Here is a 223,104-nt window from a genome sequence, read left to right on the forward strand (position 1 = left end):
CATTCACTGATGTGTGACGTTTTCACTGCACGTCGAGCCAAGATATCCTATTGGCCCTTAAATGCTCTGAACCGGCAGCTTTTTCTAGGTAAACAAACGAGGTATCGGTACGGTATCGGCACCGGCTGATACTGCAAAATTGGGTATTGGAATCGGTATCGGGCGCCCGGTATGGGAACAACACTACTTCGCATACAGTGAAGTGGGCATCTTACAAATCCTGATGAAAACCCAAAATTTGCTACGTTCGCAAGCGTTCATCACTCAACGAGATACATCCCAGCTTTCAGTCTTCAGATTTGTCAAAATGCCAAATATCGGCACCGATAATCGGTCTATCCCTATAGACTAATAACAAAAATAAAAGTCAACTTTTATGATAATGATATGACATCATCGCTTGCAAAGGTGGGCATCCATCAATGACGGGCGCCAGTATAAAGACGCCAACGATTTTGCCAGGGTGTACCACCCACCAGGTAAATGCATGCAAAAGTTACAAAGATACTGCCATTCAGTCGTTATTTCCAAAATCAACCTCATCAATCTCTGCAACTTTAAAACCAAGCATGTATTCAGTGAGCGACCCAAACAATACATCAATCCAGACTAAAGCTTTGATTGTGACAACAATGTGCTGTCTAACTCATCTTGTCAAGCAGCTACTTGACAGCTTAACAAAGGGATGACTGGTCTGTTAGCAGGAGGCCCGAGTCAGAGAAGAAGGCTCAGACGGGCGCTGGGATTTGCTGTGGTCATTATGGCCCCTCTGTGTGACAGCTGGCCGCTGAGCCCCCAACACACCCCCCACCCCCCATCCACGCAACCCCGCCCCCACCCGTTTTGTCGCATCCGCTTTAATCACACCAGCAGGACTGTTATAGAGTAAATCAGCTGACATGACCGGCTGGCCAACTGAGTGTCTGAACGGCAGGATAAGGTGGAATCCTCTCGCTCGAGTCCAGCAGGGGCGTTGACCCTACGTCATACCACGTGACCGCCTACGCAAAGTTTTACACACGTGACCGGAAAAAAATCCATCCGCTGATTGAACCAAATTATCGCCTACAAAATACAACTGCGGTGTCTCTGGAGTGGTGATTGGGAGTATTTTCAAAATATGAATTAACACAACAGTCCCCAAACTTTTTTAGGCTTCACGTAAAACCATTTTTAGATGGACCGCCATAGTAGCAAATAAAAAACAAATCATTAAATACAATGTCGTTGTAATCAGTAAAGGCTGCCTTTGTTTCTCTCCCCATTTTGGGGTCATGGAAGACAAGTTGAAGTCTACTCCATTTTTTTTTTTATATGTAATTAAGGACCCCTGCAGTAGACGATGACTCTGTGATCTGACAGCACCGTACACACATGACCTTTTATATACCCTTCTCCACAGTGCCGTGTGTGTCTTGGCAGACTAAAAACTCCCACCCCTCCACAAGGAAACCTTGTTGCTGTTATTTGCTGGTTCACTTGGGTGTACTAACCAGGTCATTGGCGGCCTACTTTCTCAGCAGTCGTGCCATCTGCGTGGGCACTGCAGGTGCCTGGCCTGCTGGCACCTCCGCAAAACCTCAACACTTTTGCTCATTGTTGTTTGAAGGCTGGGAGAGTCGAGTATTAGACACACCCAGATTTTAAGGCCTGACCAATTAATCGGCCGCCGATGAGTTCCCTTCAAACATCAGCTAAAACAATCAGCCAATCAACCAACAGCTGTGAAAGTACCCTGAAAGCAACATTTTGCTTGTGTCGCATTAGCAACTAGCAAGTGTGCAGTATGTGTTATTCTGGTTATTCTGTTCTCCCTGAGCGCCTTTTAAGCTGTTTAATGACACCCCAGGTGGAGTTAACTGTAAAACTAAACACACGACAAAAAGAATGACATCCACTGTATATTTAAATACAAAACATGTGTCGCTTGTAAAACATCGCTAGCCTAACGCTAATGCTAAAAGCGAAGGGAGGATCTTATTCAAATGCTAACAGGAAGTTAGCATCGACTTCGGGAGTGTTTTTCCTTCAAATAACGAATATTCACTAACAAATGCTGTGGAAATACATACCCACAGGTGAGATAACATTACGCAAAGGCACACATTCTTCCCAATGTGTGATAAATGAGTTATTTTAATCAAATTCAATCACAACTGTCTTCTGTACTCACTTTAAGTGTGTACACTACGGCATGCACGGCCCCACACTGCCCCCAAGAGGCCAAAACGCAACGAAACAGTCAGTATTTGTTCTGTTTTTTCAGTTGCTATTATTTTAGTTTATTTTATTCTTATTTTACTTCCATATTGTTTTATTTTGCCATTGGCCTTTTCAGTTATATTTAAAGCTTCCAAAGACTTTCTTTCCTCAAAATTCAATCCCCGAGGTCCCAGGTTAGTCCAGTAACTCCCAAGACTTGTGAAACTAACACAAGATAAAAATATATAAAAGAAAAAGGTAAATGCTTTACAGCATTATTGACACATAAATATATACAATAACCTTGTATACTTGGACTTGTCATTTAAAGCAGAGAATCTTAATAGCAAAAGTTTTTGCATAAGTGACACCCACTGAAAAGGAGTGGTGAGAGAGGTGGTGGTGGATAATTGTATGCATTCATTTGATTTAATTTTTTAAATAATCAGAAGATTAATCGGTAATCTGTATTTTTTTTTCTACTAAAAATCTGTATTGGCCTAAAAAAAAAGCATATCGGTCGGGCCCTACCGGATTTACTGTTTTTGTATTTATGTTTATATTATGAGTTTATTATATGAATATTTTCTATAATTACGTGCTGCCTCCACAAGTGAAAATCCAATCAATGCTTTTACTTCATCTTGCAAGTTGCGAGTGGCCCTATTGGGAACTGACAATAAATAATCCATCCAATAATCCATATCAATTTAATGGGAGGGAGGAGCCGAGTGATCAGGAATGGTGCGCAACAAAGGAAACACAGATGTCTGCGATAACGACGGACCAACAGATGAGCGGACAAGAAGAGATTTTTAAATTAAAATATGGAATAATTTACCCTCATATGTGAACGACAGACCGTCACACGCCACCCTGTAATGAATCTGAAAGGGGGGGTACGTAATGAGAGGTCAGACAGAAGAATACATGTCAGCCTTGCACACCTGTGGCCCACCTTCTGCCACCGAGACCCCCGCGTTCAGTTACTCTCATTATAGCCTCTTGAATAATGTAAAGGTATATATGCATGAAGGGACGTGTGGCTGAGGGGACGGAGGGATCTACATAATAGGGCTATCTCTCTCTCCATCTGGTCATGTATTTGTCATCGTTCCCTACTCCATCTCCTTATACGTTCTATGTTATACATCAATTAATCGGACGATACTAGCTTTTTTATAATTGGCAAAAATCTGCCAGTTTATTAGCTCATTACATCAAAGGACAAATATTCATTAAAATGTTTCCCTACCCCAAAATATTTTTCTCTCTGTCGTAACATTAAACAAATACTCTACGACAAAATATTTTAAAAACTGAAAATGTACTGCCTGTAATTCAAATATTGTTTTTGTTGTAAGCATTAAGGGACCAAAAAGAAAGTTATTTTATTCAGTATATTTGTTTTTAATTAATCAGTCGATTAATCAGTTATCGCAATTTTATTCCGCCATATATCCGAATCTAGATCTACTACCTAAAAAAAAAAAATTCTAATCGATCGGGCCCTAGTAGTTACTAACTATATTGCCTTCGCAAGGCACAGAGACTTCACAATGCATAAAGTATTTTTTTTAATGCATTTTAAGATTGCATTTTTGTGTGTGTTCACGTGTTGACAAAGTATGTTTTAATATTTTTAAATTAGTTTTAAAGTGCAAGCGTTCCTGTTTTATATATATGTAAAAAAAATTAAAGTGCGGTTCACCATTAACAAATTCACCTATTTGTGTTGTTTTTTTGGGGGGGTGAACCTATCTTCAGCTATTTGCTGAAAAATTCACCTATTTGTTTTTTGTGTGTGTGTATTTTCTGAAACGGCCAAAGATGCTACAACATGCCGCCAAATCCCTAGCTGATAGGAAAGTAGAAATTGGTGTCAAGAAAGTATGTTGAGGCGACATATCAGTTGTTCTTATATTTTTGTGTATTGGCGAGCAGCTACGTTTAGCCCAAGTTGTTAGTGTACCTGTGGCCGCATGTTTTTACTCTGCTGAGTGGCTATTAATAAACTCTAGCTCGCAAACAAGGGAGGTCTTGTTATTGCTTCAAAATAAAAATGGCTACGAAACGATGACATACACATTTAAAGTGTGAATTAAGATATTCGACTATGTTTTAAGCATGTGGGAGGGATAAAACTAAATGTTAGCGTCAGCTGTTTTGATACAAGGCTTGTAGTCTATCTCATTAGCCTGGAGCAGGTGTTCCTAATGTTGTGGTCGCCGACCGCAGCCCGGAGCTGACGTGAGTGCGGGGGGGATCCTCATGAGAATTAACCAGGCGTCTGCCACATGACCCCGATGACTCGAAAAGCATCCTGGGCTCAGCTGATACGCGTGTCGTGTGCCCCCCATCCCCCACGACATGACAAGCAGGAGGAGGAGGACCAGCAGGCAATTAATGATTACGATGACTAGGGCCATCTTGCTAGCCTCTCACCACCAAACCCACCCCCATCATTCCCACCCCTCCAAAGCAGGAGCCCTGGCCTTGGCCCGGGGTCTGGCTCCGACACGGACCGGGCTCGGGGGTGGGTTAGCGTGGGTGAAGTGTCACCGCCAGATACGGTCTGGCGTGTCAGCTGTCGGAGATCACAGGAGGGAATATGGAGATGAATCAAGTCTGTGAGGTATCAAGAGGAAGCTTGATATGCATGGTCCGAGACCACTAAAGTAAATCATATTGGGCATCCCCTAGTTGTTTACGTTTGGTATCAGGACCTTCAACGGGGACTTAATCCAACTCTTAACACCACCACTACTGTATAACATGACAATTATAGAAACCACCACACAATACAACAGCACACAACTGTGCCACATTTGTATCTAAAAACATGCAAAAACAAACATTTTAATAAAACTATCATACTCACCATCGATGCTAATTATGGGCCTGCTAAGCGGAGCAAGCAGCAGCGAAGCTGCTGCTTGCGGAGCAAGCAGGCACATATTACTATCCTAGAAAAAGGGTTTATTATTATGGGCCTGCTAAGCGGAGCAAGCAGCAGCGAAGCTGCTGCTTGCGGAGCAAGCAGGCACATATTACTATCCTAGAAAATGGGTTTATTATTATGGGCCTGCTAAGCGGAGCAAGCAGCAGCGAAGCTGCTGCTTGCGGAGCAAGCAGGCACATATTACTATCCACCCTAGAAAAGGGTTTATTATGGGCCTGCTAAGCGGAGCAAGCAGCAGCGAAGCTGCTGCTTGCGGAGCAAGCAGGCACATATTACTATCCACCCTAGAAAAGGGTTTATTATGGGCCTGCTAAGCGGAGCAAGCAGCAGCGAAGCTGCTGCTTGCGGAGCAAGCAGGCACATATTACTATCCACCCTAGAAAAGGGTTTATTATGGGCCTGCTAAGCGGAGCAAGCAGCAGCGAAGCTGCTGCTTGCGGAGCAAGCAGGCACATATTACTATCCTAGAAAAAAGGGTTTAATATTATTCTTCTTATTATGGGCCTGCTAAGCGGAGCAAGCAGCAGCGAAGCTGCTGCTTGCGGAGCAAGCAGGCACATATTACTATCCTAGAAAAAGGGTTTATTTTTTTTCTTATTTTTTAATCTTCCGCGTTTTTTCTGCTAAAATGCGGCCCGTACCGTAGATCGCACCGGGACAAATGAGGTATCAAACGATGCGGCTCGATCTGACTCGGTGCGCTATTATTTTTATAAGAATTCCCAGTTACCATGGCGACGCTATTCCCAAAAAACTCCCAAATAAAAGTCCCATAGGAATGAATGGGAAAAGGAAAGACAAAATCACACATCAAGCACCTTTTTCAAAGAGACGCTGCGCGCGCATACATTAACCGATTGATATGAATTTTAGCTCATTTTGTTGGAATTTTTCCCATCTTTAGCTCAGTGTCAAAAAAAAAATTAAGGAATGAAAGCTCTTCCCCCTGTGCGGGTTCAAAGACAGTGAGTGTAATCGCCACTCTGATACCCAATTAAGGTCTGAGTGGTGGGAACCAAAAAATATATTTCCAAAAGTTTCACTTCAACTCGTCACCATGGCCACAATCTTTGCTCACTAGACATCAAATTCGCACATTTTGTAGCCACAAGCCTCTGCTTTCTGAAGAACTAAGTTTTATTTGGCTAAGGTGTCATTTAGTACCTTTATTTTCACTTTAAGCGAGGAGAAGTCGCACATTTTTGATCTCTTTTCAATGTAATTTTCGCCGTTTTTGCCTCTTCATTTTCGATCAATCATAAGTTTTCAACCTGCTCTCATTTGGTCATTTTTCATCCGATTAAAAAACTGAGAACATGCTCGCGTTCCCCAAACCCTTGCCGTTCTAACGAGCCATTTCTGGAATCTGCATCTTCAACCGTTAAGTCGCGAGAGGCTTTTGTTTGAGGTGAGCGTAATCCTATACAAATCAATGGAGTGTTGGTGCGTGACGTCTCCTCACAACTTAAAATCAAATGTGTGTGCGTGAATGTGCATGTTTTGTAAAGGGGCAGTGAGATACTGTTAATTATGGTAGATTCCACATTTCTTGACCGATTTCAATGGTTTGAATTTTAAACTGTTCAGCTCATTGAAATGTTACTTAAAATCAAATGTGTGTGCGTGAATGTGCATGTTTCTTAAAGTGGCAGTGAGATACTGTTAATTATGGTAGATTCCACATTTCTTGAGCGATTTCAATGGTTGAAAGTTTAAACTGTTCAGCTCATTGAAATGTTACTTAAAATCAAATGTGTGTGCGTGAATGTGCATATTTCTTAAAGGGACAGTAAGATACTTTATTTGATCTTGATTATGGTTAACTTTTACATTTCTTGAGCGATTTCAATGGTTGAAATTTTAAACTGTTCAGCTCATTGAAATGTTTGTTAAAATCAAATGTGTGTGCGTGAATGTGCATGTTTCTTAAAGGGGCAGTAATACTTTTAGTTGATTATAACTTCCACATTTCTTGAGCGATTTCAACGGTTGAAATTTTAAACTGTTCAGCTCATTGAAAAGAGTTGCAAGAGTTAGCAGGCCCATTCAAAATTTCCGCGGGAATTTTTCTAGTTTTTCTTATTTTTTAATCTTCCGCGTTTTTTTCTGCTAAAATGCGGCCCGTACCGTAGATCGCACCGGGACAAAAGAGGTATCAAACGATGCGGCTCGATCTGACTCGGTGCGCTATTATTTTTATAAGAATTCCCAGTTACCATGGCGACGCTATTCCCAAAAAACTCCCAAAAAAAGTCCCATAGGAATGAATGGGAATCCGAAAGAGATCAACTCCAATCAAGCACCTTTTTCAAAGACACGCTGCGCGCGCATACGTTGACCGACCGATATGAAAATTAGCTCATTTTGTTGGAATTTTTGTCATCTTTAGCTCAGTGTCAAAAAAAATATTAAGGAATGAAAGCTCTTCCCCCTGTGCGGGTTCAAAGACAGTGAGTGTAATCGCCACTCTGATATGCAATTAAGGCTTCAGTGACGGGAACCAAAAAAATCTATTTCCAAAAGTTTCACTTCAACTCGTCACCATGGCCACAATCTTTGCTCACTAGACATCAAATTCACACATTTTGTAGCCACAAGCCTCTGCTTTCTGAAAAACTAAGTTTTATTTGGCTAAGGTGTCATTTAGTACCTTTATTTTCACTTTAAGCGAGGAGAAGTCGGACTTTCTCGCCTATCTCCTCCATGTTAATTTCGCCGTTTTTTCCCTCTTCATTTTCGATCAATCATAAGTTTTCAACCTGCTCTCATTTGGTCATTTTTCATCCGATTAAAAATCTGAGAACATGCTCGCGTTCCCCAAACCCTTGCCGTTCTAACAAGCCATTTCTGGAATCTGCATCTTCAACCGTTAAGTCGCGAGAGGCTTTTGTTTGAGGTGAGCGTAATCCTATACAAATCAATGGAGTGTTGGTGCGTGACGTCTCCTCACAACTTAAAATCAAATGTGTGTGCGTGAATGTGCATGTTTTGTAAAGGGGCAGTGAGATACTGTTAATTATGGTAGATTCCACATTTCTTGACCGATTTCAATGGTTTGAATTTTAAACTGTTCAGCTCATTGAAATGTTACTTAAAATCAAATGTGTGTGCGTGAATGTGCATGTTTCTTAAAGGGGCAGTAAGATACTTTATTTGATCTTGATTATGGTTAACTTGCACATTTCTTGAGCGATTTCAATGGTTGAATTTTTAAACTGTTCAGCTCATTGAAATGTTAGTTAAAATCAAATGTATGTGCGTGAATGTGCATGTTTCTTAAAGGGGCAGTAATACTTTTAGTTGATTATAACTTCCACATTTCTTGAGCGATTTCAACGGTTGAAATTTTAAACTGCTCATTGAAAAGAGTTGCAAGAGTTAGCAGGCCCATTCAAAATTTCCGCGGGAATTTTTCTAGTTATGGGCCCTGCTGCGAAGCAGAAGGCACATATTACTATCCTAGAAAAAGGGAAAAAGGGTTTATTATTTTCCGCAAAAATGCGGCCCGTACCGTAGATCGCACCGGCACAAATGAGGTATCAAACGATGCGGCTCGATCTGACTCGCTGCGCTATTATTTTTATAAGAATTCCCAGTTACCATGGCGACGCTATTCCCAAAAAACTCCCAAAAAAAAGTCCCATAGGAATGAATGGGAAACCGAAAGAGATCAACTCCAATCAAGCACCTTTTTCCAAGACACGCTGCGCGCGCATACGTTAACCGACCGATATGAATTTTAGCTCATTTTGTTGGAATTTTTGTCATCTTTAGCTCAGTGTCAAAAAAAATTTTAAGGAATGAAAGCTCTCCCCCCTGTGCGGGTTCAAAGACAGTGAGTGAAATATCCTTTATCCCATGTGTGTGTATTGCATGAGCTAGAGCGGACCAATTAAGAAACAGAGTGTAGACAGGGAAAAAATTGATTTCAAGTTTCACTTCAACTCGTCACCATGGCCACAATCTCTGCTCACTAGACATCAAATTCGCACATTTTGTAGCCACAAGCCTCTGATTTCTGAAGAACTAAGTTTTATTTGGCTAAGGTGTCATTTAGTACCTTTATTTTCACTTTAAGCGAGGAGAAGTCGCACATTTTTGATCTCTTTTCAATGTAATTTTCGCCGTTTTTGCCTCTTCATTTTCGATCAATCATAAGTTTTCAACCTGCTCTCATTTGGTCATTTTTCATCCGATTAAAAAACTGAGAACATGCTCGCGTTCCCCAAACCCTTGCCGTTCTAACGAGCCATTTCTGGAATCTGCATCTTCAACCGTTAAGTCGCGAGAGGCTTTTGTTTGAGGTGAGCGTAATCCTATACAAATCAATGGAGTGTTGGTGCGTGACGTCTCCTCACAACTTAAAATCAAATGTGTGTGCGTGAATGTGCATGTTTTGTAAAGGGGCAGTGAGATACTGTTAATTATGGTAGATTCCACATTTCTTGACCGATTTCAATGGTTTGAATTTTAAACTGTTCAGCTCATTGAAATGTTACTTAAAATCAAATGTGTGTGCGTGAATGTGCATGTTTCTTAAAGGGGCAGTAAGATACTTTATTTGATCTTGATTATGGTTAACTTGCACATTTCTTGAGCGATTTCAATGGTTGAATTTTTAAACTGTTCAGCTCATTGAAATGTTAGTTAAAATCAAATGTATGTGCGTGAATGTGCATGTTTCTTAAAGGGGCAGTAATACTTTTAGTTGATTATAACTTCCACATTTCTTGAGCGATTTCAACGGTTGAAATTTTAAACTGCTCATTGAAAAGAGTTGCAAGAGTTAGCAGGCCCATTCAAAATTTCCGCGGGAATTTTTCTAGTTATGGGCCCTGCTGCGAAGCAGAAGGCACATATTACTATCCTAGAAAAAGGGAAAAAGGGTTTATTATTTTCCGCAAAAATGCGGCCCGTACCGTAGATCGCACCGGCACAAATGAGGTATCAAACGATGCGGCTCGATCTGACTCGCTGCGCTATTATTTTTATAAGAATTCCCAGTTACCATGGCGACGCTATTCCCAAAAAACTCCCAAAAAAAAGTCCCATAGGAATGAATGGGAAACCGAAAGAGATCAACTCCAATCAAGCACCTTTTTCCAAGACACGCTGCGCGCGCATACGTTAACCGACCGATATGAATTTTAGCTCATTTTGTTGGAATTTTTGTCATCTTTAGCTCAGTGTCAAAAAAAATTTTAAGGAATGAAAGCTCTCCCCCCTGTGCGGGTTCAAAGACAGTGAGTGAAATATCCTTTATCCCATGTGTGTGTATTGCATGAGCTAGAGCGGACCAATTAAGAAACAGAGTGTAGACAGGGAAAAAATTGATTTCAAGTTTCACTTCAACTCGTCACCATGGCCACAATCTCTGCTCACTAGACATCAAATTCGCACATTTTGTAGCCACAAGCCTCTGATTTCTGAAGAACTAAGTTTTATTTGGCTAAGGTGTCATTTAGTACCTTTATTTTCACTTTAAGCGAGGAGAAGTCGCACAATTTTGATCTCTTTTCAATGTAATTTTCGCCGTTTTTCCCTCTTCATTTTCCATCAATCATAAGTTTTCAACCTGCTCTCATTTGGTCATTTTTCATCCGATTAAAAAACTGAGAACATGCTCGCGTTCCCCAAACCCTTGCCGTTCTAACGAGCCATTTCTGGAATCTGCATCTTCAACCGTTAAGTCGCGAGAGGCTTTTGTTTGAGGTGAGCGTAATCCTATACAAATCAATGGAACGTTGGTGCGTGACGTCTCCTAACAACTTAAAATCAAATGTGTGTGCGTGAATGTGCATGTTTTGTAAAGGGGCAGTAAGATACTGTTGATTATGGTAGATTCCACATTTATTGAGCGATTTCAATGGTTTAAATTTTAAACTGTTTAGCTCATTGAAATGTTACTTAAAATCAAATGTGTGTGCGTGAATGTGCATGTTTCTTAAAGGGGCAGTAACATACTGTTGATTATGGTTAACTTTTACATTTCTTGAGAGATTTCAATGGTTTGAATTTTAAACTGTTCAGCTCATTGAAATGTTGGTTAAAATCAAATGTGTGTGCGTGAATGTGCATATTTCTTAAAGGGACAGTAAGATACTTTATTTGATCTTGATTATGGTTAACTTTTACATTTCTTGAGCGATTTCAATGGTTTAAATTTTAAACTGTTCAGCTCATTGAAATGTTACTTAAAATCAAATGTGTGTGCGTGAATGTGCATGTTTCTTAAAGAGGCAGTAACATACTGTTGATTATGGTTAACTTTTACATTTCTTGAGCGATTTCAATGGTTTAAATTTTAAACTGTTCAGCTCTTTGAAATGTTGGTTAAAATCAAATGTGTGTGCGTGAATGTGCATATTTCTTAAAGGGACAGTAAGATACTTTATTTGATCTTGATTATGGTTAACTTGCACATTTCTTGAGCGATTTCAATGGTTTAAATGTTATTTTTATTGCGTGTTTCCACGCGAGTTAGCAGGCCCATTCAAAATTTCCGCGGGAATTTTTCTAGTTAATACATGTATTGCTCTAGGCAGATTGCGAAATACTGAAGAGGCTTCAAGTTGGTTAATTCCACTCCAAGTTGAAGTTTACTGCCAAAATAAACAAAATAAAGAGAATTACAATCCATCCACTTTCTATACTGCTTGTCCAATTCAGGGTCACAAGTAGCTAGAACCTACCAAAGCTAACTTTGGGCAAAAGGCTGACTACACCCCAGACTGGTCGCCATGCGGTCACAGGAAACAATTATTACAACTCAAATTCTTGCCACCACTGAGTGGGAATCGAAACCACACTACCTACTTAGGTGAATACACTATGTGTATTCAAAAGAATGACACAGCTTTGCCTTTCAGTATCTTAATGATAAAGCACAATACTAAACACTATAAATGGACAATCAGATAGCATCAATAGTCGCGGTGCTTTAATTAAAATGTTCAGTAAAATATATTTGAACACAAATACACAGCCAATATAACAATACTCACAGGAATAACACCACTAACATTAGTGCAGTGTACTGAGTCACTTGAAATAATTATGAAAGTCTTCTTCGTTTGTGCCTTTATAACTATAATACTGCCCTCCGGTGGTCAAGTCACACACAACAGAAGAAGTCGCAATTTTTAAAATCTTGATCCCAAAAATGTTTGATTCTTTACATTACATAGTTAGTTACACAAATAAACAGCCAATATAACAATACTCACAGGCATAATACGACTAACATTACTGCAGTGTACTGAGCACTGAGCTGAATATATGACTGGATAGTCGATAGGCCAAGACTTTTGAAGCCGCGAGGCCGCCATATTGCTCCTCCCAAGACACGTTTCTCGGCATACGATCCTATTCATTTACAGTATCGAAATTGGAGAACATTTGAGACAGTACTTAGTAGAAACAGCATGATTTATGATGTCTTAAATTTGTTAAACATAAACAAGAGAACTTCAGACATTTTAAAACTTGCCTAAAATACATGTATTAATGATATGCTTAATGATGTTTACAGGAGGAAACTAACGAACTATAATTGTAATCCAACAAAAGATGCCTTTGCCAAATCTAATATTGGGGTCTAAGCAACTGAGCGATAACAGAAAAAAGGAGAGTCTTGAAAGCAACATAGCCTGCCGTCTACTTTTTTTTTTTTTACTTGTTAAAAAATTGTGACAACCAATTGTTCAAATCATGACCCCAAAAATGTTTGATTCTTTACATTACATAGTTTTTCATTTTATTGGAAAAGGATGATTTGAGATGATTGTTGTGAGTTACGTACAGTATTCTTACGTCACTGCACATACACATATTTATAAGTATCCTATACAAACATTTTTTGTTTTTTTTTGCCTTATTGTCATCAGCGTGTCATCAGCGAGTCATCTGCAGCCACCAGCTTGCAGCAGAGACGTGGACTCTGCTGTCACAGTGGAACAGGTGGAGCAGGCTAACACACGCGCAAACACACACACTCACCCACACACACACACACACACACGCACACACACAGGGCTCAGACACTGGCCCATATGGTAGACCTCTGGAGCTGTTGCCCTCAGCAGATCGGGGAGGGATGCAGAGAAGGCCGCAGGAGCAGGAGCAGGCGGCAACAGAGGGAAGCGGGGTCGGCAGAGAGGGTGTGTGGGGGTGGACACACCAACTGTCCACTGTCTTTGGGGAATTGAGACATGCATATATGTGACTGATTGAGGCGCGGGTTGTTCGGCGGAGGGGGTCACCATCCATTTTATTGTTGAGAGCTTGAGAGAGCAAAAACTCGTACAAAGATTGAAGAAACGATAATTACACTAAACGGTCAAAGTTGCAACATGATGAGATAATGTATATTTTGAAAAAATATATATATTATTGAGGAAGTCTTATATTTTGAAATTAAGAAATACATTTACATTACATTTGTTTTCAAATAAAATCTTGAAAATATATTACATTAATTTTTTTTACAATCAAGAAAATATACAACCTTTTAATCTAAAAAATATACCATTTTATTTTTTACTACTTTCATTTATAAAATACATTAAGCCTTTTTGGGTGGTGGCCCTATCGGGCCATCTTGAGCCATATGGTGGTGGCCCTATACCAGAACCGGCAGTGGCCCGATCTATTCATGATATAACATGATAAGTTTAATGATTATTTCATATTAAGCCTCTTCATACTGCATTATACTTCTGTACAGTAACTAAACTCTTTTTTTTTTGCACGTTATGATTTTTTTTTTTAATATGACATTTTCTGGGCTTGAAATATTTAATTGTTTATCTAAAACATGTGCCACTTTATTCTTGTAACATCATGACTTTGATCACAAAAAGGCTCTACTTTTAATATTGAGAAACAATTTCCAAAAATGTGTTTTTATTCTCATAAAATTACGACTTCCGTCTTGATAATGTAAGCCTTTTTTATTTACGAAAGAAATACAACTTTTCACTTAAAAAACATACAACTTGTATACTGTATGAGTTTTTATCTAAAGAATAATTCAAACATCCCACTATTGTAGTAAAATTCATACTTATTCTTCTCAGGATGGCCCTGATAACAAACCAATAGTTGTTAGTTTCCAATAGCTGACTAGATAATTTAATAAAGTAATTTAATTGAATATGCATTTGAATTATTACGATTAAAATTGACATCAACTCAGCCATAATGACCTGCATGAGTCATCAAAATATTGTAGAAACAACTCACAGTACTGATTATTACACCACCGCTGACTACATTAATGAACAATATGATTAATACGCACACATACACAGTATATGTATTTTCCCTATTGTACTAAGAGCGAATGGCTAATAGGGACAATCCATATTATGATATCTACAAAGGCAATTTAAAAAGAAGAAGAAGCCAAAAGTCAGCTCATGGAACAATTGGCAATGTCCCACTCGCCACATGTTAATAGCAGGCACACGCCGCCACCATAACACCGCTAACGTCCTACTGACTAAGTAGAAATGTGTTTTCCATGAGCGGACATTGTATTCTTTGTGCTTTCCATTCATGCCAGCTTTGTAAAAAAAAAAAATAAGAAAAAAGGATAGGCTGCTGGCCACCTGCCGCTCAACATCACAAAGCCGGACAAGACTGACAGATGTACAGACTGGAGGTCAGATGGCGCACTTTGTCATAATGCTAAACATCATCATGCATCCCCCACCCCACCCGACCCAACATGAACACTCCTCACGAGAACTCAGTTCAACGAGCTCAGAGGACAGGCTCGAGTGATTTGCTTTTGGACGTTGTGAGCAAACAATCCGGAAGGAAAGAGTGCATAAAGGACAGAATGTCCAACATTTGGGATCATTTCACACTTCAAAATGGAATATGCCAATTGGGAAGTACAACTGCATTATTCAAGCGCACGTCTACAATAAACCTCGTTAGCAAATTTAATATAGCCTTACCACCACTTGCTAGAACAAACTGTAACTCATATGTGTCTTTAGGATAGAGAGGATGGACACAAAAAACGTGTAAATTCAAACCACTAACGTTCCAAGTTCCACTCTATTTGTTTACAATCCACTTGACCTGAATACATTCAAATACGCCACTTTCATGCACCATATGGTGGAAATAACATTATTTTGTTGGGGGTTTGAAACCTGTGGTGCATTTAATCCTGAGACAGATTGTGGGGTTATATTTTTTAAGACACTTTAAATGCACCTTTAATCTAATCTAATCTTGAATAGATTATTCCATGTAATGTAAAACAGAGAAGGTCAGAAAGATTATCGCCACAGTCTGCTCATATTTATGTTCAAGCAGCAGTGTTTAGTTTATTGTTTATCGTCAGTTGCCTGTATTCTAGCTATCCATCTTTTTTATTTTATTTTTATTTTTTTTAAATTGTGCTTGTCCTCATTAGCTTGTTTGTGTGAGCTGATGCCTATCCCAGCTCACCTTTGGCAAGAGAAGCTGTACATGTACATAAACAATTCACACCTATGGATAGTCGCCAGTGAACCTGCATGCATGTTTTTGGAAAGTGAGGGAAGCCGGGAGTCCCTGGAGAAACCTCACGCAAGCACATTGAGAACGTGTAAACTCAAGAAAGAAAGAAAGAAAGAAAGAAAGAAAGAAAGAAAGAAAGAAAGAAAGAAAGAAAGAAAGAAAGAAAGAAAGAAAGAAAGAAAGAAAGAAAGAAAGAAAAAAAGAAAGAAAGATCAGTTAAATGTTATTTGAAGTAGTGCCGCGTTTCAACCACCAGATGGAAGCAGAGTATTAGTTGTCAAGTACAATGAATTCTGTTGGGCAGTTTTCTTTTACTACATCATATGAATTGAAATCAGACCAGTCAACTACCGAAATATGTTCTATACTTTTTAGTTCTAAACTTGAGGACGGGTTCTTCCAAAGGTCACCCACAACTATTGGCTGTTGCAACTTTTGCTGCTATTTCACCTGCTGTTAAACAGATGCAACACCAGCTGCCACACACACGCACACACACACGGATGCAAAAACACAGCCCAGGACAACTTCCTCAACTTACTTGAATGACATTTGGCATTTTCCTTGAAGACATGCATTTTTTTCTGAACCACCACAGCAGTGTCTTTCAGTCATGAGGCTTTTCATTGCGCAACTGCTGTAATGCTGGAATTGTTGGTGCTGGCTGCCCAGAGACCATCACACTAACTCTACAGAAGACATGCATTTAAAACAAAATACAATTGAAAAGAGTTCACATGTGTTTTAATGTTTGACATGCTTTTGTCAAAAATATACTAAGGATCTCACTTAACACAAGTTATGAGGGGGTGGTTGTCTCAAGCAAAAGAGTCGGTGTTAAGGCTACATCATGAAACACAAGGCAACTTGTAAAAATTGACTTGGTAGTTTGATTTCACCCTAGAATTTGATCCACATTTTGAAAAGGCCTTATTCCTTTTTTTTTTTTCTTTCTTTTTTTTTTTAAGAGCTCAGTATTGTTCATTCGGAAATGTCATCATCATTGCTCTTTTTTTTTCTTTTTTTTTTACTATATATATATATATATATATATTATTATTATTTTTTTGTGTGTGTGGGTGAGTATGTGTATGTGCGTGCGTGCGTGCGTGCGTGCGTGTGTGTATTTGTTAGCTCACCAGAAAACCTATTAGAAAAAAATCTCATACCGTTCACCTAAATCGAACACCAGGAGACCCGAGGGGACCGAAGAAAACCAAGGAAGGTGAAATCCAGCACAAGGCCTTATTCCATTACCTTGTGTGACCCACCCCCACCCCCTTTACACTTCCTGGAGTTTTAATTATTAGAATGATGTCACTTGAACCAGCCCAAGATAAAAAAGAAAAAGAAGTGTGGATTTAGAGACCCACTGCCCCCCTCTTCTCTGGAATTGAAGTGAACTGAGGAGCTTCATTTTAGACAAATTTAGCACTTAGTCAGCATTTTGTGGCATCTATAGGCCTCTAGGTAGAATCTAAAGCTTTTTGGGGGTCCTTGCTAAGAGCGGAGGTTCGCTATATCCACTTTTTGTGACTGTTTTGTTTGGTGGTGTGACTGGGTTGTTTTTTTTCTGGTGCAAAAATATGTGCCTTGTGCATAAAGTTACAATGGAAACAAAATAGCAGGGCTATATATTTGTGTTAGTGCTGATTAAAATGTGTTTCTTCATTGGCATTTGGGCTGCTGCAGTTTTTTTCAGCACTTCTGAGGGAATTGCAATTGTATTAGTTATATACACAGTATGTGAGCAAGACACACTTAATTTGAACCGGGCTGTGTTACAATCATTGTACAAGTGGTGTCACTCTCAATTAACTTTAATTCTTACTACTCGTGGATAAACCTCTTTGGAGGACAACATACTGCGAGGGCGTGCAACTGTGCATGAGGGAGTTGAGTGAGCATGCATGCGTTTGTGTGTGCGTGTGTGTGTGTGTGTGTGTGTGCGTGTGCGCGCCCCCTACCCCAGCCCTCCATATCTCTACACAGGACCGCCAGCCCCGTCTAGAGTTATTCCAGGAATGCGATGAACATGGCGGCGGCGATGAAGGCGCAGAAAACGGGACTGCTGGAGCTCCGAGTGGCCGTGGACCGCTGGACCCGGGTGCTGGCCACGCTCACCGAGGACACGCTGACGGTCAACCCTGGCGAGAGCGCCGAGGAGACGGCCAAGCCCAATACGAATCCCTCGGGGGCGATCAACGGAGATCCCCCCAACCTCAGCTCGTGTCCCGTCCCGGAGACCATCACCAACGTGAAGCGCACGGTGCGAGTCACCAAGCAAGATGTCGGAGGACTCGGGATTAGTATCAAAGGTGAGATCAACTTATTTTTTTTAATTTTTTTATAATGGACTCAAATGTGGAGCGGCGGCGCCATTTATAAACGCCCCGAGTGGAGTTCGAGTTCAACTTTTTTGTCGCCGAGCGTAGAAAACTTGGCTGTTAACTTTATGTTAATGCGTCAGTCGCTGGTATTTCGAAAGAAAGTAGCAATTGGTTTTGGCACGAATGTAGAGGCAATGTGTACTTGTTGCGTGGTCCAAAAGTTGACAGCCGCCATGCGTTATTTACCTCAGCAGGGAGCCTGATTAGTGTCATTAAGCTAGCTGGAACTCGGAAAAGATTATTATTATTATTATTATTTTTATGTCACGTAACTTCTTTAGTGTTAAAAAACAACAACTCTTCTTTCAAATTGTGTTATAATTTCGAAATATGTTCACTGAGTCATGCTAAAAATAAATCAAAGGAAGAGGGCGTTTAGCTAATGAGATCATCTACTTAAATGCCAGGATAAGTGGTTAACTGAGATGGATGTTGTCATGACTCTTGTAGTCATGCCTGTTCTTTTGCACATCAAGCCGTTCATTTGTTTTGAGTTTTTAATGTAAACTACATTATTTTTTGCTAAAATTGGACACAACTAACCCCTTTAAATGTTTTGGCTAGCATGTTAGCATTAGTTGGCTAACACAAATGCATTGCATTGCGGAAATATCAGAATCAGAAATGCTGTTGAAAGATGTTAAACAACACTTTTTTTCAAAACCTTTTATACATTAACCTCTGCCCTTTTGCTTAATCTGTATAGACAGATCCAGCCGTCCATCTAGAAGATCTATTATACTAAATGATGATTACTTTATTACTATTACTTGAAAAATGGGCACAGTGCTTAATACATTTATGTGACTGGTTCCTCCCAATGGGACAACAACCTCCCCATATCTAACGTCAGACTTGCATAACTGTGATGTGTACTCACAACAGCGTGGTGGCTGTTTGAAAGCCTTTTGCAACCCTGTTTACATGACCTCTGTGAGATCTTGGTAGGAAGGACAGTTTGCTGGCCAGTTAAAGTTTTGTAAATAAAATGGATAGAGATCATGCTGTATTTGGATTTTTCTAAATGCAAACAGAGTTTGAAAGGAGTCAGGATAGGACACTACTGGGGCTTTTAGGATGCCGGAGCTGTCACTGTGCATTCCATCCACGCAAACATGGTTTATCTTAAACAGGGAGGGGTAAAGCCTCTTTTACACAGAGATCCTGCAAAGGCACATTTGTGACACATTACAGAACTTTTTGTTAATCACTGCATATCGCATTGACATGGATAGAACGTGGGTCCGTTAGCATTAGCATCTAGCTTCATTGTGTGGCGATCACTGCAAGTGGAAGCTTTTGATCGCCGCAAAGAGTTTCACAACTGGTGGGAATCGCGGTCTTGAATGGTTAAATGGTAGATATTCTTCAATGTTAGATAATTGAATAATTACAAGCAAGATGTCACAACTGGTGTCACAGGGCCCACACCCATCCCGACGGGTGAGCCAAATGGCTGCTTGCCCACCAAGTATCTGGGGACAGGTCTGACAGGGTCTTAGACCTAAGACATGGTTGTCTTGTTTCAGGTGCCTTTGTCGCAGCCAATGTACTACCTCAGAAGGCACAACAAAAATGACAACTTTTCCAGACAGTGCAAAAGGTTCTTGTGTCTTTTTTTTTTTTTTTTAATTCTGCAGTATGCACATGGGGACAAGTCGTTGGACGCCGTTGCTCCTCATTACAGCCGATGGTAACATGTTCTTTTTAGCTCCGGAGACTTCCATCACTCTGACAACATTGGAGCCTCTAATCTAATGGCAAAACTCTATTGTCCATCTCTGTGAACCTGGGTGGCTTGTAGAGCCACACAGCTTGTTATAAAAAACAAAATGATTGCTGGCACCATGCTGGCTTGATGTTGTTGTTCTTCCAATGCCTCTTGCTTGGAAGGCAAAGATGAAGAAGTGTGGGGAGAAAAGACAACAGAAAGCAAAAGCGAAAAAGATAAGAGGCGAGATGTTGGTCTCCTGGCACCACAGCGAGTGAACAGCTGAGAGAAGCAGCCGGCAGTTGTCATTGGTTCAAAGATGAAAGCTATGTATCAGGGAGTGGACCGCCGGTGTTAATTTTAGGGAGCCCACCCCGGCTTTTAGAACGCGTGGATGCAGTCAACCTTCACTCTGTCTGCCGTCTAATTTAAGCAGAGAGCAAATTTCCAGGTCTCCAGACAGTGTCTGGTCAGAGTGAAGTCTTGTCATCGTATGTCTGGTTTAAGCTTTTTTTTTTTTTTTTTACATCTATTTATTTGACCCTAAATAAGGTTTAATGATGGAAGCAGTTGTTTCTTTGAGAGAAACCAAGAAACAGTCTTTTCATCAGTATGGAAATCAACATCATTTTAGAAGTGGGGCATGAACGAAACCACAGGCACATTCATGTGACTGTATTTATTATATAAGTAACAAAACAGTAAATATATTATAAATAAAATTATATTGTTATGAATAAATGACTTTATAGTATATACATTTGTTTACAATAACAATTTGCAAAAAAATAATCTGTCGGTCAGAAATAAATACGAATTGAATCATAACTGTGATGTACTGTTACTGTTAGTCTAGCTTCATGTACAGTATTTTTTCTTCTCGGTTTAATGTTTAATGTTAAAAATAGTTCATAGTCACGGCCTGTGACTGAAAGTTAAAGCTAAACCTGCACAGAGTGATCTGGTAGGTGACGGTAATGTACGTTTTAGAGCTGTTGTTGACAATAACAACAACAACAAACTCCTCAAGAAGTAATTTTGGCTGGCTGTCTGTAGATGCTAATGCTAAAAACAAAGCTAACACTGAAGCAACATGCTTACTTTATTAATTGTGCCTTGATATGTGCTGAAAAAAATCATTGAAATACACAAATACCTGTAACATAATTGGGAATTATGTCCATCCACTTAAAATGATGACGCCAAAAAGTTGACAGATTTTTGTACGACGAGTTAAGTCTCCTTTGAATGCCTTGCTCAAATTTGGGCCTCTGAAATTGGAACTGGAATGGTTTGGCAGTTGGACAGCTGAGCAAATTATCCTTTCACAGTAGTTGAATATTGTGGTCGTCGATGACTATGCACTTCTAGTTTTGTTTTCATTCTTCAACATCTGATTCTGAAGGAATTGAAGATCAAATAAGTGGCCGAGAACCAATTATGTTCGACATGCCACGTTCCACTGTTTAGTGCAAATCCTGCCAAATATTGCAACTTGTCAATGTCGTTTGAACCGCTCACACCAATTTACCTGTGTCACCATTTGCGTCACTACACCCCCGCTAGACCACATGTCGTCCGAACGACACTTTGTCAGCTTTGGAGGTGCGGATTTGTGCGTGACATAAGAAGACAAGGTGGGATGATGAAGGAATATGTGAGGATGAAGTGTTAGACGGATGCTTATGAGAATAAATAATAATTGTGCACTCACTGACTGTAGCATGCCTTCAATGTATAAGACAAGGCCAACCGCAGTAAGATGGCTTTTCAGAACTCTATGAATTACTCGTAAAGCAGTCCACGTTTTAATTGTAACCACAATTCTATTAGTATCGTATTTTCTTGTAGAAATTGCCCTTACGTCCCGCCTAAAAGCACCAAGTATTGACTGACTCTGCTCCTCTGGGCATTGCCTCATTTCTAATACTTAGTCATGCAGCAAACGACTTGTCTGATGCCACCGAGGTCAAGAGATGGGGAAGCCGATTGGGAATGTGCTCGACATGGATAGGAGGAGCGAGGCCATTGACTCATAAATCCTGCATGGAGCAAACTTGCGCGAGACGTCTTTAAAATTAATTGAATGTCCTTTTGTCTTTTTACAATAGATATTGACTGCCTGAGTCCAAGAGCAGAGTTCAACTGCCAGCTGACTTTAGTGACCATATTTCCTCACTTGATAACCTGCTAACCTTTTTTTTTTAACTCGAGTGGAAGGAAGACACACATGAAATAATACGAAACTACCTCTTTTGCTAATTTAATGTGATAGCCTGGTTCTACTTTTAACATTAAAACTCCAACAAACCAAGTCATGATTGGCATCATGTCGTGCAGGTGGGAAGGAGAACAAGATGCCCATTCTCATCTCCAAGATTTTTAAGGGCTTGGCCGCCGACCAAACGGAGGCTCTTTATGTGGGCGACGCCATATTGTCTGTCAACGGCTGCGACTTACGGGAGGCCACGCACGACGAGGCCGTGCAGGCCCTGAAGAAGACTGGCAAGGAAGTCATCCTTGAAGGTAAGACGTTTACACAAGATTTACACAAACACTTAAGATGGACTACAACAGTGCTAAAGTTCTCGTGCTGACCTTGCCCATACTCTTTCATGGAATTTAATACATATTCCATAATGCCAGTTAGGGTCACATGATAATTTCTCTTAAACCATACTTTGATCGCACTTATCCTGATACATTCAAATAATGAGCTTCCGCGAAACCAGACCAAAGAACTAAACAGAATACCAATGAAGAGATGTATTGCGGATATAAAGTATTGTGTGATAGTACTGTGCTGCAACGAAACACCCGCTATGCCGTGGAATGTTTAAAGTGAATACCAGCAGGGTTTTTTTTTCATTATTTGTGCCACCAGAGCTCATGTAGTGAGGTTTGAAATGGAATGGGAAAGTGACACACATTGTAGAATTTTAAGTGTGAGATCAAACAAAAAAAGGGACTCAAATATTCATGAATTTCCAAACTTAGTCATTTGCTTGAACTTCTAACTTTTATGTCCAATTGGAGAAGATTTTCCTTTTTTTTTTTAACTCGGCATATCTTGTAGCATCACTACTGCTAGCTCATTCCAACTACACTGAGGTTGCAAACTCTTCTCCTTGCCATTCTTACTGTGGCGAATGACTTGAGAGACACAAACTCAACACAAGCTGTTGCTTCTCTGTCTTGACCAACATTTGATTTGCCATCATATAAATTGAACAGGTTTAACATGTGGGACTTTCAGGTCCAACCATTTACGGAGTAGATTGGTGAGGACAAGTCTAACCATGCCATAAACCCATAACTGGAATAACTTGATCGTGACTTTTTCCTTCTACTCTCTAAAGAGACTACAACTTAACAATGTATTAGACCGCGTGGAACCACACTGCCCCTTAAGGCCAAATTGGGTACAACATGAACAGCGCTCCAAATAAAGGCACACACAGACAAAGGCAAGACATTATAAAATAATTTAAATAAAATCGATTTTGGGACATTTAAAATCGATTCCGAATCGTACTCAATGAGAATCGCGATTCTTACAAGAATCGATTTTTTTGGGGCACAACCCCTACTGTTTAGCACCGATGTAACCCACAATCGTGTTTCTTGCGTCTCATCTAGCCTCAAGATGCACATTTGAGAACCCCTGATCTAAGCTACTGTATTTTAACGATAGCTAGATGGTGCAAATTCACCCATGTGTGTGTGCTCATTAGCAACTCTGCTGGCGAGTTGTATTGACTTCAGCCAGTGGAGCAGGGCTGCCGACAGGGGAGCTCAGCGCTTCTGCCTTACTTGTCCACAGTCAAGCAGAAAAGTGTTGATAGCGGCCAGCTCAAGCGGTGCCGCTCTGTGATCCATCAAGTCGGGGAATCTTGTCGGGGAGGTTCTCCCTTCAGTAGAGCAGCAAAGAGACCAGGGTGCTAACAGTAAAAAGTTTGCAGTGCACAAGTTTTTTTTTTTTTTTAACAGCCAACACTTATTTTCGCTTGCGTTACATGATTGTATCTGCAAAGAGAAGATTTATTCATGTGCGGGACAGGAGTTGGAATTATTATTATTATTATTATATATATTTGATGCGCGACCTCAACATGCTTGAAAACTCACATAATTTTTTCTTAAGCACATGTACTCCGTTGAAAATGTTTCATGGCGTTCCCAATTGGATCAAAACTCCGTTCTCCCCATGAATAAAAATGTGTGTGTGTGTGTGTGTGTGTTGTCAATCGGACTCCTTGAAAGAAAATCAAACTCGCGGCTATTGCACGCTGTTCTCATTCCCATGCGGGTGCCCTCTTCACCTCTGTGCTGCCCTCTCTTCCTGTCTGACTTTGCATCAAGATGTGATGGAATAATCAATGTGTGTGTGTGTGTGCATGTATGTGAGAGGAACAGTAAACACCTGAGAGGGTCAGATAAATATAAAACACCAGATTAAACCATAAATCCCCAGCTGTCTTTATTTCCTCTTAGTTATATTTACAACCGTGTGTGTGTGTGTGTGTGTGTGTTTGTGTGTAAAACATTTTATAGTTTTTTGCAATCATTTCTCTTGCTTGATATTTAGTTGTTTGAGTGTTATTTTAAAACCCGAACCCTGATTTAAAAGGATACTTGACTGTTGACTCATTGAGCCATTTTCAGCAGATAATTTGATAATTTCATTATTTTTCACGTACAATTAATACCTTTTAAAAACAAATTTTTCCACTTGCTGTCGACTGAAGTTGACATCACCTGTGCTGAGGAAGTAGGTAACGACCAATCATGGTTCACTTGTTTTCTGGGTTTGGTCAGCAAACTGAGCCATGATTGGTTGTTACCTACTTCCTCAGTAACAGGTAATGTCATCTTCAGTCGACAGCAAGTGAATTTTTTTTAATTTTAAGTTATTAATTGTATATGAAAAATAATGAATTTACCAAATTCATTCTGGACGAAATAATAACTTTTTGCTGCTGAAAATGGCTCAATGAGTCAAGTTAAGACCTCAGCCCGGTCTTGAAACCCTAATCCTGGATGAAATCCTACTTCAAACCAGTTACACTGGCTTTGACGACCTTACTTTGAGGTTTGAAACATAACTTTAAAAATGTACTGCCAGTTTGAAACCCTAACGCCAACTTGGAACCTTACTTTGAAACTCCAATCCTGATTTAAAACCTTAGTTTGAAACCCCAACCCTAACTTGAAACTCTACCTTAATTTTTTTTATCCTACTTTGAAACGTTACTTTGTCCTGGCTTAAAACCATACCATGAAACCCCAACCGTAGTTTGAAACCCTTCTTGTAACCCCGACCCTGACTTGAAACCCTACTTTAATGCCATACGTTAAAACATCGACCCTTCTTGCAACTCCAAACCTTGGCTTTGAAACCCCAACCCTGATTCAAATCGCACACACAATAGGTTGAAAAACGACATCACTTTAAAACCAAACGTTGAAACCTCAGCCCTGGGTTGAGACATTTCTCTACTCGAACACTATTAGCAGCATTTTCAATAGAAAACTAAAATCTTTTCTTTTTCTTTTTAATCATCACTTCTCAAGATCGAAACGGTCTTTTGAACATTTCATTCCACAGTCCAAACTGTGAAAAGGAACCTCTGTGCATGAACATTACCAGACTTGGTTTCACTTTCCCCCACCACGTGTTTTGCCTTCCTGCCAAATTGGTTTCTGTTGTCTCGCGGTTTGTATTTTCAAACGCAGCTGCACCAGCATGCATTCGTTGAGGTGCCATAATAGTCATATAAAACATGATTGTTACACAGTGTACACAACTCCGGCGTGGACTTAAGCTCAGCCCCCGAGTTCCTTGTGCAGTTTGCAGTGCTGCTTCCCTCTGCCAGGACATTTCTGGACACAGCTGGTTCTCTCTCCCATGTCCTTTTCATCACTGCTCCGTGACGCACTGCACACACACTAACACACACATGGATTAAGCAGACTTAGTTATGGAAGCGCCGCAGCGGCAGTCTTTCCATTGTTGTAGTAACTTTTACTGGCTGGCAGGGATCGCGTTTGAGATGTTATGTCGGCTGCGTCGGGCCGTCCAGTCTGTGCAATAGCAATTAGGCTGCTGGTCACTGTGCAATCTTGAACTGTTGCCCGAATGACATCATCTATTGCCGCATGCATTTGGGAAAACTTGTTTTAAAGCCAAGGGGAGGGAAAGAAATGTTCAGTGGAACCTAAAAGTCATACAGTTTGGAGTTCAACCATAATGTTCCGGAAAAATATGTCTCAAATGCACAGTGGAATTAGTGGTTGGAATTTGCTGCCTGTAAGGAGCTTTGCTTTTTTTTTTTTTAAGTGGAAGTCAACCATGAACATTTAATGACAATAATATGTTATATGTGACCTAAATCGTCTAAACATGACATTCTGATTAATATTATAATTTGTGGAATATGAGTTATGAAGCAAAAGAAACATTGATGTCATCTTCAGTGGACAGCAAGTGGCAAAATGGCCGCCCTCTGAGATGGATAAAAACGGATGGATTTTGGTGCTTAACTCATTCCACTAACACAATATCAACCAGAATACCATATTTAGACTAGTGGGGCTGCATAGAACATATTATTGTCCCCAATAATTTTTTGGGGTTGACTTCCTCTTTAACTCCTTCACTCCTAGCTATTTTCACTGAAGCAACTCTCTTCGCTCCCGGCTGTTTTACTTGATTTTGACAGATTTTGCGAGGTCCACAGAATATTCTGTTCTATTGCTATAAAAACATGGAACTAGCAAAATAAAGATTAGAGTCTCATCTTTCATCAGGAAAAAATATATATTTGTATCTGTTTCCATTTTGCAGCAATTTGCATCATCATTTCATCATTATTCACAAACCTGTTGAAAACACTGGGAAAAAGAGCTTGTTGCAACATGACCCTGGGTGATCTCTGGTACTCTGCTGCCATCTGGAGGTCGTTTTTTGTAATAACTACCGTTGCTTTAAGCGACCTCTTCATGTCAGAAGCTGTATCAAAGTCTTCTTCAAAAAAACAACAACAACAAAAACGTATAAATACATTTCTGGGTGTGCAGGACAAATTATTAAAAATGTATTTATACGTTTTGGGGTTTGACTGAGTTAAATATCTGCACATGTGAACTCCATTTTACTCGTGTGGATATTCAGGCAGTCCTGTAATTACTGGAACATGTTTTCGTGTTTTTGTGCACATTGGCACTTGTTTGTCCTTTTTTTGCCTATTATCAGTGGCTAATTGATTCAATCAGTGGCAGAGGCCTCCTGTGTGAGACAAAGCAACCCAGTTGGTTGGTCAGTCTCGGGTGACTGCTGCATGCGAACACAAATGGCGGCTTTGTTACATCCTAAGTCGTTGGCCTCGCGCCACATTCTGCTTGATTTTACCATGCTGACAGTGTCATATGGAGCAGATGGATCCAAACAAAATCGCACCAACTGTGATCATTAAGCACATAAATACCGCTTTGCAAGAGTGTGAAAATTCCATGTGCGCAAGCAGTGATGTGTTTGGCCAACGCCTGGGGTGCGATTAGATTTTGAGGACGTTCATCTGTGCCTGTGACGCTTTGTCAGCACTCTCAACAGGCACTAACCCCAAATCTAATCTCTCGCTGTCTGTTTCTCTGCCACATATACACTTGCACACCTGCAACCGATCTTTCGACTGCCTCCAATAAAGCCATGCTTCCACTACTGGAAATACAGTATTTAAGACAAACGTTCATTAAAATAAGGCACAGTTTCAGTTCTTTCTTCTTTGTGTTTTTCACTTATCAGAAACTACTCCGTTCACCACTGCTGTTGCTATTGACACTTTTCCAGGTACTGGGGGTTTAGGTTTTAACGGTCCTGATATATGATATACGAGGTTACCAACAGGGCACAATGAATTATTTTTTCTCTGTTAGTAACCTCATAAGTATATAGCTGGTTGAGGAGCTATATGTGTTACAAGTTTATTCGAGCATTTGTTTTTCAAGTTTCAGCTGAATTATATAATCACTCGGGGTGTTAGAAAAAATCGATTCGGCAATATATCGCCATATTACAGCACGCAATTCTCGAATCGATTCAATATGCGGCCGAATCTAATTTTAAGCATCATTTTTTTATGGAAATATTCAACAAACGACTTGTAGTTGGGATTCACACATTAAGCATGGAAGAATGTTATATTAATGGAACATTAAGCCTTAATGTTTCAGTGCTGTTCAAACATGAAACAGGCTGCAACCAGTGGCTCAGTTATAAGCCATGAATCTTAAGATAAATAAAACATTTTCATACAAATCTTACAGTGTACATGTACAAGTTTACTGATTTGTATTTTCTAAATTTGAATAATAATAAAAATCGCAAAAATCAGTTTATAGATTCGTATCGGGATTAATCGAATCGAATCGTGACCTATGAATCATGATACGAATCGAATCGCCAGGTACTAGGCAATTCACACCCCTAATAATCACAAATAGAATCTATTCAAAGGAGCTACTTGCAATTAAGTCCGAACATGACGTGCTGCACGCTGATGTCCCGCACATCCACAATTGTCATTGTGTCTCTCGGGCCGGGCTGACATTTAGCTAGACGGCAAGTGAGATTTTCTTTCATTTACAGCTTCTACACGTATGCAGAGAACTGCAGACACGCTATGGACACGCACTGTCCTCACGTCTATCAATTTTGACTTTGTGACATCATTACTGTGCCTATAGATGGTTTGTGTAGCTGATCCAGTGATGTGACGCACACCTTTTCTTTAGTAGCCAGATTGAATCCCTCAGGATGCCTCTCTTCATTCCTTCTATCGCTCAGATAATCGTTCTTGCCTCTCACTTTACTCTCATCCCTCCCACCTAGAATTTCTTTAATTGAAAAGGTCAGCAGTAGGCTGTTTAAAATTGATATGTTTTACAGTTCATGGGGTAAGATTTTTATGTTCGATTGGGGGGGGGGTGAGTGGCTAATTAGTGTTAGCAATGTGAAGTGAAAGTCACAATCAAACCACTATAGCAGGTTTGCGAGGGTGCACCACCCACGGTCACACGGGTAACAAAAACTGTACTTACTATTCGCCTAGCAGCAGAGGTGGCAAATCCAGGTCCAGAAAGTCAAAACCCTGCCACAGTTAGCCCCTGATGCCAGCTGCCTAGCAGGTAAACGAGCACTATGGGAGCTAGTTAGGAAGCTAGCTAGTTAGCACCTGGGGCTAAAGCCAAACTGTGGCAGGATTTTTACTTTCTGCACCTGGATTTGCCACCTCTGCCCAGCAGGGTGTCCAGTCGCTCATTTGCATGAGACCGACCTCTATAATTCTTGATGCTTGTAGTATTTTGATTAAAGGGAATCTCGGACATGTTATTTCTGAGATTCATCCTTTTTATACTTGACAATTAAGAATGTTTTTTTTATGGCAAAAGTTTGACGGATTAACACATTATTTGTGTGGAAAAAAATACTTCAGAAACTGAACAAATTGTCGGTCAAATGTCATCCCAGTGGAGACCAGAGAAGAGGTTCCACTGTTTGTTTCTTGCTGTCATCTCATTAAAAACTTGCCAGTTTTCACAATCGCACAGTGGTTATCCTCATGCCGCAGTCCAACTCTGGTCCTTTCCCAAGTTTACGTGCGGTATTATCCCCGCTGCGAAAGCTTTGACCCTCTGGACACAAAGCTCGGTTATTTTTCCTTTGGATCTGCTGGCCCGTGAGCAAATTGCGCTTACGCACAGCAAGGGGATGGATTATCTCACAAAATAACAAAGCTTGATCAAATCGCAACTCTTGCCCGGAGGGCCGTCTTCCTCTGTAGCGTGACGTTTGCTTAGCGGGACCCTTTCTGCACCCCGCTGGCTGTTCCAGGGCCCCCGATAAATTAGCGGCCAGGCCTTTGTCACTGTGGACTCGGCTGAACCATCTCGCTGCATGATGAATGAGTACATACTGTGTTTGTGTGCGTGCGTGGATTCGGCTTGACTCTCCCAGACAGAATGTTGGAGAAGCCTGCTGCACGATCTCCTTTCCACTCGCCTCTTGTCCTCAGGCCAGGTCCTGTTCAAGTTTGCTTCACTTTCACTTTGCGGAATTAGTATAATGAACTCTCCTGACACTCTATGCAAAGTAATCACATCGGTGCTTTTGACAGAATGTGAATGAGTTTACTTGTCTGATTCAGTGTTCTCGTCTTCGCTGCCGTACTTTGGCGAGGCTGGCAGTTAGCCATGATCTTAATGAGATGGGCTGCGGGAATAACAAACTTATCTAAATCATTCAGGAAAGGAGAAGCCCTCGACAGATGACTGACAATGCCTGAATGAAGCACACCTTTAAGCGGTGAAACGCACGGGCAGCACGTTATTTATTAACTGCATGTCCGCTCACACTGTGCCGAGGCATCGCTGGGCTTGCATGTTGCACAAACGTTGCTTGTGGGGTCAGTTGAGCAAGTATGTCTTGCTGCACCGTTTGAGTTTGAATATCTATTGCTTTAACGATTATAACACAGCAACAGAGATGCCATTCCTTAGCCCATCTGTATTGTTTCTTGTTATATGATAGCATTAAGCGAGCTGACTTCAAGACAAAAAGCCATGCGGTTTAAATACTCGACGTGTAATTCTCTTTGTTTAAACTACATCTGAGAGTGGCAACCAGCTCGAGCCTCTTTTTTGAAGAGTTGTTTACAACTGCCAAACTGCTGCTCGCTGTGAAGTGAGTTGAGTTCACTGGCACCACACAGCGCTCATATCTCAGATTTTTGTTGCAAGCCAAAGCAGAACAGAGATGGCTAAACTTGGCATCGCTTTACAAAGAACTTTCTACAGTGGTACTAGTACGGTATCACTTTAACAATACTTCCGTTAGGAGTTTACAACATCGATGTGGTTACCAAAAAAGCTAACAGTAACAATTAGCAATTAGCATGGCTTCCCTTCACCGTCTTTTTGACCGTCTCCCCTTCGTCTTCATCGTAAATACTTACAGAAGTGCTGTGGAGGTGACGGTGAGTGCCTTATGCTATGTAGACACCAGATACAAAGCCTTTTTTTTTTACCACGTTTAGCCACGTTTGCGATCCAGCCACAAGGTGATGTGGGTGTACAAGAAAAGCCTGTAGGCTCGCCAGGCCTGTAAAGCACTGGCTGGAACTCTTGTATAGCCAATCTGTCACTGGCGCTAGTAACGTGAGACAACAGGAATTCCCAGCTGATAAAATGCCCCAAATTGCTGCTTATAAATATAAACAAATTAGATCTGTACAAACGAGTTCCATAGATGGACTTACATCACTCAATAAAAGCTCAAATTTTCAACTATTGTAATATAAGATAAGCTAACTGTGCAGAAAGCACGTTTTGGGAAGTAGTGCAGGAGTCTGCACGCAAGCCTCGCAGTGCGATCATGATGTGCAGGTTGTGTGCACGTGCTGCATCCTTGAAATATTTGCACTTTGTTGTAAAATCTCCACTTTGTCATAACTTATTGCGGCCAGTAGTAGCTTGTTTTACCTTGACTGATCCAAGTACACTGAATGGGCAATGGCAAATGATTGTAATTTACTATGTTGCTTTGGCCTGAGATATAGTTATTTTTTTGTCTTGTTGGTGCTATAACATTGGGACATTGTTTGCCTGGCATGCTTTACAGAGCCAACCGCATGCTTCTGAGGTCACTGGCTGACCAATGACATTCCAGCCGTTCCCACGGTTACCAGCGCAGGGGGCGGAATGGCTGCTCTTTTAGCAAATTTTCGTACAATACCGATGACAAAAGCCACCTCCAACCTCTAATGGTAAAAGCTTGTGGCAGCTTGTCAACCATTTTGTTTGGATTTCAAAACAAGATTTTCCACAGGAACTAATGGGACATTGAAAAAACCTATGTCTGACTTCCATGGTTTGGGTCAGAGGGCGTAGTTGTTTCTGTTTGATTTAGTCAGGATGACTAAGTCAGACAACAACATATGCCCGGGATAAGAGAAAACGATGCTGCTCAGGTACAGCACAGTCCTTGTTGAGTGAAGATAAAAGAGAAAATCTGAGAAGTGTTCTTTTTAAATAACCAATGGGTGCTTGTTGTTCTTTCAAGAAAATGAAATCATCTTCTAGCTTAGCCAAGGTCTCGTAGATATTATTCCAATGAATTAAGTGTTTAGCTGATCATGATACTCAGTATTGATGGCTGAAAAAAAATCACTTCTCAGCATTCCCTTAAAATTTTGAAGACAAATTCCAAATTGTGTGACCTGTACACCTGTATAATCTTATCAGTAGTAGACATGGGTTATTTCTTCCGTTTTTTTTTTTTTGCCACTTGTAAAGTACAAGCCTGCCTCCAACATGAATTTTGGAGGGTGATTGATCTAACTTTTATTACTAACAGAAACACAACTCAGCTGTAGACATATGTGCTCAACTACAAGTTGGTAATCAGAAAAAAAAAATAATAATTTGGGGGGCAGATATATGTGCCCCTTGCGCGCTGTTGTTTTTATTTCATTTTGCTGCCTTGACACAAAGGCGGAACCAGACAGTGTGAGCACACATTCTTTCATGCACTGATGACATTTATCAAGTCAAAGTAGCAGGCAGTATTTATTCTGTCATGTTGTCATCTGTGACTGACAGCTTGGTGGGGGGATTGATTGATTGATTGGATGTGTTTATAATTATAATTCAAAAGCAAATCATCTGGCAGTGCTTTTGCATTGCAACTAGCGTTTTGGACATGGTGCTTTGGCTATTTGGAAACTGTCCTGGCAGAAGAGACATAAAAGCCCGCCCCCCCCAAATTTTTTTAAATGAGTGCTGTCTAAACTGAATTGGCTGAAAATGTCTGGTCAGGATTTGTCAAGGAAAGCTTTGAGGGGGATTCTGTGGAAGAAGCAATTCATATACACACACACATGCCCGCAAATGCTGTACAAAAGTGGTCTCACTGGCTGCCAGATAAGCTGAAGTAATAACAGTGCCATCTCAGCTAATTTTAGCCTCTGTATTGAATGTGCCGCCCCTGGAATTTGTGGCAACATTTCTGGCTGGGCTTTGCTGGCTGTACCAGGTCTCGTTTTCTAATTCTCTTACTTTCAATTTCCCCTCCTTTCTCGCTCTCTCTTCATTCCTTTACTCCTTCTTAATCCTCCGTCCGCAACCTCTCGTCATTTCATCCACAACGAACGCAATTCCTACAGCTATTCGTGAGTCCAAAACTGCCATGAACATTTTTGGGGTTCATGGCTATTTGAGAATATACACTAGTATCTCTATACGTATGTCACCAAATCAATGGTCCTCCCTCCTTGTAGATCTCGCTTCTACTAGTTTCCAATTGAATCAACCCATTTTACTGTAGTTGATTAACTGCAACAACCTTTAACAACGATCACCAACCAGAGTCCAAGCCTTGATGTCTGGCTATATGGCGCCATCTCCTACTAGAGGAATGTAATGGAATAACAAATAACCCATAATTGCCACTTTGCAAAGTAACTTAAATCCACTCTTGCCATGTTTAACCTCATACATTAAATCTGAGTGCTCTTTGTCCTGCAACGTGGAAGATGTTTGCAGCAAACATCCATCGTTTGTCACCAGAGCAAATAGACAGACGGTCATTTCTGAGACATTAAGTACACCAATTGATAGCTAGTTGAGAAATGTAGCAGGTACCTGTTAGTCATTTGCCACTTACCAGTAACTCCGGGCCTCTAGGCCAGAGTACTTTTTTCAAAAATATGAGGGTCATTCAATAAATAGGGCACATTTTTCAGTATAAGAACTTCTAATACAGATAGAAGCTTACTTTTTTCTTCTTCTTCTCAACCTAGCCTCCTAGCACTGTCACACACTTGATAACTGACCTCTGTTCAATCCCGGAGCATGCTTCTTGGTCGGCCATCTTTGTTAATCGCCAAAACTCTCAAAGTTTTTCTTTAATCTGCTAAAGAAATTAAATCCATGTGAAAAAGAAGTAAAACAAATATATATATATTTTTAAAAGTAAGCTTCTATCTGTATTAGAAATCCTTATACTGAAAAATTCACCTTATTTATTGAATAACCCTCGTAACTAATTTTTTTTATATTTTTTATATTTAGAAAACCTTATTCAAAGGTATAGGGAGGGGAAAAAAAGAATGTTTTAAACCTGTATTTAAAAGCGTTTACACAGGGTTGACTTGACTTCTGTTGGAAGCTTATTGCATTCATGTGCAGCATAACGGCTAAAAACGGCTTCGCCATGTTTACTTTGAACTCTGACTGGCCTCCATTAGTTGACCCATGTCTGCAGATCTCAGAGCCCTAATGTTTATATTCAGTCAGCATTTCTTGAATGGATTCACAACCCAAACTATTCAGTGATGTATAGACCATTTGCAGAATTTTGAAATCTATTCCACAGCTGATTGGGAGCCAGTGTAAAACCTTTAGGAAGATCCATATAATAATCGAGTCTGCTAGAGATAAAAGCATGAAGAAATGTACTTTTTTAGAACATTTTGGTAGAATTCCAAATTGTACGACCTCGTGGGCCCTACGGCTTCAAAAATATGCATCTAATATTCAGCCCACGTCTTTTCAATTTGTTTTTGGGACCTCATCGGGGTCCAGGTGTCCACATGTCCACTCCCGACGGTTGGGTGCAGGGATGTAACTGGAACTGCTGCTTTTCCATGCCAAAGACAACACATAAAGTTGGACCTTGCACATGATAGTACTTGCCTACCTTATATGTCTGTCGTATGAAGGCATCTCTGTGAATGAATTGCGTTTCGGACCGTCTTCTATACCTGCGATCAGCCAAGCCGATCGAGCTGCTCTTTCATTTTATAGCCAACTGAATCTGTTGTCGACATTTGCCCTACAGCTGAATGTTGTTTTAAACAAAATAGCTGCATGAGAGGCTGCTTGACTGCTTGACTGAGCGGCAGGAATGCAATCTATTTTGGGAACGGTGCAAGCCCCCCTCGCTCGCTCCCGTTGTCCCATCCTGGGGTTCTTTTGCTCCGAGCTACATGACTCTTTATCCTCAGCAAGACGAGAGCACTTCACACTTCTTCAGTGAAACAAGATCTCTACCTTCAGCTTTCTGATTTAGTCCGCGGGCTATTTTTACTTCCTGCCAAACTCGTACCCCCAGACCTTGGCCTGCTGCACCAGAGCTTACTCTGTGTGTGTGTGCTGTTCTTGTGTAGAAACGAGTTAGTGTCATGGATACAAAGTAAAAGTTGCCTCAGGTTCAGAAAAACTCCAAAGAACTCTTATGAAGAATCTCATGTAGCTGTATCAAAAATGTTGCCTTTTCATAGATGTTCAGCTTTGATGATAATCGCACGTTAAAAAGAAGGCCATTTTGGTGTAACGTTTTATTTTTTTATTTTATTTTATTTTACTTATTCTAGAATCATTGTCCAAATGGCACCAAGTATCTGAGACCTGGAACAAACGGAAAATAAGAGAGAAGCTCAAATATTTAGAATATGCTACATATTTTCAATTGAGGTCTATAAGTACAAGGTTCAAGAATAAGTCCTCATGGGAAAATGTGAGCAAGTAACCCATTCAATTTATAGATATATGGCCAATAGTGTAGATATGGCCACTCTGGCCTCCATTTCCCCTGTAATTATGGATACACAGAAGCAATTTGTCTGTCAGTAATGCAGTGGAGCTCACAGGTTGTGAATTTCACTTTTGAACAATCCCACTGGTGACAGCTGGAAATGAAGGGTGGGAATCGAAAAAATAGCTCATGATCGGATGCAATTTAGATATGTTTTGCATGCCATTGCACTGTAAGGCGACAGCAATTTTACGCTAATCGATATATGGGATAAAATGAAATATGGATGTAACTGAAGAAGGGACAGCTTTGTATTTAAGAAAAATCTTTTTGCACATGAGGCATTAAAAAAAAACACAACACAAGCAACAACAATTAGATATACACTTGCAAAATTTAGGGATACAGTATTGACTTTTGCATGCACCTGACTGACTGTTCAATTTTTCATTTCTTTTGCCCAACTTGCTGTTCTCAAGGTGCCCAATGCAAACTTCACAACAGGTGTTTGATCCACAAAGAATTCCAAGGATTTCTGCTTCTATACCTTTAGTGACTCTTCCAGTCTCTCTGTATTCGCTCTTCTTATTCTTTAGGCTGATATTTGGCAGAATAAAATAATACGAACCGATTAGTTGACCGACTTTGTTTTTAAAAGAATGAATAACGCTTACAACAATAAAGATATGGATTACAGGAAGAACAGTTGACTGTTTTGCATTACTTTGTCCTTTAGTATTTGTTTAACTATATAGTAGAGAGAGAGAAAGGACAAAATCAGCCTATTTTATTTTATTTTATTATTTTTATTTTTTGGAGGGTGGGCATAGGAATGACTTGTCTTTTCTTATGTTGTAATGTGTAGTGTGCCGATTTTTAAAAGCGCTAATATCAGTCGATTAAATTGGCCGACTGATTGATCGGTTGGACCCTATTTTTAGTGCAATTTAGACGCATCCGTAAATCTCAGCAAAAAGCCCAATATGTATCTCATACCTAGTGCATAATCGCTCTTCATAGTAACTAGATATCGCAGCTTTTGAAGGAATCACTACACTATAAAACCCTCATTGTGTTTTCAGTCAAGTACATCAAGGAAATGTCGGCCTTCTTCAAGAGCTCGGGGTCCCCAGGCGGAGCGCTCCCGTGGGACTCGCCTCCCCCAACGCCTCAGAAAGGCGCGGACCTCTTATCCGCCGAGGCAAAGGAACCCCGCAGCATCCCGCTAAAAATGTGCCAGGTGTACCGCAAGCAATGCCCCCCTGACACAGAAAACAGGTACATCCTCTATTTGGTCAGTTTTGATTGGCGAAAAGAGATCGCTTATCTCCTTTTGCCAGGTACTTCGAGGTGGTTTCGCCTAACAGGAAGAACTCTGTGTTCTTGCGGGCCAAAGACCCGGCCATGGCCCAGTCCTGGTACAACGCCATCCAGGCCGGTGCTGCCAACCTTTTACCACAAGTCAAGGAGGAGATGAAGAGAATGCAGCCTGGTATGGAAGTCAAACACTTGGGCTGGATTGTCGAGCAGGTAAGGACAGGATCAAATGTTAGAAAGAAGAAAGGGAAATACATTTCAGGATAAGCTCAATTCAATTCAAACATTGTATTTCATTCTTTAAAAAAGAAAGGGGAAAGAAAGAAGTGAAACTTGTTGTATCCGCCCCTGATAAAAAAAAAAAACCTGATAGTAATAATAGTCAATTCAAAATAAATAACATTAAGCCGTCAAAAGCTCTATTATCCTTTCTGTCATTTTTGCGTCGTGCTGATTCCTTAACTCATTTGCTCCCAAGTACGTATAAATATGTTCTATTTTAAATATTACCGTAAACGTATTTATACATTTTTAATGTTATTTTGAAGGCTTTGATGCAGCCTCTGAACCGAAGAGAACATTTGAAGTAATGGTAGTTATTACAAAACGGCCAGCAGACGGCAACAGAGTATAAGAAATCAACCAGAGCTATATTGCAAAAAAAAAAAAAAGAAGATTTTCCCACTGTTTTCAACAGATTTGTGAAAATTGATGAAACTTAACTATATTCTAATGCTAATTGCAACAAAAAGGAAACCTGATGAAAGAAGAGACTCTAATCTTTCTTTTAGTAGGTTCCATGTTTTTATAGCAATAGAACAGAATATTTTGTGGGCCTTGCAAAATCAGCAAAGGGGGTTGCTTCAGTGAAAATGGCTGGGAGTGAATGAGTTAAGAAGCCGTCAACAAATGTTTGATGTGTGCGGTAGTGATGAACAAATGAAGCTTTATGAAGCACTTGTGATATTTTTTTACTCCTCTAGATGGCACTCTTGGTTTAGAGATGGAGTGGAAATTTGCGCTAGCCTTTACATTTAAACCAAGAGCACCATCTACAGTAGTAAAATATTATCTCAAATGCTTCATGAAGCTTCGTTTTCCCATCACTGGTGTGCAGGCGGTGCAGGGACCGGAGAGGCCGTTCCTCGCTGTGCTGACCGAGCGGGAGCTGCTTCTCTACCCCGCCTTGCCCGAAAGCAAAGACGCCATCAGCAGCCCCGCTAAGAGTCATCTTCTCATCACCACCAGGTAGGACTATACATACGTTAATTCTTTCACCCTAACCCTGACAGTTTTCGGCGTATCATATAAAAAAAAATTGCCACACATAATCCAGTTGAGTGATGATGGAGTCACATTGTAACACTTTCCATGTCTTCCTCAGCAGATTTTCAATTCGGAAAACACGAGTGAGATCAGAACTTATGAGTCATACTGCATATGGTTCCGCCCTTTTTATACTTTTAACCCTGTATGTCCTCCTCTTCTCTACGTCCGCCAAAGGCTGGTCCACTCCGGGCCGGGGAAAACCTCCCCGCTCCTGGAATCGGAGCTTTCCTTTGGCCTGCGTTCAGGCACCAAGCAAGGTGTGGAGACGCACGTGTTCCGGGTGGATTCCCCCAAGGAGCTGTCGGCGTGGACTCACCTGCTGGTCGACGGCTGCCACAATGCCGCCGAGCTCATCAAGGAGGTCACGACAGGTAGAAACAACATAGTCAAAGGCGCTTACAAAATGAAATCTTTTATGATCTTCTACTTACTGACTGAAGGGAAGATGGCTTTTCAGGATCGAGCACCTACAGATTGGAATTATTTGCAAAAGACAATTCAACTTCCAGATCTCAGTGTGATGCCTTTTGCTGTTTTTAATTGGCTGTTTTAACTGTATGTAATGTTGAGTTGGGTTGTAGTGCGCCTCTTGGCCAGGACTCCCTTGAAAAAGAGATCTGTGGATCTCAATGGGATTTTCCTAGTTAAATAATGGTTAAATAAAAATAAAAATGATTGATACTAGCACAGCCAGTCATGAAGCAACCGAGTTAGGGAGGGGTTGAGCACTCATAAAGTCAATAAAAGCATTTTAGCACACGTACGTAGCAGTTCACACACAACAGTGAACCCTTGCGGCGAAAGGGGCAAAAATGGGCAAATAATTGACACCCTCCTTAAAAGGGGTTTGTCATTTTTTAGATGCCACAAAATGGCAGCAAGGAACTTAAAGCAAAGAGGATCAGAAAGCACCAACGTCAATCAACTTTTATGTACACAATCGTGTACCAATGTTACATATTCCGTAGTAAAATCATTTAACACAAACCACCTTCACATGAGGCTCATTGGTAGTGTTAGCTAGCATACTAGCTAAAATATCAACAAACGTGTACAGTCATTTAACTTAGGTTTTGGCACTTTCACATGGAATACAAATAAATTATAATAGCAAGGTAGACTTTACATGCTATTATTAGTAGAAACATACTTTCACTTTGAGCTTTATGCTACCACTGCAGAAGGGTTTAAAAGTGGTGGTAAGAACTGTCTCCAAGGCAGTCAAGCCACGTTCAAATGATTTTCCCACATTTGATTCTCATGATAATCACTTTTAGTCCTTACATCAAAGGTTCAAAATGATCCGTATCGTGTTTGCCTTTGACACAGCCCACATGCCCACTCGAGAGACATAAACAACCATCCGGAGTTAGGAATTGGTCAAAAATATAATGACGTCAAGAGTTGTTTACATTTTATTGGGGCAACATTTTGAGCAAAAAATAACATAGTAGTTTACTTGGGTTTAAGTGAATACAAGAAGAAAGTCTAGATAAAGCTTCTTTTTTATTATTTTTTATTTTTTTACTGCGTACTCATGGAAACTTATTTGTATTGCCTTACGGTGACCTCTAGTGGTCATATGAGGGACTGCAACACAGTAACCTAGTGGTTAACTAGCCAATTAGCACATCTGATTTCTCCATTTACTCCGGGTTCCTTCCACATCCTAAACACATACATGTTAAGGTTCACTGAAAATTCTACACTGTCTGTAGAAAATGGTTGAATGAATCTTGTATTGCATCTCATTACATGAACAACACTAGTGTCGTGTACAATGCTGGCAAGTTTACACAACCCTGTTCTAATGCTAGGTTTTTGTTGCATAAAAAATTTGACCAATAATGTCATTTCAGAAATACTTTCACCAATAATGTTACCTATAACTTGTAGAACTCTATCTTTTTTAGATAATGTGATTGCACAAGTGTGCAGACCCTCTTGTAACCAGAATTGCGGCTGTGTTCAAAATTAAATAATCGCATTCAAAGAGTCCTGTTAGCCGGCAGCCATCACACAACTTTCACCATTTAAAGTGTCTTTAATTATCCCCAAATAAAGTCCAGCTGTTCTAGTGGGCCTTCCTAGATTCAACCATGTTTTTTATTTCTGTTTACAATCTGCTGTAAAGCATAGAATGTGTGTAAACACTATGTACCCCCTACGTTAGCTTGCAGCTGGAACGGGAAGGAGTGCACCCTGGGTGTGCACATCGACGAGGGCTTCACGCTATTCACCGAAGAGATGGGCGTCCGCAAGAGCGTCCTGCTGCAGCATCCCTTCGAGCGACTGAGGATGTCGTCGGACGACGGCGTCCGTATGATGTTCCTTGATTTTGGAGGGCCCGAGGCGGAAATCGTGAGTCAAGCACACATATTGCTACTACTGTATTTCCTCATAATGGCCAGGTGGGTGTGAAGTTACTCAAATGAAGACTATTAATGTCTCTGTTATGTCAGTGGCTGCTCCTTTGCCAAGTCGTCATTTTAAAAGGGGAATGGTTCTCAATTGACTTACTTGATTAAATAAAACGTGGGCACAATAATCAACTAATCTATGAATATTATTTTCTTTTCTTATTATATTATACATTCTATTATTTGATTATTGCTTTTATTTTATTAATCTGACATGCTATTAGTAAGGAGGCATTATTAAGTAGAACGGCTTTTTTTCAAATGCATTTTTATTCATCGTAAATATCGTCAATATTAATATTATTGAAATATATATTATAAATAACAAAAAATAATTGCAAATATTATCAATAAAATATAGTATCAATGTATTAGAATGACTAGCTAACATACAATAAAAGCAATATATTTAAAATGATCATTCAGTCAAATTAAAATGCGGATCAAATAGTTGAAATTTATGATAACATCATTTAACTGTGATTAATAGCAGTAAGATATATATTAGGGAGCAGGGCTTTATTTGTACAAATGTGTTTTCTTTTTCAATTATTAAATGATACTGTAATTATGCAGCATTCTGTTGAATTTTAAGATAAAAAATATTTACGCTAATTATGAATACTCTGAATATATGATTAACATTAATATAGTATATAGCAATATTGCTTTAAAAAGTAAATCATGCTAATTTATATCACAATTTAGTGTTATGTTCTATAGTTTGACACATGATCATGTGACTCGTGATGATTAGGTCATATTTTTGGTTGGAGTAAGTGGGTGTAAATTGGGGGTGTGACATTTTTTACCCCTAATTCACCGGGGTATTGATTGATGGATCATAAATGAGAATAAACAGTACACAATAGAAAATGAAATTGATGGAAACTAATGGATCCTTTTTTTTTTTTATCCCCAGCAACTGGACCTCCATTCTTGCCCCAAAACGATCGTGTTCATCATCCACTCGTTTCTCTCCGCTAAGGTCAAGCGACTCGGCCTCCTGGCGTGATGACATCCGCAACGTTCGCATTAGGAATATTTGAGGAATTGACAAAAACAACAACCCAGACTGACTTGAGAGCAAGTGATGACTAAACCTCTTCTCTTCTCTTCCGGCTCGTCCTGGTCTCCGGTGGGAGACCGGCGGACATTTGGGCGTTGAGGACAGCTCATGATTCACGCGTTGATTATACAGCAGCCATTTGCATTTTTTGTTCCCTCGCAATTTTGGTAAGCATCCCCCTTTACCTTTTATTGATGTGTGTGTCATGAACGTCTTGATGGTTGATGTTGGACAAACATCTATTTAATTCAAAGAAGACAGCTTTAGCGGAATGACGGGAGTCTGATCACTGCGTGATCGAAAATGGATATAAGAATTCATTAAGTGATGAACTTATGAATGTTTAAGTTGCCTTCTCACAAAACAACATCTTTTGATGACTTCCTACCGCCCCCCCCCCCTCTGTTTTTATGATAATACTAAATAAGGACTTAGTATGACTGAAAAATGGAAGTTATTTTTATGTGACTTATTTTAGCTTAGCTGCAGATTTGAATTAAAACCATTAAGGCTACTAACAAAGTGGGCCTCGTAAGTAGACGGATTTCAACTAAAGCAGGGTACGCACATACCGAGAATCGGATTGTCAAAAGCCCGATTGTCCGATATTGCCAAAAGCTTGCCCTGTGGCGCAGAGTTTGCGAGTTTTTTTTTTTTCCTCTCACGGTACAAACAAGGATGACAGTTGTGAGTGTTAAACAGGAACAACAAAACTGGTCAATATTTGTAATAGCACATCGTCAACTCATTTGTGTGTTCAACACAAAGTTGGGACTACAACTTTAGTTTTTCTTCTGTGTGTATTTTTGTCAGTCTTGTTCCACATTTCCCCTCACGGGTTATTCACAATTGCAGGATTTTTCCTCCCCTTGTTAAAAAAGTGGTATAGAAAACGGATGAAAAATCTGTTAAAAATTAGTATGTGTGAAACCTGCTTAAGGTATGTCTCTTATCTGCATTCATGAACTTTTTTTTAATAAACATACACGTTTTCATTTATAATCACTGGAGCACATGAATGGCCTTCATCACAAAGTACTCGTTTTCGCACAAAAACATGAGACGTCACATTAAAAGTCTTTTTGCAACTAAAAACCAACTTGTACTCATAATATATGCCACAACGCTCTTTAAAATAAAATATGTATTCTATTTAAACAAGCAAATGTGTGCCTTTTAAGGGTTGTTTGTACATAAACATGTAATAAACTTTGGTAACTTTTAACATACGTTACTGTTTTCTTTATTGGATTCGCACCAATCACAGTTCTGCAATTTTTCCTTAAAATGTTTGTTTTACGGATGAAGGCTGGAACGGATTAGGGGTCTTCCCATTCATTTCAATGGGGAAAAATGATTTGAGATATTTTCCAACCGCATGATGGAACGTCTCCCACGTTTTTCACCATTGACATTTTGCCACCCTGGGTCTAACTAACACTGCAACCTGTGACTATCGGAACACGTTTGGGCTTGAGGGTCAGTCGAGCAACTCCAAGTGTTCCTGCTGTCTCACATTAACAAATGTTCCTCTCATGCATCAGTGGTAAGCTTTAATGCTCCATCTCATCGTAAACAAGCACAAACAAAAGCGCCTGTCGTGCGGTCTCTATTCAACAGGGGGGCGTTTATGACATGCACACAGATGTGTACCATGATGATGATGATGATGATGATGATGATGCTGGCTGCTTAAGTCAGCGGGATGTGTGATGGAGTCAATTAGGCCTGCTGCTCACCAACTGTTTTCCCTCTTACATGCTTTTACTGCAACAAGGACGCGTTATCAGCATGTAGCAGATGTTGTGTGTGAGCACAATGCGAGCTGGGCGTATATCAAAACCATCACATTTGATCACATCTAAACCCCCCTCCCCCCTCCCCTCCCCTCCATCCTCCTCCCTTTCTGCTCTCCTCATCTTGTTGCGGTGTTACCGTGGCAACGGTAGGGGTGCTCTCACATTGGCTTCGGCTGAACTCTGGTGAAATTGGCAATCAGCCTGTCAGATCTGCTAAGGGGGGAGTGGGATTGGGGTAGCGGGGGGATATATTTTGATGAACAAGGAGCAGTGGAGACGATGGTGGGATGGAGAGGAATGTGGAACAAGGTGCAGGGATTTTTTTTATTTTATCCCCCCCCCCCACACACACACTTTTGAAGAAGGCAACAAAGAAAACATGACATCTATTAGCAGCGTGGGAATTTCAGGATTTTATGTTTGTAAATAAACAAAAGAACAGAAGATAAAGAAGAAAAACTAATTTCGGCACACAAAAAGGAGGTTGAAGTACAAGGCATAGTTTTAATTGGATGCTTACATTATTTTTGTTTGTATTTGAATTAATTTTGGGGCAATTATGACATAAAATCATATATTTATATATTCTTTCTTCTTATTCTTTGGTTTTATTAATTTAATTTATTTATTTTTTATCGATATATTTTAGCTTAGTTTGACACAGGGATAAATGTCACCACTGATATATTTATACCTCACCTCAACAAATAACATTTTTAGATTTGACATACATTTAAAGTTCATATTAACATTTCATTGTATATTTTAATTTTTTTTTTTTAAATGAGTAATTTCTTAATATTTTTAGAAAGAAAGATTTTTAAAAATATTTTTAAGAGATTAAAAAAAATAGTCAGACTTTTGTAATATTGTATAATATTTTTATTTTATGTATTGACATTCTTTCACTGCCTTAAAGTGAGCTATAGTGTCATCTATTTTGGTTTACTTATCAAGTATGCTTCCAAATATGATAAATATTTTTTTTTAAAACAGCCAGTTATTCTATTCTATAGTGCATTGAACTTTTTAATACAAACAAGCTACATTGTCATAATTAAGTGAAATTTCTCCTTAATTGTGAATCAGCCAAAAACCGTCAATGAATGAATAAATAAAGACAAGCCTGCGATCTATAACAATACATGAAATGATACATAAAAGAAGCAATCCTACGGGAGCAGGCCTACATTTGTGTGGTACATGTCATTCGTCTCGATTACTGCCAAATGCATGCGGGCTATGTACAAAAGTTTTGGGACACCTAGAAGGAAAGAAGAAACCTAATGTGGCTCAATCCCCTCACGGGCAGACTTTCTCAAAGATGTTAAAGTTTGTCTATAAAGAAGTGGTATGGAAAGAAAGTATACTTACCATAGAGGCTAATTAGAGGATTTGTATGTAATTAATTTTATTTGAATAGATAATGGGGGATAGGTGGAAATGTATACATTTCAGGACTTTTCTTTGTAGTGCAAACTCCGAAATCGTTCACATACACACACATACAGTGCAGTTGCTCTTCAATCCCAAAGTTTGGACACGGGCCCCCTCTAGTGGTGCATGAAAGAGTTACTAAGTACATTTCTGTTGTGTTTAACAAAAGTTCAGCACAATCTGCATTTACACTTAAGAAAAAGTGCAATTAAATGTTTTGATATACTTTAAAGCTTTATTTAAAAAATCTCATGGAGTTGTCACGTTCTCCCCGCACTTTTTTGTTGTTGTTGTGCTGTTTTCTTTTTTGTACTCCAGCTCTCCCCACATTACAAAACAAACACGTTAGGTTCATTGAATTGTCATTAGATGCGAATCTGAATGGTCTGTTTTCCTTTATATGCCCTGTGAATCGCTGGCGACCAGTCCAGGGTGTACTCAACCTCTTTAAAATGGGTGGATGAAATTTTTTTAAATGTTCTATTTAATTTGATTTATCAATAATTGTGTCATCTTATTTTGTCATTACTTTATTTTTACATTTCATCTAGCTTCTCTCTTTTCATTTATAAATAAAGTAGAACATTTTATTGATATGGCCGACAGGTGGCAGTAGTGTGCCGCGTGAGAGGCACGTCAGTGAGTGGTGGGAGTCAGTAGGGGTCCCTGTGTCTCCATTGAGAGAAAACACAAAGAAAGACATGAATATTCCTTCAAGTGGAAGTGCAGTGGAGGTGGTGGAGGGGGATAACATTTAAGATTTGATTGGAGCTGACCTAATTCCGAACAGGACATCCTACAATATCCAATATTTCTCATTCACCCCCCCCCCCTCCTTTCTTTTCCCTCTTTAACACACAAGGACGAGAGCGAATAAAGCGGCCGAGAGATTAATACCAAAGCATGAGATGAGCAATTCATATTCCAATTCAAAGAGAACGTTATCTATTTTTTCCACGCTCACACACTCTAGCATGCTGACATGTTTTTTTTTTTTTTGTCTCCTTCAAAGCAGGATTCTGGGAACTTTCCAGGAGCAACAATGGAGGTGGCATTTAAGTGCAGGTGGAACGTTAGCGAGGTGCACGTTGCCATCACCTTCCCCAATAAGCATCTCAAATGTGTGTATGAGATCGTGCACAGGAGAAAGTGGGGAAAATGGGCATAAATGAAAGCTGGGGCTAACTTTATGCCCCCCCCCCCCCCTCCAGAATTACAGACTAAAAGACAGTAGTTTGATATTTTTTGCCTGTGCCCTCACTAGCCTATTTCTCGTGTGTCTTTATGGGGAGCGGCTTGTTAAATATGCCAAAGCAAATTGTATTTTCGCACAAGTAAGCTCCTTGGAAATATTCCATCAGGGCACCCCCATAACCCCCCCCCCCCCCCCCCCCACACACACACACACCCACCCCCTCCTAAATGTAGTTATGAATTTTAAAGTAGACTTGTATTACTGCAGGAGAGAGCTGTGTGTGATCGGAATACTGAGCGCAAAGCGCCAGATTGGAATTCCTTGTTCTTGGTGCGGCTTTAAGTGGGGTGTGCGTGTGTGCGTGTGTGTGTGTGTGTGTGTGTGTGTGTCGGGGGGCTGTCAACATGGAAGGTGGAGGAAGAAAAAGGGCGGAAGTTAATATTGGCTGCCAGGATGACAAGAACACTATTTTTATTGTTATACTTAGGACAAGAAGGCGAAGTTTAGGACTATTGTGACGCGTTCGAGGATGGTCTGAAGTCTCGGACTTTTCCGATTTCAAACCAGGAAGTGTGTACGGGAACGCCCCCTCGAACTCGGAAATGCCACAAAAAAATAATACATATATCTATATAAGGTTTTATTGAACAAACAATAATACAAAACAGTCAGGGTGAGACAAATGCGCAGGAATCATATATCATAAAGCTCACATAAATATAGTTTTACTTGCTTTGTTGTTTGCGGAGTGTCCAATACTAAAACGCAATTTCATTCATTAATATTCGACATAACTCCACCATATCTCCCTGCATTCAATTATATGATGAACTACCGAACTGTATGAAATGCTTATGAAATAAGATAAAAACAATAAATGAAGTAAAATTGCGAGAAGGCAAGTTTGCTGGAGGTCAAAATAAAAACTTACTATCCGCCATTTTGGTTATATACTTTCGCCTCGAACGCTTTCAGCTGGGAACCGGGAAAAACAACTCTGATAAATCCTCGAATGCAGCATAAGTGTACTTTAAACACAGACAGCGGCGCGCAGAGGAGGGGAGACGATGGGGCAATGACACCTGAGTGGGGTGTCCCACTCACAATCAAAAGTGAAGGCACAATGGAGGAATGCATGCCGACTGAAGTGCATAGTCCTCCCAGTTGTTTTTAACTTTAATTATCCACAATTTTCGTCATGTCAATCAATTTTAAATCACCTTGATGTGTGATTAAAACGAAGCGGCTAAAGAAATGAGCGAGCAAAGAGGCGTTTTTTTTCAAGGGGCAAAGCAAAAGCCCGTTTCATGCCTCTCGCGCCTATTTTCATACTTAACTTTGCATAACATCATAGTCACATTGAGATATTTTCACGCTTTGCTTTATGTTTTTATCTCGGGCTATTCATGAGCATACGCTCCCGTGTGAATTCCCCCGTCAATAAATATGCGCAGCCTTAATTGTTCGCCTTCCTAATTAGAGCGCAGTTCTGTTCTTTTTGGCTCAGGTGTATTTTGAAAACGGCCTTCTTTTGTTTCTGCTTTCTGTGCTTTTGGCAGCTTCTGACAATTTCCATGGTAATAAGATAGATGGAGAGAGAGAGAGGGGTGAAAAACAGAGGCCCATCTCAATGTGAATGGCTTATTAATAGAGCCGCTCTCAGGCAAACAGATGGCAGCTGCCAAACACAAACACAGAAAATCACACACGCCACACAGCCTAATTCAATTAGACAGGAATAGACATTCCACAGTGCCGTTTCCATTCATTTGATTAATCCAAAAATAAAATTAAAATAAAAACGTGGCCATAAAATAATGATAATCAAAATGGGCCTTCTCCAGAATGTTTGACAGTGACGAGCGCAAAAACAAAGTCGGCGCGGGCGTGAGAGGAAAACCGGATTTCATACCTTTTAGCGGTATGCGGTTCATGAATGCAATTAGCGCGCTAATGAGCGATTGGATTGGTTTGAATTGATGCTGATGCTTTCAGCGTTAGCATCAGGGCTTCAAAGAAAACGAATATTGCGGCGTACGGACTGGTCATTATGATTTCCATGGCAGCAGTTGAGTTAAATGTACTTGAGTATTGGAAGTAAACAGGTGCTCAAAAACGTCAGTTGATTATGTTCTAATTTATTTTATTTTGAAAATGCATTTACTGTAGTTTACCCTCAAGTACATATAATGTACATTTGTTCTATTATTTATATACATATTTAATGTTTATGCGCAATACCAAGAGGCAGCTAGTTTGCTAGGGTAGCTAAACTGTTAGCCAGTTAGCACGCTGCGTGACTTGGCTTCAGTTGTGGCTGTGCTGCTAGCTCGTAAATGTTCTTGTTATGTGTTTATCTTGTTACTGTTTGTTCAAGAAAGTAACTGAAAGCACACCAGCAGCTTTGTCTAACTCTTGACTGACTAACTGGAGCGATTACAATGAGCGGATGGTAGGCTATATTAAATTAGCTAACGATGATTACTAGAGACGTGTAGTTGTGTTAGCTTGTAAAAGCTCTCTGTAAATAATGCTAGGTTGGCTTGAGTTGAGTTCTGCCTTACGCTAGACACGTTTAACTTTAGCTTCTTTTTTTGTAAAAGTGTGAAATGATTTCTGAACTTTGGGCAATCTGTGTCTTTTATGCACTTTTTACTCTTGGCTTGCACTTTTTGTGACGTGAATTTAGATATGTACAATGAGACTGCAAACTGTTACAAAAAGGTGAGGGATGACTAAAAAAAAGTAATAATTGCCATATAAGTAAATTATTTATTATAAATGGAGTTCGCCCACCCATGCTGTCAGTGGCTCAAACGGATGGTCGGAGGCATTTAAAACCGGAGCGCTCCCTTATTTGTGACTTTCACACGGTGGTGTTGACTTGAACAGATCTCTCCATATGACTCATCTCCACTTCACGCTAACAAGTGCTGAGAGGGAGAAAGGCTTGAGGCGCAAGCATTTTCATTTCCTCGCAGACAGACAGCACAACACAACACCTGGTGCTTTTCACTTGGGGTTTTCTCACCCGAGATCGAGACGTGGCCTACGACTCGATGAGACCTGTGTAAGTTCTCAAGCGCAATTAGCATTTTCATCTTGACCATATTTCCAGTTTCCACTGAAATTACTTTGAGACGATGCCACAACAACAGACAACAAACGGTAAGCCACAGACTGGTAAAGAGGTCATCAGGCCATTCATTCAAGTCATTTATATATATATAATGTTAGGGGTGTAGAAAAAAAAATCGTTTCGGCAACATATGGCGATATTACCGTGCACAATTCTCATATCGATTCATTATGCAGCAAATCGATTTTTAAACATCAATTTTTGATGTTGATCAACAAAACATCTTACTTGAGGTTAGCTTTTAAACCAAGAGTGCCATCTAGAGGAGTAAAAAAAAAACCATCACAGGTACTTCATAAAGCTTCATTTGTCTCTGTCTGTCTGTCTGGCTATCTGTTTAGCTAGCTAGCTCGCTGGCCCATTTAAACCAAGCTTAATTTGTCTATCACTACTGATAAGTATTTTCAAAATTTTTAATAATAAAAAAAATAAATCACAATAATCGACTTATAGATTTGTTTCATGATTAATCGGTATCAAATCGAATCGTGACCTATGAATCGTGATACGGATCGAATCGCCAGGTACGAGGCAATTCACACCCCTAATATATATACATATACACACACAAAAAACAAATCAAATGTGCCAATATTGAAATTGTCATGCAGCAGCACGCGAAGGAGGTTACGTCAAATGAGGAGATGTGGAACCACAAATGTACTTTAAGCGTCTCGTGTGACTTCCTGTCCTGCGGTACATTTTGTCACCCCTTGATGTAAGATGCAGCTGCAACTAATTCTGCAAAACCATATCAAACGTCACTTCACGATCATATTTTTGAAATTTGCTGCAAGCTGATTCGTAGCACAATAACAGATTTATCCTTGTGCAAATTGACAAAATGAGCTTTGTTCCAAAACGTCTCACACAAATGCAACTTGTTTTCTTTTCTTGTCAAAGCCGCCAGCACTTCCGTCGACGTGACGCTGTCACCGCAACGGCACTAAAGTCGCAACAGGAACGGTTTTGCCTGCTGTAGTCCTTCAAGGCGACACCAATGTCAACAGAAGCATCTCTTTCTTTTCTCATGCTTAAATTGGTGAGAAAAACTCTTAAATGAGTAGCTTGTTAAAAAAGGACACCATAAAAAAAAAAATATCCAAAGAGGTCTCAAATTTTAGGGTGCTTACATTCACTTTAATGGTGTTTGAGAACCCTCAGAAATGAGCCATGTTATATTCAAATTCATATAAAGCAAGATCATTTTTCTCGGGGGACCTCGGGGGAATGGAAAAATACATGCCGACTGTGCTCATGAATTCCTCAAATGTGGCCATAATCTGTTTCAATGCCAAGAAGAAGACATTTTAGTAAAAAAGAGGACTTCTGGTCACCTCATTTGTGTACATGGCAAAACGTGAAAAGATGCCAGCCGAGGACATAAATTGAAATCTGTGTTACAAAAATGGAAGATACCATGCCAACTTTTTTAGGCGGGACTTTTTTCAAGGTTCTGTTTGGCTCTCCTGTGACACGCCCCAACATGAACATCTTTTACAAGCTAAGCCGCTTGTCACATCAGCACTCTTTTTATTTTTTTATTTTAATTTTGGCCATGTAAGAGCCCTGTCCAAAGCACTAAAAATACCATTATTAAATTGATTAAAAGAATAAAGAGGGATAAATGAAAGGATGTCAGGCGATATTGTCACTTTTCAACATTTTTATTATTATTATTATTATTTTCATAATGCAGGTTGTGAAAATAAAAAGTTCTTGTGACACAAAAGAGATGCTGCAGCAGCCACAAATATGTACAAAAGAAGGGAAAAGAAACATCTCGCTGAGATGTCAGGGACCTTCAAAAAAATCTCACAAAAGTAAAAACATTAAAAAAAAAACAATGAGATAAACAAAAACAAATTATAGGGAAACCATTTTTTTAAATAAAAAAACAAAACAAAGTGCAGTAAATAAAACTAAAAATAAAAAGTACAAAACAAAAAGTTAAACCTTTAAATAAAATACAAATTAATAAGACACCAAAAAATTAATAAAATAACATGTGAAATAAAGCAAAATAAAGTTAAACTTAAAAACAAAAAAGAATGAAACTAATAAAATACTGAGTATCATAAATCAAAATCAAACAAAAAAGTAATGTAAAACAAAAACAGTTTAAAAACAACTTAAAATAAAAAAACAACTAAATCAAAGAAAATAAAGTAAAAGAAAACAAAATGATTATAAAACAAAACTTAATGAAGTAAATAACAATAAAACACTATGGAAAACGTCAACATAAAATAAAACTACTTGTCCAAAATAAAAATAAAACTTTAAAAACAAACAAACAAAGCAAAATGTTCATAAAAAAAAATGTCATTGGTTGATGGGCAATTGGCAAAAAAAGTTGATAACCATTTGAAATATTTATCATTACTGACTTTACAAATAATATAACTACAATTGGCTTTTTTGTCTTTATTTTTATGTATTTATTTATTTTTTACACAACTTAAAACAGTCAGTGGATTAAAAAATAAAATCAGCAAAATGCATTTTGTCCATCACACAGGAGATTTAAAAAAAAGGTCAAACAGAAATCTATAAAACAAAAAAAAGCAAATAAAAAACATTCTAAATTCTAAAACTGACTTCCCAGGGGGGGCAAAACAATCTCTTTAATATTAATTACTTGAGGCAATGCATTATTAAGTTATTATTATTATTATTGTTTATTTTTATGTCTATGAAATGTGGGTTGAATTCAGTTTAAAAAAATAAAAAATAAAACACGTGCGCGCGCAACACACACACACACACACACACACACACACACACACACACTCTCCCTCAATGACTTACATGTAATTTTTTTTCCTTCTTAAAGACGAAGAACCTTTCGTGATCTTCCTTATTTGATCCCATAAAAGGTGTATTTACAATCACACTGTGTGACAGCTCATTGGACCTCTACGGGTCTTTCATATTTAAAAATTAAAAATAGAAAATAAAGACACATGATGTTTTTTGTAACAATTTGTGGGCCTTTAAAGGAGACATATTATGCATTTTCCCCACAAAATTTCTAACCGTTCTTAGGGGTAACCCAAGAATGGAGAATTACAAGCTTTTCATATACTTTAATTACAGATTTTTTACAGCAAATATTTTTACAGCATATTATTTACCATGCGTTAAAGGTAACCCAAATTAGGAGAAATCACTAACCCAACGCTAGAACCGAGCCAATGCTGGGTTTCTGGGTTTATATCCATCACATTGGGTTGAGGATTTGTGCCAGCACGTTGGGTCAAGATTTGGATCGAACAAGGGGCAAACTTACCCAGAAAGTTACCAAGAAATGGGTTAGCAGGTTAGCAATGGTAAAAAAAAAAAACAAAGAAGCAAAAAACAGACTAATTTCATTACCAACATTTTCTAAGAAAAAGAAGCAACTGTTCTGTGTCAGAGGTTGCCACAGCAAGTCACTCAAATGATGTTTGGCACAATTTTTTCCAGCGGATGCCCTTCCTGACGCAAGGCATCCATTTTTATTCAGGCAGAAGTGGCTTGGAGTCTGAATGTTACCGTTCGCCCTACCAGTATTTGAACGCAATTCCCAACTCTTCAGCCTGCCCAACTCCTAATTTCAACCCAATCTGCTGAGTCAAAATCAAGTCAAACTTGGGTTACGCAAGAAGCTAGTGTGTGCTAATGCTAATCTGTCACGTCAATGGCGGACAAACGTGATGAGGCGGTGGTTATTATGGAATTTAGCCCCTCCCTTTGTTACATCACAGTAGGACAGACGGGCTTACGGGCTTGCTCAGGCACATTTTTGAAAATAGGCAGATCATTAAGATTCTCTTGGTCGTTTAATTTCACACTTGATGGGTGGACAGGCACTCCAGAGAGCCAACTATTTGTACACAAACATTAATAAGTCAAATATGGCCACAATATGTCCCCTTTAAGCAAAAACAAACAAAGAAATGGGAGTAAATATCTTCTGAGAGCAGAGGTGGGGAAAAGCAAGGCAGAAATAAATAAAACGAGTAACAACAACAACAACAACAACAACAACAAAGTTTTTCTAATTAAAGCTGGATGGGGTCCCTGAGGGGACAAAAAGGACGAGCGCTCCACAGCCCGTCCTAGCCTGCCACGCAGTGACCAGAAGGAAGGGGGGGACGGGGGCCCTCGTAAGTGCTTATACAGGAAGTCGCATCCCAACCCCTCACCCAGTCCCTCCGAAAAAAGTCCCATCACAAGAGGAAACAATGGTGTGGAGCGGCGTGTTTGTATGTTTAAGTACACGTATGTACACGTATGTAAGGGACGAGGGAAGTGAGAGAGGAAACGGTTAGGGCCGGGCCCGATTGGTGGCCACTTTTGATGTCCTGGTGGGGGCTCAGGTGAGGTAGAGGGGCTTGTCCCTGCCTATCATGCTGCCGCTGCAAAACACAACAAAAGCAAAAAGTCAGACAGACAAACACGAGTAGAAACAAGTCAAGTCTCAAAGACTGGTTTGGAGGAGCGCCCAAGGGCAATATAGTGAGTTGGGATTTTCGGGGGGATCAATACTTAGAGGCATATATTCTTGATCCTCTGTAAAGACTGACTAATATTACTGCGGTTTGCTTCCGAGAAGCTGAAGCTCTTTGCACAAATCCACGACTTCCTGAACTCAGTACCACCCCTTCATCTCCCGTCTTTAAATGATTGGACAAACTGATTAATCCAGGTGTGCCTGACCTCAGTGACCACAACGACAATGGCCAGACACACCTGGATTAATCAGTTTGTCCAATCATGAAAGACAGGAAATTAAGGAGTATTTGTGCAACGAGCCCGTTGAAGCAAATTGGCAAAAAGAAGAAATGGAACAAGAATTGGAAGAAGAAGAAGAAATGGAAGAGGAAGAAGAAATGGCAGAAGAAATGGAAGGAGAAGAAGTAGAAGTAGAAATGGAAAAAGAAGAAATAGAAGAAGAAGATTTTGATTTTGATTTTGAAAAAATAATTTTTTTTGCTGCTCTTATTTACATTCTTTTCATCACACACAGCTCGGCAAAAGCAATTAAATAAATAGATTAAAAAAAATAAAAAGAAGAAGATGAAGATGAAGAAGAAGAAGAAAGAAGCATTCTGTCGGTGGCTACCTTCTGTATAACCGGTGAAATTGGGTGGCACATTGGCAATACTACCCAAAGTATTTGCCAGCCGTCAAAAGAAAGCACAAGAAGAAATGGTAGCAGAATAAGAAGAAATAAACGAAGAACTGCTGCCGCTAATGGCTTCTGCCACAACAAGGATTTACTCTTTTCACAGCAGCAAAAGACAAAATAACCGACCAGTCCAGGATTCTACCTTTGGCCACAATGTGACGCAGGGTAAGTCATTTTCAACCAAGAAGAAAAACTTTGTCATAGTAATCCCCAAAAATAAATAGTGGGGGACCACTGCGTACTGGAACCCTATTGACTTAATAGGATAAATACTACGATACTGATAGTCAGAAGTTGGGGCGATTTTGTCCGTCACCCCAAACGACAAGCGATGAAACGTCCCACAGTGTTGCACCCTTTTGCACTTACCTGCAGTGGTTGCCGCACTCCCGATTGCAGTATTCCCCATCCCAGTCGTGGCCCGGGCCCGGACCGGGACCTCCGGACCCTCCTGGTGACTGCGGCCCCCCGATGCTCTTCTGATACTCGGACTGGAGGTGAGGAAAGCCCTGAAGAAGGAGGAACTTGCTGAATATACGTCTGGAGACATTTTAGGTCGGACCCAACCAACCGGCTGACTTAAACGGCTAACATTAGCTCTTTTAAAATCGCTCAATTTTTTTTAATTAATCGGCAGATTCAGAATATCAGAATTTTATTCTGCCAAGTATCAGAATGGGTTCATCGGACTCAAAGAAAATCCAAATCGGTCGTCGGGTCCTAATTTTAGTAACGTCAGAGAGGATGCGGAACGTTACCTGCTGGCCCGGCGGCGGGGAGTGAAGGGAGGCCTGCAGGCCCATCTGGTGAGAGATGATTGGCTGGGACTGGACCTGCTGCATGCGGATTGGCTGGTTGAGCAGCGAGCTCTGGTGCAGGGACAGCTGCTGGTGGGGGTGGAGCGGCGGGCTGATCTGGAAGGAGGAGGGCGGCGAGGCACTAATGCTGGGCAGCATCTGCGATTGGCTGAGCGTCTGCGAGAGGGCGTGGCGGGGGGCGTGGCCGGCGTAGCTCTGTAGGTCGGCGAGGGGGAAGGCGCCCGGGCCCAGGTAGGGGGACGAAGGTTGGGGAGGGGGCGGCACGCTGTACAGGGAGGGGTTGGCGGGCAGCATGTGAGGAGACGCTTGGCTTGTTTGGGCACTTTTGGGCTCCACGGAGTCGTTGTACGTCTGCGGACGACAACAAAAACACTTGGAATTGTTTCCTTTTCTTCATCAGAAGTAAAGTTGAGACATTGACTAGGCGATTCGTCGACGTTTGATACAAAATTCCAATACCTCAACTCCACAAATATATTTTTTATAGTCTCCCCCTTGACTTAGTGTAGATGCAACAATTCTGCGTCTGTTGCCCAGATTTTCTTTCCTACTGTATTCTGTCTTTAAGGTCATCCTGCATCTCTGGCCTCTTCTACACGACCTGTTCAAGTCCAAGCTAGTAGATGAGTGCATTGTCTCGAGCCAGAACTGTGCTATTGTGTGATATTGTAACAGCAAAGTTTCAGTGGTGTGAAATATGCCAGCGTGAGGCGGCGTGCCAGCATAAGGCGACTAAGCGCGACCAACTGCACGCTCCATTGTTCCAACAAACAATCATGTCTCTCTGCCAACGCTATTGCTGCTCGACCCCTTTTTCTCCCCTTCTATATATACACAAACTAAACATACAACGCCTACATTCACTCAATGGATGAAACATTAGTACTGTAATGTATTTACTTTGCAATGGTTTGCCTGGTAATGGCGTTAAATAAGGTCCCAATCAAGAGATGTATGTTTTTCAAATAATTAAAGGGATACTTGTCCCATTGAGCCATTTTCAGCAGTAAAAAGTAAATATTTTTGTACCTTCATTATTATTTTTTTATGTACAATTAATACCTTTAAAAACTAATTTTTCCACTTACTGTCGACTGAAGATGACATCACCTGTGCTGAGGAAGAAGGTAACGACCAATCATGGCTCACCTGTTTCCTGGGTTTGGTCAGCATACTGAGATATGATTGGTCGTTACCTACTTCCTCAGCACAGGTGATGTCATCTTCAGTCGACCGCAAGTGGAAAAATGAGTTTTTAAAGGTATTAATTGTACATGAAAAATAATGGAGTTAACAAATCCCTTCTGGACAAAATATTGAGTCAAGTATCCCTTTTAAATCACAATATATTTCATTAACACATTTTTGCTCAAGACAAACAAGGTCTATTAAAGAGCTATATTGTCTCAACAATTTGCATGTGTACAAAATAAAATAAACTAAATATGATAAAATAAAATAAAATATGCATCTAATAAAAATAAAATGTACACTCACAAAAATATTTCAAGCCTAACTTAAGATTTATGTAATTTTTTTACATGACAAATTCCCATTTCCTTATTATTATTATTTTTTTTTTAGATAATTTTAACACAAACCTACCAAATAAACCTTTCATGATACATATTCATTAGTCTAATAAAGCCTATTTATTTGAAATGCATAATCCTCAGGTTTATGTATTTAGTAATAATTACTCTAAATTAATAATAATGAGAGTTTTTATTTAAAATACATAAATAATATTGTTTGAATTGCATAATAATCAGGTTACCTATACACGATAAATATACTATATGTCATTATTATTATAATTTTTTTAATTATTATTTTATTTTTATTTTTATGTTTTTGGGATGAAACTGAATGCAGACATGCCAAATACGTAAAATAAATAAATAATACTTTATTAATACTAAATACATAAACCTGAGGAATATGTATTTCAAATAAATAGGCATGTGCTAGACTAATGAATATATATCATGTAAGTTTTATTTGGTAGGTTTGTGTTAAAATATATATATTTTTAAGTACATGAGGATTTGCTATGCAAAAAAATTACATAAATCTTAAATTAGTCTTGAAATATTTTTGTGAGTGTATATACTGTATGTATATACTATATGTAACAACAATAACAATATATGACATAATAATACATTTATTAAAAATATTCAATTAAATTTCCAATAAGGGCTAATAAAGAGAATCAATAATTATGCTTATTTTTATGTTATTATTATTAATTTTTTTTAACATTTTCATCCAGAACTGAATTTTAACAAAGTGGCTGTGATCATATGAATAATAAGAGTGTCAAGATATGATAATAAGATACCAAGCTGGCTTCCCACTGAGAGAGGTGCAAACGTACGCAGTACCCACACACAGGCAAATGTTTGTCATTTCTTCTGTATTCCTTCAAACCTTCCTTGAGTGTGCGCGTATGACATACAAGCGCTCCTTCTCATTAAGTGTCAAGCGGGGTGGAGTGATGTACACCCCCGCTCACTTCCCTCGGAATAATCAATGCAAAGGAATGAAGGGATGGATGGATGGATGGGGAGGTGATAGTGGGGCCAAATGGAAAATGAAATAGTGACTTGAGAAATATGGCGAGAGGATTTTTTACTTAAAGGAGGATCGGTCATTCAATTGATTTCCCATTTATCCGAGGAAAACCATCTGAGGCTCAGAGTCATTTTTAAAAACCTCTGATGGTGAAAAGATTCTTCTCTGGATTCCTCGCGCCAGAGTCGTTAGCGACATTTGTTGACGAAACAAAAAAAAGGAAAGGGCAACAGGTGCACGGCAAGGATGCGCAGCCACCATTACCTCCACCCACATCCACTTCGAGTCAAAAGTCTCATTTCAATCATCCCGCCATCTGATTGGTTGACAAAGTTTTTATTTTTGACTGGCAATCTCGTCAATGTATAGCGTCAATCAAGACCTAATTGAGCTTAGACAAGCGGCTTTGAGTCGAAAGCGCGCGCGCCGTCAAGAGGCTGATGAATGAACTATTCATGCCTCAATCAAGGTGCTTGTTTCGGGGAGAGGAAACGAGGCGTGCGGGTGGGGCTTGCTATGGAAATTACACTTGGAGTCGCTTTTGAAAAGAAAACAATGCGAGAGGAGCGTGGAGAAATGAATGCACTTTGGAAGGGAAGGTTTAAAGATTTATGTGAGGAAGTCACATGTGGAAACGCAGATAAAAACAAACAAACACGTTATGATGACATGTGGTATTTTTGGAATAATTAAGAAATATATCTAAAATTCAAAAATGTGAAAAAATTAATAAAATCCAAAATTGGTGTTCGTTGTTTAAAATATCTATTGTTATATGTATTTCACTAACATATTTAGTGTATTTTCAATTTGTTTACATTTTTAAGATAAATACATTGAATAATTAAGGAAAATATTAATAAAACATATACTAATAACATAATTATTTGTATCAATTATTTGTGTACATTACATTGTATGCTTTTACATTATTTAAATTATTCTCCTTTTTAAGGCATACATAAATATATTTTTTTATCATCCTTTATATCACTGCTGACCCTTGTATATCAAAGACATGACCGACACACACGTGTACACGGGTGCACACACACAAATGCACGTGTACACGAACACACATGGTTACCTTGGAAACCAGACTGGCTCTGTAGGCAGCCAAGGCTTTCAGGTACTCCTTTTTAGCAGCCTCTGTTTTCCGCTTGTAGTTCTGCAGGAACAAACAATGACAACAGTGACAGATGATTACAAAGTGAGCACACATCGGGAGGTCAGACACAATTATGATGTTACGTAAGTATCGCAATGCAACATTTAGTTATCCTACTAACGAGCTAACACTTCTGAGGCTTTAATTGGCTAACCAAGTTGCCAATTAACTGGTTCACCAACCAGCTTGTCTGACTAGCCGCAAATAAGTAACTCACTGACAAGCCTCCTAACTGATCAGATTATTACCCTGTTCACTAACTATCTGACTGACTGGGTATTTAAGCCACTTGTCAAAAGTATCTAACTGACTAACTTGTTAACTCACACTAGCTAACAGTTTTGCTAGTGACTCGCTAGCAAACTGGTTTGCTAGCTATTTAACCAACTGACAAACTAGCTTACTAACTGATTGCTAACCAACTCACTTGCTAACCGACTAACCATCTGGTTTACTAACTGACTCACTTAGATTTTTTAACCAACTAAATTACTAACTGGTTAGCTAAACAACAGATCCCAAAACAACCAACTAACTAACTAACTAACTAACTAATTCTTTAACTGAGTGACAAACTCCAAACGAACAAAATGTCTTGCTAAATAACAACAAACAAAATAACTTGCTAAGTAACTCACTCACTCACTAGAAATAATGGAACAATTATTAATTAGCTGGGTAACTGCCTAATTTGCTAATTGGCTAGATAACTAACATGCTGCCATGTTTCAACTATCTAGCTCACTACCTAACGATCTGACTCACTAATTGACAAAATAACTTTCTATCTCTCTATAAAATGAGTGACTAATTAACTGTCTAGTAGGTAATGTAAAATGTCGTTCTTAAGATATTTGCTTTATTTTTCTGAGAGCTGTCATAAAACGACATACATAATGTTAGCAATAGCGGTAAATGAAAAGGCCTTTTGATTAGATTTGCACCCAAATCTCATTAGCCCCCCCCCCCCCCCCCCCCCCTCCCAGTGTGGTTCCATGAAGTGAAGTTGTCATGGGTAAGTAGTGATCCTCACTCCTTCGGAGCGCTGCATGTGGCGGGGGTCATTTTCTTTCCAAGAGGTGGTCTCGAATAACCATTAAGCATTCATGCACTACGACTGCACATGTCGTGTGGGCTGTCAGCCGCTACTAACACAAAAACAAACACGCAAGCAAACAAGGTGGAAACAATTTTTTTACTCTTTACCTTCCATAACATATAAACTGAACGTGACTTTTTTTTGGGAAGAAATATCATTGAACTGCCACTCTTCAATATGTATAACTATTAAAGAGACTAATCAAATTAAATAATGTTCATATTTATCTATAGTTTGCATACTAACATTCGTACAGTATCTTTATTATTTTAATACGCACACCATTGCATAGTAGCCTATGAACAACTGTGGTGGCTGACGATCTGTCAAAATATGTCCTTACGCGAAAGCATATGAGTGGAAACCAGACGGCTACCCCAGAGAAGTGTGCTAAGTAAGCTAGCTGATCACAGGGTCCCATACTGTAAGTCAGAGGCTCAGGTGGCTCGGGTAATGATTAATCATGGGCCATGGCTCACCACCAGTTTATGGGTTCGGTCATGAGAAGCATCGTAGCAACAATGTTGTTAGCATGGCAACCCGTAACCGTTACTATAGCGGTCTCTGTAACATAGTGCTAACGCTAGCATCAGAGCGAGAGCTAATGTTACTGATCTAAGTTGTTGTCCAAAAATGATAATAAAGTTAATGTACAGACACAGAGTGTGCAATGACACTTCCAAAATGACACTTCACATCTGTAGGTGGAGCGTCGGAGAAAAAAAATGTTGCTGCAGTCACTTAAAACGAACGCCTCTAATGACTCCCAGCAGCTTTCGTTTCAAATTAATTTCAACACAGCTAACGATTTGTACAGCGACACTGACTTTTTAAATAAATTACCCCCGCCTAAGGATGTCTAATTACCACAAAAAGAGTGGATTCATTAGCCGACGTTGGGAGGCTGCAGGTCAGCGCGAATTAAAGCCGCCAGAGGAGAGCGTACGCTGCCGTCGCCACCCCGACACAGAGGTGCGCCGCTCGAATTAGCCCCTTAATTGTAGCTTAATGAAATGTGCTTGTTTGATAAGCACTTAATTACAGGAGACAATAATGTTGCACCCTGCTGACAGCCAGCTGAGTGATGAGCCTTGGGCGGGAAGAAGAAACAACCTCAAATGACGATTAAAGCTGTGACGAACAGGCCCTCGCACCCGCTTCTCCTTGACGAAGCATTAATAATGCTCTGCCTGTATTAAGTGACATCGGCAAAAACTTTATAATTTAGCACGTTCCATCTGTCGAGGATTTCTGCTTCCAATTTGGGCTCATATGGGCCAATCCGTCAAAGTACAAGCCCCTGGAATTTACCAAAATGGCTGCTTCAAAACAAAATGGCTGACCTGTTCAATTTCAGGCTGGGATCCTTTGCATTTTTTGCTTTATGATAAAAATGTGTACCCAAATTTTATATCAATCCATGACACTGCTATTAGAGGCATTTTTTTTTTTACCAGATATACCAGCAGGTGTGCTAGCTAGTTTTATTGGCTTTTGCAGGGCTGTGTTAGAGACACAGTTTTTGTTATGTTAAAGCCCCCAAAACAGCGTTAATAATTTGACAAAAATGGAGAAACTTCTTGCAGAAAACACATCCAGTAGGGAGACATGTAATAGCTGTGCAATATCTATCCTTAACCTTTAATATTTCACTAGCAGCATTATTTCCTGTGCTTCAAAAAAAATAAAAAAATAAAAAATCTTAATCTTAACCCAAAACAAAACAAAGTGCTTTTGTGTTTCTAGGGCAGCTTTAACATGACGTCACCTTGAAGACAAAAACAGCCCAAAATAAAGCGTTGATCTTGCACTGCAAAGCCTCTGGGAATTAAAAGCAAGAAAATATGGTGTTTTAATAATAATAATAATAAAGGCCCTTATAAACATAAACATGCTTAAAAGAAAACTCAAGGACAACACTGTCAACTTCACAATCGCAAATAGAAAAAGGCCACAACAAAGAAAACTTGTGTTGTGGTTTAATGATAATAATGGCACACTGCAGCTAATTGGAAAGTGTTGTTAACACAGAGCAATTGACAGTGTCCTTGAACGCAGCAAACTGCCACATTAGGAGCAAATGGTGTTGATTTAATTATTTACTATTTATTAATACACGTGCTTCTATTTATTACAGTACAAATTTGATCCTTTTAATCAAGCATATATTTTCATTAGGTTTATTTGTGGGTTGTAAGTTCTGAACACCTGTGTTGTACAATAATAGAAGCAAACAGTAACTAATATAGTCAACTAATCTTTCCATCCATCCATCCATCCATCCATCCATCCTGTTAAAAATTCTTCAAGTTGTTTCGTTTGCAATGTTTACTTATGTCTTATTTTGAAACACATGCTTTTAAATTGAAAGGTCGCGGCGTATTTCCGCTTCCTGTTTGCAGTCCTCCGTTCGTCTTTCAGCTCGAAGTGAGTGTCCATTCTGATTCGTTCTAATTCATGCTGATACGTTCTTATCTATACTTAGAAACTATGAGCGTTAATGTCTCTTATATGTTAATTTTTTGGCTGATGTTTGCACTTTGTTATCAGTAGTTGATATCTAACTGCTCGTGTGTGGCTGTTAGTAAGTTGCTAATATGAGTAATGTAGACCAACAATACAGTAAGTTTTCATCCAAAACATTGATATTGCATTAGGAGTGTAATTTGCTTTTGAATGATAGAAGTTCTCAGATAGTTGCTTTAAATGTAATTGTTTTCATTCCTTTATTTCTCCACATACTGTAAATATGCACATGCAAATAAGTCTGCATTTTTGAGTTGATTAAATGGTTGAGTTCAATTGAAGATGTGCATTCTCTCTTACCGGAGCACCTTTTGGTGGTTAATCAATCCTAAACAACCAGTTCAGAGGTTGAATCCTCAACACATCCATTCATCCATCCAGTACAATACTTATCTATTTTGTAATTTACTAATTCAAATTATTTTTCCTATTAGTGAGCCCTGAGGAGCAATCAGCGCAGAACGCTTTCTTGCCATTAGCTCATCGACGAGGTGACACATTAGATTAAACTGACAAATGAGCAAACTAAATGAGCACAAAAATTAGCAGCGAAATAGCATGTTTGACCTTGTTTTCCTCTCTCTCTTCACAGGTAACCCTGTAAATGTTTCTTCAAAGCATCCGGCATGGGGCGGGTTAAGTGCGGCGGCAAACAATAACATTTCAGCAGCAGATGTCCTTGAGGCCAAACCAAGGACGCGGATGCAATTGCTAATCTCGTATTCCCCCGGCGTGATCAAATCACCCAGCAACACATATAAATAAAAGGACAGGAAATGAGGAATTCACATTCAGGCGTGTCAAGCGCCCAAATGAAGATTCATGGCAAGGAGAAGCGGTGGAGGCGGCAAAAATTAACTGCGAATAAAAGCAACGGACAGCCTCCAAAGTCCGGGTGGTACACAAACACACAGTCAACTTGAGGCCTTTTGTCAGCCAGGTGAGAGCTTTTACTCAAGTCAATAGCAAGTGTGTGTCAACAAGTAAATCACCAGATACGTTTTTTTGCAGGATTTCATCTCATTGAATGGGTTAACTCTCAAAACTTGAATTTTCTTTATGATTTTGGTCTTTTCTGACCTTGAGACTTTTTTTGTGGGCTTACTCATGATAGACGTGCCGACCAAATTCCAGGTTACTAAGTGAAACTGGCTTCGGGGGCTGAATTTTCCAAAATAATTGTGGGAATGCTGAACCTGGGTTCAAACCTCGCTTGGGACCACATTTTAGTACATTCGAAGGTTCGATACCAACTGACTATCATATCAGGAAATTGATTATAATTTCACTGAAATTTTTAACTCATGTTAGCTTTCAGCCTCAGATGACACTTTTCAATATAAATACGCCATTATCCATGAATTTGAACAAGTGAGCTCAGCGCTTACTATCATATCAGGAAATGCATTATAATTTCTCTGAAATGATCATTTAACTACAATTTTTTGTGTGCAATTTTCACATAATTTCTTTCAATTTATTTCATAAGCACTGGCATTCAAATCTTAGCCTTCAGCTTTTCAGCATTCTCACGCAATTTCTGCAGAAATGGCACTTTTTCTAGTTAAAAGGTGTTGTTCTGGATGCTTTATTGTTCCAAAACAACATACAGTACCTGTTTCTGCTCCTCTCCGAGGCCGTCCCACATGGAAGCGACAATCTTGGACACGTCCCCGAACGTGGCGTTGGGATTCTGCCCCTTGATGGCCGCTTGGGTATCCCTGAAGAAGAGCGCGTATGCCGACACGGGCTTGGTGGGCTCGTTGGGGTCCTTCTTCTTCTTCTTCTTCTGCGGTTTGGGTTTGGGCTTCATCATCTCGGAGGATGGCCGTTTTTCGCCCGTCATCTAGAAAAAGGCGGAAAATCAAGGCGATTGAAAGCGCAGTTAAAAAAAATAAAAAATAAAAAGCCTCCTCAGAGAAGCACTGGCCTGTTGCTGTTACCAGCATGATGCAATAGCCGAATCCATTAAATCTTTTTCAACAAGTTGTAAAAAAAAAATTGGGACATTTCTGGGCAAGAGGAATTTTAAATCACCTGCTGGATCCGCTCCAGCTTTGATGGTGGTCTCACAAGCAGAGTGGAGAGTGCAAATGGAATTACTTACCGATAGAGAGAGCGAGAGAGATGCTAATCATTTTTATTCGCACAGGCGGAGAAGGGGAAATTTTCCAGGATAGCCTGCTCTTCTAATATCTAATAGTGTTAAGAGCGCCAAAGCGCTCATTTGCATCCGGTCGCGCATGTCAAGCTCAGTGTCTTCTCTGATGAAAACAAAGCACATCCACTCACACGTGTTAGCCAATAGGCAATTTACCACAACAGTTTTGCAATTTAGCATTCAAATGAATGCCAAAATAAAAAAAATAAAAAGCCTCCTTCGAGGTAGCCCTTTCGATATGCAAAATACATTTCAAGTACTTCATCTTGGTCCATTAATATATTATCAAGTTTTGCATCATCCGTCAATCTATATTTTTTTCAGCTCGTGCCTTTCTCAGCTTCCTTTTTAGCAAGAGAAGCGGGATACAAATTGGACTGGTTGACAATCAATCACAGGGTGCATCCATCCATCCATTTTTTTAAAACATTTTTTTATACTGCTTGTGCTCATTAGTGTTGCGGCTGAGCCGGAGACTATCGCAGCTGACTTTTGATGAGAAAAGTGGCAGACACCCTTGACTGGTCGCCGGTGAATTGCAGGGTACATATAGACAAACAACTAATCACACTCACATTCACATGTACGGGTAATTTATAGTTGTTATGTGTTTGGAGTACCAGAAGAACAATCAAAATCAAACATGGATCTCCTGACGAAACACTACGCCATTTTGCTGCTTGGAATGACATCATGTTTATGTGAATATGTCCATATGACACACAGCGTTATCAAACATCCATAGTGACAGCAAATTACTAATTCAGCAGAACTGCACCTTGCAGTAAATAGTAAAAGCTGGGATTTTTTTTTTGCATGCTTTGAATAGGAAAACATACTGCCATCTGGTGGGGATATAAAAAGATAAATTCAACCCTAACTGCCAGTCGTCCAAATTAAAAATCATTACCTAAAGACTTGTTTATGATAAGATTAATTTTCAATGTTTTTTTTTTAGCAATGCAATTCTCTCTTTAGTGAACGAAGATGACATTTCTAAATTATTTTAGAAATGGGTGTCCATCGTGAATTCTATCTGAATTCAAAGTGAAATAAATACACACGGGTTTCTACTGACATACACACCGTTAGCCAACATCAATAGCGACATCAGGTTGTCATTTTGGCAGCAAAGCACGCTTGCAGTAAACAGTAAAAGTCATGATTTTTAATTTTTGGGTTTGCTGTGAATGACAGACCGTACGTAGAGCCATCTAGTGGAATAAGAATATATCAAATTGATAGTTGACTAGTGAATAAGAGAAAATAATCAAATCTTGACATAAAAGGATTGTAGTAAAAAAAATCTTGACCAGCTCTGATTTGATCATTAAGCTGGGAAAGTAAAACATATTAATGTTATCATTAACTACGGCCAGCAGAGGGAAGCATTGGGTCTCTTTCGGATGAGATCACTGTGCAGCAAAACAATGCGGACGCTCTTCAAGGTGGCGAATCCAGGTCCGGAAAGTAAAAACCCTGCCACAGTTTGGCTTTAGCCCCAGGTGCTAGCTAGCTAGCTCCCCGGATGCTTGTTTACCTGCTAGGGAGCTAGCTAGTTAGTACGAGGGGCTAAAGCTAAACTGGCAGGGTTTTTACTTTCTGGACTCTCTTTAACAGGCATCACTAAAGCAAAAATTATACACAAAAAGCTTTTTTCCCCTGCGATTTTTTTATCCAAAATAGGTGATTTGGGTGAAACTGCTGATTACTAAAAAAATAGAAAAGGGAGAACCAACCTTTTTTGTTTGTTTGTGATGAAAGAAGAGAGTCTAATCTTTCATTTGGCAGTTTCTGTCTTTACATACTAGTTAGAAAACACAATATTCTGTGAGTTAAGATAAACGCGGGACATTTTCAACCGGACGTTTTTTTGTGTGTGCAGCTTTGCCTAATTCTAACAATGTTAAAACATTAATAGCCTTGGGCCAATTAGACTTTTATTCATTCAACAGATCCAAAATGCCTTGAACCCCCCCTTCCAAAAAACTGAATTGGACAAAAAGTCCCTATGACATTTTCAGGAGCGCTATCATGAGCCACGTCAGTACCTTTAAATGAGGATCGGTCTCCTCCTCCTGATTGGAGCTGGAGGGGGAGGGCGTGGCCGATTTGCTTCCGGGAGGCGAGGGAGAGCCGTGGGGGAGTGTGCTTCGGCCTAGCTGAGGGTTCAGCTGGGACAGCGCGCTCATTGGGTTGGCCAGTATGGGAGGCGAGCGGTTAATCAGGGGGTGGTTACGGGCGGGGTCGTAACGAACGCCGTCCGGGTGGTGCTGCTGGTGGTGGTGATGGTGATGTTGCTGTTGTTGGTGCAGGTGGTGGTGGTGCAAAGCCATCTCGTGCATCTGGGGTGAGAGAAGATCAGCTTTACTACAGTATCATCTTCTCTGCAGCCCAAGAATATGCAAATGCCAATCAGCCAAATATGCAAATAGACGAGGAGATTGCATTTGTCAATTTGAGAGAGGCTAGATGATGAATATGACAAAAATGATGTGAGTTTAGAGAGGGAAGAAAGCCTCTTATTATACTGTAAGTGCGTCGCTGAACAGAGGCTGTGGGTACTGATTTTTTTTTTCAATTGACCTTCACAAAAGGACAAAGTACTAATCGAGGGGTTAAGGTAGTTCATGTAGTAATTATGCCTAATGCAGTTTTTGAAGAGTGCAGCATTGAAATTACCCCCCAAATTTACAGTCGGCGACTCCTTCCCTTCCCACACCCTGTATCAGGTTTTGAGGTCAGAGGTGGCAAATCCAGGTTCACAAAGCAAAAACCCTGCCACAGTTTGGCTTTAGCCCCAGGTGCTAGCTAGCTAGCTCCCTAGCTAGCTCCCCGGGTGCTTGTTCACCTGCTAGGGAGCTAGCAAGCTAGCACGAGGGGCTAAAGCCAAACTGTGGCAGGGTTTTACTTTCTGGACCTGGATTTGCCATCTCTGTTTGAGGTCCTACATACACTATACTGGACGGTATTAGGGTTTTCATTGAACCATAAAAACATGGCGCGATTGTCAAGGAAGAAGCGGATTGCCACAAAAAGAGGATTTTTAAAAAATTATAGCAAAATCAGTGTAATGGCTCAATTCATACTGGGTTAAAGAACAAAATGCAAAAACAAACAAACAAATGGCTGCTCTCTTATATTCCAAAAGAGAATAATTAGTGTTCATGGTTGCTTGATTAATTTCTTGATTCAGTCAGAAAAAAAAACTAATACAAAGATGCTGTTGTACATATACAGTTGTAACAGGATGCACCAATAACTGATAGAGTGCTAAAACTCAATTACGCCATGATCACCATCACTCATGTTGCATCATCCCTCCCCAACTTTCTGGTCCACAGATTGGATTTAAGCACAATGGAGAACGTTTCTTCAGTCTCCATTGTCCCTTCAAGGGTGCTCGCAGACGACTCTCACCCGCGTCGTGCTTTTAGCGTTTTTAAAAGGCTGCGAACAATAAGCACATCAAAAGTGTTGTTCTGAGATGCGTCGAGACTGAACGCGAGAAAGATGCTTTTAATGCGGCCATAAATGGGGAAACGTTTGGCAACTTACTCTATCAGAAAGTGATGAGCCAGCATTTGTTAGAGCTTTTTAGTTTTTTTTTTTTTTTTTTTTTTTAAACATTCATGACTTAAATAATACATTACACATTAATGCCAGAGCTGGAAAAGATCAAATCGAAAAGGCCGCGGTGTGTATGAGGTCTTGATAAACACGAGTAGAGGTTTAGAGATGAAGGCTCTCTAATCATAATAGGCCCCCAGCGGATTGCCTGAGTATAAAAAAAGCAAAAAAAAAAAAAAGCACAACAAAGTGATGCCGCGTAAGGCTCAAACTCATCATTTTGTTTGAACAAAGACATTCCTTTTGCTTTTCGAGTAACTTCCAATCATAATTCAAAACACTTTTTTCCACTATGCTGAAATAGCCTCACGAAAATAAGTGAATCAAAGAGTAGGGGGGGGGGGGGGTGGAGTAGGAAATAGAAACCCATTAATTTTCCATTTTTCACGGGCTTGCTCTTTATGGGTCCTCACAAGCCGAGAAGCGTTGAAAAACCAATTAATCAAACATGAATGGCCTATCATAGCCGCTGCGCTTCTATTTCCATAGCAACAGCCTCCTGGCGCACACAGAAAAAAAGTCACCCTTTAATGTTAGCCACCATGTTTAATGTAAACAACAAGGAGATCGGATACTTGTAATAGAACAAATCGGCGTCACTGCATATTCACGTTATTGTTCTTTTCATCAACGCCGTTTGACGTCAGATTACGTTTGACTTCAATCTTTTTTTCCACGCAGAAAGCAGAACAAACCCGTTCACTGTGCTGCTGCTGGTTTGTGAGTCGTACATACATCAAGCCCCCCATCCCCCCGCCATCATCATTCATACTGCTTCTCATAGCTCACAGCATTCACTGTTTTTACATTCCAGTTGAGAGTCGTGCTCCACGACTAATGAAGCGGTTAGTCGTCGCGAAACCGAAAAAACAAGACTGCGTGCGCCTGTCGCCGGCCTACAAGTCGCTGACAATTGCTTTCAACATAAACAAGCATGAGCGCTAAGTTTTGAGTGATAGATATGTGGTATTGATCGGAAACAAATTATTTCAGTTTGGCCAAAAATAAACTCGCACTGGTGCTTTTTTAGCCCGATAAGAAGCTCGGTTTTCTTCCTGTGTGAAAATGTACCTCAAAGCCCCATGAACCAACCGTCAGGTCATGTAATTACCGATAGAACTAGTGGACGGCTAATTAAGCTCATGTTTTCACAGAAAACTTCCAATCTTTATTTTGTAAACATGGCAAGCAGCCACAAGATTCCGTTTGCTATGCGTGCTCAGAAAAATGATGCTATGGAAATACTATGTTACATTTGTGGGTAAAAGCACACATGCTCACAATAGGAGCCTTGTGGAACTCCTAATTTGTCAACTCAACTCTTGCTTGGCAAGTTGTTTGTTGCTTTTAGGTACTGCATGTTGGGTGAGTGCCAATTTAGGAGACAGGACAACAGCGGTCAGTCTCGAGTTATTACATTTAGCCACAGACTTCAACGTCACTGTCACGGTGTGATTAATTCATGAAAATAATCTGCATTTCATGACTTTTTAAAGGAAGGCTTTGTCATTATCAATCGTGGCATTGAGCGGCAGTCATTTCAAGCCAGCCACAGACGACTGTACAAACATTATGAAAGACTGAGACAGAGGTTGCCGGTTGCCATAGGTACTGTATGCTAATTCATAATGGCATGGTTTGATTTCTGAGCGAGGAGACGAGGGAGAACATTGAGTTACAGGAATTTATCGGTCAGCGCGCTCCCTGCTTTTAGCATGAATGACTCTTTGGCACTGAGATGATTTTGCTCATGGCGGAAGCAAACAGCCCTCTATGAAACTGGCCCCTCTCAGCAGTGCTTTGAATACATTTCTATTGACATACGTCAAATACGAAAATCCATGAAGAGCACACGGCAAAGTCTTAAATCACTGAGTGAATGGCGAGAATAAGGAATGTAAGTGGAATTCAGATCGAGCGCTGATGAACTAAAAATAATCAGAGGCGCAGCAATTAATACATTATTATACCATTAATGCACTGGCATTGTATTAAATGATGAATTGTTTGGGGACAGAAGACAAATATAACCTCCTAATAATGCAAATTTAATGAAGGATTTTTTTCAGTTCTTTGCAATCTGGCTATTACAGTCTATTGTTTGCACCTGTGCTCATCTACCCGGGCCCTCGTGTCTTCCTATCAGCTCGCTCGCCCACTTGTCTCATGTCCAGGTATTTCTCCTTGTCTCGTTAGTTTGCTTCTATGTAGTTCCCCTCCTTCTGTTCAGTCTTTGTTGGATGATTTTGTTTGCATTGACTCACAGTCGCTGTCATGTGTCCAGTCTTTTGACCCGGTGAGTTTGCTTTTGGGTCTTTCGTTAGTTTCGTAGTCTTGATTCCAAGTGCCTTGTTTGCCTTTTGGAAATATAGAAGACTAAACCTGTGGCTAGTTAGACTATCTTTGTATCACGTATCTCTTATTTTTAATGCATGGATTTTTTGGGGGGAACCAAAATTACTACTAATTACTAATGATAAAAAACTTGGTTAACTCACAATTAATCACAAATTTTAAATGTACAGTACAATAATATATATTTTTTAACCTAAGTTTCATACTCTTGTTAACAAAGTGGGGGGGGGGGGGGGAGTAAAACTAATAGAAATACGGTTGCATCTTTTAGTCAGTGATACAGTAATTTCATAATAATTCATAACATTGAGTTAAAATTAAAAAGATGTGCTGCACTGTAAAAAAAACTAGAGTGATATTGATTTGAGTTGAGGTCATATTTCTGCCACTAGATGGCATAATTGCATTTGTAAGACGTTGGTGACAGCTCAGTGCATTTTTCTTTTCATATTAAGAACTATCTAATCTTTAACATTAAACATTAACATTAACATTTTGAAATTGTAAAATACAACTTGACCCCCAGTCTCCACAAATATATGCATTATTATTGAATTCATTTCGGCTAAATTTGGACGTGTCTTCTGCGTTGCAACTGGAATTCGACTTCGATTTTTTGCGGCTTTGAAGGAACTTCAAATGAACTCACACCAATGTTGACACCCCAATAAAAAAAACACAAGTTGATATAACAAAGTCTAGACACAAACAAACCCACAGCTAAAACTTCCTAAGAAAAAAAAAAAAAAAAAATCCATCCCAAAAGATTAGCTAAGTGAATCGTCCGTCTATTGCGCTGGCGAGCGTCCAGGCGCAGCTAAACTTGTGCTGTAAAAGCAGGAAACGGGTTGGTGAGCGCAGGTCCTCCTCCTCCTCCTCTACCGCCGTTTTTTACGCCTGTCGTGTTTGCATTCCTTCCTTGTACATCACAGTCAAATGGGAGTCAAATAACAAAAGGCTTTCCAATTATGCGCAGCACATTGGAGGGCCGAGATGGAATATCAGGGAGGCATTGTTCCCTTTTGCTCCGCGGCCGACCTCACCTCCAATTGCCTGCACCATTTGATTTAGCTAAGGGGATTTGACCAGCAGCAGTGAGATGAGATGGCGGGGTGCAGGGTGCTATTCAGATACAAGGAAGGAGCGAGAGATTTAAAGCAGAGGCTAAAACACCTCACCTTGGCGCGTCCTCCTGAGGAGTAGCTTCTTCTCTTTATCCCCCACACACCCCAACTTATTAGCGTCGTATATATTTTTATTCATTATTGACTGGAGTCCCTTCTGTCGTGCCTCAATCAATCATTTTATTCCACATTAAAGTGTAAAATGGGAGCTGAAAATGAAGTCCATCGATGATAAAACGGCACATTATTCACTGTTTGGTCTGTTTTTAATAAGCTCTGTTCCCGTCCTGTGTGGGCTTTTTAATACACTGCGATCATGTGACTTGTGGAATGGATGTTCCTGTCATTTTAATTAGAATACATACAGTCCCTTCCAAAAGTATTGGAATGGCAAAGTCAATTATTTTGTTTTTTGGTAGTGGACTGACGACATTTGGATTTCAGATCCAGCTTTTATTTATATGTTAAACAACTCAAGATGGAGCACTTTTTATTCGAACACTCTTTTCTAGTGAGCAAATCTATTGGAACAGACATTATAATTATAATTGTGGGAATTCTGAAGCATTCGCACATATGTAACACACAATACTTCCGATTTACACACTTGCTTCAAAAATTCACGCCATCCGGGGTATATATCGTCTGATTCCACATTGCTTACAGTATTTGCACAATTTAACGTTCATTCTAAACTTCTCCCCACTCATTTTCAATGTACCACTTTTCACGCTCACTTTCATACGCATAACTGATCAGGTGTCTAATACTGCTCAGTGGCGTAGTCGGTAAAGTGCGTTGTCCGGTCACCGTAAGGTTGCAGGTTTGAATCCCACCTCCGACTACATTGCAAATCTATCCATGGCGGAGAACCTGGGTTCAAACCCCGCTTGGACCCCATTTTAGTACATTCGATGGTTCGATACTAACTGACTATCATATCAGGAAATGGATTATAATTTCCCTGAAATGATTATATCCCACCTAAAACAGATTGCAGTTGAAGTTGTCTTTTTATTAAAAAATGTGTAATTTTCACATAACTTATCTTTCAATTTACTTCATAAACGCATGCATTCAAGACTTAGCATTCAGCTAATAGCATTCAGCTTTTCAGCATTGCCACACAATTTCTGCAGAAACTGTCTAGTTAAGTAAAATACAATTTAATATTTTGTGGCATAACCCAAACGGATGCATTCCACAAACTTCTTTTCCAGGCCTTTCCCTCTTTCTTCAGGAGGTAAAAAGTATGCTCGATTGGGTTAAGGTCTGAGGATTGACTTAGCCAGTTGAGTCCTTTTTTTTGTGTTTTTGGTGTGTTTTGGGTCATTGTTTTGTTGCATGATGAAGCTTTTCCCAATTAGTTTGGATGCATTTTTTTTTGTTAATTGCCATACAAAATGGTTGTGTAAACTTCAGAATTTGTTCTGCTTTGACCATCTCAAGTTGCATGTCGATGTAAATGCTAGAATTCTCAACATTTATTTCATATTCATTTTTTTAAATCTGAAATCCAAATGTCTTCAAAATCAAAGTAATTGACCTTGTTGTTCTAACGCTTTTGGATGGAACTACCACTGTGGGTAGTTTTACCAAAATATCATGGGGGAAAAAAACACACGAGTTGTCATAATAAAAAGACACACGCTTGGATAAAACTGAGGTAAGAAAATGGTTAAAGTGCAACATGGGAGCATAAAATGAAGTCCATTCATGATAAAACTGCACATTATTCATTGTTTGGACTGTTTTAATAAGCTCGGTCCCATCCCGCGTGTTTTTTTCCCCTTTAATAAGCAGCGGATCATGTGACTACACACACACACACACAAACGCGCACTCCGCCTCCTCCTGGCTGCTTGACTGGAGCCATCTTGTTTAGAGTGATGGCTCACTCGCGCAGGTTCACGGCCGCTATTGTAAAATCAGCCAGCGTTTAATTGAAACAAATGACTATAATAATAGAACATTATCCCTGCAGGCACCCAGCCGTGACAGCTTTAATTAGAGGCACGCTCGGGAGCCATCCTTCAAAAAGCGTAGTAAACACGAGCCTGCAGGCTGAGGGGTGTGTGTGTGTGTGTGGGGGGGGGACGGGGGTCCCTCGCAAGCTCCTCAAAGCTACTCGTCGTTCACCCCGAGGGCACGGCGCGCTAACGACGGCAAGCCGCCGCCGCCGCCTCCTTGCCCGCCCTCTCCCCATCGTGTCTTTGCTTTATCAAGCTTTGCATGCCCGGGGGGGTCATTTACACTGAATTAATGCGCCAGCCGATTTATGAATCATACATCGGGAGCGAACGCTGCTTTCTAAGTGACATCACACAGATGCTGAGTCAAGAGAAGCATGGGAAAGCACATGCCGGTAGCTTAATTGGAGGCCATTTGAAGATTGAATTCATTAATTACTGTATATATTAGGGCGCTTAATATGATCTTTAGTGGACTTTGTTTATCTTCCTTTACAGTAAACAGTAACGTTGAGCAATATGTACATGATTGTTGGTGACGTCATTGTATTTGCCTCTGTGTGAAAATGCCTTCAAGCCTCTTTGGCACTTTTTAAGCAGTTAACGAGACGCTAAGCTAACTTGCACAGAGTCCGCAACACCTACAGGCTCCGGCTTGCTAGCTTCCGCGGCTAACAGTAAGTATCCTTTCATGCTACTGCCACTAATCCTTGCCTCAATGGCGGCGAATAAGATAGACTTAGGACAAGTATCATGATCACTTAAGGAGGACAGCGAGTTAGTAACAGGAGAAGATGTAGAAGTCATGCTAACCATGATGCTAACGTGAAATGTAGACTAATATAACAAGAATAAGTGCTGCGCTCGCAAAGTACTTTTCACACAGGACTGGGTAGAGTACTCAACAATGAAAAGCAAGTTAGAAGGTAAGTTATTAAGTGTTTATTGAGAAAATAATAGAAGCAAACATGCATATTTGAAAACCGGCAATGAGTCGGTATGTTAGTTTCACAAACGTCAGCTAGGAGATCTGCACAATAACTTACCAAAACCACATTTTGTCTTGGTTTCAAGTTTTTTTTTCTTCCAATTTATTTTCATTAGTTTCACTGTAAAGTACTACGCATAAGTTAGGTTACACTTAAGTTTATATCATAAATACTGTATAGACTACTGCAATGTTACCTTTCAACAGTGGTGAAATGATTGTAATTAAAAAAAAATCCAGGACTTATATAAACAATGAATGCAACATTTGTTGTCCATTACGATTATGTCTCAAACATGTTATTAAAAAATGTTTATCATAATAACCATTTCCAGAAATGATTTCCTTAAAATTTGTGATTGGCTAAAGTAAGGCTGGCATGAGCAAAGTAATAAAACACTTATTGTACTCATGCTCAAATGTGATCACATGACATCATCCTGGCAAGCAAACAGAAATACCTCGCAAACGAGCAAAAACTGGACTAAAAAGGCAATTTAGTCCAAGTATATCTCCAACTCGCCACACTGCTGAAATGGACCTTGACACAACAGTAGTCACAGCCAAGCCGATAACACGCCAACATTTTGTAGAAGACGGCTGACTTTAAAGATGTGCCAGACATCCGAACACTGTTTTTTTTTTTGTCTTTTTCTTTTTTAACCAGCTATTGTAATGCTGGTTGCTCCAGTGTTGTCTGTTTTTGCACATGAAGCTGATGGTTAGGGCTACGATGAAGGGCTTTTTTCATCACGATGCAATGTTGTTATGTTATCATGAAAATGATTTTGTTTCCTCCGCCAAGAACAAGAAAGAAAGAGACTGTTTTGATTGCCATTTGTTCGGATCACACAAAACAACGTCTTACATTTTGGCACAAATTTGGATGTAAAAATTGAAATAACTGAGCTTTATTTGTTATTTTATTTATATGAGTCACAAAGGAATTGTTTGCACTGACAAAAAAAAAATTTTTTTTTGTTCTCCACAAACCAGGAGTGCCTGCTCACCAACTAAGGGAGTAACAGTGGGGCTACTTTAACACCTGCCCCGACACCATGTTTTGACGCCCATGATGTTACCTGTCAGGCTGCGTGAAGATCCAGAGCCCTTTTCAAGTGGACTACAATTTAAGAAATACCATCATGAACACCCATTGGTGTGACACTGTTGCTATTACGTCAAAGGCAAAAGGTAAGCAGAGCTGCAATGTTATTGTTGGAGTAGGAGGCACAGAGTAGTGTTTGCTAGCATCATTAGCTTCTGATAAGTAGCACATTCTTGAATGCGCGGTGATGTCAACATGCCTGTCTGTAGTGTTTGTGTCTGAGTGTGTAGTCAGTGAAGTGCAGCCTCTATAGGTGAAAATGCATTTGTCTTTTCGCCAATCAATCCCATCTGTTCACCCAAGTACTACAGATGCCGCTTTACTTGCAAGGCTCAAGCCTAAGGTTGCCATGCCAACAAAAGCAGGGGTATACAGTTGCTCACTTTCATGAGGTCGCAGGCTAATTTCAACCTGACAAAATTGGTGCATTAAGTGTGCTATATTTCTTGAACCTTGGGTTATTTTCTTGAAGTCATGTCGGAAATGTTATTAACACACCTGAAAATGTACAATACGCCTCCTTTAAATAGATTGATTGATCCCATGACTGATGTAGAATATGTCTCCAGGTGGTTGTAGCCAACCATCTTTGCTGCTAAAGACTTTAGAGAGGGGGGAAAAAAACGCTCAGGGCAACGTGACAACAAGGCAGGTAGTAATGTCATGATGTCCCCCTTGGCGACATCCTCCATGATGCTCATTACAGCTGATGTCAGAAACTCCTTAGCTTTTATTTCTCTCCCCTTCTTACTTGTGTACCCCCCGAGCCCCTCCTTCAGCCCGGGCGTGTCTCGACGCTCACCTCGCGGAAAAGCGCGGCGCGCCTCCCGGAGAGAATCGCATGTCCCGTCTGACATGACGGTTGTGAAAAGGACGCAGCAGGCCTGACAAGCAGACGGCAAAAAAGGATGCTCGGATAATGAGGCTCCTCACTGCCGTGTCAAACGCACTTTGAGTTTGCTCCCCCCCCCCCCCCCACACCCCTCACCATCACCCCTCAGATATAAACGAATACAATAAAAGTGAGCGTAGATGCAGAAATAATGAAGAGGAAAAACAAGAAAGAGTAGACAAAAGTGCATCTAGAGGCTTGTATGTAAGTGGAAGGGCTGATGTGATGCACCCTTGCAATCGCATACGAGAATGTACATTTTGTTCAAATTCACATATACTGAATGTGACTTCTCATTCCTGCCAATTCGCTCCCGTGTTCATCCTCAGCCCTACGGGGGACCGTTTTTAGGACCTGAGCAAGCGGTGCAAATTCTTTGCTTTCTTGGCTGTAATTTTTTTCATTATTATTCTCAAGTCAACTAGATCACCATTTTGAGGGCTTTCCCACATTCAAAAAAAAAGAAGACATTTGGTAAGACTGGCAAAAATTGGCCTAAGAGTGCCCACTGGAATTCCTTGAAAATTCAGCCCTGAAGCCATTTTGACTTGGCGAAATGAACTCTGGTAGGCACATTTGTCACGAGTAAACAAACCTCCAAAAACACAAAAGCCCAAGCCTGAAATAACAGAGGAAGTGTAACATTTGGTTTGAGTGGGTGGTGATAACAGCCGATTGGGTACCTGCCCTCATTCAGGCTAATGCCGTGTCCAAACTAATTGTAGGAGCGAAAGCGCGCAACGTGTTTATGTGCAATATTAGCCAGCCGGAGCTTGTTGCTATGCTAGTAGAACCGACTTGAATACCCGCTTGTAGGTAATGTAAGTATCCCACGCAAAACTTTTGGGCTGCCTCCGCCATTCAATTTATGGAAAAACTAAAAAAATCCTTGTTTTAATGAGGCTAAAAATGCACATGCCATGTAGACACGCACACTGCTATGCGAAACATTTTATTTCAAGCCTTGTGTTGCCCGAAAGGAGCAGAGTACCCAGCATTCTTTGAGGTGTCTTTTTTTTTTCTTTTAATAGTTATTAATATTTACGGGTTTGTTGTTTTAATTAAGTTTTTCTAAGTAATATGATTCATTATTTGCATTTAAGTGGTTCAAATAATGGAAGGATGGGTGGATGATAGTTGCCACCGTAAGCTTGTAATGTATGACGAGTACGTATCACGATTCTCTGTTATGTGTTGTTCAGGCTGCCACCTAGGGGCAGCTATGTGAAATAAGCATACCAATGAATGCTTTTGTCCGTCGAACAAGCGTTCTGTCAGTAATTTTGTTTGCTGTGAGTGACAAATGCCGATAGACACGATAAGAAATTTTTTAATCGTCTTCACGATAATATCGTCTTATAATTTGTCTATAAAGCTGCTGTAAGTACACTTCTGCATAATATTGAATCCTTATTCACACTAAAAAATAACAAATAAATACAACTGCAGCTAAATAACATTATTAACAATGTTTATACTGCCTACGCACACTCTGATAATGGATGTACAATTAGTAAATGTACAATTAGACTATTCTACTGCCGGGGGTGGGGGCTGTTGGTCACATGCGCCCCCACCTCAACATCAATCCCTATTTTTATTTATTTATTTATTTTTGTGTGTGTATTTATTTAGCACATGCACTGTATAAAATAACAGGAAAAATGTAGATACGCCTGTGAGAAAAAAGACAACAAAAACAAACCCATATTCAAACTAAGATGCATCAAATTAACATCAAATGAAAGCAACACGAGAGAAAATAAGACATTGGTCAACACAGTCATTGTTAATAATATAAGCATACAGTACATGTCTGAAAAGCAGTAGGAAGGAATATCAACATTTGAGAAGGGCCGCAATTAAGCTACATTAAAATTAGGGATTTTGTCATTTTGTTAAATTACTTTTTTTTTTTATATCAAAAGTACTAGTGGTATTGGTACTCGTTATTGGTGAGTACATCCCAAAAACGTATTAAAAATGTATATTTTAAATATTGCTATGATTCCAAAAACGTATTTATACGTTGTTTCATTTTTTTTTTTAATATGCTAGAGCATACAGAAGGCTTTTATGCAGCCTCTGACCTTAAGAGGTCACTTAAAGCAATGGTAGTTATGACAAAAAACGGCCAGCAGGTGGCAGCAGAGCATAAGAGATCAACCAGGGCCATGTTGCAACAAGCTCTTTTTCTACAGGTTTGTGAATAATGACGACACTTAGCTATATTCTAATGCTAATTGCTGCGAAACGGAAACAGATAGAAATACACTTTATTTTCCTGATTAAAGAAGAGACTCTAATCTTTTGCTCGGTTTCATGTTATTATAGCCATAGAACACAATATTCTGTGGGCCTTGCAAAATCTGTCAAAATTCAGTCAAACAGCTGGGAGCGAAGGGGGTTGCTTCAGTGAAAATTGCCCCAAAAAATAAAGAAATGTGACGATTACTACTACTACTTGAGACCCATTGATGTAAGATGACCAGTGACCAAAAATAGTAGAGTAGGAAGAAAAAAGTAGGCTGAAAAAAATATATAAAATATATGACCTGAATAAATAATAATATTCACAGGCCTAGATTGGAATTAAGAGGGTTTCCCCTAAATGTACAAAGTCTTGGTTACATGGCTCATGTTGTACCTTTTGGAGCAGACTGAGCATGTTGTGGAGATGGCGGCTGGTGGCACAGTCGGGGGTAGTCGACGCTAGTAGCAGAAAGGACTGGTGGGCGCTCATTTCTGACTGAGATGACATGGGCCGGCTATTCGTCACCACCGGGGGCAGAATATTCCCGCTGATGAAAGCGGAATGAGGCGATAGGCCACAGTGCAATATGGACATGATTTCATGGCATGATAACGCCCAGCAGGGGCCCTTGGCGGGTTCCAATATGAGACGTCTTATCTGCGGCGTGTATCTGCCTCATAATGCCGGCGATCTGCCGCGGCCGCATCTGTTTCTTCTTCACTTGAGTGCCGCCGTTGATCACATCTGCGGCACGGAATGAAGACGGCGACGACGGCAAAAAACAACAACAACAGGTGTGCGCTAGCTCATCTTTCGCACCGTTGTTTTTGAAATGTGATGTGATGAATTATCTAAATTGAACATTTTCTTCCGCCGAGATTATCCGCGATGGGCCAGATAAGCAACATTATTGCAAGTGCTTCTTTTTGAGTGGCGCTTCCATATTGAAGCCCGTGTTTGTACATAGGTCGAAATTACACCTGCCATGTGAAGGAAATGCAATTTAAAAGTTCAATACGACCTCTTTAGAATTTCTGATTAAAACAGAAGAAATGAAGTCGGGGCTCATATCCTCTGATTGCCTTAAGACATTAATTGACTTTTATAACGCAAAAAAAGATGAGGCGCCAACCTAAGCGGCAATAAATTTCCCTTTTCGAATGATGAGAATGGAAAATAACTGCTATTTCTTAATGTACAACTACAGTTTCATATCACACTGCCGGGAAGAAGAAAAAAATAAAAAAATAAGCCACTTTCTCCCGGGAGATGAGAAAAGAATTGAATTCTTCCTTATCGGTCATCTATTTTTCCACAGAATGCTATTACTCGCTGCCTGCCGTCGCTAGGCAACAGGACATATTAATAGGAGCCTTTTATTAGCCAGGCTTTACCAGTGCAGTACTAAAATGAGGAAGTGGAAAACATGGCTGTGTTACATAAATCCAAGGAACCTTTCTTGGGTTGTACAATTTCTGTGTTTGGACACTCAAGCTTCATTTATGCAAAATACATTTGAATATTTTTCATTATGTATAAATATGATATAGAAGATATATATCATGCAATTTCATACATAACACAATAAAATATATCCTACTCAAATAGTGGAGCGCGTGTGACCTCAGGGCTTTTTTGTTTTGTTGGCAGTACTAGTATAAAGTGTAAATGCACATCCCCTACAGTAGGTGGCAGTGGTGCTCCCATTGTCAGAGGGAGTGTAAGGAGTATTAGACCCTCTGCAAAACAAGTTTTAGGGTTGAGGGGGTGCAAAATATTTTCTTTTTCCTTGCTGGTTAACAAAAAACAATGGACAAGCACTGATTTATATCATATCTCATCTAATAATCTGAGCTAAAAGAGAATAGAATAGTATAGTAGTCTAGTATAATGTAAATCATATAATGGTTAATAATAATAATTCATCATATTTATATAATCATTTTTTTATATAGTTTGATGATACAGTATCACATACTGTACAATAAAACAAATATTTGCAAAATATATATATATTTGTAAAATAATTGAATAGTAATGTTTTTCCAAACATATTTATTCAGAAATGATTGGGTTTCAATCATTTGGTTCCCAATAGCTGTCAACAATATGTGGATTATGGCTATTTGCAGGTTGTTTGCAGGTTCATATCCCCGCAAATAGCGGGAAATGACTGTTATGCATTGTAAAGTAGTACACTATGAAATAATAACTCTAATAATTCTAGTTTAATATAAAGATAATTCAATACAGTAACAACTGTAACTACACAGTACTACTATTAGTAGCACAGCACTACTACTAATGATGATAATCTAAAGTATGAATCTATATAATGACTATTTTACAGGAATTGAGCAATCAACATGGGAATAACTAATAAAGTTCCACTCTGTCGCTAAGACTCAATGAACTGTCGACTAAAGCACCCAACGTTCACCATCATTTTCCTGCACATGCTCTCTAATCCCCGACACCAAATGACTTCAAAGAATCTTTTTCTTTCTTTTTTTCATTTGAAAGGAGCGGAAAGAAAGTCCAGAAGAAGAAAAAGATGATTCAAAAAGTAGAAAGTCCGTTAAGTAATATATTGTACTTTGAAATTGGAAAAGTCGCATGCACTTCTCTCCTTTGTGTCATCAGCTTATCTTAAATCCAGCATGTTTCTTGTTTGCAGAAACATTGACAGCGATGGGGAAACGCTTTTAAACGCACCTCTGCCCATTTTTTCTCATTAATTCACAGCAGCTTGTCTGTGACAAGTTCACTTGACATCGCCGCTCAAATTTCATTCGCGCCGGCTCAGCTGAGCCGCCAACACCTGCCAGGAGCACTTCATTGCTCACCAGGAAAAACAAAGCCATTGCGGAGAAGAAGGGAAAAAAACCAACGCGCGGGGCAATTTAACACGACGGGATTAATATGATGAGCGACCTTGGGCACGGAACCATTTCTCACGTTCAAACAGAGATTTGAAAAATGTTTATTCAAAATTGACATTCTATCATTAATACAGTTCCCAACCTTTGCAAAATACACAATGATCAATAATGACTGCATTCTTTACACACCTTATTTTTTTTCTTGCTGAAATCAGCACGTGACACACAACCTCATCACACCCCACAGCTGAACCAAGGGCAAGTCTGGCATTTGTTACCATGACAACCAGGGGGGAGTCTTGCTACTAGAGTGGTGTGCACATGCAGGAGAGCTCAGTGTGGAGGGCAACAAAAGTGAGCGACCATAAAGGCAAAGTTATTTTAAATACTTTAATTTTATTTGAAATTCAATTTAATACTAACTTCATTTTGTCCAAATTGTCCATATTGTTGCTACAAATATCTATCCATCTATCTATCTATCTAACATCTATCCATCTATCTATCTATCTATCTATCTATCTAACATCTATCTATCTATCTATCTATCTATCTATCTATCTATCTATCTATCTATCTATCTATCTATCTATCTATCTATCTATCTATCTAGCTAGCTAGCTAGCTAGCTAGCTAGCTAGCTTGCTAGCTAGCTAGCGAGGTATCTATCTATCTATCTATCTAACATCTATCTATCTATCTATCTATCTATCTAACATCTATCTATCTATCTATCTATCTATCTATCTATCTATCTATCTATCTATCTATCTATCTATCTATCTAGCTAGCTAGCTGTGATTAAAAAAAGTCTTGCTAACTAGATATACATAAATATTTATTTTTTTAAAACACCTAAAACGTATATTAAAGTAATATAAATAAAACAAAAAAAAGACAAAAACAAAACAAAAAATGAAAAAAAAACAACTCATACTAACAAACCTTGCTTTAAAAACAAATGAAAACAAAATTTTTAAAAAGTCAAAATAAAGACTTACTATAATGAAAGTTCCCTTACTTTTATAATCCTGTTACAGATTCACTTATAAACTCCAACTTAATCAACCGCACGTCATCTCGTCATTTCCAGAATATTTTCAATCAAATGGCAACATCTCGTAACAAAATAGGGCCAAACTGGAACACTTAACATCTCTGTATAAAGTCAAATAAACAAAACGCGAGTGAGTTCGACGGCACTTCGCGGACGCTAATATGTAGCAGGCTATGCGTGGTCGTCTCCCGGTATGATTATACATTTATCATCTCCTCAGTATTCAAACGAGCACACTGGAGGCACACTGACAAGAGCTAATATCTCCCGCGCCATTGAGCAAAAGAGGCCGAGGTCATTTACATTTCAGAGGCGTCTTCTTTTTTCTTCAATAAGGCTTAATAGAAAATGAAGCGCTCCCATTCAAATAGATGGTGGCCAGCACAATTTTGAGGTTATGCACAACCATGCGAAGAAGTATGTGGTTTGTGTTCTCTCTTTGTTGTTTTTGTTGTCGAAGTCCGGGATAACAGACGGACAACAAGGCTACTCAGTGAGTCCGGCAGAGATGAGCATCTCCGCTCGGCCGCTTTGATAAGATCAGTGCAACCTGAGCGCGGCTATTAAATGTGTTTTGGAATCTGGAGATGTAATGACGGTGGGGCATGGACACAGAGGCCCCGTTGAGTGCAGCGGAGCGTCATGGAGGCTTCGAAACACCCACAAGTATAAAATGGGATTAAGTATTAACAAAATGAATCAATTCATTGTTTTTTTATGTTGTTGAAAGTCTGCAGAGGAGAGACAGTGACAAAATTCAACAATAATGGTCAATCTTACTATGAAAACGAATTGTTGAAATGATCATAATTTGATGCGAAGCTCCACCCACATCAGATGACATAACTAACTTGGATACCTGCTTCTGATTGGGGTTCATTTGGGCAAATTTCCTCGTAGTTTGTCAAAGTCAAGCCCCTTGAATTCGCCCAAAATGGCTGCTTTGAACGAAAATGGCTGACTTCCTGTGTCGTTTCAGGTATGAGTCCTTAAGACCTTTTGCTGCATCCTGTTATGATAGACTTGTCCACCATTAAAAAAAATATTGGTGAGCTTTTTATTTTTTATTTATTTATTTTTAGGGGATCACTACTGAGTGAATTGTAGGGGCTCATTTTCACCAGGATAAAAGCTTGTTCTCGGGAGTTAGTGGGCATGTTTGCTGTTTTTTTGCATTTGATAGTCTGTTTTTATCTATCTATCGAGCTATCTATCGAGCTATCTTTCGAGCTATCTATCTATCTATGAAGCTAGGTAGCAAGCTATCTATCTATCTATCTATCTATCTATCTATCTATCTATCTATCTATCTATCTATCTATCTATCTATCTATCTATCTATCTATCTATCTATCTATCTATCTATCTATCTATCTATCACGGTAGCAGTTGAGCTATTAAGCTAACTAGCTATCAAGCACGTGTGACCTTTCACCATTCACTTTGTTTGGCAGATATCCGATACACATCATATTTTTTCTCAATAATTGGAAGAGACTTGATTCCGATCTGAAGATATCTCATTCCATCCATTCACTATTAATGTATATCCAAATAGAGGCACTTGAGTGTGAAAGAACGTGATTGTGCCACGAACCCCGGGAGTGCAAATTCAGCCAGAGAAAACTCAATCTAAACTAGCAAACTAAACACGCGCTGCCTCTTGTTTATCTAATAGCTCCATGAATATGTTTACCTATCACCGCAATAGGTCTCCACTCATTCCTCCACTCATTTCTCCGCATAATTAGCCCATTTGCGTTATGCTTTTATGCGAGCACCTGCGACGAAACACTCTCATCGCCCTTGTACATGCACCATACCAAGCTCGATGTTATTTCACTCAAGTGAATTACCTCTAAAATACACAATGATGAAATCCACATATGCTCATTTAGAATAAGAGTCACCTCTTTGCAATTTCTTCCCCCCCCCGCCCCCGCCCTTCCATCTCCACTCTCCCCATCCAAGTCTATTGCACTCTTCTTTTCATTGCCCAGCTCACGTATTGAATCTGCCTGATGAAAACAGATCTCACTGCAGCACCACAATAGAATGGCTGATGCAGGAAAGATGAACCCTAATGGATTTTTTTTTTCAACGTGCTCAAGATTGAATATAAGCCCCTGACCTCCAGATGTAGTGGATCCATTTCAACAGCAGAGATATTGTTTATGGTGCACACACACACACACACACACACACACACACATGCACATGCAGGGCCACGGCGCAGCGTCCACCTCCGCAAAAATGAAATGATCTCATCTCGGAGAGCCCGAAATTAAGAATTAACCCTCTTTACTGTCCGTGGAGCAATTCGTATCGACGCCGTCTTGTGTTTGAACTTCGGAGTTTGCTTAATTACTCCGTTCGGCAGAGTGTGTCAAGGTGAGGCAGAGATTGAATAGAAATTCCTTCTCCGCGCAAATGAACCTTGCTCCGCTACGCTTTGGTAGCTTCGCCAGGCAGCAGACTATTTGATTTAGACCTTTCTGATTTTCAGCAGGCAGGCTTGAAAGATCAAAAAAAGAAAAAAGAAAAAAAAGAAACGTGTGCACCGAAGAAACATCGAGAAGCTATTTAAAGTATCTAAATTGCTGTCAGCTATACTTTCCTTTCAGTTGGATTAATCTCTAAAAATGCCAAACAAATGATGGTTATCACCGGATATTACAACGACAAATCTGCATATGAAGTAAACATACTGAAATTAAAGCTCTTATACTGCCATCATATCAGGTATTTCATCTATACACAATTCTGGTTACAGCTCTAATATGACAGAGATGCAGAGAGACTGGATGACGAGGGATGTAACGATAACGGCAATGCCGTGTAAATAAAGTTGCCACACTATTGTTGTTATCTGTTAAAAAAAAAGAGATGAGATTGTATTCCATTTGTGCAGTTCTAGCCCCCTCTGGTGGTTATAATATTAGTGCAGTTTAATTTTAATTAGGGATGTTTTGGTCACTGCGGCAGTTAGCACACCGATAAATCAGTCATTTTAGCAAATATTTTTCAACATCTCTTTCAAAAAAATAAATACTTGTCGCTGGCCCGCCTCAGCTGAACCCAACACTATTGAGCCAATAGGGGCACATGACAATGACATCATCTACTGTTATTTATGTCCAAAAAACACAACGTTGTGCTTTTCCCCCACAATACGAGCTCTTTTTGTTTTTGTTTTAACAATATCGTTTTTATACAGTATTGTGAGCTTTTTTATATTGCCAACCTTCCCACAATATCGTGATAATTATCATATCATGAGGTTCATATGTTATTTATCGTATCATTATGTTTGGATATCGTTGCATCCCTACATCACCAGTGTTGTGCTCGTTATAAAAAAAAATAGCAACTAGTTACAGTTGCTAGTTACTTCATTTTAAAAGTAACTCAATTATTATGATGATTACTTAAACAAAAAAGTAATGCGTTACTATTAAAAGTAACTCCTTTAGTTACTTAAAAAAAAAAAAGAACATACGCTGTTCCTTTATGCTCAACTAAAGTATTTCCACGTCAAAAAACTCATCTTGCGCTTGCCTTGACCCTCCATGACTGCCAAATCCGATACCCGCCCACAACGCGTCTTCTTCGTTAGTACGGCAGCGGCAATCCATTGTGAACAGGAAGTAGTACAGTACACAGCAGCCACCCATTCATTATTTAATCCTGAACCGCAATTAATTTATTAAATTAAATAATTTATCGACTAAATGACTAACGCACCCTATTGTAACTGGAACTGAGTTACTGTATTTAAAAAAGTAATGCGTTAGAGTATTAGTTATTGTAAAAAGTAACTAAGTCACAGTAACGCGGTACTAGTAATCTCAGAATGTCATTTCTTTCGCGGCTTCTATATATATATATATATATATATATATATATATATATATATATAGTCAGCAGCAAAAAAAATTCCTCTGTGCTGTACTAACAATTACTGCTTTCACCAAAGGCGAACAAGGAGTCACTAAACATACAACACCAAGCATGCGAGAACATCGGAAGATGGATAAGCTAACGCTAATCGCTAATGTGAAATGCAGAGTTGCGAAAGACACTATACATATTTAACCAAGTCAATCCGTTGCGAGTTGCTAATTACTATTATTATAGACATAATACATCCACCACACAAAGTTTCTCATATTCATGACTGCAAACTAGGCTTGGGGAAGATCCCAAGCCAATAAAAGCTAAGCAGAGCTGCAGCCAAATTTGTTGGAAGCACATCTTGGCCTAGACAGCCTTTAGTAGCTTCTGATAAACGAAACATACTGAAATGTTTGGCTCATCCCAACCCTCTGGCTGCACCCCAAGGACACCCCACAGTAGAGGGTAACGGGGTGACCAGTTACTCATTTGCATGAGACAGGCCCACCCCCTCGAAAGAAATCTTGAAATGTTGTCATATACCAAGGTGGAGTTGTCAAGCTCAACCGTGTAGCCCAGTGTTTCCCAACCTGCCCAGTGGTTGGGAATCACTGGTCTAGCCGGTGTCCGAGTCTCTGTACTCACCGAGGTCATCTGGCCGGAGACCAGCTGGCCGTCTTGCGCCAGCATGTTGGACATCATGAGCGTGGGCAGCTCCGGGTAGGAGTAAGGGTTGATGAGGCCGTTGTGCGACAGCGAGTGGCAGAGGTAGCCCGTGGAGTCGTGCTCCATCAGGTGCAGGAGAGGAGGCTCCGGGTGGTTGGGCGGAGTGATGGGGGGGATCTCGTAGTCTTCGTCCCCGGCTCCGTTGACATTGGCCGTTCCGCCGCCACCACCGCCGCCGCCGCCACCGCCACCCCCGCCTCCACCACCGCCTCCCGCTCCTCCGCCGTTGCTTCCGCTACCGCCGCCAGTCTGAGCTGAGTAGTTCTGAGAAAGACAGAGACACGTTTGAATAGTAGAAACGTTGGGTGATTTTGAGACATTTTCACCTGGATGAAGGTGAGCTGGAGGCTTTGACTTTGGCCGAGAGAAGCGACGTTCACTACACTACAAGATAATTGCTCAGGATAATCTTTTAAAGACATCCGCTAATCGGGCGTTTGCTGACTTTGATCGGAATAAACTCAAATTCGGTCAGATTATCGGTATGTAAGCAATTCGTTCTTTCAGGTATTCGTCAGTCTTGCGTACCCCAGAGGTATTTTGCAGAGTGCTGCTGCACTTCTCAAAATCCTTTACTCCCGCTTTTAACTTGTTTCACGTCATGTGTCGCAAAAAAACAAAACAAAACGTACTTGAACGCTAACACGGCGTGTCCAAACAGCTCCACAAAGAGACCCGGAGAGGGAAAAAAATAGCCAGGGGAGTCAACAGGGAGCGAAAAAGCAATCTCGAGCTGAAACGACTCCCATTGTAATGACTGTGTCAAATTAATCATCACAAATAATATTCTGGTGTCAGCCATTCAAGGGTTTTTTAATAGAATTTTTATGATTCACGTCATGCGGCATACATCAAACAGTCAGTCCGGCAACATTTCTCAAATCAATTCAATATCATCTTTGTGTAGGCTGTCATGCTCGGCGGCAGAGTGGTCATTTATCTCGGCCGCAGATACTTTTAGGAGAAGAAGAAGAAGAAAAAAAGGAAGATGGGCGAGAGAGAGAGTGAAAGAGAGAGAACAATGTGACGCGTTGTCATTTTTCTTCAAGGTGAGCGCATTGTTCACCGCGTTCACTGTGGAGTACCCTATAATACAATCTAAAATTAAAATCTTATGGAATTTAAAAATACCCCAAAATAACACTTATTCTTATTAAGTTATTCAGAAAAAATATAATAAACAACTAAAATCAAACATTAAAAAATAATAATAAATAAACACAAATATGTGAAGGAAATTAAACAAATAAATTTTTAACTAAATTTTTAACCTACATATACATTATATATAGCTATATAATGTATTTATCAAATAAAATAATATTAAAATGCATGTTTAATAACATTACATAATATGAATTTAATACATAATAAAACAAGTAAAACAATTAGAATACAATTTTTTTTTCCTGTAGTAACTCTACCTTTCAATAGAAAATTTGTCAGGTATGTGTATTCAAATTAAATATATACATAGAATATGTAGAAATAACTAAAACTATCCAGTAAATAAACATTCAATATATATAATATCATTATGTATATAATGTGAATTTTGTTATACAATAAATAAAATAAAACCGTTTTTAAAAACACACACAAATAACAGTGTGAGAGATCGCGCTGTGATGTTTTCATTGGCCATTGAGTGAGAGCATGTTGTAACTTTCATCAGAATTGAAATGCATTTGAAATCCTTTGAAGCAGACTTTTCATTGGACGTTTTTATCCCCTTCCACTCAATGAGAAAGAAACAAGGTGATCACCTCTGGTCTCTTGAAAGGTTGACATGAATTTTCGGCCTGCGTCCTTTGAAGACAGATGTTTTTTCTTCTTTTTTTGGTTTCTGTGCAAACCTTTGGGGATTACTTGTTATTGTTTGGTCTAATGGATGAGAAAAGCAACATTTCCTGAGATTCAATTTCCCTCATAATTGTTGGAAGGAAATGGGATTGTCCGCTGTAAACATCCAAGCCATTGTGTGCGTCCCTCGCCATTGTGCTCCGACGGGTGCCATCTTTGAGTGATCATGGAGTGTGTTCATCAGCCTTTTTGTTTGCCGTTTGTCTAAGTGTGTATCCACAAAAGCAGCGATAGTTTCCTGCTTTGGATGAGGACGAGCACAAAGTCTCATCCATTGCCCGTGATGATAAAATATAAATATGCCGAGGACATTCCCGGTTTTATTGTGGATGGATTCATATGTCTCCATTGTTCACGGATGTTTTTTTCTTTTCTTTTTGCATTCAAAATTGCGCTCAGGCTAATGCATATACTGTACTGTACAGTGGGTGCTTGCTTTAAAACGAAACTCTAAATGCTTCACCAAACTGAAAATGAGAATTAATAAACAATTTTTACTGCGCCGTTTAATTATATACAATCTGGGTTATTATTTGACTGAGGACTGGGAAACTTGGCTCCCACAGTGGGAGCTGCAGTGGCCGCCTGTAACATTTTAATTAAGCGCCGCGTCTCTGGGCCGTAACAGTTCCATTGCAGCGCACCTTTCGTCGGAGGGAAACAGATGAAGAGACAGTTGGCGTGGGACCGAGCGAGGAAATATCATTGATTGGGGAGCGCTCCAGCTTGTCTTTTTATTTTGGCACACGTCTAATCCTCCCTCTGTAGCCTTGCCTGTGCAGTCAAGGCCTTCTGGAGATGATATTGACTGTGGCTAATGGCTCATTAGCTGCACCCCCCGACCCCCCCTCATTAGATTATTGTTAGGATGCTTGCACGTACCGGCATCCAGGACAAAACGCGATTACGCCGTATAATAATTCTATCATGTTATATTTACGGCGACAATACATAGAGATCAAGTTGAAAATGGATTTACGTGTTGAAACAAGCAAAACATATTTAACTGTATTGTCTAGTGTGCTACATACGGATGTTTAGATAGATAGATAGATAGATAAACAGACCACTAGCTTGATAGCTAGTTAGCTTAATAGCTAAACTGCTACCGTGATAGCTTGCTAGCTTCATAGCGAGCTAGATAACTAGCTAGCTAGATGGATAGACAGACAGACCACTAGCTTGATAGCTAGTTAGCTTAATAGCTAAACTGCTACCGTGATAGCTTGCTAGCTTCATAGCTAGCTAGCGAACTTCATAGATAGAGAGACAGATGTGATAAATAAAAACAGACTATCAAATGTAAAGAAACAGCAAACATGTTCACTAACTCCCTAGAACATAAACGAATACAAATTTGTGGAGCAATCATACGTCATAGTCAACTGCAATAGTTGACGGGGCAAAAAATTATGTCACAATAACAAAGTTCTGGCTCGGCCGATTTCATTGTTGACCGTGCACATAAGGTTTTGCAATCGTACTACTGACTGTTTTCCCGACTAGACCAGAGTGGAAATAAAGTCTCTCTTAGCTCACTCCAGCGCAGGCTAATCACATCCAATAATCGAACCTTCGCTGACTTTGATGTGAACGGCGAATCAGGATCAAAATTGGCCCGATTATCGATACGTATGTTCCCTCCTCTTTGCCAGCCACTTCCATTGAGTGAGGTGACGACACAAGCGCCGTCTTCAGTTTTGGTTTAGATGCACACGACTGTACATTTGAAAAAAATAACGTACCCTTTTATTACCTCTGCTGGGAGTGGGGCAGATGTGTCTGAACACTCGTGTGCACTCTTCTGCCCATTGGAAGGCTTCGTCACATTGTTGAATTCCACTTCAAACCCCACTCACGCTTCCATTACCTGTGATGCTACGCTACCAGCTTCCAAAGAGGCAACCAGACAAAGTCGGGCACACTTTATCTCATCTTTTTTCCCCTTTATTTACAAATGGCCATGTTTATAGTGTTCCTCGAGTCCCACTTTACATGAAACGCAGAGAGGCCCATTCTACAACACCATCCATCTCTGTTCGCTGTCAAGTCGGGCTTAATTAAAGCCAGAGCTGATCTTCTGCCACGCGATCATGTCAGAGGCACTACAAAAGCTGCCTTGGCAGCAGTACAGCAAAGGGTGACGAGCGCCAGGCGTCCGCTTACAGCTACTCTATACCTTTTTGCTTCTCCCGCCTCCCTTCTGGTGCCCGATGTACACGGTAATGCCGCTATCTCGCCAACGATGACCACGGGGTCTCGTGAAGACGTGATGCGACACCGTGGCTGTGAGTGGATTCATAAGAGGGAGAATGAAGGCAATAACAGTGCAATAATTAAAAGGAACAGTCCAAGTATGCAGATGTCCACGTTTGCCTGTTTTGCTTACTTACCAATTAACTCATTCACTCCCAGCCATTTTAACTGAAGCAAGTCCCTTCGCTCCCGTCTCCGTCTTACTGGATTTTGACTGATATTGCAAGGCCCACAGAATATTGTATTCTATTGCTATAAAAACATGGAACCTACCAAAAAAAAAGATTAGTCTCTTCTTTCATCAGGAAAAAAGTATATTTCTATCTGTTTCCGTTTTGCAGCAATTAGCATTAGAATATAGCTAAGTTTCATCATTATTCGCAAATCTGTTTCAAACAGTGTGGGAAAACATGGCCCTGGTTGATCTGTTATACTCTGCTTCCAACTACTGGCCGTTTTTGTAATAACAAAAAAAAAGTATAAATACGTTTTTAGGACCATGGCAATATTTAAAATAGAACGCATTTATACGTTTTTGGGAGCAAATGAGTTAAGAAGAAATAGAAATTGAAGAACTGGTAACTCCATTTTGGTTGTAAACATTCTCCTTATTTTTATTTTGGTGATTGACTTGGGAGACGCCCAATACAAACCGCAAATTTGCATGAAATTTCTAATAAACTAATGTCATAATTTTAGATAAACACTGTTTATTTCTAACAAAAGGCAGAAAAGTCCCTTTGTAATAGAGAACTTAAGTTCATAATAAAACATAAACGGCTCACTCTGATTTAGGATTAACTTGTACTAAATAAACAAAAGTGCAAAAAAAATCTTACCACACATCACGGTAATAATTCAAGATAATCTTTTACAGACATCCGACAATCGGACCTTTGCTGACATTTGATTAAAGTCACCAGAAATCCGATTGTCGGTTGCGTATAGCCCGCGGAAGCTCCCAGCAACAACAAAAAAATAAAATGCCATTCTAATTTCATACATCCTCCATCACCAATGCTTTCTGTCTTTCATGTCTCCTTTCCGTCTTCTCGGCGTTGTATCCCGTTCCCACCGCTCGTCTCACTTGTCAGACGGGTTCACGGGGTCACACCATCTGATGGCGCGTCGGGGCCGATTAGCGTCAGCCGCGTTTGCGCCATGTCATATTTCATTACGTGTCCGGCGAGTCAGAAGGGGTCGGCGTGATTTGATTGGACGACAGAAATGATATAATTTGTGTTTAACCTCGGGCGGTACGAGGCTCTGAGTGGCGTACTAATGCATGTTGCGAAAAGATGAGGGCGGGCCTATCTCTCGCTCTGCCGGCAACTAATTTAAAGTGGCACGCTGCCCAGCTGAAGCCGAGCCAGGGCGATTGCCCAACATGTACCGAGGTTACGAGAGAGACCTTATCAAATAATAAACACAAACTCCCGTGTGCTTCTGTTGTTGCTTTAGCTTCCCACTGTCGCTTCTTCTCTTTGATTAGTGGAGCAGTAACACAGAAATTTATAGTATCCATTTTACATACACTCTATTCTCGCGGGGATGGGGACAACATGGGCCAAACTTCTGCCCAACGTGCAGAGGTTCTGATCCGGGCTGCGGGGAGCTTACTAAGCCTATGCCAGCTAACATCGGGCGAAAGGAAGACTGGACTTGACTGGTCTCAAGTCAATCGCAGGGCACGTGTAGACCATTCACATGTCCATAGGTAGGAACCGAACCCAAGTCAAATGACAGAACTACAACGCTGGTGACCTACATTTAGAATATAATTGATTAAATGTCAAAATGAGTGGTAGCAGAAGGCCACATTGCTCCTATGAAGTGTGCGGTTCAATTCTTCGGAGATACAGAAATATAATCTGCATCCTAACCATGATTGGAGGGGCCAGCCGGAATTTCGGGAGTTTCCAGATCTGACAGTCCAGTTTCGTGCCGGTCAACCCACCCACCCTCCACCGTCGATGAATAGTAGTCACCGCATGTCGCCGGCCACCGTGCGCATTCCCTTTCTATGTCGACAGATGACGAATAGTAATCGCTGGATGTTGGAACCCACCCACCCACCTTTTGACAAGTAGGATTCGCCGCATGTTGTCCATCGTCCACACACCCCCAAACAAATATTTTCCCAGTCCGAATTTTGTTTACAGTCCGTCCACAATCCACGATTTTAACACAATAACCAGTGAGACCGTTCTCAGTACTGTCATGTCCACTGCTCTCATGTGTCAACAGTGGTGTATTAAGGTACATGCATAAAAATTTAAATTTTTTGGCCCCAATCATTTCCTCAGCATTCCAGGGAAAGAACCCTCTCAATATATTTCACACCAAATGATAATTGCTGATAATTTCAGGAGAGAGATGATATGATCAGGTCTTTACTTCCTTTGACTTGATGGGAGGGAAAATGCTCAAATTTAAGGGTTTACCGCATACAACAAGATTAGCCATTGTAAATTTTTAACATGTTTCCGTTTGTCGATCCGCAATCCTAACACACTCTACAGCACAGGATAATCGCTCAGGATAATCTTTCAGACGTGAGAATCAGGAATTTTCTGACTTTGCTCAGAAAGTAGGGAAACATGCTTAAATTCATTGTGATTGGTGGAATCTATGCACCCCACATGAGTGTCATTGTTCCATTTCATGCCACGATCATGGGGTCTGTAGCTAGGCAGAAGTGACCTGACCATTTTCCATGCAGATCGGGAACAAAAAAAAATCACTCTTAACGTAACACGCCCTATACCACGGGACAAGAGACATTTGATAATCGGACCGTTGCTGAAAAATGTATCAGTGTATGATTGTCGCCCCAACCGTTTTCTGACCACTCCAGGGCAGAAAAATCCCCACTTAACCGACAACACACCACAGGATAATCACTTTGGATAATCTTGTAGCGAGCCTCGATTATTAGGCCTTTGAATGTTTTCCAATGGATGCAAAATCCTTATTAACAAACCCGACATGACAGGATAATCGCTCAGGATAAGACATTTGCTAACTGATCGGAAAGGGCGAACTGCTCAAATTTGGCCCGATTCGGAGTTAGTATTTCTTTCCCAATAACTGTGATGAAAACAAACCACGAGCCAGCTCTGCCATGCAGACTGCAGAGTGATTTGGTCATGTTGAAGCTGCTGTGTGTTTAGCGGGCAGGCACAGGAAGGAAGTGGATGTTTCAAATGAGGAGCATAATCACAGTCACTGCCTGACAGGGCGCATTTAGGATTACATTGTACAATTTGATCCCCCCCCCTTTCCCTTTACTCCTCTTCCACTTCTTTAACGTATTAGCGACTATCTGCTCTACACAGCGGGCGCTCAAGCATACGATCCAAATAAAATAATAAAAAATCACCACAACTCTCTTTTAAAGCGAGTTCAGTCATCTGCTTTTCTTCCTCCCACCGCCTAACCGGCTATTAGCATGGGCACAATGGCTCGACTGTGCGTGCACGACAAAACAAATTATTGTTGCAAGAAAAGGTAAATGGAGAATACAAAAAAAATTACAAAAAAAAAGCCCGCTGCGTGAGTGACTGGAACAATGTGGGGAATAACAAAGGGAGCGCTGATGGTGCAGTCACGCAGACAAACCGGCATTATTCGCAGAATTGTTAGGATCCTGTCACCCACAAATAACTGCGCTTTAAACAAACGGAGGGGTGTTAAATCCTCGGCCTGTTCCTGTGAGCGTAGTAGCCCTTTTGTGCACATTTCATACATATGCCTGATTTTTTTTTTTTTTTTTTTTTTCCTCTTCTAGTATACATTTAACTCGCAGTGTTTGGCTGCTTTGTTGGTGTCACTGGGCTCTTAAGTGCCCCCCTCCTCCTTCCGAGGCTGAGAGTCCATGAGGCTGTGTATCAGAGGCTGGCACAGCTGGTGCCAGCAGGACGCTAACATCTGTGCCCTTGTGTTCTTGGTTGTCATTGTTTGCCGCGAGGCTGGCGGCGAGCGGAGGGGACGGCTCGCCGGTAGTGTCAATGAACTCGTGTTTTGGCAGAAACCATCGTCGTATGTTCGTCCACTCTTTCACTGGCTGACTTTTATTTATAAATCGGTTCTTGGACTTTTGTTTACATATTTGTGTTCACAAGAGTAGAAAGATGAGCTGATATGATCTGCGTTAGATTTAGGACCAGAGAGTCAGAACTGAACTGGGCAAAAAATGTAAAAGCCTTTTTGTCCAGTTCAGTTATGACTCTCAGTCTATCTGGAACAGTGGTTCTAAACCTTGTTGGAGGTCCTTAACCCCACCAGTTTCCTATGCACATTTACAGAACCCTTCCTTACCGAAAAATAAAAATGTTTTTTTTCAAAATCAAGACATCTGTAAAAGGTTTACTAGTGAACAAAATGAACAGGGAGAGTAACCTTTTCATCTCATCACCAATTAGCATGAGCTAAGTTTCATCTTATTCACAAATCTGTTTAAAACAGTGGGGGAAATAACTTTTTACAACATGGCCCTGGTTGATCTCTTATACTCTGCTGCCACCTGATGGCCGTTTTTGTAATAACTACCATTGCTTCAAGCATTCTCTTCAGTTCCGAGGCTGAATCAAAGTCTTCTTGTATGCTTAGCATAAAAAAAATCATAAACACGTATAAATATGTCTTTGGGAGCATGGTAATATTTAAAATAGAACGTATTTATATGTTTGGGGGACCAATGATTAATAAATAAGCAATATTGATATTGATCTTTTCTCATCGTGAACAAACCATTACCTGTCATTTGGCAGGGAATGGTCAAGCATTTGACAAAAAAACATGACTAGCGCAAATGAGGATTTTAGCCTTCAAACTCTACAATTGCAAGTTTTTTGAAATGTCAGGCGTAACAAAAATGTTAGTTGCCAGACATAATTTACATTTCAACAATTAAATTGATTAAAGAAAATACATATGGTGAGAATTTGGTCATAGAGGCTCCACTGGATCATTAAGTACTGGCTAATGAATTGATTTTTCTGTTGCTTGGATTAATGACACCGCTGGACTCTTTTGCCGGTGAAATGGATAGCGTGCTGCCGTTTATAGCAGGCTAGCAATTATGTATCGCTAAATTACTCAGAGACAAACCCAACCACTTGCCACCACACAATCCTTTGATCTTCTCTCTGCAACTATTTGCGAAATCCACTTCATTCATCCTCCGCAACCGCAGGTTCCACTGGATTTTTTTTTTTAACCTAAACATTTTGGGTAATATCTACTTTATAGTACCGCAAACCAGTTTTTACAAATATTTCAGGGTATTTTTTTCCCTCCAAAATCTTAACTTGACAGCCATTTATTTTAAGGGCAGTGATGTAAAATGTCCAACACAGCTTCAAATTCCTCACTCTTTATTTTGTCCTTTCCTGACTTATAAAAGCAATTCAATGTGCTGCGACTATCAGTTTCACAGTTTTCACCCTCAGAATTTCCCAGCGACTTCTGATTCCGAAGATAAGACACAATTGTTAGTTGTTTCTCTCACAGTTTCTCTGCCCTTGCAGAGTTGGTGAAGGTTTCCCCTCCCCCGTGTGTGTCTCATCTTCCCACCATATGTTTCTGATGAGCCATTGTAGAACATGATCCCTGAACTCTTTTATGTCCAACCTTTAACAAATCTATCACATTTGTGCCTCCATGTTCTGAATTAAAGTCCCATTCCAACCTTTTCCAGTCGGGATGAGTAATACTCTTGCTGGCAGCCGCCCAGAGTAAAAAAAAAAGAAAAAAAAAAGAAAAAGAAAAAAGACGGCGACGTCTGGATACGTCGATGTTCCGCGATTGGTCCACCTTCAGCCGTGTGTGACTGACAGGAAGTGAAGTGATTGGGGTGGGGGTGTTGTGGGGGCCGGTATCTTTGGATCGGTGCGCTGATTAAAGCGCTTGCGTTTTGTAAACTCCCGCCGTTCGGCGCCCTGCGCCAGCGTCCGGACCCTGCTGGTCTGAATTAGAGCTCGGGCCACATTAGGTTGATTTACAGCTTCCTCCCGCTGTTTAGATTGGAAGGAGGGGGATCTGGAGTGGTTGCCCCCGTCTCCTTTTCATTGATTCCTCACCCCAATTCCTCCCTTCACCTGACTCACCTCATCTGCACATTGATCCCTTCCCTCCCCAACTACTGTTTTTCATTTTTCCTCCTCCCCGCAAGCAATCCCGTCCCCTTTCCATCCCGCTTTTGCTCAAGCGTCCGCCTGACTTGACGCGGTCTCTCCACACCGTTTTCCCACCGACTGCACCTTCCCCCCCCCCCCCCCCCCCATGCCTTCTCTCCGCATCTCTTCCCCCTCAGATACATCTTTTGTGAAAACGAAAACAACCAGCAGCCTGCCAAAATATTTCTATAGCCCGCTTGCTGACAATGCAGCGACAGGGAGACAAAGCAAAAAGATGCGCAGGCATATTTGTAGCGGCAGCAGAGAGATGGAAAGCGCTCTCTCTCTCTCACTCTCTCATTTTTGCTTTCTCTCCGTGGCCTTGGTGCAGTCATTTACAAGCCCTCTTTCAATGCATCATGTCCATCTAAAAGCTCCCCCCCACCAAAAAAAATACTGGTCCTACATGGCACCATACATGGGCGTATATTTGTTTAAGGCCCTCTTCTCTAACCCTCCCCTCGGCGCCCTCGGTGATGAGATGAAACTAATGGCAACCTTAATGTGTTTTTGTAGGCCCTCGCATCCGATTGGCCAGCGTGAGGACAGACACAGCAATGTAGACACTCTGTGTTTGTTGAACTCCTCCATCTATCCATTCTCTATACTGCTTATTGTCGTTCAGCTGGGCTGAAGCAATCCGAGCAGAATTTTAGTGCAACCCTTATAGACAAATGAGTCTTCAATGAACCTAATATGCATGTTTTTGAGCGTGCCGATGCCACACAGTCCTGAGCTCAGATTCGAACACAGAACCTCTTAACTGTAAGTCACATGTTAAAACGCGATTAATTATTAAATCACAAGTACACCTCACATTGTGGTGACACATGTTCTGATTAGTTTTTCTCCTAGCCATCAATAGTTTATGTGATCGATCCTGTTTTGATTGAACTGGTCGAGTGGCGGAAAAGATAGCAAACCCCGCACCACGCCGCGTGCTCTCTTGCTTTGCTTAATTTCACATTGGATGTGTGCACAGGGACAATCCTATTTGCATGCACTTTTAAAAGTCAGTGTTCCAAAATATGTCTCCATTAAGTCATGTTAAATAGCGCAAAAATCCAAAAGCGAGACTCGAACCCGGTCCCTCTGGTTCGAAGACGAGTGTTTATCTGACTGAGCGATTTGGTCAGTGATTGTTTCAATGTTGTCTACATGTTTTCTGGCGGTCTACAACCTCACTGCCTTTTACCAACCTCAACCATTAGTGTCCCACGTAAAGACGTAACGTGTACTGTACAGCCTCACTGAAAGCGTCATCCTAACCCCAACCATTAGTCCGCGACGGCAAATTGAATAAAAATGAACACTAAGCTCGTTAATGGAATGTTAGTTCAGTAAGTTGGACTTAAGCCTCCCCACCAGACGATCCGGATTCGAGAGTCACTTTTTTTGCTATTTAACACGGCTGGTAGAGGTCGCTAAACTACAATACGTGACGCTCTTCTATTGTGGTGCGTGGTAAAACGACCAATATGGTCGTCATTGTTGGAGGACTTGTTGATTATGCAAGCGCTTGCCACTGTTAGTGAAAACTGTTTGCCATAAGTAAAACGGTTTGTGAATGTTTGCAACCTTTTACAAACTTTGACGAAAGCCTCAATTCGTTTTGTTCGCAAGCATTCACCGTTCAGCGAGATACTTTACTATCAGCTATAAACACCCAAAAAACTAACTAGTCCCGCTAAACCAAATTTTCCAAAGGCAAAAGGTTATTGTGTGTGGAGGCTGACGTTGGTTCACTAATCCAAGTGTTTTGGAGTCATTGTTTGCACTATATTTATGGTGCGTCAGTTGTTTATGGAAATGTGTTATTTAGAATTGGGATCAGTCCTCTACTGTGTACTTTGTTACTATAAGGGGAGCAATAAAATCCATATGGCCAAAAATGATTGCTTACCAAGTCTTTTCATATACTGTGCATGAAAGCATGACTGTAAGTTGCCACATCTGCTTAATGTAGCAGTAATTAAAGACAAATAAGTGATCCGTCAAAGCCAACGAGCCACTAAAACATAAATTCATCATTCACGACCAGATGTTTCCTTTTTGTACCTGCGTTTTACTTGGAGGGCAACACATTAACTTGAAAGTGAAAGAAATATGCAAATGCACTCCTTTCAACTCAGCAATCCATAATGTTCCCGCTTTGATGCCGCGAGCCGGATGGTAACTCCGAACTCGTGAGGCTGGTTGGCTGCGCTAAACACGCCACACGTAGTGCATGCTTAAACCACATGCAGCCCTTTTTTTGGCTGCAAAGACGCTACAGCGGCAGCCAATCAATAAAACCTTGTTACACTAATTGCAAGATCATAATCTCCGATTCCTACTTCAGCTGAATATCCAAACAGTCACTCCATTAGCGGAATTATTCCCCCATGCAGTTCATCCGACTCGCTCAGCCTCCTCCCTTCCATTTGCTACCCCCCCCCCCCCCCCCTTATGACATATTCCTCTCAAACGGCGCTCTTGTTAAACGGATTCATAAGTCAGGGAAGAAGACATCAAAGCGAAGAATCGTCAAGGTAAAGTGCTGATGAAGTTTCTTTTCCAGTTCGCCCGCGATGCCATGAGAACGCAACCTTTGAATGTGCCTGTTGTTCCGTTCACAATCAGCAAGTGAATTCCCTCAGTCGAAGGTCTTGCAAGGAGGAGAGAAGAGGCACTCCAAATTCATTGCTCATATTAAACCGTCAACTATGAGGTTTTTATGTTTGAGGAATTGCGGGATGGTATTTTCCTGCGTGTCTGGAGACATTGAATGGTCACTGGGCAAGACAAAGAATGGGATCCATGAATCTGTGTCACAGCCATGACCGTGAGAGGGAATGAACTTGAGGAAAACTCCTACATAGAATACACGGAACCATCCAATTTTTGCTTTCAACTTTGGTATTACCAAAATGCTAGGGTCGGACCCAACCCGGTTGTTTTTTATCAATATTTAAAAAAATATTTGGAAAAATAATTTTTGGGTTTATTTCTTTATGTTATTAATTAATTTATTTCATTAATTTATTTATTTCTTTATTTTTTGCATTCATGATGCACTTCACGCAGATTTTCACAATTTGTCGGCCGGGCTGCTCACTATCTCCCGCAAGTCAATTAGCCAATTATTTAATGAGATTAAGTAATTTAAAAAAAATGCATAATAAATATATGATTAAAACATAAACATTTTCTGAAGAAGAATAGGTGAAATTAATGTCAAATATGGCCCATATATGCCTTTCCCCCCTTTTGATATAGAGTAAGCGTCAACGTAGATAAAACCAATGAACAAAACAAAGGCGTGGCCACATTCACGCAGTGGGGTACAGCTTTGAACATCCTGTGCGAACGCGCGCATTCGCACCCACACTTTCTACACAGTGCGCACGCCGAGCTGCTGACCCAAATGCATTTCAATGCAATGAGGTGTGAAGGAGAAAGAGAGGAACGAGCGAGAAAAAGGAGCAAATGAGGGGGAGACAAAGAACTGGAAGAAGATAAAGCAGCGAACACAGGAAAGTGAGCTTTAGGCGCTACGATTTTGGTTTTGGCTTCGTTTTTTTAAGCCACAGCATGTCGGGAATACGCTGTTGCTGTGCATGCGATAGTGTTTTTCTGGAGAATTAAGCGAGTTTATAGAAATATCCTCATAGCTCTGTCATTTATTTGTATGCTAACTTGCACGGCATGGGCATACCAGTACTTTATGTGTTTATTTTTTTTTAATTCAGTTTGCAATGGAGCTAATGAAGAAAATGAGAACAAGGCAATAAGAAGTTGAAGGGGACATATTATGGAAAATTGGCTTTTTAATAGCTTGTATACAAATAGTTGGATCTCCGGAGTGCCTGCCCACTCATCAAGTGTGAAATTGCACAACAAAGTCAATCTTTTGTGAGCTACCGTTCCCAAAAATGTTCCTGTGAGAAAGCTGTTTGGAATTTTGACACATGTGACAAAGCAGTGCAACTACGGCAGCAATTTTAAGCAGGGGAAAAAAAAATTACAACGAACCATATTACAGATCACATGGTAAGATTAATGCTGTAGTCAGACATAACGCCAGTTGGGAGCTTCTGTGCAATTTGTATATAAAGTATAGTTTGCACGGATGGGCGGGAATATGTGCGGGGCGGTGCAGATGAAGTCGTAGCCAAAATAGCACAACCACCAGCAATCAGATTGACCAGCCGTGTTCAACCTTTTTTCTTCTTCTAAAACTGACACCAGTATTCTGTTTGGATTTATTTATTTACTGTAGCGCGAGCACAGAATAATCAGCAAAACATCAACAGCATGCATCTAGCATGTACACAATTACGAACCCATGTCACATATTGTACTTGGTAGTTAAATTATTCAACACAAACAAAGCACCTTCCCCATGAGTCTCATCAATAGTATTAGCTAGCATGCTAGCCTAAAAAAACACGTTAGCATGATGTGACATCAACACTCGGCCAAACAAATGCACACTAGCAAGTAGCTTACACGTCATGGATTGTTCGCAATTTGCGCCTCTCCGACTCGAGCTGTCAGCTGGAAGGAGAGGCCAGAACTTGGCCAAATAGCAAACAGAGCGAGGCACATGTCAAATATGAGGTCATTGGGAGTAAACAGGGGATAACACAGACGGCGAAGCAAAATCGTCAGTTTTCACGCCATTTGCCACTCGCTCGGTGCACTCCCACCTTTCTGCCCCTGTCAATCATCCGCGCCGCATTTGCAAGGTTTTTATCTGTTCGCCAGTAAGACGGCAAAAAAAAACGCAGAGTGCACATCAGCACATCTTGTAATCACTCGGTGGCAAGTGCTGTAAGATGCTGACTTCCAAATGGATGATAAAAGCGGAGGATCTAAAGAGTTCTTTGACAGCCAGGGAAATGTGTCGGATAAAATCACTCTCTGACATCCGTCTATTTATTACCAGAGATCTCCAAATTGACTTTATAAATCATACGCAAAGAAAAAATAAAGCCGCACCATCAACTCTCGTCTCATTCCGGGCTCGGAGCCACGCTTTTAATAAAGTGGCGCATTAAGAAATTAAACACCCCAAAAAAAGCCGTAAATTCAAGAGAAACGCACAACTAGTGTAGGCCGTGAGTCGGCCGCGGTAATTACAATTGACAGAGACAAATTCCCAACTCCCCCGTGGATGTCAGATGGGCTTATTTCCCAAACTCCGACAAATCTGCCTGTCCAAACACAACCATATGCTCACCCAGTTGTTCGGGACCAGCTGTGCTGCTGCACAGATTCTAGCCAGGCAAGGTTGCCATGCACATAATTCCCACTTCACCCCCCCCCCAACCCCACCCCCACCCCCCCTTTCTAACTGCCACTGCAATAAGGCCCGAATCACTCAAAAGTGAAGCCCATGACTACACAATTCAAATAAAGTCAATGTGAACGTCAGAGGTAGCCCTGAAACATGGTTGCCGCTTATGTTTTTTTTTTTTTTGGCCATTTAAATAGACTGAAACAATTTTGGGAGAAATTGCACGTGAATGCCGAATGACAAGACGAGACGTGCGGGGGAACTCACCTGGCCAGGTGGGAGGAACTCATGGCTGTTTTCATTCATGTACATGTTGTCACCATCAAACTGCGAAGAAGAGAGCAAACAATTAGACAAGCGGGAGGCTGAAGCATCCCAACAGGGAGCTGCAAACAGCTCTCCAGTCAGTCGGCGGAGAAACAATGGCGACACAGCAGCCTAATGACTACAAGTCGTCGGCTTACGGACCTCGGCGCTCTGGTGCGCGGCACTAATTACAGTTCATTAGAGACACGCGTAATTAGGCCTTGTCAAAGCTTGTGTAACTCACACTTTCCTCGCAGCGTGCCTCAAGCTTCAAACTGTGTGTGTGTGTGTGTGTCTGTGTGTGTGTGTGTGCGCGCGCCAATTACAAAGTGACAAAGGCCTAACGGAGTGATAAGCTGTCAAATAGCATTTCACTCCTCTTGCAGTGTTTTCTCACTTCAGGTTCATTTCTTAGTACAAGAGTTGCAGTTAATCAAAAATGAGTTTCACATGACAGCATTTCTATAAAAAAAAAAAAAGAATGACAGACTTCTCGTATTGAATTTTTATGGTCACAAAAATTTGGATTTTATTCTTATGACTTTTCTCGGAAAAACACAATTTGAGTCTTGTAAGACTTATTTATAATACAGATTTTTCGTCACATGATAATGCTCATTTTGTTTTTCTTAAAATACAATATTTTTCTTAGATGACATTGTAATGGGAAAAATAGAGGTGTTTTTTAATTTTATTATTTATTTATTTAATTTTTTTTTTTTTAATATGATTTTATTCTTATGAGATTATTTTCCCAGAGAAAGTTACATTTATCTTGTAATATTATGGATGAAAAAATATATATATGTCATTTTATTCTTGTGGCTATATTACACTTGATCTAAATATTAAATAAAATAAAAATATTCTTGTGAGAGTGCACTTTTTGCATAAAAAAATATGGATTAAAAAAATATTATTTTATTCTTTTGGCATTCTGGCTATTCTAAAAAAAATCGGATTGATTCTAGTAAAATTTCAAATTTTCAAATAAATAATTAACCTCATAACATTATAATACAAAAATTACACTTGACATAAATTTTAATTTAAAAAAACATCCTTGAAGATTGCACTTTTTCTTTTAGTATGACATTTATTATAAAAATGTATATCTTATTCTGTGTGCCCAAAAAATCTCAAAACAATGAACATAAAATAGATATAATATTTTATTACAAAAAATAGCAAGTTTGTGCTGCAAATTGATGATATTATTTATTTATGCCGCATCTGTATTCAGTTCACTGCTTAAGAAGTGCAGCCCACTTTTTTTCATGAAACATGAACCTAACCCTATGACCAAAACATGTATGTATTGTTTTCAGTACAGATTAGTTTATTGCTTGTTTTTGTGAAAACATATATGGTAAGAGGACCTTGAAAAAAAATTGCATATTAAATAATGGCGATACTGAGAGGGAATTTTTTTTTTTCTTCATGTATCTGGTTGGCTAAACAGACCAATCATATATTTATAGTTATAACGCCACCTTTTTCTTCAACATGGCTTGGCAGCTTGAAGAGAGATTTTTATTTCAGTTGGAGGTGGCGTCAAAGTCGTCGTGTTGGGCGACATAACAGTAGTAGCTGTATTTCATCTCAGCTCTTACAAGCCATCGCGGGCGTTGCGCTTTGTTTCCTCAAAAATGGAGGCTGCCAAAAGTGTGACACAGACACACGGACGGACATCTGGTCCGATGTCTGCGTTGTGTTGGTGCGTCTGTCTTTCAAGCTGCGGGCCTCTGGCTGCGACCTCGCCGTTAATCGCGCAACAGCCAAATAAACCGCAGGCTCCGTCGCCACTTTCGTCTTCGCTCCGTTGCCACAGCACACCCACTTAAACATTCACCCGCGTCCCACGCGCTGGTTTTTCATTTAGCTCCGGGGTACACTTCGGTCTTCTTGGGAAGACCTAAAAGCTCGCTTGTGTTTGTACGGGAGATGTGAATCAGCAACATTGGCCTCTTGTCATCCGCACGGCAAAGTGCAAAACTGTTTCAGGCTTGCTTGCACATTTTTTGGGGCTTGACGGCGAGTTAGGAAAGGTTTGGAGCATCTTGTGAGAAAGGGCTATGCTTTGAAAGGTTTGAATGAGACAAGTAAATATGGCTTTAGAAATGGGATCATATGTACTAGGGGTGTTAGAAAAAAAATCGATTCGGCAATATTACAGCGCGCAATTCTCAAATCGATTCGATATGCGATTTTTAAACATCTTTTTTTTTTAATGGGAATATTCAACAAAACGTCTTACTTAGGGTTAGGATTCACACATTAAGCATGGAAGAATGTTATATTAATGGAACATTAAGCCTTAATATTTTATTTCAGTGCTGTTCAAACGTGAAACAGACTGCAACCTGTTTGTTAAATGCAGTGGCTCACTTATAAGCCTGAATTTTCAGATAAATAAATACATTTTCATAAAATTCTTACAGTGTACATGTTCAAGTTTACTGATTAGTATTTTCTAAATTTGAGTTAAAAAAAATATCGCAATAATCCATTTTTAGATTCGCATCGGGATTAATCGGTATCGAATTGTGACCTATGAATCGTGATACGAATCGAATCGCCAGGTACTAGGCAATTTACACCCCTAATATTTAACATTATGATCAAATTCGATTTTAAATTTTTTTTGAACTGTGACATGTTTTTTCGTAACCCATTCAAGATTTTGGGACTCGTTGGTTAATGTCAAAATGAATATCTATACGGTTAATGTCAAAATGGATATAAATGAATATATATGTTTTTATACATAAGGCAGTGAGCGCCACAAACAAGCATCCGAGTTTCTTGCCACATTATTCAAATAAAATACCCAATTCCATTTCCATGTTATGATTGGCCCTGTGATGGAAGCGTTCCTTGAACAGCGAATGGTTTCATTCCGAGAGCGCCGTTAGCTGGCATCGGGAACAATCATCGCATTCTGCATCGGGTGTGCGAGGGGCAAAAAAAAAAGGAAATCGCCTCCTTTGTCGCTCTCGAAAAACGACTTCACACGGCGTCCTTAACGCGCGGCCACGGAGCCGGCGGCGTCTGTGAGTGGCCCATTTTCACACCTGCGAACTGGCGCTCGATGAGCAATGGAGAACGGAGGAAAAAAGCAGCAGATAATTATACAGCCCGGCAAAGAGCAAAGCGGAGTCACCGAGGGCAGAATAACACACAATATCTACATTGAGGGCTCCAAAAAAAATGTGCCTGCCTCTCTGTGGTCACAAAGCGGTCATTTGGGCTAAGTGGGCTGTAATTATGTTACAGTACGAATACAGTCGGGATCTCTACGTGGAATGAAAGCTGCGCATACTCGCAGGTTAGTCGTGTTTACCCACTGCTAAATTGAGTTTAATAGTCTGACGTCAATGTGGCCAATGACTTATTCTCTTATTTCCACTTAAAGCTCCAAATAGCTTAGTTGATCATTAACACTGAAAACAAAAAAAGACTTGGCCAAGACATGTCATCATATACAGATTCAATAAGGGAGAGCTCAACAGCTTCACTGCGGGAAAAAAAGTAAGAATTTTACAGGGGGGACTTTTTTCTAGGGCCCGACTGATATGCATTTTTTTTTTAGGTTTATGCAGATACCGATTTTTGGCAGAAAAAATCTACCCATTATTTTAAAATATGTGTTATCTCCCCTGCGAGTATGTGTTTCCACAGTATATGTGTGTGTGGACATTCGTTATTTCAAGGAAAAACACTCCCGAAGTCGATGCTAACTTCCTGCTAGCATTTGAATGGGCTCCTCCTTTTGCTTTTAGCATTAGCCCTAGGCTAGCGATGTTTTAAAAACGAAACATGCTTTGTATTTAAATTTACAATGGATTTACTTCTTAAAGTCGTGCGTTTAGTTTTCCAGTTAACTCCAACTGAGGTGTCATTAAACAGCCTAAAGGACGCTTGGGGACAACAGAATAACCAGAATAACATACGCTACACTTGCTAGTTGCTAATGCTACTTCGGTTTTCTTCGATAACTTTTTAAGGGGAAAATAATCGGCCATTTGGCCCCAATTGGCCGATTGTTTTGGCAATAAAGAAATAAATTTGTAATCCTACAAGAATAAAATCCTATTATTTATAAAAAAAAAAAGATGTAATATTACGAGGGGAACAAAACACAGTTCTTGAGAGGATTTTTTTTATTTTTTATAAAATGTATTGCAAGAGAATTTGTTTTTTCATTTAAAATGTAGTATGACAAAATTCATATTATGAGATTAAAGTATTATTTTTTTGTAAAAAGTCATTAAAAAATTTAGTGTATTCATTTTCGTAATATTCTAACAGTTCATCGCAATGCTGTTTTTTTTTTTTTTTAAACTTCAAGGTATTCAAAACTCTTCACACTGACTCCTTTCACCTACTGATGACGCAGCATCAGGATCAAATGGGGGTTCAGTATTTCGCTGAAGGACACTTCGACATGGTCACAAAGACAGGGGATCGAACCCACACCCTCTGGGGTTGGGAGACGATCACACTACCACTGATCCATGCCAACCCCAATATGTAATATTTTCACTTTATTCTCATAAGATTATGACTTCTTCTTCCTCCATTTACACTCTGGGCTACTTTTTACTTGTCATATTCTAACTTTTAGCCATCACAAAATGACTCCTCAATCCCAGACTAAATTGTATCGATTACTGAGTGACCTCAATTATTGACGCTAGCGAAGCAATGTGTGTATATCTAAAAAAAAAAACTGAAGCGTATCAACATTTTCTCCAGTAGTCCCAACGCACTCCCTGTGAACCTGTTGACACATGGCAAAGAGCGAATGGCACACCTCGTCGTTACATTTTATGTTTTGCTTTCCCGTGCTTGGAGGTCATCAATCACAGCGTTCAACACAATGGAGGGGAAGAAAACAGACACGCAGAGAAGGATGGATGACTGGATTGATGCTGTGGACGGATGGATGGAGGTGAAATGCTCCAGTGAAGACATTTTAATTTGGAGCAGTGTAAATACATATGATGGTCAAATAACAAAATGGCCGATGTGATATACATAGTGGCGCATTTGTACAATAGTAGAGAAATCACCCACAAAATGTTAACACTAAAAGTGTTAAGAATTTTTCTTTGGCAATTGCTGAGCTGAAGTTGAACCAGTCAAACACGGTTTAACGGTTGCAAAACAAACAACAACACAGGAAATCATAATTGTCATTTCAAAGCAGATTTGTGCAATCATTTCAATTAAACCCAGAGACCACCTCCCTCCCTCCCAAATGCAGTACCTCCACTATTTGACGATACAATGCAAAGGGACAGCAGTCCAAATACCTGTGTCAGGACTGTGGTCATGAGAGCATTCACAGTAACTGGCTGCGCGCGCGCACACACAAAATGCATGCATAACCAAACAGAGAGAGCGAGAGTAATGGGGGGATGGTGCACTGCACAGTAGATATGGATTGCCTTTGTGAATATATCCACTGCTGCATTTCACCTCTGTGTGTGTGTGCGTGTGTACCTTATGTGCATGTTCAATGTGATATATTCTCTGCAAACACCGCCGCACTGTTTGTGTAATAGGACCTGACCAATAATACACAACGCTGATCCCTGCCAGATGAAGATAACATTTCCTATGATTTCTATTTTTTTTTTTCCCCGAGCCAAAACCACACCCACAGGTCCAACGGAGCACATACAAATATGGTCTTTATCAGTTTTCAATCAGAAACCCCCCGTGCATTTATATAAATAATATTAAAAATGTAAATAAGTAATGGGAAAGAATAAACAACTTCCTTCAGACAATAAAATAAATGGAAATTAAAAACAAATAGCTACAAAAAGTACAAATAGTTTCACGTGACAAAAAAAAAGAAAAAGAAAGGGAGGGAATAAATAATATACAAAAAAATATTTGTTTTATTACAAAAATAAAAACTTAAAATAATTGAAACAAAAATATGCCAATTATTGTCAAAAAAAGTTCAACAAAGAGTGATTTGCATAAAAAAAACAACTGACTATCACTCAAGAAAATATGACAATTAAAACAGATAAAATGATAATAATAATAATAAAATGATAACATTAAATACTGTACAACAAAATAAATGGGCCTTAGAGTCCAACACCCCCAAAGAAAAGTGCCAAATATAGTAAACAAAAAAGGCGGAATTTAAAAATGAACTCACCTCTGCTATAATAAACAAATAAAATTCATTAACTAATGCGAACAAATAAGTTAATAAAATGGTGACAAAATGATAAGGAACAAATTTGAAAAATGCCTATAAAATAAAACAAAACAAGGTTCAGATTTTTGTCTATAGTGATCAAATATATTTTTTTAAAACTACAATTAATAAAATTGCCGTTAAATATGTGACATGAGAAGTAAAGGTATAAAAAAAATAAGCAAGCAAACAGGAAATCAAACAATAAATGGAAGACATGAGCTCCATTTGTAATGGACTTGTCAGCTGTGAGCTGAGAGGAGAAATGAAAAGAAGGCAAGCGAGTGAACGACTCCCCGGAGAAGACGCTTCACCCCCCCCCCCCCTTCCCCCCCTTGCTTATGATGGACTTAATTGCCTCTATCAGTGTTAAGATGTAACATTCGTCTTAGCTTTATTGCCGGGCTTTATGGTCTTGTCCATCACGCCGAGGGGGCTTTCAAGAGGTAGCAAATGACGCCTTGACATAATGAGGCAGGTTACAGACCCATGCTGGGGCGGGGGATTATATTTAGAGAATCACGAGGCTAGGCAACATTATTTTGATGGAAGATTTGATGCTTTCTGACTCTTTCAACTAAAAGGCATATGCATGTCCCCCCCCCCCCCAACCACTCTCTCCCCCCCAACCTGGGACCCCCCCAGGTGTCGTGTTTCACATTGTCGCACAATCGCACCATTGTGCTGCTGTTAACACAATGAAAACAAAGCTAGCGCATTGCTTATAATAAGTTATGACCCCTCCCACCACCCTCAGACAACCTCATTTATATACATAATGCCTTAGGAAAGACAGATTAAGTTTATACAGAAGCGTTGAACTGGAAGTCATTCTTTTTTCTTTTTTTTTCTCTTAGCGCTCAGTATTGTTCATTCGGTAATTTCACCGATTTGACATGTCATCATCATTGCTCTTTTTTTTTAATTTAATAATTTTTTATTATTATTTTGTATGTGTATGTGTGTGCGTGCGTGCGTGTGAGTGTGTGTGTATTCATTAGTTCACCAAAAACCTATTAAAAAATCCCATATCGTTCACCTAAACCGAACACCGCCGTCAGGAGACCCGAGGAAGGACCAAAGAACTGGAAGTCATTCTAATGTATCGGCAAAATTCTTGTGTCTTGGTAAAATTGTTTGAATGGTTTGATAGTCGTTCAAACGTGGTACAATGTAGGCTAAATGCTAAATGCATTCAAACGACTTTACCAAGACATTTAAACAACTTTATCAAAATTTTAACAAAACGTAACCAAAACGTTCAAACAAGTTTACCGATACGTTCAAACGACTTTGCCGTACATTCGAGTGATGAAGCCTGGTCAAAACGCCACATTGGCGGTTCCATGCTTTCCTAACTTAATGATAACAATCAATGCAAGACACCGCTGACATGCTAACGTTAGCCTCGACAATTGAGGCATTTGAACACGCACAATGGAATATGTTTAGATGAATACGGAAGTGTGGAACTGCTAATGTAGCGTAAACAGATTTGACTAGGCTATGTCGTTAGATCGTGCTGCAAAGTCATTCGAACGTATAAGCAAAATTGTTGTCTCTTGATAAAATTGTTCGAATGTTTTTATAGTCATTTAAACATGTTGGTACAATGTAGGCTAAATGCTAAAACATTTTTTTTTTAATCCACATAATACCATGGGGTATTGACTTGCGCATGCGCAAATGTAGCATTACCCTATAGCAGTATGGGAAAATATCCCTCTGCCGTTAAATGCTATGTTTTAGCATTTAGCCTACATTTCATTCAAAAATGTTCGAATGACTTTACCAAGATGTTTTAACAATTTTAACAAAACTTACCAATACGCTTCCGTGCTTTCCTAGCTTAATGTTAACAATCAATGCAAGACACCGCTGACATGCTAACGTTAGCCTCGACAATCGAGCTATGGAACCTTTCGATAACGCTTGCTAACCATTAGCTAGTCTTGCTACTAAGGTAAGCAATGTATTATGTGAAAAACAATGGTATGCTACTACTCACCAAAATGCTAACATTACGTTACAAACGAAAGCATAGCCAGTAAACTGCGGACGGCCACTACTTGAATATCTGCATTCATTTGCTTTCTTTCTTTTTCATAATCAGTGAATTTGTAACATAACCGTCAATGTTCACAATTCCAGTGAAGCTCCGCCAATGCCATTCCTTTTGCTCACTTTCATCCTGAAGACAAATTATTTTACTTCACTAAACCTTGAGAAAGAGAGAGGGAAAAATATAAGAAATATGACTCTTCTCTTATTCTGCTTTGGTTTCATCGTGACTTGATTGCACTTTGATCTGCACACAGTCGAACAAAAAGTGATGCGGGGGCTCCGGGTGAATTAGTAGACTTCACTGGGGAAGAGAGAAAAGGGCGGGAGGGGGAATGGGGGGGAGCTTTGTCGACATTCTCCATTGGGGGCCTTTACAGGTTCCCATTGTGCGCCCGGTGTGATGATATATGCAAGTGTATTGGATGGATTTAATGAAACATGGGCTCAAGTCGTCACGTGAACGCAAGATGGAGAAATTAAATTGATAAGTCACAGTCACGCGTTCGAGCTCGGCGCTCCATTCTTCATGTGCGGTTTCCACAAACCTGGGATCACTTTTTATTTGCTTGTCGATTGTCAGAATGAAATGCTGAATGTTGTTTTACTGATTGTACAGCTGGCGCACCGTTTTCTTGGCCGCGCGTAAACTGTAATAAATTCACGTCTGCTGCGTTATTTGTCATTCATTTACATTTTCAGCACAGAAGTCTTTGGCTAGCATTGAATTTGCCTTTGAAGAAATAGTAATTGCTAATAAAAGTATTTTTCAGGTCACATCTCTTCATTTGCATTGCCTTTATGTTTGTGTACCGGTATAGGTAACAAAATGGCCGCTCCCCCACTGTACAATGACCTCCAAGCTCATTTTAGTGCCATCTCAACGCTAACAACGCATGTGAAGTATAGTTTGGACAAACTACATTGAGAGAGAAAGCCGGAAAGAAAAAGAAGGGGCAAACATGCCAGATGGCTAGCTCAGCTACAAGCTAGCGAGCCAACGATATGTCACTCTTCCTAGCTAACGTTTGCTCACTGGACAACTTACTTGGCCCGCAAGATGACAAATTGCTCTGTGTCTTATTTGACAGAAAACATGGTAAGCATGGTCAACATGCCCAACCCAGACGACAAAGATTTGCTGGATCCGACGATGACATTCGCTTCTGTTGAGGTAGGTCGAGGATTATTCAGCCACTTAGACTATACATTTTTTTCATGCTTCTTTTCGGATATGAAACTGACACTTGTACACTTTTCCATGTTTTTTTTCTGGCCATTGTTTTACACTATTAACTATCAGCTGCTAGAAAACTACAGTTGCTTGTTTATTTTGTGGGGGTGAGCATCATTATTTTTGTTCTATGTTGTGATGTGATAATGTATTATTATTTAAACGGAGCTAGACAAAAACACCACAATAAATCGCTAAATAAAACAATCCAAAATGATTTTTTGGGGGGCAAAAAAAATTATGTACTTCTTTATATATTTGATATTATTTTCTTATTTTACCAACTTTAAAACCAAACCAATATTTGAATAGAAGAAACTTGTTTCTATTTAAAAATATTTGTCATTATTTGTAATTTGTTTTGTTTTGTTACAAAATCATTTACAAAAAATATTTCGCATTCGTCTAGTGGATAAAAAGAAACCAAATATTACCTCTTACAGAAACAACAATAGAAAAAAGAATACTGAGAATTCGAAGATGCATGCTTTTCTGAAAGAAAGAATAGCTTGAGGGATCTTTTTTTTTTCCTCTTCCACCGAGCATTTTTTAAACGATAATGCAACAAAAAAGGTGATACACAGAAACATTATTTATTAAAATATATTATTTGTCCAAAATTATTTTTTTTGCATGTAGTCATTTTATTTACTTGTATTATTTTATGAAATATATTTAAATCATTAAATATATTTGCATTTTTGTATTGTTAAAAATAAATCATTTTCACTGGAAAGCAGCATACATGAACACCCCCCCCCCCCTCACCACCACCACCCCCTACCTCCTAAAAACAATCCAATAGTCAAATGATATATTTCCCACGGCAAACACACGGAAGACCTGCTCCTTCACGCTCTTTTCCCCTCGCACATCCGCCTTATAACCAGCTGGAAAAGAAAAAAACCCGAGAGCCATGGCCTGAAGTCGACACAGTCAGTTAGCCCCGGCACTCGGAGGGCCACACGCTGGGCCCCCGACACTGAACAAGTGCCTGGTGACCTCACAGCACCAGCTGGGCCTTGAAGACTTATTTAAACGGCCAATTCTCTGCGGCGGTATCATCGGCCATGCTGCAAATAGGACCCTGCAAGAAACTGCATGGATGACGCCAATGAGCATAAAGGATGGAAAAGGGGGGTGGGGGTGGTGGGGGGCTGGTGGGGGGCAGAAAGTAACATCATACACACACATTCCCTGCCATATCAATGTAGTTGGCTCTCTCTGAAATTCAAATGGCAAGAAGCGAGGGAGGGAGGGATGGAGGGGGTGCGGCGGTGGGGGAGAAAAAGAGCCAAAGATGATGAAAAAGGAGAAAGAAACCTCTGGCTTAGAAGGGGAGGGGCCTACCCCAGAAAAAGAAAAGCCGCCATCTATGTATTAGTGCTCTGTAAATATTACATGAGCTCTGCATTCGCTCACTTGTTTGGCATTACTTCCACTGGATGGCTATATTATTTTAGAAACCATGCCTTGTTTATGGAAAGGCCTGACCTACTTCCACTTTCTCTCTTTCTCTCTCAGTAGCGCTTTCTCTTCCTCTCCAATCTGCGAAAATCTGCGCCGCTCGTCCCCGCTGAACAATTACAAGGCAGCGAGACTCAAATGGAGATGTTTGTAGAAAACAACATGTGTATAATTACGCTTTAATGAGCTCTTGTCAGGGCCGGCGTGCGCAATTAGATTGGTAATAGAATATTCCGGCTGGATGCGAGCGTGGCAGTGCCGGAGACGACGTCAAATGTGTCCTCAGTGTCTGAATGTATTCTGTTGACACAACTGGATGGAGCATTTAGAGTTTAAAAACACTTGCACAGACATCATTGTCTTTAACACCGTTGTGTGCACACGTATAAAAACGTATGTATGGTTTCAGGCAATCCAGGATTGCTGTTGTGATGAAAATGTATGCGTCTCATTCAATTTCAAAATCCCCTCTGGCACCATTTTGATCAGTCGCCACGAAATTGAATGGACATGTCCATCGCAATAGGATGGAAAAGTCGAAAGGACTTGACATGAAATTAAACTTGAAGTCTGCGATTTTGTGTGAATTCAACAGCTTTTACTTTTGATAGGACTTTGACTACAACCACACGTGAAACAACGCCGTACATTAAAATATATATGTAAAAGAAATGAAAGTAATAATAAATCCAACCAATTCATCAGCTATCTGATTCAATTGTCCGATTTTAAAATCTGCAAAAAATAATAAAAAAAGTACAAGTTATTTATTTATTTTTAACTAGAGAAGATACATGCTTGACTTTTTGGCTATATTTCCCCCCAAAGTTGGTTGAAATGGACATTTACATTCGTTTGACATTGTTTAACTTTTGGGGCGTCATTTCCCCCTCAATATTGTTGATGTTTGATTTTTTTTGGTGCACATTTTTCCACAAAATGTTGGTTGTTGTGACATTTGTTTGACATTTGACTGGGTTTAAAAAAATTGAATAATTGATATCGAATCGAGTTTCCCTTGTGAGCCTGATATTGATTCATAAAACCGTGAATCGATTAGTTTAATATCTCTTTTCCCCATAAATTCATAAGAAAATTGAATTTTAGAGGACAATACTCTTTGTATCTTACCGTTTTCTTGAAATTTACTATTCACATTTAATTCAAAGTATTTTCTTACATTTATGAAAGACCTGACTTATTATTAAGACAATGCAGAATAATTTTTATTTATACTTGCAGTTAATGAATTAGAAATATGAAGATAGTTTCCATCTTCCTTGATATTTAAGAAGAATTGATGTTCCATAATTAATATCGGACTGAAGTGCAGTAAATCAAAAATAAAAATCGAATCGAAGTCTTGTGAATCTAAATCCAATTGAGTAAATTAGAATTGATACCCAGCCCTATATTTGACACATATTTTCCCCGGAATTATTTATATTTTTTTAAATATATTTTCCAGTCATAGTGGCAAAGTTAATATTTAAGGTGTAGAAAAGAGAATTTTGCGAGTACACCAAAAGCCTGATTTTGCAACCTTTTTTTGTATTGGTACTCCGGAAAAAGCATTTAATTACAATTCCATGCTTTTTGACAATCATCCTTGGCCTGAAATGAGCTGTCAATCACTGACCATCCAGCTTCAGTGCCACTGAGCACCCCCAAATCCAAGCTTGTCACGGAGGACACGCATGCATCACGCAGAGGAAATAAATATCCTGTCATCCCGTCGTTTCAGCTTTGATGTATCACAATTATATCTTTTTTTTTTTAGAGGGGGGGGGGTTGTCTTGTTTTTGCTTTGTTTGTTTATACAGTTGACTGCCTGAAATAGTCCATTCTTAGCACAATTAAAGCGGTGCATCACTCAACCAGGCTGACCAAGTAAAATTGAGGCACATCCTATTATAATCTGGCATACACTAATTAAAACAACCCGCTTATGGGTGCTACGGAAGAATATACTCACACAGTGTGTCTGTGTGTGCGTGTCACATTTTTCCTGCCTCCTTAATAGGCTCTCTCTCTTAGATATTCGCTACAGAACAGCTCTCATGCAATATTAATATCCCACCAAAATATGGAATACGCTGCCCCAACTGTCTCTCTCGCTCTCTTTCTCTCTCGGCATAATTGACTATGCAAGGCTCCAAATCATCTTGGAAAGAGACAGCAAGAGAGAGGCATATGTAGGATCCGATGCAAGAAAAGCAATCCTTAGATGATCCCGTCGTCTTATCGCTACAGCACATTGTGAACTTTCACCCCCCACCCCCCCACCTATCAAATGTGTGTAAAGCCCAAACGGCAGCAACAACAACAACAGTGTATAAACACGCAGAAAAAAAAAGCCCGTGTAGGAAGTTGTTTTTCCACAACACACGGTTACAAAAACAAACTAGCACTTTGCCTAACTTTGCTTTTTATCGCTATTAAGAAATGCAATTTGGTGCACGTTTGTTCGTGGGTTGGTACACTTAAAGGTTATTTTTTTGGACCCGGGAAATATACAAACCGTAACCTTGGAATCAATGGGGTATATTAGTGGAATTGGCCATCCAAGCCGACTTGCACGTACGTGCACAATAACCCGAAAATGCTCCTATTTGGGGTTTTAACTCTTTTATTGCCAAACGTTATCCAAAAAACAACCCCTATTTTGAGCATTTTAACTCCTCTTTCAAGGCAAACAGAATATTGTGTGCTATGACTACATAAACATGGTGGATACCATATGAAAGATTGGATTCCATTATTTTATATTAAAAAAAAGTATGTTTCTACCTTATTCTGATCTTTAGTAATCACCATTTGAAAATAGGTCAAGCGAAAATAATATATAATAAGGAGAAAACAGGCTTTTTGTGAAAAGATACATTTTCTGCACAACATTGACTTTGTCAGCAATATTTTTTGTTTAGTGATGCTCTGTGAATTAGATTTAATGTGACAAACGCTTTGATCATTCACATCATCCTTGAAAAACGTTTTATTTCCTAAGATCCGCCATGTTTTCATGTCATTTGATACACGGGGAAATAGTGAGTTAGTCAGTGTTTTTAGATTTCACCGCACAATACCTTGCACTGCCCATTGAGAAAAAAAAACGGGGAAAAAAAACGTAGTTAACGTCAATTAACGTTTTTGGCGCAATTCATTGGGATTTTAATATACGTCATTAAACGTTTTTGGTGGTTAAAGAGTTAAGAACCCGAATAAAACCCCTGGGTCACTCCTTTCACAACCCGAATTATTGCTCATATTGGAATTTGGAAAACCTCGATTTAACAGTGCATTGTTTTTAGCTGTGCTCTTTATTTTCTTTTTCGTCTTCTTTTCTTCTTCTTCGCTTATTTTAATTCGCAAGGAATCTTGGTCTTTGTAGTCACGACTGGTTTGTGCCTATTACACAAGTATATAAGTCCGTGCTTCTGGCGCGTAACGCACCGGAAATACTCAAGTTGGCGTCATCAAACGTGACGCTCACAGCAAAGAACCACATTTGTGGAGCGAGGAGGAAACCCGATTACTTTATTTTTAGCGAGGTGAGTGACGTAGTAAGTTCAAAGCGGAAATGGTGTTATTTACGTAATTACGTTGTCCGCGTAATTACGTTCCAAACGAGCACAAATGACAAGTAAACGAGAGTAACTCGGTCCGCCACGCGTGTAAGCGCGTTACCTCGGTTGTTTCACAAAACCGGAATTCTGACCTTCATCCGAATTTTGACTGCATGTAGTCATTGTAATTGAAATGATTCAAATCATAGCTGGAGTGAACCGTAGCGAATTGTAACTCAAGCAATGATATCGTAATTGAAGTGAATCACGTGGATTCATATAACTGGATCGCATTGCAGTATCGTAGCTTTGGTGAAACCATTTTGCATCGTACCTAAAGTGAATCGCGTCATATTTTATCGGAATTGGAGCAAATTGCATCATTAACGGAAGTGGTTTATATCTGGAATGACTCATGTCTTAGTTGGAGGGAATTGCTAACTGCTAATTAGAACGAATTGCATTGTAATTGATAGATGAATCGGACCATATTGTAATTGACTCTTATTGTAATGTAAGTGAATTGGGTTGTAACTGGATCAAACCCTTTTGTAATTGAAGGGAATCTTATCGCAATTGCATTTAACTATAATGTATTGTAATTGGAGTGAATCAAATATTGTAATCGGAGCGAATTACGTCACATTAGAAGTGTTTCGTATCGTAACTGGCATTAACCGTATCTTACTCTAATTGGAGTAAAATGTTTGATCATACTTAAAACATTTGCCTGTACAGTTAAGATTTCTTTGGTGGCAGACAATGGAAGTGGTTTAATCAGTTGCCATTATTTCCATTGGAAAACAAATATTTGAAATCAAATTGGATGTCGACCAACAGTTCGACTTTGAAGGTTCCACTGTATTTAATTCCCTCAAGTAGGTTCTTATTGTCTAACGAGGACGCATCGAGGTCAAGTCATCTGTACTGAGTGGGGGAAGGTTGCTTTCGCGCACCTTGACAGGAAATGAGGAGGTGTCGGAGATGGAGGTTTTCGAAATGGAGTAGGCGGCTGCGGCGGAAGTGCCGAGCCCACTTTTAACTGAACTGCTGGTGGCTGGTGCTTGTGGACAGAGATCCAGATCGGGGGAATGCAAAAGGGGAAGGAAGAGGGAGGACTGGGGGAGGGCCGAGAGGGGGCGGGGACCTGGTGCAGCGAGTGCACCTTGACACTGGCTCTTGCTGCAGCGCCCGATAAGTGCAATGGAAAAACGTCTGCTCTTCCTTCTGCATGTTAAGTGCTTTGCATTGCTCCGCATGCGGACTCCATACAAGCTGATAATTTACTGAGGACAGGTCAGAAGAGACGCACACTAACCTCCGATGTCAAGCACGAGACACTCACTGAGGCCGGTTGACTTTGAAGTTGTTTGGATTTCAAAAATGGGGAAACACTATTGAATACTCTAGTAAAGCGAATGAATCTGATTTTGGAGGTATATTCTCCTAAAATTCTTGACATTGTTTGACTTTTAGGCGATACAGATTCAGATTCAGATACTTACATACGTTGTAAAAAAATGTATAAAAATCATTCAGTCCTATTCACAACGCTGGTATTTTGAGACACCATTCTATTTGTAAAATTGTTTGACTTTTGGGTGATGATTTTTTAATTTTTTTTAATATGGGTTGAAATTGTTCAATTTAAAAGGCTATTTCACCTCAATTCTTGTTTGAAATTTGTGTGACTCTTGTGTGTGCTTGCGATGAAAATATTTTTACCAATTAAAAAAAATATATTGTTTGACTTTGAGGCATTTTATCCCCCCCCCCCAAAAAAAAAAATTTCTGGAAGAACTTGACTTCTGGGTGATGTTTTTCCTGGAAATTTTGGTTGACATGTTTGAGTTTTGAGGCAGATTTTACCCGAAATTTGGTTGAAATTGTTGGTGGTTATTCATCCCTGAAATATAAGTTATTGTTTTTACTTTGAAATATTATACAAAAAAAAAAACTGTCTTAAAAGTTTTCGTTGAAAACAGACTTTTGACACATATTTTGGTTGTGTTATATATATATATATATATATATATATATATAATTACTTTTTGGGTATATTTGTACCAATTTTACCAATCTCTTCTAAAAATTTGGTTGAAATTGTTTAACTTTTAAGGCACATAAAAAAATTGGTTGAAATTGTCAGTGGAAATTTATACCTATGTATTTATTTTACATTTGACATATATTTTTCTCTTTTTTTTTTAAACACTTGAGGAAGTTTTTAGCAGATGCGTTTTTTTCCACAATGAGATTTACTGAAATTGGTTGACTTTTTGTATGTTCCCAATGGTTCAAAGCACTTTTTCACAATTTGAGATGAATTGGTTTTACTTTTGGGTATTTTTTTTTCCCGAAAGCTGATGGCGCTGGTTGAAATTATTTGATTATTTCAACCAGCGGCATCTGATTCCCCAAATCTTTGTTGCAATTTTGTCTCTTTACCATTGCACTAAATTTGTATCTGTCAATTTTTAAAAAAATGATTTGAACATGCTTGGCTTTATGATCGACTCGCGCGCTTGGATTTACATGCAGACTTTGAGCATTTGAGAATCCACTGTGAGCGGATATAAATCTTAACAACATCACGCATGTCTTTGACACGGAACTCATTGCCGTGATTTGCGAGCGTCTCTCGGGCTGAACGACTAACAATATTCGCTTTAGATATGGAGCAGGTGGCTTTCTTAGAAATGCTTTGTTAGCACTCTTGCGCTCTCTCGCTTCATAAATAATGTAGGGCATGAAACATCAATACGATTTCTGTTGTAATTAAAAAAAAGAAGAAGGTGAGCACTAACAATCTGCATTGATGCACTCGCAGCTCCCCACGTTCCCCGAAGCAGCCGGCAGATAATTCAAAAAGCGCTTGCGACGGGTGTGACGCCAGATGAAATTAAATTGTCTCTTTTTGCTCTATTGTTCCTGCCATTGTCTCTCCTTTGTCACATAAAAGCAAGGCAAGCGAGATGGTAATTATGATTTGCACGCAATACTAAAAAGATGTCCTAAAGAGTGTGGTGGTGTTTAGAGAGGAAAGTAGTGTTGCAGCACTTTGTCAAAGTCAAAGTATTTGCAAGTGCAGCATCGCTAAAACTTCAATTAGTTGCAGTACAATCCGTTTTGGAAAAACTCTGTCATGAAATATTTCACGCTTTGATGCCCCCAAAACAGCTGGGATAGAAAAAAAAGACACGACGTAACAGTTGGTGGCCTTTTGGCTTCACACCTATGCACAGCTGCCAAAGCACGCACACACCACACAAATCCAAAAACAAGTCAAGATGGCTGCTTTATCGGAAAAGCCTTTTGGCGGCCATTGAGAAGTTCACGTAAGCGAAAGTTCACAAAGTTTGTGTGGTCTAAAAATACCTAACATGATTGACAGGCTGTTCCACGAGAGTTTCGTAGGATTTTGTATGAAAATACGACAAATTGCAGTTTCCCCGCTGAGAGTCAAAACTTTCACAGAAAGAAATTGACTGACGATTGTGGCTTATCATAGCAGCCATCGCCACATACAAGGTAGATGCCATCTTCCCATGAATAGTGGCCAGGAGTGTCAGAGTGGGGTATCATCTATTTATTTGCCTGAAAATGTTGCTAGAAAAAGTTACTTTTTAAATTTTTTAATTTTTGTTTTTGTTTTACAAGAATTGTGGTTGAAACGGTTTGACTTTGAAGGATATTTTATCATTTGAAGTTTTTATCAAAATTACTCGACTTTTTAGACATTTTTGCAAACATTTTGTCTTGAAACAAAATTGGTTTGAGCTAATTTTGTATTTCTTACCATTTTTTTTTCTTTTTACTTTTCAGGAACGTTTACCCCAAAATTCTGGTTAATATTATTTGACATGGATAAATATTTTCCCAAATATTCAATGGAAATTATTTGACTTATTATTTGACTTATTATTTGACGCTTGTTTGATCTTTGAGGCACGTTTCCCCCGACGCTTGGAGATTTAGGAAATATTCCTTGCAAAAAATGGCTAAACTTTGTTTTATTTCCAGGCATATTTACCGGGAAATTTTGGTTGAAATGTAACATTGACAAATATTTTATATTTAAATTGTTTGACTTTTGAAGCACAATTTCCCCCAAGATTAAAATTGTGTGATTTTGACAAAATGCAGCATGTGTCAAGGCTTACCCCAGAGGATGGCAGTCTCTTGCCGTCAGGGTTGGGGCGCATGGGCAGAGAACTGTAGAGCCTCACGCTTCGATCTGCGCTGCTGTATCTGCTCTGAGAGAACAAAGCAACAGACAATAGCTTTTAAGTATTATTAGCCAAGAATGAAGGCTAGGACTATGCAATACATTTAATTAATGTCGTTATGAGACGAAAACAACAAACATTTATTTCAAATCCTGCACTTGCACAGAAACAGCTTGCTTGTTCATCAACTCATTCACTGCCATTGACGGCTCTAGACGTCTAAAATTCATTGGAACTATTTCTATTAGTTTAACATTTTACCCACTTTTGTTAACAAAAGTATGCAAACCTTGAATTTTTTTTTTTATTAGAACAGATATAAAATTTGTGATTAGTCGTGAGTTAACTAGTGAAGTCATGCGATTAATTGCGTTTAAAAATTGTAATCACCAAACGCTCGTCATTTTTTATAATTTTTTCTTTAATTATTATTATTTTTTATTATTATTATTTTTATTGGGAGTTATCTAGTGAAGTCATGCGATTAATTGCGTTTAAAAATTGTAATCACCAAACGCTCGTAATTTTTTCTTTAAAAAAACATAATTTTTTTTATTTTTTTTTATTGGGAGTTATCTAGTGAAGTCGTGCCATTAATTACGATTACAAATTTTAATCGCCTGACGCCCCTAATTTTTAATATTTTTTTATTTAAAAAAAACACATAAAAAAAGAAAAAAAAAGAAAAAGAAAAGATTATTAAAAATTAGGGGCGTCAGGCGATTAAAATTTGTAATCGTAATTAATCGCATGACTTCACTAGTTAACTCGCGATTAATCACAAATTTTATATCTGTTCTAAATGTACAAAAAAATAGCCTAGGTTTTCATACTCTTCTTAACAAAAATTAAAAAAAAAATGTAAACTAATAAAAATAGTTCAAATGAATTTTTGACATCTATAGCTGTCAATGGCAGTGAATGAGTTAATGCAATCGTAAACCCATCGTTATGCGGATGGTCGACACTCACTTATACTTACACAACAAAAACATACAATATGTTTAAAAAACAAACACACGCGCACACATCTGCATTCAGATTGCCTTTTAGTGAGCATACAGTCCACGCACCAGCATAAGCAGCCTCGCTCGCTGTATATATTATATGTGCTATAAACAGATTGTTTTTATGGGCCTGCTGCGAATGCAGAGTGATTACCATGCAATTACTGTGCAGCAAAAGCCACAAGCAATGTATGCCAAAGCTTATTTCCCATACCGTGCATGGAAGATAATGGGCAAAGGGGATAAAAGCAACAGCATGCTATATACAGTAACCTATTAGCAGTGATGGAATAATGCGCATATTAACAGGATACTGAGCTAATGGAGCGGAGCCATCGCATACTACAAGCGGACTTACTACAATGGAAGCTTATGATTCCTAGTGCGGCGTACCTACGCTGTTAGCGTGTAGGCTAACCGTCCACACCTGTCTCTTTAGCAGCCTTAGCACCTTACATTGGTAATTTTTTTTTTTTCCTTTTTACCAGCAGCATTGCGTTTGATTTCAATTTCTGTCGAAACTTTAACTTAACAAATGATATCTTCATTTGGCCAAGCATCTAGTATGCAGTTTTACTATTCCAACAATGGCTTTGCCTGGCACTGTAAAGCCGCCAGGCACAGCTGAGGGGATATAGTTACCTGTAACGTTAGCCGTTTCACGTTATAGTATGCGGCGCACAGATGTGCCGCACTTAATGCAACACATGTGTTTTCTTTAGGCTACATTCTTCCCGGCTTAGCTAAAAAAAAAAAAAAAAAAACACACACATCACACCGTACTGATGAGAGGAATGTGCTGCCCCAGACGAGGGGAAATCCCATCACTCAGCGATTGTGTGTATACATGCTGTGTGTATACATTATGGAGACTGCTTTGTATGTACAGTACGCGCTCAGCAATGCATGACCAATGAATGACATTAAGTGCAAGAGTGGAAAACATTGCTGATATTAAGGAAAATAAATCGCATTCATCTGCCAGTTGGGTTGCAGAATGTTAAAGCAGTTAATGAAATGTGAAAACTTAGCTGCTTTATATGATTATCATTATTTTTTGTTGTTTACTCTTATTGCAATATTTTTGAATGAGGTGATACGTAAGACAGATGCCTAAATTTTTTTAATTATAACATCTATTTGTATTATTATGAAATCAGCTGCACAATGCTTGCCCTCATTCTGTGCTCATCCTCTAAGGTCTAAAGTATTTATAAGTATTTATTTATAAGGCTAACAAAGTTGCATCTAAACTTACAGTACGTATGTATACACAACAGGCACTTACACACTCACTATGTCGAGTGGTGTCAGTGCTTAAATGTAACCAGATGTGATGATGTCATATAAGAAAATATATGACAAACAGAGGATGTTGTGCAGTTGCTGTAGCACATATTGAGGGTCAAAGGTTCCCATCATACATACCATAAAGACATACAGGATGGTGGCTATAGGATACCATTGTGTTACAATATTAACAGGAAGTCGATGTGAAAAGATGTCCCTCTTCCTTCTGTAATTGCCCACTTTACTTCAAGTGGACAAACCGTGACATGGCAAAATAATTTTCATTTATGATTTATTTTATATATATATTATATTTTTTTTTTTCTGATGTCCTGTCACATTGGGATCAAGTGATGCAGTGGCCCAGTAGTTCCTACAGATGGAGTTATGGTGAAAAAAGCTTGCTGTATGTGGCAGATGGCACGTTGTCGTGAACTATCACCACCTTCAGGACTGGAGTAGAATAGCATCGCTAGTTTGTATGCGAAAAACTATATAATCAGAGAACATTTTTGGGTAATCTGACACTTGTACGCTTGCCCTGGGGCCCAAAAGTTGAGATATAGCGATTTACCAGATCCATCAGATGGCACTATGGTAACAAACAAACAAATAAATAAATAAATAAAACTTGCAGTGCTGCATAACTGCCACCTACAACACTGTAGTGGAACATCATTAGTTAGTTAGTTAGCTAGCTAGCTAGCTAGCTATCATCATAGCAGTGTCTTGTAGGTGAAATCCATTTTGTTATGCATAATACTGCCACCTACAGGACTTAATGGTAACTGCAAGATTTTTTTCCAACACATTGACACGTTTAGAAATGAATGACATTCTACTCAATGCCCAAGTTTCTCCCACACAGTCTAAAGAAAAGAAGATAGACTTTTCATTTTCACTCATGTGTGGCGTTGAAAACCGCTCATCTGTTTTTCACGAGGCGGTTTGCCGACAACAAAACAACCGTTGCGTTACAACAACGCAACAGCCGCCCAGAGCGGCCAAACAAAACCTCGGTCGCTGGCTGGCTGGCTGGCTGGCGGCGCCGAAAGACAACAGATGGCTGTCAGGAGATTTAGACGTTTCTTCTTTTTTTAACTACCTGCAGCATCTGGAGAGAATGAATCTTGCCGAAAATGACTTGAATAGGAAATCCTGTGACTGTAATGTTATCTGGTTTCCTTGAACACATCGCACACCATCTGCATGGCGTCATACGGCACTTTAGCGTGATGGAAAGTGATGGGGCCAAATGACATTCTGAAAGGATTTGCTTGGCATCTGAGGAGAAACGTAACAAACAAATAACAACAACTATCTTTTACATGTGATCATTTGAGACACTTTCATTAAACATGTAAATTATTATGATTACATTTTTTTTTTATTGTGGGTACGACCTTTGCAGCCAGCCTCCTAATCACAAACCAGTGTAGCACACATATTCATGATCATTTCTTTCTACGGGTGGCTTTCGCACTTGGCCTACATTACCGCTGGTGGTGGGCATTGGTAATTAAAATTGCATATAAAAAGAGATGGAGCGACACAGAGATGCGCTGTGAAGATAACAAGCAAAAGGAAGAGATGACACGGAGGAGGAAGAGTTGATGTGCTGACGACAGCCACTCGATTTGGTTTCACAGAGAAGAAGCGTTACGGCGCTTTGAATTAAAGGGTCCAATTGTGAGATTCGACTGCAGCCGCTGAGCTCAGCCGAATCCTCTCTGCTCTATCTGCGCGTGTGCCTGCTTCACGGCATCCATATCCCCGCGTATGCTCAAATGCAGCATGTATGTGCAGAGGTAAAAGAAAAATGAAAGAAAAGGAATAAATAAAATCAACTTTTTTTTTTATGATAGACTGATGGTGGAATTTTTTTTTTCTCCCAAGAGTTTAAGGTCTTGTAAAGGAGTAGTTAGGGTCACTGGAAAAAAAAAAAGAAAACCATAATAATAAACTTGTATTATTTCAAGAATATTGAAAATAAATTAAAAAAAGAAAGCATTTTTGTTAAGAATCTCCAAATCCAATTACTTGAATCTAAAAAATACATGACTTTAATACATTATAAATGAACTAAACAAAAAAGAGAAACTATCTGAGAATTAAGTTGTATTTTCAAAAGAAAAAATGAATCATTTTCAAGATTAAAGCAACTTTTTATCTTCCAAAAAATGACCAAAAAAAACCCCACACTTATCTAAAAAATTACTTTTTTCACTTTTTTTTTTCCAGGAAAATAAATAATTTCTTAAAATATAAATCTCGATCTCCAGCAGTTTGGTGTCTTAGTAGGTGCAACTGGACCCCCAACCCCCCCCCCCCCCCCTCCCCCCTTCAGCAAAACCAGCTTTCCTAAAATACCAACTCATCTGCACGGAGGATTTCTTTTTGTCAGAGCAAGAAGACTGTGATTGGATTTGTGTGATATCGGACAAGATGGCTGAAATCACCATTTCCTAAAGAGCACTTTTGCTTTTCTTCTACATATTTGCATCTCTCTTTCTTTCTGTTCTGCAATGTTTCTCCCCAACTTGAGTGCCTCGCCCTAATTAGAATCCTCCTCCTCCTCCTCCTCCTCCTCCTCATACGACCAACTGAAATTGAATTGCCCATCATTTGCATAATGATACCTCAACAGATGATGAAATGTAGCAATCACTTAAGAGAGTGACCACAGCTTGGGTGGGCGGTGAGAGGTCATTGGTGGGAATAAGATAACGGCAGAAAGTGGTGAGAAAGTGAGCAATAAATGGCCTCGCGCTGATTTTCTTTTTCTTTGTTTCCCCATTTTTTTGTCTAATAGCCAAAATAGCCACCCAAAAATATATTTATTTATTGGGACTTGTTTTCCTTTCAAACATTAATAGCACTGGTGGCCTTCTATTGTTTGTGATCATTTCTAAGGTTATGGAATTGATGTTGGGCCAGTTCATTGCAAATGGTTGACTGAGCGTTTTGTCAGTTCTAAGACTTCCTGTGAAACCGGTGTCTCACCTCGCGCTTTAAACGGATCTCGTGTTTCTCTTCACAAAAGGTCTAAAAGTGCTCCGAATGCTCCTCATTCAGACCACAAAGTGTGCCAGGCAGTGGCAGTTTGTCCATTTTGACTCAGCGGCAGCGAGCAGAATCTGTTTATAGTTATGACTCGAGTGCCGCCTAGAAACATGTGACGTGATTCTTATATTTCTTCTTGTCTAAAACACTTTTTTTGGCCAACAGTTTTTCATCTGAGCAAGCAAAATTTGCCATCCGATTATATTCTACAATGCTTGTTCTCATTCGGGCAAGAGGCGAGGTGCACCCTGGACTGTTTGCCAGCCAAGCATACAGATGGACAACCATTCACTTTCACATTTCCACCTGCAGGTATTTTAGTCTTCTAACATGCATGTTTTTGGAATGGGGGGAAACTTCTCACATGAGGCCTGGACCAGAGATTCAAACTCAGGACCTTTCGACTGAGGGCAGACATGCTAAGCACTACTTACTCACTGTGCTGCCCCCAAATGCAACTAGATTAAAACTGGTTTTAGTGCGGTGGCTTGCGAAGGTTCCTTCGGTCCTAGCTACTGGACCCGAAAACAAACATCCAATGTACTTGTCGCAGCACTCAAATCAGTGTATCCAATCCCTCAATCTTGGTCTTCCTCTGTCAATGTCTACATGCGTGACGAGCGATCACATGTGGCATGTTGCAGTCAGCCGGCCCAGACAGGAGGGAGTTAAATCCCTTATCTGTGCTCCCCAGAAGAAATTCCGACTTGAGGCCTCGCTCTGCTGGTTTCCTGCCTTCTTGCCCAATGCCCTATTTATACTCATCGGGGCTGCAGAATACCACGGGCAGCTTTTTCCCTTGTCACCAACATGTTTCCTGCCATTCTCCCTCTGACATTGCTCCCCGAGCTCAGGTCGGTCCCCACTTCGCAGGTCATAACCTTTCTGGTTGGGGGTGCGGGGGTGTTCATATTCAAATGTGACCTGATGAAAGCAGGGGCGCAGTCTATTATTACGGTTTTACTTGAATGGGCCATCCACAAATTCAGATATTAATAAAGTTTTGGACTTGGGTATTGAGATATCTGGGTGTCCTCTCATTGTAGACACGTTCACCAAATTTGATGGTCATTATTGATATTGATTATTTAGTGTGAGAAGCTCAGTCATCCGGAAGGGACTCCGCTACACCTCCACGTTGAGAGGAACCAGTTGAGGTGGCTCGGGCATCTGGTTCGGCTGCCTCCCGGATGCGTCCCTGGAGAGGTGTTCCGGGCATGTACCACCGGCGGGAGGCCCCGGGGACGACCCAGGGCACGCTGGAGAGACTATGTCTCTCGGCTGGCCTGGGAACGCCTTGGCATGCCGCCGGAGGAGCTGGTTGAAGTGGCTGGGGAGAGGGAACTCTGGGTTTCCTTGCTACAGCTGCTGCCCCCGCGACCCGACCCCGGATAAGCGGTAGCTGATGGATGGATGGATTATTGATATTTTGTGATGGCGGCTATTTTTTTCTTATTTTCCAGGGGGTGATACAGAATAGTTTTTATCTGGGTTGTGTTTGAGACTTTTCAACCAAACCCAATTTTCAACCAATTAAACTCCCTAATAGGAGTTACTGTACGCGGCCTAGAATCGGCTCCAAAATGTCCAACTTCAGTTTAAATTATTTTTTTAGACTTTTTTTGTCCAGTTACGATAGACCTGACCACCAAATTTCTTGCTAATCGAAGAAATGGTGAACCCCTGCTCTATGGAAGTTACTGTGTAGGGTCACAAATGAGCTCCTGATTGGTGCTTATTTAAGCAACTTCCCTACTAGGAGTTGGTCGAAGTACGAAACATTGGAATTTGCCCCAAAATGGCTGCTTCAAACTAAAATGGCAGGCTTCTTGATCAGTTTCCATCATGTGTCCTTCTGACGTCCTGCTCCGACGGACATGCCGACCCAACTCTGGGTTGATCAATGAAACTGGTGTCTGGGATAGCGTTTTTCCCTTTTCCCCTTTCCAAGGGTTCTAATGACTTAGTTTTGGGAGGATGTCAAGTTCAGGATCCCTAAAATCCTTACTACATGCTTGCAAAATGGCTGTATTTTGGGGCAAGTTGAGGCCCCCCAAAACACAACAATTCCAAGAGGATGTTTGTCCAATCGCCCAAGTTTTATTTGAAAGCACTTGTCCAAACAGTTTCTCATAGATTCCTAAAACAAACCATCTGGCGCGTCAGGTTCAATTCATAAACCAATCGTGCAATACATCTCTACCTTGCTGACGTAGCAATAAATATTTAATTTGAGTCTTTACCTTAGTGCAGACATCCAACACGAGATGAGTCTGATAAGCTATCAACGCTTCACTGTCATTGCGTATTCAAGAGTTACTTCTGACATGTTTTCCATCTCGCTCTCCCTGATTGACAAGGTAAACGCATCAGCTGTGCGAAGCCCAGTGAGTAACACCGAGAGACACAACACTGTGACCCGCCGTCCCACTCGTACACGAAAAGCAGGTGGATTGATGCCGCTTGGGGAACACTAATTGCGCAGCGCAGCCTTTGTTGCCAAGGTCTAATCACTCCCGACATTGTTAATGGAATGCAGCCCTTCGACTTGCAGCCGGGGCGGCAGTCTTGGGTGCTTTTTTTTTTTTTTTTGTTGGGCCTCTCACTCATTCTAACGGGCTGATTATTGGATTCTGATCAGTTCAGTCTGAATAGTTTACAATTGCGGATCCGTTCCCCGAGTCTGAGGTCCATCATTAACGAGCATCCGCTGTTGCAAAAGGCAGACTAGCGTAAAGAAAAATAGTGAAAAGTCAATGTAAGGCACTTAAATGTGCTTCGGTGCTGGTTAAACATTGACTGCTAACCTCAGGCAAGCATCAGAAAATCTTGCAATGCCTTAATGAGAAAATAATTAACTCCAGGCATATGTGAGTTTTCTTCAGCTACAAGTGGCTGTCTTTTTTTTTTTCTGTCTAATGATTAGTATTACAAGACCCAAATTGTGCATGACTATTAGCATCTTAACCGCACATGACAAAGCTATAAGCTAACTTGCCCAAGAAGGGTCCTAGACAATGCAAGTGCAGATTTCAGACTTTCCCACATATATGCTGCAAATTAACTCATTTGCTCCCAAAAACAGATAAATACATTCTATTTGAAATATTACCATTGCTCCCAAAGACGTATCTATATGTTTTTTATGTGTGTGTGTGTGTGTTTTTATGTTGGAGCATACAGAAGGCTTTGATGCAGCCTCTGAACTGAAAAGAATGCATGAAGCAATGGTAGTTATGCAAGTGGCAGCAGAGTATAAGAGATCAACCAGAGCCATGTTGCAACAAGCTGTTTTCCCCCACTGTTTTGAACAGATTTGTGAATAATGTTGAAATTAAGCTATATTCTAATGCTAATTGCTGCAAAACGGAAACAGATATACATATACTTTTTTTTCCTGATTAAAGAAGAGACTCTAATCTTTCTTTTGGTAGGTTCCATGTTTTAGCCATAGAGCACAATATTCTGTGGTTCTTTCAAAATCAGTCAAAATCCAGTAAAACAGCTGGGAGCAAAGGGGGTTGCTTCAGTGAAAATGGATGGGAGTGAATGAGTTAAGTGGGGAACACACTGATTTTTTTTATTTATTTATTAATTTTTTTACATCTTAACCCATTTCCAAAATGTGAGCAACCCTACACATGGCGAGGAGTATACAATATCTCCACCAACAATCGTAAGCCTCCTCTTCCAAACCTTGGGTGACCAGACAACCCTGTTTTAGCTAGGATAGTCCTGTTTTCGAGCCTTGGGTTCCGCATCCCAGCGGATCTCGCCAACATCATTGTTTTGTCCCGATATTACACAGGTCCCATCCCGGCATCCTGTTTTTGCCATGTGTATGTCAATCACACAGTTGCCATAGCGATTCATACTCTCAACCCATTAACCATCAACCAAGATGGCATTTAGCATTAGCGATTGCTAACTGTTGTCTTATTTTACAAATGCTACAATGTAACTTTGCCTGTATAGTTTTTAAAGTTTTTCTGAAGGCCAATTTGAAACTGGAACATTAGTCTACAAATTCTGCGGAGCTCCCTGCACACTTTATACATCATTAGCGAACAAACGACCATGCTAGTTTGCTTGCTCTACCGCAAGTAAAATCGCAGATAATTGAAAAATGAGTTTCGCCTTATCAAAACTTCTGGAAGAAAAAAAAAAAACAATCTTCAGCAGATCACTGCGCTCCTTCGAGAAGATGTTCATGAAAGCTGCTGCCTGCGAAATTTGTGCCGATGTGTGCGTTTTTAAAAGCTACTCAGAGCTATAAAATCATCACTTGAACAAGAAAAAGAACGGGGGAGCAATTTTTTGGGGGGGGGGATTGAAATGCAGCTTTCCAATCAAACATCAGCCACATGCGTCCATATGTTTGCAAACACTGCCACTGCACATTTGTTACGCACACCCGGCATGCAGCGATGTGGTTATAACAGTGAGTGTGACTCATTTGTAGCACCTGTGAAGTTATCCAGCATCAGGGGGCTAAACTGATGTGAACACTACGGATGTGCACTGAGGCTAATGAATCTTGATGAATAATAGAATATTAAAAAATATATATATACTACAATGAAATATGATTCACTCTATCAATGAAAATATCTTCAATTATAATACAAATCACTCCAATTACAAAAACATACACAACTCACAATTCTTACACAATGCATATATGCAATACTACCCATCACCCCCCCCCCCCCCCTCCAAATCCCTGGCAGAGACTTCCCAGGAGACACTAAAGAGTATATAGAAAAATACCACATGCTGGTCATCTCGCCGCAGCTTGGCAATATATGCAGCTCAGCAGAAGAGTTCTCCAAAAAGATCAAGCGATCAAGGGGGGTGGGGGGGTTCTCTCTCATTACTTTAATGAGAATTACTTTTGCACTAGTATAATTTCCAGCCAGGGAGGTTCAACTCAGGCCAAGTGTACTTGTGTGCAAGAATTCCACTGCAACAGCCTGTTTGGAATGGTGGGAAAAAAGCATCTGAGAAAACAGATTCTCAGCGAAGGAGATCGCTCCGACCAGGCTGCGGACGTTTCTCTTTACATAAACGAATTCATAACGAGAGCCAGCCAAAGAAAAAGCACCCCCAGCACCTTCATTTGGGAGAAAGGGAGTCATTGATGAGAGGAAACAATTCATTAGTTACACTATCGTCAAGCTGGGTGTATGACTACATTTTAATAAGATTTTCTTTTTTTTTTAAACTTGATTAGGCACGAGGAAAATCGACTAAACAGTCACGTTGGCTAGTACCGCCTCTTTGCTTTGGAGGAAGGAAAATGGAGTGACGTAGTTATGAATGCATAGCGGCTGAATGTCCAGCACTGCTGGTGAGGCAAAAGAATGCCGAGAATGAACTCACAATTGAAACCCCAGGTACAAATGAGTCAAATAAGTACTGTTTATGGTCTGTAAATGGGCAAAGAGGGACCATTTCTGTGCCTTTATGTTTGCATTAAAGGGTACAAATAAGCAAAAGTCCCACGTGAGAAAGAAATAAACAGTAAGGAGAAACTTATTGCGCTTAATGCATTTTAAACCGACGAGCAATGTTTCTGTTGTTCGTGTACTTTAGTACTTTTTGGCCACTCTTCGGTTCCCAGGATGCATTGCGGCATGCAATACTAAACTTTTTTTTGTCATGAGTTTGTTAAACATTGTCGTTTAAGTTTATTTTACCCATGATTTGTGGTGTCTTAATGAACTGTAAAATTAAATTTTAAAACTGTGACAGGTGCGAGTGCTACCAATTGATATGAATGAAGTAATTACAACTTAGCTCCGTCAGGTGTGGTAGGGGAGGCATTTTTGTAATGTTGCACATCCCCTATGTAGGCAAATATGTACCCTCGGGTACCGATTAGCCAAAAAGTGTGCAAATATGTACATATTTGCCTACTGATATGGTGCAAACCATAAGGGTCCCAATGTGTACCCTCTTTGAGAGTACTGTCCCAACCACAGGAGCCTTAAAGGTACAATTTTAGTACCTTTTTTTTCTGGCAGCGAAGCATGGATGTAACCAAATTGCCTCAAAAGTTCGGCGTAATCAATCAAATCCGCGCAATGGATAAGACAATCAATCTTGTTTTGTTTTGTGTGTGTTGTGAATTTCATAATAAACAGAACTGTATTGTGAAAAGAAAGCAAACCTTAATAGTCTTTTTTTTTCTCCCCATGACCAAACAATCTGCTTATTTACGGCTCCTGCAAAGATTGAATAATCCATCCTCGTTTAGTTTTCCATGTAATTGAATGAGCCGCCAAAAGAAGAAACAAGAAACCGGCGTGTGATTTAGGGGAAGAATTAACATTTTTAATCACACGACAAGCGCTTTAATAACGCCATAAATCTGCGGCAGCTGGAACATCAGAGAGTGTTGTCACAGCCACTTAGTTGTGCGCTGGCGACTAACGCGAGCTGACGAGAAGCAGCCCGGGGAGAACAAGGATGAAGAGGAGGGAGAATCCCAACGAGTGACACGGGGAGGAAGTCAGAAAGGTTTCGGAAGAAATTCCGAGCGGGCATTTGACGGTACATTACGATCGCAGCGACAACAGTAATTATCTCCGAGTTGGTTGTGCTTGGCGTACAGTATGTGGTCCTATGTTAGGTTGATCAATTTTTAGAAAACTTTTATCGGATCGCCGTTTTGATTGGCATTGGACTGAACACGCATAACCAGCACTGTAGTGGGCATGCCAAACCAGCAATTGGCAATGTGGTGCTGTAATTACGATCAAAGAATAACAGCAAGGGAGTTTTTTTGTTTTACTTCTCCATTTTATCTATCCATAATCTATCGATTTGTTGTCACCTAGCACATATAGCTTATCTGCCACTGATCTAAATATATGCCTGGATAGCCGATAGCCCATACACGCCCGTGCAAGCCGTTGAAGTCACAGGGTGGCCATCTTGCTCCTCCCATCTCGCAAGCAAACTACTGTATGAACTTTACGGTATATGTACAGATTAGATCTATACGGCGCGTAGGCACATAGTATAGGGGCGGTTTGGTCACTATTTTTTTTAACAAGTAAAGAAGAACAGCAATGAGTTTTTGGTTTCAGCCCTCCATTTTATCTATCAATGTATAGCCACTTATGACATATATCTTACCTACACAGACATGTGCTAACTAGCTAGCTATATAAGCTATCTTTATTTAAACACATATTTTCAACTTCTGCTATCTCCCATCTAGAAGCTAGCCAGCTAACAAGCTAGCTTGCTAGTGTTTTTTTAATTTTAAGGTGGAAATGGAAGGAAAACACATTTGTTTGTGTACACGTTAAATCTGTCAATCAATCAGTGAGCTGGCTAACAAGATAATTAGCTACACTGACATAAGCTAAGTAGATAACTTCCAAGCTATCTTAATTAAAGAAAGATAGATCATCTAAGATCCATCCAGCCATCTTTAACCCTATTTTGATGTAAGTGTAAATATGACCAAATAAATAAATAAATAAAACAGCCCTCCGTTCATGCTTTATTCACATAAATTGAATCTGAATACACACCGTCACCCTTTTTAAATCGCTAATGCACATTTCTCATCTTGTAATTATTTTGCCCGTGAAGCGATAAAGCAGCTGGTGTGAAATCTGCTGCTCATTTTCGGCTGATGTATGTGAAAACATTCCCTGCGAGACGTTTGAGGTGCAAACCGGCGGCTCAGATTTCACTTCTGTTGACTGTTTCGAGAACATTTGAAAGCATTTTCTTTTCATATATATATATATAAACTTTGTGCAAGTTTGTACACCCCACAACACATTTCTATACAAATATTACTGCAAAGCATTTTTCGCTCAGCCAACCATAGGGAAGCCAATTGAGACTTTATAACCCTACCGAAGGAAAAAAAAAAACTGCAGTAAATCTTCAAAAGCGGCGTCTCTTTGAAATGTCAAACAGGGGGAAACCACAACACAGAAGTCACCTCAAAAACTAATTTTAAGCTGTGCAGCGTACACCATATTGGCAGCACGGTGAGCTAGTGGTTAGCACGTACGCTTCACAGTCAACAGGTAGGGTACTTTTCTTCCCGCATTCCACGAACATGCATGTTAGGATCATTAAAGTTGTATATGGTAATTTATCTATAGACCCAGCGACCTGCAACCTTAATGAGGACAAGCGCTATAAAAACAAAATATATATATATACAAAAAAAAAAGTATGGTTGGATGTGCCCTGTAATTCCTTAGAGGACAATCTAGGTCCAAGTCAAAATAGGAAGTAGTTTGATAATGTGCACACCACATTAAAAATATTCCACATCCAGCCTAACAAACGATTTCAACAACCATTTCCTGATCGCTCATCGAAAACTAATCAAAGGAGCCAAGGGGGCGGAGCCGGGCCATGCAAATGAGCCACTTTGGCCAATTTGTAACTCCGTCAGCACTTCCTGTGAAGTCCATGCGCTCCGCTGTATGTACAATGACTTTACTACAGTCAACTCTGACTGTGTGTCGACGCTATATTTGCACAGTGAGGAGGACGCGGAACACACATCGCGTCGTCAGTTACTGCCACAGACACAAAGTGTTTTTTGTGCATCCGCGATCAATACAGGAAATAGAGGTGACTTTGAAACGCAGCTCCGGCGAGTTATGTATTCATGAAAGCAAACAGGCATTTTTATGGATCATGTGGAAACATTTGGTCTGCATACATACAGTATTACCGTTGTATACTGAATAGGCTATTTATACAGTAATCCTATTCTGGTTTACTGATTATATGTCATCATGTGACCAAATTTAAAGCTCTGAAAAGAAGGTTTTGGGCTTTGAGATGTACAGTACAGTACATATCAACATCAGGGAGACAAAAACTCTTGCATTGGACTTCTGCTGATGCTATTACTATAAGTTACGGTGACACCGCGGTTCGGCGATTCATGCAGCAAAGAAACAACCAAAAACCTTGTGAACAAAGCCCAAAAGTGCCCAAAGTGGTGCGGTTGGTGGACTGAGGCAAGGCGGTAAGGGGCCCTGGGGGGGGAGCGAGATGTGGCTTTGTGATGATATGCACTCACTCACTCACTCACACAAAGCCGCCACACAAAAAAAAAGTACCAGCTCATTTATTGACAAAAATGTGTTACCCATTAACAACATGGTGAGTTTCAGCTGCGCAATAACATGAGGAAGGTTTTGTTCATTTACACGACGCATGTGCAGACAAGTCGCATGCAACTGTATGTCGACTTGTGAGAAAGTCTGCACATTGAGCCGGCATGGATTTGTAGCTTGTGTTTGCACAGGGCATACCTGAGGAAACAACTGTTGGCGTTTGCCCAGGCTTGCGATAGCCGCGCCTAATACGCCCGCCGGGCGAATTCTTACGCCGCCTTTAGACATGGTTTTTGATCACTGTTTCTATACATGATGTAAACTCTTGTCGGATCTGGGCAGGTCTGACGTAACCGTCATTTATGACTGTGTGGATTATTCGTAGCGTTCATTTCTAATGCACAAGTTGGCGGTTGCCGTTAATTGTATGGCACCTTTTGTTACGTGCACATATCAAGTATGAAGTGAACTTTTGACTGTGATGATTATTTCTAGCTGTGGATTGTTTCTAATGTGCAAGGTGGTGGTTTCATAATAACAAAAAAAATATTTGGTCACTTTACAGTAACACGTTGATGGACACACTTCCAGTAGACTTTTTGCTTTTGGATTATATCGATATCGATTATATCGATATCGATATATATATCGAGTTCTATTGTTTTTTTCTTGACTGTATTACTTCTAGTTATTCTGTTTATATCTATTGCCACATTCCAGCCACGATACTTAAAGGGATACTTTGACTCTCTTTGCCATTTTTAGCAATAAAAAGTTAATATTTTGTCTATAATTAATTTGATACCTTCATATTTTTTTCCATGTAAAATTAATACCTTCAAAAAACCCATTTTGCCACTTGCTGTCAACTGACAATGACATCACAGGTGCTCAGAGCTCAAGTAACGACCAATCACGGCTCACCTGGTTTCCGGGTTTGGTCATGTGACGTTGGCAAACTGAGCTATGATCGGTCATTATTTGAGCCCTGAGCACACGTGATGTCATTTTCAGTCGACAGCTTGTGGCAAAATGGGTTTTTAATCCTATAACGTTTCATATTAAATACAAGACATTTTGAAACCTCTATTTAATATAATATATTTTTTCACATTAAAACCCTGATGTATATCATCTGACACATGCATTGTACGGATAATCCATTAGGGGGCAATATCACCCAGTTGATGGCTTTTCCAGCGACCTTGCAAGATCGCCCCAATGGGGTAGATGCCACGGACTTCCGACTTCCAGGTTTCACACATCAGCGTCGTTTCCGGCCACTGATGGCCGCGTTCCAATACTCGCACCCCCACCCCTCAACCGCGGATGAGCGGGAGAGCGCAGGGCGTCTCTACTCTCTGAAATGCTTTGGACAACGGAGACAGACACACCAGTGCACTACACACTCGCACCCGTCGACGGGAACGTGCAACCGAGGGAAACAAAGGTGGAAGCGCAAGAACTGGGACGCGGCCCACGTGTCGCAAACAGCAAACGGAAACAAAGCTGATGTGTGAAAACCAGGAAGTCGGAAGTCCCGCCTCCTCCATGGCATATACCCCATTGAGAAAGGAGAGACACCTATACTTATTAATAGTGGTAAATGTTTCAGATTTTTGGAAATACTAATATATTTGATATGTCTGTTTATTATAATCTTTTTTACAGTTATAAGTGTACAAATTTAAAACATTGTGACCGAATGTATCAAATATGACACGAATCAAAAGTCATATGTGGAAGTTGATTTTCAGCTAAAATAAATAAATAAAATAGTTTGTTCAAATGGAACAATAAATATTCTATTTACAAAGAATCAGAAATGTCTCTCATATTTCATGTTTCAGGCTTCATAGGGTTAAAGGTATTAATTATACATGAAAAATAATGAAGTTATCAAATTGAAGAAAAAAAAAGACTTTGAGTAAGTCAATGGGGTAATTGGTGCTGTATTCCCAATCGGGAATGTTCGTTATCATCCCCACCCTCATTGATGATTAGTTTCCAACCGTGGTTACAGTGTGGGACAAAGCACGCAATTAACTTCACTCTGATACAATTTCTTGGCAAAATCCTTTCTGTTGCGTTTACCATTAGTTCATGTAAAGTACATGTCAATGTTACGACAATACATAAGATGTCGTCGTTCTGGTCCCAGGGAGGAACCACAACTCTAATTTGAGTCGGAAAAAAAGGGTTGGGAAGGCCTGTTTTAAACATTATAATAAAGTCTCCTGACCTATAAGCATGCTAAATGTCAACAATAACGTCTGCGGTCATCCATCCTGCAATGGCCATAAAGTTACTTAACACAAATTGAGAGCACTTTGAATACGTTGTCATTATAAATGTATATAGTCGCTTGCTCCTGCGTATAGCCAGGCAGCACTTATCTCCAGTGGAGCATGCACACTGTACTTCTCCTGTTTGTTTTTCATTGCTAAGTGAAAGGCATCACTCAGCGTTCCCCGCAGGTCGGCTTCGAACCACACCAAAGGCAGCAGAATAATAAACGTCTGTCTTTCAAGACCTTATCGAGGCTGGCGCACATCTGGCGGCCGGGCTTGTTTTTTATTTTTTGGTTTCCACGTCGCTGAATGACATTATATATACCGTGCCATTCTCCCGACTCACTAAAAAACCCCCGCAAACCAATCAAGAATATACTGTAAAAGAGTGCCATGGCATGGTCGACGCCAGGGATGAGAACGAGTCGAGGCCGACTGTACCACGTGGGCTTCGAGGAGGGGTCATAGATGGTAATTAGGGTTAATGTGATTTAATGAGGGCCACCAGTCGGGCCAGCCAGGGGCGGCCTTCCACTCGCAATCAGCGTCAAAACCGTAATTACTCCGACGTCTTGGGATGCGATGCGATGTGGCCGTGTCGCTTTTGCATGCAGTTGGTTGTCGCGCGAGACGGCCCGCCTCCAAGTCACGGAGGCGGATGAAGACATTTTAAGGCAGCAATTGTTAACAGCTGAATAACAACGACGATGCCATATTAATAGTACAACGGCCTTTGGTGTCGTCAGAACAACCCCACATCAGCTAATTTCATTCTTTTAGCATTAGCATTGTTGCTAAGCATGTATTCTAACACATTATTGTTTAGCAAATACATTAAAAGGGAGTTGCGCTTTTCAAAATAATCCGTTTTTTTGTGTTTAAACTGTCACTATGATCTGCTAATAGCCACGGTGAACTTAGATCAATAATGTTGTCATGGACGAGCCAGGACGTTGCTTCTTAGCACTAGCATAATTGCTAAGGTTATGTTATTGTTTACCACAAACATTAGTTATGCTCAGGATGACTTAAAGGAACAATGTGGAATCATTTTACCCAGACTAACGACTCCAAATGCATACTGAGGGTACAGTAGAACGAAACAAGCCCCAGCTTTATGTTCTTACATCATTTGACAATAGTTGTGGATTAGCATTGCTTGCTAGCATGAATCTGAACGGTGCTCACACAGATAATGTTGAAATGTCCGTTAAATGATGATGTTATGATGTTAAATTCTTATCATTAAGATAGACTTATCTAAAGCAAACAAATAAAGTAAATAAACGTATGTGGCCATTTTAAATACACCCTGTATATATTTTTAGTTTGACAGTTAACTTCAACTTGGAGTGGCAGAAAACAGCTTGAAGCCTCAAAACCGACATCTTGTATCTAAAAAAAAAAAAAAAACCTGAGTCGGGTTACTCATATATCAAATCACATCACATTCACAGAAATAGTTTCCATCAAGTTCGACACAATTTAAACAAGTAGAAATGCACTTCCATGTGATGCATCCTGGACGAAAGTGCATTCAAAATGCTGCAACTTTCTCCCAGTGTTAATGTGCAGCTAATTAACTCAAAGACACCATGAGCCTCAGGGCCACGCAGCCCGTCGACATGACCTTTTCACATTATTTCTGGCAACGTAAAGGAAAAACGGGCCTGATTGCTAGAAAGCTTCACAAACACTAAACGCTATAATCAACGCATCGTTATACTCCTCCGCAAACGCACCGCATTGTCATTTCCGCATCCCATCTACGCATAAGTTAACATTCAGCCAGTAGAGTCGGTCCTGGCCAGTCAGCAAAATGTTATGAATGGGCACAATGTGAAAACCCCAAAAACGTCTGTGTCCAAGGCTGCCGGCGCAAGAATGTTCGCCTCCGTGTAATTAACTTCTTCATCTGTGAGAACACGACGAAGGCGCTCCTGGGAATTTTCTGTTCCTGTCACAGTCATGTTTGGGCTCCAAACATAACACACACACACATACACTCGTTCAGCGGGCATATATAGGCTGGTTTGGGCCATAATCTCAAGTCAAGCATGACTAATGTGGTGATACTGAGGCTGGTGGATACTGAGCTTTAACGCAATGAAGAGGGCAAAATAAAATAGGGCAGGGTGATTAATTTCATTGATAGTCAAATTTGTCGAGTGATTGTTGTTGTTTTTTTATATAATTTTAACCACTTTTTTTTCTAACCCTATCCCTATACTGCTCTCATTAGCATGGCTGCAATCAGAGAGGAGCATATGTATATATATTTGGGTGTCAAAATTAGTGTGTTATTTTTTAGTTAATTTAAAGTTCCTTTAACGCCACTAATTTTTTTAACGCGCGATTAATGACCGCCCCTTACTTGGAAAGCCTGTACTGGGGGGGGGGGGGGGGGGGGATTCCCATCGCAACGCAGCAGACACATCCACGTCAAAATTTTGCAGAAATAAATAATAATAATAATAATGCATAAATTTGTGGAGACTGGCGTCAAGTTGCATTAAAAAAAATTATATATTTTTTTAATATGAAGAAAAAAATGCACTGAGAGGTCACCCATTGTCTTACAATTGCAGTTATGCCATCTAGTGGCAGGAAAAAATGACTGTATACAAATCAATATCACACTCGTTTTTTTAAAGTACAGTACATCTTTTTAATTTTAACTCAATTTTATGAATTATATATATATATATATATATATATATATATATATATATATATATATATATATATATATATATATATATATATATATATATATATATATAAATACACGCATGCACGCGCACACACACACTCACACACAATTACAGAGTGCCTCCTCTTACAGAGAACAAGGATGGGGGTGGAGAGAGCGAGAGAACGACGGTGCAGCAGCTCCAGTAATCTATCCAACTTCACATCGCAGCCGAGTGATTGAGCCTTGGGGGTGGGGGGTGGGGGGGGGGGGGGGGGTGGAGGGGTATATGCACAAGTCATAATGCATTTGACAAATAGTCAGCCCCGCTGCTAAAACAGGCATTTTTATAGAGAAAGTGGCCTTCAGCGCTGGCAAACAAGCCTCCCACTCGGGGAGGACGCGCGGGGGCTTCACAAAGATTAGGAAGGATCTCAGGGCCCGATGTAAAGATGACTCACGGTGATTGTGCGAGCATCGGCGGACAAGTTGGACGCAGCTGAGAGGAGCTCGCAATGCCCTCTAGGTAAATTTTTGTATTTTTTTTTTTTTACTCAGCTTTTTGTAAAAATGTGCATAAAATAGTAAGGTCGAGTGCATATTGATTATATCCATCGTCAATCAAGACATCATGCACTCTCCTACATCAAACGCAATGTATGAGCATAAAATCACATTGGCAGACGCTCCCTGACAAACCGCAGAAAGTGTGGGCTTTTATAGATGGATTATGACATGCATAAACATATGGAATGTGGACCATATAATGTTCGCATCCTAGTTGGCATATACGCTATACACAGCAAGACACAACATTAGGTACACCACAGTTGTTGCCACGTACTGCGCTGCCCGTTTGTCCCATTACAGTCGAAAAACAACAAGTTTTTCCTCATAAATCCAATCAAATTCCTTACACACGATCCAACCTGACGCAACATCATCCCCTTTGGATCCCCGCTTAGCCGAAAGGTCACAAGAAAGCCGGGGCGCATCGTTATTCAACAGTTACGCCGTTGTAGGCACAGTCACAGCTGTTACTTGAAGTAATACGACACTGCCGCGTACCTGCCGGCCTGCCTCATAACAGTAACTATACAGCTCGTTATGTAACTACAACATTACAGAAACAAATATTGGCAATTGTGTCTTTTTTTTATGACTTTGGCTCAGGAAGCAGAAGGTGAACAGAAGACCAGAAAGAGCGCCACGCGGCTCTTTCTCGATCCCTGCTACGAAAACGGAATTTCCCATTGAGGGACAAGCAAATCCGTCACCCGCCTGGGTGCTTTAAAACACCTCTACAGATACCGTGATTCAAGATGGTGTCTATAGAGCCCTCGAAAGTCAAAGTTCTGCTTCTGTGAGCCATCAAAATGCAAAGTCCACCTTCAATTTGTGTCAATATGAAGGCCTATATATATATACATACCTCCTCTGAGCGGCGTGCTAAATCAATCTAAAATATGATGTAACAATGCAAACAACAAATGTTAATTATTAGACAGGAAATCAGTTCATTATATGGCCAAGAGCCACTACTAGAAATAAGGAGTGCATACATTTGTGTGCGTGCCTCAATCAGCACAATGGGGCCAACAAATCTCCTATTATGTTATCTTTAAGGCTGTTAGGGCACATTGTCATCGGAGAGCAAACCGCCCGCTACGCGGCCTCATTAATAAACGATAACAAAAAAAAAAGTAAACTGCTCTGCTCGATGGTGAAAGTGACAAAAGAGATAAACAATGTCGCTGGAAAGCAAAACAATATTTGCACGAGTCAATGCACGTTTACTGGCTCTTAATACTTAAACCGTATGACACGAAAACGACATAATCAAAGCCAAATGTTCTCCTATCAGCAACAATAGAAATCATGCAGTGACGCCTTGAGATACAACTTTAGCATGTTTTATGACCGCGCTTGCAACTCAAAACATGTGTATCTCTAAATCCTCTTTTCCCATTAAAATGAATGCTAAAATGCTAGTAATCCATTCCAATCTTCAACAACAACAAAAACATTTATTTTAACGAGAAAAGATGTGCACTCCATATTGTACTTTATAGCATCAAACAGTAATGGCATCATTTAATAGAATGTGTTGTGCCTGACTTGGCCACGAGGGGACAGTAGGCTATATGACAGACGGACACATTTGTTGTACATTGAGGCGTTATTATGAAACGCAATATTGTCTCAACTCCTCTCTCAGCTCATCAATACGTCACAAATATTAATGGTTCTACGCAGAGGACAAATAATGCGTTTGTGTTCAAGCTGTTACTTATCAGATAAAGGAACGGCAGCATAGATTAATTCGCATTATCGTCGAGCTAGCAGGGCATTTCTTTGGGTTTTGGTTTTAAGTACACAATGTGTCATTCTGTGTTTTGTTTAGTTTGACAGTAAACTTCAACCGGCAAATTGATTGAATGACGGCTCATATCTCGGAAATTTTTGAAAGTTCAGCCACTCGTATCTCAAGGCACCACTGCACAATCAAAGCAATTCCATATATGACCCTCGGGCTATGGGTTGCTCACCCTGGAGCACAACTTGTGAGCGCATACATTTAGTGTCCCTCAGTCAGCACTAATAGCACAAATAGCTAATTATTTGGACTTCCAAGTTAATTAGAAAAGCAAGCAATCATGCACCTTTTCATGCATTTTAATACTAGAACTAATAAATCACTAAAAGATATGCATTGAGGCTTGTAAGGGGAAATTGAGTGCAGCGCTGAAAATGATCCCAGAACCACTACGCAGCGGATAAACGCTAAAACAGGTGCATGTTGGCTTTTTTTTTTCTTCTTTTTTTTTTCTTCTTTGTTTGTTTACATTATATTTTATAAACACAAAGTTATGGCGCCAATGCAAGCTCTGCGCAGTTGTTTGTTGGAAGGAAAAGGAAAGAAAAGTGGAGCACTTTGTCACGGTTGCGATAAATGCCATGCATAAGGAGGTGGAAAGTAAAAAGAGTTGTTGTTTTTTTACCTTGTTGGAGTGGTAATAGTCCAAAGTGGAGTCTGGCGCTAACGTGCACGCACCCACGCTGGAGGGGGGAGCGGGATAGAACCTGACGTCCATAGCAGGGTCCGCGGGACTGGCGAGAGTAGAGATCCAGTCGAATGTGCATCTCTCTCTCTCTCTCTCTCTCTCTCTCTCTCTCTCTCTCTCTCTCGCTCTCTACCTCTCTCTCTTCCCCTCCCTCCCCCTTTCCTCTCTCTTTCTGTACGGTTGCAGGAGAGCGCTTTCCTCCTCTACGCGCCTGGCAAACTGCGACCTCGTGCGGCCAAATAGGGATTTGCAGGGTTCGTTGAATCAGCAAGAAATGATCCAATTTGGAGGCCAAAGGAGGAAAAATAAAAAAATAAAAAATATAGACTTGATATCTGTTCATTAAGTCGAGATTTATTGGTTGTTCATGGGCTGTTGGGCAGTGTTATTTAGTAGAGGAACGTAATCACACAAATTAAAAATACAATTTGATCAAATGAAAAAACGTATATACTGTACATTAATGAGCGCTACATTGCGAACAACAACAACAACAGGAAAATATTCAACGTAGATTTCAAGTACAGGAAGTTCCGTCCTCTGCGTTGCTTAGTTTGGATGCAAAAAAAAGCTTTTGATTGGGTGAAATGTAACTTTTTACATCAATCACTGATAACTTTTGGATTTCTGCTGGAATCTGTACAATAGACGAAAATAATTTACAAAGACTCTAAGCTAAGAGTTCATGGTTATTTCTCGGACTTCTTTGCTTTTAAAAGAGGAGTCAGACAAGGGGGACAAGTATTGAACCACTATCTGATTCAATCAGACAAAATGATCAAAAAGAGGGGACGACTAATGAGGGTGGAGTGGAGCATAAAATATCTGTTTACAGATGATTTATTCATACTTTGGAACCTTTTACCAGCTCTGCTGGAGAACCTTAAATCATTATTTGACTAATGCGAGCAACTCAGTAGCAATGATCATTTCGGGTCATTGTCCAGCGCAGATGAGATTACGATTTAATTTTAAATAGAAAGATAAAGGGCTTATTTGGAAGTAATTATTACCCACAAATGTGCTTGACAACATGAGGAAGTATCTGGATAGATGGCAGATTTTGCCCTTTCGGGAACCCGAGTCAAAAAATGTCTTTACAATAATACATTCTATGTGACCACACTAGTTTAAACACGGTATTCGGATTAATTTTCCACTTTTGAACATCACATGACCAAACCCAAAAAAGAGATGAGCCGTGATTGGTCGTTACCTGAACCCCCACTATGATGTCATTTTTGGTCGACAAGTGTCAAAATGGCCGCCCCCTGAGATGGATACAAAAGTGGATTTTGCTGCCCTACAAAGAGTTAACCAGAATGCTTGACACACTCATAGTTGACCTCTGGTGGCTTAAATGTTACACACGCTACTTCAGTCTTGACCCCTCACACACACACACACACACACACACATACACACAGGACAGACTCACACACATACGGGGGGTGGACACAACAGGATGTAAGTGCAGAACAATGTCCGAGCACAGCCCCGAGAAGGAAAATAACACGCTTAGGGCCAAAATGTTTTTTCCATGACACGTTAGTTGCGTTGCACAACACGGGGACGCACTTTGGGCTTAGCCCAGCTGTCCTGATGTTAACCTCACACTTTCAAGAAAATTGGCATATGACGACATCAAAGTATCGTCCAGCACTTGACAACAATCTCCTGCTTTCTTCGTATCCTCTTTATGTAAATGCTACTTCGTTCATGTAGTGCTTTTCCACCTTACAAGGCCCTCAAAGCGCTTTACGTTCGACCATTCATACGCCTACTGATGACGCAGCATCATTTTGACGCGGTCACAATGTCATGGGATCGAACCCACAACCTCTGGATTGGGAGACGACCACTTTACCCCCATGTAATACTGTTACCACAATGACTGCTTAACTTTTGCAACATAAATAGTGAAGACGTTTTTGTCGGTTGGAAAAAATGTGAAAGTCAACCTTATGTTACAGTATATGTGATCTCACTAGTCTAAACATGACATTCTGATTAAATATTACATTTACAGCAAAATTCAGCCATTGTTATACATCTCAGGGTGGCGGCCATTTTGTGATATTGATTTGTGTTGAGGTCATTTTTCTGCCACTAGATGGCATCATTGCATTTGGAAGACATTGGTGACAGCGCAGCGCATTTTTCTTTTCATATTAAGAGCGATCTAATCTTTAACATGAAGTAACTTGTGAAATATTGCACATTTTTAAAATTGGTAACGTTGACCCCAGTCTCCACAAATATATGCATTACTGTTCAATTTTGACGCGTTTGCTACATTACGACTGGAATTCCCCCTGTACAGGCTTTCCAAGTAAGGGGCGGGCGTTAAAAAATGTAGTGGCGTTAAAGAAACTTTAAATGAACTCAAAATGAATACACAAATGTTGCCCCCACTCTAGTTTTAATACATCAACATTACTGCTGTGAATTTCTGACAATCACTTTCGACATGTGACAACAATCTTCCAAACTGAATTTCGACCCTCCCTCATTCTCTTTTGCCACGCCAATGTGAGATATATTAAATAATTTGGTACACACTGTCTTGGGTCACCGCTATTCTATTTACACGATAATCGATGCAGGGTCGAGGAGAAAAATCACAAAATGTATGCCTTACAAGAACAACCTTAGTCTCAAATTACACCTGAAGAGTGGTACAAAACACACAGCATGCAATTATATCTAGTTAAAGTGTGCTTGGCGTGTGTGTCTATTTTAGGCATTACAAAGAAGTAGCCTCTCTGCTTCCTGGTAACCGGAATGGAAAGTCATTAGAACCCTCTTATAGGTCACTTTCATTTTCATTGGTCTTCGCACAATACCTTTAGCATTTAAATCCACTTTGTCTTTCCAATTTGTCATCGCTTGAAGTTCGGAGTCAAAATAACAAAAAATTTTGGCTTGAGAATAAAACGAGCGGCCTCAGCAAGCCAAAGTGCTTTTCATTTAGCTCGCCGGAGTCGCTCGGAAATGCGAAAGTGAAAAGTTAAAGAGAGCTGAATGGCCTTCTGATTGAGCTTAAACAATATAAAGGGAAATTCATTGACGGAGAAAGTCAAAAGCAAAGTCATTCATATAAAAAAAAAGAAAAAAAGTCAGAAAGCATTTGATGAGTCTTTTTGCAGTCACAGTAACTCATGAGCCTTAATGGCAAAAAAGACAAAAAGGTCGAGTCTTCTTTTGAGGACACAATTTGAACCACATTGAATGATTTTCTAGATTATGGACAAGAACGAGTCATCTCTTTACCATCTACAAAAACTAGATATAGATATTGAGCATTTTGATGAATATATATGAAGATCTGCCTTTCTTTTTTTAATCTGATGGCCAATATAAGGTAAATCTAAAACCATTTTAATCCCAGGGAGCTATTCATTAAAATGTTCAGTTAAATTAATAAGAGATGCTTCTGAACGATTTGTTTTTGTTCGACATTAAAACAAAGAAATGAGAAAGTTTAAGATTTCAAGTATTTTTAAATTATGGGAAAAATATTTACTTTAGAAAACTATAAAGAGCTATGGTATTTACTTGCACAAGTTTCCATTTAACTTTTTACGACGTTCTGATAACCTTGGGAGCTCCCTGAACGTTTTGTTCAAAAACAAAAAAACAAAAAAACAACTTCTACTTTGAAAAGTCTGAAAAATGGTTCAATAAACATGCTTTAAGACAACAGAGTCAAGATTGGCATTTGTATTTAAAAATAAGTTTTCACGCCAACAACCCCCCCCCCCCCTTCTTTTTTTTATATACTGAAAATGAATATTGGCTTCAAATATTAGGTATTGGCCTCCTTGACTAGTATCGAAACTGAAAAAACCATATCGAACTATCTCTAGTAAAAACACACAATTTTTCTACAGTATGTTAATCAAGTGGAGAATTTGTGGACCATGTCATGGTCGCATTGATCATGTACTATATGATACTTTTATTTTATTTTTTATTTTTTGCTGAGGTGCAGTCAGTAGTGAACCTTTGCCAACCTTTTCTAGCTGCTGACCTCCCATAATGACACTATGTTGCCTCTTGTTCCACTGCACAATGGCCTATTCAAACAAGTGCCCTCCCTCCACCTTTGACCCCATATTCCGTGCTGTCAATGAGCTGCTTTGCCACCGACAATGCGCAAGTTTGATTAGGTTACGGCCATGCGCAAGTGTACCAGTAACGTCATTGATCGGACTTTTTATTATTATTATTATTATTATTATTATTATTATTATTATTATCATTACGTTGCCATTGTTCTGCTACTCTACACCTAAATGAACTGTCGTCTTCATATATTGTCATTGGCCGACCTACTTATATGTGGGACTGGAGAACAAAAAAATGGGGAGGGGGTTGGAAGAAGAGAACAAGATTGGGGGCTGGTGAGTCGAGGGGGGGACGCCCTTTGACTGGATTTAAAAGTCTACGGCATTTCATTTCCAGAGCAGAGGCAGCTTCATCTCCTTTCAGAGCCACCTAATTGATTAATGTTTCCATCTCATTGTGAGGGGGGGGGGGCAGCTTAACTGCAGACCTTCCTCATCCCCTTTTGCCCGAGACTTTAAAAAGAGAAAGACATGACAGAATGGAAGACAGAGGGATGAAATGAAATAAAGTCTAACGTTGCAGTAAATTGAATGAATCAGTTGAAGGTCACAGATCATTCAAATAAAAACAAAAGTGATGAAATCATCTCGAAAGCTGTACACACGTACTGATAACCATTTTCTGTTGTAGCGTTTCTTTCCTTTCTTTTTGGTTATCTTGAGCATTTTTCTGGCTGTGTAAAGAGTGATTTCCTTTTCCTCTTGGTAAATGTTAACCCTTTTCAATATATATGGCAAATAATTATGCGTGGGTCGCAGAGTTTGAGCATTTTCCCAACCTGAGCGATTATCTTTTGTTGTGATGTAAATGAAATCATAAATGACCAGTTCATTGTTCATGTTTACAAGTTTACAACTGCAATCTACTAAGCTAGCAGTTAGCCTAGCTTCCACTACAACTGCTCTTTGGATTGGTGGCTGAGATCGACAGGACAATTTGGTCAACTACTCACAAAAAATTAGACCTCCAGCATGGCAGTAGGTGATGTCATGGGGAAAATGATCGGGCCAGTTTGAAGAATTTTCCTCCCAAAGTCAGGGAAGGCATTATCAGACATTTTTTTTTGAAGTGTATGACTTGTGAGATACATACAAATGCTCTTCTAGTCCAGTAACCTTCTAAATGACAAATCATTCATGATAAATAAATCATTCTGTTACACGTAAGTGTATGTGATCATAAATACTGAACACAATCAACATTTACGATTGTTGGCCCGACCATTTTGTAAGCAGACCGGGAAGAAAAAAAACAAAAACATACCCCACACCACAGGAAGATCACTCAGACAATCCGATAATCTCCGCATACTTATACCACAGGATAACCGGTCAAGAATATCTTTCAGAGAGGTCAAGTAGAGTTTGCATCAAGATGCAGTTAGCAGATAAGCTAACTTGTAGCCTAGCGTCACCTATTTCTTCTGTTATTAGTCTTTCTTGATTGTGGGAAACGTGACTTTAAAATCCTTACACATGATACGAGTGATAGTACAAGGCTGGGCATGCTTGTGCAAAGCAGGGATGACCGGGCGGGTCCACTCGAAATCCAACAGAGCCCCCGTTTTGTTTTCTGTCATTCTATTTGCATTTGTGTTTGTTTTCAACCGTAACGGAAACATATACGTCTGAAGGACAGGAGAGCAAGTATAATTTCCAATCGCAAAAACAGTAGCGACCTTTATCTGACACGCTGTAGAAAACAGAAAAGGTCATCTGCAAGGTAGTGGTGGTACGGTGGAGTGGAGCGAGTGTGCTGAGGCCCGCTACTGACATGTACCGGTACCTTCTGTCAGGCAGAATTGCTTGAAGAGGCGGTCCTCGGTTTGTGCCTGAATTCCATTCCAACGGCCACGCCCACCGCGACAACAACAATTGGAGGTAAAATTGGAAAGTTTCTCCTTTGCCGGAAATGAGAGTGTGGTTAATTTAACACTCAAGGAAGTGCTATTCAACACTCTCAAATTTACTCTAATAGTGTAACTTTTTATCCTAACATTGTTAAAAACAATATTTGATCCCACACTGACCGATTTGCTGTGTAGGCGGGAGCTCCTCAATATCTGTCATCGGTGTATGAATGCATAATTGAGACAATGCAATATTTACTTTTCAGTCTTGCGCAACACACTTTGTTAACATACGCACGGTCTAAACTGCATGCGCTTCTGCAGAGGCCATGCCCTTACCACTCTTTTACTTGCCAATTCTGTCCAGTCCCAACTTGATTTCCACCACTGCTGCATCACTTAAACCGTGTGATGAGATGTGATCCACTTCTTATGCGCCGCAATCACGGACAGTCTCTTTAAGATCCCCCCCGCGGAGAGCAATTTTCATCAGCGTCAACGCCGCATCTTGGATTTGAAGATAAGCGGCAAAACAAAGGCGCGTCACATTTGATCGGCGTCTTGTAACGTTGCATAAGCCACTCTCCGCTCGTGACACATTTGAACAAGCAAGGTGCTTATGTAACAGCTCCACAATGCAGCTTTAGTAGCCAAAGCAAATGAAGGAACCTACTATTCAAGTAAAACGGGGGAAAAAAACGAAAAAAAAACGTACCCACACAGATTCCTGCTTTTGTCCTGGGCGTGCACGATGATATGTTTAAAAAAAATAAAATAAAAAATATCATAAAGGTACAGCTGTAAAGAATTTCCTCCACTGATGGTGACTCACAGCAGGAAGTGGAAAAGTGAATAATAAGCGCTGCACAAACACAAAGCGCGCACGGCCACGCGCACGCACATAGTTGCTGAACATAAACTGAGTGCGCGTGTGAGTGTGAGAGAGAGTGTGATCTCGGGTGTGGTCTTAAGAAGATGGGAAAGTAATTTGGCGCTTTTTCTGTTTATAAATTCAGACGTGCGGCAAAGCCTTTCACAGGATCATTAATATTTGACAGCCAGCATTGCTTTTTATTTTATTTATTTTTTATCATCAGAGCAAGATTTTTTTTTATGATGACTTTCCACCACTGCACATGTAAAAGCCTTGTGTCGCGCCACATTACAGGCTTTTGCTTTTATGTCCACCACCTCACCTCCCTGTTTTACTGCGAGCCCAAGAAACACTTTTAAGCGGGTTACACATCGGCTATAACGATAATCAGGCTGAATTTGAGCAATTTCTGATCATAGTCAGCAAAGGCCTTGTTGTCAGATGATCTTGAGTAATTCTCCTGCTGTGTGTAATTTGTTATTTTTTTTTCCTCAGGGCTGAAAAATCGTAAATATTAAACCGGTTCAATACTTATGATAGCAAATTGAGTAATTGTTTTTTTCCTTTACAATCAAAGTCAGCAAAAGCCCAACGGGCTCTTTGCACAAATCCACTACTTCCTGAACTCGATACCACTCCTTCATTTCCTGAATCTTTCATGATTGGACAAAACTGATTAATCCAGGTGTGTCTGGCCATTGTCGTCGTGGTTACTGAGGTCAGGCACACCTGGCTTTATCAGTTTGTCCAATCATGAAAGACAGGAAATGAAGGAGTGGTATCGAGTTCAGGAAGTAGTGGATTTGGGCAAAGAGACCATTGTCGGATGTCTTGAAAATTGAATATATACATACCAACAATCAGTATGGATTTATTTTTTAAAGTGCTCTTTAATTAAATAAAGTTTAGTGAGTAGTAATTAAGAAGTAGACAGTTTATAGCTCGTATACTGAGGGGGCAAACATTTGCGAGTGTTTGCCAAAATAACGAATGTTGATTTCTCGCTAATCGTTCGCCAGACGTTCACCAATAGTTTCAATGGTTCTTCTTGTCGCGGACGTTGAATGTACCCTGACGAGGAATCAACATTCGCTACCTTCGCAAACGTTCGCCCCCTCAATGGGAAACGGTCTTAAGACTGAATAAACTAAATGATGTATTCGACCTACCCGAAAAGTAACATGACGCTAAAGAAGAGTAAGACGAATGTGAGAACATCCACAAAAATATTTTGTACATCAATTTGAATGAAGGTGCAAGCAAACTCCAGCTGCGACACTAGCGAGGATAAGTGGTTTGAAAAGTGAATGCAAACAAACCATTTAGGGGGTCCTAAAACAAAAAAAAGCTTTTAGGTTATTTCCAGACTCAAACCCTTAAAGACTATGCAGCTAAAGAGGAAAATGAGTTTGTTGCAAAACCGAAAAACTTTTAGTCTATCTCATACGATAAAAGAACTGGCTCAATGTTCCAATACTTTTGGAGGAGACTGTATGCGTTGATGGTACGTGCATCGTACGTAAAGAACAACTCAAATATTCACATCTTAGAAAAGAACACAGCGGATGGCTACGGGACTATATTTATGTGATAAGTCCTTCTACATTCAGTTTGAATTAAACACTTTGAATTAAACAAACATCTAAACCCTTTGAACCTTTTGTGAGTAAGGTAGCATTAAATATTTATTTAAAAAAATGGCGGCATCCGTCATAAATATTAATTTGGCACAGTGTTTATAAGCGCTGAAAAAATGTTCTGTGATAACTCAGCCTATTTGTGTACGCTGTATCATTTATTTATGTATATATATAAAATATCATTAATTTTACTTCATAATTTCTCGTTTCATGTTGTTATTTTATTTGTTATTAAACTGATTTTAAAAACTTACAACCAAACAAACTGGAATTTTATAAATTGGAAAAGAAGGAATGTAAATTAAATGAGTTAAAACGTCACCCCAACTTTGGTATTTCATAATGATAATTGAAAATGTATGTTAATTGTTTTTTTGAATAATAATCATTTCAATTTAAAACTCTTCTTTGTGGTATAATGTTGAGCTGATCATTTCTTAGTCTTAGGACTACAAAATTAAATTAAACTAAAATCTAATTTAAATTAACACTTTTAAAACAGATTTTTTTTTTTAAGTAAAGAATATATCATGTTTTTTTTATGTTGAGCTGATATAATTAGAAATTAAAAAGTGTGTTTCCATTCACTGTGCGCCAGCCACTTTCAGCCCCATTATTTTCGTGGACAATGTGTACAGGTGCAGCCTAATTCAAATGGACCACGTCGCTGCAACCGTACACAAATCTCCGACCTGTTGCCATGGCGACGACTACCTTACATAAGATCCCTGTTGTATTTGTTCACAGTCACAATATTTGCGTCGTGTGTTTGTTTTTTTGTTTTTCAAATGTGGCTTCATTCGGTCTGTCTTAAAGCACTTCTTTGAAAAAAGACTTTAAAAGTTGAACACGGCTGCATCGCACTCCTAAATATGATTTCTTTTACCGACCTTTCAGTCTGTGGAAAATGGATTACCATTCACTTCCTCCATGACCGATTGCAACAGGTCGACTGCATGTGGCAGCTTTCAGCGTGGGATTATGGCCCTATTGAAAGAGGAGTGACGTGATTGACAGGTTTTCTTCACGTTTTCAGACCTCACATTTTGCATTCCGGCGTGACTGTGCAACTTTAGCTTTCAGAGGCCACTATTTTCCCACACCATACAGTATGGAAAACAATTCTTAAAAGTCCCTGTAAAGTGAAAATAAATGTCTAATAAGTGTAAAACGCCAAGGGAAAAAGTATTAACAGTATTAACTACCAAATTTTTTTGGGGGGTAGTAGGTGATGTCTGGTGGGTGCTGGATTTCACTTTCCTTTATTTTCTTTGATCCTTCCTCGGGTCTCCTGACAACTTCACGACTCTAGCTGGATTCTGAAGTATTCGGTTTAGGTGAACAGTATGGGATTTTTAATAGGTTTTAGGTGAATTAAGTACACACTCACACGCACACACACATGCACACACACGCATATGCACATACTCACGCACATACAAAATAAAAAATAATAAATTAAATGAAAAAAATTAACTACCAGATTTTAATGACTAAAAATATTGAAAACGAGGCTTCAAAATGCTGAAAAATCAAGCCACACTCTTGTCACATTGTAGAACTGCCCACCATAAAAAAAAGTTTTTTTCTAAAAGTCACCATAAGCATCAATATGTAATAATGGCACCTTAAAATGCTGCCGCTTCAAAATCATCTTGATTATACACGGGCTTGCAACAAAGAAAATGCAACATGTCTTTTCAATGTGACACACTGGTTGGTAAAATACTGTAGGTGGCCAGGGCACCTCTCATGTTGTTTTAGCACTAGCCACAGCGCTAATCTCACTAAGATATGATGGTCAAACACTAAATTATGCTAACATGTTTGTTTTGTTAAGTTTTTATTTGTTAATTTTTCCTTTCAGACAATCATAGAGACTATTTACAACATTCACTTTTCACATACAATTATACCCGAAAAGAAAAAGGGCTGACGGGATGAAGCCGAAGTTTAATAATCCAGACAAGTAAGTTCCACCCGGACATGAGCAGGTCCAGTACTTATTCTAGTAATCGTAACAGTTCCCAAGTGACTATCAGTCCTTACTTCTTTTTTTTTTTTTTTTTTAGACACACCAAGCCTTGTTTACAGTTCAGGGTTTTCACACAGATTTTGACCTTTTGTGCAAATGTCATCATATCCAGAAGTTATCGATTTTCATCAGTGTATCTGTTAAATCTAAGTTCTTTATACTTTTTTTTTTAAGCCAGCCAATGTCCCTACGTTGGTTCTTCCAAAATCCAAGTTATTCTATTGTTGTACACCAGTACATGTTTCCCTCTCAAATCATATTTCGATTCCCTGGCCTGGAAGCGAATTTGCAAGTCATAAGGGAGGCTTTTTTTTTTTTTTAACGCTTTATAGTCGTTGGAGCAGGGTTCACCAACGTGGTGCCCGCGTGCACCAGGTGGCCTCCAAAGACCACATGAGAAGCCCACGGACCAGTTCTATAAATGGCTCACCAGTACTTGGACACTGTGAATTCCTATAAATATTGTACAAGTGATCTTTTGGAAATGTAAACATTAGCAGAGATTTATATGGGGGAAAAGTTTTATATATTGATATTTGTCTGTTTCCTAATACTTACTATTATGATACTACGTACCGGTAAGTGAATTTATGTGTGTGTATCAAACTGGTACCCTTGACATTAATCAGTACGCAAGAAGTAGCTTTCAATTCCAAAGGTTAGTGACCCCTGTGCTAAAGAGTTCGGAAAAATAACTAAATTGTGGTAGTCGTCATGGTAACCATACTCTGCATTTACATGAGACAAAACTGCCCCTCTCAAAAGAATGATTTGAACTCAAATGTGGCTCGTGGATATTAAATGCATTTCTTTATCCTTTGTGCATTTTGACGGATTACGGCACCTGGGAACTGTTTTACGTTATGAAATAATGACATAATGTATCTCCTTTAAATGCATATTTACCAGGTAGGAGTTATAACTGTCATCGACGTGAAGATTTTTCTCTGGTGCTGTTTCATTGGCTCGCCCCGAACGCAGAGTGATCGAAAAAGCCAGTCTTCTCGATAAAGCGAAACTTAGTGGAATGGCTCCCTTATTTGCAAGATGACTAATTTGCGTGGGCGATCTAAAAAGCCTCTAAAACAAAAGTGTTCAACAGAAGTGGCTCGTTTTGTAGCTACTTGAAGCGTATTGTTTTTTGGTTTGCGGTATCAACCATGTAGCAGGAAGGGAGACATTTAATAAACTCAAAGGAGGGCACGAATACTGCAAATACAACAGTTACTAGTAATTATTATGTTATCACTAAAATGATTAGTCCATCATCACGCCAACAAATCCTAACAGCTTCACAGGGATTCAGTGCACTCTGATTCCAAATATTTCACACAATTGCCACATCAGAAATAATAAAGCGGTGTTTATAATATGACAGTTGGTTGCCAGTCACAAGGCACACCCATCCATTTATTTTCTATAGTGCTCGTCCTCATTATGTTTCAGCGAGAGAAGCGGGGTTCACCCCTGAAGCAAACATCTAATATGTCTTTGCCATGTCGGAGGTAGCCGGCATACTGTACAAACTAAAGTCCGATCTAATGTCACAGTTGTGCTACATTTGTATTTATTTTTCCCAGAAAAGGTCAGATTCCAAGTAAAATATTATCCTGTAAAAGGTTGAGACATAACACTATTACATGAGGTCCAGACTCGAGATGAGCAGATAATACAATTAGCAGCGTGCGTAGCGTAGACTGATGACATCACCTAAACGCTCCAAACTGCAGGTTCATGTCACAGACGTAGGCCTATTTGTGGTTGTATCACTTCCTCCTCCTTAATGAAAAGACCTCAAAGAACATTCCCTTCCTTTAAACACGGAGAGTGAATTAAAAAGTAGCCTTGGTCCAGAATATTGAAAAAGAATTCAAGCCACGCCAGCTGACACTCGTAGGTAATGCTAACAGCTAGCTGCTAGCAACGTACGTCGGAGACTTCTGCCGTCATCATACAACGACGGCGTAATTAATACGCGTTGTCTTTGTGTCCTAAATTAGTGATTGAATATGAGTTCAATATGATGTCGTACGTAACTACAATGTCGATCAAAACTACGATAAAGAAAGCCTAAACAACTCAAAGGGAAGTCAAGCTAGCCTTCACGCCACGACGTGGGCCAACTTCAAAGTAAAAGTCTACTAAGGCTATTTGCATAGCCGTCAATGTATTATTTGGTCAAGTTTATTTTGAAGTTAGCGCTACGTTGAGAGTATGTTTCAGCTTCCTTCCTACTGTGAATGCGCACTGTTGTTGTTTTTCCGAACCGTGGGGCCTGATCCCAACCGACCATGGATCAATGATGCTCCGTTGCATCACTATAATTTACTAATGCTATGTAGCAACATATAGCAACCTGAGTAGAAGTGTTGTCAGGTACTGTATCAAATGAGAATTGAGAACATGCTAACTGTTTGTATGCTAGCGCAAGAAAGCAGCCTGAGCCCGAGTAGAGACTCAAGCTTTTCAAACTTGAGGTCTTCCTGGGTCATACTTTCCAAGGTGTCACGCACTCATCCTGAAACACGGGCGGAGTGAAATTTTGGGCACGAGCCGGACAGGACGAGACAGGACAATCCTGAAATAAAGTCAACGTGACAAGATGGTTGCTTTCCTCCCTCTGCTGTGACAGTTCATTCAGGACGAGGGAAAAACCGTCAAAAATACTTAGCTTTGCTTGAGCGGACTTCATTACAGCGCCCAAGGCAACCCGGCGTCGGATTACTAACAGTACTTACGTAGACTATTTTTAAAGCTGCTATACTTACAATCAGCGCTAATTGTCACAAGCTGACATTTAGAATGTTGTAAAAACTTGCTTGTTTTCATTTGCGGTCAGCCCGCCGCAATGTTCGGTGATTTCGCTTGTTCTGTCTCTTACGTGTTTTTGTGGTCGCATCACTTCCTCCCAGCCACTTGCTAATTTATTGTCTGCGAGCCGCGATAGGGGAGAGTCAACCTTGTCGCGCAGATCAGGAACACAGACAAAGACCACTGAAATGGTCTTTAATGCAACTCTGATGTATGCTGCCTAGCAACAGCATTTGTCAGTTCATGTCAAGGTCCTACCATATCTGTATGATAATGGGGGGAAAAAAACAATGACTACAGTTGATGTTGATTCAAAATGTTTTGTTTTTTTCTCAGTGAATGTGTATTGTGGCACTTCTTTCATACCCAGCACAAGTATTGTGCTAAATCCACGAATACTGAAAATCTGCATATAATTGAGTCATTAAAATGCTTCTATTTTTTTTGTAAACCCTAAAAATTGTCAAAAAAAAACACTAATAAATCTCCACTCTACATTTTTCACACAAAATGAAAAATCCTAGCGATTAAAAAAAAAAATTGAACGCAATTTTGCAAATAGATATAATACACCCTCCCCCCCCCAAAAAAAACCCCACATACAAACACACAATAGCGTTTTTAGCTTGTCTATTCCAAGGGAAAAGACCCACCGAATACAATAGAAGTGTTTGTCTGTTTTGTATCAAGACACAAAGGAAGGATTAATTAGCCGGGTGTTTAATCTTCCTGTGTGAAAAAAATAAAATTATTATAAAACAGCAGTTAGTGGCATTTAAATGTAATCTCCCAAGCTGGATCGAGACGAAATGACAGCTAACGCGCGTTGCGTTCAGGTACATGTTGCTTCGACTCTTCCAATACTCACAACAGTATGCGGCTTGTTTAACATAATGTCTGCTGTGTGGATGATGATAAATGTAGTCCATTACATCCACTCATGGGCTTGCAGCACACGCACTCACACAAACACACGCAGGCTTGTGTTTGGAGCGAAGAGGTCAGCACATGTGCGGCAACCATAGGGCATGTATACTGTATCGGTGCATAAATGAGGTGTAGTTTGGAAATAGTCCAAATCGTATGTTAGTTTGTGCACTTTTCCTATAGGAGCAGGATATTGGGACAAAGTTCACGTGATGGTTTGTGGCATAATAAACATGCTGCTTAGCAACAACGTTTGTCAGTAGAAATCAAGCCCTACCAATTTTGAACACGAATACAAAAATTATCACTACAATAGACAGTGTTGCAAAAGTTGCTTTCTTCTACATGCTTGATTTTTGGCACCCCATTTTTTTTTTGAACTTTTAATTACTAATCAACTTACATTACTTGAAAATGATGGTCCTTGGATTACTAATATTATGCTTTTTTTTTTTAATTAACTATAACTAATAACCACATATTTTAATATATCGAAATACATTTTTAAAGTAGCGTTCCCAACATTGATTTTTAGCATGTTCCAGACCCATCTGCAAAAGACACACTATACAAATGTTGTATATTTTTAAATAGTTTGACCCCTCCCACATGCTTTAAACACATTTAAACTCAGTAAAACACACTTTTTAAACATATAATAAATGCATTGGAATGAATACAAAACAAACAAATACAATCAAAAATCAAATCAAATCAACACACATGAAAAACATTTATTATAACATTTTTAACACTGAAATGAATCTCTTATTGCCCCCCAAATAACAAAATTGTGTTGTTTAAAAAAAAAAAATCGACAAGGAGAAGTGAGTTGAGTAAACTTTGGTGCTTAAGACCCAACTATGAAGAACAGAATCTCCCCATAGAATCCAATGAGACCACTCATGGAGTTTTTTAGATCAGGCAGCCCATTTCTATTCAAATAAGGATTTATTGTCCATGCCTGCACACACTATGCACACACATTAGCGTCAGAGCACAGTTAGTTGGCTGTGCACTGATGAGAGGATGTCACTCAGCCATGCAGTAATGTTCACTGGACTGACCTCACCGATGATCTAACCGCAACAGACATCCACTCAGTCCAGGCTGGCCCCAATGGAAACTCCCATGAAAGTGTGAGACATGCTAGCAACAGCAAGCAGCTCCACGGGAACAACACATTAACAAAAAGTGATTAGCTATTTAAGAAACACTATCAAAATCATGAGTAAGAAGTGTTAAGCGGTGTGATGAGGCAGAAGCAGGCTAAAGCTAACCCGGATAGATTGAGGTCGTGGATAAAGTTCTGCGATGTAGTTGTTTGAATCACTCCCAAAAAAAATAATAATAATCAAAATGCATGCAATTGATGGACTGCCATATTAATCTAATGCTGTATGCTGTTGTTAGTACATTAGCGACCGTGATGCTAATGTTATACTTCTAATGTGAGGCCTCATTACTGTCTGAATGATGTGCTTGAATTGATTCGGTTGAATTAAATGATAATGATGTTATGATTTTTGTTGTTGTTGTTGTTTTAGTTGACGAGCATTATTCGGCAAAAGTTGAAGGGAACTTTCCAGAATCCAAAAGGTAAGCTATTCAATTATTCTGCCCCGAAATGTACTGCAAATGTGATTTAGTGAGGTTGAAGCGATTCACATAAAAATAACATGTATAAAAGCATGCTCTGGATAATGTAAGTTGAAGTCTGTCTTGTTTGCTCCAACATGAGCAATGTACTTAACAAATATTTGTATTATTTGTACAAATAATGGCATGCTGCTGTTAGCCCAACCAAGATGCTAACGTTATGCTACCAACATAAGGGCTAGTAAAAATGTTATGATTAAAACGTTTTTTTTTTACATTTTATTTTGTATATTGCTACTTTATACTATCTTAACCGATTGCCATGATAAACAATTACGATATGTGGTGTTAGCAACTTAACCAGTTAAGCTAATTAGGCTAGCTATGGTAGAAGCAGTAGAACTGAATAATTGCTGTTGATCTCAATGGCTTGCAACTGTTTATGAAGTATCAACAAAATTCATTCAATTTTATTATTGAAAAAACAAAGTGAAAAACAATGTGATTTCCATGTTCTTCTGTTCTGCACAGAAGCTAATTGTACGCCTTTCCAACATTCCTTGCCATTTATGCCAACACGATTGCTATCTCGTATAATGCAGCAGACATGGAAGCTGTGTTTCTATAATTCCCAAATCCATCCCAACTACTCATAATCTATCATGCACATTTCACCAAAAAACAGTATATTACTGTAATCGAGCCTCTATATTTTAAAATATTTATTTATTTCACTGCTTTTCTCTCTCAAGTATATATAGTCACTGGACAATTCATAAGTTACACCTGCAACATTGAATGGGGGGGAAAAACATTCTTGTTATCACCTGCCCATATGATTACATAGGTCAAATCTCATATATTGTTTATTTTTTGTTCACGTGCAGGCTATAAATCTTGCACAGCGTCCGAGTCACGCGCGTGTTCATGGCTCATCAATCAGAGAGGTGCAATATTTGTGTTTTTCATGATGGATGTGGATGGTTGCGTTTCGAACAGTACAATATCTGCAGTAAGGCGTGTGTGTGTGCGTGTGCGTGTGTGTGTGTGTTTCTTGCGAGGATTTTGTATTACTAAAGTTGGGTCATAAATCAGGGGCATACTGTACCTATATTTTGGGGGTTTAAAGCGTGTCCTTGTACTGTAAATATTTTTAGTGTTGGGTGCTGCTTCTTAATTACGTACGACTACTCACGTTCACTATTTAGTTGTAGGAGAATTTTTAAGAATCACACACAACACATTTTTTCCTGAGCATTGGCAGTGTTGTATGGTACTGTATATGCAGTAGGTATACATGAGCCCCCCCCCCCCCTTCCCCATAATAACCCAGGATAATGTTGTCCTAACTAAGCCTTGTTGCATGAACTGATGAAGCCTATCGGATGAGAGATGAATTGTCTTCTCAGACAACTAGAACATTCCAGTTGAGATTGATTCAATGCCCTGAAAATGAAATGGGCTGGAGGAATGACACGCACACACGCACACACGCACGCACACGCACACACACGTTTGTTTTACTATCTTTGTGGGGCCATCTCATTGACAATGCATTTCCTAGCCCCTTCCCCTAAGCCCAACCATCAAAAGTGATTGCCTACCCCTATTCCTTACCCTAACCTCAACCATAACCCAATTTACACCTAAACTCTAAAACCAAGTCTTGACCCTCAAAAAGAGGTCTAAACTTGTGGGGCGCAGCAAAATGGCCCCACATGGACGGGCGGGCCCCACAACTCTGTGAAATCCCGAAATGTTGGCCCCACTATGTAACAAAAACAAGACCACACACATGCACGCACACGCACGCACGGACACACACACTCACAGGCATGTATGTAGGTCAAATTTGCCAAAGTAAACAGCATTTGTGCTTAAAACTTCTCTGATCCTTGAAAAAGTCAACCTAATCATGTTCTTTACAATAATATAGTTTAAGCCCCATTAGTCGCATGGTATTCTGATTAATATTGCATTTGTGGAATATGAATAAAGCGTCCATTTCAAGCTCATTTCAGTTTTTACACCTTGCACACATGCGCCTGCCTATAGAAATAGATCCCTAAAGGTGTAATATTTTTGTTGCATGCTTTGAATGGGAGGTGTCTGAGTACTAACAACATATAAACCACAGTGTTGTGTAATATAATACAATAAAGTATACAGTACTTATTTTTTTTAATCTCACATTTAGCATTACATAAACTAATGCAGTCATTTATGGTAATGTTTTCCCCATTTAAAGCATGCAGCAAATAATATGTGTAAAATACATTTTACTTTTATCTGCAAAGGTGCTTCCCATTTTTCGCTCAAGTGTGAGTCTTCACTTTTACCTCGCACCAATACACACGCTTATTAGTAAGCTCAGTTTCAAGGCATTTAAAACATGTGAAGTTTTGCTGCATGCTTTGAATGGAGAGAAAGTGTAAATCAACTGTTTAAGGCCAGTTGACTTTCCTCATTTGTGTCCCACACAATTCTTCTGCTCATGATTTTTTTTAAAGTTTGCTGCATGTGCTTCACGTCAGCCTTGAGTCATCTGTCGAAAGTGCCCCGTAAAGGTTACACCATTCTCAAGATGCCGACACCCCAATTGTCACGAGCGAGTCAAACCACACAAATGGTAAGCTCGTCTACTTTCACACGCTTGCAACCTCAACTGGTGTCTTTGCTGAAGATTCAATGACAAATTACTTCTTTTTTTTTTAAAGGCGCATAACACTATGGAATCACATTCAAATACATTTTAAAATCATAGACAAAAAGCTTGCAATAACTTTTTTATTTCTTTAAGGAGCATTTTTGCTAATCAATGGCTTAATTTGAAGAGCAAATTACTGATTTTGAGGAGCAATTTTTGTAGGTTAATCTCAGGGACCTGAAGCAAGGCTTTTATTAAATAAATAAAAAATAACAACAGTATAATGGGAGGTTGAATGTTGGGCTGCAGCTACAGAATATTCCAGTATTTGAGTATCCTATTGAAAATTCTATAGAATAATCGTGTAATATTTTTACATACATTTTACTTGTAACAAACAACCAATTGGTTTATTTTTTTTATTTTTTTTATATATATAATCAATTTGTATTTCGTAAATTCACATTGTGCAGAACGGCAAACATTTTCATTGGGGCAATTTCAAACAAATATAAATTTAAATTCAATTTAGCATTACTTGTATCAAAAACATTAGGCATTAAATACAAAAGGGCTTTTACAGCCTTGGTGCAGCTTCACTTGAGCCGCTAGCCTTTTAGCATGCAACATAATACTGTAGGTTCAGAGGTTAAATCGCTAAATTTTCTCTCTCTTGATAATTTAAATGCTTGATTGGCCATATAAAGAATGCACACCTCAGTTGTATGGGCCTCTACTCAGGGTCTCCATGCCAACAACAAAGATGCTCTATTGCAAGCAAACAAATTAATGTGATCTTGCAGCTTATTAATTAGGCTCAGATGAACATGCTGACGTTTTAATGAATCGGTATATAATTGCAATTGTATACTTTTGAATTTGTTATGGAAAAATAGAGAGCAAACATCCTCCCTGCTCGTGTGCTGCATTTAGGACTTTCAAAACAAACCATATTAAACATTTACGTCCCTAACACAGTAACCACGTTAGAGGCTTCATTAACATTATAAAGGCGAGTTTGTTTGTGTGCGTGTGTGATCCCCCCCCCCCCCCCCCCCCAACAGTTTTAACACCCCTGGAAAGTATTCTGACACACCACTGCTGCAGTTTACTTTCAAATCCTTCCTGTTGAATTGTCTTGATCTTTTGTGTTATATTATTAATTGGATCGTTCTCCCGAAAGAGAGTGGGCGAGCGTAAAAAATAAATAAATAAAAAAGAATACAAAATATAAATCCTGACTGCATAAAGGTAAAGCATTTGTACTGTGTCTGTATTATTCATTGTATCTGCCGCAACCATTTATGCTTAGCGGGCACTGTATGCAGTTACAGCATGCTCCCTGCTGCATCGCCATCCATAACCATACATTACTGTTGTATGATTTATGATTACACTACACTAGAAAACCCCCCACATCAAACTGTATGTAAAACCATATTTACTCAAATTGGTGCATTATTATCCATGTTTTGCTGTGACTGATTTCACCTAAGCAGTAGAGTTGAAAAGGAATGCTCAGTTGAGTAAATAAATGCGGGGGTGATTGAGTGAGTGTATTTAATATGTAGAAGGTTATTAAAAGACACAACTTGCTTTTTTTCTTAAAGAGCTCAGTATTGTTCAGATTCACCCTTTAAGAAAAATCTAATGAAAAATAAAAAATATAAATAAAAAAAGACACAACTTGCTTAATAGACAAATGGTATTCTTTGAAGTTGAGTCAATTAACACCCCTGGTAAGTAACTGAGGTATATACGGTAAAAAAATAATTAAAAAAAAGTCACAACATATTATATATTGGTAACATTAGTTATATAAAGGGAAAAAATACATAAAATATTGCATTATGTTATAAAGTGTACCTATAAAATGCATTTGCAAAAATAACGGCCTTAACCCCTACAATTCATACCTGCAGGGACAGACTTGGAGCAAAATTCGGCCTGGAAAAATAATACAGCCGGCATCCAAAAATGACTAAATCTTGATTGTAAATGGGGGGAAGAAATGCACACGGTGGCCGGCAACAGGTGCCTATGAATATTTATTGACGGGAGAAAGACCGGCCTAAAAATGGACTGGCCGTTTGGGGAGATTCCCGAAATTCCCAATGACAGTTCAGTTCGTCCTTGGACACCTGGTACTCTCCAAAATGAGTAATTATATGCATTGTCTGCATAAGGAATAGAGAGGTATAAGTATTTGCTGTAAGTACATATTGCATTGTAATATACAATAGAAGTATCATTAAGTATTTGTGTGGGCAGATACAAACTGTTATTATTTATTGTTACTATTCCCTCTGAACGCCATTTGTAATGTAAAATTACATTTAAAATTACGACTACTACTACTACTACTACTAATAATAATAATAATAATAATAATAATAATAATACTGTGTATAAGCTTTGCAGTATACTGTACACATATAAAACACGTCTGTAGTTGTGTTAGAAAAACTGTGTAGCTGCTGTTTGGAACATCCCTTGTGCTCAATTACAAGCAATGCAACAATATGTAAACTTTTTTTTTTTTACGGCTTTACAGAGAAAGAGGCCCCAGGGTAAAGTCATTTTTCTGCGGCACCATTCCACTCAGATGTGGTCAAAAAATAGTGGGGGTGAATATCGAAAAAGCACACATTTTTCTCCTTTTGTAAATGAAGTGTTTTGAGAGAAATGAGTTGTGTGGTGGAGGTAGTGGCGGCGGGTAGGGACCAGTCATGTAAACTTGCTGAGTGGAAATGCTGTGAGAGACGAGAAGCAGTTTCAGAAAGTTTGATTTCACCGGCTCATCACCCCTGCCGCCATCTGCAGTGGACCGGCAGACAAATGAGCATGTGCAACATACTTGGGCTGTAATCTCATCAAAATGGAACTTCAATGTTAAAATCAGTGCTTGAGTCGAGTCACATGACATTTTTATGTATTCCTGCACATCTCAATTGGACAATGCCGCCTTGCTTTTTTGCACCTTAAAGAGCAGGCATCTTAAGTAGGGAATGCATTCAAGTGCAAACCCTGATCAAATATTAATGATCAGAGGAGGCGATGAGAAACGACATAAAATGCTAGATAGATTCCAGATGTGAAAATCGCAAATGAACCTTAAGCACACAGGTGAGCGTGGAAATGTTGAGCTAATTGTTTGTGACTGGGAACAGGCCTTGTGCTCGGGTAGTATCTTTCATTTATGCTCCATATTTTCTGCACTTGCATGGTACAAAGTTGGCTTTTTGTTCTCTGTAGCAAATTCATTATACTATACTTGGCGGTGTTATTTTTAATATTAAACATCTACGGGATTTTAAAACCACAGGAAACCTCTTCCTATTCATGAATTCACGTTTTTCCCCCCCTTCTTTGAAACCTATCCAAAGCGAATATACAGAAGAATAGGAATTGGTGTCATAGAAGCAGTGGCGGCTCGTCTTTAGAGGGCGTCCAGCTGAGTCACCTTGAAAAGGGCCAAAATGAAATAATGAAAATGAAATGGGCCAAGGCTGGTGAGAAGGTGACAGCGATTTGGCACCATTGTTCTAAAGTGGAAGACTCACAAAATTAGTAAATTACCACCAATTTCCCTCAGTCTGGCCCTCAGTGCCAGATTAAACCTCGTGAAATGAAAATAATAATGAGAAAGTTAAAGGAGTATCATAAAAGTACACGGCAGGAACTTGTTAATTTGAAGTGCCACAGTGGACTGAAATCTTGCAGTGCCCACAAGGTCCGCCTTCTCATTTGTACACACATATCTTATATGTTAGCTAGTGAACATCGAAATGACTCAGAGACACATGGGAAGTACTGTGGTCAGATGAAACTGGATATATTAAAGATGCAATAGCCCCACCAGCTGGCTGTAAATAATAGCACATCCTGGGGTGCAATTTTTTTCAGTAAATACGACCTCAAGGGGCTCAATCAACATCCACTGCATCGAGTATTTCACGCTTTCTGCCGAATGGAATATAAATAGAATGTTCAATCAACCTAATGTTATGTTGCCTTTTTGTTTTAGTGTCATTTATGTGCCACCATAGCTAATAACTACTGTACACCTGCATATTTACATTTTTTCAATATTTAGTTTCTCAATTAATCCGTTTAAAAAAAAAATTATATATATATATATTTAAAAATATATATATATATTTTCCACATCTAGGCTACATTTGTATTCAAATAATTCCGAATTTGTTTGGATTTTCTAACCTTTAATTTTAACAAAGATTTGAGACTTCAAAAGTGAATAGCTTGGTTTAACAAAGCTATTCTTCAAATCGATTAACATTTTTTTTTAAAGTAAAAACACCCGAAAAGAACATCTGATACAGCATTTGGAAATACATTTATACGTTATAAACATTTTATTTCTTATTTCACATCAATGTATTTTATTTTGTATCCATTGACTTGTATTTTGTTACAGATTATATGTTATTTGTTCTATAATTATTCTACAATTATTTGAAATTGTAAAGTGGCTATTAAATAAAAAAGTGGAACATCTACATATAAGTGAATATTTATTTCAATTTTTTCTTCTTTAAATTTAGAGATTAATTGAAGATTTTCAGTTGAACTTGTGTATTTTTAACCGCTTATACATGAATTGATTGTTTAAATAAAATGTATTTGAAACAAAAAAAGATAAGTCATTTGGAAATATATTATTTCCTTTTGTTTTTTACAAATCAATCGAGTGTCTTTGTGTTTGTGTGTATCGCCATTTCAGTGAAATAAAAATATGAAATACAAATATAAAGAAAGACGGAAGCCGTCTTTATTTCTGGTCACGTGAGTCGTGTGTTTACAGACATCCGGGGAGGGGGGGAGAAAACATGGAGGACTCCACTGGCAGTAATCCCCAATCTCCCAGTTTCACAGACAAGTTAAAGTCGTGGCTCTCGTGGTCTTGGACGTACGTGTGCTTCGTGTGGTTTGGCATGGTGCTCATCATGATCTACGTGCTGTGGAGCCCGCTCAAACTGCAGGAGAGCCTCACTTCGGGTGAATGGACGCCTCTGCTCGTTAGCTTTTGTTAGCCTTCCGCTAGCTTGTGCTAGCTGTCATCAAACAGAGATGTTGCAGTATTATGACACCTGCTTGTTTATTGCTTAGTTGCTTTTTCTGTGTTGTTTTAGTTAAGAGCTTAGTTTCGTTTTGAAGTCAATGGTACGAATTTCGGGATACTTTCGTAGCGCTCTATAATGTGTGTTTTGTCTATATTCGTTATAATAAACATGTAGTTGATTATTTTGATTTTGCTACGTCGTTATTCTGAAGGGTGGTACTACATCTGTCTATCATAGCTTTTCTTCTGTGTGTACTTTTTTTTTTTCTATCTGTCTGGCCATCTTTATCATGTATCATTTATGTGTGTTGTGTGTGTTTGCCTTGTGTTTTTGTCATCAATTTCACCTATCTGAACCTGCTGTTTCAGCGTCGCTGTTTTTGAATACACTGACCCCCAAGTTCTACGTGGCTCTTACCGGGACCTCTTCCCTCATCTCTGGACTCATCCTTGTGAGTTACAAGTGATTATTATTGCATTTGTGTTGTACAATATACACATAGTAGGGCTGGGCGATAATTTAGGATTAACATGCATCGTCATAGATAATATGATTTAATATCAATTTTAAAAAAATGCGTTTGATAAAATGGCAGGAAGCAAACCCCGGTATTCTGCAACCAGTGAAGAAGAAGTGCATGCGCGGATGCACAAGTGTGAATGAAAGTGTGGCTTAGCTTTAGTTCAAATAAGTGACCAGTATTCTCAGTACAACTCCTGCAATACTAATATATTGTGTATACTAACACGATCAAACACCTTCCAGGGTTTCCTCCAATCATTTTGCAGCGGTTTCCCGCCGCTCCTTCAAGGCGCATTGATAGGCCAGATAGATAGAGAAAAAGATGATCAGAAAGCATGGGTAGTTTTGTGAGTTTCGTGACCCATTTTCGCTCCTTAGCGACTCAGTTGCCGATTGTAATTATTATAATTTTTTCTAGATTGATAAGTTCATTCAAGTTTGATCTCATCGCTCGGCGTGCAGCGGTGCCCCTTGGTTATGAAACTCACCTTTTTTGGCATTAATAAATGTTAGGAAATCCAGGCAAATTGTAACAGCCAAGTAGACTACACCGGCTACTCGGGCTGACGATTATGCAAAAAAAAAATAATCACGATTATTTTGATTGAGATTGAAATCACAATTAATAAAACGATTGTTCATTGATTGAAACGTAATATTTTTTCACCTAATAAAATTCAACTAACCTTTTTGACAATCTAAATTGCCGAAGAAAAAAACACAAACTATGCAACGACAGCAAGATTCCTCTAAATGGCGACAAAGTAATATTTTAATGTTTTGGCGCAAAAGCGCAAAAATACTGAATAGCAGAGATATTCAGCAAATCACGGACCGTAGGTTAAAAATAAAACAATCTGCGATTTGGGGAATATTGAACTATGAATATGTATTGTCACTTGTTTTGTAAATGTTCCCCGTCACAGATATTTGAGTGGTGGTACTTCCGGAAGTATGGCACGTCCTTCATCGAGCAGGTCTCCGTGAGCCACCTGCGACCTCTCCTTGGCGGAGTTGAGAGCAGCTCCACCACCGGCCTGTTCTCGTCCGTCAACGGGGAGGCAGAGCCTCGACCCAGCGTGTCAGGTAACAAACAGACACACATTTAAACATTAACATCTTTAATACTAACCGTACTAATATTATGTGTTCCGCTTTGTAGAGTGTAAAGTCTGGAGGAATCCTTTGAACCTGTTCCGAGGAGCAGAATACAACAGGTAAAGAGAAATGCCCAAAACATGATAGGTACTTTTTATGTATTTATTATGTAGTTATTTTTTTCCTAATTTGTTGTACTCAGGTACACATGGGTGACGGGAAAAGAACCACTGACATACTACGACATGAACTTGTCGGCTCAAGACCATCAGACCTTTTTCACAGGAGACACACAGCAGTTCAGGCCTGAGGATTCGGGTGAGTGTCAAGTCATTCTTACGCACGCATCACGTACAACAACAGAGACACACCCTCTCTCACACCCGCACACATAACTAAGTGAATATGTTGCGATATGACTTTCTTTTTGTCCCTACAGTCATGCAGAAGGCCTGGAGGGAGAGAAATCCTCAAGCCAGGATTAGAGCAGCTTACCAGGCCATAGAGTTGAACCACGAGTGAGTCCTACTCCAAAATCGGATGGTTGTGGGTATACACGTCAGCTGGGCGTGGGGTTATAACAACATCATTAGTGTTATATCACATTGGATGTCAAGTAACAGTTATTAAAATGAACTTGTATGATGAAAGGTAGACAAGGCAAAACCACACAACATTGTGGAGGGGCCACATATTAACACGCTCTGCACAACATTATGTAGGATCATTTTTGAAGTCTTTTTTTGCATCTCCATGCCTGAATTAATCTCAGGAGGACATTCAGGTGCTTGGATGCTACTGTTTTGTTTAGCAACAGAGTCGGGCTCAAGTGTTTGCGCTTCAGGATTGGGGTGTGAATAATAGAGGTGAAAAAGGAGGTTTTCTTTGTTTGTTTTAAGCGAGTGGCATAGCATTTATTTGCGGGATGGCCGCTATTTGAGGAAATGCAATCATCATCAAAGAATGTAGCCAACGGAAACCTTTTCTTTTTGTGCAGATGTGCTGCAGCCTATGTGCTTCTCGCAGAGGAAGAAGCCACAACAATCACAGAAGCCGAGCGCCTCTTTAAAAAAGCTTTGAGCATTGGTAAGAAATGGATCTGAACATATGGTATGCTGTGTGTAGTTATCCAGTTCATTCATCGTTATTTGAATGGATTGCTCTGCTTGATCCTATTTTCCTTTTATTTCATTCAACACAACATTGGATTTGAAATCAGTCCTTGGTTTTAGGGGAACAGTTCTGTCTCGTGCAAATTAGCCACTGCTCTCTCCAGACCCTAGTAATGCAATGGTACTAAGAGGAGGAGGGGGTTAGTTTCATACCTTCAGGGACCCAGAAAGGGCCGATCAGCTATTTCCCCATGATTCCGGCTCAAAACATGACTCCGCTATTTCCCCGCTGACGTTACAGCCTTGTTGGGACATCCACCATCTTGTCAAATTCAACAAAAGACAATTTTCAGTTCTCTACAACCTATCAAATGTCTTGAAACACTGCTGTGCATAATACTTTGGAAAAGTGCATTTTAACAAAAACTATGTATTATTGGAAAAAATATATATGATTGGGAGATTTGTTTGAAAACATTCAAATTCGTCTCTAACAGTTGAATGACTTGAAAATTATGCTGACTACCATTTGCATTGACTATAAAAAATCGGAGAGAAAAAAATAGAGTATCGATTGATCTGATCTCTACAGCAACGACATCATTTGTATACGTCTGGAAAGGGGAACCCAATATTTTTATTCTATTGTATGTGCCAGCACTAGTCAAAGTACAGTACTCTCTAATTTTATTATGATTGTGAAAAAAGAATTCAACTGACTAATTTGACTCAACTATTTTTATACACGCAGTATAAACTACATACCATGAATATGTCCCTTTCAAGTCTTTTCACTAAAATATGGCATTAAACACTAATTGCAACCATTTTAGTACCTCCATAATTCAATGCTTCAATAATTCAATGCTTCGGCACCGAACCGTACATATTGCTCGTGTGTTTTGTCGATTGATCTGTTGTGTTTTGCAGCAGGCAAAGATATAAACCTGCTGGTTTACATTAAGCGCAGACTGGCCATGTGCGCGCGCAAGCTTGGACGCATCAAAGAAGCTGTGAAAATGATGAGAGACGTAAGTGGAGAACACAATCACCACATTGGCTATTGTAAAAGACATCCAATACACGAGATGTTTCAAAGAGTGCTGTCTCTTTTAATTCATTTGTACACCCCGACAGTTAATGAAGGAGTTCCCATTGTTAGGAATGTTAAATATACACGAAAACCTCCTGGAGGCGCTCCTTGAGTTGCAGGCGTATGCCGATGTCCAGGCTGTCCTCGCCAAATACGACGGTATGACCGCACTGCACCTCGGCGTCATCTCCTCTTATCTCTTACATTCTTTTGTGTCCTCTCTGCTTCCACCGTAGACATCAGCCTCCCAAAATCGGCCACAATATGCTACACGTCCGCCCTGCTGAAAGCGCGGGCCGTGTCAGATAAGTAGGTTTCCTTCTCTCTCACAGCGAGGATGGAACTATTAGAGACAGTTTTCGTCACATCACTGCCTCTGTCTCATCAGGTTCTCCCCGGAGGCTGCGTCGCGGCGGGGGCTCAGCACCGCCGAGATGAACGCCGTGGAGGCCATTCACAGAGCCGTGGAGTTCAATCCGCATGTCCCCAAGGTCAGTGGACTGTTACTCATTGGATTGTTTCACACGTATGGCCTAGAAGTGTTTGTCATACAACTATTTACTGTCACCACTACTACATTAGGGTAGGTAAGACTATCACCATCACTCCAGCAGAGGGCAGTGTGACATCACTTGGGTTCATTACCGCACACGGCGCACAGCTCTGACTGATGATTACTAAAACCTAGCTTTCATATAAACTTACTTGATAATGGTCTGGCTTCTATACCACGGCACAGTTTCATAGGCCGGGTATCATATCTGTGTGAGAGAGAAAAGGTAATCGGCGTATTTGTCTACGTTTGGAGGATTGGAGACGTCACTGTGCTGCTTTGATCCAACTTTAGATTTTTTAGTGTGAGGACCCTCATCTTCATAATCTTTCCACTCGCTAGCACTGTGAGCCAACAGGCCTCTCATCAGACACCCTCATCTCCTTTCTTAGCCTCTCATGTTCCCTCATCTCCCTCTCGTCACCTGCTCAGTCCCGACAGAGACTGAACCACATCAGGACCATGTCAGCTTTACAAAATGACCCCTTTGTCTTTTTTAGCTGTTGAACTGTTTAAAAAAAACACAATCATTTCAGATAAGGATAACATATAGTCGGGCTGAACAACTAATCAAATTCAAATTGACATTGCAGTGCAGTATAATTAAAATTTTAAATTGCAAAGACTAAAATTTGGGGGGGAAACTAGTTTTGCTTCATTTTGGTCAGTTGATAGGCTTTATTTTCTATACATTTATATTGTATTAATTAATATAGACGTGAATTTTTGTATATTTTATTTATCCATCTCGATATTGTCTTGATAAGTTTAGGGCTTAAGAAGTATCCACATGTTTACATACTGTATCATTGTTTTAAGAAACATGCAAAAAAGGAAGTGATGAAGCCAAGTCCGATCCATCAATTTTCTATGCAGCTTGTCCTTGTTTGAGTTGTGGAAGACTTGGAGCCTCTCCCATCTGATTTTTGAACCCTGGAAGTGCTACCTCCATGAGTGAAAATACAATAATGCTTTCAGCGTTTAATGAGTGCTCTGCTTCCCAATTAGTTGCCTCTCCCTAGTACTATTCTCCTGGTTGTCAATGGTAACAAATGCCGGCTAGGTATTTTTGAGAAAAAAAACTTGACTTTATTTAGATACCTGGGAATACATTCTGGAGTGTAGTGTATAATAGGTCCTGTTTAGCTCCTCTTTTGACTTTGTGGACTTGTCTCCTTAAATTGATCGTCTTTTTTAAACTCAACTCCCAAGGATTATTTGACGTCAAAGCGAGAATTGTAATGATTTTAACGGCTGCCTCGACACTAGATGACCGCCTTCGTCGGGTCACACCGCAGAATGTACTCGTCTTCCAAAGGACACTGTTTCCCCCGTATTCCATTCATATTTTCTCTCTTCCATCCATTTCAATCAGTCGCTGTTTGTCTGCGTGGTTTTGGAAGCGGCTTGTTGGATTAACTGATACAGTGTCCTGGCTTCGCCAATCTGCTTTACATTTATGTCGGCCTCCAAAGACGTTGCAATTCAGCCCCCCGTCTACCTCGCTAGTCTGCTCCACTTTGGTTGACAGTTTCTTCCCTCACCTCATTGTGGCTGACCGTCTCCTGTCCGGATTCAAGAGCTCAGATGTGTTTACCTTCAAAAGATTGGCTTTTTCTTCACTTGTAGACATAATGGACATGGAGGACATGGAGGCTCTTGGAATGAAGACAGATTGAGTTAAGGCAAAATTATTTTTGCTTTAGGACAGTTTTCTGCCACTTTACACAAATATGTTGACTCAACTCCTGAAATTCACTTTAGCATGTGTATTACGAGTCATAAAGAGCCAATTACAGGCCCTGATTCCATTGTTCCTCGGGGTGTTCCATTGTAAAAGAGGCTGCAGATTAGAGTCAGAAGGCGGCTTATGAGTTATGCTCTGGGCTTAGAAGTGCCCAGGGATAAAAGGAGAGCACATGAAACTCAATCCCTTCATCAAAGAGGCGACAGCGAGCGGAGAGGCAGATCTGAGAACAAGAGAAGCGAGGGAGGGCGGGGGTGCAGGCCAGTGCAGAGAACTGAGGTGTCACCAGGTTTAATGCTGCGGTATGCAAGCAGGGACAGCTGAGCCTCTCTCAATGATCAATCTTGGGCCATGTGCACTCAGCATGGTGGGCTTTTCTTCTGTGCGTTTTGGCTGAGGCTAAACAATTTTAAAAAAATAGTCTGATTGTGATTCGCCCCCACCCCTCAATGGTGTGATTATTTTTTCAAGTGCAAAATGACGACAGTATAAAATGCTTAAAAAAAAAAAAAGTGATATTCATCTATCCATACATTTTCTTTAGCACTTTTCCTAGAGTGGCCAAATGAGCTGGAGTCTGTCCCATCTGACTATTGGTGAGAGAAGCACTGAACAGGTCACATGTTAACTAACTATTCACATTCACAATCACACCTATGGGAAATTTAGAGGCATCAATGAACCTAACATCAGCCACAGTACCTGCAGAAAACACTCACAAACAAGGGGATAACATGCAAACGCCACACAGGACTTAAGAGTTGGAACCCGAAATCGCAGAACTGCTGCCTCTTTGGGAGATATTTATGAAAGATATTAGACATTTTCTTCTTTTGGATGATTCTTATCTTTGATCTCATTGGACAATTTTGACAACACCTTTGCACCATTAAAAAGCAATAACCAAGGGTAACTTGTTGGAACAATATCAAGCGTATGAATAATTCTGTACATGGAGTTTTTTGTCACATTTTTAATTAAAAAGACAATATAACTAAATATAATAAAACGTATTATCACAGTCTTGATTTCAGCCATTATTTCCTATCACTCTTTTCTGGAGGCATAAGAACACCAAAAAGCAAAAACGAAATATTTGTGAAGTTGCACCTTAAGATACTCGAAGTGAAGGCTTGCGAGATTTGCTGCTGTAGCACAACAATTATTTTATTTGAAGCCGAGTTTCCTGGTTGAAGTGTTGTTGGACTTCTGAGGCTCTGCTGTGCCACTTCGGTTTGACTTGACTTGACTTTGGACACGGGACTCCTGTAGGGGATAAATCAAGACGAAAGGACGCATCTGACATGGATGAACGAGAGTCAGATGGTAAACGGAGGAGGAGATGGCCAAGCGTAGGCCGCATGGTCGCCCAGGCTGGCTGGTTGGCTGGATGAGCCTGTGACCATGGGAGAGGATTAGACAGGATTAGCTCGGGACGGGGCGAGGGGGGTAACCTTCCCAAAGTGTCTGAGATCCGGAGCGCTGTGAAGCTTGGCCGCCCGGGAATCTAGCCCGAGGGGCGGGGGTGCGGTGCAATGCGGGTTTTGTTTGACATGGAGTCCTGCCACATTGGAAACCACTGACATGACAGATAGAGCTTGGCGTGTTCATCAAAGTCCACAGGGTACGTCTTTAATACAGATGGCTGAAGTCTTACATGTGGAGTTGGGTTTACGTTTGTCAGGCCAGTGAGCTGACTGAGTCACTAGGACAAAGTTACAACAAGGTGGGTGGGTGCGAAGTTACACATGCACAGAATCCCTGTGCTGTAGTGGAACAATAACACACCTCTCTTTGGGAAGCCTTGCCCTCCCTCCGCCTTGCGAAAAAGGAGGCTCTTGCTAAATACTTCACATGAGCAAAGTATGTTTTTAGTCTGCTGGGAGTTTGCCAGAGGGAATTGCACAATAGGATATAGTGAGTGAGGCGGAAGAAAAGGAAAGAGATTGATTTGACCACAAAGGGAAGACTTTTTTTCTTTTATAAATATAAGTCATATCATCGAGATATGGAAGCACTTTGCATCACCCCATTGGAGGCCATCAGAAGAAAAATATTTAGCTTTCTAAATTCACCATTTTCAAAGTTCTTGAATTTATGTTGTAAATTTTATTTATACAGCCCTCAATTATAAAAGACACTTAAAGCGATTCACAGGACCATAGTTCACAAAAATCAATTACATCCGCTGGTCTAGACCGCCATCCAGGCAAAGAAAAACTCTTTTGGGTGCTACTTTTTTCCCATTCAAAGCATGAAGCAAAATTTCACACCTGTTCATGTTTTCCACTAGGGTGCCTGACTACTGAAATGATAACCGTGTATTGCTATGGAGAGAGAAAAAAGTGTGTTAAAAATGTCCTACGGCAAATTTGAAATAGCTAAAATGACAAATGAAAACAAAATACTGAATAGAATACGTAAGCATAAAATGCCCCTACATTACAAGTTAGGTGTTTTAGATGATTTGAAGCATACTGAATGTGGACATTGTTGAGTCTTTATTTTTTTGCTCTAAAAACAGCAGTTCCCCCGAGGAATGTTTAATATATTTGATGTCATCTTCCTCTTGTTTAGTACTTATTAGAAATGAAGAGCCTGATCTTGCCGCCGGAGCACATCTTGAAGAGGGGTGACAGCGAAGCGGTGGCATACGCGTTCTTCCACTTGCAGCACTGGAAGAGGGCCGAAGGCGCCTTAAACCTTCTCCACTGCACATGGGAGGGCAGTAAGTGCCATCGCCATTACCTCTATTGTACGTTTTTTATTACAAATTGCTTCATTTTTTTATGCCGGCTTGGATTTTTATCCTTCTCAAGGTTTTTACTTAGCAACAGCAAATTTGGTCATTTCTAGCTGACTATGAATTTGAATCACAAATGTAACTTCTTAGATGTTTAAAAAATAATAATACAATTGAGCTGTTGAATGTGATTGATTTGAGTGTATATTTTCAGCCTTCCGGATAATTCCTTACCCACTGGAGAAGGGTCACCTGTTTTACCCTTACCCAGGATGCACAGAAACGGCAGATCGGGAGCTGCTACCATGTAAGCAAAAGCCCCGAAGCAACTTGTTAGAGGACATTTTATGGACATATTAACAAATTGTATGCAAATAGTTGTGTATTTGGAGTGTTGCTACCATTTTCCAAAAATGGGTCTAAAAGTGTGTTCTGGATTTTGATGGATTGATTGATTGAACAAGACACAAATTTACAAAACAATTGTCCTCCATGTTTGAAGTCTGACTACACAGAACCAGTTTGTTTTATATTCTCTTTTAAGTTTTATTATCCTTCATATTTTACGGCACAGTGTTATTTTTCTTTATTAACAAACGTGAAACAAAAATAGTCGTTCGCTATGTCTCCCTCTTTTTTGGTGGATTTTACACCATGGCTCCATTTTGTCACCCTCCAGCTTTCCACGAGGTGTCGGTGTACCCAAAGAAGGAGCTTCCTTTCTTCATCCTTTTCACCGCGGGCCTTTGCTCCTTCACCGCCATGCTGGCCATGCTCACACATCAGTTCCCCGAGCTCATGGGCGTCTTCGCCAAAGCAGTAAGTATCCGCATGTTCTTCGCCTTAAAAGGCTTCTCCAGCGCTACTCCCGACTACTTCATCTGATCTCCGCTTGACCCCCCACGTTTTTTTTTTTTTTTTTGCAAGTTTAAATAATCTTATTTGCAATGTGAGCCTCCTGTGGTAATTACCGCCTTGCATTACTGTCAGGCTCATGGGAGTCGTAGGCCCGTAAAATGTATAAAGCATTTCCCCCCGCCAACACAAGCTCGAGCCCAGGCGAAGGTATTGCCGGCCGCCAATTGCAAACACAGCCGCTTAAAAGACTGCATGCGTGACTTCCGTGTGCTGTTTATTTACAACCAAGGTGTTGTTTGGCGGGCATCTCAATTCACGGCCCTCATGTTTATTAGTCCGACTGATATGAGGCCGAAACACGGTCGCTGAGAACATCGAGTACTCCTTTTTTGTTTTTGTTTTTTTTTGTTTTGAGAAAAGATAGGGCGCAGATGGGATTTCAAATTTGGCACTCTGACTTTTGTGTAAATGTTCAGATGAGCACATAAAATCTACGGTGGAGTTGGGGGAGGATTTGCTGTTTGTGAGGGAAAACACTTTTTTTTCCTTCTTTACTCCTGACGAGAACATTCAAGTAAAGGCAGACGTTTCAAAGTTGGAAACCTTCCATGATAATTAACAGAAGTTTATAAGAATACGTTTGATTTCCATAGAAAGTTTTCAGTTAGAAATATTTCCAAATTTCACCCATTTATTTTCCCATGGAAATGTATCTGAAGTGTTCCACACCTTGATCAAACTATACTACCCATCATCAGTCTGTTAACGTGAGATTTAAACATTTCTGTATAAATAGGTATAATAAACTGTGCATTAACATTACAGATTCCGGTAACTTGCATGCAACAGTGTGTGGCTTGACAATCCAGTGGCAAAAGGAGGCACATGCAGTTACCACCAAACTAACTGTTTTTCATTTGATTGTTTTTCATTCATGGCTAGAAGTGTTTGTTTTTTTAAATACAAGTATTTAGTGTAATTTTGTCTTTACTACAGCAAATTTAAATGTATATACAAACTTGGATTATGCGATACATGGCATGACAATAAGGAGAAAAATAATTAGCAGGATCTCACTGAATTTCATGCACCCCTCACATTTTTGATAATAATTCTATCATTTGAAAAACTATGAAGATTTTTTTTTTTTACTTTGCTACAATGTGAAGTAGTTGCTAGCTTGCATTAACTGTAAATGTATTTTCTCTTCAAAAGACCGTTAAAGCCGCTGGCAACAAAAGTGAGTGCACCCCTCAGTGAAAATTTTCCAAATTCGGCCCAATTGGCCTTTCTCCCTCCCAGGTGTCATGTGACTCATACGTGTTAAACGGTCTCAGGTATAAATGTGGAGCAAGTGTGTTAAATTTGGTGTGATTGTCCTTGGGCTCTCTTACAATAGTCACTCGAAGTTCTGTATGTAACCTCATCAATATTACTCTATTATACAAAGCGTACCCTGACTACATTTAAGTGTCATTTTGTCAATGTTGTCCCATGAAAAGATATAATCAAATATTGACAAAAATGTGAGGGGTGTACTGTTGCACACATTTGTGAAATTCTGGATTAAATCAGACATGCCGCGTAAATTAAGCCTAATTTCTACTAGTGGTTAGAATGTCACTTTCTATACGTTACACAGTGGCACTCAGCTTCCCTCCCTTTGCAGTTTTTCAGCACACTCTTTGCGCCACTGGGCTTCTTCGCGGACAAGATGGAAAGCTTCATGCCGTCCAGTTTTTGGCACCAACTGACTCGGATCTGACCCCAACACACACACACACTGGGAAAAACAAAGTTGCTCTCCTGTCCTCAGCATTACTGTCTACTTGCTGCTTTGTTACTGATTATATTGGCCTGGGTCGTATAAACAAAGCAGTCAGTACCACTCTTAAGGCGCTCGCTCTTCCAGCTGCCTGCAGCGTGTCCAAGAACTCGACATTTACATTTATTTGTCACAAGGGGAATTTGAAATGGCTTACACTGTTTTTTAGCTGGTGGTTCAATAACAAGTGGTTTTACACAATCTTATGTGCAGTCACAAATGGCTATTATCTGTGTTGCACAGCACTTACGGGTGTCATCCTCAGTAGGGATAAGAAGAGTAGAATATTAATGATCACACTACAGCAAATACATACCTAGGAATGATGTAACTGAAGAAGAGAGTGTTCGAGCGCACCTGTGAACTGAAATACAAATTACTCTTTAAATAATGCCCTAATTGGTTGTCATCCACTAAGATAAGTAAACATGACAGTGTTAACAGCATTTTAACTCTGTCGCTAACCAAAACAGCAGCCCCTGGTGAATCATGTGAACCATGTGCATGTACAAATAAATGCAACCCCTCAAGGTGTATTCACGGATCTTTCATCGCTGCGTCTTCCGGGTGGGTCATCTTAACAATTGGGTCTCGATACTGTCACTCAATCTGACATAAAGATGTCGTGCTTGCTTGTTCCTAGTGCGCATGCGTACTCCAAGTGTTTGTAGCATGTAGCCGGTGAGCTTCGGACTCATTCATCGTTGTAGCTCCACCTCATTCTTTGAAAGTGGCTGAGAGCCGCAAGAGGACATCCGTCTATGAAGCGAGGCCGGCTGCAGAGACTGATGAAGATGAAGATGAGCCCCCATGTTCCCAACATTTAATTGGCGTTTCCCCCGAATGAGCAGGAGAGCTGGTAGGATGTTCTTCTGCATGCGCATTTAAAAAAAAAAGTGACAAACGGCCGTTTGGCTTCTACTTTTTGAGAAAGTCCTTGAATACACCTTTAATACAAATATTGTTTATTATTCCCAAAAATGTTTGTACAAATAAATTTCTCCCTCCTAGTATTAAACGATTTATATGCTATGTCCCTGCAAATTGAAAATAAGTACAGGGAGTCCGCGAGATACAGCCGAGTTCCGTTCCTACGCTGGCGATGTAACACGAATTCTGACGTCGGATTTCATCAATAAAGTCCATATTTACATTAAAATACTTTGTGCAGTAATTTAAAAAAACATATTTGCGCGACCCGGAAGAACCGGAACCAATATTTCGTTGTTTCTGCACGGACATTCATTGCTGACAGACGGCAGAGTGGAAATTAACGAAAAATAAGCTGCCGTAAAGTCGAAACGACGTAGGTCGCATACGACATAACTCGAGGACTCTCTGTATCTTGTATATTTAGCACAGTACAGCGAAGAGTGTTGTTAACAACCCTGCCTAATTTGAAACATAAAAAAAAATCACCAAGTATATAATATGAAATTGCCAAGTCTATAATATGAGGCTAAAAAATGGTGAAAAAACATTCCATTGACAAGACGGCTGACATGCACATTAATTGCTAATGCTAAATGCTATCCAGGCTGAGTGTTCAACAACGCTAAACAAGTTAATGCACTTACTTTTTTTGCTTGGTCCCGACAGATATTGGAAGCTGGCTGTGCCATTTATCTCGCGTCAGTCACACATTGTAACATTGCAAAGATACCGCTTAGAAAGCTCCGCTTGCGTCGTCTGACCGGCGACCGCAGTGGCGAATAGGGCTAAATTTCCCATGATTTTAAGATGCAAAAACTGGAAGTAATTCTAGGTCCTGTCAACGCCTGCTGCGTAAATCCTTCTTTCTACCGATTAGATTGCATGTGAATGTAAACTTAAACGTAAATTTGGAAGTAAATAGGAAGGCATTTAACGGTCAAATTCCCTTTTGATGGGTTTTATGAATCGCTATGACAACTGTGTGATTGACATACACATGGCAAAAAAAAATGAGACGCCGGGACGGTACCTGCGTAATAACAAAACAATGAGGTTGGTGAAATCTGCCGGGACACGGAACCAAGTCTCAAAACAAGACTGTCCCGGCCAAAACGGGACGTGTGGTCACTCTGGCTAACACTGACTGCTAATCAGAACTGTTCATAATTCCCAGATTTCATATTGTACCATTTCGTAGCTGGTTACAATCAAAAGTGATTAAAGTGCCTTTTTTTAGTCTCATCCTAAAACAATCTTAACAGGCATTGACTCATCACTGACACTGTTTTAATTGTATTGTTGATAAAGGACACTAAAAAGCGGGCGCCACGTGTCAAATCTTCCTCACCAAAAAGGCAAAGCAGAAATGCAAAAGTACATGCTGAAGACAGGAGACTGTTCTCATGTTTGAAAAGCGCTTGAAACAAAACTCCCAATAAAATGACTCCTGTGAAAGTCGAATATTTGTTTTGGGCTGTTTTTATTATGCCGGTGTTATTCTGGGCTTCCTTTTGTTTTTCATCCACATGACGCCACATTTGTCTACCAGTCGGAAACGTCAAATCCCTCCTACAGGGTTGTGTTTATTGCATTCAAGCACTTCCTGTTCGCTGTGCGGCTCAGTCGCCGCTAGCACGGGCTCGTCATTGTGATTATAGCACTTGAGAACCATCAGCGGATGCTTTTAGGCCGACTTATCAGTGCCATGTTCACACTGGGCACACTTGTGCCTTCGAGGGCTGTCTGAGGCTGCTTGAGTGTTTTGAAATTTGTGTCACTTCATCATCTCCGTGGTTAGAGCTACTCACAAAAAATGATCAGAACAACAACCTGTTTGATGTCCTCTCTTCTGCTGCGTAAGGACACAAAATTGTTGCTCGAATATGTCCTGCCACAAAATACTATATTTTCTGATTAAAACTACATTTTTATGTAGCTATGAAATCAATTAGCATCAAGGCCCATGAATAACATGCACCCGTGAAGAATACTCTCTCCCCAAATCACCCTTAAAAAGCAATTTTGTTCTCTGCAGTTGTGTATAATATGGTCCCCCGATTTTCTGGTATCCTTTATCATCAGAGCAGTAATATACAGTATTATATTGCCTCCTGGTGGCCAAGGTTATCAGGCCAGAAGGAGCAGCACAATGAATTGGATTGCAGCATTAAATCATGGCATGTGTAGAAATATCGCAATCTTGTCACAAAAATGTGACAAAAACTGCATATTTTATCACTTTAAGACTAGATTTTGCTATGTATACACAAAGGTTTGTTTACCGCAAGATTTATTGTCGGATTCGGCTGTATAATAATCCCTGCAGTGAAGACGACCAATACAATATAGCTAATATTCCCTCAAGTCTCAAAAAGGAAACAAATACGAACTAAAAGTGTACCAAGAAGCTTGTTTGAAAGCCAGTCGCACGTCACATGTCTCTTAAGACTTATTAGTTCAATATCACTGTTTAGTTTGAACTAAACTACATGTGAACACTGCCTGATTGTGTGTCTACGTGAGAAAACACGCAATGGTCATTTATTGTGCGTCACACGATGACTTGTATTGATTATTCCGTATCTATACCATCAGTCACTCGTATAGCTATAATACAGCTGAAATGAATGTCTTCATTATCACAAGGTCATATGGACCGCACACACTTGCAACAATAAGTTTTTGCCGAATGATGTCATGATATTTCTCCATTTACTGTATATACACTACTTTATTTTATATGCAGTACTGTTCCCACTTGACATATATTTGCCATGTAATAGAGTTGTGTTTCAGGCTCGTCGGACATGCTCGTTTTCGGGTTTATTGTGAAAGGGACCCAGTACTTAATCACTTTTTTTCATTTGCTATGTATGAAGAAGTATTCCAGATACTTTATAAATTCTACTGGGATTGTTTTTAGTTTTGTTAAACTTTCAGACACCCATGACATCACATACACCCCTCACTTTAATCACAGTGTGTCTTAGAAGAGACAGATTTATTTGTTTTACTGCTTTCACAGCAAATAGACAGCGCTTTGATTTGAAGTGTGTTGAATGTTACTACAGCACAACCTTTTAAAGCTTAAGGTCATACCATTAAAAAAAAAAAATCAATTGTCTAAGATGACTGATATTTTGCAACATGGTAATCCACAAAGGTTGATTCAGTGTTTGAGGCAATTCATTTTGTTTATTGATTCTAAAACAAAAAAAAAGTTAAAGTATGACTTTTTGGCTAAACAATAAAAGCACTGATTTTACTGTGAAAAGTACATGTTTTTTCACCAAAAAGCAATTATTTGGAGAAATGCTTTATATTGACTCCATATACTACCATTAAAAGGCTTAATTTTTGTTTTTAATTTGGTTTTACTAAATCACTATAAAATGCATTTGAAAACATTAAAATATGACTTGGGTTACTATGCTATTTAGGCTAACATTTATTTGTATTTATTTATTATTTTTGCCATGAAAACGCCACAATTTACCACTAAACAACATGATTTTGCCTTACAAACTTCAAATGATGGGCCTTGTAGCATAATTGTCCAAGTCACTTTTTAATTTACTGATATAGAATAAAAAATAAATACCAACATACATGTTAAAAATGGGATTTTTCTTGCTTTCCACAAATATCCATATACGACTCAGGCTACTATGCTATTTGACTAACAATAATTTACCACTATAATGCTTGATTTTGCCATATAAACTACATATTAATAGCCTAATAGCATAATTGCAGAAAACCAATAAATAGCGATAAACGTGCTAAAAATAGCATTTTTTCTTGTTTATGGAAAACATTTAAAAAATCTTCCTTGGGCGACTGTGCTTTTTGGCTATCAATATTTTCCAACTGAAATCTTGATTTTATATAAAGCTACATATTGTGCCCATGGCGGCCATTGTTCGCTCTGTACAGGCTGCTCCATGTGTTCCTCGCACATCCTCAAAGATATGGGTAAGTACACATTTTATTGTCTAATGTATTCTTTTCAACAGTAAATTTGTTTGTTTTTTAACACTTAAACAGTAACTGTAACAGTTAAGAAGTTAGAAGGGGCCAGTCATTCAGTTGACTTTTTCACACTGTTGCTATGCAGTGTGTGTCGCTGGAGAGTCACCTGACACTGAACCCGCTGAACTTATTTAGCACGGCACGACCTACTGTAGGTGCTCGCATTGTCTCCATCCCATTCATGGCATGTAGTAGCTGAGTGGGAGGAGAAGGGGGCAGACGCTCTCAATAGGAGTGACACGGGATGGATCAACAAGGTTTAATATAGACGCAGGAAGGTCTGCATTGCCGAGGTGAAAATACCTCCCCGGATGGCGGCCAGGACCGCCAAAAGGCTGCGAGCCAGAGTCATGCCATCAAAATATGAAACGGATTCGTCAGCGTTATTATGAAGGCACAGTGGCAGCTTTGTAGTGCAGTTGAAGCCTCGCTGAGCTCGTACGTTTCGGAAAATGTGCCGCAAAAAATGTTCACCATTCATGATGTCAATCGAGATGTCAGCATGTCATGCAAGTGACAACTTTACAGAAGTCTGTGCCGCTTATCAGAAGCTGAAGCTGTTAGCTAATGCTAATCTTAACATCCAACAAAACTCGCAGCTCTGCTTACCTTTTGGCTTTTGCGTGATAGCAGCAGCGTCGTACCAATTGGGTGTGTGGTGTTTGTGCCTTTTGGTGTATCAGTTAATGTAGACTCCAGCTGTCACTTGAAAGCGGCTCGGGATCTTCAACCAGCCTAGAGACCAAATCAAGGACGGAGGAATTTGGTGTGGTGGTGATTATGTAAATTACTTGCGGAACTATACGGCGGAAGTGCAAAACTGCTCGCTATTGGACAATTTTGTTAAAAAATGCCAGCTCAATTACCTGTAGACAAGATAATTACAATTTTCTATTTGTCCCCCTTTTTGTGTAGCCCTGAAACTTAGCCAAATTATAATGTTGCAATTGTCAAAATTCTGAATGGCAGCTCCCCTCCAGAGACCTGACTAGTTGGTGCGCAAGCCATTCAAATGTAGATTTTTTCAAAATCATGCTGATTAAAAATTTTTAACATGTCAGCTTAAAGGTAAGAATTTGTGGTATTAGAGCTTAATTAGATCAGGGGTTTTCCCATTTTCTCACTTACAAATGTTTAGTTTATGTTGAGGTGACATTACTTATGTCTTTGCCATTTGTCTTTAAAGTAAATTATATTCACAATTGTGTGACCGTTAATATTGGTAAAATTGCCAACATTGCCATAGTATTGGTTTTATATACCCTCGCAACATTTTATTTCCCATGGGAAAAACTGTCAAACAGCATCCTGAAACTGTTTTGGGGAGATTTTCTCATTGTGTATTTCAAGATCAAGTTTGTCTTCTTGTTCTACAATAAACACAACCCACACTCTTATCATTTACATCCTCTTTGTGTTGATTGACTTGCACGTCATTTTGGCCTCCTTCAAAATATGCGAGAAAAAAAACACACTTTACGTTGGCTCTCGTTCCCGGGAAAAAAATGTGTTGACGCTCCACATTTCGCCGCTTTTTGTCACATTCATTTAGTAGCCCCCGTCAAAGCACCCTTGAGAGAATCTCCGTTGGGCTTAACATGACTTTTGGCTGCATTAACCAGATGTCGAAAGTCCCAATTTGAGGCTCCATCTTGGCTCAGTTTCAGTTGATACTTCATTTCTTGTACACTATTTAGAGCTAGAGGAATGTATGCTCTGTTGCGCTGTTTGGGAGGGCGGGAAAAAAAACACGTTGAAATCTACATATTTTTCCACATAAACACTCAATTTTTCAAGATAAACGACACATTCGACTCAAAAATCTGTATATTCAGCTAAAACTGAAGTACTGTACCATATTTTGCTGAAAAGCTTGATTTTTTTACCCCCCCTTATGAAGCCTTATAATTTACCACAAAACTATTCTATTTTGTGTTCAAAATAACATCGTTGTACCATTAAAAACTATATGACATAGAATATCTTTATATTCAGACAGAAAACAATATTTTTGTTCCCCCCCCCCCACAAAAAAAATTGCAATGAAAACTAATTTACCACAAAAAGACAAGATTTTGCCATAAAGACGACCTATTTTAGGCCATACTACTTACATATCTGAAAAAGAAAATACATTTTTATATGAATGATTTGCTTGTTGTCTAAAATCCCAAAACAGGCTACTGTGAAAGACTTTCCAGCTTGACAGGAACTAGTTCAGATGTCTCCTCCTTTGCCAGATGAGCGGTCACATTTAACCAAAGTAATCCAGCAGGAATGTGCCGTCTGTAAGGCATTCCGGCAAATAGTGAGTCATATTTTTTTATTTTAGTCTTGGTTGGCACATTTGTGGTTTTGTACACTGCATTAACAAAAGGACCTATTTTTTGCTCATTTGTTAGTATTCTCTTAAAACCATGTAGCTAGCATTCAAACTGTAGCCATAGTTGCACATCGAGAGAAACCCACAGTCACTAAAATAAATAGAAAATGACAATAAATTTGTGAAAAGTTACTGAAAATTATCGGATTTGAGCATATGTGATTTGAACATTTCTGACTCTGGGGAGGACAATTTCCCTCTAGAATGCCTTGATACTGTATTCTTGGCATCCTGTGTCAGATGGGGGCAAAGCAGGCCCAGAACGTAAGGGAGAACAAGATTTCTGACATTGGACAGTAATATTTCAGACAGCACATTTTTCCAGAATGCTTTGATGGTCTTGAGATTTCATTGTACAGCCTGTACCAGATGTAGCAAAGCAGCCCCGGGACATAACCCAGACCAAGCTCTATGACACCAGGCAGCACAATTTTGCTTTGAAATGCTTTGCTAGTGTCAAGTTTTAGTTGCACCTCGAACAGACTGAAGACACAATGTGCTCCATGCAGCAAAGCAGCTCCAGAACATAACTGAGAACAGGATGTCTGACACTGGGCAGCCCAATTTTTCTTAAGAATGCTTTGGTAGTCTTGAGATTTCATTGTACTCAGATTTGAGGCACCCTTTGCCAAATGTAGCAAAAGCAGCCCCAGAACGTAAGCAATTTGCCACAAAGCTCCATTTTTGGCCCATGTATCGTTGCGGTTTGTCAAAATGCATTTTTTTTTCAAATTCAAGTTGTCACTTTCAAGCTATTTCAGTGACAGTTGTGGGTTTCTTTCACACCAGTGTACTGACCATTCTGTCTCTGCTGGTTACAAAAGTAGCTGATTTTTCTCACTGCGACGCAAAGGCCAACATATAGCCCTCTGCCAAGGCTTTTCAGTTTTTCGTAACCCGAATACTCTGAATATTTGGAAATTTAGTTTGCGACCACAATGAAAACATCCAAGCATGGAGAGAGAGCAAGAAAATAATGAGGCTTGGGCTTGTGCATGTGCGAATCAAAACAAGCAAAGATGGAAACAAAGACAAGGGACCAGAGGTAGAAATGAACAAAGTTTTCAGTGAGGCGTCAGAAGTGAATGTGCGAAAACAGCAAGTGTCCAACGTCAACACAAGATGGTGCCCCCACCCCCCCACCACCACCACTCTCTGGGGATTTTTGCAAAGAAAAGTCCATGCTTGTTGGAGATACAATTGCAGCCATTTTCAGAAGCTCCCTTAATAAATGTAGAAAAGCTGTCAGTGTTTACCTAAAGAAAGATGAATTTGCTAAACATCAGGGCTATTATCAGTAGAGTAAAGCCTTGCCTATTCTTGAGTCATCGTTTGCATTTTTTTTCTATAGAACCTTGCAACTGTTGGCAAAAAAACCAAAACTTTTTTGTGATAGATAGCTAGCCGGCTTCACAGTGTATAGCAGCGTAACGCAAGATTCCAGTAGAGGTCCTAGAGAGGCAAGCGAAGATCCTTGTGGAGTTGACATCGAAGGAAACAGGGTGGTTAACCTCTCAAGATGATGCAGAGAAAGTTACAGATTGTGGTAGAATTTACCAGCTCAACAAATGCTAACTGCTAGCTACTCAATGTAAGGTACAGAAGTTTCCGTCTAAAGATGGTTATTTGCGATCTATTTTATGCTACCATGTTTAGGGACACAGTACTGTCCTTATTTTTGACTGAGAGGCACTGTATTTCTGTTTAATTGAATGTTATCATTAAAAAAAAAATCTTTATCTGGAGCTTCACACTACTGTCTGCTGGAGCACGTGTAATTTATAGAATTTTCAACAAATGTTTCCAAAGTTCCACAAATGGTCAGAAACATTCAAGCAGCTCATGATCAACGACTGGGCATATTTTCCAGTTTTAGCATCAGTCAGTAAACGTCCTTGGCCAAATGTTTATTGTAAAAAAAAAAAATCCCACAATGCAACACAGGCGGGGACGACCTTAGGTCAAGTCCAGCCAGTCGGGTCGCTTATGGGGCTTGCAAGTGTGAATGTCCACCGTGTCCTCGCAGTCGTTGCACTGGACCGTGCAGCACCACTGGAACTTGCATTCGCACTGGCTGAGGCGTTTGACGCGCATGGTGTCGTAGCCCCGACCGCAGCACATCACCTCGCAGCCGTCGGTGCCCCTCGACGACTTGTTGCAAACGCGGCCCGCCGTGCCCCGAGAGCCTACCGAGAAAAAAAAGAAGCACCGATTGATTATCGCTGTGTCACATCCTCTAATCTACAGCTTGACGTTTTAAAATAACTGTCAGTGAATGTTTGTTATTGGAACTTTGCCAGTCACTATTCTCAGGTGGAATTGTCAAACCAACAATCTTATTTATACTGGAGTATAACAAATAGTTGAGGTTAACAGTCAGTTTGTATTTCAGAATTCTCAGCCAATCTCCTTGAGACTCATACAAGCACTCTTACTTATTTCTCAATGATTTATTACACAAGACAGACCAAGGCGGAGGAGTTCAAAATTCATTGTGAACACTAGAACAGTCAGATTTGTCAATTGACCATTTTGCGTGTTTATCTCACATACTGTACCTGTTTCTAATTGGCACTCACAAGTCTCAACTGATATTCCTCAGTCATTTATTGAACTACTTACTGTCAAACTCAGATGCCTATTTACATTGTAAGACGTTTCACACCAAATAGTCCAAGAAATAATCAGTTTGTCTTTCTTAACTTATTAAAAATGTAGTCAAATTATCTCATTATCTTATGTCAAACCAAGAACTTTGTTCATGCTGGAAGATGTTACATGAGATAGCCCATGTAGTTGAAATCTATAGTCCTGGTCCGTGTTCTTAGTCGATGTTCAAGTTGCTATTCTTAACTTTGATTTATTGCAAAAGACAGATCAGAATGGGGAGTTCAAATCTCAGTTGATGGTCTTTTATGGCTTCATCTCACATACGTGTTTCCAGTCTGTCTTTACAGCCACAATTCTCAACTGATCTTCTGCAGGCTGGCAGGGAATGATCCGCAATGTCAAACTAAGAAGTGTAATAATATTGCAAGGCATTTCAAAACAGTTACTCCAGGTAGTGCTCTATAACTGTCACCATTTTGTTTAAAGTCTTTAATCTAATCTTTTATGGCGTTATCTCACTATAATGCTTACTCAAAGACACGTTGATACTGGAGAAATCTTACACCAGATAGCTGAGGTTATCAAAGTACTCGATGTCAGTACGTGTTTCAGTCTACGCTTTATAGAGAGTTTATCAAATAATTTTCAAACTGTCAGGGAAACTATAATGTAATGTGGTATCATTCTACCATCCAATGAATATATTTTAAGTTAAATCCGAGACTCAAGTGAAATATCAGCTTTCCCACAGAGGTTACATTCCCAGACAGGTCATTTGATTACTCTCCGACCCGAACCCAAAGCTGTGCTCAGGTGTGAAGATCAGATGCCACCAATAATGACCAAGCGTCCCTGATGTAAAGAGTAGGGATAAGAGAAGATATTTCCCTCAGGCTAAGAGGAATCCCTGTTTAAAAGTGACCAAAGGAAGGATTTGAAAAATAAGCCTGCATGTATCCCCGGGCCTTGAATTCCTACACAATAGAGATTAGCAGTGAGGAGGCATCATAAGCTCCCTTTTAAGATCACATTTTAACAACCTGTCTTTTGAGTCATTACATCAGGTATCAGCCCAAAGCCAAGGAGGAGCAAAGGTATTCAGTTTAAAAGTGCACCGCATCATCTAAAAAAGACCTCGCGAGTGCCTTCACGCTCTGTTGAAGAGACTGGATGTGAGCAGGGAGACGGATCCTTAACAAGGCAAAGCAAATGGCAGGAATTAAAGCGGATGGGAAAGGGCAAATCGGTGGACTTTAAGCTGTGATGGAATGCGAACATTCACTTCACGCCTCTGGTTTTTGTGTTTGAAGATGACATGGCATCGAGCAAGTGCCTGTTTGATCAATGGTAAACTGCGAATAGTAGATCCAGACAATCTAAATCTCGGAATGCGTATTGTAGCAATACATTCCTGACAAACACCTTGGTCAATAATGACAAACTCAATGGACACTTATTGGGGTACTTCTGCTAAAATCGGCTTCATTCTCTGAGGGTACCCCTGCTTAAATCAGCACACCATTCATCCACTCTGGTTGTTGCGCAGTGCTTAAGCAAGTAGACCTCCCGAGGTCCTAACTACTTCTATCAGATTCACTTCCTGGGGTACCCCTTTTGCTTGAACATCTCCGCTTTGAGGTATTCCCTACTCAAATGAGGATATAGAAAATCCACATCAGTTATTTTGCTTGAGCAACTAAAATTCATCCCGTACAAATATACAAATCTGCACATTTTCTACATTGGTTCTGCCACGCTTGAGCATTTTCACCTCCACTCTCAAGCCGCTTAGAACACCATTGACAGCATTGGCCTATGAAGTGCATGAAGAGTGTTGTGATACCTGCCGCACGGTCCATGTGGCAATAGTCTGGCGAGTTCTCCAAGTACACCAGCTCGTTTTTGGTGCTCCCTTTGAAGTCGCGCTCGGCCACCATCAAACCAGTGCCGTCCTGGTTCATTGTCACCTCCACGGCCGTGTTGTACTTCTTCCGGAGGTAGTCGCCCGTCCGCCTGAAGTCAGACATAGCCAGCCAGCAGGTTCTCAGGGAGCAGGAGCCACTGACGCCGTGACACTTGCACTCCAGCTTCATGAAGCGCTTGACGGCCTGCAGCAGAGGTCAAAGTTGACGGGGCGTTAAGTCTGCAATGTTGGCCATTGGCCAAGGCGTGAAACGACCCTGAGGTTGGTCACTGCTTCTTTTAGTGAGTCCCTTTCGAGGGGGAAATTATGGTCTGTGGGATATATACACGAGAGCGTGAGGGTAAAAGGGACCAGGAACTCTTAAGAACTCTGCTAAGCATGAGACCAAAAAGATGAACAAGGGTCAACACGCAATATCTACTGCCAGTTCTATTTGCAGGACTTGCAAACCATAGGATTCTAATGCTGACAATCTCTCAAATGGTTCTAACAAGGGATTAATCTTTTTTCAGATGTTCCTGTGAATGTGTCATCACCGTCCCAGACTTAAGAGGACCACTATTGGTCGACTCCAAAGATAGGATAGTAGCAGTTTTATCAACAAATCTATCCTGACCTGTTTAACGAGGTACGGCATGCAATGTCATCTGCGCAGACTACGAAGATCGGGCCTTCCGAAGTATGCAGGCCCTGTCTTGGAAGACAGCTATTGGCAGACCTCAAAGATGCAACGAAGATGCTAGCTAGTAGTTTGGTCGGAACTGGAAAAAAACAAACTCTAGACTGACACACTTAACATGGGTTGAAACGCAATCATTGACATAGACCGTTAGATTGGGTCTTGTGAAGGATGTGTCGTTTAAATTGGGACCCGGTAATTGGCAGACCCCAAATGTATTAGCGGGGACGCTAATACAACAGTTTATCAGAACCGTACAACAACTCACCATTCTTCCACAGCAATTGTTATGCCGATTCATGCGCGCCCGCGCATCCTTGCCCATCCTTTCTCGAGCGTCCACAAATGCCTTGGCAAATTTGATGCCATAGTTTATGTTGTCACTGCATCCGCCCCAGTCGAAGCTGCCTCGGTGGTCGCTGGCTTGACCGCGCTTGTCCCCGTCACAGTTGCAGATCTTGACGTCGCCCTGACTGCACGCCCGGGTGATGGCGTAGACCACCCCGGCCGATGAGATAGCGTACACGAATGCTGCTTCTCTGCTGCCTGGTGAGAAGAAGAACAAGCGGGACTAAGTGCAGTAGATTTACCTGTGAGTACCTTTTTTATACACGATTCTGTTCCTGTCAACTCTGTGTCCTTTCTTTCATTTCTATTGAGCCCAGGAAATGCGTATAATGTCAAATGTAATAGATAGCAATTGTAACTTGTTTTGTGTCCACAATAATGCAAGTCCATTTGATGACACGGTTAATACGTAGTAGAAACGATAGTTGTATGGTCTAAATAGCTGTTGAGAAGGGTCTAAGGGTCTAAAACAATATTGCTGTTTGATTGGTTTTGTGGATCGACATTTTGATGATCATGATACAGTAATAGAAAGGACTTTCAAGTAAATCAGGGTTCACCAATTACGGTCCTCAAGGTCCAGAGTCCTGCAGGTTTTAGATGTTTTCACCCACTAGCACACCTGATTCATATCATCAGCTCATCAACATGTCTAATAACGATCCTGATCTTTAGTATCAAGTGTGTTGGATCGGCAGAAACATCTAAAACCTGCAGGACTCCGAGCCTCGAGGACCGGAATTAGTGAACCCTTGTCTAGTTGTTTGGTTGGTTTAGAACCTCACCATTGGTTGATACAGTAAGGATTGTAATTCGGTATGATCTAAATACTGTCTAGTAGTTTTGTACATTGCCATTTTACGACACAGTCAGAATAAGGTCTACAGTTTAGTTAAGTCTGAACAGTCTAATGTTAGACTGGTTCAGTACATTCCCACTGGTAGTTTGTTTTGGTCAAAATAGTTTTCATAGTGGTTTGAATAGTCAATTTGGGTTGGTTTAGAGTACATTCTTTTTCATAGCCCCTTGTTGCAGCTTTTGTCCTGTACATGCAGAGATCAGTCCATGTATGGTGGATTGTAGCAGACATAGAGACATGTCAGCAATGACATCACAGCCCGGCCGACTCTCTTTTCACCTTTTTTTTTTTCATGTGCACATGTGGAGGCTTTCTCAATCACTGGCCTTTGTTTTCATTTGAGAGAAAAGAAGAGATTTGGAGGGGGGGTTATTCGGGCCCCAACTCTTGTCCTCATTCCCGCTCACGCAACCAAGCAGAACCCAGGCGATATGTCAGGCCGTCAAGCTTTGTCCGGCTGCCAGAAACATCTCCCCAAATATTTACATCTCCTATTACTGTTTATACATCACCAGTGTGGATCCCTCAATTGCGCTGCTTGTTCTTTTTCCGGGAGAAAATCCACTTTCCCACTTTCCCTTATTCCCCGTGAAGGAGAAAAAAACCACCTCTTTGTGTTTATATGGCGGAATTATTCATGAGACATCCATTCATTATGTGCTTATCTGATCGCGGCGTCGACATTTACAAGGGTGATTAACTGGAGTGTCTCACACACGTTGGAAAAGAGCCACGTTCCCCCATCCCAGTCGCACCGACTCACTTCGCAGCATCACCCTGCCAAACACGGTGTGGTCGCGCTCCAGCGTGCTGCAGTTCCAGCGCTGGTGGCGGAACTGGTGCTGGCACTCCTTGATCCACTCCTTGGCACCCTCGCCGATGGACTGCATCAGGTCCGGTTGGCGCTGGCACAGCTGCCGCTGCTTGTTGACCAGGCCCGGGATGTTGTCGCAAATCACCCGAGCGCCCAGCGCGCCGATGTACCTGCGCGGGAGCGGCGGCCATTATACATTGTTGCATAAAGCATTGAAATGTTTAGATATGAAGAAGATTCTGTAATTAAAAACATGGGTTCAATATGATCACAAATGAATCAGGTTTGTATTTGTATCAAATATAGATACTGGTCGCACCCATGGGCCTATAGATGTTTCTGCATGGTAGTGTTTCAGACCAGGGTTCACCAATTCCGGTCCTCGAGGTCCAGAGTCCTGCTTAAAGATCAGGATCGTTATCAGGCATGCTGATGAGCTGATTATATGAATCAGGTGTGCTAGTGGGCGAAACATCTAAAACCTGTAGGACTCCGGACGTCGAGGACCGGAATTGGTGAACCCTGGTTGGAATTTTAGTCTGAATTACTTGTATGTGCGGCGGCCATCTTACGTTGCCACTCGTTAAACGAGCCTAACTTGAATACAATGATTTCTCCGTGCCGTTTTCACGTTATTTTTTGTCTCCTGTGGAAAAAATGCCGCAGTGTGTGTATATATACACACCTATATAAGTCCGTACGCCGGACACGCAAGCAGAGGTAAACAAAAATGGTGAAACTTGTCGACGCAGGATAAAAAAAACGCAATTTTGGAGCTACTTTCTTAATTTAGTCACTCTCAGCCATTTTCATTGGAGCAACCCCCTTTGCTCCCGGCTGTTTTACTAGATTTTGACTGATTTAGCAAGGCCCACAGAATATTGTCTTCTATTGCTATAAAAACAAAGAAAGATTAGAGTCTCTTCTTTCATCAGGAAAAAAAAGTAGATTTGTATCTGTTTCCGTTTTGCAGCAATTAGCATTAGAATATAGCTAAATTATCATCATTATTCACAAACCTGTTGAAAACACTGGCAAAATGAGCTTGTTGCAACATGGCCCTGGCTGATCTCTTATACTCTGCTGTCACCTACTGGCCGTTTTTTGTAATAACTACCATTGCCTCTGACCTCTTCAGGTCAGAGGCTGCATCAAAGCCTTCTGTATGCTCTATAAAAACTAATGTATGAATACATTTTTGGGAGTGAAGGACAAAATATATTAAAATTTTTTTATACATTTATGGGTTTGAATGAGTTTTAATGTGGTGCGTGACATGAATGTAATGCCTTTTATTGAAGGCAATGGCGTCTATTTGTGTAACGATGTCCGTGTGTCGCGGTTTCGATCGGATATGTATGCAGGAGTAAATGTCTGCTAACGCATTATCGGGTTATCCCAAATGTTTCAGAAACTGTCATTTTGACCTTAACTGCGTGTAAATGTAGCCATGATCAAAAATAGTTCACCTTGGAACTCCCCTTGAACAATTCTTCAATAACTTACATTGTGGACTTTAAAGCCGAACCCTGTCACATCCAGAGCGTACGTCCAAAACAGAAACTACCTCCTGCCTTGCGGATAGCTCTTTTGCTACCTGCTCCAATCACGCTCACTCACTCAGATAGCGTCACCCCTGACTTTATTGCAATGCTTGAAAGGGGTCCATCACATGCCGCCATACGGTACGAGTAACCGTTTAAAACCCGAGTCTACATCCTCACAAGAGTCCCTTCGATCGCTGCACGCCGCCCAGTTTCCACTCCCGTTATGGCCGTGGCTTCTCAAGAGCGCAACGGTGTGGTCAGCGGTAAAAAAGCTGAGCAGGGGTTCTACTTGTGCCAAAAGACACTCGAGGACGCACACTCAGACGGAGAGAGGCACCTAACGGTGGTGACAATTGGCCGGACGGATGGCTTGTATACATGTGCCTGTCCACCATCCAAGTATGAAATTAAACAATCATGTCAATCGTTTATATACAGTATCGGAAAAAAGCACATCGGGCATAATTTACATAATAACCATCTTTAAACTGCGTTTCTCTGCCCGTGACTTGGCCAGCTTAGATGGGTGAAGATTCAGAGCTACTTTCAAGTGACTCTACACTGCATGACACATTGATTCCCCCGCGGGTGTGACGCTCCTCCCATCATGTCAAAGTCAAAAGGTAAGCAGGGCTGCATTGAATTTTATCAGATGCACATAATGGCAGTAAAATAAAATAAAAGATTTTACCTAAAGCTTAAGAAAACGCCAAATGTAGTTTTTTTTTGTGATTAGTCTACTGAAAATTTTGCAAGCAGGCTATCAGTGGACAAAAAGTTGCTGCTTTGATGCTCACTGAACTGTTGTTCGAAAAGTGATCAAGGCTCATTTGTTCACGCAGTCGCGCACACACCTGACACTTCAGTCGCAGCTCAGGATGGATGGGACAGGATAGGGGAGATGATGTACAACCTCCACCACACCATTCATCTTCATCAAGGCTCGGGCCAAAATATTCGGTACGCATGAAAGCTCTCTTCCTCACATTTATGAATGTGTTTGTAATGGTGCGTGTGTGTTTGAGGGCCCTCATGGAGCTCAATGATATATTAGGAACAGCCCTCAATTGTAGTTTTTTCTAAATATTTTTTGTTTATGATTTATTTGCATCATTTTTTCCATTTTTACAATTTTGTTGATATAGTAATGTTCGTTTTTCATTTGATTTGATGTATTTATCATTGATTTACTTTATGTTGTACTCATTTTGTAATATCTTATAGTTTCTATTTTTTTCTCATTTTTTTAAGATTAATAATTTATAATACAATTGTGTTCTGTTTCATGTGTTGCTCTCCTATTATACTACATTATTATGTAATGGTAATGATAGCTAATTTTATAACTATATTTAATAAACATTTTTTATAAATATTTATTTGGGTTTATTACTGTTATCTATATTTTATTTTTTATCATTAATTTGGTTGTAATTTTTGCTATTCATATTAATTATTGATCATGTATTTTGGTTTATCAGTTATTGTATTTGTAACTTATTTAAGTAAATGTTCATTTTTACCGGTTTAAATATTTAATAATTATTCATTCATATGTAGCCTATTAACATGGATTATTTTATTTCCCTTTGTACATTTATTTCAAATATGTGTTGTGTTGTAATCTTTTTGTAATTAGTTAATTTTCTCGTATGCCTTTATAATATTATAAATTATCTTATTTAATTTACAGTTCTTTCCACGTGTGCATTTCTGTATTTGTCTTCTCAGCATGCAAATAGGATGACGTGCAGTAAATATTCCTGGACAATTCTAGATCCACGTGCAGTACAAAAAAAAAAAAAAGTGTCTCATCAGGGTGCTACATGCATAACAAAAAAAAAAATACTGTATACTGTGCAATGAATTGCCGTTCAATGTGAAGCAAACGTCAATGTTCCCTCACCACCAGGACGAATCCACTCTTGGCGTGCAGACGAGCAGCAGCCAAGTGAGCATGTACACTTTGGCTTTGGAGTTTACGCGCAGCGTCGTCCTCTTTGCCATCGTAGAGTCCGCAGATTGCTCTCTCATGTTTGGTCACGGCTCGGTGCGCGTCCGACGTCCATCGTTAATGACCAAAACAAACAAAAAAAAAAAGCATCAAATGACTTTTTTTTAAGCGGTGTGGCGAAGCTCCATCAGTGAGTCCCGGCGTCCGGTCGATTTGAATAGGCCGGCGTAATTCATGCCCGGATCATAATTAAAACGCCATTCGTTCATCGGGTTAGTTGTTTCGATGGGAGCGTATAAACGTATATAATTGTGGAAAATATTTATATACTGTATATCCTTGGTGCTCGTCTGAAGATGCGCAAACTCTCTGCACGCACGCACGCACGCACGCACGCACACCCTCCATGTGATGGGATGTGACACACCCACCTTCTCCTGCGACCACCCCGCTGTAACAACCAAGCCCACCACCCATAACCTCCTTTTTTTTTTTTTTCATACTGTGAAAGGTACAAGTAAGAAATCATTTGGGCTATTTTTAGTTCAACACTCTGTCTGTGTCGCTAGCTAAAAATAATTAAGAATAAAACGATACTATTCAGCTGGCTTAGCTAGACAAAAAGAATGTTAAAATGGTGCTAGCTAGCTAGCTATATAGCTGACGAGCTATAATTAGCTTGACATGTAAGAAAGAATTAAGAATGTTAAACGGAAATGTGCTTGTAGATTCAATAAAAGACTAAATGCATCCTGGACTGGATTATACTTAACTTTATAGGGACCACTGTACAGAATCTATTTGTATGTCTTTCTGTCTTATCAATGGAGAATAAAAAAGTAATTAATCCAAATAATATTATTTACAAACTAAAATTCCAAAATCAAAAGTAATACTGTATATATATATATTTTTTAATGTAATGGGACGAAACAAAATAACATTGTAGTATAAAAAATAATATGAATCAAAATTAAATAATTTAACATAACAATCATGAGAGGTCAAAAGCTGAATTTATCATGAATTATTAATGTTAAAATTCTGGCATATTTCATTCTCCCGTGAGTCTAATTTGGTTTTGGCAGCCTTCATGATTTATTGTTCAAAATAATTTTTAAAAAATGTACCAAAAAAATGTAATCCCAATTTTTTTTGTTCACACAGCGTTGCGCGATGTCATGACGTCATAGTTGGTTCATCCCGCCCGTTCGCCAGCTGCACTTTTCCAGGGGCTCCCATAGGCGGGCGGGGGGTCCCGAGCACCTATTCTGGGCTGCTCTCATGGCCCCGAGCTAAATTTGTGGGGCGGAGGGAGACCCGTCGGATGCTGGGAATGTCAGACAGCGGAGGGTGTGGGGGGGGGGGGGGGGGGGGTCCGGCGGTAATGACAAGCACCCCCCCACCCCCTCCCTCCTTGAACTCTTCCGCCATGTTATCATGTATCTTCATTGTAGGGTGGCCATTGTGCACAGTCATAAAGCAAAATGGTGACAGCGACAGTCTTTTTTATTTATATCAGTGCTTCCCATGAGTGCACAGGGAAGTCTACACACCCCTGTTCAACAGCCAGGGTTTTGTGATATAAAAAACAATGACCAAGATCAATCTCAATTTCAAAACTTTTTCCACCATAAATATGTTAAAACCTTTGTATCGCATTGAAAATACAAAAACTATTTGCGAGGGGAAATCAAAATAAATAACTGAAATGGGGTTACAAAAGTGTGCACACCCTCTTATATACAATTTTAACTCATTCACTGCCATTGATGGCTATAGACGTAAAAAAATTATTTGATGTAGTTCTATTAGTTTAACTTTTTTTTTCCCCACTTTTTTTTTCACTTTTGTTAACAAGAGTATGAAAACCTAGAAAACAATATTTTATTGTGTATTTAGAACAGATATCAAATGTGTGAATAATCGTGAGTTAACTATTGAAGTCATGGGATTAATTACAATAAAAAAAATTAATCGCCTGACGCAAAATTCGGGGCGTTAGGCGGTTAAAAATTTTAATCGTAATTAATTGCATGACTTCACTAGTTAACTCACAATTAATCAAAAATGTTATATCTGTTTAAAAAAAAATCTAGGTTTTCATACTCTTGTTAACAAAAGTAGAAAAAAATGTTAAACTAATAGAAATAGTTCAAATGAATTTTTGACGTCTATAGCCGTCAATGGCAGTGAATGAGTTAATTTGTTATGTCATTTTTACATGAGCTGCAAGACTTTCTGTGTTCACAAAATGCTTATTTGTTTCAAATATTGTTCACTACCATTGCTAAATATGTGCTTGTGAGAACTTCTCCTTTGCCAAGGTAATTCATCAATGCACCTCACAGGTTTGACAATTTAAAAAGCTGATTATTAGACTATTAGACAGCCTGATTATTGAATAGGTCCTTCAGCTGCCCACAATTACTGGCCACTCTAAAATGTGCAGTTCTCGTTCCTGCCAATATCCAGAATTAAATAATATCAATAACCAAGCCATACCATAATTAGATCACTTAATTTAAATTATACAGATATTATGTGTCGTGCAGCATGGTTTTGTTTGACACACCCACATTTCACATTTCAAAAACATACGTTAGCTTTATTGAAGACTCTCAATTTCTATTATTGTGATTGGTTGTTTGTCTGTGTGCCCTCTGATTGGCTCCTATTGAGCCGTGACCCTGATTTGGGTAAGTGGTGTAGAGCTCATTGTTGAGGGCTGCCTCAAAAATGTCTCGTGACTAAATCCAATAGTGACTCCTAGGGGACATTCTTTAGAGGTGCAGCTAAAATGTATGCCCGAGCTTTCATATTAGGTACAGTATGTTTAACATTTATATTTGTATAGATGGATATACATAGAAAAATATTACATAAGTCTATTACATACATTAATTATAATATGATTGGTCTGAAGGTCTTCTTTTGTATTCTCAAAGTGATTTCATATGTATGAAAGACTTATGATTTATTGTGAAGTGCATATTATTTCCTAGCAACAGCATTTTAAAGTTTTTTTTTTAATTATTTTTTTATTTTTACATGTTGACCACAATTAAACTACACATCATTGTGTTTCATTTATTTAATCTTCCAGCACATACAGAAGAGGAATGTGACATGAGTGCACAAAATAGCAACTTTGCTGTAATATTAATCTATTTTAAAAAAAAAAATACATAATTGTACCGTGCTTGTGACCGTGTATAGTATCAATATGATCTTCATCATAACCATTATGTACATTATACATTATTGTATAAAACTATATTTCTATGATATGGTAGTTAAAGAACCTTTCCAGAAAAAAAAAAAAACTATACAGGTTCATAACAATACAAAAGTGACGATTAAAGACTGAATATTAAGAATATGAGTACAAATAATACATTATAACAGATACTAATAGAACTTGCAATCTATTGCTCTTTCAACGGCCATGTTAGCCGAAGCATATTTCTATGTAGCCATAATAAATACAAAAATCTGGTAACAGTGTTAGATGTTAATTAGACGACAGCACCACATCCAGTTCTTTGACGCCATCTTGTGTGGACGTCAGGCCGCAGCTGCCCGAAAGGGGGCCGTCGTTAAAATGGCTACCCGACCTCGGGACGGCAGCCGGCGAGGGCGGGGCTTGAGCCAAGCCAGGTTTCTTGGGCGGGATGGGTGGAGGGTTTCCCCTGTCCGCCCTGGGGATTGTAGGCGAGCGGACCCCCTGTGGCGGGGCCGCCGCCCGGCCCACCACGGGGGACAAGGGGGCCGCCAGGCAGCGGTAGTCGGTCCCGAAAGGGGAGTGGTTGGCCGCGGAAAGTTTGGGTGCCTGCTGCGTAGTGGTGAAGCGGGACAGGACTTGAGTGACGGTGCTACGGGCCATCTGCTTGCTGGACTCAGCCAGAGGTGGAGGTGGGGAGCTGCCGGGGGACGGCTGGGTGGGCTCGGGGTCAGGGGGAGCCGTTTGGAACTTGTGGCGGGCTGCATGGAAACGCTGGTTAATTCCAGTCTGGTAGGAAGACTTGCCACCCGCAGGGGCGTTGGGACGTTTGGTTGGGACGGGGGAAGTGCAAGGGGAGGAACTCAAAGTCTGCTGACCTGCGGACCCATTTTGGGGACCGCCATTAGGAATCTCGTCGGCCTCTGTCGCAAAATGGTGCCCGTTGACTTTTGTCTCCGCGGGCCCCCTTTGACCTTCGTCCTCGTTGTGTTCCAGTTTGGCTTCTGCCATCTTCTTTGTTGCCCACTGCTCACCTTCCTGTTGAACTTCTGCCACCACGCTGACCTCACTGAGCTTAATCTCAAGCTCCTCCACCTCCAAACAGACAACAAAGATGTTAGACGTTTTTGTCTTTTGGCATTCTACGCTCAAGTAAAAGCAATTGTGTGAGAATGCTGACGTACATCCGACATACGACATGAGAGCAACCCACCTGCTGCTGCAGTCTGGCGCACTGCGCCTCCTCCTTCTTGAGTCGCGAGCGGAGCTGCTCTCGCTCCGTGTCGAACTCGGCCAGCTGCTCCTCCACCCTGGCCTCCATCCTCAGCGCTCGCCTCTTCTCCTCCTCCAGCTCCTCCTTCAGCGCTTGGCAGGCCTCCCGCTCCTGAGCGATCAACCATAAAGTGAAATCGAGATCCCGATTGGTTTCAAAAGTTTGGGCCGTACAAAGAATATCAGAAACGGCGAAAACCTTGTCCAGCTTGCGGCCGGCCTCGGTGAGGCGGTGGCCCTCCTCCAGGGCTCTGGCGCTGGCCCACTTGCATTCTTTGGCCAGGGCACAGGAGAGCTGCTTGTGCTGCGCTCGCTCCTCCTCCAGCTGATCCGTGACGCGCCGTTGTTCTTTTTCCAAGCGCCGCACCTGGCCACGCTCAAATTCCAGCTACAGGGACACAAGAGTCACCTCACGTCATGATCCAACTTGATGAAGGGGACAAATGATGGTCAATTGACTTTTTAATTGCTTTGATACAAATACTGTAGTTGCATCTCTGTCCACCCATCAAATGTGAAATTAAAAACCATGTCAGTCTTTCCTTATCTGGACACATACAGTTAAATAGCCACTGGCGGTTTTGAGCAAGTGCCATTAATTTGCAGTCTGGATGTGTCAGTATTACTCTCTCTGGGAGTCTCAGACACCCCAGAACCCCAGGCCTGGCAGGGAAAAGCCCCGGTATAAGGTAATAACACTACAAAATGAGGCACGATTAGTTTCTAGTTGTTTTTTTCTAAATGGGGATATTTAAAGTCACTATACATAGCCAGAAAGACGGCAATGAATAGACACTTGCTTTGTTGCAACTCCCCACCTTTGCAACTTTTCGACTTGCAAATGTATTTTTGGGGGGCATATTCAATGTTTAAACGAGCTGAATGATTTTGAAAAAAATATATTATTGTGATTATGATCTAATGTGAGATTATTTTTTTAGGTCTTTTTGACAGAAGAACGTCAGAAAGCTTTAAAGATGAAAGAAGAAAAGTGTTTCCTTAAAGACGGACAGGATGATATTTGCCGGCAACACGGTGAAGATCGCACCTGCTGTTGTAAACGCTCACGCTCCTTCTCCAGGATGTAGGTGACGTCGTCACCCTCGGCCGTGTCCTCGGCGTGTTTCCTCTTCTCCTCCTCCAGATCCATGATCACCTAAAAACCAGGAGACCAAGATCAGCTAGGCTCGACAAACTGCCGTAATACCACCCCGAACTGACTCAGTGTGACTGTGCTCTTGGACTTTTTACGCCAAGACTGCAGACTAAGATTTGAAGGGGAAATCAACCCCCCCAAAATTTCTCGACAATATGTTCTATGCTGCCCCACTAGTCTAAATACGGTATTTTGGTTAATAGTGCGCTAGTAGAATATGCGGGGGTTACGCAGCAAAATCCAGCAGTTTTTATCAATATCTGAAGGCAGCTCAGGGGGTCAGGCAACCACCAATCACAGCTCACCTGTTTTCTGAAGCGGAGCTGTGATTGGCTCCCTGAGACCTGAGCAACTGCAAGTGGCAAAATGGCCGCCCCCTGATGATGGATAAAAACGGCTGGATTTTGCTGCATAGCTCATATTCCACAAATGTGATATTATTCAGAATGTCATGTTTCGACCAGTGAGCTCACATATAACATATTACTATCAAGAAATGTGAAACGTTGACTTTTGACCGGTATCATTCCCTTGTTTTGCCGTACTGTTCATCCACACAGACCCACCGTTCTGTGCCTGCTTTCTGCTGCCGCGAGCTGGGCCAGCATCTTCTCCTGCATCCTCCTGCAGTGGCTCACCACCAGCTTGAGCACCACCAGCGGGTTGGAGGTGGCCGGGTGGTCCGTGCCCCGGTGGGCCCCCACCGCCTCGCCGTCCCTCTGCAGGGCCAGGAAGGGATCGCTGAGGTCGTAGCGGCCGTAGCGCTCTTGCACGAAGAACTCTTTGCGCTGCGCCTGTTGATGACAGAAGAGTTGATGATGTGGTACTTGTGGGAGCTGCGGTTCGTTGTGTGGCGAAAGAGCAGCGGTGACACGTGGAAGAAGCGGCAGATGGCGAGGGCCTGTTTCCGGGCCCAGAGCCAGAGGAGATGTCTTAGGGCAAGTAACGCAGCGCCAAGACGGTTCGTGGTGTGAAAAGGACGGGTGAGCGAGTCTGGGGAGGTTCAACAAAAGAGGATCAAGAGATTAGAGAGAACGCCATCCTATTTGGTAGAGTGACGACAGGGCGCCGGATGACTGATAGTCAGATTATTAGATAAGTGCACGGCGTCGTCAGGACGGTGGGTGGCGCGTCTGAAGTTATGGATCTTGCTGGTGCTGTTCTTTTAATGCTACCTCGGAATAGTTTGGCAACTTTATTGTTTCTTGTCAGAAATAAATCGAAAAGCACTAACTGAAAACATATGTTTGTTTGAAAAATAACCGTAAGGCCTCTCAGCACGAAGCAGACAGGAAAGCCAAATAATCAAGTGTCAATTTCAACGCAGGACAGGAAATGTAATTGCCTCGCACTTTTGCCACATGTCAACAGTGGACTCTCCATTATTCACTGACAAACTTTTCCATTCACTGTTTTTGTACTAACAATATTTATTGCTTTGGCGCCATTCTGGTGCCAAAGAAACAATTGATGTGTGTTGAGCGCTTCAATTTGACAAAAGCAGTTCTTTGTCACCCTCTTGTGGCCTTTATAGGCAATTACTTGCAGATTTTTGCTATTCACGCCTTAAAAATCGAACCATAACGGATCTTGACGATTACTTTTTCTTTGTCTTTTTTAGGTGATTGAAAAATGTGGTGCCGATAAAGAATGGACTAGATATGAACCTTCTACTCTGAAGAGTCTCACTCTCACCTCTCAGGCACAAGGAGCAGTCCTGCCTCATTTTTATTTTTTTTTACAGATTGGTCAAAGTTAAGGGTGAGTGCCTTTTTTTTTTTTCTCGTTCAATTAGTCAAGAAGGCCACTTTACGTTATTCTGCAAACGCAGCCCGCATCCCGTTCTCGTTCCCGCCAGTGTGCTTATGTGTCACTTTAGCAAAAAGCTTAGATCAGACTTTCCATTCTGGGTGCTTGTGTTGCACAAGGACACATTTAGTCATTCCCGGTGTTCATCACTGCGGCGGTCGGGTTCGGGTAAAAAAAAAAAAAAAAAAGTGAGAAAATCGATGTTTAGTCTGCAAGCGTTTCCATTAGTCTGCTCAACTGCTACTCAAGAAACTGTCAGAAATTTAAAAAAATCATGTATTCGGAAAAAAAGAAAAGAAAAGTATGACATGTCGTGGGAAAACCAATCTGAACCTTACTTACTTGAATTGACTGCGCAATAAAGAGTGGTAGCAGCTGACATGCTACTTACTGCATTCTGTGCATCTGCTCTTGGAACCTCACAAGGAATCAACTACGACATTTTCTGACTACATATTGTACCTCAGTGCTGTTTAATGGACGGCTTTGCAGTAATTCATCACTGGGTCACTCGTAGCAATAGCTGCCATGTGAAATTTCATATGCGTGTTTGGGATTTTGCACAAATGAGTCCAATATTCCCTCCCAGTGGCTACTGAAGATTTGTGGGCCAAAGACTAGCGTTGCCAGGAGAAAAAAAAACAGAACAACTTCCCTTTCAAAGGCGAGCAGCTGCAAGAGTGACTCATGAAAAGGGGAAAGAAAATGCAGCAATAGTTTTACAATTCCATCGATAGATGTGCAATATGAAGTCTTAAAGATGGAGGTGGGGGGGGGGGGGGGCATTCCATTAACCCGACCACTTTTACTGCATCCTGGATTGTACTCTTTATCTTTTTCACATTCAAAGAAGGGAACATCTGAAAGAAGCCTTTGTCATTATGGTGATTTGTGGATTACATTTTGTACTCGACCTACGTGGCTTTCAACAGACGTGTGTGGGACGGCCTGAAAGAATTTGGGCTGATGTTGTTCTCCTGATAATCATCCTGTGAGCACAAAGAGCACCAAGCATTCCTTCGTGGCACACAAAAAAAAAGGGCAGGAAGTTTGTGTTCTCCTTTTTTATCGTCACACAAATATAAATTCTGTAGTGGGGAAATACTTCATGAATTATAGAGAAGACGAGGTGAATCCAAAATCCTGAAATCAATACTGGTCCAAAACACGCACGTCAACTCACAGTGAGAAAAGCACACCTGGGAGCGGTGTTGCTGTTTTTAATTGCCTGTCGACAGATGATGTCGCTTCTTGGTGGCACACAGTGAAAGAAGCTATTAACTCATTCACTGCCATAAATTCTTTTTTTTTTTAAAGATTATTTGAAAATTTGGGGCAAGAGGCGATGACATTTTTTCATTGTAATTAATCACACATTTTATATCGGTTCTAAATGTACAATAAAAAATTCTAGGTTTTCATACTCTTGTTAACAAAAGTGGGGAAAAATGTTAAACTAATAGAAATAGTTCAAATTAATTGACGTCAATGGCAGTGAATGAATTAAAAAATATATATATAAAAAATGTAAGGCATCAGGCGATTAAAGTTTTTAAGCGTAATTAATCGCATGACTTCAGTAGTTAACTCGCGATAAATCACAAATGTCGTATCTGTTCTAAATGTACAATAAGAAAAATTCTAGGTTTTCATACTCTTGTTAATAAAAGTGGAAAAAAATATGAAACTAATAGAAATAGTTCAAATTAATTGACGTCAATGGCAGTGAATGAATTAAAAAATATATATATAAAAAATGTAAGGCATCAGGCGATTAAAGTTTTTAAGCGTAATTAATCGCATGACTTCAGTAGTTAACTCGCGATAAATCACAAATGTCGTATCTGTTCTAAATGTACAATAAGAAAAATTCTAGGTTTTCATACTCTTGTTAATAAAAGTGGAAAAAAATATGAAACTAATAGAAATAGTTCAAATGAATTTCTGACGTTTCTAGCCGTGGCAGTGAATGAGTTAAGAACCCATTTCCCAGACAACCTTCCTTTTTCCTTTATGACATATCGCAGCCATATTTAATATTTCTAAAAAAATCAATGGGCTTTGGCAGAGGTTGAAACCAGATTCTAGTAAAGCTCCAACTCCAAACTCATGACGTGCCTCAGGCTAAGTGGTGACGACTTTTCCTCAAGAGAGCTTTTCTTGGGAGTGATTCGACCCTCCGTAGAGTCAACAGTGGCGCATTGATGCCAGCTTGAACCTGAATGGGTTAACGGTTTGGCTGATGTGTATGTGCTCGCTTGGAGTCATTGGACACCCGGTGCGCTGGATCTCTCCTCGCCTTAGATGGCCACGTCCCGGGGAGGGAGACAGGAATGCGGTCTGGAGGTCTAGACATAACACGGGACGCTTATGGCGTGAGGCCTCTGGAGCGCTCAAAACACTTTCGCAGAGCACGGCGCATCAGAATGAACGTTTCCGCAGAGGTGTGGGCGCTATTTTGTGGAATTTCCATCGCTCTCGCTCTCTTGCTCCTTTTTATTAGGTAACAAAACTCTTAAGTATGCGAGCGAGGGGGGCCTACAGCCCAGCAAAGGACTGTGGGAAATAACCCGAGAATCCTTTAATTGAAACTCCGCATTAATCCCGTTCAAGTAAGACACAGCCGGGTCGGGGGCGGGCCGCTCTGCGTCAAACGTGACAGAAGCTACGTTGCATTCGGCCGGCCCACCTTTCGCCATTAAAGCTCATAAGAAGGACGATTTATGCGGCTATGAGACAAAATCCCAAAGGACACACAGGTTCGATTCGACAAGCTTGACATTGCGATGCATGGGAACAACAGGAAGTGGGGGCAGTTTATACAGCTACTTAGCGTAATTGTCTTGGCTCGAGCTGAGCATAAACCGGACGCGAGTGTTGGAACGTATTTAAAGAAGCATTCAAAGCCTTTGAAATGGGCCGATAAAAAGCGCACGGATTCAACTTGAACTGGCCCTCGCCAAAGTAAAAACAATCACGTAGCCGCTAGCCATTGAAAATGATGCATCCTATTTTGTTGTTAGGGAAGGAAATACCATATTTCAAGTAATCCGCTGATAAGTTCATTCGCGTAAAATGACAAGAAATTCATTGCATGATACATTCTCAAATTGAGCCCTACCATATCGAATAAAATTGTAATCTCATTGAATTGAAGTGAATCGAATTTGTTCTACTTTTAAATGGTCCGTCTTTGAATCATGTTGCATTCAATAAATGAAGATAAAAACGGTCTTTTTTATGAGACGCGCGCCGGGTATAAATCGGTATAACTCGTAGCGATGCGGTTCGGTGAAATCTAAACCAATTTTTCCCTGGCGGACGTTAGAGGTCGTCGTCATCTAAGAGAGGGCGAGTACCTTGAGAGCATCAATGACCAGGTCTCGTGCTTCCAGCTCTCCCTCCAGGATGCTGAAAAGCATCAGCAGCTCCTGCTTGGTCAAACTCTCCATGTCCAGCTTGGACTGTGAAGAGAGGAAAAGTCACTTCAGCTTTTTCATATACTTTTAAAAGGATGGGGGAAAATACTCTGTTTTATAAGAAACATAACACCTCTTAAAACACACACACAAAGTAGAGCTTTTAACCAATGTGGGACAAACACAACAAGTACTGACCCGAATGAAATACAACACAAATAAAATGCTTCGCAATTAATAAACACCTTACCCATAAAGTGATGTCTGACACTGTGCAGCTGAGTAAATAAACGCCCCAAACCACTAAATGAGAAAATACTGCAAATCCCCTCAATTGTCGCCGCTTCACAATTAGTCACCAGACATGTCGTTCACTTGAATAAATAAACACCGCACCTCAAATCGATGCATTCCCTCAAGGAAGGAGGATAACAACACATGGCTAGTATTTAATATTATAATGAACATTTATTTGCATAAAAAAACGGCCTCCCTCCAATCTGACATTTGACCTCTCTGCAGTCAAATAACCACATGACAAAATACTGTAAATCCCGTTCTGTTGGTTTCTGTGCTCCGCTCAAATAGACGCCACGGCAGACATTTTCTGAGAAAATACGATGCACAGCTCTAATAGATGCATTGCATTAATTGCCAGACGCGTCATCCGCTTGAATAAATACACACCGCCCCACCAATAGACGCTCTCTCCTACTTTTGTGGGAAAATGAAATAACAGGTGGTGCCATTATGTGGCTGTTATTACCGTCAAATATGCCATTAGCACCATTTTCACAACACGCACTGCCAGGTGAAACCAAGAACATGTTATTAAAATATGAAATGAACAATGTATTATGGCAAACTTCCAACTTGCCCCCAAACAGATGTCTGCTGGCACGATGTGCAGTAGCGTAAATAAACGTCCCTCAACCACTGTATGAGAAAATACTGTAAATCACATCGTTTTGGTTTCTCTGGCCCGTTCATAATGGGTACAGTAACAATTTTGCGTGCGTGTGTGAAAATGCCGTGTGGTCTCTTTGTAGCGTGGGCCGCACTGTAATCTCACAGCTGTGTTGCTTCTGCAGAGCAAATGTCCCGTCACGCTTCCAAGTCCGTCAAACATGTGTGGGCTGACATTCCCCCTCCCCCCCCCTCCCCCTAAAGAGTACAAAAGCTGCGTCTTCTCCACTGACAACGACCTGACACCTGTAACACGGGTGGCTCGGGTTCAAAACGTCATCTAATGGCACTTGGGATGGACGGATCCGCACGGTTGACAGGCAGGGATTGGGGACGAGGCTTTTCTGCACAACTTTCCACATCATGAAGTCATCAGAAGAAGGTGGGAGGGGGGTGGGGGGCGGTTGCATAATGAGAGACAGCAGCGGCAACCGGACTCGCTTCAGACGAAAGCTGCAAGATTTCCCAGGCATATTTTATAACGACACCGGACGAACAGCTTTGCTGTAAAAGGAGACCCAACGTTGCAATCTCCAAACTTGAACAATTTGGTGTTTTTATTGTGATGTCAAAACAAATGGGCACAAATGGTATCAGGAAATAGTTTCTGAATATTTTTTTACCTAAAAAAATACCCGTGCATATATTTTTTTGCCCAAATATTTTTGGGCTGACAAAATTGTATTAAACATTTTCATTTTTTGAATCCCCTAATTCTAAAATAAATGAAAACATTTTCACAGGCCAATATATTTTTGTGCTTTTTCTCTGAAACATAAAAAAAAAAGAGGAAAAAATAGTGAACATTTACATCGTAATTTCTTCAATAATATCATCATATTTTCTGAAACATTTTCTTTTAGTCTGAACATTTTTTTAAGTATTTTCGTCTACAATGTGAACATTAAAAAAAAGAAAAGATTTTTGTCCATTTAATCTTAAACTTAAAAAAAACATTCTATCGAAAAATTACTTAATGTTTTTAAAGAATTTCTTCAATATTGTCACATTTTCTGAAACATTGTCTTTTTGTTTAAATATTTTCCGATTAATTTTCTTTTTTATTATTGATCAAAATTTATAAAATATTTTTTGAAAAATTTGTCGAACTCCAAATTTTCTGATTTTTTTCCTGAATTTTTTTACCCCTCAATATAAAAGCTGGAAAAATCAGATTTAACACAGATTTTTTTAACCCCATTTTTTTCAAACATTAAATAAATGTGTACACTCAAAACTTGCCTAAAACATGTTCTAAATTATTCAAAGTATACCTGAAAATTAAATGTATTTGAGTATACAGTACTTTTTTTTGCATCTACAAAAACTGAAACGTTTCTTGTTTAACACCATAGTTTTCTGGCTGATTTTCTGTTTTATTTTCCTCTCCCAAAAAAGCTTCTTCTTATTTTATTTTTTTATTTTTTTTACTGTAATGAACATGGCCAATCCCTTTTTTTTTTCTTTTTCATCCCCAAATTTTCAGACATAATTACGTCGATCACTCGGGGTGATGTGTCCTGGCTGGCCCACCCATTTTCTGAGCAATCCATGACCAGCATGGCAATGACAGAGCTGCTCCTAATTACAAGCCAGCATAGCATGGAGATGATTAGCCTGCTGTTAGTTCAAGCTCGGATGACTGCATAAAGTTGCTTTAAAACGATGAGTGACACTCCGTCTGCGGGTCGTCTTTTGCACCGTAAAGGCGAAAGAAGGCCCACAGTGTTCTCGCCATCACTCAGGCTGAACCGCAAGGCGAAATGCTAATTAAACGACAGCGTGCACGTTGGCCCTTTGGCTTTGCCTTTTATAGGCCCTGTTTGCTAATTTCACTGGCCTCCCTGATCATGGCAGACCAACTTGTGATTTTCTTTTTTAACAGATCAAACCAAATATCGCCGCACACTCTCCACTTTCACTTCCACCCGACAAGCCTCCACCAAGTGACCCCTTAATCTTTTAATCGGGGGTTTGCTTGAGGCCAGGTCACTGACAACACACGCTTTGCCTATAAATGAGCACGCTGTGATGCAGCCAAAGAAGGGAAGTGGGGTACACCTTGGACTGGTCGCCGGCCAATCTTAGAGTATGACAACCAACCATTCACATTCACATCTGTGCACTTTTTGCAAACTCCAAAAATCCAAACCAATTTACGAAGCAGATGCTTTAACCGCCATCACCTCCGTGCTACCCTCTACATTTGGCACATTCAGGAAAAGTTGCATAATCTGGGCATAATCACCTCCTGATGAGTTTTATGATCTACCAAAACAAAACACGGTTGTGATTACCTCAGCCAAGGCAGTTATGTTCTATTTTCTTTCTTTTGTGTTAAAATAATACAATTAATGATTATTTTCACTACTTTTAAATAATTTGGGGAGGGGTATTTTAGGTATTTGATACTTTTGAACAAAATAAGGAATGTTCAGCCTTGGCAGAGGTCTGGAATCCATTTCAATTGTAACTTTGTAATAAGTAATGAACGAGAAATTGTGTTTTATTTAATACATTTTTTGTTATTATTTGTTGTTGTTTATGTGCAGCAGGCCTCAGCAGATGTCTGCTTGCTCCAATTGGATTTAGAGAATATAATTGACTTATACTCTCTCACGGCTACTTGTTAACGTCCACAGAGAGAAACAACAGATATTTTGCGGCGTCCGCGGTAGGTCCGCCGTACACGTTTTCAAGACAAACAATCAAATGAAACTTTTTGTTGTTGGAATCGGCTTTATCGGAGGGAATGTGCTGAAAAGACGGACAAACGGTTTCCGCCTGCCTCGTTGCCCAACTTAACAAATTCGACACATTTTTAAAAGTCTTTCTAACGAAAGAAACGAAGCGAGCATGCGATAAAACATTCGCGCTTTTCCCCTGCGGCGACATTTTAACATCGATTTACCTTCATGTGGTCCTTAGAGCTCCTTTAAAAAGTCCGACATGAACTTTTCTCCTCCTTTTCTCCCTGATTTCAGTCGTCTTGGTTCCGAAGCGAGCGGAACCCTGGAGTTGGATGGAAGTGTCGTTTGACTGGCAGCCGTGCTAGCAAATAGGAGAAACCGAGGAGTGAGAAGTAACCAATGAGAAATTAGATAAAGGAAAATGGGCGGGGACAATGACATCCCGCCCCTTTGGATTTGGTTGGAGTTCTTTGTTTGACATTCTTGAGCTCCTCGGAGATTTTTCTCAAGAAAGAAACTTTTAATGTTTTAGGCGACTGTTTGGAAATCTGACGAAAAGTATTCAATCATTTGAGTACATAGTACGTGTTTTTGGAACAAAAGCGGGAACTTCAAAGGGCACTGTATCGAAAACTCACCGGTCACAACATTAGGTACATCTGCACTCATCAGATCCAATCCAAAAATCTACACATATAAATGTATGCATGTGTAATTTCTGTACAATGAAGTATTCATGCTAAAATACACTACAATGAGCAGTGTTATGTAATAGTGGTTGGCAAATCTGCCTCGCAGCGGAGAGGTTGCGGGTTTGAATCTCATGTGGACTTTGCTCCAACTTCCTCCCACATTCCAAAAGCATACATTTGAGGTCATTAATAACAACTAAATTGCCACTCGGCGTGAATGTCAGTGTGATTGATTGCCTGCATGTCCCCCATGACTGACTGGCTTCTCTCACCAAAAGTCAGACGGGATTGCCTCTAGTTAAACCAGGACCCAAATGAGGACAAGTCACATAGAAAAAAAAAAAAAGGTCAACTTGGATGTGCCTGCCATAAGATTGACTGGCAAACAGTACAGGGTGTAACTTGCTTCTCTATCCAAAAGTCAACTGGGATAGGCTACAGTTCACCCACAATGGGGATCTTAAAAAAAAAAAGACGGATGGATGAATGATGTAATGTTTAAAGAAAAATGGCATGGTGTATAAATGTCAGTCACGCCTGAATGTCTAATTATTGCAGAATAGTCTATTAAAATACTTGCGACACAACATCCAGCCTGAAGTCATCTGAAGAAGAAAAAAAAAAGTGTTTGTGATCTCACCTGGGAAATCATAGAGTTGCAGAAGGTTGAGCGCTCGGATTTGACATCTGTTATTATGTTGGCGCTATTATGCAGCTGAGCCGATGATGCAGTGCGACAACATCATTCGTTCAGCTTAGCTTTGAACAAGTCAATTGAGAGCAACACAAGAGTTGAGGGAGACTCCAAAGTTGCCAGCAGAGGGCAACACTTACAAGTTCTCAGTCATAGAGTCGTAGAGAGAACATTGAACGCTCCACTAATGGAAATAGACGTGCATAGTAAGTAACAATCATTCAAAAGGCTGCAGAAAAAAATTGCAGATGATAAGCCAGTCAGCGCAGTATAGTGAGTTAGGTGCTTATTGGCTCACAATCTCTGAGGTTCTGGGTTCGAATCTCAACTGTGGACCTTTCTGTATGGAGTTTACCTGTTGCCAGCTTCCTCTCAAATTTCCCAAACACCCATAGTGTGTTTATTGAAGATTTCTACATTACCCATAGATGTGAGTTTGTCGACAGCGGAGGTTTACCAACGTGGCACTGGGTAAGCAAGAACCACATGAGCATGTAGGCATGTTCTTAAAAAAAAAAGCTCAACAATGATGAGATTGTGATTTCCTAGAAATGTTGCAGAATTGATGATATGAAAATGTCATTTCCATTCACTTTTAGTGGGGACATATGATTTAATTCCAGTGACTGCAAGTAGTAAGACCAAAGTCTACATTTGGAGGAAACTCGATTGTAAATGAGCTTTTTAAATCAAAACTATGACTCACTTTAATCGTTTTTTCCATTTTTAATATTCATTTATACAAAGAACATTTTGAAGCTCCGTATATAAAAACCTTAACTTCTGAAATGACAACTTTATTGAGCAAAAAGGGAAAAATAAATTGCCTCGATAGTACAAGTGATTCAATCTTCCACCCAGAACTTAAGTTCCCTTAAAAGTGGATCAATCTACATTCAAGCCAAACATCTGCCGCTCCACCGAGTAATCTGATGCATAAATCCCTTCTCACTTCCCTGTGCCGTTTCCCAGTTTAAGGGAAAGTATTCCAAATCAATATTTCATCTCAATTTCACACCTGGTGCACCAATCTCGCACGCCAGACGTAATACGGAGAAGGCAGCATCGCCGCCGCGGCGGTGGCACACATAGAATCAGACAAGAGTAGTAAATATAGCGTCTGCGGTTGACTACAATCCGGGACCTCATCTGAGACGGTTATCAGCCTCTCTTGGCTGGCATGCAGCCACTCGCTTTTAGTCTCTTGCTCCATATCTGTCTTTTTCTTCCTTCCTTTTTGCCATCGGATTCCTTCCCTATCCAATCGGATTCCCTGTACACATGATGCATGTGTATATTTCCTATTTTATTATTTTTTGATATTTCCTTCAGTATCCCGGGCCAGTCAATCTGTCGGTGATATCTCTGCGGTCTACTCACCTGACTTCCTGCTGAGAAAAGAGTGTAAATTGAATTTGTTTTGCTAATGGCCATGTTGGACTTGAAGCACTCCTTTGAAATAATTAGAACAAAAATGGGCGAATTAAATGATGGCGGGGTCCCACAATTTTTCATCAGTGGGGGCTACACACTTCCTATGTCATCTTAAATATGGACAAACTTTCATTTTTTCATAATGCATTTCTCAATGCCTGTATGAAAGATCTGGCGTTTAACAACAAACCAAACCATTAAATGCTAAAACTAATTTTGTGCCCCCCCCCCCACCACAACAATCAACTAACTCATAATTTTATTGTTATTGATGTTTGTCCTCTGATATGATTGACAGATCATCACATAAATCTGACATGCCTGCCATTGTGCCGTTTAAAAAGGTAATATCAAAGCTTTTTCTACATCATGCATGCTCCACCAATGCCCAAATGAGTACGACGAGCCCGGACTGTTTTACTCTGACTGCACCTATCAGCGGACCCAGTTTCTTTGGAGAGGGGAGGGGTGGAGGGGTGGAGCGGTGGCGTCACGCGCGTCCCCGCGCCGTAGCGGACATGTGGCATTGTGCTAGCATTAGCCTGTGGTGTTAGCTAGCGTAGGACACTGCACGCATGAGCTGCTAACTTTCCACAGTTGGGATGCTTCAGTTACGCTTTGGGCCAGGCAAATGGGGTCCTATTTTTTGTATGAGTATGAAAATAAATCATGTATATTTAAAATTAAAATTCAACTTTCATATTCTGACCTACCGTGGGGGGAAAAAATATTATCCTTATATTACAATGTTGTTTTTTAAATGAATTTATCATATAGATTTTTTTCCCTTTCAAAATAGACAACTTTTTTTTTTTTATTCTCATGGTATTGAGGGTTAGACATGGTATTTAATATTATTTGACATCGGAAATATGAAGGAACCTGAGACAAATGTCTTGTCTGTAGGGGGTCTTTAGAAATACAATTTTATTGTCATAACATTACCGGTACCTAAGAAAATATATGTATTTTTTGTGTCGGAACATTGCAACCCCCCCCCCCAAAATTGTCAACTTTTTAATGTCATTATAGCATATGTTTACTTGCCTGAAAAAAATGTATCTCCTGAACCCCAAAAGTTTGAGGAGTCACCTTTAACAGATCTTTGCTGAGCACAATATAAAACAACTGTAACAAGCACTTAACCTCATCCTCCTTCGTTGGCACGCACCACAATACATGTCCTTCTATGCTCTTGGCTAATGTTGATCCGTCATAAACATACAAAAGGACAACGTGACAGAAAAAAAAAAAATAGAGCAACACAGCTGTAAAATCAAACTGAAATGATTGTCTAAAATATTCCCGCCGTAACAAAGGTGGTCAAAGTGACGTGTTTAAGAGGGCGACCATCCAGAATTTAAAGCAGCCGATAGTAAAACGATGAGGTACTTTAATCACATAATGGCTTCCACACTCTTCAGGATTATAATTCCTTATGTCGACCTCGTATGCAACAAGCGCCGCGGTGTGCATTTCAACTATGGATAATGAGGACAATTGCTTCTGTCAATCTGCTCTTAACCTAGTGAGTTATACCGCTACAGTCTCGGGCAAAAGAATGGAACTATTCTTTATACTTTGAGGTTTTCCTTTGAATCGGTATGCACCATTCTGTCTATGATCGCATTTACATGCGAAGTTCCTCGAAGCTTTATTTATGATTCTGCATCAGACCAACTGATTCGTAGGGTTGATCAGGCACGCTTAAGTGCCCTGTGTGTGTAGAAATTCAGTCTTGGACTAAAAACAAAAATCCCCAGGATAAGCCCCGCATTTTTTCTTTTCATCAGTAGAAGCTGTAAGATGACAGACAAATTGCAGACTGCTGCACGTGGAACAACCACCGCAGGAACAAAAGCTACAGGGGGGAAACAGTGCCTTTGACTGTAACTGGATTAAAGGGAATTCACAAAAATGCATGAAACAGAACTAGAGCGGCCAAACAGAGAGAAGTACTCGAGTACTTTGTATCATGTGGAAATTGTACAAAACGAAACATTTCTGTGTTTTGATGGCAGTCTGCCACGCTTCGCTCAAATGTGATGAGGCTGGAAATTAAAGCCTCGTTATAAAGAAAACTGTGACGAATGGGATATAATGGTCGCCAAAATGAATGAAAATTGGATGTAATGACTTCATCGAGTCCATTTGAGAAGTCCCTCTGTACTCAAGGATGGAGTGTGCTTCATTATTTGTTGACCATTATCTCTAATACATTTGATACATTCATTTCATGGGTATTGTTGATAATACATGCATTTATCCTGTTTCAGGTTTGCAGGGAAGACAGTAGCCAAAAGGCATACGACATCCTCGATTGTCACCTGTTGCTCACATGGCACATTTAAAAAGCCCTTGTCAGAATGGAGGATAGGAAAAGTACACTTGTAAAAATAGGACTTTATTTTTTTATTTTTTTTTATTATTATTATTTTTTCTTAAAGAGCTCAGTATTGCTCATTCGGAAATATCATCATCATTGCTCTTTATTTTAATTTTTAATTTTATTTTTTTTATTTTTTTATATATATATATATATATATATATATATATATAAATAGGATAAATATAAATAGGACTTTCTTAATGGCAAGAATAGAATCATTTGCCCTCCACGTTCACGAGAACATTGTCTTACAGCACTCGTTAAATTACGTTCAAACTAAAATGGCCGATAAAATATCCCCGCAAATGTCATGACTGACCTCATCTGGCATCTCTTGCAGGACCGCTGACCTGTGCCCTGATGAAGAAAATTGTGTGGACATTGCGTCCTTTGCCTGATGACATCAACGGAAGCGAGCGTGCGGGGTAACCGAGCGTCTCATCAGCACGTATTTACAGTCTGATGACGCAGCATGAGAAGCAATTTGGAGACCGGCTGCAGAGGTCTCCGAGGTCTCTACCGGTAGATCTGGGCCACCGTGCTCATCTTCAGCAAGGCTTTTTTTTTTTTTTTAATTGTAGTTTTAATTTTTATCTCTCCAGCCGCGGGGACGTTGCATGCTAAAGATGCCTCTTGAGGACTTGCCTGGGATTTAACGTGTTTTTAATGTGTTTTTCTTCAACGTGGTGTGCTTTGCTACTAACAAGAATCCCAAATAGCTAATTCAGCATTATTTTAATATTGTTGGAAAGGGGCAACTTTTTTTTTAATATAACACTCTTAGTTTATGTGGAGTGTGTTATCGTTACCTTCTTCGATGATGTAAATACTCATACACACTAGTGTTAATTTTATTCGCCATTTTTAAACGTAGTCTCTCTTTCAATTACGCTCGTTAGTTTTTAACATAGTCAGTCAACCGCATCCCGTTTTTATTTAGTCAACTATTAATCTAGCATTTTAGTCTTTATTTTAGTCCAAGAAAACACAATTTTACTCATCTACTTTTAGGCAACAAGAATTGTCAGCGTTTTTGTCTAGTTTTTAGCAATCATTTTATATATTTTGTCAGCAGATAATGTTGAACATTTCAGATCTAAAACTATTTCACATAAAATGTTCTCTCACCTTTTTAATGAAAAACAACTTGACACACAATTACAATATATCAACAAGTGGCTACTATGGCTCCATGCTATGAGCTAGTAAGTTAGCCAGCATTAGTTAGCGGTTGGATTAGCATAAATGTTGGAACGTTATAGCTGTTGATTGATGTTACATTAATAATAATAATTTACTCTTTTTTTTCTTTTCTTTTTTACCGTTCACTGTGAATCCACCTCCTGTCTGTCCCATCTGTTAGCTGCAGATTTGAAAGCGAGTGTGTCACAGTGACAGATTAGCAGAGACAAGATTTGACAAAATCATATAATTTTCATCTCGTTTTTATTTTATGAACTAAAATGTCCATAGATGTGAATCCAGTTTTTACGCGAAGTACATTTTTGTCTCGTCTTCATTAGTCGACAAAAATGCATACTGATTTAGACCCTGTTATTGTTTATTAATGAGGTATTTAGTAGTCTAGTCTAGTCTAGTTTTAGTCCGGTGAAAAATGTGTGTTGACGAAATTATTTTTGTTTAGTTTTTGTTAATAAAAATGAACACTAATACACACTGACAACCAAGCAAAACGAAACCTCCATCAATTCACTTTCTATACCCCTTGTTCAAAATACAGCGTGGCTAACTCGAGAATATGCTAGTTGATGATGGGTGAGAGAAATGGGGTTCACCCTGGACCGGTTGCCACTCGTTCTTGCTTTATGTGTATGTTCAATTGGAACAGTACTTGAACCACGACTTGAACCGTTTTACGAGATCACAAGGACGCAAGACAAGAACGTGATCTGAGAAACTCGAAATCTCACAGCTAGCTACTGCCATGATGTACAGTATAGAGACTCTTAAAGAGACGGAGGGGGCCCTCCTAAATGAACATTGTCAGAACAAACAAACTCAACGAACAAAAATAACCCAGTTGTCTTGATTTAACATTTGCAGATTGGCATGGAACTGGATAACTCAAAATCTCCACAGACCCAGAGCTATCCCCGGGTTCGACCAAAAGTAATACTGTGCTACATGCATTGTCATCACTTTCAGAAGAAAATAGCGAATGGCGTTTGGCCGACGAAAGGGCAAATAAAGCGGCACTCAATATTTACAGCGCTGCTCCTGCTCGTGATGAATATTCACAAGCCTGTGGCCTGGCGGCAAGACCACAGGGATACCAGATCATGTGAAATCATCGTGGATTACACAGCGAGGGGTGTATTTTTTCCCTCCAAAAAATTATTCCACGCGAGATGTGTGCATGATGAATTGTAAGCGGTCTTTGTTTTTCGTGGGTTACGTGAGTTGACTTTAAATAATAATATTTTTCAACAGAATTTGAAAAGCAGCTTTTGTTAAAAGTGGCAAGGGCTTCATTTAACCCTCCTGATATGTTGTGGGTTTGTTTTACAGGAAATTATTTAAAATTGAAATTTTACACTGGCCTTGTTTTTGTTTTATTTTTTGCATTCATTTTTATCTAATCAAGCAGCAGTTCAGGTTGACCTATGAACATTTTATTCGTACCAATGAGGGTTAATGTTTTTCAAAATGGCCAACTCCACCAAGTCAACAAGTTTCTCACAAGAAAATTGTTATTAGTGGAGTTTATTTGGAGTTGACACAGAACCACTTAAAGGATCTATGTGCAGTTTGTCACTTTTTTTTTTTACTCGCGACTGCCTCCCCTGGCCCAAAACGTAACTGCGGCATGTGTGTCAGGCTCGTTCATGGTGCGCGCGCGAGTACGTGCACGATCTTAAAGCGACAGCCACAGTTAGACAAATAAAAACATGACTTCAAATGGGAAAAGAAAAACTCCGCCCCTCCCCTCCCCAAAGAAACTGTGGCAGTGTCCGCACACTCTACTTTAACTCTTTGACTGCCAGACGTTTTCAGAAAAGGGATGCCGTCAGTGCCAGCCGATTTAAGCATTTTGACTGATCTTTCAAGGTCCACAGAAAATGTTCTGTTTGGACTATGGAAACACACGTACTACCAAAGGAAAGATTGGACTTTCATCTTTCATCAGAAAAAAAAAGTTTGTTTCTACCTTATTCCGTTCTTTAGTAAGTAGTAGGGAAAGAGGTAACAATAAGTTTGTCTTGTTTTGAGGAGTCGGCAACCGTTTGAAGAGTGTGAATAATTATGCTGGAAAAAAAATCTTCAATTGAAGGTGTGTTTTTGGTCGAGTCCCAAGATATTGACTTGCAGGTGAAGGCAAGTGGCAAGTTTGGAGACGGATGGCTCCAATTTAAAAACATATCCTGCTGATGATGTGGACTTTTCTTGCTGATCTTTTCACTGGCGCCCAACCAGACCACGCTGCGTGGCGCGGCGTTTGCTGATGCATTGTTATCAGATTGATCTTCGCTCGGACGTGTTATAAATATAGCAACAGAGCCACTTTGGGTCGGAGGGGTGAAAAGCTTATTTTGTTCACCTGTCCCCCCCCCCCCCCCCCCCGTGTCAGGTCCAGGATTCATTGTGTTCGATTTGTTTTGACTTTAGCGGCTCCCCTGATGCCAATAGCATATCTGATTAACCAGTCAGCCGCGCTGCGCTTCGTCTGGCACGGCATTCATCATCTTTGGGAGTGGAGACAGAAGCTATTCACCCGCTGAAGAAAAGAAATGATTGCAAATTGCAGAAGAAGCTCCGCGAAAAGGCTTTTGAAGTCACTGTGTTTTCCTTTGCCGAGTGCCTCCTCTGGTGCTGTACACAAGCCCTTCGAAATCACCAACAGAGAAAAATACCTCCCATTCCAAGGGAATGATTGTCTAAGGTCTCGGTTTTAAAAACCTTCCAAGGAGAATCACTCTAATTGAAAACAAGACAAGAAGTCGGACAAATTGGCGCAGATGAGCTCTCACGGGGGCGGCTGCACTTTCTTTTGCGGTTAACATTTGGCCCCAGGTGCAGGACAGCCTGATGAAAAATCTCAACTCCACATACTGTATCACTATTATACGACGGCGTATTAGGGCCACGTGTAAATATATATTTTTGAGAGACTGCTCCACGTTGATTTGCTCGGGAAATGCGTGACATTCTGTAACAATACTTTGAGCTGATTGGACGATGCGGCATCTTGTTTGTTTTGACCAATCGCGGCAAAGGATGAAAATGTCGTTTTCGTCGAAGCGCGATTATATTGAGCTAAAAATGCACAAAGCGTCTCTCGCTGTTCAACATGCAAGTAAACGAATTTACCAAACGAAATGAATTGCAGCGTCCTTTCATCCATGCACCATTTAACATAACCTGCACTAATGAAGCTATCATGGATGCTTGACTTAATTCGGAATTCTTTTTTTCTTTCCTTTTTTTTTTCAAATTCACCAAACCCCCTTCAGACTGACTTACCGAATCCTTGGGGTTCGATCAAACCCAGGTTAAGAACCGCTCGGTTAGACATTTGAAGTGCTTCATCCACGAGTTCAAATGCTTTTATTGTCTTTATATTGTGTGATTAATAGCAAAGTAAAAAATTGACTGTGTAAAGTGACTAAAATTCTTGTTTTGTTAAAAGTTGCACCACCAGCATTTTATACCTTAAAACTCATTTAAATTGCGGGGGAAGAAAAGTAAAAAGCAACCAATCAGCGGAGGTCATCATATTATAGCTTGGGATCAATCTTCATGAGGTGAGAAATGAAGCGCAAGCTCGGGTCTCAATTCCCGGACGTCTTCCATGATGTGCCAGAAGCTGATTTGAACGTCTCAATGCACCGAGCATCAATGCTCCTTCAGTCCTGTGACGCCGGCTCTCTCACTTTTATTTGCTTTCTCTCCTGGAACACACACACAAGGCCATCCATTCAAAGGCAGGCCTTATCCCTCAAGAGCGTTCCCCTGAGGCCCCCGGCGAGCTCGCCACTGCCTGCCTCGGATTGAAGTGAGAGACTTCAGGCATTTACCCACTTTTAACCTGATGATGAAAGCTTTTACAGAACCATCCGTACGGGGCTGATGCTTAGGTGAAGGGGGCTCGCATTTTCTTTCACACCCACCGAAGTTGGGTGAAATATTCGTTTTCCGCATTTTGACCCATCACCGCACTCGGGAATTATTTGGTGATCCAACCCACAAATTCCAACCCTTAATGCTGAGTGTCAAGCAGAGAGGCAAACGGGTCCCGTTTTTATAGTCTTTGGTATGACCCAGCCAGGGATCGAACCCACAACCTCGCAGTCTCAGGGTAGACACTCTACCACGAGGCCACTGAGCTGGTCTCGCCTCGTTATCTAGCGAGAGTCGAGACACACATTTCCATTTTAAACACTATTTTAATCGCTTATAACACATAATAATTAATAAATACATTTAGAATACAATAAAT

At 40.1% G+C, this 223,104-nt stretch overlaps 5 protein-coding genes and 1 long non-coding RNA gene across 9 annotated transcripts; 3 read left to right on the forward strand and 3 right to left on the reverse strand.

Moving 5' to 3' along the window:
- The first annotated feature begins 17,575 nt into the window (after nucleotides 1-17,575).
- On the forward strand, nucleotides 17,576-42,739 carry snta1 (syntrophin, alpha 1). The gene is made up of 8 exons (XM_086088042.1): nucleotides 17,576-18,000; nucleotides 22,124-22,309; nucleotides 36,458-36,653; nucleotides 36,716-36,905; nucleotides 37,810-37,940; nucleotides 38,196-38,392; nucleotides 40,195-40,382; nucleotides 41,364-42,739. The coding sequence occupies exons 1-8, from the start codon at nucleotides 17,712-17,714 to the stop codon at nucleotides 41,454-41,456; spliced, it is 1,470 nt and encodes a 489-aa protein (XP_085944168.1). The 5' UTR covers nucleotides 17,576-17,711; the 3' UTR covers nucleotides 41,457-42,739.
- A 7,989-nt stretch (nucleotides 42,740-50,728) lies between these two features.
- On the reverse strand, nucleotides 50,729-144,768 carry tox2 (TOX high mobility group box family member 2). 3 transcript variants are annotated; one of them, XM_086086338.1, is made up of 10 exons: nucleotides 144,609-144,768; nucleotides 122,088-122,180; nucleotides 103,332-103,391; nucleotides 87,405-87,749; nucleotides 66,657-66,950; nucleotides 64,060-64,290; nucleotides 58,739-58,819; nucleotides 55,015-55,425; nucleotides 54,626-54,765; nucleotides 50,729-53,483 (listed from the first exon to the last, which is right to left on the reverse strand). In XM_086086338.1, the coding sequence occupies exons 1-10, from the start codon at nucleotides 144,699-144,701 to the stop codon at nucleotides 53,441-53,443; spliced, it is 1,791 nt and encodes a 596-aa protein (XP_085942464.1). In that variant the 5' UTR covers nucleotides 144,702-144,768; the 3' UTR covers nucleotides 50,729-53,440. The 3 variants fall into 3 exon arrangements, with proteins under 3 accessions (XP_085942464.1, XP_085942465.1, XP_085942466.1); XM_086086339.1 differs by having other exon boundaries at nucleotides 122,088-122,175; nucleotides 144,609-144,723; XM_086086340.1 differs by lacking the exon at nucleotides 66,657-66,950.
- LOC147167499 (uncharacterized) lies at nucleotides 62,293-112,913 on the forward strand. Of its 2 annotated transcripts, XR_015096243.1 has the most exons (5): nucleotides 62,293-62,345; nucleotides 62,879-62,935; nucleotides 63,037-63,384; nucleotides 75,669-75,866; nucleotides 112,749-112,913. It is a non-coding gene; the product is annotated as an uncharacterized LOC147167499 (long non-coding RNA). The 2 variants fall into 2 exon arrangements; XR_015096242.1 differs by lacking the exons at nucleotides 75,669-75,866; nucleotides 112,749-112,913 and adding an exon at nucleotides 64,081-64,756.
- Nucleotides 144,769-163,048: 18,280 nt separating the features above from the next.
- On the forward strand, nucleotides 163,049-182,213 carry st7l (suppression of tumorigenicity 7 like). Its single transcript, XM_086086341.1, has 16 exons — nucleotides 163,049-163,166; nucleotides 168,010-168,203; nucleotides 168,637-168,719; nucleotides 169,717-169,876; nucleotides 169,953-170,007; nucleotides 170,091-170,206; nucleotides 170,328-170,406; nucleotides 170,886-170,974; nucleotides 171,931-172,031; nucleotides 172,138-172,252; nucleotides 172,330-172,402; nucleotides 172,482-172,584; nucleotides 176,971-177,121; nucleotides 177,351-177,443; nucleotides 177,816-177,955; nucleotides 179,664-182,213. Exons 2-16 carry the CDS (start codon nucleotides 168,035-168,037, stop codon nucleotides 179,757-179,759), a joined length of 1,623 nt encoding a protein of 540 aa, XP_085942467.1. The 5' UTR covers nucleotides 163,049-163,166; nucleotides 168,010-168,034; the 3' UTR covers nucleotides 179,760-182,213.
- Nucleotides 182,214-188,350: 6,137 nt separating this feature from the next.
- LOC147167501 (protein Wnt-2b-A-like) lies at nucleotides 188,351-198,272 on the reverse strand. The gene is made up of 5 exons (XM_086086303.1): nucleotides 197,855-198,272; nucleotides 194,351-194,571; nucleotides 192,649-192,926; nucleotides 191,621-191,885; nucleotides 188,351-189,353 (listed from the first exon to the last, which is right to left on the reverse strand). Exons 1-5 carry the CDS (start codon nucleotides 197,980-197,982, stop codon nucleotides 189,124-189,126), a joined length of 1,122 nt encoding a protein of 373 aa, XP_085942429.1. The 5' UTR covers nucleotides 197,983-198,272; the 3' UTR covers nucleotides 188,351-189,123.
- A 2,709-nt stretch (nucleotides 198,273-200,981) lies between these two features.
- On the reverse strand, nucleotides 200,982-212,797 carry LOC147167502 (CTTNBP2 N-terminal-like protein). Its single transcript, XM_086086301.1, has 7 exons — nucleotides 212,659-212,797; nucleotides 208,722-208,826; nucleotides 204,120-204,347; nucleotides 203,446-203,553; nucleotides 202,597-202,785; nucleotides 202,339-202,509; nucleotides 200,982-202,220 (listed from the first exon to the last, which is right to left on the reverse strand). Exons 1-7 carry the CDS (start codon nucleotides 212,662-212,664, stop codon nucleotides 201,417-201,419), a joined length of 1,611 nt encoding a protein of 536 aa, XP_085942427.1. The 5' UTR covers nucleotides 212,665-212,797; the 3' UTR covers nucleotides 200,982-201,416.
- Between the last annotated feature and the right edge of the window lie 10,307 nt (nucleotides 212,798-223,104).

This window comes from Leptonotus elevatus, chromosome 10 (assembly GCF_054856555.1).
Source record: "Leptonotus elevatus isolate MCC_2025b chromosome 10, RoL_Lele_1.0, whole genome shotgun sequence".
NCBI lineage: Eukaryota > Metazoa > Chordata > Actinopteri > Syngnathiformes > Syngnathidae > Leptonotus > Leptonotus elevatus.

Coding starts and splice junctions, on each gene's coding strand:
- st7l (XM_086086341.1), top strand. CDS start 168,035: ATGGAGGACTCCACTGGCAGTAATCCCCAATCTCCCAGTTTCACAGAC. Junction 172,032..172,137: donor CTGTGAAAATGATGAGAGAC/GTAAGTGGAGAA, acceptor ACACCCCGACAG/TTAATGAAGGAGTTCCCATT. Junction 177,956..179,663: donor TGGGCGTCTTCGCCAAAGCA/GTAAGTATCCGC, acceptor CTCCCTTTGCAG/TTTTTCAGCACACTCTTTGC.
- LOC147167502 (XM_086086301.1), bottom strand. Junction 203,554..204,119: donor CAGAAAGCAGGCACAGAACG/GTGGGTCTGTGT, acceptor CCTGGTTTTTAG/GTGATCATGGATCTGGAGGA. Junction 202,786..203,445: donor GTGAGCGTTTACAACAGCAG/GTGCGATCTTCA, acceptor GTGTCCCTGTAG/CTGGAATTTGAGCGTGGCCA.
- LOC147167501 (XM_086086303.1), bottom strand. CDS start 197,982: ATGAGAGAGCAATCTGCGGACTCTACGATGGCAAAGAGGACGACGCTG. Junction 194,572..197,854: donor AGAGTGGATTCGTCCTGGTG/GTGAGGGAACAT, acceptor GCTCCCGCGCAG/GTACATCGGCGCGCTGGGCG. Junction 192,927..194,350: donor TGGCAGGGTGATGCTGCGAA/GTGAGTCGGTGC, acceptor TCTTCTCACCAG/GCAGCAGAGAAGCAGCATTC.
- tox2 (XM_086086338.1), bottom strand. CDS start 144,701: ATGGACGTCAGGTTCTATCCCGCTCCCCCCTCCAGCGTGGGTGCGTGC. Junction 64,291..66,656: donor AGACCGATCCTCATTTAAAG/GTACTGACGTGG, acceptor GCCTTTTTCTAG/ATGACGGGCGAAAAACGGCC. Junction 54,766..55,014: donor CCCCGCCGCCGGGCCAGCAG/GTAACGTTCCGC, acceptor CTCCTTCTTCAG/GGCTTTCCTCACCTCCAGTC.
- snta1 (XM_086088042.1), top strand. CDS start 17,712: ATGAACATGGCGGCGGCGATGAAGGCGCAGAAAACGGGACTGCTGGAG. Junction 22,310..36,457: donor CAAGGAAGTCATCCTTGAAG/GTAAGACGTTTA, acceptor TTGTGTTTTCAG/TCAAGTACATCAAGGAAATG. Junction 36,654..36,715: donor CCCCCTGACACAGAAAACAG/GTACATCCTCTA, acceptor TCCTTTTGCCAG/GTACTTCGAGGTGGTTTCGC.